Genomic DNA, 252,104 nt, shown 5'->3' with positions numbered 1-252,104 from the left:
TTCTGTGAATTTGGAAGGAAGAAGGATAAGTTACTTTACTGACTATTATTTTAGGAGACGTTGACAGCTTTGGAGGCGCAGCCAGGTGTATGAGTGGCTAAAGGTGTTCTTATGAAAGCAGAAATGGGGACCAGCAGTCCAGTGGTGAGTTCAAATGTGAGCGAGCTGGATAAAAAGCTTTGGCATTCCTGTAAACCCTGAACTGAGCCCGGAATTACCAAATTTTACTACTCCAGTTTAATAGGAAGATGTAAAAAAATACCCAAACCAACCATGAATGGAGCAAACACAGAGTCTGTGACACAATATTCATTCTTTTTGACCATGAAAAGACAGCTGATATACTTTGGAGCCCAAAGAAACACACCAAGAACGCACTGAAAAGCCCTTGAATCATCATTGTAAAGCACGACAGCGATGCTACTGTAGTGGTATAAAAAAGAAAGAGAAGGAAACATCCATAAGTCTTAAAGTTATTGCTGCTGGAGATCTCTGTATGATGTTTTAGTTAAAATGAACAAAAATAAGCTCACGAGAGGGAGGATTCCCTGGAGGGACCATTACCTGCTGGCAGCACATATGGGTTTAGCTCCAGTCTGAAAGGAGCCATTTGTGTATCAGCAAAGAGGACAAGAGAAGATTTTAACAGTGATTAACAGTGTTGACTGAGTGTCTCCGAAAGAGCATCAAGGAATTCCCAACTCTCACATCCCAGCTTTAATGTGGTATTAATATAACAGAGGAAGACCAAAGAAAGTGCGTGAAAAGGAAGATAGAAAAAAAATAATCAAACATCAAACTGGCCTTTCAGCGAATTGTGAAACTCAAAGGAGAAAATGAGCAAGAATAGGAGCTGTGGGAAGGACTTCCTGGGGTCAGGCTAGTTCAGCTCTGCAGACTTTCTCCTGTGGGAGTCTGTGGGACAGGCACTCTCAGGAATGCTGGCTTCTTTGACAGCAGATCTGTTTCATGCCCAAAGGAAGTATTTAAAGCTTTTAGCACCTGAGGAATGCAAATTGCTCCAAGCTACAGCATATGCCATGTTCTGCATTTGTCCAATAACTTCACTGTTACAGAATCAACACCTAAAATAGCCTCCTGTAAAAGCCGACCTGTTGGAGAAGATTAAAGTTCCCCTCCCTTCGGGGCAAAAACTTTTCAGTGTGATAGGAGTGACTTGGGATCCGTGGCTGGACAATGTGGCTGGCACAGACCCCGGGGTCTGGGGGATTCTGTGGCACAATGGATGCACACAGCACGCCGAGCTTTTCTTGGAGCAAAAACTGTTTGCAGAGTGGTTCCCTCCGGCTCCCAGGCTGTGCAGGCTGCAGAGTTACCATCCTGTTACAGCGAGGACAGCAGATCAGCACGGATAAAGCAGAGGGGGCAGATTTTCGAGTTTTCTCTTTGTAAGGTGCCAAATGGAACTTCAGCAGCGCCTGCTGAAAGCCTCCTCTGTCCCGTTAGGAAGAGACACGGAGCTCCCCACTGACCATGGACTGGCCACTTCACACAGCCAGCACTGCAAGACAGCTGCAACGCTCTGTGAGCCAACTAGTGAAGAATTCCCATGGATGAAAACGCTCCAAACAGCACAGGGTTTTTATGACATCCCCTCCTGGCCTCTCCTGACATCCAGTCTTGGCTGCTGCTTCCTACTTATCCTCAACTGCCAGTGAGTCTCATTCAGAGCTATTTCCAGCCAGTGGCTGTTTGAGGTGCACACAACCCTCAAATTAGCACCAGAACTAACCCACTGCTGGAAGGGAGAGGTGCTCGTAGCTACCTCGGTATCTCCCACACCCAAGATGAGCCACAGACCAAATGTCCAGTTCTGTGAATCAAGCCCATTCAATCTGTTGTATAAGCAGATGTGAATGTTTTATCCTAAATTTGGTGACATCCATCCGTGGTGGATTCCAGTCCTCCTGCTTTGCACTCAGAGTGCAAGGAATCCTAGCAAGTGCTCTGCTTGTAATTGTTCAAATTGTGAAAGCAACAGACCTTCTGGAAGCCTCATCTCTGGACCAGAGAGGGCAGGCAAGTCCTATTTAGTAATATATTAATGGATTCTAATAGTCTTTTTTGTTTGTTTGTTTTGTATGAAAGACATTTTTGTTCTCTGACAACACAGAAATGCTTGGCTTTACAGGATTGCTCGGTGCAGAGGAACAAATAGATTAGATATTAGTAAGAAATCCTTCCCTGTGAGGGTGGTGAGGCCCTGGCACAGGTTGCCCAGAGAAGCTGTGGCTGCCCCATCCCTGGAAGTGTTCCAGGCCAGGTTGGGCAAGGCTTGGTCTAGTGGAAGGTGTCCTGCCCATGGCAGGGATTTGGAACTAGGTGACCTTAAGGTCCCTTTCAACCCAAACCATTAAAAAAAAAATTAAAAAAAGCCAAAACCCAAGTGACTGGGCTGATGGGCTCTGCTCCCTACATTTGTAGGACTGGTTTCTTACATGATATCTCCAGTGAAATTGGTTTTGATGGTGCCATAAGGACAGCCATGCCTGGGGGCCTCTCCCAGCTGCACAGGAGCAGTGGGAAGCTGGAGAATGAGACCAAAGGCTCGGCTGAACTGGCAGGAGATTGGGAGGCATGAGATGCTTGCCCCAGCAATCAGCCAAGCTTTTTTAAAACATGGTAGTTTCCTTTTCTGAAGGGGTTAAATAGAACTTATTCAGTATTTTCAAGAGGAGTCGTGCTGCAAGCATGCTTATAAATCTGTCAAAACAGAGAAAGAGCATCCATGAGAGTGTGGAGGGGTTTGTACATACATACATACATACATACATACATACATAAATATATGTATGTATGTATATTGAGTGAGAGCATTGCAAGCCTAAGAGCTCTTAACCATCTCCAGCTCTGCCCCTGTGCTGAGAGCGCTCAGAATGTGCTGGATGCAGGAAAAAGCCAATTAAAGAAATTCCTCTGGCTCTTTGCCCCCAGCCACTTATTCTTGCCTCTCAGAAGAGTTTCCCCATCACTGTACCAGTACAATAACTTGTAGAGCTGTGCTTAAACCAGCTCCCTGACCTGGCTGAGGTTAAAATCTCTTCCCGGTGCTGCCGCCACCACATCCATGCCCTCCAGACTGAACAACAGATCACCTTTGACAGGTATAGCCTGGAGCAGTAAGAGGAGAGACAGGCAGGAGTGAGGAGCCTCAGCAAAGCTGGGGGCAGGGTAATACACTGAGGAATCACCATGGTTCTGCATCCTGTGCAGTGCCAGCAGGCCAGCAGATAGCAGTGGTGCAGATAAGCTCTACCAGTGTCCCACAGCAGACAGAAAATATGCAAATTAAGATGCAGTTGTTTTTACAGGAGTAATCCTGTACCCTTTGCAATGCTGAAATGCTGCTGGGAGGGGACTTTCAAAGGTGATCCTTTGTGTTGTATGAGTGGAATAAAGACTGGTCACCTACTTACTGGCTCTCCTGGGAAAGCATCAGAGCATTTTCCAATGGAGATCAGAAGTTATGTACTGAATGAGACCCACTCACTCTCTATCTTAGGGGTTCATTACAAACCTTGGCATGGAGAGAGTGAGCAAAAACTGGAAAGGAAAGAAAGTGGCCTAGAAAGAGCCAGGATCAAAAAAAAAAAAACCAAAGAAAAAAGAGAGAGAGACAATTCACACATAGACTGAGGAGCTTATTTCCATAGGATACCGTGAGTATTAAAATACTGCTTGGGTTCAAGAACCTATTGAAGAAATACCAGGAGGAAAAGTCTGTCCAGGCTATTACACACAGACACAGCATCTCTGCCTCAGGAAGTCCCTGAGCCGCAAACCACTGGGTCTGGTGGAGTATTTAGGAGAAATATGACTCTATACTTGAGCTGTTTTCATACTGTCTGTAAGCTTTCACAATTCACCGCTCTTGGGGGTAGGTATCTTCTGCTCCACGGGCCTGTTATCTGACTCATCCAGCTCTTAGAGACATTTTGCAGGAGTCACAATTGTTTCGCTTATCCTGCTTAGCTGATATCTTCTAATAAATCTAAGTTCATCCAGGAAATGCCCAGAAGGTGAAAGAGAATGTTCAAAGAAGCAAAAACGCCCCGAATTCTTCTTTGGTGAAGCAGGACTGCCCACCCCAGCCCGTGGTGTTTGCTATCACAGACATCCAAATTTAGGAAACATATGGGCGTGGGCATATTTAGAGTCATTGACCACAGGCATGACATAGCACTGGTTACTAAAATGGACCTGAAGTTGTTTGCCCTGCAGGATATGGTGAGGAGGCCTGGATTGAGTATCATTGACTAAGGTCACAAGAGTTAAGCCTGAAATAGCAGAACTTGAGAACATTTGGGATGTAAACAGGTGACTGGAGGGAGCTTTCTGCAAGGGATAATCATTGACCAGAAGTGTTGGCACATGGGACCTGATCTGAGAAAGGCTTTACTGCCTGTAACTGTGCTGGCAACTCAAAGATTAGCTCTGCACTCACTGCAAGTTAATTATAGGGTCATTTGTAACTCCATCCTGCCCTCTTAGATTAAAAGAAAAATCATAAATGCTGCAAGAGAGAGGCTCATCTTAGGGCTCACAAGCCAGAGCAAGAGACAGAGACCTCTTCTCTTGGGGTCTGCATTTCAAGTTTGTCGTTGTAACTAAAATTGCTGCTGCATTTCCCTGTTAACCTTCTTTCCCGGGGTAAGAAAATTTACACACTCACACTGCCTATCTCCTCCCCTTTTGAATCTTCAGGCTGAGTTCCTCTAGATTTTATAAAACCTGGTGTCTGGGTAAAGACCTGGAATCATGTCCCTCCTTACAGAAAGAAAGAAGAATGTGCTCAGCGATTCCCTGCACTGTTTGAAGTGTTCTGGGTGATCAGCACAGATGTACTGGCCAGCCAGTGCACGCTGCCTGTGGGACACAGGAGGCAGAGGGGAGCTGTCAGCATTACCAGGTCCTCAGGAAAACAAGAGGAGACAGAGGTTATTGTGGAAAGGAAGGGAAATGGGACACAGGAGCCTCGGAAACTGTACTTTGTTCCGCTGCTCAAAGAGCAACTTAAACATGAAGGATCTCCAGTTTCTGTCTGAGGCCCCCTTTAAACAAAAGGGTTCTTGAACCCTCAAATCTGTCTTCAAACAAATCCCTTAGGTTTGATGTGATTATCTGCTTCCCAGAAAAACACAGGCAGCCTGAGCTCCGGGGTAAGAATTTAAGTAACTGGGAAGCAGCGGGGTGCACCCTCTGCATATCAATTTTTCAGTTGGCATTGGACTCAGTGTTCCAGTTCCAAGAGCTGCCACTGAAAACAAACTCCTCCTTTTGAAGAGATGGGAACTCACATATTCCCAGGGAAAAAAAGAAACGGTCTGGGGGCATAAATACAATATAGGTAAAGTTTGCTTTTACATGTAAATCACTAATGCTTTCTGCAGTGCTCACTCATTTTTAACATCTCTTCAGTCAAAACAGGTCTGTGCTCCAGCTTTGCTGTGGCTTTAGGAATATAAAAAAATTTAAAAAAAAGAAAGAAAAGAAAGAAAGAAAGAAAAAAAATCAATAAAATCAATAAAACTATGTCAGGAAAACCCCAGTATAAATTTAATTGGTAATGAAAAATGACTCCTTTTGCTAAGGGATCTTACTCTGTTTGAGGTGGTAATTCCTTCAAGCTAACTAGGAACACTTCTTGGCAGTATAAGCCTGATCTCTCTGTAAGTGGTTTTTAGCAGGCTTTGAAGGTAAATCAAATGTTTAAGGAATCCTCTCTGCTGAGCAATGGCTCCTGAAATTGGGGAAAGATGGTGACAGGGCTCCAGCTCTTCCAACACCTCCAAACCTCTCTGCAACCAACTTTCCAACGACCTTGTCTAGATAACCAAGTTTGAACCCAAGACACCTTCTCTGCCAAGCAGTGCTGTGGCTAAGGCAGCCTCTCCCGGCATTCCTGTGCAGTTTGGGGGGGATTCTGCTGAAATCAGCAATTCCCTAGGGCATGTCTGCCCTAACCAAGGTCTGCTGAATCTGCCTCTGCCCCCTCTGCTCACCCTTCCTCTGTCATGGGTGGCCAAAGAGGACATGCAAGCACTGGCATCAGAAGCAGGTTTTATTCCCATTTTAGAATACATAAATTCCCATAAGGGACTATAAGCCATGATCTCTTTCCAAGCAGAAATCCCTTTTCCCCTACTGTAGATTGCTGCCTGTCAGAGGTTGGTTTCCATTTCTAGTCTAGGGCCTGGTTGAGACTGACACCACATCTGGTTGCAATGAGCTATAACTTTCTTGCCTTTCTCCAGGCAGCCTTTCTGAAGGCAGATCACGTGTGTACAAAGTGCACATCCACGTTGCTTTAGTTGGAATATGAATCCCTTTTGGCCTCCTGTTAAAATAGATCATCACGTGGTGAGAAACAGAATTTTGACTGGAAAGACAGGAACACAGAGCCAATGTAAATATCCACTGAAAAAATAGGAATTACTTTGAAAATAGCTAAACTCCCAATTTATTTCTTCCTGCTTCCTGGAAATTTATCACATTTACTTAGCTCATGGTTTTTTCCCACTTACCTGTTTTCTCTCTGCTGGTGTGTTTCTGAAGTGCAGCAGGAGCTGTGTCTTTTGTGGGCTGGATTTGAATTAGAACTTGAAGTTGCATTTTCAGTGGCATTGTGGGTTAGTTCTACTCTTGACAAATTTGTAGTGATAGAGGGTAACCAAAGATACTTTGGAGTAAGTCAAAATTCCTGCACTCCTCCCTGTGTAAATAAAATGACCAAAGTTGGGGTTTGCGGTTTTCTTTTTTGGTCTGAGCTGCTGGAGAATTCCTCAGCATGTCTACAGAGAAAAAAAAAATAAAATTGAAAACTGCCTTAATGCAGCCAATAGATTTGTTTCACTTTTCTCTCCACCTTCCTGGACAGTACAGCAACCAGTGTGGGATAGACAAGGCCAAAACTGAGAGTCCAGGGAAGGGCCACTGGGAGAGTGGCTTTGGTCACCCTGGAGGAGGTGATGGAGGGGGATCAGATCATACCTTGTGCTGCTCATGGGGCTTACAGGGACTTTGTAAGGGCAGGAAGCCACAGGTAATAACAAGGGAATCTCCTGTTCCCCTGCACCACACAGGACCTGGAAAGGTGGTGGGACCTCCATCCTTGGAGATTTTTCAAAACTCAACCAGGCGAGGCCCTGACCAACTTGCTCTGGCTTTGCAGCCAGCCCTGTTTGGAGCAGGAGGTTGGGCTGGAGACCTCCAGAGCTCCTGTTCCACCAAAACTCTTCAGTGATTTTTCATGTGATTTAAGGATCAAGTGGTCCATTGCTGCTGTCAGACACAATCACCACTCAAAGCACACAACTGTGCAGGCCTTCTGCTGCAAGAGTCCCAACAGCAGTGGTTTCCTTCATGGGTTCACCAATAAAAAGGTAACTGCTGCTGCAGCAGAAATGGTCATCTTTCACCAGCCTGATGAGCACAGGTTTCTTACAAAGAACTCCTGGAAAATCTGCTCTTTCTGCCCATGGTGGAACTCAGAGCAGTTGCCTGTTCCTTGAGGGAGTACTCTATGCCTTTCTTGGTGAACCTGTCCCCTAAAGGAGGTCTTCCTACCTCCATCCCCCATGCTCCCTGCCTGCAGTCTCATCTCTTGAGATGGCTAAGACCCCCAAAATACCATGGAGGAGATACCTCAGATGTACTTGGCAGAAATGGCTACAAAGGATGAAAAGATGGGAGAGGAGCGGGGTGGCTTAGCAAGGATGTGGGAGTGAGGAGCAGAGGGGGGCACTGGGAGATGTTGACTAACTGGGGGGAGTCAGATTTCAGAGAGTGCCTTTTTTCAGGAACTGTGGCTGGCCAGATGTCACATCCCTCCTGGGAGGCCTCTCAGTACAACAAGGTTTCTCGCCTGTTTTGGCACTAGGAAGCCATTGACAGGCTCTATATCACTTATTGACTTGCATCTGGACACCCATTAATTTTGTGCTGTCACTACCTTTTCATTTGCACAGCACATCCCATATTTGGCCTGCTGATGTGTAGCGTTTCTTCAACATCACTTCTCCAGATGTCAGCTTCAAACTGGAGGTTGAAACATCTGGGGAGGAAAAAAGAAAGGCAAGGGGTTTGCCAGCTGGGGTGGTGTGTGTGATGACAGGCTTGTAGGGGAAGCACAATAGCTTGATGTATTTGCTGTAGTGGCTACAGCCAAGCAGGCCAAGGTGTTATTTACACATGCTCTTTACACACCTCACACTGGCATCAACACCAAATCCATTACCAGCCAGTTCCTATTGGAACTGAGTTTAGGCTTTTTGACTGGGAGGTTTAGAAATTAACTGTTGCATAACACATTTCTGGAGTCGGTGCTGCCTGTCTGGAGCAATTTCTGTGGGTTAGCTGAGCCCTCACAAATGCTTTCCACAAGCAGTTTGCAGGGCAGTTAGAGGAACTGCCATACTATTTTCCCAGGCTGACTGATTGGAGTTTAAAAAAAACCCCAAACCTATTCTAATCAAAGATAAACCGAGTTATCATGAGAAAGGAAATGCTTCTGTGAGTAACTCCTCTGTCCTGCCCTGTCACCCGGCAGCGTGCTGTTTGCCTGCCCTTTCCCTAGAGAAGTCCAGTGGCTGATCCCACTATTTTGGGATAATGTATATGCCCAGGATTCAGTGTGAACAGGAGCAAGAGAAGCTGAGCTTCCATGCCGTGGTCTTGTTTAAGAAGAACCATCTCCCAGGGCACAGTGAGGTGCTCCCAGTCTACCTTCATCCTATGACTTGGGCATCTGGGTCTCTGCTGCCAGAATCCACAATGGATTTCAAGCCTGACTGGCCTCTAAAAATGGAAAGAACTTAAACTATTTGTGGGACTGCTGGAAGGAAGGTCAAGCGAGTTTCAGAGCGATGGGAAAGGGGAGGACACCAGCAGAGAGGGGGTGGGACCAGTGATATGGGATTGCAGCCACAGACCTGGGATATGGAGAAAGAAATGAGCCACTGGCACTGGCACAGTGGGCTCCAGTAGCCAAAAACCTGGGGCATTAAGGAAACTGTCTGCTGAGCAGCATTTCACCCTGCTGGTGTCATTGGATGGGTGTTCCCAAAGCTCAGGACAGGTACCAAAGTGGCACTGCATTTCCAGACCACAGGAAACTTAGCAAAACAAAAAAAAAGCAACCCTCCAAAGGTCCAAACTTTGTCTCTAACCATCTCTGTGCTGTCAAAATTGCTTGGTCCTCTTGTGTTCAGGAAAATCCCTTATGTGGGAGGCCCCTGTGAGCTGTGCACAGAGCAGGCCCAGGCTTAGGACTTTCCAGGTGTGCTCTTGGATTAGCTGGCAGGTATTTTGCAAGAGGTGTATGGAAAACGGGTACCAGAGGAGAATGTTACCTTACATAAGTGAGGGCACCTTGTCTGGACAATCTCCTCCAGTTTTTTGCTTGGAGTTGTACTCAAGGTGAAGCCAGCTTCACCCTAGTGAAATGCATGGGACCCTGGAAGGTGTCTGCAGAGGGCTTTTGCAGCTGGGCATCCCAGGGGCTTTCTCTAGGAGCCTCTCTGCCCAGGCAGCTCTGGAAGCCCAGGTGTGATGGGTTCCCAGTGCCAGGGAGCTGTCCTGGGTGGCCCTGGGGAAGCAGAAGGGGCATGCACCTGATGATCTGTCCAGAAAATTCATCAAACATCACAAACTGGATGCAGGTCTTCAGCTGGTGCTCAGCTGACTGCAGGGAGAGGGCAGCTCTGCTTGCCCTGGGGAGGACCAGGACCCCACCTGAAAAGGGACAGGGTGGGGGCCAGCAAAAGGGCCTTGGGGATGGTGTGCAGGATTTAAACTGAGCAGGAGTTTTATGGCTGTCAAATAAGCTCTAAACTCTGTGTACATTTGGAGCTCAGTTTAAGCCCAGTCCTTCCAAACCCGTGCCCACGTAACTGGAGATGTGCCAGGCTGGACCACTGTAGAGCATGTGTGATATTTTGGGAACAAGAAGGGATTTTTTTTTTTTCCCCAGAGCTTTTGCCAAACCTCAGTTTCTTGAGGCTGAGGATGTAGCTTAGGCAGCAAGGTCCTGGTACAGGGGCCTGCTACATGGCCTGGGAAAAGCAAACCTGGCTCAAGCCCAGTGGTGTTGGATGCTTGCAGGTCCATGGCTCCTCTTGCTGAGCTGCCCAGCACCGTGGGACTGTGGTCAGGCAGGACTTGGTGCTGCTCCTTCCTGGTCCCAGCGTGAGTTGTGAGGGAGCCCAGGATTCCCAAGCTACTCTGGGCACTAAGCCACTGGCCTCCTTCCCATTAGCCATAATCACTGGTTTGCTGGAAAATTTATGAGACCTGCTGCAGTGATATCCCTGAATACAGAAGCTGTTGTAAATGTAATTTGTTTCTAGGATTTGACAGTGTTTATCTGAGCGACTTCAGCCACCCATCCTTTGCAGTGGTTCTGCTGCTGGACTCATGGGCTCCTGTCAAGGGTTGCAGATTGATCCCTGACTCTCCTGGAGTCCAGCTTGTGCCAAGAAGCATGGCAGTTATCCCTCTGGTTCGGAGTTATTGCTGGAAATGTTGTTGTTAGCCATTAAAGTCACTAACCCTATTTTCAGGGTTATTACAGTATTTAACTTGGCTGTTCCAGTGTGGCTTTAAAGCTGTATTTCCAACACATGATATGGGGTAAAAATAGGCAGAGTCTAATTAGAATAATCCCCGGAGAAACTCAGATTCCTCAATTACACAGTGAGTTGTTCTCCTCACAACATGGCAGGCACATTTCAGCTCAGTGACAGTGGGTCAGCCTAGACCCACCCTAGGAGAGAGGCTGCCATCACTCTGGTGGCAGAGATAGTTCCTGGGAAAAGCCCTGGGAGCATTCCACATCCCTGGAGACAGCAGCTTCTCCAAGCTGGATGCTTAGGTAGGGCTTAGGTGACCACCACCAACAGCTTCTGCATTTGTATTTAGCTTTTCCTTTTCTAAGTTCCTGTGTGGGTGTGTGAGAAAAATCCCCTGCCTCTTCCAGCGCTGGAATTTCTGGGAATGGGGCAGACTCCGGCTGCAGTGTTATGGTCTGGGGGTTAGGATGGTGGTGGTGCCAAAAATAGGATTTTGCAGGCAGCAGTGTGGCAGGCAGGCAGATTCCACTGGGCTATCATTGTCCCAGGAAACATTCCTGGGCTCTGCAGCTGGGCACGGGGCGGGGGGTCAGGGCCAGCAGTGGCCTTTAGGCTGCCCACCATCCCAGCTCCATCCCAGCTCCATCCCACAGCGGGAGATGAGTCAGGCCCCGGCTCCACCGCTCCAGCAGCTGGAGAACAGTCCAGACCCTCCCACAATTCCAAACAGCAGCCAGGGCTGTGCTCTGGGAGCTCTGCTGGGCAGCCCCCTGCTCCACGGGCGGCTCCTGAAGTCCTGCTAAACCCCACCTCCGTGTCCTGAGGGGCTCTGGGAGCATTCTTTTGGAGATGGGGAGGCTGGGGAGCAGCTTAGCTTTCCCTCTCAAAGCCTGCCAGGTCGGGCTTCCCATGGCTTTGCCCAGACACACTGAGCAAGTGCTCTCCAGGGCTTGGTCTTGTTTCATTTTTTTGTTCAAGACTGAAACCAGATATACAAACAAAAATGTGAGGCAGATGCTACCAAGTCACCAGGGAGTTGTTTGGACATCTCCAAGTGCTCCCCAGGGTACTGGGAAGTGTCCTCAGCTGGCCAGGACCCCCTGTCCTCCAGATTGACACCCCGGCGCTCGGAGCCATGCAGGGGATTGTGCTCTGTGTGGGACATGTATCCCCTCCCTCCCCTAAATGCATGGAAATATTTCTGTTCTCCAAAATTAGTTTCCAAATGTGCTGGAATTTCCTTTCAGTAGGAATTCTTGAAAATCTGGTCTTCATTGTGAGACAGAGTGGCAACTTTTTCCAAACCCCCTTGTCTGGAATTCCTCACCCACAGCGAACAGGCAGATTTCAAGCATTTTGTCACAGAGGTGTCCCTCTCAGGATCACCCTGAGGGGCTGAGCCAGGGGCTCGCTGGGTGCTCTGAGGCTGATTGGATTTTCATCCTAACAGTGCTTTAAGTGCCACAGTGAAAAAAACCCATGGTGCTGGTTTGGAAGATGCTTCTCATCTCCTCCAGTGAGACTGGACTGCTTGGGGTGAGTTCAACCCATGGATACATGGGGTGCATAAGTCCCTCATGACATCCTCTGCTTGCAAAGGACTGCAGACCTACAGGTCAGGCACCCAAAACCCACACTGGTACAATGGGAGTGCTTTACAGCAAGGCAAGAGTGTCACTAATCCTATTTAAGAATGACATGTCTTATTTTCCATGTCTTTTTGTACCATCTGGACCTCTGGGGAAATATCTGGAGGGGCCTGGCAAATTTCCAACCGCACATCTGAAAAGAGTCATTTTCAAAAGGCCACAAAAACAACTGTTTGTGAGGGCTGATTTCAGAGTCTGACTTCACTTGGAGCAGTGGCTCCTCAGCGGTTTGGTTACCAGGGTCATGCCTTTTTTTTAAAAAAATTTATGACAAAACTCAGGCTCTAGACACAAAACACAACTGCCTTTCAATATTATGATGGACTCTGTAGGCCCTAAACAACAAGGCAGATAATTTTATTTGAAGCCTTGGTTACAGAATGTCTTTGTTTGAAATTCTTCCAGAGGAGCATTATCTCATCGCACCGAACAACCAGCTTCAGTGGGCACCAAGGAAGGGTCCATGCCCAGGCCTATTTTGGGACTCTGATCCCAGTGGCTCTTTTGCTCAAAAGTAGGTCAGATTTTAGTCCTTTTCCAGAAGGAAAATAAGAGCAAGTTCAGATACAAGATTTCCAGGAAACCAGAAGAAATTGCTGCTTCTATTTCTAGGAGCCTTGCCAGAGACAAACTCCTTTGTACTCAGGCTAACTCCTCTCCTAACTTTACCATATGATTGATGACTCAAATTATGAGGTTTCATTTCCCATTTCTACCTGAGATTTCCTGTTTGGGCTCTTCCCAGATGCAATGAGAAAGGTTACCACAAAGATATTTCTGGACCTAGAACTGTAGCTGCTAAATTTGTAATTGCCCAGCCCCAGGGCGGAACACGCTTTTAGCTGAATCAGTAGCTGTGAGAATACAGCACACACCGTGAAAAACTGGCCTCACTTGCAACACCACTCACCTACTGTGCTGGCTCCTTTGGGGTGATGATATGCAGCAAAATTATATCAGACTTTGTGATGGCTGAGTCCGAGTCAGCGGCACTGGATGCCGTGGTCTCTCCATCTTCCCTGGTCCCTGATGTGTCTGCAGTGCTGTGCTGGCACCCTCCTGCCCTTCAAACACTTCTCCTGGGGTGATTTACTTCTTTGGTTTTGATCCTTCTGGGGATTGCTGAGAATTGCCAAGGGCGTTTTTCCCTGGAAATGTCCATTTGGAATCAGCAGCAGAGCACAGTCTGTACGTGAGCCAGTGGGTTATATAAGATCGGTGCTTAAGATGCTGAAGGCGAATCTCAGCTCAGCACCAAGGAGAGCTTATCTGGAGATATGTCTGGTCAAGGAGCTCTGTCCCAGTAGCCTTGGATCCCTCCTGCATGTCCCAGCCACGCTACTGTTTGAATGCCAGTGGGGCTGATGCCATGAGCCCAAAGGATGGGTGCAGACCTGGGACTCGGAGTGTTACCCTGTGGATCCTTCAAGCAAGATATCAAGTCACCTTTGCTAATCAATTCCACTTGCAGCTGGATCCAAACTCCAACGCAAGGAAGGCACAAAAACATTTGTTCTCTCCATGGCAACCACATGGAAAGGATGATGGTGGGGATAGGCCCATTTCCAGGAAGGAGGGATCCACACTTTCCAAACTAACAAGGCTGGACTGGCTCCCCTCTGCCGGGGCAGGAGGTCTGATCCAGGAGATGTGAGCACCAACATGCCTGGGCTCCCTGCCTGCAGCACCCCTATCCTCATCTCTGGTGTCTGAGCTGTCAAACCCTTCCGCATTCTTGGCTTCATCCACCCTCAGCAGCACTTGCTGCTCCTGCCAGAGGTATTTCTGCCCCTCGTCTCAGGAGCACTCCATGGCAGAGCAGGATGGCCGTGTGGCCAGGTTGCTGTCCCGCTGCCATGGCTGGCACAGGGAACCCCACACAGGCTGCTGCAGCAAGGCAGTGTTTATGTCCTGCAGCCAGGGTCAGGTGTGAACACTGCTGGCACGTACAAACAATGTACAAACAGCCTCCAGCGGGAGAACAAATGCTGAGGGAGCAGGAAGGGTCCCCTTGCTGCCAGGAAACCACATCTGAGCTCATTTACCTGCTGCAAACGATCCTCTGTGCAGTCAGGAGGCAGCTTTGGTGGTCACCTTATCAGCACACTGCTGATTAAATAGCTCCAGTCTGAGCCTACCACAGGATCACACAAGCAATTAGTTTGGAAGAGACCTCTGAGATCATTGAGCCCAACCTGTGACCAAACACCACCATGTCAACCAGACCAGGGCACTCAGTGCCATGTCCAGTCTTTCCTTAAACACCTCCAGGGATGGTGACTCCACCACCTCCCTGGGCAGCCTATTCCAATATCTAATCACCCCTTCTGGGAAGAAATTACTCCTAATGTCCAGCCTAAACCTTCCCTGGTGCATCTTAAGACCATGTCCTCTTTCCTGTCGCTGGTTACCTGGGAGAAGAGGCCAACCCCCACCTGGCTACCAGTGTGGTGTGTTCATCTGTGAATGACTGTGGGGCCATGGGAGTGAAATCCAGTCCTGCTGTCTCTCACCACCAGCCTGCTGGGAAACCCAGGCTTGCTCAGTTATAACACATAAGTTGAAGTGATGGTGGCACCGTGGCAGAAATATGCCTATATCCAGTAGCACAGGGATCCTTTCCCATAGGTTGTGGCATGCTCTTCGGAGCACTGTCTCTTGTATGAGGCAAGTTGTTTTACTGGAGATGTGAAGATGTTCTTGGTTCCTCCCCCTTGAGCTGAGCAGCAAGTGTGGCTGCAGGGATTGCAGAGAACTACACGGGCATTTTCCTGCAAAGGGCCATGTAGGAGGCTGAGCAGTTAAACCATACTGCTGGCAGTCACACTGAAGCCACAGATGGTGAAAAAAACCACATAACCAAAAGCCAGCCTTGGGAAAACATCCTGATCACCTCCTGCTGCAAGCAGGAGCCACCACTGACCCGCTCCCAGCACTGTTTTAACATGAGTTTGCACAGACTCAGGGTTTTTTTTTCCTTGGCAAACCCATGATGTCCCCAGCAGGGACATCCTGCCACCCCAAACCACTGCTGGGAGCTCAGCTCCCAGATGAAAAGCACCTGGACAGCCCTGGTCTTTCCTACACTCCTCCAAAGAATGATGGAGCTGAGAGGATACCAGGAAGGATCTGCGGGTGCCAGTATGAAGGTGGCATTGTGGTGAGCAAGGTTTGTCCATTTTTCCTGATTTCCCTGCTGTAAATGAACGAAAGAGCTGAAGGGCAACTTTGTCCCTGTTCTCCCAATGCCTTCCTGTAGGTTTTTAGACAAGACATTGAGCCTCTTGATCCCGGGGAGGATAATCACTTCCATGGCTGTTGGCAAGCATAGGAGCTGGCTGCCCTCAGTGCTCAGTAGCTTGAGGCTGAGCATTTGCTCCATTCCCTCGGTGAGAGGAGGAATTATTTACTAGGGAAAAGATCCTCATTACGGCTGGAACACGTCCCGGGGACCAGTGACCTCAAGAAAAAGCCAATTTGGTGATGAAACCAAGAGCAGAGGTGGAAAGGCCGATCTGGTGACGGGGTCTGTGCCCAGGCCGAGCCCGGTCAGCGATGGCTGATCCTCTGCCAGGCCCAGGGAGCGCCGGAGCAGCAGGATCTCAGGATGGCCCTGTGGCACCCTGAGTGGTGTCGGGGCTCGTGCCCCTGCTCCAGCCCCCCCCTCTGCAAACAGGAAGCTGGCGAGCAGCTGCTGAATAAGTCATTTTGGGGAGTCTGTACCAAACTGGCTTTCAACTCCTGAATGTGTAGGAAGGAAAGAGCCGTGAATACGCCTTTGTGACCGACTTTGGCACCAGCCACACTCCGCAAGAGGGACAAGAATGTGGCCATTTAGAGGGGATTCAGCTGCCCTTTAAGAAATGAAATGATCCCTTCCCTTTCCTGCAAGGCTTTATTCAGGGGAGAATAGGAATGAGACAGTGAGCAGCTTCTTTCTCTTGCTGGCACTGAGGGCTGCGATCCAAAGCGTGGATGTCGGAGCGCAGGAGAGACCCCACTCCAGGGAAGCTGCACAGCCCAGGGGTGACCTGCTGGTCCCTCTGGCTGCAGCCTGTCTGCTGCAGGAGGGATTGCACTGGGGCACCAAAGCCCCAGACCTGCCCTTTCCTGGAGGATTCCCGGAGGTGATTCCACTGGGACTCCAGCAAAATATCTGTCCATCTCCTCCACTGGGCTCGGAGGGGTTTTGGAATCAAGCAGTTTGGAAGGTTTTGCCCTTTTCTGAAACAATTCCCCACCCAGTTTTTCAGAAGTTTCTGTATGTTACATTAAAAATGGACTGTGTCCAAGCATTTGCGGGTTTTTTTTTGGAAAGGCTTAGATATTTTGTACAGATCTTTCCTTTGTGGACAACTTGAAGTCCAGGGGCTCTTTAGCAATCTGGAATGAAGACAGGCTCTGTTTTATCAAACCCTTTGGGACGCTGGCTGCCTGCTTTCAGTGCAGTTGGAGCTTTGACCATAATAACTGGCACGATTATCACACCCGGTGACAGAGGGAACAGGTCTCTGGGGCAGCCAGTCTGCCTTAGCCGAGGCTCCAGGAGAAAAACTTGGTCACATATACACCCAAACGTTTTCCTAAGAGTGACTTAGGAGTTTTCTGAATGACTGGCTTTGGGACCTCACAAGTCCTGGGGCAGTAGGAAGCTCCAGATGATTTCAAAATGCTTCATGTGCCAGGAAAAAGGAAAAACAAGCAAGGCAGATATTAGTAGGTTGGCTAGTGCTGAACCATATCGCTCCACTGGGATCATTTGCTCCACGTGTGGACTTTTTGTAAGAAATGCTTGTAACAAAATGTAATACATGCAGGGGGCTTGGGTGGGAGTCAAGATTAACAGTTGCTTTCTTCTGGGGTTTCATTCCTTTCTTGCCTTCCCCTGGTTCGGCATCTTATGACAATCATAAACAGAATGTTAGTTAAGAACTTTGCTGGCAGCTTCCTCTTTCAACCGTGTCCTGCAGAAGGGCTGGGAATGCAGAGACAGCTCTACCAGCACTTCCTCATGTAAGGTCAGCCACAGCTTCTTGAGTTCCTGCACCAAAAGTTCTGCTGGAAAACAGGGAGTCTTTACAGCTCAGCGTGTTTGACAGATGTTTGTAGGCTCGTTGCTGACGGTGTTAAAGTACAAATACTCCTTCTGTTCCTGTTTGCTCAGCACCAGCGTTCCAGTGAACACCACGGCACCCTGGGTGGATCCTCAGGAGAGGGGACAGGCACAGAAACTGGAGAGCCCAGTGAAGGGCCACTGGGATGGCTGGGGAGGAGAGCTGGGAGAGCAGCTTTGCTCACCCTGGAGGATGAGGAGAAGGGGGTTGAAACCCAACTTGCACTGCCCCAGGGGTTGACAGGGACCCTGCAAGGGCAGGAGACCCCACGGGAGTGACAGGAGAAACCAGCTGCATGCAAAGATGGGACACATCCCTGGGACAGGACCCACACAGGTGGTGGGACTCCATCCTTGGAGGCTTCAAAATCCAGCGGCAAGGCCACACTCTACACAGGCCAGACACAGAGCTCATAAAACTTCTGGAAGCTGGTAATCCCCTCCTCTTCCTTGGCTCCTGTTTCAACCTGAAAAATCAGGAACAAGGGGGGAAGGACCAAACCAGCAAAGCAGTGAGACACCAGGAAGAGAAGCCACCTTCCCAGTCTTACCTTTTGCCATTTACTGGGCAGCACAGGGGGACCTGACAAAGTTTAGATCAGAACCCATGAAATTAATTGTTTGGAATAGTTTTTACACTAAATATTATTGTTCCTTAAATCTAACTAACTACAGTTTGACATGGTTAAATTAGTGTTTGCTGGAGAGTGGATCTATGTTTCTGAAACAGAGCTGATTTTACTTTGAAATTTCAGCTTCTTAGTCTGTTACTTGCCTATGCCAAAACTATTCTTAAAGATTTGTGTAAAGATTTGCTGGATTTACACAAAGCCCTGTTATTTTAGCTGAGTAAGTTCTTTGCAAGCTGGTTGTCAGTAACTGAATTATTTTTTCTCCAATTACCAAGTATATATTTTTACATCAAGATCGTATATCTCTGTCTTCAAAAATGTAGCTTATTGCTGACAGACCAACCAAAATTCTTCAGCTCTTTTATGAACCCCTTCAGTTCATTTATGAGTGACTGAATGGGAAGGCTTTTTTTTTTTTTAATTGAGTTAACACAGGAACTTAGGAGATGCTGAACTTCATTGTGGCTAATGCTGTGTTTGAGTCCCTTTCCATGATGCTCTTCTGTCTGAGCTGAACTAAATCACTCCTTATTGCCAGTCCTGAATGTTCTCCTTCAAGGTTTGTCCCGTGCAGCAGGTTAGAAGCCACCTGGAGGATGCACTTACTGGCTACAGGCTGCAAAACCTTGCTGGTCCACCTGACATCATTTCTCACAGTGCTCTGGGGATGGGCCTCTGGCATTTGCAAGCTGATGTGCACGTTCCTACCTCTTGTGCTCCTCTTCTTCATCAGCAGGAGTGGCTCTGAGTACTGGGATCAAGTGTGACACCAGTGGCTGACACCCAGCCCTGGTGGGGGGACAAGCAGGGACCCCAAACACCACCATGACATTCAACCACTGGTCACAGAGCTCACACTCCATGGGGCTCATTTTTTCCTTCTGTATCCACTCCCCGTTAGCAGAAGTTGGATATTTAGATGCAAGTGGCTGTTCAAAACCCAGGCCCCCCAGATCAACAACTACAAGCTAATTTGTGCAATTTGGATTTGGGCTCTTCCAGGCCTGCATTCCAATAGCAAGGGTTGATCACACCCTTGGCCACTGCACTCCGTATCTGACTGCTCTGTAAGAGTCCTCGTGTGCCTCTTGGAAATAAATCTGCCCAGTTTTGAAATTCTGAAGCAATATTATTTCATCTCTTGCCAAGAGTGGATTGGAAAATGATAAGAGTCTTTCAGGCTACATAACAGATATTTTGGGAGTTTCATCTTACTTCTTCCATGACATTTTTATTCCTTCCATATGAAACACACACATATATATATATATCTGTTTTATATATATATATATATGTTAAAAGCTCCTTTTTGTGTTGAAGTAGACTGGGGAGAAGGAAGCTATTTTGTTAAGCAACATTTCCTAAATATTTTGGAAATCATAGCCTTCTTTACACATGCTTTTTTTTCCTTTTTTCTTTTTTTTTTTGCCTGGTCAATTCCCCCTCTGGGTTGACCGAAATGAAAATTGCCATTTTGATCTGAGTGGATTTTCTGGGTGAAAAAAAGTTGAAAATAAATATTTCCATAAGGGCTACCCACGAAATCCTAGTTGTATATCATTTCCACTCCTCCACCTCCTCCTGGCACTGCAAACACACACATTCCCTGTAGCTGGAGCTAGGAATGATCAACTGCAATTAATCTGGGCAGAAAATGAAGGGGTTGAGTTTTGATGTGATTTCCTCGTGCTCTGCTGGGCAGGAGCTCCTGTGGCTGTGAGCGGTCTGGGGCACCACCACCATCCCAGATCCTCAGCATTTTGGCTTCTCTCCCTCCTCCTCTCCTGTCCTCAGCCCCACATGGACTTGCTGAACACACCTGTGAAGTGAATTGTCTGTCCTGGTTTGGGCTGAATAAGCTCCAGACAAGGATGGCAGGGCTTGGTTTTATTTTTGGACCTCTTCTGTGGGCTTAACTCCCCTCAGTCCCTGTGGGCCTGCTGCCAGCTCAGCCCGTGGCACATCCAGCACCTCACCAGGAGCATGGACCTGCCAGGCCAAAGTCACCTCTGTGTCCCTCCTTGGCCACTGAGTGACCCCACAAATAATATCTGCACTGTCTGCTGGTGCCTGAGGGTGACAGAGGCTTCAAAGGCTTTCCACCCAGTGTTAGGTTTTTGAACTTCATGAAAATTGAGTGGATTGTAAGAAATTCAAGTTGCAACACAGCTGCTTGTTAGTAGAAGGGTTTTTTTTTTCTTTTTCTTTGAAAGCAAAAGGTATTTCATTTGCACTCCGAAAAATGTCAATATTTTTTTCTGGAGGTCAGCAGCACCATTCCCAGCTTGGCATCCAATCTGGAGGCATCTCCAAGCATTTTGCACCAACACTCCCACAGTGTGTGAGAAAGGGCACTGCTGGGGCTGGGTGCTCAGAGCAGCCCACACTGCTCTCCCTGGGCCAGAAAGCAGTGTTGTCAGTGGCACACCAGGGAGCTGCAGGGTCGTGAGGAAGAGGAGGAGATATTTCTCTCCACAGTACCAACCCCACTTCTCCTGTCCACAGGATCCCTCTCCCCCCACACACACAGGGCTGGGGATAAAAACCTGACCAGCTGCTGGCACCCAGGAATCTGGTTTGTTCCCTAACAAGGGGATGCAGGTCCAGTGATCCACCCTGGAAAGGCATTCCCCAAAGGGAATCCCTGTCCTCTCGCTCCTGGCAGTTCCCTCTCTGGCTCCTGGCCAGGCCACCTGCATTTGAAACTCCGTGGGACTTCGCTTGGGTTTCTGTGTTATTAATCCTCCCCAGACGAAATCCCAGGCCTTTCTGGACCTCTTCCCTGTTTGCTAGGACGGCTGCCAGGGCTGTGCCACTGCTTCACGTCAGCACAGGGGGCACTGCAAAGCCCGTGTGTTTCCAGAGGGCAAGGAGAGCTCGGCTCTCCCTGCAAGGGCTGCAGTCCGATGCTCTCTGCTGTGCTTGCCAGGCACTGGGATGCTTTCTTGGCATAAACACTGAACAAAGCAGGTCAAAATCAAATCATCTGTCTAGGTAACCAGCGATCCAGATAAACACAGGCCTCTGTGCTCCTGGTGTGTCCCAGCTGTGCTCACAGAACAGGTAGGCAAGGTTAGGCTGTAAGAAGGTAAAGGAGAAGGGGCTGTGCTGGCTCAGAGCATTGCAGGGCTCCCCAGGGCCACATGTGGCCAGCAGTGGCCACAAGCACAGGCCAACACCACCATTTCCCTGCTTGGATTATAATCCATATACAGTGCAGCCCCATTAACACCTCATGACACAGGATCAGTGCTCCAAGGAGCACTGCATGTGCATGCAGGGGGGGATGCTGATGGAGATGAGGTGTTGAACGATCCTGTGCAGTGCCCGTGGGCTGCTCTGCACCACTCCTGGCCAGTGCAGAGCCAGCACTGCCTGGCTGTAATGGGCAGGTGTGTGGCTCACCAGGCTTTGAAGCAGTTTTAGCAAGCTGCAGCAGTAAAAGTGCTGCACTTCACATGCTGATGGATATCTATTTCATTGGGTCTTAACCATGTCTTGTGGAAAGATCACAGTTTCTCATGGGTTTCAAGCAGAAGGGAGGAAATTCCTGTTTCCAGCGGAGAAGAACGAAGCAAATTCATGTAATCACATGTTCACGTTAAACATAACAAGCACCAGGAAAGAGCTCTCCTTCAGCTGGTCCTCAGAGGCCACATTTCAAACAGGAGTACTCCCTGCAAGCATTCATGAGGAAGAAAGCAAACAAGGCTCTTGGGCTGGATGACCTGCTCCAGACCAGGACTGGTGGGTCCTCAGCAAAAAACTGCTGCCGTGCACCATCTCATGGTTGAGCAGTCAGAAGCTGGCCTTAAGTCACCTTATTCCATCTATTTTAGGCTGGGAGGACTCAGTGCACTGAAGGAGAAACACCCTGGCTGGCAATGGCAGCAAGGTAGGTGTATTCTTTACCTGGAGGGTAAATTTTATCCACCTCAGTGCAGATGCCTGCAGTTTGGGTAGAAGAATCCCACCCTGAATCCCACCCCAGAGGCCTTGGGGGCTGGGCAGGGAAGCCCTCGGGGAATGGGAGTTTGTGGGATGGGGTTAGCAGTGCTGTCTGCAATAGTGCTGCAGACAGGAGCGAGAAATCACGTTTCAGTGACAGAGCTTTGCTTTCCTTGCAAAATGAACACACTATTGGCACGAGGCAAAGAACGAGCAGGGGTGGGTCAGATTCCCACTCCAGCTCCAGAGCGTTCCTCCTGGGAGATGCTGAAGGGCCCTGTGAGTTCATCTCTGCTCTGTTGCATTACTGGACGCTTCTTTCCCCCTGTTTATGTGGTAGAAACATCTGAAAATAATTTGTGCCTTGTTAAGCTCTGCGGACGGTCAGGGTTCTGCGTGCAATTTGGTCTCCACCTCAGCCAGGACTAGCTGGGGCTGCTCTGTGTTTGCTCATTAGCTAACGAGACACGCTGTGGTGAGCAGGGCTCTCTGGGGGGCTGCCTCAGACGTGTGGCTGCCGTTTGCCGTGCGTGGGCACACGCAGGGGTGGGTGCGGTGCCGATGAGCTCACCCTGCGCGGGGAGCGCCGGCCCCTGCAACGGCGGCTCTCCCACTCCTCTGGATCACGCAGGTCGGCGGGGAAGACGCAGTAGGATGGTAAGGAACATCATCCCCCCAGTTATTACTAATATTGAAAGCATCTGGAGCTGCGGGTTGGGGACCTGCTCAAGAAGGACGTGCGCGCTGCAGGCCTCGCTGGAGCTCCAGCAAAGCTCCGTGTGAGCAATACATGCTGACCGGTGCTCTGGAGAGCGTGGATGGAGAAATCTTCGGCAGCAATCCCAGGACAAAGGCGAGCACGGCTGAGCAATCGAGGTGGGAGGATGCCCTCCAGAAAGGGGAAAATGATTAGGCTGGGAGGAAAGAAACAGCTTAGGGAAGGGATGATGCGCTAACCACATGGCTGGAGGAGGAGGTGTGAAGACTTGATGGGAAACGCAGGACTAAATGTGGGGGAACGGGGCAAAGAGAAGGTAAAGCGAAAGAGCAAGAAAGCCCGAGGGGACTGGTGGCATCGCAGCCCAGCGTGTCCGAGGCTCAGTGGCGAAGGCTCCAGCGAGGGGCAGCGGGGCCAGGGCTTGGCAGCTCAGCAGTGCCCAGCCAAGGGGATTCCCGGCACGGGGATCGCCCGGGCGCAGCGCTCCGGGGAAGCAGCGCTCCCACGCAGCCGCGGGGACACCCGGCGGGCCCGGCAGCTAAACCCCGGCACCCCGGCCCAGCCGAGGGGCCAAAGGGCGCTGCCCACCCCGGGCCGCGGGGGAAGGCGGGGGCTCGGGGCCGCGGGCGGGCCGGTGGCTTCCGCCCGGCGCGGCGCATTCCTACCCCGTGAGTCAGGGCGGCGCGGCGGGATGCGGCGTCCCGCGGCCCCGGGCGCTGGCAGCTCCCCGCCGGGACTCTCCCCGCCGAGCCGCGCTCGGGTCCCGGCTCCCATTTGCATGCCGAGGCTGTGAATGGCGTGCCCGCCCGGCCGGCCCCTGGCACGGGGGAGGAGTCTGCTCCGCGGGCCGAGCTCGGCGGCGCCGGTGCCTTGAGCCGAGCTGGGGGGGCGGCTCGAACCCGAGCGGCCGCTGCGCTTCGCCCGCCGGCACGGTGAGTGCGGGGCCGGGGGGATGAGCGGGGGGATGGCCGGGAGGGGCGTCCGACCGGGGCCGGTGCCTGCCCGGCGGAGGTACCGGGACCGCGCCGCCCCAGCCGGGCAGGGAGCGGCCCCGGTCGGCCCGCGGGGGTGAGACCGTGGCCGGAGGCAGGTGCCGCCCCCGACCCCCGTGTTTGGATGTTGGGAGCTCGGTGATCCCGGTGCTTTCGGCTGTAGGTGAAGGTGCGCGTTCATGGCTTGTTTCAGCTGATCGGGTCCACCCCATCTCCACGCGTTCCCACCCATCCCTCCCCTGATGCTGGCACCCGTGGTTTGGCAGCCGCTCTGGGAGGTGAGCTGCTGGAAAACACACGGCTTTTTACGTGTAAAGGTTAGCTTTCCTGCTGGATCGAGTCCCTGAACGGAGTTCTCACACTGTGCACTGCTGGCACGGAGCAGGGGATCACAGCAGCCTGACGCGAGCGAGAGCAAAGCTTTTTGCAGGATTGCACCCTCGGTGCCAAGTCCTTTTAGGTTCCTCAGCGAGCTACCAGTCCTTCCCCCCATCGTGCCGCACGCACATAGTGCCAAAGTGCCACTGGGACGTATTTTGCCTTGTGCTTTTCTCCAGTGTAACTCGGGAGAGATGAGTGGCAGCACAGAGGAGTTTTGTCCGGTGCCTGTCCTTGTGCACGGCTCGGTTCTGTGGCTGCTGCTTCTCTTGCAGGTTGGATTCGTGGCGGGGTGCACGCTGTTGGTCAGGGATGTCTCCAGGCCGGGTCTCAGAGCGAGCAGGAAGTTGTTTCCTTTCTTCCTGTTTTTGTCCCTATGCCTGCTAATTTCCTTTGGGAAGAAAACTGTATTCTGCAGTAAAGGGAAAAAATAGTCACACGTAACGGGAAGGGACAAGGCAGCAAAGCCGAAGGTGCTTCTGAATGAATCATGGGACAAGGAAGGAGCACGGGGTGTTAACTGCAGTAATGCTGATAGAGCAGCAAGGACAAGTTGCTGCCTTTGTGCTCCGACCGTGGGGGTAAAAAGGACCCGCTTGGGACAAGCTGGAGAGGAGAGCCTTGGAAGGAGAATGGGATTTCCACTCCAGTGTGTGGATAGATGTTGCTCTTCAGCTCTTCCCTCTCACTGGTGCAGGCTTTGCAGGAGGAGGTGATGACTCGTGTTAGATCGGTTGATACAGTTGGAAGACAGAGATGAACTTTCAGATACTTCCTTCTAGTTTTGATTGTTAAAAGGACTTTATGAAAGGGCTTGTCTGCCTTTTTTTCTTTAACCCTCTGTTGCTCTCATAACAGCTATCATCCCTCCCTCCTGCTGCATCCCTCTTACGTCCTTAGGTCCTCATGGCTGCCACTCGGCAGCCCAGATCTGCATTGTCCATCCATGTGTGGGCTCGTGGGGAGCCTGTGCCATTCCTGAGATGGGACACTGCCAGCCTTCCAGGAGGTGCTGTGGGTTTGGAACAGGTCCCCAGCTCTGTTCTGGTCTCTGTGCCCCCTCCAGGAAGGCAGTGGTGTGTCCGTGGTGTCCCTGCTTCTGTACGTTCCCATGAAAGGAGGTTAATGCTGTGCAGCGTAAAAGCAACTCCCACAAAACTAGTTCTGCTCTGGGACTTCCCATGACAGCCCTTTTTTTTTTTTTTTTTTTTTTTAAGCAATCCACTTGCAAGAGATCTGCCTACAAACTGGCTTTTCAGGTTCTGGGGAAAGCCATGGGCTGGCCCCGGTGTCGGGAATGTCTTGCTCTGTGCCGGATAGGCTTCAGCCAGGGGGATGAGCTTTGGGTATGGGAGAGCTCTGCTCCCCTGCAAGCTCATCCTCCTCGTGGCTTGGTGCTGATGTGTCACCTCAGCCAGGAGTTATGTCCCTCGTCACTGGACTTGGCAGACGGCTCGTTTCACTTTCGCGGCGGGGACTGAGCCGAGGCTGCAGCTGAGCGAGGTCGCCAGGCAGGAATAGGAATTCCTTTTGGGGTCATCAGTCCTGTTCCTCTGGAATCCAGCCCCGGAGAGTAGCCAGCAAGTCCCAACATGTTCCCCTGGGAGAGGCAGGGTCTGCCGAGAGTGGCATGATAGGACAGTTTATTCTGGGCACAGAGCCCTCGTGCTCAGATATAATTAGTAAAGGTTGATTCCGTTCAGTGTGTCGGATCTCAAGCACAGCCTGGTTGGTGCTGAAGGCCTGAGATGGGCAACATGACCAGGAGTACCGGGTTGTTTTCCTCTTCCGTTCAGTGTATCCAGCAGAAGGTTTGGCAGAGCACCCCATGTGCTGCTGGAGATGTGCCTGCCAAGTGGGACTGGCTGTGAGCTGAAGATCCTGACATTTCTCTATCTGTAACTCTAGAGCTTTTATCCAGCAGAACAGTCTGTGATAAGATTCTTCCCTTGTGGTTGCTGCCTTTCTTCCTTAGCTATCTCTGGAGGCTTTGGCATCCCGTGGAGACCATGTGCCTTTCTCAGAGGTTCCAGCATTAATTGTGACCTGATGTGACACTTCTATTAATTGCTGTTCCTGCAGCCACCAGCCTGTTGCCAGTATATGACCCATTTCAGTAGAAATACTTAAAACTCGAGGATGAGTTCCTTCCTTAACATTTTCCCTGATCTCAGACGTGGATTAGTTTCCTTTCTTTTCAGCTGAAGAGGTGCTGGGCTCTAAGTCTAACATTTATTGTCATCTAGTTGGAATACAAGGGACACGAAATGAGCAGATCTCACTCTGTTACTGTGAGGTTGCCTCTGTGCAGCTGGGTATGTATCTGTTGCAGTTTTAAGTAACCCACAGAATGCATGTGTTGCCTGCCTGCTCAGAGAGCCGTGTTTTATCCTCTCTGCTGTGTGACAATGTCTCAGTGTGTGCTGTGGGTGCTGCAACCTGAATTTAGTTGGACTTGTGACTGTCCAGTGGGTAAAACATCCCAGTGCTGCTGGAAGTTCTTCGGAGGAGGGGAAACCCTGGTGTCCAGTGTCACACAGGCAGTTGTCTCCCCAGTGATGGAGTTGTTTTTAGCTTTGTGGCTGACTGTTTTGTTTTGTTTTTGTTTTCTTTTCCTCTCTTTTTTTCTGTTTATTTTTTGCTTTGTTCAGAACTAGCAGAAGAACCAGTTGAACTGAATGGACGTCAGGACCTGTTGCTTACTCTGCTAGGGTCCAGCAACTCCCCTCTGAGAGAAAAGCATTTAGAAGGGACAGTCCCAGCCCTGCAGCTGTTAGTCCCAGGAGATTCAGTGGGCAGCAGGCAAGATTTAACCCTGGAAGGAAATGGATGTGTTAGGCAGCAGTTCCCATGGTCGTGCTGGCAGCTCTGTTTTCCATGGCCTTGGAGAACCCCAGCCTGATTTGGTGTGTGATGTTTGCCCGTGCCATCCTGGCCAGCTTGCACAGAGTGGTGCAGACCCTCCCTCCAGTGCCCTGTGAGATGGGCAGGCCTTGCCTGCCAACCTCTGTTTCCACAGGCAGGCTTGTCTGTGCCACTGGGAAGTGAGGTTTCCACAGGGAGAAGTGGAAATGGCGTCTGTGCTGAGCTTGCCTATTGTCATATCTTTGTTACTTGAACTTCAGGGATTTCCGACTGTTTGCTCCTGGTTTTGGTCCTGCTCATCCAGCTGCTGTCCAGGACCAGTTGAGGCCCACTTCAGATCACAGCTCTCATCCTTATTTCAGTCCATGCTGCTGTAGGAATGAGGAAGTGGGATTTTTTTTTTTTTTACTGTGTGTTGGGACGATGCCACAAGGAGCAAATTAGTAGCTGGGTTTTTGAACAAATCATCCAAACTATGGTCAAATCCTTTTGAATAACAAGCAGTGGCTGTTTCCCACTTGGTGAAGGCAGAGAGTTTATTCTTCACATTAACCTTAGCTGTCAGATCTCCTAAAGCTGTGGAGTGTATGTTCCATTGCTTGTGGGCTCTGTTTGCTGCAGAGACAGCAAATGTCAGATTGACATAAGGCTTGTTCTTGCTGTAATTTCCTTTGGGTGCACTCTTCAACTACATAGATAAACAATTTATTTCTAATATAATTAAAGCTATTTTTTGCCCATCATAGGACTATGATGATACAGACCTGAGCAGCGGATGTGCTCTCAAATTCTGGGGCCTTCAGCAACAAACAGACCTTGCCTTAGAAATCAGAGCATCTCTAAAGCACAGTGTTTATTAAAGGAAGTGTAATTTCTTCCCAGTGAACTAAGAGGTATCATTGCACAATACTTCCCTGGCAGGGTACAGCCTTCCCAAGGGGAGAAGAGATAGCAAGACGTGCCTGATCTTGCCTTTTCTGGAAAGCCTACCTTTGCCTCCTCCTCCCCTTCCTGTTTCCACTTCACTGAGAGCCAGCCCCTTGCTCTGCTGGTCAGCAGCAATCTCTACTTTGAAGGTTTGCTTTCCTTTAAAAAGGAACAATCCCTATGAGGTCATCCTGAAGCTGCACAGGACGCTGCTTTTACTGTTCTTCAGCTCTGGCACTTAGTTGGCTTTGGCTCAGTGAAAGTTAGACCAGCTTGAGTTTTAAAATCTCGAGGGCTCAGACGGTGGGATTGACAAACAGAGCTTCCGAATTTCGGGATTTACTGCCCTGTAGCAATCAGCACATGTGAGGTAGGTTTCTCTGTTGCTTAAATTCAAAGCCTTAAAGTGAACTGTAGAAGACAACAGACTGTGAGTTGTGCCAAAAAGTGTGAGTGTTCCTTCTTTTTCTCTGGCTGCTCTGGGACTGTAATTTCAGGGAGAGCAGTGAGAAAGAATGTGCCATTCACTCAGACTGAAGAAGTACGGTTCACTTAGATTTTTAATATTGTCTTTTTGCTAAAACCAAGTTAGAATTATGGTTATTTCTATTTGAGTTGGTGCACTGGGCACACATGGATATACACAGGTGTTCACACACCTGCAGAGCAAGACAAGCTCTTCCTGCAACTGCTTTCCAGTTGGACCCAGTAGGAGATGTGTGTGCTTGGTTGTTGGGCACTAGCCAGGGTAGAAATTAGAGCATCAGAGTGGCAGACAAGCTCTCCTGTGTCCCTGGCTGCTACATTAGCTGATGCTGAAGAAGAGCATCTCCAGCCAAACCAGCTCTGCTCTGAGTCCTTGGCTATTTAATTGTTCCTTTGAAGGATCTCTCTTGGGCCTCATTACTTATTCCCTCACTGGGACCCAGGTGGACAGAGGTGTGGTGGTGCTGGAGAAAGCAGGTGTGTGATGGGGGGTGAGGATGCTCTGAGTTTGAAAGGAACATGCAGAGAAAGCTGTTCTGAGTGGCTCTGCAGCTTCCATCCTTCCTGAATGTGAAGTGTGTCTTCTGGTGGCTCCAGCGTTTGTTATTGTTATTTCCTCTAAGATTTTTTTAGGTTGCTATTGAACGTGGTTTTATGTAACTTTCCATAGGAAATGTTGTCATTTGTGGTAGTTTTGATCTCCTTTGCCATTGAAGCCTTTTTATTTAGCACAACAAACAGTGATTTTTAGCTGTTTTTAGTACCCAGAGTTATTGCTGTGGAGGATGGGTGGCTTTTGGTCTCACATAATTTTTGGTTTGGCCTATTGTGATCTTTTCAGGGGAGGCTGCTGGTTTTGGCAGTTGCTTTTGCATCAATTGTTTATTGATCTCATATTTTCTAAATGAACAATGCTGGAATCACTAAGAGGCATTAATTTACCAAGAAAATTGTTCTTGGGGTGGATGCATGAGCATCAGCTATTCCAAAAGCAACCAGAGCCAGTGTTTATTGCTCTCCTGAGCTTCATCCCAGTGATGTTTTCCTATCTTTCCTTGTGTCCTGAACCCTTACAGTACTTGTGATGAATATGAGAGCCGGTAGAAAAAACTTGAAAATTCAGTATTTCAATGAAAAATGATGCCTTTGTTGGGTTTGTCTTCTGTTTCCTAATGTGGGATTGTGGCTACACTGACAAAAGCATTTCTGTGACTCTCACCTGGCTGTATAATTGAGGCAGTGACTGTGTCCGTGGTACTTGTGGGTCAGCCAGTACTTTACAGGACATCTATTTTACTAGTAATGGAAGTAAATCTGAAACAGGGTCTTCTGAAGCCCCATTGAATTGTTTAAATGAGTTAAATGTGCACTAAAATAGTTTCTGAGATCACATTTTCCTGCTTCTTTGTTAATGAGGAGCTGAAGAATAAAGAGCACTGAGACAACTGTGCTTTGAGGCTGCTGGGGACCCCAGAGCAGAGGGCTCCACTAACCCAGCAGGCAGCTGTGGTTACCTTTGAGTAGCGTTCAGGAACAAGATGATCCTTCCTCTGGATGCAGTTCCAGTGCTGGCAGTCAGTTGTTTATAGCTGGAACTGTTAATATTTGAGTTGTTAATGTGACTGTGCTCGTTATCCATTCTGGCTGCGTTCTCTGTGGCGCTGGAGCAGTGGTGTCATCCTGGATTCCTGAGATGCATCAGCCATCTGGTAGCTGGTAATGGATCTCTTGGTGGAGAGCAGCTGTTTTGCTGGCACTGTGGCTGTTGGATGTGGTGGCAGGCTGGTGCTCTCTGGGCAAAGCTGCAGGGCGTGTTCGTGGGCAAACACGAACGGGGTGAAGACACCCAAGTACTCCTGAAGGTTTTCCACTCCCTCTCCCATTGTTGGCTGTGTTTTACATGCAGGCCATTCCCCTTGCTGGTATCCAGGCAGGTTGTAGATGGCTCTGGGTTGGGTTTGCTCTGGAAGGTGGAGCTGATGATGGCTCATCACCTGGGCCCTGTGTGGGCTCTGGTGCACAGGTGTGCTTGGCTGGGGCTGTGAACTGGCCTCTGTCATTGGGGCCACACATGTTTAGGAGATGGAAAAGACCCCTCTGCCCAGCCTGCTCTGCTTGGCTCCCTTCCACCTAGTTCCTTGTGGGTGCTCCAGGCAGGGGAAATTCCTCCCTTGGGAACCCCTCAGTAGAAGCTGCCCATGGGTGAGGCTTGGCTGTCATCTCTGGAGAAATCCGTGAATGGTTTGGATGTTTTCCCATCTAATGACCCCACCAAAAAAATTCACTCTGCCTCTGCTGATACAGTAGTATTTTTATTCCTGCTGCACTCAACACCTGCACTGAGGGCACTTCTCAGAAGGTTATTTAAGCATCAAGAGATGCCGAACCCACCACCTCCCTGAGATAATTGTTGGCTTCCCACAGCGCTACAAGTGAGAGTTTCTGGCCCTGTTTTCATGATCACTTCAAACTGCACTGCCTACAGAAGCAGTCCAGTCATCTGGCTCCAGCTGCTCTGTTTGTTCCTGCTTCTTCCCCTTTCCTTCTGCTGGCACAAGTGTTTGTGGAGCCATGTGGGAAGGAGCTTGGGCTGGAACAGGCCGTTTCCTTTGCTGAGCTCGTGTGGGTTGGTCCCCAGTGTGCATCACCCGACAGCTGTGGAGCAGCATGAGGAGAGGGGCAGCACAGAGGGCTGGGGCACTGCTTCTTCTGGCCTCTTGCATATCAAGAGGCTGTGACATCTTCATAGCTTGAATTTTGAGTGTTGGTTTCTGTTATGTTGTTACTATTGTGCCTTTTGTCTGCTGCAACAGAAGGACTTCAAAGGTCAGAGTCTGTTGCCTGTGTGTTTGCAGGTTGCAGTTGTGGGTCATCTTTTAACCTGCATTTGAAGAAATTCAACTATGCTTGTACAGACAAAGGAATCAGAAGAATTTTTTGAGCTCCCTGTTTTTTTTTCCCTCTTTTATATGAGGGAGTCACACCTGGATACCTTCCAGATCCCAGGTGAAGCTGCTTTGAAATCTTGTAATGCTGGCATTCCAACAGGAGCTCACTTATAGTTGATTTCCATCATGACCTGCATCTTATTCTGATTATCAGGAAAACCAGTTGCTCAGAGGGATATCAGGTCTGCTTTCCTGGTCATGGGATTGGCTCACATCTATTCAGACTTCACTGGCACATGTTTTTATTACCTGTACTTAAAATCCTCTGGCTCTATATGCATCTGAACCTTGCCCATGTTCAGTGGGTCCCAGCTGAAGCTTTGCACTCTCAGTGTGTCTCTGGCACACCATCACTCTACCAGGCTTTGCATGAAATCCCAACCCTTGGATTTTCCTCATGTATCTTCCCATTCCCCTATCTAGGGGTCTGCCTGGCTGCTTCCAAACCAGGCAGTTCCTACTGGTGTTTCTCAGCTAATTGGATGGTTCACAGTGAGATCCCTCAGTGCTGCCTTGGTTGCCTGGGTAGCCACAGAACTTAAAAGACCTTCCCCACAGCACCCACCCTGCCTTGGTGGGTTCCTGCTGGCACAGTGCCGTGGTGGTGCTCGTGTGCTGCTGTTCCATGCCCTACTTGCTTGCTGCTTTTATGGCCACCTGCGTGCAGCTCCTGTTCGAGATCTTTCAAGAGCACTGGTTGAAAAGAAAACTCTCAGGAGGAAGATTCTGGGCCTTCTGATTCACTTTCTGTTCCATCAGAAAGACACTTGCTACCTGAGATCCGTTCCTTCCTTCTACTTTGACATCAAGTTAAAAGGCAGGGACAGGCAATGTGCCAGTGTGCCACAGTGACCTGCAGGGAAGCTGCTGCTTTTAATAAGAGGTTGGCTGTTCCCCAGTGCTCCTGTCTGGCCCCTCTCCAGAGCAGGGCACTGGGGCTCCATGCATGTAGCAGGGACAAATGCAGTTCCCTGAGCACTGACATGCCAGGCTGGGGCTGGAGAAGGACAGTGTCACACAGGCAGGGGACAGTGGCTGGAGCTGTATTTGATGTTTGAGCTGAGCTGCTGCCATGCTGAGCTATCACTGAATGGGCTGGGCCTACCCTTCCGCTCCAGGTTGCAACAGGGCTTATCTGAAATTGTTTGAGCCTCTTCAGGCTGCCAGATCAACAGGAAACAATTTGCTAGGGTTAGTTTTGTGCTGGTAAAACACCTTGAAGTGGCTCAGTGGAGTTAAGGCAAGGCTGCTCTCTGGGCAGCACCTTGCTGGCAGGGTGGTTTGGTTGTGAGCAGAACCAGGGCCGTGGGGAACTGTTGCCTGTGTGATTTGGTGCAGGCTGTTGGAGGCAGCACCAGCCTCTACCAGCACTCAGGCAGAGCCTGTGCATGGCAGAGAGCAGCGAGAGGGACAGTGTGTGGGAATGGCAGTGCTGCCAGCTCCCTGCTGGGCAGGGCTCAAAGGGCACTGTGTCTGCAGAGCTCTGCCAGGCTTGTGCCCAGAGGTGCCTGGATTGCTCAGACCCAGCCTCTGCTGGGCAGCCTCTGGGTCTGCAAAGCCTTATGGCATCTCCTCCCAGCTCGGCTGTGAGGGTCTGGAAAGCAGGAGAGGGCCCTGGGCAGTGCTGATGGTTTCATTTCTAAGGTAGTTTCTCAGTCTGGTCTCAGCCAGGGTGTTGCTGTGCTCTCAGCAGCTTTCCCCAAGAGTGCAGGGCCACAGGCCTGTTCCACCTTCCCTGTGGAACTCAGCCCCTCCATCTGCCTTGTTTTACAGGGCTGGCTCAGATATTTGGGATACTGTGTGTAACTCTCTGGGTCTGATCCATGCTAGATGGTTTTATTGGCAGCCATGAGACCGAAACCCCACTGCTCCTCTTCTTCTTGGACTTCCTGCCTTTTCCCTGCTGTGCCAGCAGCAATCCTGCTGGAGAGAGGCACAGCCAGGAACCTGCTGTCTCCTCTGGCTCGCTCTGTCTGGAGAACACATTGAGGATCCCGATTTCTTTGCTGTCTCCAGATGCCTGCTGGTGTTCCTCAACCAGAGTACCCTTCAGGTACGCAGGGCTTGCCTGGGACTCTGCAGCAGGCACTGCAAATGCAGTTGTTGCAGTGAGGGAGGTTTGAAAACTGGAGAAAAGCAGCTGGAGCCTGACCATGGAATGGATTGCAGTGGAATAGCCCTGGTGTTCTGGGGCTGTCTGTAGGAACGTGTACACGCTGTGCTGGAGAGGAGCAGTGGTCTTGGAAAAAGCAGATGCTGTTTGTTTGTTTGGGTTGAATGAAGTTGGGGTTTTGTTTTGGTTTTTGTTTGGAATGTTTCTTGGGGAAAAAAAAAAACCAAACCCAGCTTTATTTTAAATGCTGGTAAAATGGAATTTTTGGAAGAAAAGAAGTCAACATGGGAATAACGTCACTTGTCTGTTTAAATGGAAGGTTGGACTGTCTTTGAAATGACTCTACAAATCCTGAATGTATTTAGGATGCCTGTCAGTTTTAGGAGCATGCTCAGGCTTCTGGGCAAGGCTTTTCCTTCACTGTTTGGGTCAGTGGATTTCACTAAGCAGCTTTTCTTGATCATGTGCCAACTTTGGAATTTAATATACTCTCCCCCTTTCTTAGCCTGACCCACAGCACAGTGGATTTGCCTTTCGTTCTGGTGCTGTGACCTTGCTTTGGCACAGAGCTTTTGAAGATGACTTTCCCAGAGTATCTGCAATCTACACATTTCTTTCTTTCGTTTGTTTATTTTAATTGAAATGGACATTATGAATAATTTTTGTGCTGCTGCCACATGCAGCTGATCCATTAGAAGAAGACAGATTTGCAAATGCCCTGAATTCAGCCTGTGTGCTCTGGAAAAGAGTTTGTGTTTCCAGATTCCTCAGGTGAGAGATCTGAAACAGCTCCTGTCCAAGGACTGAGCTGCTGGATGTGGATCCCCCTGTGTTGATGGGAAGAGGGGCTGGTAGGAACAGTGTGGAAGAGATCTGTAGAGTCAAGATTTGCATGGAGAAGGAGGATAGGGAAAAGCTGATCGCTCTTCTAACCCAAGAACTGCAGGGCAACAAGTGAGCCCAGGAAATGGCAGATTTACAGAGGAACTGAAGAGGGCTTGTCATGCAGCACGTTTCAGCTTTGTCATGTGCAGGAATGAATACTAAAAATCTGCTTGGATTAAAGAATGACTTGGGTAAGTTCTGGAAGAATAACCATTGGATGGACATGGAGATGGATACAGAACTGTTAAATGTCAAGACATCTCTGTTACAAGAAGCCTCTGAGTCATTCATAGCACGTGCCATGGCTCTGTGCTGGGAGATAGGACTGTTGAGTGATCCTGTACCCTGCACCCCCTGCCAGGCATCCTCTGTTGGAAATGAGACACTGGCTTTAGATGGACAGTTGGCCTGACCTTGCCTGGCTGTGCTGAGTGCATTCCTATCCTGCTGCTCTTGGTGACCACTTGACAGGACTGAGACATTGGGATTGATGATATGGGACCACTCAAAACATGTCAATGCAGGCAAGTCTGAAACAAACCCCATTGGCCCCATCAAATACATGGACACTGGATCCTGAAACAGCAACCCCTAAAAATAACCAAGGGGTCGTTGTGAAACTCAGCAAGTGCTTTCAGCAATGCTGAGATAGAAATCAGTGACTGCAGCACTTTGAGTGAGAACCAGGTGCAATAAGGGCTGTGACCTGCCGTGCAGACTGTTCGACCATCCAGCTGTACATCTGTGTACACAGCTATGCAGCCATGTACAGCTAGGCTGTACATCTATATGTACACCTGGGTCCACCTTCAGTCTCCCTGTAAACCCCCTGGAGACCTGCCTCCTGTGACCATACCCCAGCCCTTTCTGTGCCCAGGGTCAGGGGCAGCTGCCTGGCCTGTGCTGTGGCTGAGTATTCACAGTGGATCAGGCCCTGAAAACTCTGTCTTAGGTGTGTTTGTAAGGTTTATTTTTGGCCTCTCCAAATGCACACAGGGAGTTGGGAATGCTGAACAGCTTTGCCTTAACTGTATACTTTTGTTGAGAAGTGAACATGTTAGTAAGTAAAAGAGGTCGAACTGGTAGAGGGATTTGCTCCTCACTGCTCTGCTGTCACCCTTGAAACTCACCTGGCCTTTAACTACTGAATGCACTTAGACAATGATTTTTTGTGTATTTTGGTGCTTTGCTATTTCAACAACTCTTTAACTGCTGAAGTTGGGAGAAAGCAGAGCAATCCATTGCTCTATCAGGATGTGAATTACATCTTCAGATATTCCATGAGGTATTCTCCTTACCTAAAGTACAAAGTTGAGTCAACTTTGGGGATAATTGTAAGGCCACAGGCTTGTCCCTCTGTGTGTGTGTGCCCTGTCCTCCTCTTTGACATGTGTGCACACTGCTGGAGATCCCATACTCTGCTCTGCAAGGGTGGCAGTGAACCCAGTGAGGGATACATGGATATTACTGTCTGTGGCAATTTTGGAAGGGAAACTGAAAACAGGTTTAATTGCAAAGTCTTTCACGGGGCGCAGCGTTATTGCAGCAGCTTTTGGGCAATACAGGTGTGATTCATTCTCTGCCTTCCTGGCTTGGCCTCACTTTGATAAAGCTGCAGGTCTTACATGTTTGTATTCTTTACACCCAGAGCTCCTGCTCACAAAGGCAGCTCTGTAGGTGGACAGGAAGGAAGTTGAGTGATGTTGGCTCAGTGAAGAGATGCTGCAAGAAGAGTTTCTAGTTCAGAGGCTCTGGAATTTGCCCTTGAAGGCACAGAAAGGAGGCTCTTGAGTTGTGTGAAATGTTTGGTCACTCCAGAGTGGTGGCTCTGTCTTTGTTGGCTGGTCTCTGATTAGAGCATCTCAGGAAGACCTTGTGTTCCTCAGGGGTAAATGCTGGAGCTCTCTACATTGCACCAAGGGAGTGTTTCAGGTGTGAGAAATCTACTTGGCTTTCTGACCTCACTGTGAAGACAAGTTTGCCCATTTTGTGTGCAAGACCTTTCAGTAAATGTCTCATGGCAGATTTACCCTCACCAAGTGCAGGCAGGAATTCCCCTAATACTCTCACTATTCCCATCTTATAGGAAGTCAGAACAGTTGTATTTGGCCACCCCTGTGGCTCAGGGTGGAGGGAAGGAAGGAACTATGTCCCTCTCATGCACAGCACAGCGTCTGTGCACACAGGACCGTGGTGCACGTACGAAGGGCATGTCTGTACAGGCTGGGTCATGAATTCCCAGACTTTTGGGGGCCTGTGGTATTTGCTGAAACCCAACCTTCATCCACCTACAGCTGAGTCCTCCCTTTCTGTCGTTGGGCTCAGCTGAGCAGGGCGCTCCTGGCAGCCAGCCCAGCTCGTGTGACCGAGCCAGCAGCTGGCCTTCAGCTCCTTTTAGATGAGATTCTCCTCTCCCTACCCCATCCAGATCATCCCCCTCTCCCTTTTGTTGACCTATTTCCCCCCCTGCCACCCCCCTCCCCGTTGTGTATCTTTTGCAATGGTGAGCATGCTGTTTGTGCAGCTCCTTCCCAGAGCAGCTGCAGGGAGCTGTGGGAATATGGTGGAAATGCCGTGCGAGGCAGCGCGTGTTTCGGACAACCAGTGCCTGATTTAGGTTGGGAGGGACCTTTGCAGGTTGTCTGGCTCAGCCACTGTGGCTGGGATAATTCAGGCTGCTCAGGGCCTCGTTTTGTTGAGTGCTGAATGTCTCGAAGGATGGAGGTCCCTTAGCCTCTGGTCCTGGCCTAGGACTTGGCCTCTCTCAAGGAAGAATCCTTGCATGTTAAAAGAAGAATCCTTGCATGTTAAACTCATTCTGGATTTAAAATAAATGGACTGTGTTAACATTTTTAGAGCACTAAGTTTTAATTCAGTTTTTCTCCTTTTTAAGTCATGTGTGCCTGCTGAATTAACTGACTGCTCTGTCCACCATGGTGGGGGAAGAGGCTGGGACACTTGGTTTTTTTTTTTTGTCCCTTATGGGTGGGATCTGTGGCCCAGGACAACGCTGGGATAGAATGGGATCTGTTGTCCCAGTTGGCACACACGCTGGCTTGCAGTTGTCTGTATGCTAGGAGAGAAAGAAATATGGGCTTGTAGTATAATTTAGGTTGGAAAGTTCCTGTGGAGGTATCTGAGCTGATCTTCCAGTTGTTTCTCTGAGCATACACAGTGAAGTAGGTGCTCTGCCAGTCTGGAAGAGTTGTGTGGTCCCTGTCCTCCTGCCTGTGACCTAAACAGGAGGGGAAAACTGCAGGAGAGTGGGCAAGATGACAGCGAGTCACTCTGCTTGCTTTGGCATTTTGGTAACGCAGCGGTTTTTATTTAAATACCATATCATTATTATTTATGTATGAAAACCACTCTTAGTTCAGGATTAGTGCCAGTTCTCTAATGTTCATGCTGTACTGGTATTGCTCTGTGCACTGGGTTGTGTTTCTAGAAAATGACTGCATTTAAAAGAGATTAGAAGCAGAAGTGAGAGACGGCCACTTGCTAATTTCTAAGTGGTAGGTGGGTAGGAAAGTACAGTGTTTCAGCTTTGGGTGGGCAAGGAAGGGTGTCTGTGAGTCACAAGCTGGTTTTAGAGGGAGGTCAGTGGCTTTTGGTACTGCAGTCACTTAGCTGGTTGGACTGGATCCAGATCTCATTAAGATTTAATTCATAACTGGTTCTTAAGGAATCTGGATCTTGTAGTAGTCTCAGCAAAAATCTTAATGGGAGGCAACTCTCAAACTTGTGCCTGCGGTCTCAGCAGCTGGCTCGAGGTCCTGTGGGCCTGAGGAATGTGCCGTGTCCTCCGAGTGTCGGGTCCTGGCTGACCAGTGCGGTCACGAGCTGTGACGCCTGAGCCCTCGTGGGGCACTTTGGGAGCCCATCCAGCGTGGGGCCTGGGTCCTCAGTCACAGCCTGGGGGAGGGCAGGGAGCCTCTCTCCGCATGGAGCGTGTCAGGGATGAGCTGGATTCCCTCCTGACTCTGATTTCTCCCGTCTCCCAGGCCTGAGGACAAGCGTGGGACGATGTCGGAGGCGCGACACGACAGCACGAGCAGTTTGCAGCGGAAGAAGCCACCATGGCTGAAACTGGACATCCCGGTGCCAGTGCCCGTGACAGTGCCAGAAGAGCCCCCCCAGCCCGTGCAGGTACAGAGGGTGGGGCAGGAGCTGGGAAGGGGTGTGCTGGGAGCGTGTCTGTGCTCTGACAGTCCTGGCTGAGAGGAAGGCAGCGTGTGGTGGCAGGTCATGAGGCCACATGAGACGGGGCAGAGCCTTTGAGTGAATTTATGATCAGTAATTATCTCCCCTTGAAGGGGATGTGGGAGGGATGAGAGTGGGTGGCTGATGTGCTCAGATCAGTAGATGTGAGTGTTTGGATGTGGGCATTGTGAAAACTGTCTTGGCCGGGGATATGGGAGTGAGTTATTCAAACAAGCATTTCTTAAGGGGACTGGAGGAGTGAAGGGCTCCTAGACTAACATGAGGGCCTGGAAGTGCTGCAGCTTGTGTTGAAATGAGCTGGGAATGAATCTGACTTATGAATAGCCAAAATAATGACAGGCTTTCATCAGTAACAGCAGAGAAAGAACAGTTACTGGCAACAAGAAGCCGTTACCAGCATGAGGAACATAAGAAAACCATGTGGGATGCGAAATAAATAACATTGAAGAGTGCTGAAGCAGAGATGAGGTGATAGGTTAATAGAAACTGTGCAATGAGTGAGAGTAAAGTGTCCTTATTTGTCCCGGGAACAGGAAAAATATCAGGAATTTCTGCTAAGGTATCAAAAAGTGATGTAGGGGTGAGACCTGGGTAAGATGCATGCTGGCTGCTCATGTGGCCTTGCTGCAGGAAGAGAGACTTTGTGCCCCAAAGGCAGAGCTGGAGGGTTCTTGCTGCCCATCTCTGTGGGTGGGTACAGGCCTGGGTTCAGTCACTTATGTGGAAGAACAGTTTAGCCATCAGAGAAATGGAGGGCTATACTGCTTCCCTGGAGGGGGGCTGAGGACAAGCTTGGCTTAAGAGGGAACTTGGAATAGCAAGAACTGTCCTCTTCACCATTCTGTGATCCAGGGACTAAAATGTGCTTTGGTTTTGTGACAGCTTCTGGCAGATAAACCTGGGTCCTGGTCTCCCCTCAGAAGGAAGAAAATTGCAGGGACTACAAGGGGAATACAGGCTGCTATCAGTGCAGGTTGAAACCTTCTGAATGAATTATTTAAGACTTTGATGGATGTTCCCTTATCTGAAATCTCTAAATCCAGCTGGGCACTTTCTGGAGAGACTGTGCTGGAAGCTGCTGGAGGTGATGTTCTCTGAGAGTCCTGTGTACACAGCCCAGGATAAGAGTACATCTTGTGCTCCTTTGGCTTGTAACCTGAGTACCTGTGCATTGCTTTTACATAAAACAGCAAAATTGTTAACATTAGTGAAAATCATGAGCTTCCTGGGCTAGAGGGGCTGAAGTAGTCTTGAGGCACAGAGTGTCTGACTGGAGAAACAGTAGCTCAGAGCTTCACTTTCCAGAGGGATAGTCTGCTCAGCCTGCATTGTACAAATGGGAGATGGTGTTTCTGCCAAGCTGATAAAAATTTAATCCAGAGCAGCCCTGGGGAGGCAGTGGTATGAGCTGAGAACAGCCTGGTGAGCTGAGTTATATTTGGTAGGTCACATTTAGCCAAGACATGCCAGGAGCTTTCAAACCTGAGTGTGCCCCAGACAATTAGGCTGTAAACAAAGCCAGTGTGCCTTTCCCAGCTTGCTTAGCCTGCAGCACTCAGCAGCTACAGCACAGACCCACCCACAGCTCTCACAGGCTTTTGATGCAGATCCAGAGTCACCAAACAGTCACTAAAGAAGCAAATCCCACTGACTGTGCTTCTCTCCGCCTTGTAGAGCGGTCCGCGAGTGTGCGGTGTGGGTTCCCTCTGGCGAGACAAAAGCCAGGAGGGTGTGTTGCAGGAGCTCATGTAATACCTGTTGAACTGCTGAGCGTTCCCCAGCCTGGCTGGCCCTGTAGAGCATCCCTGAGAGCACTGACTCCCTCCTGCTTCCCCCGGCAGCCGACGCGGCGCCAGTTCCTGCGGAGCGTGAGCATGCCGGCCGACAACAGCCGCGTGCCGTCCCTGCCCCACGACGGGAGGAGACCGGTGCTACAACGCCAGACCTCAATCACCCAGACCATCAAGAGGTGAGGTGCTGCTTCGGGGTGTTCTGCTGTCCGTTGCCACCCTCCATCTGTGCATTTACAGTGTTCCTCTTGCCCCGTTGCCTGGCACTTGGGTGGCGCGCTGCCACAGCAGGGTGAGGTTGACTCCCTTGTTATCCGTCGTGGGGCTGTGGAAGGGTGGGTGCTAAGAGGTAGCTGGTATGTCAGCCCAGTGGTGCTATCTAGCCTGTCTTTAGTACGTGAGGAGATAAGTCCTGGGAGGAGGATGGTGGTGAGCAGGACAGTGAATGGTTCTTGCTGCTTACAGACAGATTTTGGCTGCCTCCTGCCCCAGGGAGCTGGCTGTTCCTGAGTAACAGGGTGCCTCAGGCCCTGATGTTTAGCTGTGACTGTACAATGTGGTGTGCTGGGCTTGCTTTGGTGCTGTGTCTGAGAGCACATGACTGCTAGGGGAGGCAGAAGCCCATCCTGAGCAGACCAGGACTCTAAGCAGCTTGGCTCCTACCAGGGCTCATTGGCAGGTCCTTGGCGTGGCTCTGAGGGGTGATGGAGAGAAGGCTGCTCTGGTCATCATTTGTCCCCATGACCCAGTGGTCTCTGAACCCAGCCAGAGAGCTGGATGCTCCTTCACTCCCCATGGCAAAGGTTTATTCCAGTTTGTCCAGAGGGAGTGGCTTTCCCAGCTGCTCTCCTGAGATGACTGGTTTGTATCTCTGGCCATGTGTCAGGCCTGCCCTGGGTCCCAGGAGCATCCCTGGAGCTCCACAGGTCAGGGGTTCTTCCAGCCAGCCAGGCTTTGCCCACTCCCAAAGGAGCAACTTTCCAGCTCTGGGAGAGACTGATCTCCCACGCACTGTTTGCCTCAGACCTTCCCCAGCTGCCTTGGTGGGGAAGCTCTACCCCAGCAGCTCTTCCTGATCCTGCTTCTTGTGAGGTTGGGAGGGCTGAGCTGTGAAGCAGTGTCTGCTCTTTTCAGGGCTGTGGGCAGCTCCTGGGCCTGCTGAGGCTGTCCTTGCACACCGAGACTGCCTCTTCCCTTGCCTCCCTGCCCTTGTGCTGCTCCTTGCCAGGACAGTTAGGCAAGGGCGTGTCAAGGGTGAGGGGATATCCTGGGAGGGTGCTGTGGAGGCACTGACAAGAAGCATTGTGTGGGAGGGCCAGGGTAACCTCCCCCAAAGGTCCTCACAACATGCAGCTTGTGCATAGGGGAGGGGACTGGGGAGCTGTGAGACACTTTGGTGCTGGTGTGACAGATTTGCCCCTGATGCTACTACACTGTAAGGCAAACAAGGCACATGGAGCTACAGTGAGAAGGAAGGAGTGCTGGACAGTGGTGGTGAAGCTCCCCCACACTGAGGGAGATGCCGGTGTCCTGCCTAGCACTGAGGTGGTGAGCAGACACATGTGACTGTTGCACCAACAGACCCTGTGACATGTCTTCCTTCCCAGGCTCCAAGTGCTGGGGCTCAGGTTGGTGGCTGCCTGTGCCTAATGTATGTATTTTGTACCCTTGGAAGTACACACAGGGTGCCCCAGAAGAGCATAGAGAGTTTTGGAAGGCCTGGGGGTCTCCTGTAGGTGGAGAGTTCAGTGGTGTTTTGCTCTGCCCAGTTGTGCATCATGGGGGGTGGCCAGGTCTCCTCCTCCTGGGCACCTTCTAGAGAGTGCTGTGGGATGTGGGTGGGACAGAGGTGCAGCAGTGGGAAGGAGTTTCTGAGGGGCAGAACTGCAGGAGATGCACACATGACACAACACTAGCAATAATGGAAATGAGTGGATCAGAAACACGGACAGGGAACCAGAAAGTACCAAGGAAAGGCCCAAGATTCTGTGCTCCATTTAGCAGAGCTAGAGGTGCAGTGGAGAATTGCAGACTGTGCATCTGTAAATGTGTCTTGGGGATTTGTTCTGTGAGCTCTGGAAGGCTGATTGACAAGTTTTCTGCTTAACACAGCCCTCAAGATGCACAGAATGTGAAACTGCAGCAGGACCCCACACCATTTTGTTCCCTGGGGCTTGGAGGACACAGATCAAGTGTGAACCTAAGGTCAAGCCTGTGTAGTGCAGAACATGGCATGGGAGTGATTTAGGTGCCTGAGTGAAGGCATCCAACACCATTTCCAGTCTCCCAGGGTGTCCAAGGTAGCCATACAAAGCAGCAGATGTGGCACAGATAGACCTGTGCACCAGGCAAGATCCTGCCAAGGTCAACCAGAATGAGCTCAGGGCTCTTCCAGTGGCATCAGGCACCCTAGATACAAGCAGATCATATCCTGACCTGCTGACACCTCCGTGGTTTCACACTCTGGTATCCAAAGCCAGCCAGTGGGATCTGTAGCTGAGTGTCTGGGCAGAAGAAGGCAGGTCACAGAGGTCTGAGGGGGACTGCAGCGTCCCTGGTATCTTCAAGAGCAATGGGAGACATATATCAAGAGGTGCAGATGCACCAGAAGGATTCAGCAGCCTCCTGGGTTCAGAGATGCTGTTGTGTGGCTTGAGTTTGGTTGTTTCTCTTGGGTCATGCTCTCAGCTGGAGGGCCCTGCTACGGCCAGCGTGGCACAACTGCTGCCAATGGGGCTATGGCAGGAGACAGGGAGGTGCTGGATGCAGGTGGCTGCTCCCCTCCACAGCCCTGCAGGCTCCTTGCCTTCAGCTCTCTTTTCTTTGCAGCAGACAGGTTCGGTTTCAGAGGAGTCAGACCCTGCCCGCTCGCGGGCCCCGGGCGGGCAGGAGTTCCCTGAGAAAGCGGCAGTCCCTGCCCCGATCGTTTTTCAGGTACTGGTGGCACTGAGTGTGAAACCCACCCCTGCATGTGTGTGCAAGGGCTGTTGTGAACTGCACAGACTCTGGCTGTTGCTGAGACCATGCTGAGACCGTGTTGGCTTCCCAGGAGGTCCGTGAACAGGCGGAGTGAGAAAGTTCATGTGTGCTGCTAACAAAAACCAAGTGTCACTCCTACTAAACGTGTAGGCAGCTGTCAGTAAGTAGCATGGACTAACAAGCTGTCCACCCGCCAGCCTCACTCCCTCCTGCCTTTCCTAACAAGCTGTCAACCTCCTGGTGTTCACCTAAGCTGGAATATCTCCCCAGGGCAGCCACAGCCCAGCACTGCTGTCAGTGCAACATGGGGCTGTGCATATGCTGACCCCAAAGCCTCCTTGGGGCAGCAGGGGAAGGAGAGGAGGCAGCACTGAACAGATGCTGTCATGTTGTTGCAGATGGGGCTCAGAGCTCGTGAATGGATTAGAGTGTGTCCACTCTTACCCTGTTGACATCATGGCTTTTTCTAATTCAAATGTGACTGTCTTCTTTTTGAGGTGGAGGTCTTTGTTTACTTAGCACCAAGGAGATGAGCCATTCCAGGAGTCCAGGGCCCAGTGACCATCACCCTGAGTCTGGAGCTCAGTAAACTTTTAAATCAGACAGAAAATATGATTCTGGGTGTGGCAGGGACTGGACTTAATGCCCAGGAGTCTGTTCCTGTCCCACCTTCCTCACCGCTGTCCTTGGCCAGCTGCCATTCTGGCACTGTGACCACCTTTGGGACTGTTTGTGTTTGGTCTTGAGCTTTCAGGGCTGGTCAGCTCCACACAACAGAAGAGTGAGATCTGACCTCTGATGTCAGTTGTTACTGCTCCAGGGAGTCTGTAGGACATCATGGGGCTCCCCAGCTGAACAGAGGCATTCAGCATCTTCCCAGGGTGCTCCAGGTGCCCTGAAGTCTGTAGTCAGCTCTCCTGGACTATCCTGGCTATGATCAGAGGGCTCTTTGCCCTGATCCTCGCCCAGTGGTGTTGGCAGTTCAGGAATGGTCCTCACAGAGCAAACAGCTCCAGTGGTGCTTGTCCTTCCAGGCAAGTGGGAGCACAGTTCTGGAGGGCTCTGAGGCTGCTGGTGGTGCGATGAGCCATTGCTCAGCAGGCTCATGTGGGCACAAATGACCCTCAGCCCTCTCCTTTTGAGGCCCCATGTACGGGCTTGTCACCCAACATCACCTTGCTGTTGAAATACTGGTTACAGAAGTCCACGGAAGTTCTCTGAGTTGTCAGACTGTTTTGTGGCATGTGTTGTGCCAGTGAACTGCACAGCCAGGGCATTACCTCTGTGCTGAGGCTTGGGGAATCTGCCAGCTGAGGTGCTGGCCCTGGGCCCTTCTGCTCTGAACAGAGGCAAAGATTGCTCTGCTGAGATGTGGGAGCAGAGCGGTGCTCCGGGACATGTATCCCCATCTCTGAGGGCTGGCATTTGGAGACATTTAGGTCAATGAGGTCAGATGAATTCTAACCATGGTCCATGTGACCTCATGCCTGCTGAAGGGTCTGTTCCATATCTTTGAGAGAACAGGGAAGGCTGAGGGCAATGTGTGGTGTTTGCATCTGCAGGTTTCAGCTGGAAAGGCTGTGAGTTTCAAACTCACACCTTCTTGCAGGTGGCAGGTTGATGGTATTTTTGCTCAGTAGGATATAAAAGCACAAGACCAGTTTCCAGTCTTCAGTGTGGTGTCTCAGTTCCCCTGTGTGGCCTAATTCTGCATTTGTCCCAGCCTTTACTCCCCTGTGTGTTTTAATACTCACTTTGTGATCTGTGAGGTCTTGCTTCTCAGCAGCTGGAAATCCTGCCCCTGAGCAGGGGGGCTGAGGCCAGGGCTTTGGGTTTGCCTTGGAAGGACTTTCAGGTTTCAACACCTGGGCCAGTCAGCTGTAGGCTGAGAGAGCTTGTCATCTCCTGAGGATGAATTAACTGTGGTGGGAAAGGCTTGGCAGGGTGGGATGACCTCTGTAGGTTTAGAGTACCAGCTGTCCTGCAGGATTTGAAGTAGGTTTTTAGTCTGACTTATCCTGATCCCTCTCTGCCTTCCTTGGGATTTTGCTTCTGATCCACTGCTCTTCTGTGACAGCAGCCAGTTGGCAGCAACCCTGCCTCGTGGCTGCAAACCTGTGCTCCTGCTTCTGCACCCAGCAGCTTAGAACTGTGTGTGTGAGCAGAGCTCAGGACCACAGCAAACATTTGCTATTGATGTTACCTTTGAGGAGGATAGAAATCCTGCAGCATGAGATGGAGAAGTTAGGGATATGCTGTGAGTGTGTGTGTGGGGGGGGACTGGGAGAGAAGAGTGAATTCTGGAGAAGCTGCTGAGCCATGGAACAGTACAGTCCCACAGTGGGGACCTAGAGCTGGCCTGAAGATGGTAAGTGTTTGCAAAACATGGGTTTTAAAGTAAAAAAAAACCAAACACCTTTCAGTAAGTTACTTTCTGAATTTCTGTTCCATCTCTTTTCCTTTATTTTTAGAAAAACTCAGAACAAACTGTCCTTTACCCACAGTGAATCTCTCCTGGCATTTGTCTTCTGTCTTAAGAGACAAAATGCTGTTGATGGTTCTGGCCAGCATCTGTCAGGTTGCTAAAACCAGCTGAGGACAAGCTGCAAGATGCTCATGGGGAAGAGTTCTTCCTGTCTTTGAATTGGGGTGGGCTGGAAGTGACCACCAGGGGTTTTTGTCTCTTCGTGTGCACGGTCCAAGCAAACAGAAATGCTTCTTAGCACTTGTCTGCTGGCGTCTTTCAGAGGCACAGCAGACTGGTTCGGGGTGAGCAAAGACAGCGACGCGACTCAGAAGTGGCAGAGGAAGAGCCTGCGGCACTGCAGCCTGCGCTACGGGAAGCTGAAACCTCAGGTCATCCGGGAGATGGACCTGCCCAGTCAGGACAATATTTCTCTAACGAGCACAGAGACTCCCCCTCCCCTCTATGTGGGACCCTGCCAGCTGGGCATGCAAAAGGTGAGTGCCCTCCTGAGTTCCCTGCACTGTGCCTGTGCTGCTGTGGGAGCTGTGACCTGGCTGTGGGCTGAGCTCTGCCCGGACATGTCTGGGCTCCCTGCTCAGACACTTCTCACGGCTCAGGTACAGTTTGGCAGAGTTCCTCCTCCAGCAGCCTCTCTGGTGTCGTTGGCTGAGATCCCTCAGCTGTGCCAGCAGTAGGCTCAGGGCTGTGTTTGTCATGCTGGGACTGTGGTGGTAACATGTGTGCAGTGTGTCCAAGAGCTTTCAGCTCAGGCCTTTTGCTGCCATTTTGCAAGGATGAAATCCTGGTTTACAGAGTGGTCAGTATCCTGGACCCAGATGTGCAGTAACAGGCCTGGTATTACTCAGGACACTTACCCCAAGCAGAACACAGCTACTGTCCTCATAGAAACCTGGTTATGTTTTAGGACTTGGGAAAGTGGCTCTTGCATCAGTGATGCTACAGCTCTGCTCTTGGGTCCTCAGAAATGGTTTTGTGTGCCTGCAAAGGGCATCTGGTAGCCTCCCACTCACTGCCTTCAAGTGTGACCCCAGGGGGCCAGGCCCAGTTGAGCACATCCAGTTACCAGCACCTCTGAACTAACCCACAGTATCCCAACCCTTCCCTTTGCTCCTCTCATCAACACTAATTGCTGTGGTTGATGACTGTGCTTTAGTGAGCCCCACTGCAACCTGGGCTGGTGGGAAGCCATTCCTGCCAAAGCAGGACCTGAAGCCTGGCTGCACCACTGAAGCAGAGGAGAATATTGTGCGTTTTTCAATCAAGTTTCACTTTGTTGGGCTCTTTCCTGTTTCCTTACCAGTTGGTCTTTGGCCACAGGAGACTCAAATACTGTTGGGCTGCCTGTGGGCTACATTAAATCAGAACATGGTGTCAGTAGGTGTTTAAGCCCATCAAGTGTTCCCATTGAGTGTTCAGCTGTGGATTAAAAAGGCTCATAAAACCTTAGGATAAAGCATAGAGGTCATATGGAAACCACAGCTGTGATGATGTAAGGACAGAGGCAAGGTTTGTAGCTGAAGGCAATATTTTCATTACGTTGATTCCTATGTTTGGAATAAGTGAGAGCTTTGGCCTGAGGAGTCCCAAAGAAGGGCTTGCAGCTCCTGGAAGCTTGCCTGCTCCGTCCAGCTGTTAAACCTAATTAATGGGAGCAGATGTAAATATACAGTTAAGCTTCAACAGGATAACAGGATACTGTTTAAGTGCTAAGCTGTCCAGTATCAGGAAGGAAACTAGCTGGAGAAAGAACCTGACTGTTTTCAGGGATTTCTCAAACTCCTGTTTAGACAGCACATTCCCTGTCTGTAGAGCTCACTGGCACGGGAGAGAGTGAAACCAAGAGCTCAGGAAGGGCTGAAGGAGGTTTGAAGTGTCCTGTGAAAGTCTGGAACAGTCTGGGTGACAAAAATCAATACCAACAACAGAAAAAAAAAAGTGGGGGGAGAGGTTTGGGGACCTAGGCTTGAGTCTTACAACTAGGCCTTAGCTTGCAACAGGCTGTTCTGGATCTCCCTATTGTAGAATTGGTTGTTGGTCCATCCAGCCTGGTTCTTGGTCAGTCCCAGGAGCCAGGTGCCTGTCACAGTCTCAGGATGTTTGCCTGGAGGGAGGAGGGCTCGGTGGGGAAGGGTCTGGGGGTGAGTGGGCTGATGGGCTGCTTCTCTCTGCAGATCATCGACCCCCTGGCCCGTGGCCGAGCTTTCCGCATGGCTGAGGACGCCGACGGCTGCAGCATCCCCCACACCCCCATCACCCCCGGGGCCACGTCCCTCTGCTCCTTCACCAGCTCCCGCTCGGGCTTCAACCGCCTGCCCCGGCGCCGCAAGCGCGAGTCTGTGGCCAAGATGAGCTTCCGAGCGGCCGCGGCGTTGGTGAAGGTACGGCGAGGGAAGGGGCGCAGGGAGGGTGGGGAGAGCCGTGCTGGAGGGCAGGAAACCCAGCCACCTCCTCTTGTGTTTCAGCCACGTGTCCAGGAGGCAGGACTGGCAAGAAGCGGGGATGGTGGCTCGGTTTTTGCTTTCCCTTTTGCTTTCCCTTTTTTTGCCTGGGGCCTTTTTTTGCCAACAACCTCAGAGCATTCCAGCAGGTCCAGTTCAGTCTGCCTGGACCTTTGGGTGGTCCAACTGCTCCTGGTGAGCAGTCATGGAACAGCAGAAATACCCAAGGCTATTACCATACAAGTCTCTTTATTCTTCCATGTGTCTGCTTTCCTGGGCCCAGTGACCTTTTTGCTGTGCCCAGTACCACCCATCACTGTGGTTTGGTCAGAGACATATGTGGTGGAGGAGCCTGGAGATGGGCACTGTGGATTGAGGAGCGGGGTCTCACCCGTGAGTCTCACCAGGAAGGTGTCACACATCAAGTCTGTTGTGCTCCACACACAAGCGTGAGGCAGCTCAGCACTTGGGCTCCCCGTGCACTGGCTGGGGTGGCCCTGTGTGTGGCTGGCAGTGACCTGGTGCCCCTTTCTCTGGCTCAGGGCCGCTCGGTGAAGGACAGCACGCTCAGGAGGGCTCAGCGGCGCAGCTTCACCCCGGCGAGTTTCCTGGAGGAGGACACGGTGGATTTTCCGGATGAGCTCGACACTTCTTTCTTCGCTCGGGTGAGGGGCAGGTCTGGCCTGGTGCTGGCCCCAAAGGCAGGGCAGGACTCTAGTCCTGGCAGGACTGTGTGTTGCAGGCAGCAGCACCGCTTTCTGCCAGGGCTGGTGTCACAAATGGGGTGTTGGCATCTTCTGATGGGACTTCTGTGTCTCTGCCCAGGAAGGAGTCCTTCATGAGGAGCTCTCTACTTACCCGGATGAAGTGTTTGAGTCGCCGTCAGAAGCTGCAATCAAAGATGCTGAGGTGAAACCTCCAGATCAGACGGATCTTACAGGAGGAGCCTTGGACAAAAACGAGCTCGAAAGAAGCCACTTACTACTGTGAGTATCTTCCTGGAAGCTGCCAAAGCCTAACATGGGGTGACCAACCCATCTGCAGTGGGACCTTCTGTGCAGAGGAAGCCATATGAGTGCTGTGGGTGCCTGGTGCAGAGCTCAGAGCATGGCAGTGATGGGTTTTCTTTAAAACCAGCTACCCAGGCGTGCGAAAGGTGACTCTGAGGCCACCTCTGCAGCCTCTCCAGCAACTTCCAGCCTCACCTAATGTGTTTCAGAGATTGTATAATGCCTTGAGGAAACAAAAGACACTTTAAATCAGCTGTGAGAGTGCTGGGGGGCCAGCCTTTGGCTATGGAGAGCGTAGCAAAGACAAGAAGGCTGTTGCCATTGCAACAGTCACCAGTAACTGTTGTCTTGCTCCAAGGAGCAGTGTGAAGCATTGCTGAGTGTCGAGCTGGGCTACATTCCTCACTTGAAACGGGAGAAAGGTGTGGCACTGATGCTGAGAGCCCTACAAATATGTGGGTGGTACTGTACTGTATGCCTAGATTTTTTCCACCTGAGTAACTGGTACTGAGTAATTGCTCCGTGTCGTTTCCGAGTCAGCTCTAGCTTAGCTGGCAGCTCACCCCAGCACAGAGCTCTGCTGGGTGTGAACATGGAGCAGACAGGGAGGTCCTTGTTGTGGTTCTGCTGCTCACAGCCCATCTTGCTGTGTTGGCGCTTTCCCTTCAAGTGTTTCCAAGAACTTGGCTCAGCCTTAACATAAGGGGAAGCAGCGAGTGGTGGGAGTTTGTTGTCACTCCTCTGAGACGGTTCCAGTCTTCTTGGCACCACTTGGATCTCCTCAAATAGCTGTATTTATTGAGGAAAATACATTTCTTTCACACTTCAGAGGGCTGTTATCAGAATCACGGTCGGGTGTCCTTTACGTGGCCAGGGGTTTGTTTTGGCACAGGCTCCCAGCCCAGCACAGGGAACACTGGGAAACAGCACCTCTGTAACACAGAAACCACTTCAACTCTGGGGCAAGTGGAATCTGCACCTTCTGTGGGAGGAGGACTTCCCAAGGGGAAGTTGGGATGTTAAAATGCATCTTCTGCAAGGTGCACTATATTGAAAAGAGCTGAAGTTTCCTGCAAGATTTTGGCTAAAGAGGTTCAGATTCTCCCTCATCCTGTTGCCTGCCCATTCTTCAGAGCTGTCATGCTCCCTCCAAGGTGCTCTGGTGATCTTTCAGCAAAAAGTTTGTTAGCTGGTTTCTCTCACCATCTCTGACAACTCCTGTCTGTGTGCAGAGTGGGACATTTAGGAAACCAGAGGAGGTCACCTGGACTAGATCACATGCCAGGGACATGCCTACTACGGTGCCAGGCAGTGAGGATGGTGAAATGGGAGGTTACTTGGCTTTTCTGATCAGGGATTGAATGCTGGAGACCTGAACCTCCACACTGCTGTTTAAGAGCAAGGAAATACAAAACTGTCTGGATATGATGGAGTCTTACAAAGCAAGTACTATTCACCAGTAAACTGTGCAGCCTTCATCAGATCTATTTTGGTAAAAAAGCCTCCTTTTAACTCAGTATGCTTGGGATTTTTATTGTGGTGTTGAAGCCTGGTTTTGTTGTTCTGAAAAACACACACATTGGTATAAATAAAGGGGGGAATGGAAGAGAGACTGTGAGAGGTAACTGGCACAGCTTGCAGCATGTGACAGTGCCACTTTCTTTTTTGGTTCTCCTGTCTGATTGGGTGGGCACAGGAGGTTTGATCTGCCAGTCCAGTCCCACTGAAGTGCTTTAAAGGTGGGGATTTACACTGCTGGGCTAAACTGCACTGCTGTTTCACAGCAGAGACCAGAGCAGGAGGAATGAAGTAGAGGAGGAAATTGATGTGCCTGAGGCTGCAGATGTGCCTGTTACTGGAACACTTTAAAGCCTTGAGAGCTCCTCAAGTGGGGCTTAGTTTGGCACAGCTGCTTTGTGCCACCTTCTGCGTGTCATCCTGTGCTTTCATCTGCTGGCCCCGTGCAACCCTTTGAAATGCAGCTTCCCCTTCAGGGCACCTTGTGTGCCCTCAGCAGTGGGCCAGGCAGAGGTTCTGCTGCCACCACGGAGCAGGGGAGGGCTGTTCCCCACGGCTGTCCTGCTTTTGGTTGCAGCCCCCTGGAGCGCGGCTGGAGGAAGCAGAAGGACGGGGGCCTGGCGCAGCCCAAGGTGCGCTTGCGGCAGGAGGTGGTGAGCGTGAGCCCCCAGAAGCGCGGGCAGCGCATCGCCGTGCCCGTCAGGAAGCTCTTTGCCAAGGAGAAGAGGCCCTACGGGCTGGGCATGGTGGGCAAGCTGACCAACAGGACGTACCGCAAGCGCATCGACAGCTACGTCAAGCGGCAGATCGAGGACATGGACGATCACAGGTGAGGCTGCAGCGGGGCAGGTCCCCAGCACAACCAGTGTGGGGTGAGGGCTGTTGCCCTCTGGTGACTCAGGGCACTGCCTGGGGGTGCTGCTGAGACCCCCCAGTGTGTATCCCTGGAGTACAGGGCCAGCTGCAGCAGGCAGCACCGTGTTGGTGTCACCGTGCACTGGGAGCTCACCCGGCTCCTCACGTTGCTTTGGGTGTCTGGATCTCTGCTGCCTGGAGGGACTGCAGGTCTCTGCCCCACCACCACTGTCCTGTGATGAACAGGAAGGCTCAGGTATCCTGTCTCTGATCATTCCCCTAGGGCCGTTATATCAGACACATGGCACAGTTTGGCACCAGGCTTCAGTGTTCTCAGGGATGTTTTCTTGGGAAAGGGTGGTTGTCTGGTGTAATGGGGGAGTCAGAGTAAACAAGGTCTGTCTGCCAGCAAGGCCTTAGATCATCACCTTCAGTCTGTGCATCCCTAGGTGATCCTGGCTGTGTACCCAGGTTTTGGCGAGGTCCCTGGGGAAAAGCAGCAGCTTTTCTCCTGTGTTCTGTGAGTAGGTGCAATATGCCTGGGTTTCTGCCTCTGATCTTTTCCCTTTACCTCCATCCAGGCCTTTCTTCACCTACTGGGTCACCTTTGTGCATTCCCTCATCACCATCCTCGCTGTGTGCATCTACGGCATCGCCCCTGTGGGGTTCTCACAACACGAAACTGTTGATTCAGTAAGTGAATCCCCCTCACTTGCCTGGAGTGTCTCAGCTTTCAGCTGCTGGCTCTTATGTCATAGTCTTCAGCATATTGGCTACTTGCCTGAGGGCCTTGATGGCTGAATTCTGGATGTCCAGCCGTGGGGGGCTGCCTGCAGCATCTCTGTGAGCCCCTAGACCGTCATCTCTCCCTCCTGCAGCCACCTTGCTCTTGATAGCAGATTATATCTGACACAAAGCATGGTGGGCTCTTCACAGGCTCTGCCTCTGGCTCTGGCTGTGCTGGCAGCACTTCCAAACAACTTGTTCCCCTCCTGGTGGAGACCAGAAGGATGTTCATGGCAGGGAAATATTTCAAACCTGGGCTAAGTTTTTGCAGCAGTCGCAGGATTTTGCTCCTGCCAGGAGCAAAACTGACCTGTTTGACTTTGAGGGCTGATCCTGAAGCTGTTGGTAGCCTTCCCACACGTTGTGAAAGGTCTCTGGGGTACAGTCGTGCCCTTGCTCCATGCAGGGAATGCCTGGGGAGTTTCTCACCTACGTGTCTGACAGCTTTCAGAGCACTGCCACCAGCACCTGGGCCTGCACTGCCAGCTGGGGCTGCCTGTGCTGCTGAGCTGTGTGAAGCTTTTTGCAGGCTCTCAGGCCACTCCCAGGTCTCCAGGCCTTGGAATTTCTTGAAAGCTGAAGTAGCCAGAGATAAGCATTTGAAGAGAAATGTTAAAATGAAGGTGCCCAAGTCTTGACAGGGGTTTACCTGTGATCCTGCAAAAGACCTGTTTGAGAAACCATGAGCCCAGTCATTGGCTGTGGGGATTTCTGTTCATCCTGGGGGCTGTTTCCACCAGCCCCTGCTGCTTGTCCTGCTGACCCTGTGGGCAGGAGCTCACAGGGCTCTTGCTTTCTCTCCTTGCAGGTCTTGCGGAACAGAGGGGTTTATGAAAACGTCAAGTATGTTCAGCAGGAAAACTTCTGGATCGGCCCCAGCTCAGTGAGTGCTGTTGGTGGCACTGTTGGTGGCACTGTTGGTGGGCAGATGGGGGACTGTGCCCTGCAGTTGTGCCATCCCAGGGACTGGAGCCCTCCACTGCTTGGAACTTGGGGATCTGCCATAACTGTCAGGGAGCAGCAGTGCTCCCAGCCCCAGCTACCTCACAGAATGGGCTGTCTGAGGCTGGGATGGACCTGGGCACTCCTACTTTGCACCCTGTCCCTACAAAGCCAAGCTTGGTGTTAGAGAAAATGCAGGAGTTGTATGGTGTGTGGACAGCTTTCCTGATGCCATTCCACCTGGGAAAGACAAAGATAAAGAAAGAATGTCCCAAAGTTTTTTCTTTCCCAGCCATGGGAAAGAAAATCCCTGAACTTTTGTTCTGGGCCCGTCTTCCAAGCAAATACCGAGAGTGTGCCTGGTGTGTGTTGGGCTTCATCATGCAGGACTTGGCCCTGGTCCCTTGAGTCTGGATAGGGCCACCCTGTGCAGTTCCCCCAGCCTGCTCTGCCCCTTGGCTGAGCTGGGTGTTTCCATCTCTGCCAGGAGGCCCTGATCCACCTGGGGGCCAAGTTCTCACCGTGCATGAGGCAGGACCAGCAAGTGCACAGCTTCATCAGCGCCAAGAGGGAGAAGGAGAAGCACTCGGCCTGTTGTGTGCGGAACGACAAGTCGGGCTGCGTGCAGACCTCAGAGGAGGAGTGCTCAGTGAGTGCCAGGGCCCCTTCCCTGCTGCCCCTGGTGCTTCTCCCTCCCTGGGCTTCATGGTGACACCTCTCCTCTCTCCTGCAGTCCACGCTGGCCGTGTGGGTGAAGTGGCCCCACCACCCCAGCACGCCGATGCTGGCAGGGAACAAGAGGCAGTTCGGGTCTGTTTGTCATCAGGACCCCAGGTAGGTCCTGCCTGGCCCAGCTGCCATCCTGGGGGATGGGGCCAATGGTGAGTCAGCCCCAGGCCAGTGGGTTGCTGGCTGGGACAGCAGCTGCTCTGCAGACCAAGGGATATGGGGCAGTGATGTCCCTGCCTGTCCTGACGACTGCAGGGGAGGCTCAGGCAGAGTGTGACTGTATTTCTGCTCGCCCCTGGTCTCCACTGGTGTTGCTGCCCACCTGTACAGTTGCTGTTGTGAGCTGTGGGTGCCTTCCTCATCCCACTCCCTCTCCTCCCCTGCTCCCCACACACACAGGGGTGCAGCAGTTCCCAGCACACCTCTGCCCCCAGCCCTGCCAGCTGCTGGGTGGCACTGCACAGTCACTGGGGGCTGATGTAGAGCTGAGAGCAGCTCAATTCCCACTCTCTGGGTGTGTCCACCTGGAAGGGATCCAGCTGGTTGCTGGGCAGCTGCCTGCTCTCCTGCCTTTGTGCTGCAGCCGTGACTAGAAGGAGGCTGTGGCTTTGATGAGCACGGTCTTGGCTGATCTGGGGGACAGAGGGGAGCTGTGGGATGGCAGCCTTGGGACAGGGACAGTGTGGGAATCCTGCCTGGTGCTGGGGAAAGGTTCTTCAGGCTGATTGTGCTCTGTTGCTGCAGGGTGTGTGAGCAGCCAGCCTCGATGGAGCCCCACGAGTGGCCAGACGACATCACCAAGTGGCCGGTGAGCATCCCGGGAGGCACAGAGCCTGCAGGGCAGCTGGAACATGGCCCTGGCATCCCCCTGTGCAGAGCCACAGCTGTGCTGGTGGAAGGGCAGGGCCTCTGGTGCAGCTTCTGCTGCTTGTCACAAGCACCAGCTCAGGGCAGCCATGGTCTGCCTCACCAAGGCTCAGAGCCCTCCAACAACACAAGTTGCCCTGTGCCAACTGAAGCCCTGGGCCCTACCAGGGTAACAGGAGGATGGAAACCAGCTCAGCCTCAGGGCTGGAGAGGAGGTGGCAACTGATGCTCAGGCAGATGGAGTATCAGGCAGCATCCTGCTGTCAGAGGGAGGCCTCTGTCTGGGAACTGGCTTCTTCCCAAGGGGCTGTTTTGACTTTATCCAGGCAACTGTTGTTGTTTTCTAGATCTGCACAAAAAACAGTGCTGGGAATTACACCAACCACCTCCACATGGACTGTGTGATTACAGGCAGGCCCTGCTGCATTGGGACCAAAGGAAGGTAAGGAGTTCTGCCTGTGTGGAGGGGCTGGGTGTTGGGGTGAGACACAGGGGGTCTTTTCAGGTTGTAGACACAGCCATTTGTCCTCCTTGTCCTTTCCACACACAGCCCAGAGCCCTGCTGGGAAGGGGAGTTGGACAGAGAGCCAGGACAGGTCTCCCAGCCGGAGCAGGACTCTGGGATGAGCAGGAGATAACAGCCAGCATGAGGTGCAGCAGGGTATCTCACTCAACTGGTCCTGCAGTTTGGAGGGACTTGGATCATAAGGGATTAAATAATTCTGCTGAGGAGTTCTGGGAATGTCCAGCTACATTGGCCCCAACCTGCAGTCCACAAGCACTCAAAGGACATGCCAGGAAACGACGGGCTCTGGGTTTGCAAAAGAGGAAGATGCTGTTCTTCCTCAGCTGCTCCTGAGCTTGAGTAGTTACCTAGTGCTTGGGCCTGGCTTTCCCTCCTGGGGAGAAAAATCAGTGCTGTCCCAAGGAGTTTCTCTGTCCCTGAAGGTCATAACCAGGATGCTCCTGGCCTAGGCCCCCTTTCCACTCTGGCAGCTGCAGAGGCACAAGACTCCCCCAGCCTGAGACAGCTTCCCCAGGCTGTGGTGGTTCTCAGCTGTAAATAGCTCAGCTTTGGCACCTGTTTTGGAGCCTCTGTGTGCTGGTCTGTGGAGGTGAGGCAGGGATCCCTGTGGGAGAGAAGCAGGAGGGGTGAGTGGAGAGTGGCACTGGGCTAAATGGGAATGTATTTGTGCCTCTGCTGAGACACTACAGCAGCTGAAGGCATCAGTTCTCACAGATGGGATGAGACAAGGGGGAATGGGCAGCCTGAGAAGGGCACAGGAGTGATCCATTGTCCCTTCCACGTGTGACTTGTGCCTCCTGCAGGTGTGAAATAACCTCCCGGGAGTATTGTGAATTTATGCGGGGCTATTTCCACGAGGAGGCAACGCTCTGCTCTCAGGTGAGTGTGGGGCTGGGGGGTTGTATGGCTGCCCTTCTCCCTCCAGTTCCCCTTGGCAGCTTGGCAAGGTCTGAGGGGTGACAGTGCTGCAGTGTGGGTGGCAGGCCTGTGTCCTGTCCCGCCCTGAGCCTGCGGGAAGCTGCTGATCCAGACTGGAGTGGCAGAGCTGGCTGCATCTGTAGCTCTTTGGAGGCCATTTCAGGACTTGGGCTGGCAGCTGTGGGAGCCCAGCACAGGACCAGTGTGTAGGCAGGGGGAGAAGGCACCTGTCCTGCTCCATGAGTGAGCAGATGCCTTAGCTGTGTGTGCTGGGGTGGAGAATGAGCATAAAGCTGCCACAGGGAAGGGTGGGTCACATGTCACTTGGTGCTGGAATTTGGTTCAGCAGAGAAGCAGGAGGAGCCCTCTGCCAGAGATACCTGCAGGCTCTGCCCTGGCCTTGGTGAAGGGCCCCTGACATCCCTGCTCCTGCCCTAGGTGCACTGCATGGATGACGTCTGTGGGCTCCTCCCTTTCCTAAACCCAGAAGTCCCCGACCAGTTCTACCGCCTCTGGCTCTCGCTTTTCCTCCATGCTGGGTAAGCAGAGGGGTAAAACTTCCCCTGTCTGGGTGGGGGAACCCTCAGCCCTGGGGTTGCTGAGTTGCTCTGGCTGTCCCTGCCCAGGGGACTCGGGGGTGCTGAGCTGTGGCCCCTGCCAAGGTTTACCATCCTGTGTTTGCTGGGAGGGATTACTGGCGTGGGCAAGACCAGAGCAGGAGCTCTGAGCAAGGCTGGGGACAGAACACGAGCACAGGGGTGACTTCAGTGGCTGCTGCTTCAGCTCCTGTACTCTGCACTTGGCAGGATCCTGCACTGTCTGGTTTCAGTCTGTTTCCAAATGACGATCCTGCGGGACCTGGAGAAGCTGGCAGGGTGGCACCGCATCTCTATCATCTACCTTCTCAGTGGCATCACTGGGAACCTTGCCAGTGCAATATTTCTACCCTACAGAGCAGAGGTGGGTCTCCTGCAGACCAGGGTCCTGGTAACTTGCCCTGAATACAACCCTCCTCTCCGTGGCTGTGCCTCTGGGGCAGAGGCAGAGATGCCAGAGCTGGCTCGTCCCTGCAGCGCAGCCTTGGCACATGGGGAGCTAGAAGATGGCACTACACCATCAGCAGCAACATCCCCCAGAGCACCCTGGGCTTTCCCAGTCACTGGCCTGGGCTGGCTGCAGGAAGAAAGCTGCCCCATAACAAATGGGGAGTTGCCAACCATGGGGTAGGAGAGGCCTCGGGCAGGCTGGGAATCAAGTGCTGTAGCTGGTGCCAGAGACCCTCCACGTGAGAGTGGCACGAGAGGGGCAAAGGGCAGAGCTCAGCTTGCCCACAGAAGACTGCATGGCAGGACCATCTTCCAGGTCCTTCTGTAAAGAAAAGTGCATGGTGGGTGGGGGGAGCCAGGGGATTGCCTTCAAGGGCTTCTCTTCTCTGGCAACTTAAACCAGATCTGCCCTCCTTAAATACAAAGTCTGTTCTGGGGATTGCTGGCCTCACACCTTGGCCCTAAATCCAACCAGGCCCCTTTACTCCTTGCATCCCATTACAGGGATGAAGTTGAAGGCTGCAGTGTCTCTTCCCCAAGAAACACTGAACAAGGAGTTGAGTAACAAGTAACTGATGCCTGGGGCTGGCTGTAGAGGCCAGGGAGACAGCACGAGCCTGACCTTATCTGTAATGCTCTTCTTCTGCAGGTTGGCCCTGCAGGATCCCAGTTTGGGATTCTGGCCTGTCTCTTTGTGGAGCTCTTCCAGAGTTGGCAAATCCTGGCACGCCCATGGAGGGCTTTCTTCAAGCTGCTGGCTGTGGTGCTCTTTCTTTTTGCCTTTGGCCTCCTGCCTTGGATTGATAATTTCGCTCACATTTCAGGATTTATCAGCGGATTCTTCCTCTCCTTTGCCTTCCTGCCCTACATTAGCTTTGGGAAGTTTGATTTATATAGGAAACGGTGCCAAATTATAGTTTTCCAGCTCATCTTCATTGCACTCTTCTCAGGACTCGTGATTCTGTTCTATTTCTACCCCATCAAGTGCGAGTGGTGCGAGTTCCTCACTTGTATACCCTTCACAGACAAATTCTGCGAGAAATACGACCTGGACGCGCAGCTCCACTGAAAGGCAAAGACTGGCCTCTCGAGCAGGCCCTGGAGATGGACTGTCTTTGCATTTGCTGTGCCAGTTCCATGGGGACAAAGCCTCTAATCCAGTGACACTTCTAACCCTGCCCGTGGTTAATTTAAACTGTCTCCTTAGCACTTGGCAGGCATGTTTTGCCTTATCTCAGAAGACTCTGAAAACAGAACGTTTGTGCCTTGTTCAATTGTATTGAACCTTTTCTGCTGCCATTATTTTTATTACACTAGTTTCAATACTACATTTTTAACCAGAGTTGTTTACTACTGCTAAGGTGGTGATTAAACAGTGAGGTAGCGTTTTAGCTACTGTTAATTGTTCTGCATAGTCTGTGCCTGTGTTTGTTACTTAATCTCACTTACACTGTTCCATGTCCCAGGAGAATCAATCCCCTCTGAGCACCAAAACCAGCCAGATGCAGATCTGCAGCTGGAAATAAGGGCCTGAAAAGCTTCAGAAAACTAGAGGGTCTCTTTAATCCCTGGAATTGTGTTCCACGTACAAACAACAACCACAAAAAACATGTGAGAATGTCCAGTCAACAGAGTTTGCTCCTCTTCAGAGTGTTAAACCTTTTCCTCCAGGAAAGTGCTGAATCCACAGTCTGGTCTTGGTAGGGCTGGTTTGTCTGCTCTCTCTCTGTTAAGGAAAGAAAATATTTGGCAGTGAAAATGGTTGCTGCATGCTGGGCTCTTACCACCACACTGCCCTGACTGTCCAGGAGGGATCAGCCAGTGCCACAGGTGGCTGCTCGGAGGGCACATATGTGGATGCTGCAAATGTTGAAAGAAGAAGGAAAGGTTACTGTGGTCACAAAGCAACAGTTTCTAACTGAGCTACCTGGAGCAGCAAAACAAAAACCCAAAGGTTTGCACAAGCTGCTCTTCCCATTGCTCTTCCACCCCTGTGATTGTGTTTTTAGAGACATAATTTTAAACTCACTAAGCTTGAGAATCTTGGCCACATCTTGTGTTTGCATGCACAACTTTCTAAAAATAGCAGTATTACGTCTGCATGAGTTACAAACAGGTACATACATGTGGCTGCTAATGCTTCCTGTGCTGGAGGTGTTCTTAGAGGCATAAGCTGCACAGAAATATCATGACCAAAAGTTGCCCAGCAATCTGTCCTGTCTCCTGAGAACAGTGAATCAGCTGAACTCAAGTTTCTATAAGCCAGGAAAAATGGACAAACTGGGAGTCAAAAACTACAGGCTATGTAAGCTGAGGTCCCTTTCCTAATTCCTCATAGCTTGCAGTAATTGAGAAGAATGTCTCAATCCACATCCACTGTGGCACAGCAACAAACACGCTGTGTTTGCTCGTTGCATTTGCCTGGGTGCACCAGAGGGACATTTCTGTTGGCTGCAGGTGCTCAGGGTGGCACAGGAGTGGGAGGGGCAGGCTGGCAGAGCAGGAACTCAGGGATTACAGTCTGAGGCTCACAGAAGGACCTGAGTGCCCTGGTGATGACCATCATCTGTCATACAGACACCTTCCTCCTCCCAGGGATTCATCAGCATCCAGCCACGCTCCTGACAGATTCCCAGACATTTAAGAAGCCTAAAAGAAAGAAGTGTCCTAGAAGCAATCCCAGCAAAGTAACATGTTTAATGAATCTCAAGACACTGTGAGAGCAGATTCAGTCTAAACATAAAAGTACAGTTAGAGATGCCACTGCCAGCACTGAGACATCCCTGCTGCTGCTCCCAGTGTGTGCTACCTGAAACAGCTGAATTATCACTCCCTACCCTGAGAGGAGCACAAACACCAACACCAGGATATGGAAACAGGCCACAGCCTCATGCAGGAACGCTCTGCAACAGCAGCTGCTCTGAGCCTGAACACCATGGCCCAGGGAAAAAGATGAAGAACATCGAGGACTTACCCAACAGGTCACTTCCGAAGCTTCTTTATGAAGCTGACCTCATCCCTGTTCCTGATGCCATACCTGAACAGAGAGTTATGCTGTTATATGCCAGTTTCCCAGGAAAAACGACCTTTTAAATTCTATAGTCTCCTCTTTCCCAGGGGCAGATGGACTCCTACGATCACAGGACACAGTAAAATTCTCCCATGCTGCCAGCCCTGAAGGATCTGATCATCTGCCTTTACCTCCAACCACCCCTTAAATGCCACATCTGTCACCCATTGCTTGGTCTTCCAAGGTCAGCTTTGCTGTCTTGCTAAATTTGTAATACTTCAGACCACCTTTTCTCACTGATCTGCACACAGGCTGGCACATCCAGCACTGCTGTATGGAACAGCAGAATGCTTGAAAGTGCTTCATCCCTCCTCATTCCCAAGAATGGGCATGGAAATGTGGGAGTCACCTGCCAGTGTTGTTAGCAGATTGTCTCTGAGAGGTGGCTGAGCAGGTCTAAAGATCAACACACATATCCTTAGTTTGCTCTTTCCTTGGCATTCTCCGTGGATGTTAAGGGGTTGGAATGGACTTTAAAGATCATCTAGTCCCAACTCCCCTGGGCCACGTGCAGGGGCACCTCCCACTAGACCAGCTCCCTCAAGGCCTTGTCCAACCTGGCTTTGAACACTGCCAGGGCTGGGGCATCCACAGCCTCCCTGGGCAAGCTGTACCAGTTCTTATTCCCTCCTCCTTTGTTCCAAATCAGCAGCTCTGCAAGGCTGAGTGTCACCTATTCTTCAGGAGTGTGGGAGGGACGATCAAGAGCTGTGAGTCCCAGTGCCTGGGGTGGTCTGAACTGGATAAGCACAGCACAGGATGGTGATGGCTGAGGAACCCCCCCAAGGCCATCCTGTCCTGCAGAGAGCCTCTCAGTGTGCCTGTCCCCGCTCCCAGCGCAGGACCCCCCTGAGCCAGGGCACAGCCTCAGCCCCGCCTGTGGGGATGCTGCAGGGCACCCACGGGGCCTCTCAGCCCCCCAGAACACACCCAGAACTCACTCTCGCAGCTTCTTTCTGTCATCCGCCAGCTTCTCTCCAGCGTAGGTCAAGTGGTACGTCCTCCATATGTACTTCCTGGGGGAAAAACACTCAGGGGGAGCCACGGGAGAGCGGGACAGGGTTGGGACGCGCTCCAGACCCCGCTCCCGGCCCCGCTCACCAGCTGAGGTGCTGGACGCCGCCCTGCCGCGCCTGCCGCAGCTGGAAGTGCCTCCGCAGCGCCTTCTTCAGCTCCAGCACCGAGGCGTTCTGCACCACCACCACGGCTGCGGGGGCACGGCCGCTCAGAGCCCGCTCCGAGCCCGCGCCGTGCCCGCCCCGCAGCCCCGCCCGCCCCGCAGCCCCGCACGCACGCACGGTCTCGCCGTCCGCCTTGCAGACCCGCACGGTCATGGCCTGCCCGTACTCCAGGGCCACCTGCGAGCCGATCTCCTCCGCCGTCACCTGCGGGGGCCCGGGGGGTTCGTGAGCCCGCGCCCCGCCCGCCCCGCGCCCCCGGCCCGGCCCGGCCCCACCTGCGGCGGGAGGTCGCAGAGCAGCGGGTCCTGCACCAGCCGCGCCAGCGCCGCCTGGAACAGCTCCAGCACCTCGGCGTGGGCCAGCTCCTGGGCCAGCTCCTGGGTCAGCTCCTCCGCCGGCCCCTCCGCCGGCTCCTCCGCCGCCGCCATCGCCGGAAGGGGCGGGGGGCTCGGCGGAACCCGCGATGCTGCTCTTCTGCCCGGCCTGCGGGAACGTGCTGGTGGCCGAGGAGGGGCCGCGCTGCCACCGCTTCGCCTGCACCACCTGCCCCTACGTGCGCAATGTCACCAGGAAGGTACCGGGGGCGCGGGGGGTGACCGGGGCGGGGGGGGTTGGCGGTCCCCGCTGAGCTCTCCCGGTCCCGCAGGTGACCAGCAGGAAGTACCCGCGGCTGAAGGAGGTGGACGATGTGCTGGGCGGCGCCGCGGCCTGGGAGAACGTGGACTCCACGGCAGGTCGGGGCCGGGCCGGGGGGCCGAGGAGGGGCCGGGCGGGGGTCGGGTCCGCCCTGCCCTGCCCTGCCCTGACGGGCGCTCTCTCTGTCCCGCAGAGCCGTGCCCCAAGTGCGAGCACCCCCGCGCCTACTTCATGCAGATCCAGACGCGCTCGGCCGACGAGCCCATGACCACGTTCTACAAGTGCTGCAACCCGCAGTGCGGGCACCGCTGGCGGGACTGAGGGGGCTGCGGGGATGGGGCGCGGGGGTCCCGCCGCTGCAATAAACCTGGCACTGGGTGCGAGGAACCGTCTGCGGCGTGGTTGCTTTAGCCCTGCTCCGAGCCGCGGGCACAGCTGCGAACAGCAGGCTCCGAGAGGGTGTTTTGCCTGTGCGGCGGCCCCGGGCAGGCCCTCAGCTCCCACAGTGAAAGCACAGCGTGAGACTCGTGCCCTGCACACCAAGGAACCAGAGCTGGAAATGCAGGCGGGCCTGAAGGTAAATAAGCTGAAGGGTGGTGATGAAACCCCAGCACTGAGCCAGCTGCTGTGCCACGGCACAGAAGGCAAAGCAAAGGTGAAGCGTTTCCTCTCTTGTGTTACAGGTTTTTTTACTGATCCTATAAGAAAAATGGCAGAGGGATTTTGACGTAACAAAAGGAAATGTAAAACTTAGTACTGTCTGTTGAAATAAAATTCAGCATCTATAAAGGCAGAATTATGAATGTGCAAACACAGCTTCAGTGTTCAGAGCTAGGGAGTCTAGCAGCACAATGAGCTGTTTGCATACTGTGTAGTGCAATGAACTACATTGTTCTTAGAGACCCTGAGTCTTTCAACTACTTTGAACAGAATGGAATCCTTACTGGAAAGGTTCTAAAAGCATTCAAGATGTAATATCCAGAATTACTAGGTGTTCATCTATAACCTGACAGTTTCTCTGTGCAAAACTGTGCTCTCTGTGTTACAGAGAGGAAAAATCCAAAATGGGACCTTTGCTGTGACCTGTGGAAACGCCCTAAGTTAAATCAGGAACCACAAACTATACACCCTGCAAGCAGTTATTGGTGAAAAGATAATATACTTCAAGCAGGATCACGTATTACTTCTGTCTTAACATCAAACTTTATTCTCAGTTTAAATACATTCAGAAGTAAAAAGGATAAATAACTTAATAAAAACATAATGGAGCAAAAACTGCAGCGTTTCATCTGCATTAATGCTCCCTCCTACAGGCCAAGCCAATTTGATATGACTCAGCTTTACCTCCTATACAGGGATAATCTGCACCCACTTATTCCAGTTCACTTCAGAGGGGAACACTCTCCCCAGCCTGAGGGTACAGTCTATCGTGGGCTCGTAGTAGATCGTTGGGGTTTCACTCAGTTTGGGATTGCTGAGTTGTTCTTCCACAGCTGGCTGAGAGAAGAGTGACACTGGGGATGGCTTTTTCAGGTAGAATCGTCTGATGCAACCCAGAGTTTCCAGACCCTGTGGAAAAATTCACATATTTTAGTGCGGGCAGTTGCAGTGGGGGAAAAAAAAAATGCCCTGAATGCTGCTCTACCTACGGTGTTCTCAGAAATGCTGGGCAATTTATACCAAAAGTGGCTTCCCTTGAGCCCCTCAGGGGAAGTCTTGCTTACAGGAAGGGCTGCAGTGTCACTGCTGCGCTTAAGATTTTGAATTCTTATAGGAAAAAAAAAATGTAAGTCAAGATTTAATTTCCAAAGTAGCAGTGGTGGCAGTCAAACTTCATGATGGGAAAAAAATACATAAGATAAACTCAAAATTTTCTTGCCATGTACTGTTTCACAGTTAAGGATGTGGGCCTTCAGGCAGGTGTGTCAGGACAGAAGGTCTCATTTACACACAGCACAGACACATCTCAGTCTGGTTCCTACTTCAAAGACTGCCCACCTAGAAGGTACATAAGGAAAAAAATTAGGAACACTGGGATTATCTACAGTGGTTGGGGGTTGGAACCAGATGATCTTTAAGGTCCCTTCCAACCCAAACCATTCTGTGATCCTGTGATTAACACTGCATTAAACAGCCACTTAGTATTTCACAGTGAGAAGCCCCCACTCGTCAGTAACCACCTAAAACTTCAACTCCCTGTTACACCCATTTCAGGAGCAAGCTCAAATTTTGAACTCAGTAACAGGGTAACTCCAAGGATGGGTAAATCAGGCTCCCCTCCTTCCTCACTGTGAACACTGACTCGCTCTGGCTTTGGTTGATTTACACCAAAGGCAGAAGGTGGTTTTTCGTGGTTCATTCACACTCCTGTTTTCCCGGGACTCCCAGCAATGGATCTGCTGGCTCTTGGTGTGGAAGCTGAGCTGGATTAAAGCTCCCAGAGTGGCTCAGGTACCTGCAGGATCTCCAGCACAGCCACGGGCTGCAGCACCCCACTGTAATGCTGCAGCAGCGCCGCCTCCGTCAGGCCCGGCTTTGTCATGACGTGATAGAGCACAGCCTCCATCATCCCCTTGCACACAGGCTTGTTCAGGTTCCCATCCACGATCCTCCACGGTCTCCCAATGAAGCAGACATCCTCACAGGCCCTGCAGAACACAATTAAAGCTCAGCTCTGTCAGGAGTTCATCTAGTTAAGATTTCCTATCAGAATTTCCGCATTACAGAGACTCTCACTCCATCCACTGCAGTGTTTGCTCACAGGTGTAAATCCTGTGGCTGCTCTGAGCAGGGCCTGGTGCTGATCCACCAGACAGCTCCAGACCTGCAGGATTTCACTAGGGGTTCACCACTTTTAGCACCATTACACAGCCAGCAGTTACCCTGAGTCTCTGACCAGGAAAGCTTTGTTTGGTATTGGCCCTAATATCCTCCAAAAGTTATCCAAGACCTGCTTCAATCTCTAATAGTGAAAGGAAAGAAAATCCTCATTTTCAGTAGCATTGTGGAGTCAAAAGACAGACCCTGCATGGAGATTCCCATTTCTCATATTGCAGTTTCTCCAGGCCTTTCCTGGGCACCTTCTGAAAGTTGAGGCTTTCTGGCACTGGACTTATTTATGAAGTAAAATCATTTTTTTTCCTCTGATATTTGGAGCCAGTTGCTTTTGGAGTAAAAACATGTATCAAAGAAATTCTTCCAGCATACATATGAGCGTGAGTAACATGAACAAGGGAGGAAGACCTGGGGTTTCTCCATCATCAATTCTCACTGCCCACCAGAGCACAAAACTAAGGTTTCCAAATCAGCTGCTTCCAGTATTATTTTGGGAGTGCCAAGTGTTTAGTTATTCTGCAGAAAGCCCTGTTACTCACCGGTCCCTGGCTGCCTGGGGGGCATCTGTCAGGGAGCTGCCTGGAAAGAAAAGGACACATATTTTCTAATTAACTCCAACTCCTTATCTAGTGGAAAAAAGAGTAAAAGGTGGCCAAGCTGTAAAGTGCAACAGCTTGTTAGGAAACCACCTGAGCAAACTATGCTCAGTTGTGGGGAGCTCTGAGCTGCCCCTGACCTGCCTGCAGCACCCTCCTCCCACACCTCCTGCCACAACCTTTTGTGGTTCCCTTCCCAAATGCCAGCAAGAAGCTTTATTCCTACAAGTCTGATGACATGGCTGGACCCAGGTGACTGCATGGGCTGAGAGAGCTGAGTGGCACAGGGAGCTGTGCAGGGTCTCAGCCTGAGAGCTCCCCCGTGGGTCTGGTTAACCCAAATTCCTGGGAATCACATGGAAGCTGAGCAGGAGCCCAAGTAGCTGCAGACATGAGAATGCAAACTCAGGATTCCAGCAGGGCTCAGTTTCAAAGCAAAGGTTGTCTCTGCTACTCCCATTACATTATGTCATGGGCTTTAATTAGACAATTACTTAACAGAGGTATTCCTACCATACCCACAGGGGAACAGCTTTGCCTTAAGCACATGTAAACCCTTCACTGGCCAGTAAGAACTCTATGTTTGATAACAGAACTACTACTTTTTCTCTCCTGTGCTACAGACAAGTGAAGGAAGTTAAATCCAGAAGAATACTTTGGTAGTTTCATTTAAGAACTGCTGAGGTCTCTGCTGTTTAGACAGTATCTATTTCCTGCAGGAAGGCTCCAGTTAAACAATTCCAAGCTCTAAGATGTCAGGGATCAGCCTGCACTGATTCACAGCTGCCTCTGAACGTGGGTACTGGCAGAGCTTGGCAGGATCCCACACGAGCAGTCAGGCAGTGATTCAGCTTGAAATCAGAGCCCATAGAAACAAAACCAAAATAAAATCCCCCACAAACTACTTAATGTAAAGCTTGGCAAGAACTACTGGCTATTAGAAAAGAAACCTGGCAGTAAAAAGGAAAAGAAAATGGAGTCCAATTGGGTTACAAACGAGGCTGTTAATCTCCCTGGCGTGTGCTGCTTCCTGGTTTAAGCATTTCAGGACTTTCAGCCATGGACATTCCAGCTATAGGCACACCAGCAGTGCTGTGCTTTCCAGGCTTAGAGATGTCTGGCCTTTGGACTGAAGCCAGACATGAAAAACTTCAGATCCAAACACATTTTTGAAGAAGAGCAACACATGGAAACAAGTTTCTAAGGAAAACGTATTTTTGGAGTAGTGACCGTTTCAGCAAAAGGAACAGGAAGGATTCTTTGAAGGAATCTCTGATGTATTTGAAACCTCCAAGACCTTCCAGAAATTAGTGTTATACCAATTTGTCTGTGAGAAAGGACAACCTCTCCCTGGTATAGCTTCATAAAGAATCTAGGATTTGCTTATGAAATAGCACTATCCATTTGGGATCAGCTGCTGGTGAGCTAGCCTCTACATCTTGGATACAGAGTGCTCCACATACCTTTGGAGACTCCTGGGTTCTCCTGCAAGTAGGAAAGGTCATCATCCTGCTCACTGGCTGATTGTTCAGGCTTGGGGATCTCTTTGTTGTGCTCAGTGCTGAGCTCATCGTTCTGCACTTCAAATTCTTTGTCCTCAGAACAAGGTTGATCTTGTTCCTTGTGAGTGTCCACATCCACAGCCTCTGGAGCAGGCCCTGGGAGTTCAGCTGGGTGTTCTGCCTGCACTCCCAGGGAACCTGCTTCTCCACCCCCAGTTACAGCTTCCTTTGCTGTGACAGGATCAGTGGCACCTGCATCCAAGTCCCTTCCCTTTGCACTCTCCAGGCTGCCCTGTGAACCCTGGCAGAGCTGACTGTCCTCCTCAAGGACATCATTTTCAGTCTTACGTCTCTTCCTCGGGGGTTCTTCATCACTGACAGGTTCTGTGTCTTTTCCCAGCTGCTCCTCCTCTCCCAGACACTCCTGTCCCTTCCCTGGCTCTGCTGGGCACTCCTGGGGCACATCTGGGAGGGCACTGTCTGCCCCTTGCTGATCAGCATCTTCTGGTCTGTCCTTCAGACACACTGAATGCAACAGCCATGGCTTGGCAAACACTATTGCAACCAGTCTTACACTGTGGCCTCCTACTTCTAAAACCTGCTGCATTTCAATAAGGTCCTGTAAAAAACAAACAAACAAACAAACAAAAACCCACAACAAATTATCTCAGAAGCTTTCACAGGAAAATGTTGGTTGAACCAAGTATTATGGAATTGCCATCTTTGGCAGCAAGGAAGGAGCAAAAAGCTGAAAAGATGTTTTACCCCTTAAACTTTCCTGAGATTACAGCACAAGACATTTTTCTCCAGTTTGAATTAAGTTAAAAATATAACTGGGAAAGAGTATTTTGCTTCCAAAGGTGGATGTTGGCACTTTAGGTTTCTGAATCAGCTCATTCCTATCTTTGATTAAGTGCTGCTTTAATTTTTGGCCTTCCTGACTTTGAGGCAAGATTGCTATCAGGTATGGGATGTGATCTCCTGCCCAACATCAACAGCTTTGTTCAATTTACAGTTGCTTCTGACAGCCTGGAAGCTTGTCCTGTGCAAGGGGAATACTAAACACACAGACATCAATGTATGGAAAGCAGCTGGCTGTAAAACCACCTGAATGTACTGCTCCAAGCTCCTGGTTCTTGTAGCTTCCACCTCTTCATAGCTGCAGAAACGTTTGCTCAGCTCAGCTTTGCAAATCCCGAGGTGGGAAGTTGCCTCTATGGCCCCACGGATCTCCAGAACAGCCTCTGCATCTCCGGGGCTGTAACCACAACGCTCTGTGCACTCCTGGAGGAACTTAGCAACCTCATAATCTTCTTCCTGGATTTTTATCAGCCTGGTGAAATTTTCAGGGAGGCAGGAGATTCCCACAGCCATGTTATCCAGCAGAGAAGGGACTGCAGGGCAAAGAAAACACAGGAGTATAAGCTGTGAAGCCGTTGTTACTGTGCAACACACTGCAGAAAGACAAAGGGATCAGAGGTGCTCTGGAGTACTCCAATTAAAAACAGAGCTTTGTTTTACATCTTCACTGCTCCACAGTTTCCTTTTTTCTTTCTGCCTTACATGTCTGTGTCTGAAAAGACCTGCAGAAGAAGATCAAGCGGGTTTACAAAGATTTATCCTCCTATCAAAGTGAAGGATGGCTGGAAGGCAGTGCAGACTTACTGGTGTTTTCTCTAACACTGGGTCAGCTTAGCTCTAAGTTAATGAGGGAATCATCACATTTTTTCTTGAAGAAGGTCAAGTGCAAAATTCTAGGGGAAAGGAAATGCTATTAATAAAAATATCTGTGGCAGATCTGTTGGCCAGATGTGGTTTAACTAGCACTTGACAAATGCCTTGGCACAATTAGTCTCACAGAGCATCTCCTTGTTTGGTGACAGGTCCATCACTGCCCAGAACTGCCCCCCCTGTACAGAGTATTCAGAAGCTGAACCCACATAACCCCTTCTCCCAGTCCCTGATGATGAGGGGGCAGCTCTGGCACTGCTCCTCCTGCTCCCCTCCCTTTGATCCACAGGCTGCTCCACACTGTGCCTCGTGGGACACTCATGGCAGCTGCACTTCCCTGACAGCCAAGGAGCAATGAGATCAGCTGTAATGAGCAGGCAGCTCAGCAGACCTGGAGGGCATGAGTGGCAGCTGAGAGATGAGGAAGGATTTCTATTTTACTTCTGCCACAACAGCAATAGCAACAGGACAGGGACAGCACCAGACCCCTCAGCTGAAAAGCTGAAGGTTCTGGATAGATTTGCATTACAGCTGAAAGCAAGATGCTCTTTAAGAAGGGGCAGTGCTGATGAACTGCAAACATTCAAGCTCTAAATATTATAAAAATGTTTAAATTACTGAGGTAAGAGGCCGGATATTGGACACCACTATTTCAGGCACTTGCATGAGACAAGTAAATGAGAATTTCCTTTCAAGGAGCTCTGAAATGTTTTGTATTTACAGAAGAGAAAGCCTGGGTGTGACATAATATGGTATTTCAAGTTGCAGAAGGGAGTGAAAAACCTCCTGGAGAAGGGGTGACAGAGCAGAGGACAGACTTCCTCTTTGCATTAACAGTTTAACACAACATGAAATACAGGCAAGGACTTGTTACCAACAAGAGGTGCCTTTAAGCTGCCCATCTGCTTAAATCAGGAGAGAAAGCATCACAGACTGCATGTGTGATGAAAACAGAATGTTCCTATGAAGGGGCTTTGTTTAAATCAGTTCCTCAGCAGGGCAGGAACCTCTGTGCAAGATGGGACAAACAGGAACTAACCTGGAGAGCTGAGTCTCCCTGGGACAGGGGAACACCTCAGCCTGACCTTCACCTGGCAGGAGTTGACCACGATGTTGTCACTGGGGCTCAGGTTTCTCATGCTCACAATGCCAGGGGCGTAGTAGCCTCTCATTAGCAAGTAATTGGTGTGAGAAGCTTGACGAGCTTTCACTTCTATCCTCCGCTTGCCTCCAGCGCTGTCATCCAGGTCATCATCCTCCTCATCATCCTCCTCCAGCCCTTCTTTGCCCAAACTACAGCAAACACAGGGGGTTTTATTTGTTTGTTGGCTTTTTTTTTTCCATAGTAGTGACTCAGTGTACTGAGCAGAGCAAGAACACAGTGATTCTGCTCTCCAGTCTTTAGTCACGGACAGCATGTCCACAGCAGGCTGATTTAAAGCACTGAGAACGAGCAACTACAGAAAAGAAAATACACTAGAAGTCCCTGGAAGAGGAAACTCTTCCATATTTTGCAATTATATTGAAATGAACCCAAAATATCTCAGTCTAAAGTGCTGAACCTCTTGATTAAAACAAAGGCAATATCAGAGTTGTAACAGGTTGGTCAGAGCCTTCAGCTTTAACCACTGTGGCTCTTGTCTTGTCCTGGAAAGAAAGAAACAGTGTTGGTTTGACCAAGTTTATTTCTGGGAAATTTATCCTGGCTGCAACCACTGCTCTTTTTTTACTTGGAGGCTTTCTGCAGTTTGGTTCAGCAGAACCTCTGTGGTTCAGCAGACACTTCATCACGAGGGAGCATCTGTTGGACACTGAGACCATGAGGATGCTGCAGTGTTGGGCAGACAAGTGTTTATTTTTAAGGAGGAAAAGGAGGAGAAAGAATTACAGGCCAAAGACTGCAGTTACTTAAAAAAAAATAAAAAAACCTCCACCTAAAACCAAACTGCAGACAGCCTCAGAGTAAAAAAAGAATACTAGTAGCAGCCAGGATAAATTTCCCAGAAGTAAACTTAGTCAAACCAACATTATTTCTTTCCTTGTTCTTTCCAGGACAAGACAAGAGCCACAATGGTTAAAGCTGAAGGCTCTGAACAACCTGATGTAACTCTGAAGTTGCCTCTGTTCGAAGCAGGAGACAACCAAAGGTTCCTTACAACCTTTTCTAAGATGAGTCAGACCTTCTTTTAAAAAATATTTTAAACCAGCAGGGAACACATCATTTAGGAAAAATAGTGAGTAAAGGGGTCAGTCCAGGGCTCAGTGTATTTTTGCAAATGACCTGGGTGGTCAAAGACCTTATTCAGTTTGCACAGGATCACCCAACTGGAGACACTGCAAGTCTATGAGAAGATGGGATTTGCATTCAGAACATCTCCAGCAAACTGAAGAAACAGCCTGGAAAAGAGCAGGGAGCAATTTCCTATGACAAATGGCTGTTATTTATATAATAGTACTGTGCATTTGTGCCTCCACACTAAGAGGAAACAATTAAGCAGGTAAAGGAAAAGAAGCTTGGTAGAGTGACTCACAAGAATCATAAGCTCCCCACTGCACTGGGGAGGTTTGGCTGGTTTTTTTTTTTTGGCAAGTCCATGGCCATTCAGCATCCTGGGATGCATTAGCAGGAGTTTCACCTATCTGACATGATGGAATTGGCACAGATCTGCCAGCAAGAGCATGGCATTTCTTTTCTGACATCACAGTTCAGTGCAGAAGAAAATAAATGAGAAAGACAGAGATCTGGAAAACTTAATAAAAACTTAATAATGTACCAAAAACACAAGTAAAGGAACTGAGGCTGCTTATTTTAAAGAACAGAATGTTATGGGAAAAAAAGACTGCAATAACAATCTTCAAATGGGTATTAAGCTGCTCTAAAGAGAACAAAGTATTTTCCATGGATATATACAACAGGAAGCAGCAGGTTAAAGCAAGAGATTTTAGTTGCACTCTTAAGAAAACACATAATGATTGAAAGGATGAAACACATATTGACTGTGAGGGTAAGGGCTCACAGGATCAGGCTGCCTGGGGAGAGTTTCAGTTTCAGTGGTGTGCCATTACTGCAGGCTTACAGAAAAATTAAATCAAAGAGGAGACAATACACAAAAGCAATATTGTGGTGAGAGGTTTCACTGGTAAAGCTGAAACCTTGTTATAACCCTTCCCAGCCTTTGAAATGACAAGGGATGATGTTGAAAATGCTCATGCAGCACCCAGTGCTCCCCTTTCCACATCAGCTCTGATGGCACTGAAGTGCTGGGCAATTTAAATGTCACATGTGAAGACAAATGCAGTCCAGGGCTATAATGACAGGCACTAAGTGAAGTGCCATTAAATCTTCAGAATGCTCCCTCAGAAATAACAATTGAAACAGTATCACAGTAAAACATGCCCCAGTGCAGTGCAGGAAATGCTAATGCCTATCCAATTTCATTCAAGTTATCCCCAAACTGTGTTTACCAACAGAAATAACAGCATTTACCTTTTTATCACTTCATTTTCCACCATGGTGCTGTCCACCACAATGATCTGCTCTGGGATTCTCACATTCACAGTCACAAGTCCCAGGGAGAACAGGGAAAGCATTGCCACACACTGGCCACCGGGTCCATCCATGGGAAATGCCACCATGCCCTCTGATGGTGTGTTTTCCTGATCTTTAAATGAGAAGTTATCTGGCTGGTCTGATTTTTCAGCATCTTTGAGCTTCTCAAGGAACTGGAAGGACTCTGTACAGATGCTGCTGGGGAAGCGCCACGTGAAAACCCTGCACAGAAACACAAAGAAGCACAAATCTTCCACAAGCTGTTCTTACTGAGCATGAATTTAGTATGAATTTTAGACCCATGGTAGCACAGAGCAGCCACACAGCTGAAGTTCCATGTTAGAGCTGGTGACCAAGTACCTTCTACACCTGCTTTCACAGTCCTTGGACTAGTCCCAGAACAGCAGGTATTTATGCACCGTGTAAAAGTCAGGTAACAGAAAGCAAAGATGTCATCTTCTGCCTCACAAGAGTGCTAAAGAAATCCTTCCACCTCACCTAGAACTGTGCTGCTGCATCTCATTTCCTCTCCATGTGTCTTTGTGAAGTCCTGCCCAGCACACTGGGCTCTCTTCCCTCACACCCAACGAGGACCAACACACACGGCGTCACCCTCCCCTTCCAGCCCCAGCGGAAGGTCGGGCTCTTTGCCCTGGACACAGGATGTGTATTCTGACCTCCAGGCCCAGCACAGACCATACCCAGCCTGGCAGACCCTTTCCCTGCTCCAACCCCAGCAGTGCCCCCCACCTGTAGTAGCTCTGGGACAGCTGGTAGGACATGGGGGCGAAGGGCAGGGCCCGGTTCTTCTTGGGCCCCAGCGTGTGGTTCACCCGCCGGCGATTCACCAAACTCCTCTTCTGGCACTCCAGGAAAGCCTTCACCAGGATGTCATCCTGGTACTCCTGGTACAGCCGGAATGTCTGCAAAAAACACCCCCCTGCTCAGTGTAAAAGGCAGTTTTAGCTCTGTTACACTCAACCTACTTGAGGTTCACATTAACTAAATGGATATGAAGCCTACAAGCCAGGATGTAAATGATACATATAAATTCACTTAACTGCTGTTCTGTTCCTTTTATGGGCTTCCAGACTTTCCACGGTAAATGCCAATTAAATTAACTAAATACTACAGAACACTTGATATTCAAAATGGGATCAGGCTCCTGCTAGAATTATAGATGTGAAAAATGCTCCCTCTGCAACACATTTTGGTAGATTCCTCCCTTCATTTCACCAGGAACACTGTGAGCTTGGCTTTCTGGGCTCCACTCTTGCCTCCACTCTTGCCTGCTGCTGAGAGTTAAAACTCCCTTTGAACTGCTGACCTTATTTAAGACCTGACTGATAGATGATGCATTTTTATGGTCCTCAACCCTGAAGGAAAGGCTCCCCAACACCAGTGTTAGCTGGGTATTAGGACTGTCTCTGTGATATCTCCTCCAGATCATTTCAACTGCTCAAGTGGGCACTAAATCATGATACAGTTTGACCCAGTGGAAGGGATGTGGAGTTTATTTCACATGGTTTTTGGGAATTACTTCAACCTCACATCTTTAATGTCATCCTCAGAGAGAAAACAACATACTGAAAATCTGTCCAGAATATATAATTTCCTAAAAGCAGACAAGAACACTCCTCACAGAACAGACATAAATCTCAGTTTCTGGGTTTCTTTTCTCTCATTTGAGAAAGGAATTTATCAAGGGAGGGAGGAGAAACTTCAGGGTTGTATGACCACATGTAGATGTGGCACCTGGGGACACAGTTTCGTGGTGGCCTTGGCAGTGCTGGGCTAATGGTTGGACTCGATGATCTTTTCCAACCTAAACAATTCTGACTCTCTGAGCAGTAAAGTTTGGTCCAGATACTGTACCTGAAATGACTGACAAGATTCCATCTGTCTGTCTGAAAGTGCCAACGTGCTCTGAATCAGATTCTGTAGCACTAGAAAATGAATATCATAAACACTGAAAGAAAAAAAAATAGAAGAGAAAAAAGTTTATTCATGGTGATTTTTGAGCATGAGTACCAATAAACTAACAAAAATACACAAACTCAATCACTTGCTTCTGAAATAGATGCATAAAGGCATGAGATTCTCCAGCTGAGGATCACTCATGTAATCTGTTACATTTTCCCTGATCTTCCTCCCTGAATTTTGGATCAGTCCAAACAATCTGACAAAAAACAAAGTTCTCCTTATTAACATCTCCTCTTCAAATACAGCACCCACATACAGTTGTCCCAATGATAACAGACCACCATTCTGAGGTCATCACTGCTGCCATTTTATCCACCAAATCTATGCCCCCACAGCCTTGTGAAGTATTGTTTTATTAATAAATTTATATACTACAACAGATGAAAAACTAATGAATTAGGAGACTATTTACATGACTCTCACAGATGTGAGACATGGCCTTGGAGTCCTGATGGGAAAAGTGGTGCTGCTGCTTCTCACCTGCTCAGATTATCCTCTTTTGTGCCTTGACTTGTGTCTTCTCCGATTGCCAACACCCGAAATCTGGATGAGGGAAGGGAAAGGAAAACACTGAAACAAGAGCAACATTCTGTGATTGTGCATCAGCCCCGAAGCCCAGAGGCTGATGAGCTGAAACAGCACAGGGACTGTGCTCCAGCAGCCTCAGCACAAGGGTCACACATTAAAAGGAGTGTCCAGATCGATCTCCACTAAAATATCTGTTGACAAGAAGATAAAACTCATGGACAGGAGACAGTCAGGCACTGTAAGGATTTTATTGAGGTTTTGGACTTCTAGTTACGGTCAGCAGCACTTCTGCTGTAATGTACAGCTCTTCCCAAAATAAGAAAATTTACAAAGCTGCTAAATTTGGTATCATTAAATGGTCTGAGACACAAATTTTCCACACTGCTCTTCAAGTGTTATTTATCACGAAAAAGTTTAACAATCTGGAGCTGCAGGATGCAGTACAAGCCTGAGTGCCCTTCTTTATCAACAGTTTTAGCAGTGCTGAGGTGATTCAGCTGAGCAACCAGCTACAAATTGTGATATAAAATGGGGCCATGTTATCTGGAAAATGCTTAAGGGGAAGTCTTCTATTGCATTGAAAAGTTACACCTGAGTAGCACCATCTCTAACAGAAATGTTGAGGATTTGACAATTTAGGAAAATCTGATACTGTGAATTTCTGGTTTAAAGGTCTTCTTCAGCAAAATGGGAATGGCTTAAAATCAGCAAACTTGTGCAAATAACTCAAAATCAGTTATATGTATTCAGAAAGTGTGGATTTGAAAGAAGTACTGCTAGTTGTATTTACTAAAACTCTTTTTGATACTAAGAGTACAAGTACCAGAGGGTGTAAATCCTGCCCAGTGGAGAAGGGGCTGCTCTGACTTGCTGTCCCCTCTCACTGCCTCAGCCCACAGTGCAGAGTCAAAAGCACCATAACTAAAATACCTGGAAAACAGTTCCTGCAAAGTGTCAGGAATCTCAAGTTTGGGATTCCCCAGGGTCGAACTGAATTTCTCTTTCAGCCTTTCCACGAACTCCTTAAACTCCTTTGCACAAACCTTAGAAAAGAAGAGACAGAAATGTTATGAGGGTGGGAAAAGACTTTCTCCTTCTAAAGTGTTCATGGAAAATTCTTGTAGAAATAGCTGGGTTTGAATTAGCAAGGCAGGGACAGTACAACAGCCAAGAGGCTGCACCAGAAAGCTCCGTGGAGTTTGTGTCTCATGATTTACTGAACAGTTGCAGGTTCCATCTGTAATGATGCTCACAGCTACAAGCCAACCACCATGAACATATGTTCTAAACCAATTTACTGAATTTACAGCAGAGAATCTCTTGCTAGAGCTTTGTTTAAGCTTCTGTTCAAGTCTTTTTTTCCCTTCAGACCCTTCAGGCTTTCCCATGTTCTCCATTAAGTCTGTTTGCACGAGCTTGGCTTGGAGAACACCTGTTACATGGGAGGAATGTTCTCTGGAAACAAGTTTTTATTTGCTTCCAAAGACAGACTTTGGAGATGGGGACACACATATTTCTTTCAGTGATGTCTCATCAGTCAACAGCTTCTCTTCCTTTAAACAAGCACGAGTTTACCAACAGAACTAATGGGCTTTTGTGACAACAGTATGAACTATGTCATTCCTGGGTAAAAACAATCTTGCTGTGACACTGTCCCAGTTCTAAAAAAAATCTGAAATTCCAAATGGAATTATTTGCACTTCCAGTGCAAACTTCTCAGTCTGAAATTGTGGTTCGTTTAAGCCATAAAAAGCTCAAAAATGAAATAAAATCTTCTGGCTGATCAAATCAAGTTTTATAAGATTTGCTTGCATTTCTGCACTCATCCACAGAAGGCTGTATTTCAACATGCAACTGGGGTAACAAATAAGAAATTACAGAGCAAAAAGGCTTTCTTGCTCAGATAACAATAAGGCTGAGAGGATAATATAAAATCAGCAGATAGATGTGTTTAGTCATGGATGTTCATAAACAAACATATTGAAAATACAAATGTTTTGTTGTACAGGAGGCTGTTTATGTGCCTTTGGAAAGCTGCCTGTGTTCACTTTGCTCCCAACCCAGCAATGATGCCACATTTTTGCAACAATGCTATTTTTAAAATGGCTAAGGATTCAAGGGAGGGATAGAGAAGAAACCACAGTAACTCAAGCAGTGCAAGCCCTCAGTAATCCAAACAGAATAAAGTACTCCATGACCTTTTGGAATCCTTCCCTCCTACCTGTGGATCTTCATAATTATTTTCTCTGTTCATGAAATCATCGATGAGGGCTTTATCTTGGTAAACCTCAGCAAGGCAAACTCTGCAACAGATACAATTGAAGGTGTTGCACAGAGTTGAAGTTTTCCCAGTTCAATACAGATTTGACAGTTGAAATTTATAGGTCATATGAAACAAAACAAAAACAGAGAAGGACCATGTTCCTTCACTTAATTTCAGGAGAATTTAGCCTGTACCTAGGACATACAAAACTTCTTACTTGTAATTAAGGTAAGTCTGTGGATTCCTGACAATATAACGAGCTCTTCGTCCAACGGAATGAGAGGTTTTATCCAGGGACTCCTCGAAGCTGGAATGCATGATATCCCGAACCACCTGCCAGGGCACAAAGGGCCCTTTGACCTGTGGGAACAACAAATGTTCGGGGTTCAGCTCTGGCTCTGAAGTACACAGAGGATGGTGGGAAGCAGGCTGGACCCCCTGGGACGTGCTGAGCACTCTGGGTGAGGGGTCTGTGGCACACCTTGGCGTTGAGCACGTGGCTGGCGATCCTGCACAGCATGAGCAGGCTGTCCTCCTGCACGGTCCAGGTGACTCGGAGCCGGGTCATCCTCAGCAGGGCACTCTGGTCGGCCTCGTCGTGGTAACGCAGCCTTTTGCTTTTTTCTGCAGAATCCTCTTCTGAAAAAAAAAAAAAACCCAGAAAAAAAAAGAATTAAAGACAATTATCTCAGCATTACGTATTTTGATTAATTCAAGCTGCCATCACGGCGCCAGCACGAGTTTGAAGGAACGAGAGACAAGGGCAGGGAAGGAAGGAGCAGTTCAGAAGGCAAAGTGCATTAATGCCTCTCCCAGGAATGAGAAAACAAGCACTTTAATTGGCAAACTGACAACCCAGAGCAGCACTTCATGAAGAATCTTTAAGCCAGCTATCAACAGTGGATGATGAATTGCAAGGAGCTGGTCTGGTACAGACACCATTAGGATTTCTCCAGTCAGTACAGCACAGCAGTGCAGCCATGGCCCACACACAGGTCATGGGTACAACATGCTGCTGTTTTACCCCAGAGCTCCTACACAGTCCCAGGGCACCTGAGCCTCCTCCCTGACAGAGGGAACCCGAAGACATGGCCAGTAAAGCTCCCATGTCCCACCTGGAGACAGACCATGTGCCAGCTTTTCCAAAGCAGCCTCCAGCACAGTAAAGAATGCTGCTTTTCCCTGTTTCTTACCTTTCTTTCTCTTCTTTGTCTTCTTTCCAACTTCCTTCCTAAGCCTCTTCCTCTTCTGGCTTTTTCCGCCTCTCACTCGTTTCGTTCGATCCTGGGTTGGTTCTTTACTTATTTCAAAAGATTCCTCCTTCTGGACAAGTAACTCTGATCCTACCTTTGCTTCTCCCAAAATACTAATTTTGTTACCTAAAATGACACATATTGACAGCAGTGGAGCTTTAGAGCAATGACATTCTACAGTATTAAGGTATAAAGAGCAAATGCCCAAGTTTCAACATATTCAAAGACAGATGCCCTCTCAAAATTGCCCTTTTTTTAGTCATGTCATTTCATGCCCCTTCTCACAAAGTAAAATCCCACATTAAATGAGGAATCATCAAGTAATTACTAAGTTTAATGTACAGTGCAGAAGCACAAGGGAACAGAGCTGAGGTTTTATATTCAACCTGAAGCTTTTCCTCCTCCTTAACTCAAACGTTAGGCTGGATAACAGTGCTGCAAAACATTGGTCCCTCTAGACTTCCTGCAAACTGCACAACAGAAATTACAAAGGATAGAAATTATTGTTCTATAAGAAATTATTTACACATCTATTTTACAGCCCCAGAAGTATCCTAGATCATTGTAAGGAGACAGGAACAACCCATGTCATCAATAGTGGATAAAAAAAATTATTGTTCCATATATCCAGAAATAGGGAATGAAATTATTTATCTATTTTACTGCCCCAGAAGCATCTTAGATTACTGTAAGGAGACAAGAATAACCCACATCCTTCATGCTGGGTTTGACAGACAGTAAGAGCTACAGCAGAGCTTTAGAGCCCACCTTACCTCCAGTACTGAGTGGCAGGGGGTGTTTTGTTAAGAAGGTTTGGAGTCTTGCTGTCAGTCCATTTTCAGAAACTGTGTTTTCCTAAGACAACATAGCTTTAAAACAGGTGATATGCAAAAGGAGTGCACTGGTTTTAGCAATACTATGCATTATATCCTGTGAGTAGTGTCAGAAAGAAATTTTCAGCATAAAGGAAAAGATCCCTGGCTAAAATGAAGAACTCATTTCTCTTATTACTCCCACATATTAGAATGGCTCCAGAGCTTTGCTTAAATCAGACTGTAATGACCACTAGGTTATGAAGGTTAGAACTGCAGCAAATCTCCTCTAGTTCAACAGGAGTCATTACAGGAAGAGAAGTGCTCGAATCTTTCATTGCTGCAGAGGCTGAGGAGAACTTGCTGTAAACCAGTATTTTTTCAAAGCATTTCACATTCCAAAGGAACTTCTGAAAACCACAAAACCAAACTGCAAACACAAACACTGAGTAAATGCCTCCTACACAATATTCTGCCCATCTTAAATCTGAGCCTGAACTGATTGCAGCATATTGGGAGTTCTGCCATTCTCTGCAAAACCCATTTCTCTTGTGTGGAGTTCACTGGGGGCTGAAGTTGGTCACAGATGCAGAGTGTAAAGCAGAGACTGAAGAACTGCTGGAGGACCTGTTAATGTTGAACAACCAGGAGACTGAACAGCAAATGAAATTAGGAGGGAAATGATCCTGCCTGAGGGGAAAAAATTGGCAACTCTAATTTTACATACACTGATAGGCTCTGATTTGACCACTGCTTAGGGCAGAGTAATTACAGCCAGTTCTGTGAAAGTCCCTGTTCAGTGCTTGGTAATGGTGAAAAAGCAAAGGAAATGTAAGGAATTCTTAGGGAGAAAGGCAACACTGTGTAAAAATCCATGGCTGGCCACAGCCTGAAAGCACTATGTGATGTGTTTCCACCTTAAAAAGGACACAGTAGAACTATAACATGTTAAAAGAAAGGCAAGAATGATTACAGACAGGATGCAGTCCATGCTGGGAATAGTAGATGTCAGTCTTGAGAAAAGGAGGTGATAATGGGAAACATAAGAGATGTTTAGAAAAATCAAGTGAAACAGAAAGGGTAATAGAGAATTGTATTTCTTCACAGTTTCCCTTAGCACTACAATTATTAGGGAGCTTAAAGCATCAAAAGGAAGTGGGGACACATAATGCACTTTGCTACATGAGATTGGGGATAGTAAAGATTTATATGTGCTCAAAACACTGGCAAATTAATGCTAGGAAAAAAAACAAACCTATTAACTGCTTTGAAACATCAGCCCCAGATTTAAAATGGTCAAAACCTGCAGACAGCTGGAGGATATTCTGAGGAAATATCCCTTGCTCTTACAACCTTCCATCACAGGCAGGACATTAGCCAGAACTGGGATGGCCATTCTCATTTGCATATGTTGGGTTCCCTATTTTTATTTTTGTTTTTATTTTTGTCCATATGTATTTCCTTGTTCTGGATGTTTCAGTTTTTGTCTGACAAGTTCTACATTCCTGAAAGGCAAGAGGTACCACTGAATAATCTACACTGCTTGCTCAATAAAGTATTTCTCCATTAGTTGAATGTACTAACAAATTTACCATCAAATTCAGTTTTCAGATAAAATTTATGTCCAATTCTTTCACTCACTTCAGCACCAAGATTTGCCAATATTTGGCATTCCTTACTGAGGTACATGACTGAGAAAGCACACTGTTAGATTTTGGTCTCAGTATCTCAACCTTAAGAATATTAAAATTTGGAAAAGTCACTCCAGTATATAAATTTTAAAATACCCACCTTCCTGGTCTTATTGATGATGTAGCTTGTCCAGATCCAATTGCGTTTCAGATGCCCATAAAAGCTGGAATCCAGACCTGCAGCTCCCAACCCATCTCCAGGGATAGATCCATCATCAACCACCTCTCGGCTGCCTCTGACAGCAAGAGAAACAAAAACACCCAGGTAATTATTTGGCACAGAGGGCCTTCCCAGCTGCTCTCAAGGGATGTGTGTGCAACGTGCAGAACTCTCCCCCTGCCCTCCCAATTTAGGGGGCAACATTACACCATCAACTGAATCCCAAAACTGTTTCTTGACCTTAAAGGTGTTGCAGTGATCTCCAGCCTATCTGCAAGTGAACACCGGGTATCCAGTTTAAAAGATTTCTTGCCATACAATAGAGATCATATGTAGAAGCTGACAACAGAATTTTTTCCATCAGAAAGGATCAGTGGAACTGGGTTCCCTCAACACCATTAATTTTTTAAAGACCACTTGATGTATCTACTTGTAGAATATTGGCAAAGATAAACCACAGTGCACAGCACAACATAAAGAGTTTAACTGGTGTTCTGTGTGGCTATCACAGGTTGTGAGTACGCAGAAGGTGGAATGCTCCAGAGATCACTTCCAGATCACAGTGTACACCAACACCATATTAGAAATTAATCTGTAAACAATTACAGCCAAGTGCAGCACAGAAGGACAGAATCCAGAATGTGACACTGGGGAGCTACTGAAGCTGTTTGAGATACCATGATATAACGCCTGGGAACAGAAATCTCTAAGTTTATTACCCCGGGCATTAACACTACTTAGGAAACACTCCTTCCCTCTCAACTTTGCTTTCCCCAAGACTCTTGCAACACACATCTGTACTACTTTGGAAGGAAATCCAACATCTGTTTATCCCACTTCTCCAGCATAAAAACCTACTTGGCAAAGTTACTTATAAACATGAAACGTAACTACACGTCTTTTAACCAGATACTCTCTGAATTACACACAAACAGCCCTCAACACCCAACTGAGATGCTCGAGCCTGAACTGCTTTTGCTGTTAACATCCTCAGCACCAGGACAGCTCTTTCTGCCCTCTCCATTCCAGAGCAGAGCAGGGATGAAGGTGACGTACGTGGTGTATTCCAGCATCGCACACTTTCGCTCCAGATTGTGTTTATTCACTGCTGACTCTTGTTCCATTTCCACATCCAGTGCAGTCTCCTCCCCTTGATTACTTTTCTTGGACCGAGGACAGCGGATGACTCCTGGACAGACAAACAGGTTTGACCATCAGCATGAAAAGTCAGACTTAACCCACTTTCAATCCACCCTGCTACAGCAAACTACTGCTCCCAAACAGCACTAATGTTTTTACCCTTTCTCTACACAACGTGCTACCTTCTCACAGAAAGGGCTATTAGCAATTTTGTTACTTCTAACTTCAATTTTGATACTGCTCTGAGAATTTGAAGTTGATCACAACCTCACAGAATTATATGGACAGAGCTTCTAGCTTTTTTTTTTTTTTGCTGCACGGGGCAAGCTGACCAGGCATTGGAAGTGACAAAACAGAGCCTGCCTGTTTTAGGGAAGGAGGAGCAATTGTGGTGTGCCCAGAGGAAAGAGCAGAGGTGCTAAGAAGGTGGAGTTTTGCCTTACCCAGGGGTGTGTTGAGGCAGACACACTGCAGATCAAACCAGAAGTTCTCCACGTCCTGCAGGGTGTTGAGCACGTACAGGCGCCGCTCGAAGGGGCGGCTGCTCTGCGCCAGGTTGTAGTGGAGGTCACAGATGGTGGTGTCAACAATCACTGCATTCCTCTTCATGTACACAAACACCTGGCAAACACAGCGTGGTTCAGGCTGGTGGGTAAAAATCATGGGAATTCCCTAATTCACAGCACACACAGTCTAGTTTAGGACTGGTGGGCATTTTCTGTCTGCTGTTTTCAGAGAGCACTCTCAGAGGAGACACACCCATTCCCACCCTATGGCATTGTATTCCCAAATTTCCCTTGACAGCAATCCAGAAATTTCCTTTCTAGGTTTAGAACAGTTTGTTTTCCCTGTTGTGCACAGGATATTCCAAGTTTCCACAGAGTGACTATTTCCAACAAGTCCTCATTTGGGATTTGAATAGATGTGTTTGGGGGTCTAATTATCTTTATCTTCATGAATTATGTGTTGGATCTGCCTTCTCCTTTGCATGTGCTCTCTATTTATAAAAAGATGCATATGGATGTCATTATTTTACTCTGATCAGTGACTTTATTCTGTGTCAGACATCCAAAGCCTGACACCTTGATGGATAAGAAGGTGGAATGCTCATTTTTCATAAGTATTGCTAGTCTGGAACCTCCTGGTTCATTATTGTGTGCATTATGCACTTGAGTAGTGCCCTTCCAGAGAAAGGCAAAAATTATCTACACAAATTACAGTGTCACTTGGATCTGGAGGTTTGCACATACACCTGAAACATCAGTATTTCATTTAACTATTTAAGGTAATTCAAATCCCAAGTCCTGCATTTATTTCACAAGAAAAAAAATCTATGAATAATAACAGCTTTTTTTAAATTTTTTTTTCTTTAATTACCTGGTCTTTGTCTTGAAACTTCTCTGTTGGGCCAAACTGTAGCAGTCCCATGTAACATAATCTTTGAAGGTTTTCTATCACTGAGAAGATGTACCTCCTGCAGCAATATTAGGAGTATTACAATTAACACTCATGAAAACAGTAGAAATGATAGCAGAAAACACAAGATTTTCATGCAGCAACTTGAACTTTCAGGAAACCATTGATTTGTAGACTCTATGAAGTGGCATTTTCGCTTGGATTGTCAGCCTATGGAAAACATATAATAGCTTAAAGGTCCACATTTTCCTTCCTCAAATCACAAAACCAATATTTTAGCCAAATACTAAGTAAAATTTTGCTAGCAAGGATGAAAATTAGCCAGAAATAACTGGCTAAAAATGAAACTAAAATGTGTAAAAATGAACTAAAAATGGTCAGAACACCAGCAGATCTGCAGATAATTTCATGTTATGTAAAGAAGATAGGAGTAAGAAAACATGACTGCTAAATACAGACCTTCATGTGTGTGCATATAAAGAACTGGGCAAAGATTCCTGTAGTTCAGGTTGTTTAGAATTACTGCAGCAAGAAACTGCTTTCAGCTGGTTATAGCTCTGGCAGAGCAAAAAGGGCAACATTTCCCATCCTGCATATCTGCTTCTGTGGGAAAACGCTGGAAGTTGCAGGAAACTTCTGCAGGAAAGTTTCTGAGAGTTTGTAACAAATTAGCTTTACCCACATTTAACTTCACTAAGATCTCTAATTAAATGCAGTTAAGTAGGAGTGGTACTTTGGCAGGAGTTTTCCCTGGAGGTCAGAAGGATCAAGCCTAGAAATACTGAAGCAAATGTGGCTGAATTAGAAGTTTCAGTGAATGGAGGAGTAAAGAGACAACTTGATTATGTGTCATATTGTTTTGCATAAACCCATCAGATGGAGCCTGCAGACTAAAAAACCCCATAAATCCAGTTTCCTTGTTTCTAAGATTTAGCAATAGGTTAGGAATTGTAAACCTGGGCTGACCACAAGCCCTGGCAGCTGATATTGCCCAGCCCTGTTCCCTCACCAATGGGCACATCTGCAGGTTTGTAAAATGCCATATCAGCCCATCCAAATCCAAACTGTCAGCAATGACTTTCTGGGAAAACTAACATGGTGCTCTTGATTCCACACATTCACATCACTTTCCTTTAGTGTTGCTTTCCCTTCCTATCTTCAGTCCACTCTCAATTTTTAAATCTCCTGGATGAGGAATGGCAAAGCATGGCAGACATGGCACTGAGAGCATGAGGAGAACCTGAATGGTGCCTGTGAGAGGCAGGAACTGGGAAATGTGGCACCTTCTGAAAGATTTATGAAGGACAGCAACACTTAGACCCTATTAAATTCTGAATTTAGTAGCAGTCAGGAGTGTGTTTTATACAGAAGCAACATCCTGCTGATGAGTTATGAAGGACAGAACCTCCCAGCACTCAAACACTGCCTGACAGCATACATGAATATTGTTTATTAGTTTCTTATTACCTTCTATTTGGGAGAGAAAAATACAATTTGGCACACCATTCTTTGAAGATTGATGATCCTTGTCTTAAGTAGCAAAGTTCTCTTTGACACAAACAGGAAATAACTGAGAAAACAATCAGCCACTGCTGTTTCCTCTCTAGAGCCACTTACTTTGACTCATCTACTTACCTTTTGTAGAGGAGCTGCTGTCGGACTGACCTTGGAAGAAATCTGATCAGAGTGTGCTTTTTTAGTGGATCATTTAAAAAATCTTCCAGACCTTCCACCTAGAATTATTTTAGAAATTAATCAAAACGAAAAATATAAGTAAGCATATATAAAACATAACTATGCTCTAAAGCATAAAGCTTTGCTACCTGGACTGTCTACTAAAATATTCTCTAAGCAAATGTTACTGCTTTTGTAAAATGCTTAAACATTATTCTTGTTAATCAACGAGGCAGAAGATTCAGTGAGATTATAAAAAGCTCTTGGCAAAATACTAGTTTAAGAAGTTGCTGTATTGCAGAGCTATACATTTTTTTCAGTGTGTTGTCTCTAAAAGCACCTGCTTTTTCTGTAGAAGGCAGAAGTGTCTCCTCTCGAGGGTCCAGTTTTGTTAAAACAGATTAAGAGGGTATTTGTTAACAGCTTATAGGTACAGCTGACACCATCAGACTTCAAAGGAAAACCAAAAAGCACCATACCTTGTAGCTGACTTGTACTATCTGAACAAAGACTGAGAGAGGCAAGCAGAGAAGGATGTCACTGACAAGAGCCCATCCAAAGCCAAACTCTCTGTGCACGGGGACAGGGGGGATGTAGCGCATCCACGACGAGTCATCCACGTACACTGGGAACACAGAGAGTGGCTCAGCCTCAGCCCAAACCTGACAGTCACACCAAGAGTTTTACTGGGAGGGTTCAAGCAGAACACAACTGGCGGTTCACAGTCTGGAAATCTAGAAGGATCTGAAAATTCTCTAACCTGTTGATTTTCAATCCTTCCTGAACTAGATTTTTACCTATTTTTCAATGTTGAACCATGGCAAAATCTAGTAAAGTTAGGAGTGCCACTTCTTACCTTTCTGATTAGACAACTCTACTTCAGTCTCCTGTGCAGAGGTCTCAGGATTCACCACAGTTGTCACTATTTCTAAGGTCCCATCTGGTTGTGCTTCAACTACAGCTGCATTCTCATCCAGCCCTTGATTGCTGCCTTTTTGCTCACCATCAGTACCTCCTTTTTGCTGCGTTCCATTTAAGGGGTGTCCATAAATTAAGTACCAGAGGAACATGTGGACCATTCTTAAACGGGGCATTTTGGGAAGGAAGCCAAGAGAGCGCCCAAGTCCTGGAACTGGAAGGGAAGATTAAATACCAAACAGAAACACAAAGAGGATTAGAACAGGAGAAACAGCTACCTGTGCAAAATTAATGTGAAGAAAGCTGGAAGGAAAAATGGGTAGCTGAAAGTAAATATAATTTACAAGTAGTAAAGTAGTAGAAGTGAATAAATGTACTCCAGTTCACAATTTTAAAGAAAAAAAAAGCAGCTAAGAAAACATTGGACTGTGAGGTTGCTTTAACGTAAATCCAATTTTTCTTCTATAGGAGAACAAAAAAACTCATTTGTGTCTTAGGAGAGCCCAACATCTAAAAATTAATATTATTAATAGATGGAAAAGTGAAAGATGACAGAAAAGCCCAAGTTGGCTGTACCTGTAACAGGATGATAGTTTTTTAGCTGTGTTATGCCCATTTTTTCATCAGTTTTTCTTGCCCGACTATCAGCTTTGGATGAGCTCTCTTGCGTTTCTCCTGAATCAGGAACTGCCTCTTGCCCCAAGCTTTCTTCCTCACCATGGTCCTGGGATGTTGGTGTCTGGGGAACTTTAATCCTGTATTAAAACCACACTTTGCTAAGAATTAAGCAGAGTTCAATTCCTCTTCTTTCCTGACTTCAGGAGATATTCAGCACATTGCCTCATGCTGCTGCTTCCGTGTCTCTGTTGCCAAGGAATACATTTTTCTTTTGCTTACCCTGTGTTTATTTCCTCTGCATGTTTTTGCACGCTCTAGACAAGCCAAGCTCCCCCCAGTCCATCCCAACCACCCCACCCATCCCACCCATCCCTGGGACTTGCCTGTTTGCAGTGGCTGAGTTGGAGATTCGGAACCGCACCTGCTCTATGGCACTTTTTACCAGGGGATCACTGGGACTCACTGAGGGATGCACAACAAACTCCACCTGTTCAGAGCAGCAGAATACAAACCAAAGGCATTTATGGAGATACTGGCTCTTAACCAGCTGCATAAATGAATCCCATGAAGGTTTAATAACTCACAGAACATTAACATTTCGGATGAAAACTCCTGTTGATAGTCTGTAATTAAGCAAGAGGCCACAGCACGTTGCCTTTGTACCAATAAACAGTTAATAACATACCTACAAGCCTCAGGACTCTGGGGTTTTTAAAATCTGAAGTATGTGGGGAACAAACACTTCAACTTGTAAATATTAGGTTGAGAGGGATAAACGAAAAGCCAGACCTTGCAAGGCCAAACATATCATTGCTGAAAGCCCACACACAATTCAGATTGGTAAGATTTTATATATGCCCTACAGTAATTGTGCAGCAGGTAATTTTCAAGACTCAGTTCTCTGCTTATTTCACACAAGAGTAAGTGACATGTCTCAGCTTTACAACCACAAACATTTTACTTCCACAAACCTCACTAACAGTGGATTTTTGTTTTGTAAAAAACCAGATCTCCTTCTATAAATTTCACCTCATTTAGGATTTTTCATACACTCTTGGCTCTCAAAGGGGGTTTAAATAGAATTACAGTGCAGCCTGACAGGGCAGGGAGAGAACCATGAACCACAGAACTGATAAGCAGCATAACCTCTCAGAAAGGAGATTCAGAGACTTTGGACTATTCCTTGGTCTCACAATTATCTGCAGCACAATAATTGAAAGCAGTGATCTGGTTCTCACAGTAGCTTAGCTTGTGACACGAAGCTTCTGGGCAGTTTGATTGTGGGCTCTGCTGCAAGAAGCAGAAGTCATCCATGTATTTCAGTAAAGAGGCCCAGAACACTTTGATAAATCACAAGGTTGTGAGCAAAGCTGGTTCTGCTGCCATCACCTTTTTGCTGATGCCATCCTGGATGACCGTGGTGCGATAGAGCCTCAGGAGCCCTTCCCGCGCCAGCTTCTGCACCAGCCGCACAATGGACTTCTTGCAGCACTTAGTGGAGACACCTTCCTGCTTCTCTTGATCCATGACCATTTTCTGAAGTCTAAAAGATGCAAAAAATACCTTGCATTTTAAGCCTAGCAATGCTCAAACTACCTAAGCGGTTTGCTAGAGGATGTGGGGGGAGTGGGTGTTTTCCTCCTACGAGCAATTCCTGATCTCTTTTCCCTTTTGCTGTAGACAACTGCTAACTTTGCCTTACATTTCAGCTCTAGTTTCTTTGCACTCAAGCTCTTTCTTGTTAGGGGAGAACTGCTGTTCTCATTACAGTGAATTCTCAATGCCTGATTGCTCTGTGCATGGCTATAGGGCAATTATGAATCCAGCCTCCCCAAGGTCAGGAAAACCTACAGCTTTTTTAGGTGGTGATTAAACATATGCAGTCTGTACCTGCAGTTGCGAGCTCAGTTCAGCTTGAGGTAGAAAAAGTTTACTCAGTGGCATTCAGAGCTCAGAAACTACTCATGCATTCACAACGTAAGTATAGATACACATATCCTATCACTTGGGGCCAGCTCCCTTCTTCCCTTGCTGGAGATGGTAGGAATGTGCTCACACCCTACTCTCCTAATGCCTGTTCTCATGCCCTTTTCCACAAATGCCCCAAGCCCTAATTCTGGACTCTTTCAATCCTGGGGAGTCAATTCTGAAAAAGATCTGGAAGGGTAATAAGGGAACGAGGCAATAACTGAATGCACGCATGGACTTTGACTTTCCTGAATGAGTACCCCATCCTGGTAACTAGCAAAAACACCAGCAAATTTCCTTGGCAGGCACTGGGGAGGGACAGAACTTCCACTGGTTCTGAGGGAACTTGTGAGTGACCTGCTGGCAGCACTGAAGGAGACAGCAGAGACCTGAAATATCTTCCAAGCCTGCACTTGGATGTGACTCAATCAATCAGTGACAAGGCTGGTGCCAGATGAGGCTCTAATTTTACAACACTCTGCAATTAAACAAGTTGACAGAAGGTTTCAAAATTCTCAGACCAGAGGAGAATAAGGCCATGATTTCTTACTAAATTCCCATTTCAAGCAGCCCTGTGTGTACTGACATGCCAGGATCTTATGTGCTGCCACAGAAGATGGATGGTGCAATCCTATTTGTGACAAAGTACTGCCAATTTAGGACTCCAGCAGAGCACCAGAATTCCCATTTCTTTTTGAAGGTGAAATCTTAAAAGGTTGAAAGACATTATAATACTTAGGGAAGTATCTTTACTCCAGACAAGGAGAAGACATATAGCCATACCATATAAAACTGCAAAGAAAAGCAAACTTTGAGGGCCCTGCTAGAATGCCAGTGACCAACAATGACTGTCATGGAGACATGAGTCTCTGCTGTCCATGACAGAACAACACAAGAACAATTTCTGAAATGATGCAGAGATAAAACTTATGCAGATGAAAGAATCCTCAAGCAGGGAAGTGCTGAATGTGGTGGCCCCAAGCACTGGAATACTGCAAATGGATAAAAAAGTTCTCGTCTCTATTTATGTGACATGCACTGCATAAAAGTACACTTGTGTAGTTATCTGCAGAGAACTATTATTGCTTCCAAACAGTTGATCAACTTTTAAGATTCAGCCCCTCATGCCTTCCATGTGCCTCCTCTCCAACATCATAGCCTCACAGAATCAACGAGGTTAGAGAAGACCTCTGAGATCATCAACTCCAACCTTTGACCCAACACCACCTTGTCACCCAGACCATGGCACTGATGCCATGTCCAGTCTCTTCTTAAACACCTCGAGGGACAGTGACTCCACCACCTCCCTGGGCAGTCCATTCCAGTGTCTGAGCACTCTCTCTGTAAGAAACTTCTTCCTAATGTCCAACCTAAACCTCCCCTGGTGCAGCTTAAGACTGCCCCTCTTGCCCTACTGCTGGTTACCTGGCTACAGCCTCCTGTCAGGGAGTTGTAGAGAGTGAGGAGGTCTCCCCTAAGCCTCCTCTTCTCCAGGCTGAACAACCCCAGCTCCCTCAGCTGCTCCTCACAGCACTTGTGCTCCAGTCCCTTCCCCAGCCTCACTGCTCATCTTTGGACCTGCTCCAGCACCTCAACATCCTTCCTGAATTGAGGGGCCCAGAACTGGACACAGCACTCCAGGGGTGGCCTCACCAGTGCCCAGTCCAGGGGCAGAATCACTGCCCTGCTCCTGCTGCCACACTGTTCCTGATCCAGGCCAGGATCCATTGGCCTTCTTGCCCACCTGGGCACACGCTGGCTCAGGTTCAGCTTCCTGTCAATCAGGTTCAGCTCAAGGTTCAGGAGCAATAAAAGCCAAAATGGAATAAGCACCCAGTGCTTCCACTCCCCCAAAGCACCAGCCTGCCCCAGCCCTGCTGTCAGGGGCACTCACGTGAAGAGGCTCTCGATGAGCCGCAGGTTCCTCACGGCCTCCACGATGAGGTTCCGCCGCTTCAGCAGCCGGTAGGTTTCGTGGGATCTCTCCACTGCTGTGGCTCTGGAACGCTTCTCCTTCTTCTGCCCACACGCCTTCTAGTGCACAGCATGGACAAAACTACAATTTTACATGAACTGTCCAACATCTTCAGCCTAGCGTTGGCTCCTCACACAGTAACAGCTGAGGAATTCAGAGTTTTCATGTATTTATTTGTAATAAACTAGTCAGATGAAGATTATCTCTCATCTCCCCTGCACAGGCTGGGAGACAGAGCAGATGATATGCAGCACTTGTGTGCTACATTAAGTAATGACATGCATTCAGTCAACCCAGGCAATTTGGAGAGCACCAGGGAACTAACCCAGAGCTGTAATTTAACATCTACCTTCCTATCTCCTGGAATAATTTTCACTTACAACTACAGTGCAGATGAATGTACTTTAAAATCAAATTAAAAATACCCCAAACAATTCCATAAATAAATATAAAAACTCTAGCTTGAAGTCTTGCTATAAAAGTACATAACTGAGCTCAGACAGCCATACCAACAAGAAGATATTAAAAAAAATGATCTTACCTTAGGATCTTCAAGTCTGACTTCCTCCACCACAGCCACATCCCCATCTTCATCAGTGGAATGAGCACAGGTGGAAAGACTGGACTCCTGCTTTAGAGTTTCCAAAGTAGAACTCTCCCCTGAAATGTTGTCTGGGAGCTCATCAGGATCTTCAAGAATTTGAGGGGAAGGCAGCTTCTTTCCCTGAGACTTCACAGCTGTTGGCTTTGAGTCTGGTTTGAGAGCAAAAACCTTTGTAACTGTTCTGCTCTCCCCATTCAGCTTCTCTCTCTCCCTGTTCAGCTATTCCCCATCCACCCAGGTAGTTGCACTTAAAAGCATTCTGCTGCATTTTCCACACATCCCACCCTGCTGGAAGCAGTGGTCTGACCATGAAAACCTGCATTCAGCCTCCAAAAGTACAGTTTAAAAAAAAACTGAACTCCCTGCCATCAAATAATTCTCAACATGCAAAAGCCTTTTCACAGGCAGACTTGGAAGACCATGAAGGGCCAGATTAGCTTATCCACAAATTGCTGTCTGAAGAGAGAAGAGTTTCTGTCCCAAAATTCTCAAGCTCTGCAAGAAACCTGACTTTTCTGACTCAAAGCAGAACAAGAACAACGATTTAGTATTACTTCAAAGATAATCTGCACAAGAAAAGGAGCTCAGTTCTCCTCTATTCCCTTTGAGTTAAACAGTACAAATTCAAATAGTTAAAATTATTAAAATAAACCACCACATCCTTTTTAAAATATGTCCCCAAAAGGCTGCTAGCTTTCACAGTAAGGTGTTCCAAACAATTAAAGAAAAAGCTGAAGCAAGTAGCTTCAGGGGACAAGACATTTTTGTTACAATATGCTTAGGTGAGTAAGGCTGAGGGTCAAGTCATCCCCAGCCAATTGCTACTTGAAAGTAGGAAGCCACTGATCTTGTCTGGTCTCAGCCAACAAGTCAGTATTACTCTAAATATACTTATCCCACTTGAAGGTTTGCATCAGTACATGAACATATATTTTGCACAGACTCTAAGGCTCAATACCAGACATTTCCGACTGAAAAAACCTCCACTGCTAAAAGAGGAAGAATTTTTATATGTTACAATTTTAAAATAAAAGTTAATGGGCTGGTCTGTCAGCTCCCATGCTACTTCCCACACCTAAGCTGACATTTACATATCCAATGGAATGAAACAACACGTTTTAATGAGAGGCACAGCCCATCTTTTTCCTTAGTGAGGAAGAAATAAAATATTTCAAGACAGACAAAGCGTGCCCAAATCCCTTCTGAAGTCTTCAAGGACTTTAAAGCTCTACCAAGATGGTGCTCTCTGATGGGCACAGCCTGAGTTCTAAGATATTTTAAAAAAGAGTCCATGACAGATTCCCTGTCAGTCCATCTCGGAACATCCAAGGGAGTTTAAAGTATTACCCAAGGATGCTCAAGCCAACCTGACTGCTACCTACCACTGTGCTTGTTTTCAGCCCCACAGTCCTTCCTCCTTCCTTGCAGCAGTTTTGGAACTTGTCTGACCCTTTGCAGGATCATTTCAGCCCTTCAAGTCAACAAAAAAAATACCCTGAATATCCAGGGAGCACATTGTATGAGCCCATTTCATTTGCACAGGGGAAGGAGAAGCAGATTATCCCTCTTGGTGATTAGTGATAACCAGAAACACTACTTGGCACACAGACACCAGAGCACACTTCAGCCCTGAGAATCTCCAGAGATTACCACACTTAGTGTCCCAAACCATAACAGTCTGGGGGGAAAGCAGGGAAATTATCAATTAATGCAACAATAAAAAATGTGACCAAAAATTTGAGTGGATGCTACTAGCGTATTACTTTTTCTTTAATAAAAGGATCCACAAGAAAAATGCAGGGTTCTCTCTGAATTTCAAAGTCATGATCTACCTTTAGCTGGTGTTGACTGATGGGCATCATCTTGGCAACTTAATTTCAAGAGTGAACCAGAGTTGGCCTTCTGCCCTTTTCCTCTCTTCTTGCCATCTTTCCCTTCCTCTTCATTGTCAGACTCTGAGACCAAAGTATCATCCTCTCCAGGAGACACCTCTTCCACAGGTGGGGAATCTTCAGGCACCAGAGCCAAGGTAACTGTAGCCAGCTGCTCACTCCTGGCCTTCTCTCTCTCAAACTGCCTGTTTAAATCACTCTCCTCTGCAAGAATGTGTGAGATGTACTTTGTTGTCCTTTGCCGACCTTCATCCTCCATAAAACCCTGAGGAAACAGTTGGAATGTTATTTTACCACCTGACTTGTCCATTCTTGAAGTGTTCTGCAGCACCAACAGTGGGAAAATTTTCTACCTGTTCTCCCCTCACATCAAAAAATATCGGGTTATTTTTTTTTTCCTAAGTAAGAAAAATGTCACGAACCTTAACATATAGAAATCAGAAGGCATTCTGTGCTTGAAAACCAAATAAATCTGCATTACCTGCACACTAGAAGGAAACACCCACGGTATGTGGGATGTAGAAAAGTCTAAGGAAGAACAAACTATATGTATTCAGACTAGAAAGCAATTTTTTTTCAGGAAAAAAAAAAAATCTGTGAAATAACTGCAATGCAGAAGGTACCTGAGTGACTCACTCGTGGAGCTGCTGCTGCCCTGTGCTACAACAGGTGCTTCCAAGGATCTAGAAACTCAGACACTTCACCAATCAATGAGGGAAGATTTCACCTTCACAGCTGACTAGTGAAAAGCATGCTTACACATTCTAATGGTTTATATAATTTGTTTGTTTTTAAATTTACAGAACTTTTGACCAAATGACAAGATCTTCCTAAAAAATTCTCTGTTGTGGAAAGGGGCAGATGGGTGCATGCAAGAAATGACAGCTGGATTGGTCTTGTGAAATTAAAAAAATATTGAAATATCTGGAAATAAGAAGTTTAATCACCATAACCTTTACAAAAGTCACTGTTTTGTTCTGGAATTTACTGGCTTTTTCAAAAGGCAAGTAGATTAATGATTTTAAATGCACAGAGGGTCTTTGAGAAGATCCTCCAGTAGAAGATCTTGCAAAATAGAGGTTGTCTTATAGTCAAAAATGAAGCAAAGTGGCTCTTTTGAGTTGAGAGACAGTTATGTTCATGTCCATGAAGTATCAGCCTCCAGGTCACTTGGGTTGCCACTGATCACAGTGAATGACTCAGGTTAGGTTGCTGAGGGCAGGCTGAGCAGGGTTGAGGCCAGTTTCTCTGCCCTGTCTCTTTTTGGAAGGCAGATCTTTATTAATTAAGCACCCAGTTACAAACCAATGTAAAATATTTGTACATCTGGGCCAGTGAACTATTAAATGTCAGGCAGCTGCTCAGGAATGAGTAAAGCAAAGGGATGCTACAGGAGCAGGAATGTTACAGTCTCAAATCCCTGCTATTTCCAGTGTTTGAGGTTAACAATGTTATAATGTATTCCCACAGTAACCGCAATTGTATCTTCAGTTTCAATAAGTATTTAAATTATTTTATTTTTGCCTTACCTTGACAACCTTGTACCTGTCCAGAAGTCGACAGAGCATCCTGGCTTCCAGCTTCCCCACATTCATAGCCAAGCGAATTTCTGCCTGAGAAATACCTTTGGTTCCTCTGCTTTCAACTGTTTCAGAAAGGAAAACCAACAAATATCTCAGGGAAATAATCTGACTGAATCACATATACATATATTTGTGTATACATTAATATTTGCTCTGAACAACCATATGTGCCAGAATATTAAATTTAAGATTCCCCACTCACTAAAGACATTTTCACAGACATAAACAATATTCAGCCAAAACACAGTTTTACATGAAGCAGTGCCCAGCAGAATGAGGTCTGGAGGTAGAAGCTTCAAAACAGAAGCAGGGGTGAATTTTTCCCCTGACAGCTTTCCACAGTTAGATATTAATTTCTCCATTTTGAAAGGAAAAGATAGAAGAATAAGGAGCATTGTTTTCTTCATAATTTTTTCTCAGCCCACCACAACACCTTGTTTCTTTCCTGCTGGTTTTTTTGGGTGGTATTGAATAGTTGATAAGCTCCCAGGAAGGGATAAACTCCAGTCTAATCTGGATATAAAGCTCATTTTGCTATGAAAAATTGACACTTTCTGATGCAAAAGCAACCAGAACTTAAAACCCCTGCAACATATACATTTCTTTTATACACACAAGGAGTAAGGAGATAATTGGAAAAGTCTTAGGGTGTCTTACTACAGCACCTACTTAGCTCATAAGCCTGGGTGAGCATGTCCCTTTCACAAACAATATCCACAGGCTGAACAGTTTTTGTCATGATCTCTTCTTCATCATCATCATGATAATCTTCCATTTTCTTCCGAAATTCCTTCAGCAGTTTAAGGCAACGGACCATGACATCAGTCCCTGTGAAACAGGAATGTCAGTAACAACTCCTAACAAAATGCAGGGGGTGTGCACGTGTTTAAACCATTTTATCTCTTTCAGCAGCATGAAGAAGAAACAGTGCAGTGGGGAACAAACAACTAAAGACAACTGGGTATTTCTAGGACAGGTTTGCAACAGCTTTTCCCTATATATGAATTGTTGAGGTGCTCCAAACCTTCCCATCTGTGTCAATTCTAAGACTGCCCAGTAGAAGAAATTTCAATAGCACAAATAAATCAATGAAGGGATTAAGTGCTGATCCCCAGTATTACATCTGCAGAACATGTATTTGATTGTAAGATCACTCACTGGGTATAAACCCACTCTTTTTTACAAGGACAGAACACACTGCTGCCCACAGCCACGAGATTCTCATACATGATTTTCTTCCACATCTTAACATGCTACTGTCCACTGGCTGTGCTGTAGTAACTCTCCACTCACTGGGACCTCACAGAAAAGAAGGGTAGAGTGGGGACAGATGGCTCCAGGAGAGCTGGACAGACCCTGCTCCCTGACACAAGGATGACCTCCTCTCACCAGTGTCATCAAGCTCCTGCTGAACCATTTCAGAGAGCAGTGGTAAAGCAGAACTGGGTTATTGTACACTGCCAGCTTAGCAAGCTGCAGTGATTCAGCAGCTACTGCAGAAGCAGCCAATTCATCCTGCAGCAGTGGGTGGAACATCCACAGCCATCTCTGCTCCTCTGGTCCAGCTGTGACAATGCCAGGTGACAGCTTTAGCTGAAATCACGGGGGTTTCAGCTGATGAATTTTGTCTTAGGTATACATGTATGAGCAGTTACTGATGCCCAGCTGACACCAAGTTAACCCACAGTACCTGACCATGTGACTGAGCCCCAGGCCAGATGATTCCATTATTCTTCCTTGACCCGAATCCTTTCCCTAAGATGCTGCTTAGGACAGTAATTGAGTGCTGACATTTTTGGTAGGCTTGCTGGCACTGTTATTATATCCTTTGTATTTCTACAGCCCATTAAATTTCACTTGAAGCAGCATTTGAAAAAACAAACAAAAAAAAATCCCCCAAGGAAAAAATCCCCCAAAACAAACCAATTCTTTTTCCTTTAGCTCTTTCTGCCCAATAATATTCTTCCCATAGCAGATGCTCTGGCTTCATCCTCAGTGTGTCCCACATATTTCTATCTGCTTTCCTGTATAACTCCAGAGATTAAACTATCTTGATCTCTGATGAAAATCAGCTATTATTAATTCATCCTCCTTTAATACCTAGTGTTTTTAAGGCATTTTTGTGGATTTTCAGCTTTTACATCTGTAAGATGGAATTACCATTCAAGCAAAAGATTCATCAAGTGGCATTTTTCATGACAAACTTAAGCAGTAAATGCAGCTGCTGTTTTGCCAATCTCTGACAGAACATAAAACATCACTGCCTTGGGGGCTGCCACCAAGTTTGTTAAGTGGACTTGTATTTTCTTGTCTTCTAAATAAATACCTTGATAGGAAGTTAAAAGTTTTTACTACTGACCATAAACTGTCTTTTAGCAGTACTATTTAGTCTTTTGGGCTTTATTTGCAAGTGTTTTCAGCTCGTTAGAACCTCTCTGAAACTTAAGTCAGCAGGAGGAATTACAAACAGAGACAACCAGGTGCAAAGCTACTCACAGGTAGTGTAAGACAGAACCAAGGATTTGGTCCATGCCAGTGCTAAGTGGTGTGACTAAAGGGCATCTAAGTCTGTAAAGGTTGTATAGGAGGCTGTCATACAACCACTGCATGTTGAGACACTTGCTCAAACCAGAAATACATCAACTATGCACAATCCATATTTTGTAAACCATCTGCTGATACTTTTCCCCATATATTTTACTGGATACTGATCTAGTCTAGAACATCGAGGATCTCCACTGCTTTCTTCAAGCTGTGAACTTAAATGAGTTTTCCTGTGTAAAACTCCCTCTGACATTCTTATGGAAGGAGAGGGATCTGTACCTTTCATGACAAAGCAATTCAGTCACTCCCCTATTTGTTCAGCACAATGTGGGTGATTTCTCTCTCAACCATGCTCAATGCTGTACCTACTTTTGACCTCTGCTTCTCTTTGTTCATAATACATTTTCCTTCTAGAGAATTTCCCTTCCCTGACTTAATAGATTTGAAGGAATTTGTCTTATCCAGCCTTAATCCAAATCCATGTAACTGGCATTAACTTTTGTCTTGAAGTTCTCATGGTTTTATTGGCTCTTTCCCTTTCTCCTTTCATATCCCTCCTTTTCACAAAGACTTTGTAATTTGCAATGTTCAGTTCATATCAGATTTATTTCCTCCCCCCTCAAAAAAGTTCACTATGTCTCTAAAAACCATACTGTTCACCTTTTAGAACTATTTTATTTTTAACCCTGCAAATCTGCCTCTTAGGATGTTCTGTGATTAAAGATTTGGTTTAGATTTCTTTCAGCAACTGCATTAATTCCATTGGTGATACTGTCTTTCCTCATATTTTCTATTATTATTTCTTTTAGTTTTTTCTCCAGCCAAGTTTTATCTGCATCTTTTTCTGAGAGTAGCTGCTTTCTTTTGTTCCCTTTCTTCACACAGATCTGCCTTTCTTTGTCTTTTCACTACGTTTTTGGAAGTTATCAGCAGTTCTTGTAACCAATTAAATTTGAATTCAAAGTTGGTTATGCATTAAACCATCCCTCAGCAGACTGTTGCATTTTTGGATAGTAGCTGTTGGGTATCTTGCTTACCTTGACCCTGAGATTGGCTGTTTGTTAGAGCATGGAGCTAAAAATGCCAAGGTTGTGGGTTTGATCCCTGTACAGGTCAAGAGTTGGACTTGATGATCCTTGTGGGTCCCTTCCAACCCAGAATATTCTGTGTTCTGTGAATTCCCAGGCAGTGCTGTAGGAGCTTACTTCCATATTTTGATAAGAACTTCCCAGAGAAACTTTGTATTCTCATGACTTTAGAAAAAGTCACAACCAAGATGGTCTGTGTTTTTAGCTTATTTCATACATTTTTTTTCAAGTTTATTGACTTGTCATTCAACTTCAACCTGAGAGGTCAGCAGACTGCCTTGTTCCTGCTCTCTGTATTGGCTTGAGCAGTCTTAGGTCACATTTACTGAAACACCTTACGTTTATATCCAACAAATTTGCATCCATTCCTTAAAAACCTGGAGCAAATGTTTAATTCAAGTGGGTTGCAGCTTTAATAACACATTTATCTACATAACTGCATAGACAGATTTCACTCACACCTCTTTTAATTTAAGATATGAAGCTTACAGATAGAATGACATCAACGTAATTACACAAGAGGAAAGCACAAATATGGTTCTTGTTACCTTTCTTTGTCTTGTAGGGTCCTCCACTGGGGTGGATGTCCTGCAGTGGCACAGATATGACCTTGGCCAGGCCAGCATTCATCATGTACTGATACAGACGTTTGAAAGTCCTCTCACAAAGGCCCTGGTGCAAAGAGAAATGGCAAAAGTCACTGTAGCCCAAAAGCCTCACCTGCTGCTGATCAAAGCATCAAAGACATTCCTACTGCCTGTTCTTAAAACACAGTGTTCTGGGGGAGGATATCCAAAAAGGAACTTAAAAGCCTGTTAGTGTAGACACTGGGCAGAACATGAGATGTTTCTGGAGGGTGTTGTATTCCTCCAACTCTGCCATCCAAACAAACAGCTTGTTTGTTTTCTTACTTGGACAAGTAAGAAATGCACGGTGATATTCATTGACAAAATATTTCTGAAGCTATGGATGGAACAGAACTTCTTCCCTATGACAAACACCAACAGTAACTTGATCTAGTAGGTTTTTAAGATCCTTCTTTTGATATCCTCCCCCAGAACTTTGTGCAATTTTAAAAAGCAGGCAGTAAGAATGAGTGCCTTTGATACTAATTATCTAGATTCTACTGAGTGAGAATTTGAAAGAGGAATGAATCTCACCAATTCTTCCCTCAAGTTTCCTAATGTTTCCATCTGGTTTGAACGAGCACTTAGCATACTTGCGAGCTTCTCCATTAGAATATCATATTTGCTCCTCCTAACCAAGAAAAGAAAATTATTTTACATGTAAGTATGCACATAGCTTCATAAAAATGAGTTGTAGCTTTACAAAATGTCAGTCACTAGAGAAAGTATGCTAAGTGTTCTCAGATTGGTTTAGGAATTAGTTTTCTTTCCTTCTGTGAAGAGCACATGAGAGAATTTGTCACTGAGAAGAGATCTCAGCCAAGGGAACAGTGACTAAGCCCAAGCTGTTACTTCACTAGCAATGCACAGAAGCACAAGTTCTAATTATAAGCAAGATAAGAAAACAAAACAAAAAAATCTATTAGAAACGTGTTAGAAGTGAAAACACTCAAAATTAACAGAATAATCAATGCTACAATAAGAAAAGTTAGGTTTATGTAGGCAGGTGACAGGCACTGGAATATTCTACTGAACTGTCTGGCATTCGGAAGAGGAGTTAAAGGAATTGAAGAGAGTCAACATCAGGAAACTTTGATGGTTCTGTGAAAACAGAGCAATCTCTCATCATAGTAAAAGGTCACAGTCTGCCCAGCAGACCTTTAAAACATACCTGTCAGCATGAAAGCGAGTCAGAAGCAGAAGAATTGAGTGCTGCTGTGCTCCACTTGGCAGACGTATGACGTGGGATTGCATTGTTATGAGACCATTTCTGTCCAATACTCTTCGGTGATAATGAAGTTTTCCAGCATCCACTCTAAAAAAAAAGATGGCAAGACAAAGATGGCAAGATATAGGCATAGAAACTTCTGCAAATAATTTTAATTATCCAGTACCCCAGAACACTTTACTTAAATTCCTATGGTCTTAGCGATAGTGACAAACTCAAAATTTTCAAAGTGACAAACTCAAAATTAGGCAGTGTCAAAATTAAGAAAACCTGTGAAATTTATTTTCATAGTTAATCCAATAAACAGAGAGAAATACCTCTGATTTTAACCCAGAGTCTAGGCACAGAGTGTCATGACATGGTTTGATGAGAGAGTTGAATCAGTATTGTATCCCCATGCCCCCTTTCTCCATCCTGTCTTTTACCTCCTGGCTACACCACAATCACTATCCTCCTTGTAATACCTCTGACATTCATCTCACTCCTTGTTGAGCTGACCTGGGCCACCAAACTGACAGAAAATCATCCACAAAAGATTAACCCTCTACCTCCATCATACAAATTACATAAAAGAGTTTCCTAAGTGGTACAAAACAGTGCCAGGTGGTTTGCAAGCTACAACCCACTTATGTCCTAAAAGCAGGGAATCCTTACAGCAATGCTAATATTCTGCAGAACTTCAGAAGTTCTCTAAGAGGCTGTGTAACACTCCCTTCATCAACAAAATACATGGCCTGGTTTGGAGGCTGGTAACTCAGGCTCCCACTCATTTGGACAAATATGTCACACAGGGAAATGCTGGGGACAAAATATGGGCATCCAAGAATCTCTCCAGGACTTGGGCAGGATAAGATGCTTTCTCAGCAGCTTAGAAAAGGAAATGAAAATCATTGTTCCATCCTAAATTTGAAGAAAAAGTTATTCAGAGAAAGCAAGAACTTCCATAAATCAGAAACTTGTGTATTGACCTAACAGACAATTTCTGGAAGTATAATGAACTCAAGGGTGAGACCAGCATAGTTCCAGCAATACAGGCTCCAAGAACCAAGTACTCCTGGTAGTAAGGATGAAACACTACCAGTACACACAGGAGTTCAAATCAATACACAGGAATAGTCAAAAATAACCAGTGGCAACTTGTTAGCTTTGACTTAATTCACGGACAAAAATGCAAACTTACTTGAAAGCCCCACTGTGAAGGTCCCTCTGGAGCTCTCCCTGCCATCGAGCACGGCCCAAACGCTCCAGGATACAGTAGGAGAAGTCAGGGAGTTTTAAGTCAGGGTCCCCCTCCCAGCCTATTAAAGCTCTGTAACGCTGGTCTTGGGAAGCAACAATGACTAGTTTCTCTCCCCATCTGAGAAACAGAAGGAAGAGTAATATATTGTTATTAGTCCCATAAAAAAAGAGAGGTCAATCCCTTTCTCCTCACAAACACCATTCTTGATATAATCTGTACAAACTGGGCAAGGACTTAAAAAAAATCCCTTAAAGGTATTTTAATGCCAGGTATAAGGATTTCACTCACTTTTCAACAGCTTCTTTGTAAGTATAACAAGGCTGCAAATCCTTCCTCCTTATCTGATCAGTGATATCTACTCTCTCTTTAAAATACTGGCAGGAACCTTGTATGCCATCTTTGTTATCCAAAATCATGTGGACAGGATAAATATCATCTGAAGCAACAGGATCCCTTTTGGTTTCCAGTATTCCTGTTTCAAGGTCTATTTCTTCATATCTGGAATAAAAGCAGAGAGCTAGCACTTAACCAAGCAAGGAGAAATGAAAGATTGTCACAAGCAATGCTGATAACTGAAACATTGTCACAAACAATGCTGATAACCCTATGGAGCACCTTGGAAAAATGAAGCTCTTTTGAGATATCAAAACTGGAAAAACACAAAGAGCAGCGCTGTGCTCCTCAAGTACAACCCAACCCCAGCGTGCAGGAGGCAGAAGGAGGGGGATACACTATTCAATCTTCAAAAACTCAAGGATACTGAAGTGGTGGGAATAAGAGAAACACACAGTTCATAGAGAAGGAAAACAACAGGTACATCCACCCTGATGAACGGGGACATGTAAATTCTGGCTGTAAGTGGCAAGCAGATATTTGAATGGAAATCTGGTCAGGACTCACAAAGAGGTCACAGAACCACCAAGGCTGGAAGAGAACCTTAAGATCATCCAGTCCCAACCACCTACGGTAAGCCTTAAACCACTAAATCACATCACACAGCGCCAGACCCACACTCCTCTCAAACACCTCCAGGGGCGGTGCCTCCAGCACCTCCAGGGCAACCCATTCCAGTGCCTGACCACCGTAACAGTGACGGATTTTCTCTAATATCTAAAATCAGCTCGGGAGCCACACTCCGCCCTTCCTGCTGTCACCGACCCAGCCGAGCCTGTGCGGGCAGTGGCGAGGGGCCAGCCCGGCACCCAGGCCCGGGTTCCCCCGGCTCGGGGCTCGCCGCCCCCGCCCGTGCCCTCACCCGTCGTGCAGGGGGAGCGGCGGCCTTGGCCGCGGCAGGCGGTAGAAGCGCAGGTCGGGCTGGGCGCTGAGCGCGGCCCAGAGCAGCTGCTGCGTGTCGGGCTCCAGCGGCAGCGGGAAGGGCGGCGAGCGGGCGGCCAGGCGGTGCCAGAGCGCGGCCGGGGTGATGCCGTCCAGCCCCTCCAGGGCCACCTCGTCCAGCAGCGCCCACAGCGCCTCCATGGCCTCCATCCTCCCCCGCCGCCGCTTCCGGGCCCGGCGCGCAGGAACTGACGGCGGCGGCGCGACCGTCACCGGGGAAACCGGGCAACAGGAGCGGCCGAGCCCCGGCGGGACGGGACCGGGGCCGGGGCCGGGGCCGGGGCCGTGCGGGGGCTGTGCCCGGGTCAGTGGCTGTCCGGGGGCTCGTCCTGGGGGCTCTGTCCATCCGGGGGCCGTGCCCGTCCGGGGGCTCTCCTCCGGTGTCCGTGTCTGTCCAGGGGTGCGTGTCCTTCGGAAGACTCTGCCCCGGCTGGTCCATCTCGGTCCGGGGGCTCTGTCCAGGGTCAGTGTCCATCGGGGGGCTGTGCCTGGGGCCAGTGCCCATCCTGGGGCTGTGTCCGTCCGAGGGTTCTGCTCTGGGGTCAGTGTTCGGGGGGCTTTGTCCCTCCGGGGGCTCTGCTCCGAGGCTGTGCCCCGGTGCCCGTGTCCGTCCGGGAGTTCGTGTCCGTCTGGAGACCCCCGGCTGGTCAGTGTCGGTCCCGGGGCTCTGCCCGGGGATCAATGTCCATCCAGGGTCCTTGTAGGTCCAGGCGCTCTGCCCGGGGATCAGTGTCCATCCAGGGTCCGTGTCCATCCAGGGTCCGTGTGGGTCCCGGGGCTCTGCCCGGGGATCAGTGTCCATCCAGGGTCCGTGTCCATCCAGGGTCCGTGCCGGTCCCGGGGCTCTGCCTGCGGCTCCCCCTCCGCTGCAGAGCCCAGCGGGGTCGGTCCCGAGCCCGTCGGGGGGTCTCGGCCCCAGATACCCCGCGGTCGGTAGAAGACAAATTACGGGGATCCTTTGTTTGGATAAGATGTGTTGGTGTCACATTTTAACTTGCTGAGTGCGTGAGAGAACACCCCAGCTCCGCTCGCGGCAGCGGCTCTGGGATGCTTGGTGGGGATGGCTGGAAAGGGTCGTGTTTACTGAAAGGGGAGGTAAAATCTTTAATTAGGCACTTTGACAGTACACAGCGAGTAAGCTGTAGAATTAACTCACCTCGTGAGCAGTACCAGTGCAGGGAGATCACCCCACAGTTGGACACTGAGGAAGCTTCAGCTTGTGCCCCAGGGTTGATTTGCTCATCAGGTCTTGGGTTATAAACTCATTATATAGCATATGCCTTCCACTCTTAGTATTTTTAGGTTCTTCAGGAGCTTGTGAAGTGAAGGGTTCTGAAAAATAGGTAAAAACAACTACAGTTTCCTCTGTTCCTCAGGAGCTTTATTTGCTGCACTGACAGGTTTATGCCTTGTTGAAGGAGGAACATTTTTCAGGTTATACATTCTCATCTATTGAGGGTGCAAGACCAGTGCTACTCCATAACAAATCATTCAGCCTGACAATTATATTCTTATTTCAGCTTTATATTAAGACATGGTGACTGACTTTGATGAAAAACATGACGAATACTTAATATCCCTTCAGCAGAGAAACAGGTAAGAGACACATTTGTTACCCCCATTGGGTGTGAAATACGTGTTCTATTCTGTCAAATACCAGCAGTTGTGGTGCACAGTCTGACTTGCTGTGCTTCAAAGCATTCAGGTGTTTCTCTCTTCTTCTCTTTGTTTGCTAAACACATCAAAGTTCTTATTTCTAGAGGAGACCATGATGTTTCTTCAGCATTTAAAGTAGAAATACATTTATTAATAAAATAGTTCGCTGGCTGACAGGGAAGATTTTTGTTTGTAGAGCAAAAACTTGTAGATTTAGAGGTAACTGGCAGCTCATGATGTGTGAGGATATAGTTATGAGGAAAGGTTTTTATGTTGTCAGAAATACAGAAAAGTGGGAGATGAGGACATCCAGGTTGCTTTTGCAAACTTCAGTGTCTGTCAGACAAGTTTCAAACATTTCTTTTACTGTTTGTTCTTATGTACCTTCCTGTCATTGTACCCTGGAGAGATGAACTTAGTTAATTCAGAAGGGCCTGCAAAACTTTCTTATTGGATTCCCTCCTTTACCACAAGCCACAAGATTTTTACTCAAATTCTGTAATGAACTGGTTCAGTGAAAAGACAAAAAAAACTTAGAAAGCCACAGTTATGCTAAAAAAAAAAAATCCCATTTTTGTGAGCACGGGTTTCTTTTGTGAACAGTATCCCGAGTCAGTTTTTGAAGAGAATAAAACCAATCTATTTAATGATTGAAACAACATGCATCCTTAGTATCAGAGCTCTAATTCTGGATTATGAATTACAGTACAACAAGCAGGTGTTGCACCTTGCACTGCAGGTATGCTGGGGGCATTTGATGTTGAACACATCTGACAGTTTGGGATAGTGGGGCTGCAGAGCTGCCTGTGTGGGAGCAGGTCAGGCTCCTGCTGCATCCAAAACTAACAGAAACAGCCCAATTTTGCCACAACTTCACCAGTCAGAGAAGCCTGGGGTGGGTGTAAGAGAGTGGTGGCTGCAGGGGATGGGGGGCTGTGCAGGGGCAGGTGCAAATTGTCACCCACAGGATCCCAACCTCCTGGCCTGCAGTCACCTCACCAAAGGAGCTAGGATAGACTGGGTATAAGCCATGGTGAAAAGAGAGAAGATGAGACTTGGAAGAGGGAGGGTAGGTGTTTCACTGAAATTGAGCCCAGGGGAAGGGCAATTTTTAAATATTATTTTACCAACCCTTCAATTTTCTGGTGTCTCTAACTGCACTATTGACCGGGGGCTTTTTACCTCAAGTTTCAAAAAACAAACAATATTTTTCTTTTTTTTTTTTCTTGAAAAAGACTTCAACCATTTTTTTCAAGCTTTTTGGAAATTCCAAGTAAAACTCTGAAAAATTCTTAAGAGGAAAGGTTAAATATGCCAAATACCAATTGGAAAAAAACAATGTGAAATGAGAAACATCGTGGAAAAAATGTCAGAAGGGAGAGGCTCGGTCAAACTTCATTTTGTCACAGTGTTACAGAACAGGAGCAGATCCTGGAAGCTCTGTTCTTAAAAGTGTTGTTTGAACTGTGAACATAGTGGTGTGTTGTTGTATTTATTGCTGATCTGACCATCTGTACGTGCACCACGTAAGGATGAATTATTGTCCTTTCTGCTCCAGGTTACTGGAACGGTTAAAGAGAAAAGATCCTGTGCAGATCAGGCTGGAGCAGCTGGAACAAGGCTTTTCTCTCTATGTGAATGGAGCTAATTCAGAGCTGAGAAGCCACCGCCGAAAAACCAACTCCCACGGCTGCCTTAAAAACGAGACAAAGGCCTGCAGGACAAATGGTGAGTTCCGTGGGAGCCTGGCAGAGAGTGCAGGTAGAACTGTTTGAAAACTGCACTCACTGGAGCTGTAATTCAGTTGATGAACTCACTGGCCTGGCTGTGATAAAGAGGCAGCACCATTTGAGCTTGGAATGAAATTCCATGGGACTCTTTCATCCGAGTGCTTAAGCTGGTTGTGTGTGAGGAACAGTCTCAGCAACACCCTGGCAGTTTTTCAGTGGATCCCTGACTAATTCCAAGGTTTAACTTCCCCGCCTCTTCATTTGTTAAACAGCTCTAACTAAAACTAGAAGATTAGAAGTGTATAGAAATTGTCAGTGTAAAATAATGGTGTATCTTTGTCTGAGACATAACACCATTAATAGGATTTAAAATCTGATGGACTTCAATGTTATCTTAAGTCTGGTGTCCTGAGGACAAATGACATTTGATGACATAGACTGTAATCAAATTATGACCTGTAATAGCTGCATTAAGCTCATAAATGATACTTAAGCTATAATAGTTGTCTTAAAAAGGCAGCTAATCTTTATTTAAATATTTGAAGTAAAGAAAATCTACCATTTTCTCCCAGTGATTAGTTGACTTTATCTAAAAATGGGTATTTTGTTTCTAATTTAAGTCTGTCTGTCATTGAGAGCAGTGTAGTGACAGGAATAATTTTGCATGCATGAAGGTATAAAGTATGAGCTTACTGGCCTTCTAATCTATTTAGCATAATGAAAAGAAAGTTGATTTTACTAAATCCTTGTGTAAAGCAGTTTACCAGGCTTAGTCAGTTATATTTACCTTACTACAACCTGTCCCAGAGGGTGTTTTTAATCTGTTGCTGTGTAGATGGTCTGCTTAAGCTTTATTTTCACCTAAAAGTGAAGACAAGGAGTTAAAAAAGTTACTTAATTTGATAATTTATTATGATTGAAAGTTTATTAATCTCAACAATACTGGAAACTAACTTTTCCTTCAATAACCATGACTCTAACTTAATTTCTCTTTTATTTTGTTTTCCTGCCACACTGGGCACATACTACTTGTATTCAAGTTTAAGTGTGTTCAGCTTAGCTGTGAAACCTCATGTGTAGTGATGGAAAAAGGTTCATGCTCTTGGATATTGGAAAATGAAGGAAATTTTGTGCCTTGTCACTCTGGGATAATACACTTTGAGGGAGCAAAGCAACACCTTTGGCTTTTTGATCCAGAACTTGTGCAGGGATATTGTGGCAGCAGCTGCAATTGAACTCAGTCAAATTTCCTCTCAGAGTTCTGCTGTGCAGTTGTTATCTCTGAGCTGATCCAAAGTTCATTTTTTTTGTGGTCACTTGATGCTGTTTGATTCAGTTAAGGTAGAATACTTGTCTTAGGGACCTTTAAAGACTTCAGTTGCAGTCTCTGTTCCTTTCCTCAGCTCCATCAACTTAGAGATTGTGGCATTATCTCTGCAGAAGACAACTCAGTGCTGTTTCTTCCAGTGTTGATGTTTTAAACACATGAAGCTGCAATGGAAGATGTCAACTGAATCATCATCCTGTCGTTTTTCTTCTTCCATTTCATTTTGCCACTGGAGTCCAGAGGGGGAATTATTGTGACCTATATAAGCTTCTTGCCTGGGAATTCTGCTTTAGCAATTTTGTGGCCTCTTTCATTTCTAGGCATTTTTCTCAATGATTGAATATGATTTTACTTACAGAAATGATTCCTAGCTGAGATGCAGCACTGAGTTTTCTTCCCTTTCTGTCTCTCATGAGAGTTATTGCATCATTCATTTCTTCTAAAACATCCATCTATAGGATAAGTCTTCACTGAAAAATTAGGAATATGTGATACTTAATAATCCAGAACAGGCACAAATCCCTCTTTCTGGTTCCTAAAAGTGTCAACATAAATCTACTTGTCAAGACTATTTTCTTTGTCTGTGTTCCCTTGGAGTAAATAATGATAATAGTGATTGATAAACTTTTATGCTTAGGATTGGTAAATGAATTAAAGTAAATGATGGGCTTGTAGTGAAGCTGGACTCTAGGTGTCCTGTCATTTCTTTGGGTCTATAACCCACACACAGTTTCACAACTATGTTTGTACTTCCAATGAATGCCTGTGTGGTCACAAAGTTGTGGTTTAAGGGTAGCATGGGGTCTCCTTTGATTATGACTAATATTTTGATGATGTACTGCTGAGTTCTTGCCTCCTGGAATAGGCACTGTCAGCTCAAGTCTCCAAGGGAATGATACCAATGATACCTATTCCGTGTGCCAGAGCAGGTGGTGGTTGGTATTCAGATTCCATCCCACCCCAAGAGGGATGTTTTTGTTCTAAGGTAATGTTTGTTGCACAGATGACTTGCTCAGCTCCATCAGCCTCTGCCTGGGGTTTGAATTACTGGTTTTCCTGGTTTATAGAGACCTGGTCACATGAATCCATCACTAAGAATCATAGAATCACAGAATGGTCTGGGGTTGAAAGGGACCTTAAAGCCCATCCCATTCCACCCCCTGCCGTGGGCAGGGACACCTTCCACTATCCTAGGTTGCTCCAAGACTCATCCAACCTGGCCTTGGACACTTCCAGGGGTGGGGCAGCCACAGCTTCTCTGGGCAGCCTGTGCCAGGGCCTCCCCACCCTCACAGGGGGAATTTCTTCCCAATATCCCATCTAACCCTACTCTCAGTTTGAAGCCATTCTCCCATGTCCTGTCATTGCATTGTCTCGTCAGTAGTTTCTCCAAATACTCAAACAATCCTGAGAACCAAATACTCAGCAGTGGTAGCACAAGTCCTACCCTGTCCCCTTTTCCTACTTACATATGTAGGATACATGAGTGACTTCTGGGCAGTTGCTTGGAAGAGATGGATTGCTTAGGGAGTGAAAGATGCTTCCAAAAACAGTGGCTGAGTCTGACCACCCTTTTAGCATTGTAACCTCAGGGCAATTCACTCAGTGTCAGAAGAGCCCTGAAGCAATCAGCACTGATGCTAATTAATAACTGCAGAGTATTTCTGGAGGTACTTAGGAATAGCTTAATGGAGTAGCAGGAGCTCTACTTCCTTTTCCCCTCTGTTCTTAGTCCTGTTTTGGGCCTATGAGACAAATACCTTGCACTGAAGCAATAGAACAACATCCTGTTCTTGCTCTGTAATGTTATTTATGATCAGTGCAAATTGACATAAGCATACACTGTTCCCCCAGGAATGGTCCTACCCCGTTTCTGTTTCCTCCTATCTGCTTGTACCAGCATTTGTGCAATCTCCTGGTGAACCAGATTGCACAAGTGGCTGCAATTAAAATGAATCTTTTTTGTTTTTTTGCAGTCAAAACTTGCCCGCATCAATTCTCTGTTGTCCAACCCAAAAAGCAAGTGTGTTATTGAGAGCTGTAATGAGCAACCTGATCTAATTTTGAAGTAAGCCCTCCTCTGAATGGAAAGCTGGACTAGGTGACCCTAGAGGTTCCTTCCAAACTAAATCTTTCTGTGATTCTATGACCTTTGTAGGACAATTGGTTCTTTTATTGGTAGTGCCAGTTGCTGCTGGCTTAGGGTGACCATTAAAATTATGGCTGAAAGAAAAAAGGTTTTGCATCAGCTGTTTTTCTCCACTGAGAAGAAATGGAAGCTGTAAATCTGTCTTGGACACAGGAAATGAGATGCCTTTATTTAGGATGCTACTGAGAGTGTTGGTGATGCCCTTATTCCATTGGGGGTGCTGATGTGACCTGCAAGATGTTTGTCTCTTTGTCTCAATCAAAGCACTGTTCCACTGTAAACTGGGGGCTTGTCCAGCACAGGAACCTTTAGTTTTCCTTGACCATACAGAGATTTTTTGCAGAAGTTCCAGCACCAACTCTTCCTTGCCTTAGAAATGAAGGCTAATTGTTGTTTGTCCTTCATTTATGGCTTGTACATGAAGAATTCTTCTCTGCACAGTGTGTTAAATAACTTATACATTCTGTTTAATCTGCCAGCATCTCATGTTGCTTAAATTTGAGAGTAAATGCACACAGTTCCTTTGTAAACCCAGCATATCACCTGTTGTTCACCAGAACCCTGTCTGTCAGAGCCTGCCTTTGGTAGTAGGGGTTCTGGGCTCAGTTGTCTTCCTAAGACAGCTTATTGTGTACCCAGCTGGGGGTTAGAATGATGTGCAGCCCTGTTCTACAATATATTTCTAGACTTTCTAGACAGAAAAAGTGATCCTTCACCTGCTGTTAAGCTGATGTATCTTTAAAGAGTTTGTTCTCTTGAATACACAGGGTGATGATTGTCCCTGAAGAGATTCCAAGCTCCTACTCCCAATATATAACTGACCAGGATCTGAAATGGAATGATGTCTCTGTTGCTGATACCATTCACATCTCAAACACTTGCTCCTCTGTCCTCATCTGGAAAAACCCCCCAACATAAACCCCAACCCAAAATGTGAACTAAGGTGTATATTGTCACGTATTGTATTTCTGTTTTCTAATCCTTGTATTTGTGTACTGAAAAAGCAGCCCAGCTAGGGGAGAGGGAGTTGCCAGAACACAGCACACAGACTGCACCCACCAAGATCCAACGCAGGAATTGGCTCCAGGTAAGAAGCAGTTGGAAAGAAGGGGTGTTTGAACTCATCCTTAGGTTGTAAATAATTTCAGGAGAAATTGTTTGCAACTTGTAGATGGGTGGGAATCCCATAGAATCTGAGTCTTGGCTTGGTGGGGTGCTGAGTGACAATGTGAAATAATTCTGTGGCCAGTTTTGTGTCTACTTTGAAGCCTGATGAGGCAAATCTCACTGAAAGGGTCTGGTTTCAGTGACATCTGTCACAGAAGCTTTTGTGGCTTGGACATGATTGACTCAATGTGTCCTCCAGCAGAACAGCTGTTGCTGGACATCTCTGATGGAAACCTAGAGAATTTATCCAGTGCAAAGGATGGAGAAACACATTTTTGAGAGACATCCCTGCCTGTCACTGGTGTTCTCCAGACTGCCATAGGGTTGAGGGACACAAAAGTGTAATTTGCATAGCTTGAGTTGTAATTTGTGACAAATTCCTGTAGATCATAAGAGAGGAAAATGCACAGAGATGAAAAAATATCCTATATATAAGAAATTTGGAGCCATAAGTTACATAGTTGTTGGTTCAGTAGAGAAGCATCAATGGTCTTTTCTTTTGACTTAAAGAAGGATTTGAGTTAACCTGTCAAGGAGTGTGGCTTAATTAACAGAACAAATGGGAATTCTGAACAGTGGAGACATGTCACCCAGATAATTACTCTACTTGATTAGTAGTTGGCCTGGCTGTCCAGTGGCTGGGGATCAGGGCCTGTGTCACTGTGGATCAAGTGTTCATGCCATGCAGGTTTGCTTTTCTTCCAGCAAATATTGCACATTCGAGCTTTTAGGCTGCATTACTTTATTTACCACCCTTACTGCTTCAAAGTTGACTTTAATTAATTTTCTCAGCTGCTATTACTCCCAGTAGATCACTGCTTACACACTGGCCTGTCAGGACTTGTTTGCTAAATTTGCCACATGTGTAGCAAGTCATTACCTGTGTCATTCCAGGAGGCACATCCTCTGACTGGATTGGAAAGTGAGCTAAATGTAGGCAACTATACTGAAAACTGGCCACTACCTGGGACTAGTTTAGGATGATACCTTAAGTCTTTTATCCAGTTGGATGGGAAGATAGCAGTTATCCTAATGAACTGGAATTATTTAGCTAAGGAAATATGCAACCACTGAGTAAGATGGAGGTTGTGCTATTCAGCAGTTTACTTTCCCAGTGATTTTCCCTGTGGGTTTTTTGGATAGCTGGAGGACCCAGCAATTCATGTCCAAAACTGCCAAACTTGGGCTGTGCTAAGGTGTGTTCTGAGGAGGGAGGATAGACTTGCTGAAAGAACTCAGACTGTCAAAAGCCAGGTTGCCTTAGGATATTCCCTCTGGGACATCTCTGCCCCTGGCACTTACAGAATTGTAGAGGAGTGTGTGAACAGCAGATAATGAGGTTTAATATCACTACACAGGCTTCTGTGTCACTTTGCCTTTAACGAGACTGTCCTCTGGCCATTGTTCACTTAGGAGATACTGGGACAGCAGCAGCAGGTCAGGAGTTTGACCTGGGTGGTTAAACCATAATTTAGAGGCCCAAAGGTGAGCTCAGGGAGGACAGAAACCTTCCCTGGAACAAAGGGGAAAAGCAGTGCTTGATGTAGACATTGTTATGTAAAATGTGATGATAATTCTAGCACCAAAGACATTTGGTTTCTTTGAATGCTTCTTTTAACAGAAAACTGTGGCAATTAAAACAGAAAAAGGGGGTAAACTCTACATTAAACCATCTCTTCAGTACTCTGAGGATTTTGAACCTTATGAAAGCTTGACCTTGGAGACAAATGGTGATGATCCTCTCCATTACTCCCAGGTACAATTGGCAGTTGCCTTCTATTCTATTCTATTTTTCATGGTAGTGTCATTTGAAATGTGAAAGGGCCCAGGGGTCAGTCTTGGCTGGTGTGCAAACCCAGAATATAGTGGTTCCTTCATGAGGTGATTCTGCATTGTTGAGATGTGACATAAAGAAGGAAAAAAATGAAAAGTAAAGCTTCTTTTGAAAATCTGGCCTCAGTCAGCAGCACTGCAAAGCATTAAGTCCTGTTTTAAAGAGGTAGAATATTGTCCCTGTTGGATTGAATCAAGCTGTTCCTGCAAGGAGCCTCTTTCACTTCATTGCTGTCCACATGAACATCACTCTTGGCTGTCAAGTTAGAGAAGGCTGAAACAACAACTTTTGCTGGGTTTAGGTTAGTTTTTGAGTAATCATGCTAAAATTGTTGCGTATAATTGTTTTATCTAACAAAAATCAGACTAAAGTTTTAAAAATATTCAAATCACTACAGTCGCTTTCCATCAAGGGTTGTTTTTGTATGGACTGTGCAGCCTTCTCTTTGATTGCTAATTGCAGTTTGTTCTAGCACACCTCATGAATGTCCTGTCCTTAAAAAAGATGAATAAATGAACAAAAATTTATGGAAGTTTTTCTGCTTAACCAATTAATGACACCAGTAAAGCTGTTGTGGGTAGTGGAGTAGCATCTATCTGTGAAACTGTCTGCAGATCTTATCACTGACATCAGACAAAATTCCCAAGCATATTTTCCTAGCTTGCACCTGTCTCTCTTTCCTGTATTGCTCTTGAGTTTATGATTATTTTTTGCTCTACAAACTGGTAACTTGTTTACAGTGATGGATATTTATAATCTTGAATAATTTTAAACCAAACCCCCCACTTTTCTTTTTATTCCAGATGGAAATACTTTTTGATTTTCCTGAAGCTATAATGTGTTTTCTTGAATGTCTTGGTACAATGCAGATGCATGAGGTTTCAAACTAAAAGAAAGCCTGTACCATTTCCTGTCAAATACCTAGAAATATTAGTCTAGACTGTCATAAAGACATGCTCCATATCAAGGCTCAGGTTGCTTATAAACCCTCTTTTGAACCTAACTTTGCCTGCTCTTTGTAATATGCATCTGTCAACATGGATTTCCTAACAAGTGTAATCTGTAGCAGCTCAAAGCTTTCATTGCAAACTGAACATACACTGTCACAGTTCATTTGTGCCTGAAGTGGCTTCAGGTTTTCATTTTATGTAGTTTGCTTACCTATATTTATCTCAAAACTCTAATATCAACAAAACAGGGGGGAAAAAAGCATTTAAGAGATGCAAGGTCTTTTCCTTTTGCTTTCATAAAAGCACACAGCTCTCCAGCATCATCTGTGCTGTTTGTGGGATATAATGAGAGAGGCAGGGCAATTTTTTCCACATCAAGTTTCAAAATAGATTAGTTTTTGCATAAAATCCTGTTACAGTGTGTCCACTTCAAAAAAATCTGTGCAAACTGGGAGCTTAACCCATTAGACCACAACTCTTTTCCACTGGTTTTTGAAGTACAGATGTGTAGAAGGCAGGACTGTTATCATCTAGCCAAGTGCTTATAAAGAATTTGATATTACATGATATTGGCAGTCTTGTCAAGGCATTTGGAAATTCTGGATTGCAGCTACTCTTCAAATAGAAAGAGACTGGACAAATATATGCCCTTGCCCCCTCCATTACTCACCTCCTGTTTGTAACTTACTCCTAAAAAATTGGTTTTGCACATAAAAACTCCTTGGCCTACAGAATGTTCCTGCAAGGATACTGATGAGGAGGGACAAAGGAGTTGTAGGATGAGTTTTCTTTATAAACCTTATCAAAGGAGTGAAGACACAACCTAGGAATATGAATATTTTTAGCTGCATCGTGGCTTTGAGTTCATGAGGACATTTTTCTTTCTCCTGGGTAGGAAGAGGCAGCCACACTGGTTTATTTTAAAATACACATTTGAGCTTTTCTGACAGATCTGTTCTTATTGCACCAGGAATTGAGGAGCAGCTTGCAACACAGTGTAGAAGAGGAAGGGATGGAGGAAGACTCTCTTAGTGATGACTCTGACTCTGTTGAAGAGGATGTATTTTCAGAGCCATCTCCCACTGAGGAAGAAATTTCAAGCTTTGAAGACCTTCATTTCCATGGCAGTAGGTCACTGCAGAAAGAGGTTTCTGAGCATCAGGATGTTGGGAGGTGCTCTGGCCTTGATTGTGGTGCCCTCACTGTGCTGGAGTCCAACCAGGATCAGAGCAGTGAGTCTCTGTGTGCTCTACCCTGCTGCAGTACTGCAATAATGATTCTTTGAGAGCAGTGCTTTTAAGGGAATGGCTGGTTAATCATTGGGGGTTACTCCATACTCTCATTTTAATCTGCTGATTTGGAAGATTTGCATCTTCTTGCTACTTTATTAAGAATTTTTTTTCAAACACGAGGATGTAACCCTAGTTAATGCCCTGCATCACCAGGTCTAGACACTTGAACAAATATTGTCTCAGATTGTCTGTGGGATTTCTCAAGAAATTACTGTGTTTTTAATAGGTTTTTGAACTGTTTTTGCAGTAATTCAGGCAGCCAACCTTCCCAGTCTCAACTTTATTTCACATCCTGAGTGCTGGATATTTCTTGTTATTGTGTGTGCTATTTATCCTCAGTAAATGATATAAGCCACTACTTTTTGTGTCCTTTGGAGACCTCAATGTCCAAACCCACAACCAGTCACTGGGTCTCTAAGGTATTTAGCTTGTCAAAGGTGAGGAGTTCAGGCAGAAACCAGACCTAGACTTACATTCACTGTTGCTCAAAATTCCCTCCCACTCATTTCAGGTTCAGTAATTGGTTTTGGTTGTTGGTTTTGTTTATTCTTTCTTTTCCTTATTCATAATTAATTGCATGAACTAAGAGGAACGATCTTTGAATAAATTGAGCAGAGGATTGTTCCTCTCATTATCATTGATGTGAGTGGAGTGTGAATGGGGAGGGGGCAGAGGAAGAGATAGGAACAAAGGATGGAGCTGCAGGGAGAACAAGATCTTTGGGAGAGTACATGATTTTTTTGTCTAGAGAAAGGTTTCAAACCTGTAAACAATGGAGGCATTAATAATTCTCAAATAAAAAAGGGAAGAAGTACTTAGATGAACTACACTAGGCAACCCTCTAAATAAGACAAGATTTAGTCAGTATTTTAAGGATTTATTTTAGTGTAATGTGTTAACAAGTGACTCAAGAGTTCATTTTTATTTTGGCTTTTCTTGACAGTAATGCAGGTAAATACCTGGTAGAGATGAGATCTATTGGTACACTAGAATAATATTTTTATTTTATTTCACTAAGTGCAAGCCATGCTTATGTGCTTCTGTATCAATAGAAGAATATCAATGAGAGGGAGGGAGATTATCATTTTAACTGTGCCAACATAATTAAAGCAGCAAAACCTTAGCAGTTAGGATCCCATAATTTTTTCCCAGGATGGCTGCTCCTAAGTAACTTCAAAGTTGATTATTTCTGTTTCCTTTTGATGTTGCAGAAGTGAAGCCAGTGCGAGTTCTCTCTGCCAAAAGAAAGGACAGTGCTGAGTTGTACATTCCTGTCAGACCAGTCATGGTGAAAAACAAAGGCACTCGGCCGCTCTCTGCTGAGTTCTTGCACCAGGAAAGACCCGAAAAAATTTGTTCTAGTAAGAAATGAGAATATATGATGTCAATAAGGAGAGTTTTCATGCTTTTTCTGCCTCTGGCTCACATGCAATTTCAGCACGTATCTGTCATTATGTGATTTTTTTTTAGCTGTCCCTCTCCTGCCTTTTTTTAGTTGTTTTTAACAACTCGAGTGTTTTCACTTCAGTAAAACTGTGAGAAGATCCAGCGCCTGCATACTTTAGTCTTCTGTGTCTTTACTATCTTCCTTCTCTTTTTGTTTCCGCAGTGTAAGACTTTTTGCCTCTGCCTTTCAGTCCTTGCACTTGGTCTGTGTTTTCCACTTTCCTCATGGAGATCTATTCCCTATGGTATTAATGGAAGTGTGTCTTCTCTAGATCAGCAATTGATGCTTTGGTGGAAGATCTTAACATGATGTGTTTATAGCAATAAAAATGGCATGTTTTTTCCACAAGAATAAAGGCATAACTTTCCACAGCACAACAAAACAGCTCTGTTGCTGCTTGGGACTGTACTGGAATTACACCTTGAACACTGGAGATCAGTCTCCAATGCTGAGTAGATATACCAGTATCTAGGACCATTCTGGAAAATCTTTTTCCTGGACTAAAGAACAAAATTTTGCAGGCACTGTTGCTTATCCTAAAAATCTGCTGCTAAAATGTGGTCTTTACCTAGGGAAAAAAACCCAACAACACACACCAAACCCCAAAACTAGGGTTGAAATCATGACTGCAACTGTATTTCAGTGCAATCCTAAACAAGTCTGATGAGTTTTGAAAGGTCTGAGATGAAGTTTTCAGACATGCCTTACTTTGTGGTTCAGATGCTCTTTTCAAAAGAGCAAAATCCACTCGTGCCCCAAGAAAGCAATAAGGCTAATGGTTTTGAGAAGTCCAGATATTAGTTTCTTAATTGGCAGAAAACCAAATGGAGGAAAAGAAGCTAATTCTTTTTGGCTTCAGAATAAATCCCCTTTGTAGCTTCTGAGACCCTCACCCACCATCTGTCTGAGCAGATGCTTGCTTTGACTGCTTCCCAAAGATGTGTGCAGCATTTCCTCAGGTTATAATAGTGCTTGTTGGAACTGTTTCTGCCCAACTATCACATTAAAGCTCTAATTTCATTTCAGGGGGATGATATAGTACAGAAAAGTAAACAGGACTTTATCCTGTCCCTATTTTTGCAAAGATGGATTAATGCTCGTTGAAAGGTTTCATGTGTGAATGTGTAAGGAGTGTGAATGCATGCAAATCTCAGCTCAGTTTTGATTTCTTGTCTTTCAGGGTAGACTTCATGTTACTTGCATCTACTGCACTGTACTCTCCTGCTTAGTAAACCTCCCTGCAGCATTGTGAGCTCTCTGAAATATCAATATTTCCACTCAATCTAAATGTCTTTACAACTTCAGTCTCTTTTCTTCCCTTGACTTTCAAAGTCTTCAGCTATAACCACTGTGCTTCTCTTTTGAATATAACCACTGTGCTTCTCTCTTAGTCCAATCTCAGATCATCTGTTGTTAAATTTTATTTCCTTTCTTTTAAACCTGTTTATAGGCTGTGATGTTTCTGTTTCTCCTTGAAGTTTGGGAAGATTGGGATGTGTATGGGCATTGTGATGACTACTTAAATGATAAGGTGACTTATTCTGCCTTGCAAGTAGCAAGTCCTGGCTCCCCTTGTTTTGCTGGAAGACTCTGGGGATTCCTCCAAAATAGCTGAACACCCCAGTAACACTGCAAAATCCTGCTGTGCTTAAATTATATATACTTCTCTTTCAGTGGACTGTCACAAGGCAGTTCCACTAAATACCAGAACAAAGCAATCCAAAACCATAAAAATGATGTTTCTCATTTGTCAGTTTTCCTCTTGTTACGATGCTGTTTTAACTGTTGTCTAAACTGGATGTGAATCTCAACATAAAAGCAAAGTGGAGGAATTCAGCCTCACTTGGGATGGTTACTGCAAAGCCCTGTGTCAGTGACTGAACTGGATGTTTCAAGTGGATGCTGCTGTGATGTTCCATACCTGTATGTCCAGACAGATAAATGTTTCTTCCCTCTCTTGGTGGCAGGACCCTTAAGTCGACCGGAGAGGTCACTGTCAGCAACTCGGAAGAACGTGTGTGAGAAGGATCCTGATCTCTCGGTTTCAGCTGTGGTTCAAGCCATGAAAACTGAGAATGAAGCCTTGCAGAGAGACCTACAAAGCTCCACAGGCCCTGAAAAGGTGTGGAAAATACCAGAGAGAACTGTTTGATGGAGTAGCAAACCCCCCATGAATTACAGTCTCTTATACGTTGTGTGTGAATGGATGGTGATGCCTCTTAAGTGTAATTGAATTTGTATTATTCTTCCATAGGGTTGTTTTCTTTAATCTGCTTCCTCAGGATAGCATCCCACAGCTCTCTCTTGATTACAGGGATCACTGAGCAACTGATAGACCAGCAGTATGATGTGTCTATGCAGTCAAGTGCACAGCTGCAGGCCCAGTTGAGCCATTTTCATCCTGGAAGCTTCTTAAACAAGATAATGTGTGATTTCCGTACCAATAAATCCTGCATTCCTGCAGGACTCATTAATGTGGGCACTCTTCCCTGTTAGTACAGTGTCATGTACACTGCTAGATCTTACTGAGGAGGAGCTGGTATGGGTTTTCTGTGTGTACATCTCTTATCTCCAGCAACCGTGTTTAAAAACAATTAAAAACTCATCTTAAAAACAAGAAAATCAATAAAAACTAGCAAAAATGTGCAGTACAGGCAGAGAAAGAGCATTGTAAGAAATTTAGCAATTTTCCTCTATGTTCTTTTAGGTAGTCACTGATAGTTCTGTATTTAAAAAAAGAAATCATTTTTTTATTCTAATAAAACTAAGGGGTTTTGGGATTTAAAAGTGTTTATGATCCATTTTTGGAGAAGGAGAAAGTCAGTAGACCCATGCCAAAAGTTTGGCCAACCCTGATTCTCACCAAATGTACAGAATGAGAATTTTTTACATTTATATTATATATATATATATGTAAGTATGTGAAAGTCCTCAGAATATGCTTTTATGTTACTTTTCTTCCATGTAGAAGATCAAGCTCCAAGCTCAGCTCTTTCATTGCAAATCAAGACCAATTCTGTTAAATATGCTTTAACTCAGTACAGAGTTACAGATGAGCTGGGCCCAAACTCTTATTTATTCCAGAGATGCAGACTAATGCTCATTGGTATGTGGAGAACAATCTGAATGAAACATGTTCATCTTTTTCTTCCTTAGAAGAAATCTTCTGTTTCATCTCTTGTTTCCTCAATGACTGAACCTCCAGAAAAAAGCCAGACAAGGAGTACAGTGACAAAAGCTGAGAGAATCTGTCCTTTTGGAAGCAGGTATATATATTTGCTTTAGGCTAACTTCCTTTTTTCTGAAGAGAGATTTTTCAGAATGCCACTACACCTGGTAATCTTCAAATCCCTCAGCAGTAGCAAGTAGTAGCAAATCAGGGAATCCAGCCTTGGGCCAGTCTCTGCAGAGCAGGGATCTGCCAACATCTTCCTTTATTGTATTTATATAACCTGGGCATTGCTTTCTCAGAACCAGCTGTGAACTGGAGCCCAGTTTTTTAACCAAACCCTGTGTTTTTAAGATGGGATGCTGCAGCAGTTCTCGTTCAGTGTGAGCCTACATGAGTTTTTCTGTGGGGTTTGTGAATTCATCTTATCATCTTTTCACACCAACTAAACTGTTTCTTAAAAATGCAGGGATTATGAGGAAGTAGCACATAAAAGAATATGTTGTTTCAGACAAAAGAAGAAACTTCTGAAAGTCTTTCTGGAGCATGAGAGCCGTTCTGCCTGTGACAATGACAGATCCCTGGCTGATGACAAAGCTGAAGCAGATTCCATGTTGAGAGAGAAGGTTTGTGTGTATTTGCACCATAATTGATGCTTCCCAGAATTACTAAAATAAAAGTACAGTGAATGATGTGTATTCCACTGATTCTGCCCCATGTCAACTAATAAACCTATGGCAGAGTTTATCACTTCATCAGAATGGCAAAGGAATCAGACAAGAAACAGGGAACTATTTTCTCTTTGGGCTTTTTGAGAAGGTTGGTGTGTGGCAGAATTGGTGGAACCCAGAATGAACTGAATGCCATCCAGATAGCCTTGACTTTGCAATCTTTCTCCTTCTGACCCATCAGTGTTGCAATCTTAGCAGTGTTTGTTTTGTTCCACACTTTTTACTGTTTTGTCACTTAAGGTTTTTACCATATTTCATTTTGGTCCAGGTTGCATCCAGTGTGGAAGTGCATGATGCCATTTATGTGACTATGGAACTGCTTTCCAACTGGGGAAATCCAGGAAACGTGGGCCTGAGCCAGGTGGAATTTTTTGATTTACATGATGAGAAGATCTTTGTGTCTCCCCATGATGTGGACATTCGGAATGCTGACAACCCAGGGGATTTGTGCTGCCTGGTCAATAAGAATTTAAATGTAAGACAGCCTAACCCTGGATATTAAAATCTCTCATTATAATATAATGCTCTATCACCAGGTTTTTTGTTCAGAAACATGATTGCATTTTGAACCTGACTGCATAGCAACTATGATAATTTAAAAGACTACAAATATTGCTTATTATTAACAAATCCAGCTTTCCTCAAGATGTTGGTATTCAGTTATAACTTTGCTTTAGAACAGTGTTTGATTAATTTACCTGACTTGCTTAACTAAACAATTGGATGGAGGAAGCTTTAACTCTGCCTCCTTATATATTAACTCTGTGGCATTGTCTTGGGTAAAAGAACACATTCAGTTTTTAAGTTTTGTGCTGTAGAACGAGATCACAAAACTTTGAGAACAGTGAATTTCACTTTTTTAGAGTGTGTGTGCTGATAAACTGAAGTAATTCTTATGGTCTCAAGGTACAAGAGCTTCACTGCTAATTTCTTTCAGATGTTTAATATGAATTTTGTAGGAGAGTAGAAAGAGGGCAAATATGCAGTGTTTTGAAATTTAGTTGAAACTCAGTATGGAGTATTATTTCCAGACAAATATTTTTACTTGAAACATCTTTCTTACTGTCTCCTGAACACTGTAGTGTGGTGTCTAAATATCCATTCTCCTTTACAGGCTGTGTATCTGACACTCAGTAGTAGTAGTAGTGACTCTCAGACTCTCCAGCTAATTATAAATTATGTGGTAATATCTTCATTAAGCCATTATAAACCTGTTATTCTCAGCATTACTCATATATTTATATATCCCATTATTCTTAAGTAATGAGGTTTTACATTTCATTGATTAATATATTCCTTTGATTTGTGACACTGTAATCTCCTCTCTTGAAGCTGGAAGGGTATTGCATCCAAGATGCAATCTGGACAGGGAATACATTCTTAAGATTTGGGAATGGGATACCTGATCTGCAGGTTCCTTCAGAAGTCAGACAGCATTTCCAGTTTGTGTACATTTCAGAAGAGCTTTTGGGTGCATTAGAAAACCTATAAATTAATCAATCTCCAAGCAACTAATATTTTCAACAGAATGAAAACTTGACATAAAAACTTATTACGTGGAAAACTCCTTTTACCATGCTTAAAACACTTCCATCTTTGTTCATTTAGGTGTACATTTGTCTTTGAGAATAGACAATAGATTGTCTTACTGAACATCAGGGATTTTATTTTATTAGTTTATTTATTACCCTTGCAGACTTTTAAGAAGAGCACTTGAATTGCCTCCTTTTTGTACTTTGTGATATACTATAAGAGAACAAAATGCCTGGCAGAACATCAGGTGCTCTCTCCTAACTCGATTTAGATTAGAGATAAGGAAGAAATAGGGTGAGGGTGGGGAGGCCCTGGCACAGGTTGCCCAGAGAAGCTGTGGCTGCCCCATCCCTGGAAGTGTTCCAGGCCAGGTTGGAGGGGGCTTGGAGTAACCTGGGCTGGTGGAAGGTGTCCCTGCCCATGGTAGGGGTGGAACAAGGTGATCTTTAAGGTCTCTTCAAACCCAGACCATTCTGGGATTCTGTAATAATGCTCAATAAGACATAGATTAGGTATTGCATTGAAATTGTTTTCTGTAAACCTTTTTGATTCTCATACATATATATAGGTCTTTTAAACCTCAGAATAACAAGGACAGGTAACTGTAATTCTAGAAATATCTAACAAGGGTATTTCTTCCCAGTGGTGAACCCTTAGACCCACGTCATTCCCCTTCACACTGCTTGAGTCTTCCTTTGCTCTCCATCAGGTGCACCTTCAGTGCCCACGCAGAGCAGTGTCCCACAAAATCTAAGACTAGAGGTTTCCACTCCCTTTTTGCCTTGATCCAGTTTGAATTCCAACTCCTTAACCTGTTCACCCTGATGGTTCAAAGAATTTTTGGGCTGGATTTTCCAGCTCTATTTACAAAGACAGTAATGCCAGGCTCAAGTACCTCACGTGAAGGCAAAGACATCACCGTCGCTCTTGGTGATAAAACATGAGAATCCTCCACAGTTTCAAGAGTTTTGGCATGGATTCTTCAAGGTGCCTTCAGTTTGTGGTGTCAGGTCTTTGACATGCTGATGGGGATTGTAACACCTGTGAGTTTGTGTAACCCCAGCACTAAGCAGTTACTTCCACTGATAAACCAGAGATCTCTGTGCCTCTCACTCACAATACTGGCCTGGCTCTGATGTACCTCCTGTTGTTTGGAGGGTCATGTGCAGCTTTACAGAGAAACTGGTGAGAAGCATGGAGAATTCTTTCCAGAGTCCATTTTGGTGCTGAATCAGGTACCCTCCTGTGAAGGCACCTCTGACTCTCAGTACACACCAGAACCTATTGATTTCTGGGGCATCAGGTCCTGGCTGGAGAGGTCTGCAGGTGGATTGCTCATCAGATGTTGTATGCTGTTAGGAAATTATTTTTTAACCATTCTTGTTCATAGTATGACTTCAAAAACATGATGCAGCTTTGAAGTTGACCCTGGAGTTGGGTTCACACTGATTTGAGGGCTATCTTTCATTCCTTTGATGTTAAGAGGCATCTTTCTGTTCTTCAATAGAAAGTATTAAACCTGTCTGGCACTCTTGTGGCTGTTTTTGCCCCAAGCTGACATTATACACAACAACAGTCTCCCAAAGCTTTTTGAGAGGCTTCTGGGGCAGAGACATCATGACTTGGGGGAGTTTGGAATGTGGAGATGACCACTGTGAGAAGTGGATCTATTCAGGATATCTGTGAACAGGCTGCAGAGCTCTGTCCTCACCATCATTAGGCACACAGCTGAAGTACTCAGGAGGAAAGTTTTGTGATTACTGCCTTCAGGAAAATCTGAAAGACTCACTTCAGAGTGAAAGGATGTGGAAAAATACTGACTGTGTACCTACTGTGTCACTGTATGTACTGTGTATCCTTGAGAACAGAAGGAGGCTAATTTATCTCCTCATCTCAGATCACTGAAATGTTACCTGCATGTGTATTCACTTTGTGCCCTTCTTCATCTCTGTTTTGAGATAACATTTGACATCAAGTATATTAATATTCAACATTTTGATTCTAAAGCTCTTTCCTCCTTTCCTCTTTCTGAGGTGCCACACATCCTTTTACTCCACTTTTGAACATTTAGAGGTAGCAGTTTTTTACAGTTTTCAGAATTGGTACTTTTAACTCTCTTGATTGCCAGTTGTATGTAAAATTCATGTTGGGAGTTTCTGTGATATCTTTGAAAATATCAAGTGTAGAGTTCTATATAGCTCCAAGGGATAGATCTGTAAGTGATGTTGGCTGTCTGCAAAGCCTGATTAAAATAGAGGCAGGCAATAAAGTAAAATTCTATAAGATTTCCCTCTTCAGAGAGCAAACCAGAAGTGTAAGCACAGGAAGAAATCACAAAATGATTGTCCAGTGTCCATTGTGCTCAGTGATCCCCTCTAGTACAGGCAAAGCTGATTAATTTGATTAAAATAAACTGGGCTTGCTCTGACCCTGCAGTTCCAAAGCAGGGCAGGCTGCCTGTGGTGTGTGAGTGTGCAGATGCCTCCCTGGGACAGCGAGCAGCTGACCTTTATCTCATTGTCAGGTTCTTGGGAGCTGCCTTAGAGGCAGGAGAGTCGGATTTGCTGCTGGGAAATGAGGTTGAGGTTTTGCTCTTACGTAGTAGATTTTATTGAATTTTCTAATCTCTGCGTATCCCGCCGTGGGGTGGGGAGTTAATTAAAATTAAAACCCCTGCTTGAGGAGGAAGAGTCAGTGACAGTCTGCTTGTGTATGTTTTTAGCTCAGGAAGGAAAGCTGCCTCTGGATGTGCCCTTTCCATCCGCCCATCCAACTGTACTTCGTTATCCGCAATCCCACCCGGTCATGTGACTTTGGTATATCCAAGATCAAGATTTGGAATTACAGCACAACAACTCCCAGTGTAAGTAGTCTTTTCTCAGCTACTCTGTACCTTTGCTCTGCCTTGCCTAGGGAAGTTCAGTTTGCTCTTCTTTCTGAAAGCATGAAATAAAAATAGATACAATTTTCTCTAATAAAATAGGAGCTTTGAGGTGTCCCTGTCTGCTGTGAAATTTGCTTCTGTCTTAATTGTAAGTGGAAACAATGTGGTGATAATGTTTTCATAGGCACAATGAGCATTTTCTTTCAAAGCTATTAAAGATCTCTAAAGACCTAATAAAAGGCTTGCATATTGTGTCACTTAATCCTTTACTGGTGAGAAATAAAGATTGGAAGGTAAGTGCATCTTAATATTCAGGACTCTCAGTTGTTCTATCACAATCTAACTATGTGTTTAAATATGTGTTTTCTCATGTATATAAATGTAAATAGGCTGACTGTTGCTCAAGTTTGGGTTTGTTGCTTTAATTAGAATCACAAATTGGTTTGGGTTGGAAGGACCTTAAAGACCATCTAGTTCCAGCCCCCCTGCCATGTCCAGGGACAATTAAAAACTCCACTACTGAGTGCTCATAATAAAACAATCTACTGTTAGAAGAGAGACATATCATGGCAGATGGCAGATGGTCTCTTGTCTCTGTGTTTGAATGTCACCATGAAAATTATTCTTGTTTGTACATTGCAGTGTTAAGAAAGAAATCCCAGGTACTGGATCAAAGAGGATTTGCTGTCCTGGATTATGAATAAGAGGGTTTATCCTTCTGGTTCTGCTCTCATCCATGTTCTTATATAAGCACATATGGTAATTTATACATATGGAAATGGCCATGGAAGGGGCAGCTTATACAAATTTACTATTACATGATTTATATTTGTTTTCCTGGAATTTTAATAGCTTTTCCCACTAAAATTGCAGTCTGCAGAATGTTCCATCATCATTAGAGTGTGCGAAAGGGATGCTGTTCTTGGAGGTAATGGTAGGATTTGTTACCAAACCTCCTGAATATAATGCAGAAAGAACAGAGAAATGGATGTCTGTGTGTCAAGGCAGTGCTTTTTTAATAAACTGCTATGAGGCAATCTGTAAAATCCACTGGGAGTGTAATCCCATGGATTTTGGTGGAAGTGCAGCAGTTTATACTTATTAAAGAAATGTCTCATTATCCTTAAGGTGAAAGAATAGCAGGCAGTTCTGCCTAGTTCTGTAATTTGTCATGAGGAAGTTTTGTCTGAGAAATATAAACCCCAAAAATATAATTAGCTAACAATTTTCTTCCTGCTAGTGTAAGTCCAGAGCCAGATTTCTGTGTGGATTTTCGTAATCATTCTTACTGCCTTTTCCCCCTCAAATGGCACCTAAGCCAGAGGTGCCCAAGTGCTTCCTGAAAAAAATAGGCAAAGAATTAAGTCAGGCCAGTACTTTTGTATGTTTGAGCTTTAGAACTTGAGTCTAGAAGGAGAAAAAATATGTTTGAAGGAGGCTGTAAAAGTCTGATGACATCATTGCCATAGATTCCTCGATTCACTGAATTACAGGGAAGGTCTCAGAGGATGCTTCATCTTGCCTTTATTTACTTCAGATGAGATCTGCAAAAAAGGAGGTCATTTTTTGTCTGCAAGAAGGGAAGAAGTGTAAGAAAGGGCAGCCAGTTCTTTTCAAAGTTGTCTGCAATAGTCAGACATTTTAGAAGTACTTGCTACAGTCTTGAAATTGCATCGTTACTCGTTGCTGTCAAAACTTTCTTTATAAGATCCAATATAATGTCTGTGGTGCATCTTCAGAAATCTGTGAGTGGAATCAATACTTTAATGCATTAAGGTCTTAGTTGCTCTCCAGTTGGTTCATTTTCTTCTTCAAGTGGTTGCTTATATGTGTGCTCCTCCTGTACATATGCTCATGTCTGTTCTCTTGAGCTGGAGATTTGTCAGTGCTGGATTACCCCTTGATTGACTGTAAGGCTGCAGCAGCTTTCTTGCAGCACAATTAGTTCTATAGAAGAACTTTTTTCTTCTCATTCTTGACTTCTTTCCTATTGCTCCTTCTTTTTCACACTTCTGTGAGAAATCAGGCAGAAGCAATTTCAAGTCCTTTATCCAGGGGTAATTCTCAGAAAAGTGCCTCTGGTTTTATGCTTTGTCCTTCGTGCATAAATATCCCTGAAATGGCCAGAAATTGCATTCTTCTTGTCTCACTGGGAGGCACTATCCCAGCAGGCACTCTGAGGGCTGAAAGTGCAAGCTGGGGAGGAACACCAAGAGAAACTGTAGAATTACTTCCACAAAATCTATCTTTTTTTTCCTTTCTGACACTGATCACATCTCCCTGCTTGTTCTGAGACATTGTGCCATTTTAATCACTCTTCCAGGAGGAAAAAAAAACCTGCCTTGGATGAAGCATTGGGTATTTGTTTGCAGGGTGGAATTACCCATGTGGAAGGGACTTTTCCAGCCTCCTCATGCTCCAGGAGTACCAGCAGTGGTACCAGGGAAGCTAAACCGTGGTGTCAGTCTTTCCCACCAGAACTGATCACTAAGCAACTGAAAGCTCAGAAGAGGGGTGGGAGGGAGTGAAAAAGAGCAGTTCTTAGTCTTGTGCCTGCATATGTTTGTTCTCGGAGTCTCTGAGATCTGTTCATGTTTTTCCTCCCTGAGGCTCAGTCTGCTTTAGGATTTTGGTGCAAAGGATTTTCATTAGCTCTTTTCCTGGTTCTTCCTGAATAGATGGTTTTCCTGAGCTATCAGCTGTTACTAATGCCTGCCCCAGTTCAGTCTGTCTCCATTGTCCTACAAATATCCGTAGCTTTGCCTGGTTCATCTGGATACACTTCAGACACCTCTTTTGCTTCCTAAAATACCTGTCTCAGACATTCCAAAGCATCAGAGAACAGGAAATCTTTTCCCACTGACTGAAATAGTAATTTTGAAGTGACTGGCCCTTTTCTGGGCTTGGCTGTCCCTCTTTCAGGGAGAATGACCTCCACCCTCTCATTTTTGTTATGTTTTCTGTCCTTTTCTGGTACTGGTGAGTGGAGTGGGATTAATTTCAAAACAAGTTGCTCTTAAAGTTGCTGATTTTAATCTAAAAAGGTGACATTGACAAATGCTTTTCAAATGAACATGTGTATTCCTGTGGTCCCATGCAGTTTCTATCTGTTTCCAGGTAAAAATGCAGAACTAAGAGCTGAGTGTTCCTAACAGCAGTAGAGGCTGGGATATTATGTAGAAATGTTGCAGTTATCCCAAATTCAGCCGTGAATATCCAAAATCTCCAGCATTTAAGGAGCACATTGTTAGTCTAGACATACAGAAATTTAAAAAATAACATTACTGGGGCATCCTGATAGTCTTTCTCTTCTCCGTCGTAATTTCAGGCAAAGCCACGCAGGTAGTTTTTTATAGATACAATTATTGAAGTGTTGTGATCCCCAGTTAGAGCAATCTATCAGTGTCCTCATTCAAGGGGAAAAAATATCCTGTTTTATGGCCAAATGCATCAGTACAGGCTTATAGCACTTTATGAGACTCGTGGAGTTCCACAGGCAGCCGTGCCATAATGGCCAATTAAACTGGGTTTACAGCTGTTCTTTGAGAAGTTACTGAAGGTTATCTTTCCCTAACAGGAATGTGTCTCACATACCTCCACCTGCTTCCCTCCCTCAGCTGTAGCTTTCTTGTTATCCCTGCATCTTCTGCTTTTCCTGTGGGTAGGTCCATATTACATTTTTTGCCTCATACATGGTATTATTTGGAAAACAACACAATAGACACTATAAAGACTTGTAAGCCTTAAACAAGTGTCTGCAGGAGTGAAGAGCCAGAGGCATTTGTATTTGTAGGGGAAGGAGTAACTGGTTTAGGCTGGAAGCAGAGGAAACTTTACATCAGTATTCAAGGAGAACTGACATCCAGGAGATGAACAAGAGGGATGAAACTGAAACTTCTTACTTTCATGCAAAGCTTCTTAGTTTTCATGAAAAGAAGGAAAGAACAGAGAGTCTTTTAAAGGCTCCACGAGATGGACACGTTACTGAAAGTTAGAGAACAGAAAGGAGATGGATTTTGTCTCATCTTCTATATTTTCTTTGAAGATAATGGTATTTTTGTCAAGGAGGAGAAAGGGTTAGATCGAAATGGTGAAGAGAATAGAAAGAACATTAGTTCCAACTTCAATGGAATGAAAAAATCAGGTATTGGTGGGTGCCACAGAGAAGGAGAACATAGAGATAAAGTTGTGAGTGGCAGAATTGTGTCTCAGATAAAGGCCTTCTATTTAAAAGTCTAGTTAAGTGTTGGGATAGGCTATCAAGACAGATTAGTTGAAAACTGTTAAAAACAGATTTCTTCTCAATGGTATAGGTTATTTTACATTCTTCAGTGGAAAAAGATGGACTGGATGATTTCTTTTGCTGTCCTTTCTAGCTCTGTTATTTCTTTGTAACTCTTTTTAACTCCAGTGGCTTTGATCTGGGTGGTTGTTCACTGTGGAACGTGTCGTGAAAGTGGTGAATCTTCCAGATGCTGAAACAAAATGTGCCTCTTGAATTTGTATGCTGATCAAATAGAATTATACTTAATCTAGGCTTCTTCCCTCAAGCTTTTCTAAATAATCAAGCCTTGCCAGACGAAATGGTTCATAGTAGTGTCTAGCAGGGCTTTCAGTCCTTTTAAATGAAATCTTAAATATTCCACAGTTGTTTGAGCTTTAGATTAAAAGGTAGTCAAAAGCATGTAACTGACACAGGGTTTAATTGTTTTCATCTGTCTATTGATTAAGTGTTCAAATGTCAGAGTCCCAGAACAGTGATAACTAATGCTTGAAAGCTTAATTGAAATCTTTATACTTTTATTTTTGTAGGACCTCGATGTTGGAGCAAAGAAGGTGAAGTTATATGTTGATGAGAACCTTGTTTTTGAGGGTGAATTAGAGAGAGCCTCTGGAGATCTCTTTGCTGACCATAACACTACAATTGACCTTACAGATCACAAGCAAGGTACCTCTGCATCTCCCTCAGGTGAAAGGAAAGAAGTAAATGCACCTGCAGTCACAGACAAGAAAGCAGACCTACATTTTAAATGCTCAGAATCAAGCAGTACTTCACTAAACTGGAAATCCCTGCCAGAAGAAAATCTTCTTAAGCATAAAATGAACTCAATCAGCTTTACAAAGAAAAATTTGCCAGAGTTAGAGGATGATCTAAAAGCATTCCCATCTCAAGTTTGTATAAAAGATGCCAGAGAGAATTCAGCAGTAGCAGCAGTTGCAGAGCACGTTCAGTCTGATGATGAACTTTCTCTGAGCGAACAAATGGAAAAGTTAACAGGGAGAAAATTGTCTGATTCCACAGGTGCACTTCCACCTTGGTTACAGTCATCTTCCCAAGTAACTGAGAACAGTCATGTTACTCCCAGTAAGCAGAAGCCTTCCTGGCTTGCTACAGAACGTAGTTTGAGCTCGAGATTTCAAACACAGTCAGATGGAATCATGAAAAACTTCTCAGACCTGACAAATGAGGACGTCAAATGTCAGAGAAATGAACTGGGAAGACCCAGTAGTAGGAATGCAAATGGAGATGAGAGGTCACTAGTGCTGAGCAGAAAGGATGGTGATGTGGGCTTGGACATTTTGGAGCAGCTTTCTAACAGGAATTGCTGCAGCTCACAGTACCCTACGAGTGGAAGGAGAAGTGTCAGATGTGGTAAAAAGCTGGGATTAAACACTATAAATCTTGGAGAAGAGGATTCTGCCCACAAAGGTAAGAGGTCACAATAGCAACCTCAGTGCAGGTGCTGACATGTTCTCCATTTTGCAGCAGCACAAACTCATTTAAGTGGAAGGGACCTCCTGAGATTCCTGGAGGTGTAGACAGGGGGATTTTAGTTTTGCTATTTGTGGTATTTTCCTCATTCATACTCTGATAACAATCAAAATGTCTCTCCTTGTCCCACACCTGATGTGAAATACTCTTCTGAAAAAAATTTACATTCTGATTTAGTGGGTTTTAATTTATTTGGAGCAGATGGAAGACTAAATTCCAGTAGATTATATTCCAAGAATTGACAGTTCCTGCAGACAGCAAATGTTTGCTAATATCAATTAAAATCTGCAAAAAGATAAAGAAGAGTGTGTCCTCAAGTTAGTGAGTAAATTTACAGAATTTATTTGTGTAGTAGGTTTGTGTCTTTCTCAGTGAGAATATATTCTGAATATATTTATTCAGAGTGAATGGAAAACTGCCCTTCTTTTCCCTTCTCTGCTCATGACTTTACAAACTTCACCCTCAGACATCTTGTTTATTTATGAAGAGTTCTCTAGTAAATTTAGCTGTTATCTGCTCTGTGCCTTTTGATTATCCTTGTCATCTTTCTCCAAACCTTTATGAGTTCACCTGGATCCCGTTGGAGGTGGGGGATCCAGATTTGTGTGGTTGTGTTGGCAGTAGCCCAGGGAAGGGTGTGAGAACTGGGCAACTTCTGAAGTTCCTGCTCTTCTCCCAACCTCTGGTAATCTATGGCTAAGAAATTTTCTGGGTCTGGGGTAATATTTTTGTGTTTAACAACTGTAAACACCAGAAGAATAGAATTTCTTACCCACAGGTTCTACTTTGTCTCTCTTTTAACCAACTTTGCAGGATTTATTTTTAGTGTCACCTTTTCAGTTTCAAGCCATGTCACTCTGATTCCTGGGTTTTTGGGCTCTTCTTACCCTTCTTTGGCATTCTGTAATTCTTCAGCATTCAATATCTTGTCTCAAATGAAAAGAGTCTGGCAGAACAAGGACAACAGGACCCAGGGAATTGGAATAAGATGGTATAAAACTACAAATGGAAATGATGGTTGTGATTTAGCATCAAAACAATTTGCATGAAAGTGTAGCTTGCTGGGTATTGAATTTGAGTGTTTACATTAAAGTAATGGTCATTAGGGACAGGAAATGTAACTAAATGCATTTGAAGTGCCAGTTCAAATTCTGCAGCAGGTGTTGCATGATTTTTTTCAGACAAAGGCGAGAAAATGCTTCTTTCTAAACTTAGGATGTCTGGATTTTTTGTTCTCTGACCCTCTGTGAAGAAAACAGCAATTTCATCAGTACATCTGAAGTTATACCTCAAAGAAGAGAAAAACAGGGAAGTATTTGGAATAACTGCCATCTTCCCTTCAGCCTCCCACTCACCACAGCCCTTTTGCTGTTTCACACATTTTACACTATCTTTGTTAGATTAAAACCTTAAAATTATGGAAACTGTAAATCAATCTCACCTTGGGAATTTCTGTTCAGTTCTAAAATTGGAAATAATGTTGGAGTTTTAATGTAAGGTGTAAGATGAAGGTTATCATGGATCTATACAGTGTCCTCTAATTTTGCTCAGAGCAGGTTATTTCATGTGGTGCTTAAAGCTCCCAATATGTTTTTGTCCCTGGGAAAATTGCAGCCATCCAGCAGCTTTTGTTCTCTCTCTGCTGTGCTGTGCAGGGTAAAACCATCTTCAAAGTGGAGCTGAGTGAGCTTTAACAACAGGGAAACGGTTTTAAGTGTTTCCCTGAGAGTGGTGGATTTTAATTGGCACAGGGCTGAGGGAAGTGCAGCTTCCCAATGGAAGGGGGAGACAAAGGGAAGGCTGCAGAGCCTCCTACCAGTGTCACAGCATAGCTTTGGTCACTCAATGAAGAATAATAAGAACAACAGAAATTAGAAATAGCACGTACACGCTTGCCTCGAGTTAATGTTGCTGTAAAAACATCAATTTTTCTTTGATAACCGGTTTAATGTGCAAAGGAAATGATGGGAGTCTGCTGATAAAATTAGCAAATAACATATCATTTGGGTTATTATGAGTTAAGAAGATTGAAGAACTCGCAGAAGGATGAGCTTGAGGACTGAAGCAGTGGAATGCAATTCCATAGTACCGCTTTGCAGGCTCCCTTGGGGACTAATAACCAAAAATGAAGTTGTAAGCTGAGTAATCATCAATTGCAAATGACCGAGGAAGGGAAGGATCACGGTTGAGTAGCTGATGGCAGATTGAGTGTGAAAGGCTGGGGTGATTGGAGCAGAGCACTCCCAGGATGGATCAGCACAGGCTTTTGGGAGAGTTAGGGAAATGTTAATATCTCAGCACAGCCACTTGTGAGACGTCAGTTGGAAAACTGCAGCTCTGATCATCCATTTTCGGGAAAGCTGATTACAAAGTGGAACAGATACAGAAGAGAGCTTTTAGGATGATTTGGGAAATGAAGCATGTGATTGCAGCATGGAAATATGATTGCTATTTATAACTGCAGGGAGTAGAAAAGAGATTAACACAACAGAGGGAGAAGAAAGGTGTTTTCTTCGAGGTGGTCTTGGCCAAAAATGTAGTTTAGGAAAGTTTTGAGAGGAATTGTATGGTGTGTGTTGCCATCAGAAGCAGGATGGGGGACTTCATGGTTGAAGACACCCATCCTAAACCCACAGGGGAGTTGGAAGTTCGAAGTGTCATTATAAAATATTACATTTTAAATTCTTAAAAAAAACCCCAAAATAGCTTCAGCCACTGGGCTCTGCTTTTGGGTCTCTCTGCTTCCCTTTCAGAGCTTCACTTCTCCTGTTGTCACTCCTTAATGCAGCTAACAAACCTGTTAACCTCCCATTGAACTGCCTCAGAAGTGCTTTAGAATTGTAATCTCTGGGCTGTTTGAAGTACTTGACCTTTAAAAAAAAATAACAAGAGAAGGGAAAAACTCTCCCAAACAAGGCAAGTCAATGGATGTCAAATACTCTTCTCATCCTATTCTGCTCATCCTGAAATTTTCAAGCTTTGACATTTTAAAATGATAAAGATATGTACAGTATCTTCTCCAGGTAAACTGTGAGGCTCTGGGATATACTGTTTGGGATCACCCACCTCTGGAGTGTCTGTACTGACAGTGGTTTGAGCAAGAAGGGGACTTAAAAATGACTGATGTTCTCTGAAATATGAAATTTTTCTTCATATCTGCATTTCCCTTGTGGGGTAGGGAGGAGGGGCCAGGTTAGACTCTAGGGTTTCATTCTGGAAGGCAACCCTTTTCCAAGTAGTTTCCCATCTGCTTTGAAATTCTTATTTTTATCTCAGGTGTCCCCACTGTAAATGATTATTTGCCATAGATAGATTAGGAACATTGCCTCTTTCCAGTGTTTCCAGAAACACAGTTAAAAGTCAGTCGGGAGCAGTCTTTTGGGAAAACATTATTTTGCATTTTACAGCAATTGGCATTTATTCTTGATAACCATTTGTTTTAGTGTCCACCCAAGGACATTGTGCAGGAGTAAAATCTGGCCCATGGGCCTGTAATTGTTTAGAACTCCACTTCCTCTTCTTCATTTATTTGAAGAAAATACATAAGTGACTGTTTTATAGAAAATCTTTGTTATTATCTGTTCTTAATTGTTTTGAGATGGAAATTAAGCAGCTCCCCGGTGCAGCCACAAGAAGAACATGCTTTGCTCCCACTGTGTCCCTCTGATTTGTTGTCCTCACTGCATTCCCATTAGATACTTTGTCACTGTACCCCTTCTACATCTCACACTTGCTGAAAACTGAGAAAAATATTTGGACATCACCTGCACAGAGTGCAACATTCACCTCATCCTCCTTATGCTGAACCTACTTTTCTCACCACTTTTCTTTATATCCACGTGGCTGATTTTGAGAGGAAGCACCAGCTTTTCTCTGTAATGCTTTACATTAACCAGTTCAGCCACTTCCAGCTGTATGAAAGATCTGCAGAAGTGCAGATAGATGATTTAAACTGTTGTGACAGCCACACAATAAGTATCACTGGGCAAAATCCCAGTTTCTTTAAGGGTTGAGTCAAGAATTCTCAGCCTAAGAGTTGCAGTTGGGATCATGGCACGTGCTCTGCTCTTGTAATAGTTAAAAGTGATTGTTTTCATTATGTCTAAATGGGGAAGAGAAACTGGGACATGGAGCCTTCATAACAGGGAGGCAATATAAAAGTGCTGCTGGGGGAGAATTTCACAGTAAGGGACAGGAATAAGACCAGCATCGTTCTGCAGAGTCCCTGTCGTAGCGGTTTGTTCCCAGTCCTGCTTCTGCATTAAATGCCTTTGTAATGTTGTTTTCAGATGAAGACTTTTCCATCAAGGACGTAGCAGCCTCCAGAGCGAAGTGGTGCAGCGAACAAGAGCACACTCTGCAGGAGTCCTGGAACTCCTTGGTGAAATTTAATTATTCCCATCGCGGCCGGATCTCGAACATGGATTTTCAAGGGGATATCTTTGATGAGTTCCTCCACCAGCAGAAACTCAACCGCTCCGGAGAACATCAGCAAGTGAGGAAAGAGGGACTGCAAACACTACCCAGGAGGCAAGAGGAAGAAAGTGCTGGGGAGGCACCTGATGGAAATGATTTTAAAATTCCCGTTTTACCTTATGGGCAGCACTTAGTGATAGACATTCGAACAACGTGGGGAGACAGGCATTATGTTGGTCTTAATGGAATTGAAGTTTTCAGTTCTAAAGGAGATCCTGTTCAGATTGCAAAAATAACAGCTGAACCACCTGATATAAATATTTTACCAGCTTATGGGAATGATCCCAGAATAATAACCAACCTAATTGATGGGGTAAATCGGACACAGGATGATATGCATCTCTGGCTGGCACCATTTACCCCTGGAAAACCTCACTTTATCTTTATTGACTTTGTGAATCCCTGTCAGGTAGCTATGATTAGGATTTGGAATTACAATAAATCTCGAATCCACTCGTTCAGAGGTGTGAAAGACATTATCATGCTGTTAGATGAACAATGCATCTTTAAAGGAGAAATTGCCAAGGCCTCAGGAACATTGTCTGGAGGTATTCTATCATTTCTTATTTTCTTTGTGGGAACAGCAGTACAATGCAAACAAATGCATTTCACTTGTTTGTTATCGCCTTCCACTTCAAAGCAAGCTGGCACTTTGTCTAGTATTGAATTTAAAAACATAATGCAAAGCCCACTAATGCATTCTTCACTGATACTGTGGATTTTAGCAGCACACAGAGCTAATCTCCATTCTTTACCATGTCTTAGCATCACGTCTGTATTTCAATAACATCAGATGGTCATGAGAAATTTAAGTTTCAGCTTTTTACTTTTTTTCACCTGTAATATCTTCTGGAAAAGATGATGGAGAAGCTTTTTTCCCCACTGTCTTTCCTATGTATTCCAAATTTGACTGAATTCTCTAGTTTTTTCTGCTGTGCAGTGTAAGTTTGAGAATGAAATATTGATTATAGCAGTATCAGTATCAATTTACCAGAAATTAATAATTCAATATATCAATCAGTATCAATTTGCCATAAATTATTTTTAAACAAATTTTTGCAATGTGAAGAAGGACCAAAAATAATTTTTATCACTCTCTGTATTCTTTTGTATTATTTATCCATTTAATTCTGTGTGTTGCCTTCAGCTCCAGAGCACTTTGGGGACACTATATTGTTCACTACTGATGATGATATTCTTGAAGCTATATACTGCTATGATGAGACATATGATGGAGAAATGGAAAATGTCAGCTCCTTGAGATATGAGGAAGAGCTAAAGAGGCCAACAACTGCTGACAGGGAGGGAGATGAAAGACCTTTTACACAAGCAGGTTTGAGAACAGAAAATCAACAGGTAGGGCCTTCTCTGTTCAGAACTCTCCATAAATGTCTCTCTGAAACATGACATGGAAGTAATAGACACATTTCCATGGTGAGCTAAAACTCTGCAGAAGAACTAATACAATTAGGACTATTTTTAATATTTTATTTTTTCAGCAGCTCAATAATTTAAGTGATATTTTAAATCCCTAAAGGTCCTCCAAATTTTGGTTTCCCTGACTCATTAATAAGCCTACAAGGAAAGCTATACTAGATTTTTTTTTTTCTTTACTTACTTGGACAGAGATTATAGGGAGTTCTTTTTGATTTAGGTACTCCTGAAGGTTTATGCACTGGCAGTGATACATACAGTTATTCATATAATGAGTAGCTGTCCTCCTTGTCACTCCAAACCAAAGATTTTTCCATATTTTCTGCACAGATTATACTCTTGCTGGTTTCTTCCTCCACAAATTAAGTATCTTAAATGAAAAGGATCTCTTCCTGTCCACCCTCCTCTTATTTTCCCTCTCTGTATTTTTTTGGTTAGCATCTCCACAGATTTGTCTGCATGTTGCAGCACAAAAAATGCCTCTTTTCCATGTAGTTGGTATTTTACTTCTTGAAGGAAGGATGTATTTTCAAGCACTGGGGTCTTGCCTTATACCATTCCAGCCCAGTGTCTGAGCAAAGGTCCTGCAAGATTTTCTCCTCATGATGGTGTGGGACAGACTTTGACCTGATTTCCTTAAATATTCTACCTTCTCAGAATCTTCTTGAGCACCTACTGTTGCATCAGTGAGGTTCTCTTTTTTCTGGGGGCCACACTTGTGGGTCTGTGAGGAGATCCAAATTCCAGCTGGTTCAGCTGAACTGCTCCCAGGGATATGTGGTTCCTAACGAGCCTTGTGTGGTTTTCAAGCCTCCCCATTCTGTCTTGTCCTCTTTTTCTTGTGGCTTACAAGACAAAGGGAAATACAGTGACATTGGAATTTGATATCACTGTTAGAATCATGAGTCAGTGTCTCTAACCCTTGGACTTCTTCATTAATTTTGGTCCCATCTTTGCTTGTGATGTCTTAAACTGTTCAGACACCTTTTGCAGTGCAGGATTTCATGAACACAGATTGAAGTTCACCTTGTTTTTCTTGATCACTTGTTTATTGTGAGCATTCATCAGGACCTCTTCCATGGCAGAACCCTGGACCTGGTCTGCCTGGCCCTTACTCAGTGTCTCTGCCTTTCATTTTGCTGTAATGCCCTTCATCCCCCTGTTCTAACTCTGAAATGTGCTGCATCAGCAGTGGAATAACAAATGCTGTTGTGACTGAGCCATTGATCTCCCTGTCACTGTATATTTGCTGATTTTTGTGGAGGGATGCTTATGCTACCAGAATGATACAGATCTGCTGGGCAATTTGTCTTCCCCAGCACAACGTTGTCAGACCAGTATTGGGTTTGAACAGTGTCTGCTGTTGATCATTCCCTGTTCAGTAGGAGAAATGCTGTTTTACTGCACTGCCTACAAAACTTTTCAAAAGCTCTGACAGAAGTGTCTTACTTTCGTGTCGGTGTTATCCGTGGTCATCTGTCTGTCCCATGAGTTCAGAACCTTTAACATGTTGACTTTTCCAGCAGATTAGACCTGTACCAAGTGCACTTGATTCAGCTCTGTGGGTGCTTAGGGAGAATGTAAGAACAGCACAGAAATGCAGTGGTGTTTCTCTAAAACACTCATCCAGCCCTTAGAAGTGTGTCTCACAAGGACTTCTTCACTTAACCTTTGTGTTTAGTATCCTGCTGCAGATTTTTGTTGCATTAATTCATCTCCTAGCTTTCTGAACCCATGTGCACTTTTACAATTTACAGTGCTCTGTGGCAAGTTTCCCAGCAAAGAACCTCTTTCTGTTTGTCTCTAGGTTCCTTTAATGTCCTCTAGTTTTTGTGTTGGAAGAAACTAAATAATTATTCCCCATCCTCTTCTTTGAGCCACTCAAGAGATTTATGCCACTGTGTTACAGTCTTCTAAATATTTTTTTCCAGAATGGTTAGTTCACCTTTAGTTATTCTCACAAGGATGGTGCTATACAGTATGGTCAGGGGGAGGACCATGGTAATACTTCCTGCTTTTTATTGCTTTTCCAATAACTCCTGTACTGTGGTGCTGTTTTGTTTTAGCCATAAGAATCTAAGAACACAGGTAGGACAATGCTCACAAGCAGAAGTAGTTGGAATAGCAGAAAATTAGAGCATGTCTGAAAGAAAATATAGTGGACACCAGTGGAATAAGGGATCTGAGTAGACAAGAAAGGGAGAAAAGAGGTGATAATGTGGCTGGCACAGATGGTTTATGGTTTACAAGGGAGGGCATTATTTTGCAATCTATAAATCCAGTAACTTTATTATGCCCATGGGTTTTGATTTTCAGTTAAGTTACAAATTTGAATTCCCAGCCTGGTCTTTTAAAGATGTTCTAAGGAAGAGGCATCAGATATCAAAGACAGAGTCACTGTTTTGCATGAAAAGCCCCCAACAGGAAGAGTTTTCCACCTTCTGTAGGTTCCTTGTGTGTGGGTATTTATTTCAGTGCACAAGTCTTGTCCCGTTTCACCTGAATTACCTTAATTACCACAGGGACATTTGCTGCCACATGAAGGATATTGCAGTCTGGGAGGAGACATCTGACATCCAGGATGTCAGTGGTTATACTGCAGAGATCTGATGGAACAGTAGGAGAACAGTGATGACAAGTCTTTTATTTATTTTTAGGCACAATGTAGGTCCATTTGATGTATTCTGGATGACAGGAAGTTTACTTCTAATGATAAATTGAACTATAGAGAAGTCTGGACTTCTAATTTCCTGTTTGGCTTTTTGACTACTAATGAGGATTGAGCTGATGTTTTTATAGAGCTACTCATAAAAATGCCAAGATGTCATTCTAATCTGCTTTATTAATTTTGGAGCCCAATACTGGTATATGTAAAGTTAGGATTGTTTTGCTCCAGTGTAGCATTTTTACATTTACCCACAGTGAACAGAATCAGCCATTTTATCACACTCAACTCAATGAAATGAACTTTATCTGCAACCCACTGCCATTTTTCTTTGTCTTTACTGCCCTGATTGCCCCAGTGTGATCAGCAGGTTTTGCCCTCTGTTTATTCCCTCTCTGGTTTGCTGTGCTGAATAGCACAGGCTCTTTTTCATTAGTGTTGTCAGAGAACAAGCACAAACTTTTGGGCAAGTTTGCTTGTTTGTTCTGCCTCTTAGTTCTTGAGAAGGAATTGTGGTGGCACTCTCTGGTCTTGACTTCCTTACAGACTTCTTGTCTCTGCAATGCATTTGCAACATATTGCAAATACAGCATATTATCATTTGCTAATAGCAATCTGCAGGTAAATGAGGGTGACTCTAGAATTTCAACCTCTTTGAGAATAGGTATTTCACAGTACAGAGTCTCCCATTTCTGTATGAACTAACCAAAAGACCTCACCCTAACAGTCTTGATTTTCTAAGGATCCATATGATCTTTTACATTTTAGGACATGTTTTCCATTATTAGCAGGACAGCCAGGGTGGGGAGGCAAAGGGGAGATGGATATATAAAAGGCTGGATGTAGTAAAAACCAAAGGAACAGACATAAAAACTCTAGAAACAATGCCTGTAATGTATAACCATAATATTGCACCTGTTGACTTTCTTTTTAGGTTCTAGAGCCAGACTCTTTCTCTGAATGTACACCTAAGGAGACAGGAATATTTACTGGAAAATGTAAGTTCTTACACTTCTTCCTTAACCACCTTGTGGTCAAACATGTTATCAAGGAGGACCTGATTTGTCAGAGCTGAACAGAACTTTGTGACAGATGTCAGGTCTAGAATAAAGAAGAGACATTGAATATTTAAGGCAGAAGCTTTGTTTACTATGGCATTTATTGTGACAGTTGGCTTTTAATCTCAGAAAAATAACATTAGCCATTTGTCTAGTCCCTGAATGGGATTTCTAATAGCTGTGGCCCTTACCCAGTAATTCTCTCCCAGTCCTGTAAAATTCTGTAGACTGAATTTTTCAGATTGGATTGACAGTAGAAACCCCACAGTAGAGCTGAACCAGAATGTTATATCCATGCTTAAAGTACCTGTTTCCTTTATCCTGTACAAACCCAACTCTCTGTGGGCCTTTAAATTGTTGTCCAGGGAGCTTCTGGATGGCCCAAGAGTGTCAGGATCAGCTCCTGGTCCTTTGACAAGAATTTCCAATGGGGTTTTAGGAATTCTTTTTCACCCTGGGGCAATCAAACACAGGAATAGGAATTGAGAGAGGGTCTGAAATCTGCCAGCCTTGGAGGTGTGCAAACATCCATGGGATAAGCTCCTTGGAGACCTGATCTAATGGACATGCCCTGAGCTTGGGGGTGGATTAGACACCTCCAGAGGTCCTTTTCCCCCTGCATCATCCTCAGATTCTCTGAAGGCATTGCCATGGTGAACACTAAACCCTGTGTGAATGGCTGCTCCTCCCTGGCTTTTCCATGGGAAAATATATACTGATTTTTCCTGAGATGTATTAAAAAAACCTTGCTTGTAAAAGCAAGTAAAAAAAACATGCTTGAACCTTGAGCAATTTTAGTTTTAGCAATGGTCTTGGGAATAGCATCTAATATCAATGTAGCCAAATTTGTCAGCTAACAGAACTATTTATTTCTTTGTGTCCTTGCAAATGCTAATGAGATCTTACACCCAAGGGAATTTATGTGTATATCAAGACTTGCTATAGCTATTTAAAGGTATTTGGGCTGGATGGCTTAATAGGTTTAATGCTTGTTTGTTTTTCAGGACACCATGACTACTGGTGTTTCTTTAGACACTATCCAACCTGATTAGTTGTGGATTTCTGTAGTGTGTGAAATGAAAGATATCTTTAATTTACAGTGATGGATTTTTTTGTGGAACCTGATCAGACTGAAATATTACTTGTTATATCTGTGTATGCTATTTCTGTTTTTTTTCAGTAAGGCATAAAACAGGTGGATCTGAGGATACATATAAAACCTTTTGTTTGTTCAGTTTTTCTTTCCTATTTATTTTCCAGAGATACAGGCTAATCATTAAGTAATAATATTTATATTGCTGCTTTTCACTGATGCAGTCCCATTAAAATACTTCCATGTGTCCAGTTCTGATGTGAAGGTAGTATCTTAAAAACATTAGCAAAGCAAATTTGTATTTTGCTTTAATTCTGAGTTGGTGTTCTCCAACAATTTGTGGGATTATGAGAGGCTGGATTTATATGAACATATATAGTCATTTAGCTGGTGAAAGATGATGGATAGACTTCAGACCAATCTGTCTTCTCTGTGTCTGCATAATCACAAAATCTGTCATGTAACTGCTTAAATGTGTCACTGAGCTGCTGTCAGTCTGCAATCACAGTAATGAGACACTTGGTAATGTGCTTGATCAGGAGCTGGGTGGTTAAAAGTGAACAAGGTGTTGGCAGCCCACTACAGGGCTGATACAGGCCTGGAAATATCCAAATCCAGCCCATAAAGTGATTTAATCTCTACAAAATATACATGCTGCTAACCATTGGGACTTGCATGCATGTTTATATTGGCTCGTTACTTCAAACTAGATAAATTATTATATTCTTTTATGCAGGCCTGCAGCTGAATTTTACCATGACCTGGGGAGACTCCCATTACCTTGGACTGACAGGACTTGAGGTGATAGGAAAGAATGGTCAAGCACTAAAAATCAGCACAGAACAGATTTCTGCTTCACCCCAAGACTTAAATGATCTTCCAGAGTACACAGGAGATTCCAGAACGTTGGAAAAGTAAGTAAAGGAAAGACTTGGATGCATTTTACATCAGATTTGATAAAGTGACAGAATTATATAAGCTTCTATTATGCTAACACATGGTAATGGAAATATGATTTTCATCCCATCACTGCTCATTCTTGGAATTCACAAGCTGCCCAGGAACAGCTTGTTGTAGAAACATGAATGAGATGTTTCCAAAAGTTGGTGTTCGAGTTAGGGGATGGTAACAGGCCTGGTTGGTATTTCTGCCAAGGACTTTCCAGGAAGAAATGTGGGTGTTCTGAAGCATCTGTCTGTGCATATTCACTGATATTTATGCAGGATTTCTGGATAACTTCAAGGAAAATTTTCAACTTAGCAAACAGTGAGGATGTATTTGGGAATTGCACAAATAGGTGCCATTCTTTTGGCAATTTTTGCAGCTTTTTTTTTGTAATTTTAATGAAGTTTTATTCATTGACAAGTATATTTCCTCAAATTAACTTGTACTTCCTAAATGGCAGCAGTATAGAAATCACAAGCTGTAGATCTGGAGAGGACTTGGCATTTGGTTGTTATTGAAGCTGCATCCTGTTGTTTCTGAGTCATATCTCCATTTTAAAGGGTATTTTCAGTTGCAGTCCTCTGCTCTGGCATGTTTATGGTCTGTGACTGGGTTTATGAATTAGGACTTTTCAAAGTCTCTGTAGAGTCTTCCTTAGAATTTTGTATTTATTTACATGTGCACTAACTCTGTTATTTGTAATTTCTGCTAATCTGACTAATGCAGATATCAAATTTACTTGTATATAATTACTTGTTTCTTCTGCCTATTTGTGTGAAAATCTCATCTGTAGGCACTAAGATCTAAGAAATTTTCCCTGATGTATTTTAGGAATTTTATTTATGGTGCCTTTTCCTTGCCAGCTTTCCTACTGTTTTTTGGCCTGTGCACATGCATTTAACCTTCCAGAGTTTACAATCCTATCAATTTAGGGTTTTTTTTGATCATTAATTTTGTTGAAAGATGGCTTTTAATAAATTTGTTTATCCTGCTACTGAGCCAGGCTGCCTTTGAGTTTGCAAGTCCTCCCTCTTTCTGATGTCTTTCTTAGTAAGCGAGATACATTTTTAAATCTTTCTTTTACATACTGGATTGTTTTGCTTAAGAACTTCTTTGGGCACAAGAAATAGAGGCTTTTTTGGCTTTTGGTATTTCTGGAAGCATGTTGAATTTGAGTACACTACAGTGCTCTTCAGCTGTGGCATTTGGAATAAGTCCTGCGTGCTCTTCAAGTCAAGAATTATGTCTTCTCTCATGGACTCCCTAATCAGCTCTACTGTGAAAGAGTCATTATTCAAATCTTTTCCTTTAAGGAACTGCCAAGTCTGGCACTCATTCTTCCATTAAACTTTTAAATAAATATTAAGTATATAGTTACTTTTTTGGGCAGTGTACCAAAGTAATTACAGTGGACAATTAATTCATATTTGTTACTCCATCTTTGTGTGCCGTAGTTTGCAGTAGGAGAATATAAAGTCAGGATTCCAAAATGAGGAAATAACAGGTTTAACTTTATCTAGCCAGCCTGAAGTCTGTGCTGTTATGAAAAGACATTGTCCTGCTGGTAGGAAGCTTTCTAAAAAAAAGTAGGGATGTGACTGACTGTGGGCATGAAGAAGGACATGAGCAAACTCTGGCTCTGCTCAGGGTTATCCAGCTGCCATCCAGTTCCTTGTTGGATTCAGCAGAGTTGTGTTGGCATAGTAACACACTGCAGAGTGCCAGACAGACTAGTGTAGGCATGGAACTATATTAATAAATTACATTGTGGCTGGGCCTTAGAGTTTTGCCTTCAGCCACTTTGGTACAAAGGTAGTTGAGCTTTCCTCTGCCCACCCCTGTTCACACAGGAAAAACCTATGGATTTTGCTGATTTTCCTCAAACAGACCCAGCTAAAGAAAATACTGGTTTTTGTTCCCCCACTGTCTTTAATTCAATAATTGCTTGTTATTTTTGATGGTTTCTGTGCTTTTTAATTCATGCACATGGGCACAAGAAGCCCTGGAAGCTGAAAGCAGCACCTAGAATGAATTGAACATCTAGTACAGTCACTGCTTTCCATAAGAGAAACCAGCTTCTCCCTGCTTGCAGCTAATGGATTTTTCTCTTTGTAGGTTAATAGATGGGACTAATATCACAGTAGAGGATGACCATATGTGGCTCATTCCTTTCTCTTTTGGAGAAGATCATCTGCTCACAATCCATTTTGATAAAATTGAAAGTATCGCAGGGCTTCGCTTTTGGAACTATAATAAATCTCCAGAGGATACCTACAGAGGGGTAAGTAAAAGAAAAGGAGCACTGCCAGCAAAAATATACAGCAGTGCATTGGAAAATTGGTACTATGATGAATGAATATAGCTGCCTTAATGGAACACCATAAATCTCTCTAGATTGTCTGAGTCTGAATTTTGTGGCAGGTATAATGCATTCCTGTCTCCACAAACAGCACACATTGAAAAAAAAGCCAGAGATACTTTAAAGAAATCTTCAAAGCTGATTTTTCTAAGAGACACATACAATACCACATATTATTTTCAAGATATATGATTCTCAAGAGGTGTCCTCTCAATAGCTAATATTTAGACCTACCATACGATCCTGTGTTTCCTGGAATACAGGGAATGATATAAGAGGGAAACTTTTCCCATAGAAATTCTGTTTAGTTAAGTTTCAGAAGGCCATTCAATACTGCCTTTTCCAAGAAGCAAGAAGAGTCACTTGAACCCTTAACTGGGAAAGCTGATATCTTTAAACAGTTTGCTAAAATAGTTTAGCTAAAAATGTATAACATACCCCCTCTCTTCTTTTTCCAGATTTGTTTGGTTTATATTTGGTTTTTTCATACTGAATTATTGGAATTGACTGGCAATTGGCACCTTTTGGAGATAATTTTACACCTTGTTGGCAATCTGAGTTTGGCTGTCCCTCATTTCTCTGCTGTATTTGCACTTGAAATGATAATGAAACAGTAGCTGCTGTTCACTGCACAGAAAGTTTATGGATCCATTTGTTTCCAGACCTCCCCTTTTGCACAGAACTGTTGCATTCTTGATGTCCAAATTCAATCAATAGATAAGAAGAAAAACGTTGATTTGTATTAAACTGAGAGACAGGACAAAAGGGATCAGCAAAGTTCTGGGAAAAAAATCTACAACTGAAATTGGAGGCCTGGAACATTCATAGGATTGGGCAAGATAGTGGCAAAGTTACACAACTGTGTCTTTGTGTAAATTTACCTTTCAGGAGTTGCTTTAATGTGAGCACTGCCTGGCATCTTTTACTATCAGCACGGGGGCTCTTGGTGCTAAAGACTCCCAGAAGGCCAGAGCATAAGATCTTTCAATTCAAGCACAATTGATCTGGAGATTTCAACATATGGCACCTCATTTTGTGCCACGTTGCATTAACCCAGCATGTTTGACACATGGGAGAGTTCTGGAGCATTTTGAGCTTCCCATCTCAATATACCCCCTGTATAAATTAGGGGTTTTGGTGACATTTGTGTCCTGATTTCAGCTGGGATAGAGTTAGTTTTCTTTCTGGGATCTGTGTTTTGGATTTAGGGTGAGAATAATGTTGAGAACACACTGATGTTGTTGCTGAGCAGTGCTTACTAAATCTCTAAAATCTAACGTGGAGTTTTGTCTTTGGAGGCCAAACCAAGAAGAAAAAGGAAGAAAGGTATATTTTCAGCAGTTTGCTTGGCTAGGTAGGAAAAAGAAGTGAGTGTGATACAGGTGCCCACCTGGAAGCCTACTGAAAGTCCCATAACAGTTAGTGGGTACAATTAAAAGGAATACAATCTAAAGTGGGTACAGTTTAAAAGGATAAAATAAATGCAGTGCTGTAAAAGGATAAAATAAATGATTTGGAAAACTGAAAATGCAAGATATTGGCTGGGTCACAGTAAAGAGGCTTTAGGCTGTAAACCTGGGGCATCATGACGTCTGTCTCTTGAAGTATTGCTGCTCCTTCTAAGAAAGAGTCCCTGGGCATGAGATATGATGATATTCTAGGCAGCTGCAGGCTGCTGGATTCTATTCACAGCTTTAGTGTGAGAGGGTAATGGCAGGGAACTGTCAGAATGAAGACTTGGGTGCTATTTCCAGCTCTGTGAAAAATCACCTTGTGAAAGCTTTGTTATGCCATTTGTAAAATGCAATATGTGACGGCTGAGTGCCTCCTCAGATGATGAGAATTACTTAGGAATGAGAGCTGGAAAGGGCACATAAATATGAGCAGCTGTGCTATAATAGGTAAGATTTCATCTCTGAGGCTCCAGACTTCCCATTCACGACGTGTGTCCGTTTGGGAAACTGTATTTCAGTGGGTTTTTCACTTCCCCTCCTTATCCTGACAGACTTATTCAGCTTGAAAGTAGCACGCAGAGTTTCTGATATGAAAAGGATATTCCCTTTCTTTGCTCCCAAGTGTATTAAAGATGAGAGCAGAAATACTTATTTCTCCATACTTTGTAGTCACACAAACATTCCTTCCTAATTAATCTTCAGGCTGTTTGGAAATGAACTGAGCACCTCCTCTAGTGTAGTAAAATACCCGAGGTTTTCAAACCAAGAAAAAAACCAAATCTTCCTGAAGATTAGTTTCTTTTGGGATGTTGCATGTAATTATAATTGGATAAAACATCCTTTACAAATGGAAAAAAGGTGAGAACTGTTATGAATATCAGGTCACTGATAATATACAGGACTAGCAGAATACTCAGAATATGTTAAAATTCTTAGATAGACACCTGAAATGGGAATTTTAACTATAAATATTGCATATATATTTTTAATAGATCCTAATAATGAAAATATTTGCATACAAGCCTAAGTTAACCTCAAATTATCTTTTATATATCGGGCAGCATGAAATCCAAAGATAAGAAAACTTACCTTTAGACTAAATTAAGTTTTTTGCTAAATAAATTAATCTGTTTTGATGCAGTCCGTTAATCAGCAGGCTTGAATTGTAGTGCCAGTTATAAGGGCACATTGTTTCATTTTACAGGTGTTATTCCTTCCACACTGGCACTTGGTGAAAGATTCAGGGCAATAAATGCTGCTTATGATTAAGTTAAATTTAACGTATTTCAGGGCAAGATGAAGTGATTAATTGTTGCTGCATGATTGAATTGTTCTGTGACTGGGATCGTGGACACAACACCAGATGGTGCTGATGGGGGAGGGTGAAGGGGCCAGGGCTCCTGCATCATTTGAATAAATATGACTGAATTATTCAGTTTAATCTTCAGAGCTTGTATAAGACGTGTTTGCATCTATGATGTGGACACAGCTCAATTCTTTCTGTCTGGTGCAGGTACCTTTTCTTTATTCATATGCCCTTAGGTTACACACAGCACTGCTTGGCAGATGAGTTTGCATGATCCTGGAAAAGTCCAAGTGCCACCTGCCACAGAGATGAATAGCCCTGGTGAAATACAGGTTTCTGTAAATGCAACAGAGCCACAAAAGGCTGCTCTGGAGAGAGCACCACGCTGTGGGATTTCTGGAAGGGTGGCTCCAGCCAGGGCTGAGCAATCAGGCCTAACCCAGCAGTGCATTCAGGTGCATGATGAGTCTACTGTCTCCTAAAATCACCTTTGTGACATGTGCTGGCTGAAAAGCTGAGTTTTTCCATTCTGATCACGTGTGTAAATGTTGCTGCAGGCTCAGGAATCAGAATTGTTTAGGTTGGAAAAGATTGAGGTCATAGAGTCCACCTGTAAATCCAGCACTGCCAAGGCCACCACTAAACCATGTCCCCAAGTGCTTCATCTACACATCTTTTAAATCCTACCAGGGACTGGGACTCCCTCACTTCCCTTGGTGGCCTGTTCCAGTCTGTGAAGGGAAGCTTCAGTTTGCTGAGATCTAGTGAGATGCAGTGACTGAAGCATCTGTAAATACATTTTTTTTTTATATTTCCCCCCCCCAAATCCTCACCTCTCCCATCCCCATCAACGTCAGTGATGACTCTGAATTGCACACTGAGGGTTGCCACTGGTATCTGCTGGCTTAGGCTTTCTTTTGCCAAAGGATGTCACACTACACAGGAATGAAATGAAAACAGCAAAATAACTGACATTGTTTCAGCCTCTGAAGTGAATGCAATTGTTTGCAATCTATTTGAATTTGTGTCATGTCATGTAAACTCATGTTCTGTTACTTTAAACAAGGCCAAGGTTGTCCACGTGTTGCTGGATGGGCACAGCATCTCCCCGCCGGAGGGGTTCCTCATCCGCAAGGGACCAGGAAATTGCCACTTTGACTTTGCCCAAGAGATTCTCTTTCTTGACTATCTGCAGCCCCAGCCAACTAATAAAGTGCACAGGAGGTAAAGTAGGATGTTTCTGTTATCTGAACCACATGATTTCACTGTTTTCCTGTTCTTCCACGTTCTCTGTCAGCGCCAATTGTACGAGACACCTGGATGAAAATATGGAGCACTTGGAGCAGAGTGTTTAATTGGGTCTTAATTATAAACTGTTACCCAGATTTTATTGATATCAGAGGACAGTCTAGTCCATAATTGCAGGTGGAGGGGCCAGGGAGGCTGTTTGTAGAGGCTTAGTCCTTTGGGTTTGTTCTCTTCTTTTCTGAATGAACCAATGGTACATAAAAAACCTGTTTTGTCTTGGTTTTTTTGGCAGGACTGGGTCAAAGAGAATGGAACAAGCCAGCATGGACTATGAAGCACCCTTAATGCCATGTGGTTGTATCCTCCTCTGTCATTTTCTTACTTGTCATAGAGAATATTTTAAGAGTTATGTACTATGGTTAGGAGTCCTGAGCTTTTTGAATCCAACAATTTCTAATGCTTTAAGAAGTTAACAGGATACCAAGAACATGAGAAAGGCTTACATTAAGTATGACTTAGGAATAAATAAATTGAACATAATATATGAATGTGTGGCCTGTTTTCAGATACTCTGATAGCTTTTTCTCCTGAACTGCAAATAAGTGTTGGACATGGAGGTGTGGGCTGCACAATACTTTTTCAAACTGCAAATTAAATAGTCTGTTAGGACAAAGTAACAGTACTGAAATTTTTCCTTAACAGCATTTTGCTTTTCAGTTGTTTTCCAGTTTCAGCTCCTGACAAGCTGGGGTGATCCATACTACATTGGTTTGAATGGACTGGAGTTGTTCAATGAACATGGAGACCAAATCTTACTAACTGAGAACAGTATCCTTTTCACACCAAGCACTTCTCTCCCTGTGGACACACAGTTTGCTCCCTTCAGATTTTCATATGGCATCACTTGCTACTTCTTCCATTTCCAGTTTATCCTGTGTGATTAACTCTGCTTCTATTTCTCTCTTTCTGTGTGATGAATATTGCTTCTGTATGTTTTTATGTATTCTATATAGTTTCAGAAAAGTATATACTTGGGATGCACCAGTAAAGCAGGATAAGGTTAGAGAAGGGAAGGCTTAAGAAGGACATGGTATTTTTTGCTGTTGACATTTATTTCTTCTGAGGAATGGAAGGACCAGAAAGTTTGCTGAGCTGTAAATTCACAAGAAAAGGTTGAGCTCGGTGCCTTTTTTGTGGAAGCTTTCACTGGGCCCCAGGAAAGAAATTTTTCATAGCTCTTGTTCTGGAGATTTAGGCTGTTCTAGAAACCTGATCCAGTCATGAAGATCAGGGCTGAGGGTTTGAATTTGATTCAGTGTTCCCTGGATAACCAACAGAGGGAATGAAGGGCATGTTTGTGAGATTGGCAGTCATCAAGGTGACACTTCCATGCTCTGTCCCAGCAGACAGTTCAGATACAATACCCAACATACAATTCACATGGTTCACTTACATGGCAGAAACACTTCTTAGCCAACTAGAAAGAATAAAATAGCACAAATGCTGCATGAATTGTATGTCTCTAAGGATCCTCATTGCCTAAGAAATAGGACATACAGTGAAAAGGCAATAAAGGCTTTTTCCCAGTTTTTGTTTGTATCTTGTGTGGTACACGATGGACTTGAAACATTTGTAATGGACAAAAAGCATTTTGAAATTGAAAAGTAACAAATTGGTTTTAAGAGCAAGAGATCTTTAACTTAGCTGGGATGGCTTTACAGTGCAAACCAGTGCCAGGTAAAGAACCCTCAGCTCAGCTCCTGCCTGTACAGTGGGGTTGATGGGATGTATTGGGATCCTAAAAAAGCATATTTGTCTTAGTGCAGTACTTAATGTGATAATTCACTCCTGAGTCTGGAGCTTTTCTTAAACACTTGAGGCATTGCTGTGTTATTCCTGAAATTCTTTATAAATACTTAGAGACTCAGGCCTTTTAGAAAGCAGGATAAAAGGGAGATTAATATCCCTCAAACTGGATTGCTCAGGATTTATAATGCTGAAGACAGTGCCATCCATCCACATTTCTTTGTCTTTAACATACATGTCTTTAACATACATATGTTTTTTACGTAAGTATTCTCTTACAGAGAAAATCTGGTTGCCTGTTCAGTGGGAGGTTTAATCTTTCCCTCTCAAATAGCTGATAAAGGGTCTTATTAGACAGTTAGTGATTTTTACCACAAACCTTGAGAAACCCAAGCAAACCCTAGTCTGATGGCTACCTCCTGCAAGGATACTTACCTTGAGATAGGTTTGATATGAGGAGTTTTCACAAACTTATCATAAAAAATGGGGCTTTGTCACCAAGGAGCCGAGATGTGCCTGTTCCTGATAACAGAACTTTATTGTTGAAGTCATCAATTATATATATATATATTTCAAATAGATATTTGAAAATAAACTAAATAGTAAATTTATTGCTATTTTAAAAATAAATTGGAGTGCCAGAGTCTTTAAGGATTGTCCTGCTTTCAAAAATGTGCCCCCACGCTACTTCCGTGAAGTCCTTGGAGCACTGTTGTCACGGTGAATACTCATCCATGGAGCTGGGGACAGCAAGCATGAACCTTTAAAGGTGGTGTTTCTGAAATGTTGCTTTCAGTTATTTTACACTTAAAGCTTTTCTCAGACATTGCTGCTTTTCCAGACAGTGTCAACGTTTTGGAAGATGTGTCTGGAGACATCCGAACTCCAGACAAGCTCATTGACAGAGTCAATGACACGACTGATGGCAGACACATGTGGCTGGCACCAGTTCTGCCTGGCTTGGTACATTTTTCCCTTTCCATTCCGTTTTAGTGATGTGTGTGGATGTAGCTGGAAGCATAGAGGGAGGGGGAAACATGCATAATTTATAGGTAAACTTGATATTAGTACCTGATATTAAATCACTGCTTTTTAGAAGAAGTGCTTTTTATTCCAGCTTCTCTCCACTGCTCAGGCAGCAGCAGCAGAGGTTTCCCAGGTTTGTAATTCCTGTCTCCATGGTGCAACAGCAGAATTTCCAAGGCTGGTAGATGGTTTTTGAGTTATTATGATAAAGATAATGACAGAGGAGCTTAATGTGTGTATTTTGTGCAATAAACACCTTTCAAACTGGAGTGAACCGGGATCTTAAATTCATTTTTACAAAATGCAGTGAATGTTGTTCCAGCAGTAAGAATTATATTTAATCTCATTTCCTGTGTTGAATTCAAATCCATAGATTACGGATGGCAGGCTTAAGTATTTCATGTCCTAAGGCCACAAGTGATTCAGCCCTTTTAGTAGCCCCATGTTTAGATATGGGATATCAAATGTCTAAACAGGAAAAGCAGATGAATTTCGATAAGTTCTGACCTTGTTTTGGGAGAGGACATTTTTTATGGGCCTGTTATGGACATCATTAAGCTGTGTTTATTTCTTAGGAGAGGATGGATTTGAAAACAGAACGAAATGTAAACCTGACCTGATACGTTGTAACTGTGTTGGGAAAATCCTTACTCTGTTATTCCTTACTCTGGAATTTTAAAAGCCAATTAAGCCAATTTTTATCATTATATGTTGTAATGCAGTGGGTGTAATAAGATAAAGTTTTTAAGTATACTTGGGAATAGTGACCACTTGCATTTCTTAGGAAGGTCTGGGTAATGCTTGAGGGTCATACTGTGTAGATCCCACGTTCTGAATCCTGGGAATTTGCTGGGATGCTCAGATATCCATCCTAACGTGACGAATGATTGATTTGACAGCCAGCTGAGTTTGCTCCTGTCCTTACAAAAGCCACGCTTGCAGAGGCTGTTTCACTGGGGCAGAAAGGGAAACAACAGTCCCTGGAGTTCTGGCAGAGGGGCCCACGCTGCTTTGTGTTGCTCTGTCTGACACCAAAGTACTGCAGAAGAACATAAAATACCAGTATTAAAGGGTAAATTGATAATGTGTGAAATGCAGGAGGCAGAAGCAGTTTAATGGCACTTTCTGTCCTTGAACTGTAGCAAATTACACCTTTTTAAGACCCACAGGGTACTTTTCTCTCCTCCATCTTCCCTGGGATGGTTGTTCAGCCAGGAAGTACAACTGGATTAAGCAATCAGGGTGTTGATGCTCAGCCTCTGTAGCTGGGCTGCTGAACTAAAGCCTGTGTGTCCTCACCTCCTCAGTGCTGGGCTGCTCCAAAACACTCAGGCTGCCTGGAAAGCTGCATTAACTCTTTGCTATATAGGAAGGCTCAAAAGCTTGAAGGAAATTTATGTTATAGCTTTTCTTTTCTAAATGTCTTTTTCTTTCTGATTCTATAAGTGTTTTTGCCTTTTGCAAGTTTGTTACTAATTAAGTAGAATTTGAATGCTTTGTTCCCCTGTTACTGATTGTCATTTTATTTATTTTTTTGAATGGATTTTTTAATCAAATTTACCATTTGCTGTGGGACTAACAATTGCTAGTGGGAGACAGCCCCAGTTGTGTTGTGGAAAATCATAGATACAAACATTCCTATTGATCCCATTTACCTTTCTTTCTTCAGTTAAAAAAAAAAAAAGCATAATGATTTAATATATCTTATGATATCTCCTCTAATACATCAAAGGATTAAAACTTCAGAGCATGCTAAAGATGAAGCTTAAGATATGTTGATCCAAAGTTGATATAGTGGCTCATAAAAGGAATAGCATAGAATTAACTGTAACAGGCAAGATTGGTTTCCTACAGGCTAATCTTTGGCTTTAGCATCTTGGCATTAGTGTCACTGAAAGTAAAGTGAATAATACATCAAGCAATAATTGTTTAGGAAGCATCTGGAGAATTATCTCTACATTCCACTTAGTGTAACTCACACAAAAATTGCAAAATTTCTGGGAGAGCTTTCAAAGTCAGGGGATACAGGAGAAATTTTAGTCTTGCAAATAGAAAGGTGGATTCTATTCATATTTGGTAGAAAGAAATGGAATAGGGTAGAATAGAACTGTAGAATGGGTTGGAAGGGACCTTCAAGCCCATCTCAACCAACCCATGGGCAGGGACACCTTTCCCTATCCCAGGTTGCTCCAAGCCCCATCCAACCTGGCCTTGGACACTTCCAGGGATGGGGCAGCCACAGCTTCTCTGGGCACCCTGTGCCAGGGCCTCACCACCCTCACAGGGGGCATTTCTTCCCAATATCCCATCTAACCCTACTCTCAGTTTGAAGCCATTCCCTCATTTCCCTCCAGGCTGTTGTAAATAGTTTTTCTCCACCTTTCTTGTGGGCTCCCTTCAGAACAGAATTAGAACAGAGTAGAATAGAATAGAGTAGAGTAGAATAGAATAGAATAGAACACAATAGGCACCCGTTTGTCTTATCCTGAAGCACGTGTCTGTGTTTGGTTGATGAAATACTCATTAAAAGGGTCTGTCTCCCCCCCCTCCAATTACCAGGCAGTCCAGGATGACCAGGATGGTCTAGATGTCACCTGCTGGCAATTTATACATCCTTTTGAGAGGGCAGCTGTGGGGTAGAAACCACATCTGTGAGTTAGCAGCAGGGATGATGCTGAACTTCAGTCCTTGGCATTGGTTACCTCACCTCCGGCTACATCTCTTTAAATACGAACCTCTTTTGATGCAACATGCGTGAGAATTTAATTTCTTGGGGGAATCTGTGCTGTTAAATATAAATTAATTCTCTTTTACAGGTGAATAGGGTGTATGTCATTTTTGATGTACCTACTACCGTGTCAATGATCAAGTTATGGAATTATGCCAAAACGCCTCAGAGAGGTGTGAAAGAGTTCGGGGTAAGTAAATTTTCTGTGCATTTTGTATGTTCTGGTGAATCAGCTGCTTGATTTCTGTATGGATTTTCACAGTTTACTGAAGTGTGATTCCATATAATCTCAAAGGATGGGATTCATCTCATTTAACTCTGCACTTAGTGTTAAAATGACTAATCTATGCCAGTCATCTGTCCTCCTTTTTTTTTTTGTCCAGGGAAAGAACACTTTATCTGATTTTTTTCTTAGATAATTGTCTTAAGATAGGATAATGCTTTTCTTTTTCCACTGACTGTAGAGCAGCCCTGGAAGACTAGTTTAAACTACAAACCCAAGTTTTAGACAGCTGAAGTGAGGTGAGATTCATTAATTCCTAGATTTAAGAGTGATTCACTCCAGTGAATAGAAAGGCAATTATGTAAAACATGAAATACATTTTTAATTACCTTCTTGAAAGCTGCATTAAAAAACATCAGTGAGAGCATAAAAACTTGGAGGGAGGGGGAACCCCCAAGCCCCAGCAGCGAATAGAAATGGAAGTTTTGAAGGAGCAAAAGCTAAATTAACGAGCAGATTTGTGTAACAAATAGGGCAAAATAATTTCTAGTTAATTGCTAGAGACAATAGCTGAAAGCAATGGTTGGTTTCCAGGTGTTTTTTTTGTTTGTTTTGTTAAATATCTGTAGCTTCTGGTGGATGACTTGCTGGTGTACAATGGGATTCTGGAGATGGTGAGCCATGTGGTGTCAGGAATCCTCCCAACCTGTGACCCAGTGGTCCCATATCACACCATCCTCTTCACAGATGATGAGAAGATTTGCCATCAGGAGAAGAGAACTGTTATTAGGTATGTGAGTGGATCTTGAATCTCATTTTTAAACAATGTGTGCATGTGACTGATGTCAGCAATATGTGCATTGCTATAGAAAATTCCCTTCCAAAGTGCCTCACTTAATGAGAAATAAATAGGTTTTTAGATACAAAGACCAAATTACCAGCTTTATGTGCACTTACTGGGATTCATGATTTATATTTACATGTGTTTTCATGAAAGCCTATAAACACAGAAGAAAAAAGTTAAGCTTCCTCAGAGAAGGGATAATAAATCCCAATGATATCACATAGAGGAGGGAAAAAATAGAAAGTTAATGAAAAAGAACCAAGCATCAAAATTACAGAAAACAAAGTCCTCTGATTTGACACAGATGCTAATTAAGGAACCAGAATTCTACTATTTTATAAACATTCTAAAATAATGAACTTGCTAAAATGAGAAATGACTTGCATTTGGAGGAATGACACTTTGAAACCACTAAGTTGGCAATCTCACAGGGAATGTGATGAAATGCGGTGAAAAATGCACTTACATTTAGAAGGTTAGAATTGACAGGGTCTAAAAAACAGTCCCTGGCAAAGGAAAATAAAGATTGAAAGAATAATTTATTTTAAATGGGATTGAAAAGTGAAGAAATGAAAGCTTATAGAAACGAACACTTTCTTACACATTGGACAGCTAACAAATAGAATGTCTTGCACACACACCATTGGGGAAAAAAAAAAGGCAAGTTTTGCATGGAAAAATGGCACGTGATCCATTCAGAAGGATATTCAAATATTTAGAAATTAGCAGGAGGAACATAAGCTGTCCTGATTAGGAACAGAAGTTCACATTTGCCTGCAGGGTTTGTTTTCCTGGGTTTCTCTAAAGCATTGGCTGTTGGCCACTGGAACTGTCAGATGTTAAATAAATTACTGTTGTTTGGTTGTGTTGTGTGAGACATGTTTTTGTACAAGTGGCTGTGTTGTCGTGGTGAGATTTGGAGGTGAGCAATTTTTCAAGTGAAAACGTTACTGAAATGAGAACGTCTGGAGGAAATAAAAGTTTTGAGGAATTTTTCAATGGCGTATAAAAAGGAGTAGGAGGGGAAATGAACCTTTACTTTCCTCAGCTTCAGGTCTTTGTGTGAGTAAAGTTATTTTCTTGGAAACAGAGAAGCAGCAGATCTTTTTCACATAACTTCTTTTGCACATGTTGTAAGACTTATGTCCTTTGATTTGCTTTGAAGAGGAGTATCTTTTTGGGGTCACAAAACTGCATGGTCTGTTCTCCAGTTGAGAACATACTGAGTCTGTTCTCTTCTAGGCTTCTGGGCAGGAGCTTTCTTGGTCTTTGTTCTTTGCCTGCTTTGCAATCTTCTTTCCCCTTTTTTTTCACCTCCCACCCTACTAAAATATAGGGTACTTCAGCAGCTGGATAATATCCCTTCATTTTAAAAATAGACTTGGGCTTTTATATGTTGTTACTTCTGACTGTGGCCTGTTCTCTTTCACATGTCACTGTTCAGTATTTTATGAACCCTGAACTTGAGTCTGATATTATCATCAATAGTGTAAGTTCTGATTTCCTTCAGTGTTGGCTCCCCTGCTTCACCCTGACAGTTTGGGAGACATTACATTTTTCTCCAAAAATAGAAACCCATTTTGTGCAGTGTTTGTAGAGAAAAGAAAAATACACCTCTTTTGTTCCAAAGGTACAAATGTTTTGTTTTGTCTGTGAAAGGGAGATGTTATTAGTGATGTTTTCTTCACCTTTCCATTCAGCTCACATTTTTCTCTGTAATTTAATTTAATTTCACTTTGAAGTTATTACTTCTTTCCCCAAAAGAAATGGTTAAAATTTTGCAGCAAAGCAAAGCTTGTCACAGTAAATTAATTTTGTTTAGTTCAGAAAACTTTCAAATAATGCTATTCCAGTATTACGAAGCAGTGTGAAGTTCCATATAGGGATTTTTATACCCTGTATGTACAGCTCTGATTTAAAATCTCACTTTGGTTAATGTGGTTCAAGCTGTGTAGGCAAGGCTTGAAAATTGTAGAGTGAATATGATATTTATATTTGAATGTGTGCCTGAATGAATGTGTACTAATTAAAACTGGCAAGGAATCCTTCAGGTGGGTGCAGACAGAAAGTTGTGCTTTTTGGTAACTTTTTCCATAAAAAACCCTCATAACTTTTCATAATGTTGATTATTTTGGCTGTTGGACTGATTTGCATCTTTTCAGCAATCATGTGGGAGACCAGGATGTCCGAATGATGAATGAAAATGAGATTGTCACAAACAGCAAAAAGAAGCAAGTTGTGGCTGATCCAGGTAAGTTCTGTCTTCCACAGTTTTCTTCTGATCACTTCCTACAGACACAGTGTGGATAATGAACATTTTTAGAGACCTAAACTGGGAAAACTGGGGAGTCTTACACCTCTTACATGTATTTAACTCTACTTTTTTTACCATAGAAACTACGGATTTCATAATCTGGTGGATTTTTATTCTATATCTAAATCTGAAAGGGGATGATACAGATCAAAGACATATTTGGCTTTTACCAACCCAAATGGGATAGTCCTTAGGAAAGAAACTGACTGAAGATAAATTGAAAATTCATATTAATAGTGCAGGTTCATAGCTTTTGGAATAATAGGCTCATTGGATCCCCACTGGTCTTCTAAGCAGCTTTAGAGATGATGCAGATGTGTCTGAATATCAGCTGCTTGTTGCTCCTTGAGCAAATCCAAAATCATGATAAGTGTAACAAGGGGGAAAACATGTTGACTTTATTCCTCCTACTGTCTTTCTGCTTGGTCTTTTCTCTTTGAAAGTGATAATTAAAAAGACAACCCCTATTTTTTTTCCCCAAGGAGAAAGAGTAGATTTTATTTATAGTCATTCATTGTAAATTACTCAGAATAGCTCCCTAAATACTTTACAAATTCTCACCCAAGCTGGTATATTCATGATTGGTTTTCTCTCCTGAGCATGACACTTTCTCCAATTAGTTCTCCAGAAAGTGTTGCAGAAATTATTTGATGGCTTTTAATAACAGTTCTGTAGCAGAAGGATTTGAAAGGCCATTGCCTGTACAAAAACAGCTTGGAAGTTATTAGTATATTAGCACAGGCTGTGCCAAAAGTCTCCTGGACACCTCTGTGCCTGTTGGAATGACATCCTGGGTTGCAGAGCAGAGATGGCCAAGAGAACAGCTCTCATTGCCATGGCCATCACATCTATTGTCCAGTGTGCTGGGATCAGCCACAGGGGTTGTTGATAACAGATTTGTGCAATGATTTGGGTTGGAGGAGACCTCAGATGGTCCCCTCCTGAGGGAGGGTCCAAACTTCTACTCAGGTCGGTGTCAACATTAAATTCAGACCAGATTCCACAGGAAAGCAAATCCGTGGGACTGTTAAAAAGTGGCAGCCCTCACTGTCAGTGTAAGAAACATCACTGAGAAGAACAGCTCAGCTTTCCTTCTGGGATGGAAAGAGAAATGGGCATTTTTCTTCCTCACCTTCCTCTGTGGCTTCACTGTTAGTGTGCAGTCCTAAACCAGCTCCATTTTCCCTCACAGCCTTGCGTCCAAAAACCTGCATGTGTGAGAAAGGGCTGCAGAGGAGGAAAAGATAACAAGGGAAGTCCTGGATGCATCCAGCCCTGAATAACTGCAATCCAGATCTCCAAGATGTGCATCATCCAAATGGAAGATTTTCTACGTCTGCTGTTGCTGAACCACCTCCTGTCTTATGAGGGGCAGTTTTATTTGCCACGGGAAATTTTCTGCAGAATGAAATCTAAAGCATGAATTTATTTTCCTGGGGGTTCTTTGTCATGATCTGTCTGATTTTTTTTTTTCCCCTCATCTCTTAATTGAAAATCCAGGGAGGAAGGAACATAAAGGAGAGAGTGAGAACTTTACTGCTGACAACTGTTCCTGCCAAGTACTGAGAACTTGGGTGAAGCAGGATGGTTTTATAACCACAGGTTTTTCAGATTGTATTCAAGCTTTTTTTCCTAAATCCTAGCTGGATGATCACAAAGATCCTCACTAGAAGGAACTGTTGATTTATTTCTGATGCCTGTAAACAGTTCTCTGGGAAATGCACTTATTAGAGGAAATAACTCTTTACCTGTCTGTCTCTGGGCTGCCACTGCCTGTTTTGATGCCGTGGCTCTCAGCAGGAGCTGACACTGTTTCTGACACCAGGAGAGGTTCCCCTGGGCTTGCAGAAGTGTGATGGATGCTTTTAGGAAATGGAGATTGGGAAGAAGGTTTATCAAGGTTTAGCAAGTGCATTTCAGCTGTCATTTCTTTCATGTTTTGCAGTGAAATAATAATTTCTTTCATTACTTCACTACCATGAAAAAAGCAAATGAGGTGTTTTGCCTGGAGTGCCATTGACAGGCACTCTACACATTCTTCAGAGTCCTCCTGCTGCAGAGCAATGTTCTTTTCTCCTATTTTGCCTGCTCTTGTTTATATGAACAAGGAGGCCATACTTCTGTGCTGCACTATTCACATCTGTTGCCAGCAACATATTGTCACTTCTGAGAAATGGTAAATGCATTTTAAGTAGCAGAAGGTAAGGAGCAGAGTGCATTTTTACACAAAAAATACCCTGGAACAAAAGCTCTAACCAGATAAATATGCTGCAGGATTTGCTATGCAAATGTACTTTTCACTGAAAATTTGGTGTTTGTGACAACCTGAATAAGTTTCCTCCATAGTAGATTCTTCCTTTCTCATTTGGAACTCGCTCATTCTAACCCAAGCCAGTTGATGATTCCATGATTGTTTCCAGAGAGAACTGAACACTGAAGCCAGGATGTGCTTTTAGACATAAAACAAAGTTACTGTTGCAGCTGTTGCTGTAGAATCAAACCATTCTGCTTCCCTTTCTGTCCTAAGTCAGGAGTGTAATATTTTGTATATTTGCTTATTAAAACTTCACTGCTGCTGGCTAAGCTGAAAAGACACAAGATAGCAATGCATTTCCCAAATTTCTATGTATTGATGGACCAACAAAATGTATTTTGTACTAAATACAAACCACTTTATTTCTAAATGTAAAATAGTGTGTGAGAGTACATTGCACTTTTTTCAAGGGCTCTTCCCAATCTTCACTGACAAAAGAACCCTTTTGTTCTGAGAACTCTCCCCATAATGTGTTTCATGGTGTAAATCTACCAAGAACCAAGTTCTAATTTTTGCTCCAAATCATAGAACAGGCAACTCCAAAATGAAAACCAGGAGGAGCTGAAAGGAGGGATATTGTGAGAGCTCAGAACAGATATAAATGTCTGTATTTGGAAGAGGAGAGGCTATAGCAAGGTTCTGAAGACTTGAGGCACAACCACAGATTTGTCATGCAGGCAATCTCTGAATGGGATGTCACACTGTTTGTTCTTCTAAGCAAATTGCATTGAATGGGCAGAGAAATGAAATCTGCTGTGTTTCCTGGCACAGAACAGCATCCTTATTATTGATCTGAAAAGGTATGAGGGGGAGAGGACTTCCTATGCTCATCTGTCTTCTCTGTATCTGTCTGGAGCCTCTCCAGTCCTGTGTGATGGACTAATGATTTTTCAGTCCTAATCCTCTGAGGTAACTCCAGGTTTTGTCAGTTATTGCAAAATGCTTGGTCAAGCTCAGATGGGTCACAGCTCTCTCTGGCTCTTGTTTCCCTGTCACCAGCTCTTCCTCAGCAGCCAGTTGGTAACTGCAGCCAGCTTTCACACCTTTTACCCCTGGAAATCTGTGTCCAGAGCAGCTGCTCTGGCATGAAGTTTAATGGCTTCAGCCTTCTGCCATCCTCTCCTAACGGCCCTTGTACCCACTGAAGAGATTCCCCACAATTGCCACACTGTGGAATGAGCATGAAAGTCTTTAAAGTACTTCAGAACAGTTGTTAAGTTGTGGAACATCCTCCCCTGCAGTGTCTGTGCCTGCAGGAAGGGTTTGCCAGGCTGCTGTCTGTGCTGGGATGACACTCACCACCAAGGCATGGCCTAATGGAGGCCTTGATTCCAGCCAGGCATTTATGGAAAGTAGCATAATGATTAGAAAATACTTCACTCATCCCTGTGGGGTAGGAGATGTCAGCATTTGCCCTCCTAATTGGACCTGAGATGTAATGACCCTTTATATAACCAAAAATAATTAAGTGCCCTAGTCAGCCCTATACACTCAAACAGAGGCACTTGACTCATTTCCTCAGTGAATCAGGGTTAAGGAAAAAGGTTTATTCCATTTTTCACCTTTTTTTAACTGACTGCTCACAAGTACATTCATGCCAGACTGGCATTTACAGGGGGGACAAGAGGAAGAGTAAACATGCAGTGAAGGAGATCCCCACGGAGCACTTCAGTCAATGCCAGGCACAGTTTCAGCAGGAGTAATTCAGTGAGAATGTGCCCAGTGACATCATTTGACATTGTCAGAAGCATGGCAAATGAAAAGGAAGGAATGAATTCTTGCTGAAGGCCTTGATGTAAATTATTAAACTTCCACTCAGTTCCAATTTCTGGGCCACTCAAAAACGTTTGTACCATAGTTGCTCACCTTTACCTGTTGTGATTTGGTTTAAAGGGCATGGATCAAGATAACAGAAATGAGTTTGTTTGTCCCACAGTGACACTGAGAAGGGCAGGGGATAAAGAAATAATCTGTGAGGAAGTACATGTCAGGCTGCCTATTTTTTGATCTAGAAAAAGATATTTTTATCAGTCTTCACAGTGTAATCTGAAAGCTGGGATGCATGGGAAGGCCTGCAACTTTTCAATTTCTGCCTTTTTGTGCTTTAATCCAGTAGCATTTAAACAGCAGGGAGAAGCACCTGTCAGTGGACAAGGGAGCAAGCAGTGATACAGTGTAAAAGGCAGCATAGAAAACATGGAAGTTTGTGTAGTCCTGAGTCACGAGACTCATCCATGAACCCCTAAGAGCCACATGAGGAGCTGCGTGGAGCAGCTAAATTAAACTGAACCCTTCTCATGGCTTAGACAGGACTGGGACATAAACTGCACTACAGAATCCCACTGAGGTGATGCTGTTTTCTATAAGATGTCCTGGTCCTGCTGGACTTTCACCATGTTCCAGGTGTGTAGGTCATTCCCTGTCGTGATGTCCAGTCCTACCATTCCAGGGATGAATGCCAGGCTGGGAAAACCTGCAGGAGCCTGGCAGTGCCCAGAAGTGCCTAGGTGTTGTGAGATTGGACAGAGATCTTGTACCCAAGGTAACAAACACACTGGAATGGGCAGAGACAGGACTTGCTGCCACTGAGGGTGTGAGGGGGAGAGCAGTGTGGGAGAGAGGTGGAATGTTGAGTGTTTAAACTTCCTTGAGTTTCCAGAAAAACCTCACTTCCCAACATAAGTGAGGTAAGAGCAGACATGAAGGGCTGTATTGACATCTGAGTTCTGCCACCTGCAGGGGACAAAGTCTACTTTGCCTTTGATCTGCAAGGCAGAAGCTTTTCCCATTCCCTCCTGCTCCTCACTGCTGGATCACCCCTGCTCCAGCCTGGGGGATGCAGTGAGTGATTAGAGTCCAAACCAGCACATGGCTGAGGGGTGCCTTAGGCTGCCCTCCGTGGTCTGGGGCTGCTGATCTGGGAGGCTGAGCTCTAACAGGAGCTGCTCTTATGGCAAACGTCACTGAAGGAGCCAAATCTCTTCCAATATTCCTCAGAAAATGTAAAGTCCAGCACACACCACCTGGCAGTGGCTTCACCAGTACTGCAGGCACTGCAACTGGGCACTCTGCAGCACCTGGGGCACCTTCCTGTATTCCCTTTTAGCTTTTTCCCCATCACATCTAGCTTTCAGCTGCATCATTATGCTTAGAAGTTCATTCCTTTTGCCCTGAAGGTCCTGTTTGGAATCACTGTTCTTTGCCTTGCAGGTGTGACCAACCTGTTACACTCTTCAGGTGGATGTGCTCAGATGTGTGACAAGATTACTTTCATTTCACCTCATTTCCCATATGCAGGGCACGTTGTCTCTGATCTGGGGTGTCACCACCCCCTGTGGTCACAGCTCCTGTTTGTGTGGGGCCTCCACGTCCAGTGCTGTGGGTCTGCCTGCTGGATTATTGTCCAAAAATGCTGCAGACACAACTGTTCGTGGTGGAGGTGTCTCCTCCAAGCAGCAGAGAGGGAGACAGAGAGGACCATAACACACTGGGAGGGTGTTTGCCTCCATCTGCCTGCTGAGGTCCTGCTGCTCAGAGCACGAGAAGTGGCTTCCTGGCTCGGTGGCCTCTTTGCCCATTTCTGTGACTATTTGCTTGTTTGCTGAGAAATGACTTACAGCCCATGTGAGGCACAAACATCCCTTTATCACACAGCTTGTATCACCCTAATGGAATTCTGTCAGCTGAGGATAAAATGTGGACTAAGAAAGCAATTATAGAGTGAATCTCCGAGCTGCAGGAAGAGCTGAGAGATGGGGACGGAGTGCCCAGCTGGAGTAATTTCTTGTCCGACTGGCCTCTAAATCTTGCTGGGAAGGGATCAATTTTCCACCCTTGTCTAACAGCATCAGCTCCCATCACCCTGGCTCAGGACCCTGTGAAGTGCTGCAGTGTTGAGATCTGGACATAAAAGGAAACATTTGCAATTGGTGGCTTCTTTCTTACTGACCCAGGAATTATTGGAAGAGGAGAAAATCAGGCTATAGACTTTCTGTCTGAGGGCTCTCTGGTGTTCCCTTTCTGAGCTCCTGGTGAAGGAGAGGACTGACCATCCCAGTGATCAGCAGGGTAGGAGTTTCCCAGCCTGAAGTGTTGCTTCCATGGTCCTTCACCCACGGCTCACTGCTTTGGCTCTAATTAGGAGAGGAAAACCTGCACCTCATGACCTGTGAGCAGCCTTCCCAGGTACACTGGTTATTTCTGGAAGGTCTCAATTATGCAGTGAGACCACAGTGAAACCCTGCCTTTAGCTTTCAACTCACCCAAGGTCTCTGCTGTGACTAAAATCAACTTGACTCACAAACCCTGAGTGTTGGTCTCTGTCCTATTGCTCGTGGGACTTCCAAAAATGTCAGCAGGCACAGATTTTGTGAGGTCTGGGTGAGAGGATGGGCATTTTGGGGAACCATAAATCTAAGGACATAGGTCAGACTGATACAATTAACTCACACTCAACTCTTCCCTTTTACCGAGTTGTGATCAGTTGTTTTCAGACCTCGATTGCTTGTTATCCTCAACTTATCTGGATCTAACTGGAAAAGGTGGTTTTTGAAAGAACACCCTGCTGGGCTAAGTGTGTGGAGATGAATGTCAAAGAATGCTAAAGCAACTTAGAAACAGCCAAGTCTCCTTCTCAGCCAAGGAGCAGTTGTTACCTGGCAGTCTGCTGGCCCTGGGGGAGGCAGGAGGTGGGAGCAGAGCTGAGGGGAAGTGTTGGATCTGGACACTGCAGCTCAGAGCCATCCTAAGGGCCAGGAGCAGTCTGGTCCTTGGCTGCTGCCCCCTGAGAGTGTGAGCCCAGCTGAGTATTATGGACTAATGTCCAAAGTGTATCCCATGCAGTGCAGCTGGAGCTGAAACATATGTTGGGCAAAGGCTTGGAAGGGAAGCAAGTGTGGTAGGGATAAGGGTGAGGGAATGCAGGGGAAGCTGCTATGGCTGGGAAGGTTTCTCAGGGAAATTACTCTTCCCCCAGCACGAGCATTGTACTTGGGGAAGAGAGGGTTCCTGTGGCAAACACGATGAGCCAGGAGCAGCTGAACCCTTTCATCTGTTTCACTGAGAATCCTCTCCTGCCTGATGGCAGCATGAGGTGGCTGCCAGAATAGAGGTTTCTGTGTGTAACGAGCTGGGGAAAGAACTTTCATCTCGAGCAAGAGAGAGCTTTTATCTCTCATCAGAGGGGGCTGGGGGCACAGCAGCTCTCTGAGTGTGCAGGGCTGGCAGGAGGAGGCTCTGGCCAGCACAGGGAGGGGAGCTGGGACATGACAACCCCCCCTGCTCTCCAGTGGGCTCAGAAAGTGTAACACACTGATGGTGCTGCTCCTGCCCTTTATTATTCCTGGATCCGTGCTCCCATTCAGCAAAGGTTTCCCTGACTGTTTTCTGCAATTATACACTTTTTTTTTTTTTTTAACCTTACTAAAGTCAGATCAGGTTACACAGGGTTTCAACCAGTTTGGAGAACCTCTAGGAATGGAGGCTGCTCAACCTCTCTGGGCAATCTGTTTTAATACTTAACTGTCCTAATAGGGAAAAAGTTTTTCCTTTGACACATAATGACCTGTACTTTTCCCCACTGATTAAAGGCCCAGATCAGCGTGGATAAAACTTTTGGCATCGCAGAAAGGTCATCTCTGCTGTTGTCATCGAGCTGTGTAATAATAAATTCCATCTCCCAACTATAATTTCAGATTTGCAGATTAGCAGAAGTCTCATGATCTGCCTCTTTCCTGGTATGCTGGAGACACTGCTAAAAATAGAGTAAGTAGCAAAGCTACTTGAAATGGTCTGAGCCTAAACAGTGGTAAAAACTAATCTACAGTGAATGTCGGCTCTGGCCTGTTTCCAAGGGAATGTTTTGGGATGGCTTGCTATATACTGGAGATTGTTTGGTAAGGATTAGTTGGTGAACAGATGAATCAAAGTGACATTTCCATTACCAACAGGAGATCTGTCTGTGGCCAGAATTCATGGGGAAGGATGTGGGATGATAGTATGACTTTTCATTATGTTTAATATTGTCAGAGAAATTAAATAGCCACTATTATTCATCTCTCAGGGATAGTAAGGTGTCTGAATATTAACACAAAATGGGAGATCTGATCAAAACCCACTGACCCAGCAAGACATTGATGTGTATTTTAATCACTCTCTTTGGGCCACTCAGATAATTTACTCTTCATAATAAATCTGCAAGAAGCTAAGATCTGCATTTCTCAGGACAGGGCTCGGGTAGAGCAGTGCCTGTTCTGTCCTTGTGTATTCTGGCTGAGGCCCTTTGGGATGCCCCAGGGTCACTCTTTTTCCTGAGTAAGCAGAATTAAGGCCCTCAGGAGACCTGCACCTTGGTCACCTGGCTGTGGGTTGAGAATAAGGGTCAGGGGATGACTTATTGGGCACTTGTTTGCCTGTCAGACCCCTCAGAGGAGGGAGAGGCCCACGGGGGAGGGCTCCAGCTCATAGTGGAAAATAACCACTTACAGAAATGTATGGATACAAGAAATGGAAGAGGGTCTCCAGAGGCAGTTTCACCTTGGAAAACAAAGATGGTAGATTTAATGTGAAAATTCCTAAAGTCAAGTTGAATTGGAGTGTGCAAGAGGCACCGGGTATATAAATGTGTAGAGAACATACCCTGAGGAGCAGGCATTCAGGTAGGAGAAGAGATTAATGGTAATTAATGGCACTGCCCAAACCCTTGTGACTCCCATGTCAGGACAGATAATGCCAATAAATGATATAAAGATGCAGACAGTTGCCTAAAACTCGTTCTGCTGTATTTTAAGTCATGAAGCAGAAGTGCTGGTGGACTTGTTTTGCATAAAACACATTATGCAGGGACATTATTATTAACAGTACGAAGGGGTAACCATGAGGTCATAAAATGTATGGGTCAGCGAGTGACTTTGACTGCAGTTGTGAATTAGAGATATTAATGAGAAGGCTGACAAATGAATCGGCCATGCATGTAGATCCAAGCACGGTGAAGGGCCCTCCCAACCAGTGCCACAGAAAGTTTGCCATTTATCTTCTTTATCCACTGATGCAGATGTAAATTAACCTTCTCTTCTTCTTTTTCTTTTTTTTTTTCTTTCTTTGGTTGTTAGATGTTTGTTGTATTGCAATCTTTTAGTTTTTGCAACACAGAGCTAAATATTCAGTTTATTTTCCTAGAATGGTGTCTCATCAGAGGGGTTGGACGAGCTGACCTTTCCAGCTGAAATTACCCTGTGATTCCATGACCAGGATGCATCAGGACTCTCTGTTTAACATAACTTATCTGCTGTAGAGACTGTTCTGCCAACTGGAGCCTATCGAGCCACAGCATGGGGGATATTAATAGGTTGCTTATTTAATGCAATCAATCAGTACAAACTACAGATTGCCTGAGGCTGGAAAAGTGTTCGTGTCCTCACACTTTTGACCAGGCACCTGCTCTGAGAGATGACAAGGGGAAGGCAGCCTGTGGTGCTCAGGATATGTGCAGGGATGAACAGCTAACAGAGAGCTTGTTACTTTGAATAAGGGTGATACTAATGACTCTCTGGAGCTGGGTATGACTGGAGAATAGCAAATGTAATGCCCGTAGTTAAGAAAGGAAGGGAGGAATCATTTGGTCCAGTATTGGGTCTTCAGACTGGAGAGTACGTGTTCAAGGGAAAAATAGACTTATATACTTTAACGAAGAATAGATGGAATGCTACATGAATTTAAAGACTAATTTTTCACTGTGTGTCTGATTGCCTGCTCCTCCTGTCTCTGTGCAAGTGGAGGTGATAACATTTTGGAGAGAAGGCTTATTTATGCTAAGGAGCCATGGAGGCACAGTGCAAATCAGTGAGAATTGTCCAAGAGGAACAATGGCTGAATCCCTTTAACTGTCACAATAATGGGGCTGTGTAATTGCCTTTCTCTCTGAGCACCAGACAGCAAGACCCAGAGCCTTAAGACAGAGCAAGCTTGTTACAGGACACGTTCTGGCAAGTACAGGATGCTAAAAATGAACTCAAAAAACTTGCTTTCAGGCCCATGTATTTAAGACACTGCTGTCTTACTTTGGCTGTGCTGACTCAGTTTTGTACCCTGCGAGGAGAAGGGCTCTTCCTGTGGGTGTGGGCGGCCAGCCCTCGCCCTCCTGTTGTGTGAGGAGTGGGTGACTACAGAAAAAATAGACTGGACACAGAAAATCTCTTGGGAGTTGTGGGCAGGCAGCTGTGTTTCTCTCCCCAGCAAACCTAGGGAAGCAAAACCAGCGAGGAAAGCTGAGGCTTGCAAAGGACGAGAGGATTTGGTGATGTGCAGGAACGCCAGCAAAGAGAAGCACTCGGGAAAATCAGGAGAAAATCAGTGGATTTTTCTACCTGTGTAAAAATCAGGGAAGGTGCCTCAAGTACTGGGAATGGTCACAAAGGTGCAGATAATGCAGGAACTGAAGGCTGAGACATCTTCACAGAGGCAGAGCTGCCTCCAAGGTACAAATGCAGCAGAGGAAAAGGGGGAAGTGAGGAGTCTGTAAAGGACAGATGGAGGGGGTTTGTCCTGCTGCTCTTTTCCCAGTTTCCTCACAGCTGAGCACATGGGCTGCTGTGGCTGGCAAGGCACTGGGGACACACTGGAGGGCTCAGAGGGTGCAGATGCCTACTAATAATATGTAGAAGGTCTGGCAAGACTGACCAGCTCTGGTTGGATGCAAATAACCTGGAAGTTCCACTGGAATAGCTAAAAGCTGGGACTATCAGGATAAAATGCACATCTGTAAAGTGGGTAGAGGTGATTCATATCACAACTGACCCAGAAGAAGGAGACTCTGCAACCTGAAAGGGACCCAGAACTGACAGTCTTTGATAGAACCAGCCTTGATGACGTAAGGCTAATAAAAATAATTCATAGACTTGTGCTGGGTCTGAGGTGTGAGGAGAACAAGGCTAAAAGTGATAATCTGATCACATTGTCAGGCCTCATGAACAGGAGAAGCCACAGAGCCTGTTCTTACAAATGCATTCAGATTTTGCAGGCAGAGAGGGCAGGCAATGCAACATATGAAGATTGATATTGCTAATCCCTAAATTGTGGTTTTGTTGGTTCTGTGGAAGTTATGGAAAGCTCTGAAGAGAGACCTCTGAGAGAGCTGGGGCTCTGATCTGCCACGGGAAAATTAGTGTGGAGCAGTAACTGTGTGAGCTCTGTGGGAGGAGGGTCAGCCATCCATGTGAACCAAGGGGACATGTTTTCCTAGGAAAACCATGAAGGCAGAACAGGATGCAGGGGGTGCCCGTGTGAGACTCAAACATCCCCTCCACGGTGCCCAGAGCCTTCAGGGTGATTTGTGGTGCTCCACCACGGTGCTCCCCTGGGGGGTGTGTGTGATTTGCTCTGAGGGGATACTGCGTGTCCAGCAACTCTGGCCATCCTGCACTCACCTCTGTGCCCCCCGGTGAAGGTGGGAGGGAGGGCAGCCTTCTCCCTGTCCCTCACCTCGGTGCTGTGACCCCCCCGAGGGCACACACTGTGCACAGCCCTGGGTATCCCTGTGGGCACCTCGGAATTTGCCAGGTGTGGCCACAGGTCGTGGCTGCAGCGTGGCACAGAGGGGCTGTGTGGGCAGGGCTGTGGCTGTGTCTGCACAGCAGCTTGTAACTAAAATAAATTGCTAATAACAGGGAGCTTAAAACGACACATTTGTAAGCTCAGCAGAGACCATCATGCTGAAAGGCAGGTAGGGGCTCTCCTACAACAGTCAGTGTCCCTGTGGAGATGTGCCCAGCAGGTTCAGAGCGTGTCCTTGGACTGTGCTGCCCCCTCCCATTGCCCAAGGTGTCTGGAGCTGTGGTGGCACAGGGAATGATCTGCTTTTGGGGTTTTGTTGTAATTGGTTTTTTTTTTATTCCTCCTCCCTGTTATTTTTGAAATAAGCTTAAGAAGTGGATTATAGCAGAGGGAAAGTGGGGCTGAACTCACAGGTTAGCTTTTGCCATCCCTGTGGCCTGGCAGGGAGCAGCAGCCGTGTGCAGGACAGACGTGTCCTGAGTTTTGATGGCTTTGTCACACTGATACTGGGGAAGTGACTGTTTCCAAAAAGTGCCAAGGACTCTGGAAGGGAGTGGATGAGCCAGTGGGGCAGGGGAGCAGTGGCTGCCATTGGTACTGAGCAAAGTGGCTCAAGGACATCCCTCCACCCCTCCACTCTCACCAGATCTTTACAGAACAGACTGCAAGGCCATCCCCGTGAGCAGAACCTGGGGCACAAACTGCTGTTCATCCATTGTACTTTCCTGGTTCCCAGATGGGGAGGAAGGAGCTCCAGGGCCATTTTCCTGTGTGTCCCCCATGACCAGCAGCCTCCTTCCCTCAGGGCAGGCTCCACAGCAGGGATCACCTTGTGACACCCCAGCAAGGGGCCGCAGCCTTTCAGCATTGACATTGTGGGAAGGCAAAGCACAGCTGTGAACACCTCTGAGCTGGTCTGCCAGCCCAGTCACCATGGACTGGGAGAGCTGGAGGTCACAGACCTTTACCTGTCTCACTGCTGGGTTGGTGTTTTAGGGGCACATCACACAGTCTTGTGCCCTGGCCCCGTTACCTGAAAGGGGACCTGCCTGGGGTCACCCCAGCTCCTCACTGCCTTGCCCTGGGTGCCTGCCCGTGTTAACCCAGGATGCAGGTGGGCAGAGGAGGGTGGTTTACAATGCCCAGATCTCACTCCAGTTCTTGGAATTATTATATTATTATATATTATATCATATATTATTATATATGTGGAATATTTCCAGATGCTGATTGGTTTGATATACAAAGCACCTTTAGATAAATAAAAAAGAACAGGCACGATTTTCTAACAAGTAATGTCATTTAATGAATGATACACTCTAGAAAATAGAAACTACCCAGATGCTGGTTGGTTGGTCTGTTTGGGGCTGGGAGAAGGCCCTTGCTCGGACGTACAGTGCCTTCTTGGGATTCTTTTGTTGGCATTTGTAGTTGCTGGAAACAAGGAAACGTCCATAGATTGAAAGAGACACTAAAGGAGCAATTGTTTTCTAAAATGTGGGAAGTGTGCAGGATGCCTCCCCACTCTGTCTCGTTGGGCAAGTGGCATGAGGGCTCAGAGCTCACCAACATCATTACAGACAATCCATACCTGGAAGGGACAGACTCAACCGCTGGCACCTACCACAGTTCAGTCCTCAAACCACCAGAGACCTCTCACTCTGCACAGCCTCTGGGGGCTCTGCTGTTATTGCACTGCTTTCTGGGCGCTTCTCTGCACGTGTTGCGTCTCTTCCCTCAAGGTCTGGCTGCTAATTCCAGGGAATATGCTTTTCAGAATGTCACAGTACACCATGTACAGCTCTGGGTCTATTTTGGGCCTGGGCAGAGCCCGGGAGTTGCAGGGCTGTTCGCTGGGGGGGTGCTGTGGCCTGTAGACATCGCTGAAGAGCGCGGTGAGGATCTTGTGGGCGGCCTTGTAGGGGTCATCCTCGAACTGCACCATGGCCTTGAGCTCCGTCAGGGTGTAGCCGTTGTACCTCTTGCTGTCCTCGGCCAGGGGCTGCACCGTCTCACCGATGTGCCTCACCTTCCACTTCAGGCATTTCAGGTCTTCCTTCACGTCCTCTAGTTCTTTCCCCATGGCTTGGAACTCCTTTGCGGTCACAAATCTCCTGCCAAGGAAAGAAGTTGCAGAGACAGGGTGGAGTTCAGAGGCCAGGAGGGGTGAAACCAGCCCAGCCTGCCTGGGGCCGGAGCAGAGGTGGAGGTTTGGGAGGGAGATCCCGGCCATGTCTCTGAGCACCATCCCCAGCTCTGATCTGTCGGGCTCCACAGGGGCAGCAGAGTTTCTCTCTGCTGGTACAAGGGAGAGATGTGCTGTGTCATTTTGGAAGGAAAGGAGGCACCTTAAAACTGTGCCCTGTTGAAGGAGCTGAGGTTGATGACCTGGCCCAGGGGTGGTCTGTCATCAAGTCTGGAGAACTAAATAGGTGCATAGCAAACAGAGTATTTTGCTTCTTGGATAACAGGGTTTAGTGGGAGCACAGGATAGCTACTGGAAAACAAACACTGGAAACATCTAAAGCATAAAAGATATTTAACTTTATGAGGGGCTCTTAATGACACTAAACCCAAGTGGGTCATTTGAGGACTTAGACACTTGTATGGTCTAGATACATACCTTTCATGATCAGGATCTTCCAGATCTGATTCAAACCCCTTTCCTGTATTCTTTAAGTCAGTTTTAGAATAGCCAGGAGCCTGGGAACTCTCTTCAGGAGTCGTTGTTGCTGGAGGCCTTGTGCTTGTCCTGGTTGGGGTCAGTGTGTGATCTGAAGCTGAAGCTTGTTCGTTTTGTGCTGTGTGAGGACTGAAGGTATAGAAGGAAGCTGCATTGATCCCTGGGCTGACTGGAGAGGAGTCAGAGTATTGCTGTGGTGTGGCTGAGCTGGGTGTTAGACTGAGCCTGAGACTGGCTGGGCAAGATGCTGGAATAGTCCTTGCTCCGAGTGGGCTGGAACACGATATTGCTAAATTTGTATCTCTTTGCTCGAGTGGTTGAGGGTTTGGTGATTCTCCTGGGGCCAATCTAGTGATGGAGGTGATGTCCAGCAGGGTTTGATCCTGACCCATGGAGATCTGGCTGGTTGGTTCTGATGAAAGTGAAGAGCTGCTTGATGTGTCGCTGGAAGAGCTTGACGTAGCGAATGGGGGTATTTTCTGAGCATTATGGTCACTCCTGTTCCTCTGCGGGCTAGTGACACTTAGAGTTGGGTGTTGTGAAGCCCTAAAGAAAGACAAACACACACTTTTTCCTCTGGTTTGGGCTAAAGGCTTATAAGACAGTTTTAGGCCTCTTTTGGGGCAGTTTTAAGCCTGTTTCCCATAACTGCATTTCCCCATAGGCTGATTTGCCTCTCAGGTCTGCATAAAACCCTCTGCTTCTCACGACCAGGAGCAAAGTGTTTGAGGATAAGGCACATAAATTCAGGACCAGTTTCTCCCTGGTGCCCACTGAGCCCTTGTCAGCTATCATCAGTGTGATAATCAGTGGAACATCCACGTTCCGCTTCCCAAAAGTCACACAGCTCCACAAGAACCAAGGATTTGGGGCTGGGGAAGGACAGGAAGGGAAGAAAGCTACTGCCATACTGACTGGGAGAACACAAAATGCTAAAACCTGGCTTGCAGGCTGCCACAGCACCTGCCCTTGGCCACCCCTGCCAAGGGTGAAGACCTTCCTTCCTGCCATGGACCCACAGGCTTTAGTCTCCTGGGAGCTCTGCATGGTATCCAGTGAATTAAGGGATGAAAAAACAGGCAAGGGAGAAAGAGAAGGGCAGCACAGAATGATGTCACTGTTCCTGTGGTGACATGAGACATTTCTTGCTGTGTTAAGCAGTTTTCTTTCTCCCCACTAAGCTGTAAACTGTGTCCAGGGCTGACCAGCTGCTTTAGGTGGCTGGAAATGACAACTGTGTGGGATGCCAGACCACCCCTCCTGGATGTTATTTCCTGTACTATTCTCCTGGCTGCTTCCAGACAGGAGAGAGATCCCAAGGTTTTGTTTTCTTTACCTATGGCTAAATTTTACTTAGTTGGTCAGTTTAGATGGCAAGAAAGGAAGATGTACCCCAGTGGCCTGGACCTGTCCTGATAGGTAGAGGATGCAGCCAGAAATGCCCTGACCTTGAAGGGGAACACAAAGACACCCACTGTGCAGATCATGATCTGGGATTTCTAACAGCCAAAGGACATGACAAACTTTTGTAGTGATGCCAGTGACCAACTGAGTCTTCTTGTGCATCTGCTATATTCCTATTTCTCTTGTGGTGGAAGACAGCAGGAAACCCTGGTCTGGATGGGACAGATGAGACCTAAAGCATGAAGTCCTGTCCTGTTAGCACCTGTGGCCTGAATTAGTGCCACAGTCACTTCTCACCTCCCTGCACCTTTCTCAGGGTTGGATGCAATTAAACACCAAATTTTAAGGTGCTACAGAGCATGTCTCACACCTCTGGGCTTCAATAGGGTTAATGTGCTAAGTCACGGCTTAATTATCAGGTTCAAATCAAATTTAGAGGTTTTATAATTGGAAAACCAAGCAGTAACAAAGCTACTGCATAAAAACAAAGCCAAAAAAGAATCATAAAATGAGTTCTAAAAAGGGCAGGAGAGAAAACAAGTACAAATGTCAGAGGGAGCACCTGTCCCTGGGAGTGCCTTGCCTTTATCAACTGGCTGAATGGGGCTGGAAGGCCAGGATTGCCACCTGGATATGAGGAAAAGCTTTTTCACCCTAGGTGAGAAACACTGGGACAGAGGCCAAGAGACGTATTGGGATCTCCGTCCTTGGAAGTGTTCAAAACTCAACTGGACAAGGAAAGAAGCAACCTGATCCAGCCTGGACATGCTGGGAGCACGGGACTGGACTAGAGCCCTTTTGGGGGCCCTGTCCTCACTGTGTCAGTCTGTGATTCTGCCTAACTATGAAAACACATTATTTCTCCCACAATTTCCCTTCCTTCTTTCACTTTTCTACCCTCTGAGTACCATCTCACCATCCTCTTCCACTGGAGCCTCTGGGCTGTCCCATTCCATACTGACTTTATAAGGCCTGTTGCAGGAGAGTCCCTCATAAATGAAAGGGTTTTTAAAAGAAAAGCAGTGTTATTTGGCTCAGAGGAATTGCTGCCCCTTCCTTGCATAAGGGGGAATCAGTAGGTCAGGCTTTGGAAGAGCGGGCAGTGGGACTGAGGGCAGCCTGGAGCTGGACATCTGTGCTGTGTCGCCTTTGGAAACTCAGCTGCTGTTCCTCAGTCTCTCCTGAAAGCAGGGAATGGTGGGGTCGTGTTGGGTCATGCTGTGGGGTGTTCAGAAAGTTGGGATTTGGCTGCTCTAGGACCAAGAGGAGTGGAAAGACTGGTTTCCTGGCAGAGACAACACAAAATTACTGGTTATTTAAATCAGAGCTGAATCTCGGGCATTCACTGCAAAACACCATATTCAGGAAAACCTATTTTGCTGTAACAAAGCACAGGAATTTTATTCTGACAAGAGCAAACCCCATTTTTAGGCAACTAAACTAAAAATACACGTTGTAACATTTTTTTGTTTGTTTAAGATACATATATTTGTCCTCAAATATCTCACAATATAAAACTACCCGAACGTGAACTGAGCAACAATTCCTACCTACATTCTTGGGGGAGAAATATAATATGCACAGGAAAGAGAAAGGCTATTTGGGTGCATATACAGTCTGAAATACTTCATTGCACATCTCCAGCAGTGTGGGACAGGTTGACTTTTGGAAGGAGGGGGGAGGTTGGTTTGGGGAGTTTTTTTGCATAAATCCAGGATTAGCTTTAGGAGATGAAACATTTATTGAAAGATGCAATTTCAGAGAGTGACAGAAAGCACGTTTCATAACTAATCCCGCTGAAATTTATGTAAGAAACCCTTCCAATTCACCTGTGCACTGGAGGAAACAAAAAAAGTATTATTAACTATCAGCTTATTTTGCTTTCCTTTTCAGCCCTTTAATTTTCATGGGCTGCCGTGCTAAACGTGGGACTGAATTTACTTTTACCAACATGCTTATTTTGGAAAAAGAGGAGCCGGTGGCTTAAGAAAGGAAAAGGAAAAGGAAAATGTCAGTCTGGATGTTAGCAGAGGCAAACGAGGAGAGAACTGAGACCTTTAATTTGGAATTTCCTGGTGGGCAAGAGCTTGCCTGAAGACAGGACCGAGATTCCCGAGGCTGCCAGTGCGGCCAGGCTGGATCTCGGATCCGTAACCATGGCGCTCCGTCGGGGGGGAATTTTCCCCACCTGCTTTTATGGGGCCAATCGCCAAGAAGGGAATAAATTACGGGAAGGATTGCAAGTCCCGGGGTTGGAATCGGCGCTGACATCAAAGAGGCAGCGGTTGCAGCTGTCAGGTACCTCCACAAGGAGAAACCTCGGCTCAACTTTGAGCGACACTTCAAATGCGTCAGGCCCTTGTTGTCTGCGCCTCCCAGCCCGGCGCTGCTCAGCATATCAAGCATGTTCCCCGTTGTCACAGTGACCTTGGCTGCCGTCTGTGCCTTGCCCTCTCCAGCTGAGCTTGTGCAACAGACTGAATTTGGAGACATTTGGAACTTGCCTGCGCATCCAGCACCACTTTCCTTTCTGTGGCGCTTGAGACCGGCCATTAAAAAAAAAAAAAATTAAAAAAAAAAAAAATCCAACCGGTGGATATTCTTTTTTTTTTTTTTTTTTATGAATCATTTCCACCATGTTTTAAGTCTGGAGCTCTTCTGGTGAACTTGTCTGAATAGGAAAAAAAAAATTACACTATGCTCTAGAGTGAAGCTCTGAGGGGCTGGTTGCATAAATCTTGCTGTAGACAGTCGGGGTGGGAGGATGGTAGAGGAGCTGTGGGATGGACCCAGGGGAAATGCCTACAGGGTGATGATACGAGAATAAAATGATCTTTTTCAAGGCCTCCTCTTTGTCAGGTGACCCTCCTAAAATGCCCACGCTGCCAAAACAGTGACTATATTATTTTTTTGACACTGAATTAATTTTGAATAATCTTTCACTTTTCTACAAGAGAGGCTGGTGTCCTGAACCCTGGGTTTATCTGCCTCAGATAACACCAAGGCTTTTAGCCACAGACAGTAGGAATATGCTGTTTCCTGCTCAGCTCTTGGCTCCTCTGGGCTACCTGTCTCTTCTTTGACTTTGCCACCACACCTGTCCCTCCTTGTCCTTTGTGACATTTCTCCTGCCTCTCTCTTACACCTTGTTCTACATCCACCATCTGCACCTCTCCCATCTGCGCTGTGGGTTCCAGGCTCATCCTGTTAATGCCTCGTGGTGGGACAACACTGGAGGAGAGGGTGGAAGTGGCATGGACATACAGATGTCTGAAATCAGGTACTGCTGCTGTCTGGAGCCCAAGAACAGTGAGCATTTCTTGGCAATAAAGAACTGTGCAAACAACAAAAAAATCCTGATGTGAAATTTCTCCTTCTCTCGTTTTTGTGTGGTGACTGTGCACAGCTGGATCATTGAGATCTCCCAGCCCTGCACATCTGAGGAAAGAGTTGAAACATCAAAATGACAGCAAACAGACTTCAAGAGTGTTTAGGGCTTTGCAGTGGAAATACTAAATTTGGTATGAGCAAGTCATGACCAAGGATATCAGATGTATAGGGGCCAGTGCCATATGTTTGCACAGGAAGGTGGCTTGGTGAGAGAAGAGGATGCCAAGTTATACCTAGAGCTCCCTGGTGCTGTTCTTAGCCCAGCTCAGGCAAGTTTAAACCCTGTTAAAGCGGTTTAAAGGAAATGAAATATTTTTTTTTAACCCTGGTAAAGGAAAATTATAGTTTAGTGATGGACATTAAATGGCCTAATATAGAAATATCAAGTGAATAGCTGTCCTGTTCAAGACTCCCCTGGGATCAAGATTCTGATGAGATTTATAATTTAAGGTCACTTCTCGAAACAGAGAGCTTAGTCTTGCCAACAGAGGAACCTGATATCCTGTCCTGGCATAAGGCCCTTCGTGCTACCTGTGCTCCCACAGTGCTCCTGGATGCTCAAAAACTTTAATATTGTCTCTTCCAAAATCACCTGGCTGTGACAGCATTTGTCTTCTACGGTCACTCAGTCGTGTTCTTTTCTGTAAAGGTTTTACTCTTCACTCCTCAGCGACACTCCCCCAAATCCTTGCCTCTCAACAAGGACAGATGCCCTGGTTTGTCTTTGTGGGAGGACAGAAAGAGTCATGATGTCTGAGCACGAGCAAATATTCCTTATCTGCCATTTGGTTCCAATCAGAACATCCTCAGGGCACTTCTAAGTGAGGGCAGCTGGCAAGTCCTCCAGGGAATGAAATGCTGGTTGAAGTGAGCAGCAGAAATAACTTCAGGTGGTGCATCCTGGTGTCCCCATGGCTCGGGATCACCCCTCTGGGAAGTGTTCATAAAGTGCTCAGAGTGATCTGCTGGCATTTGCTCTGTTAGTGGTACGTGGGTGCTGATGTGACCAAGCAGTGGTGAGGACTTGGTCTGCTCTGGGTGTCCCCTTCTTCCATCCAAGCAGACCCCAGGTACCCAGGGGAGCCAGGGGAACCTCTGGGGCCACCCTGCCTTTAGCCAAGTGCTTCTCACATCGTTCTCTTGCTCTTACCAATTCTCTGCTGGCCACGAGCCCGTTGCATGGTTGATGTGACAGAGTGGGAGTGTGTGAAGCCAGAAACAGCATCAAGGAGAATCCTCGGGTCAGGTGCAGGCTTGATGGACTTGTTCAAGGAAGGAGATGTTCTTCTGAGAGTTGTGAGGATTTGTGCCATCCAGAGCAGCAGCAATTAATGTTTTTTCCTCCCTAATAAGCATGAATAATGAAGATCCTGTGGCTTATATTGGATTCATAAGTAAACTGTGAACTGAGAGCAGAACTTCACTCCTGTCACTTCATTAATATTGATCTGATTTCATTACAGTGGGTAACAGATGTGAAGCTGAGACTGATGGAATATTGAAGAATGGCCACTGTTCTTTACCCTGACACTGGGCTTCTCCTTTGCAGTTTGCTTTCCCAGCGCTGTCAGCACTGTGGGGGTAAAGCTCTGTGTCCTTTGGAATTGAAGCACTGGGGCAGGGCTGGGTGTAGGACCAACAAGAGCCTTGTTCCTATTCCTTGGAACACCTAATGTCAAGACTTGTTATTTGTTCTTTGAAACAAAGACCTTTGGACAGGCTTCAGTAATAAAAAAGCACACTTGAACACCTGCCAGTAGCTTGGCAGGTGGGGAATTTTCTCAGGAAACATGACCCAGATCAATTTTGTACCAATAAACATGTGCAGACCTGTGAAAATGAGGGGTGTGGATCTCCTGCCTGTGGAAAAGTCCATAACTGACATGACATTTTCAAGGAGCAGGAGTTACCAAGTGAGCTGATGACAAACCAAGCTGGAGAGCAGTGCCAGCACTATCATGCCTGTGGGGAGACCACCTGCAGTGACATGGGACTGGAGAGCAGTTCCAGCAGGTCTGGGGAGGGATCAGGACCCTCAGTGATTAGGGTTACAGACACCAAGCTTCCACGAGTACGTGGCTGAGATGTGCATCTCAGCAAGACAGAGGCAGCAAAATGCCAGCAGGTTTCCAAATTTTAAGAGCGCAGAGTCAGCAAGTCACTGTCCCAAGTCTCCCTCCCGCTGAATGAAGGATCACTTGCTTTCTTTCCAAGGAAATAGATGCATGAAACTGCACACATCTTTCCTGGAGAGTAAAGAAAAAGTATAGTATTCAGAGCAGGGTAGGAGCCGTGCTCCAACATTGCTCTGTACATTGAACCACTGATTCCCATAGTTTAAAGCAAGAGCTTTTGCAAAGCCTGAATAAAAGCATAGCAATTTTCTGAGAAAGTGCAAGAAATGGCATTAATTATACTAAGTTATTGTCTACCAAAGCTGCTTTCAATCATTTTTATATTCAATAGCATGCATCATCATGAATTGGTGATAAATATAGATGAAAAAAGGTAGTGATAATGAAAGTTATACAGGTGTAAATTAGAGCGTATTTTTAAACTACTATGAAGTCACAGCTTCTTGAGATAACACAAAATTATAGGATATGTGCACATCCTAAATTGAACGGTGGAGGATTTTGCACTGTTCATGTGCTGGTTGATTATCACTTGGGCAATGCTGTCTGGGAGAGTAACAAACCTCTGTTTCCCCAGCTTCCTAACCCAAGCCTCACCCTGAGCCCCAGGGAGCCAGCGTGGGGACAGGACAAGCCACTGTGTATCGGACACACTCGAGCCATGGTCACTTACTATTTGGGGAGCAGCTATGGAGGCACTGTAACCTCAGGTCCCCAGCCTCAGCCCTCTCCTCCTCAGCCCTGGAAAAGAGAATATAGAAGTAGCACCTTTAACAGAAACAAAGGCTGCTCCCAAATATACAGAAATGGAAGGGTGAAAACCAGTAAGAGCACAACACACCTGGGCTCCTCCATCCACAGCCAGGCCCGTTATGGAGGTCCTGATGGTCTCAGGAAGGACTCAGTTCCACTGGCTTTGCCCCTCTTAGGGACAGCTCATGTAAAGAGGCCATGGGGAATAGAAATGAGGGGCTCAGGGCTGTGTCTCTCCCGCTCTTTCACTCCTCAGGATGGATCTAAGTGTCAGGGACCGACAGCATTGTACAGGAGGTGTGTGTTGGAAGGGGGTGTGTTGCTACTGCTACATCATTTTACTGCCAGTCCATGCAATTCTCCAGAAGGAACAGCTCTGTGGATAAACCTTTTTGTACTGCAGAATAAAGTACAGAATAAATCCAAGGCAGAAGGTTACACTCGTCCCCATGTGCTAATGAAAGGGCAATAGTAACACTGGAAACTCTGATGTCTGTAGGAAAAGGTACTGACTCTGTGAATAGGAGGGACACTGGGTCAGTACTGAAAAACTCTTTAGTTATCTGGGTGACCAAGGAGGAAATCAGAGTAAAAGGTTGGCATGTCTTTGGAAAGCATTAATATGATCTGCACATCTTACATGAGCACAATGGAGTTAGAGGAAGCAAGCTGTGAGTATGATACATTACAGAAATGTACAAAAAAGGACAAAATAGAGTGTGTGAAGGATGGTTTGAAAAGTTCTGGTTCTCATAGTGTTGGGAATAGTCCTGATTTATTATCTCTGCAATAGCTTTGGTCCTGCCATCTGACTCAAACTGCTCCCAGCACTTCAAAACTACGTTTTCTGTCCCTGCAGGGACATTTTGTCTGCACTGGTATCAATGGCAGTTTGAACTCAGCTCACTCCAGAATTTCACCAGCAGCATCTGCCTGACGTTGGGTTGGTTTTGCAGATCAGAGTAAGGGCTCAGTCAGCAAGAAAAATGTTGTGAAATCAGCTGTAATGCCACAATGGGTGTTGATGGACAGCTGCGAGCTGGCAAATGCTGTGCTACGGATGGCTGAGCTGGGGAAGGCTGAATCCTCCAGATTTACTTGCTAAATTTGTGTGTTGGTTTAACAGCACCTAGTCAGTGAGATTTGCTTCACAAGGAGCAAAAAGGATGGATACCAGACTGGAGACAGGGCTGTGCTGATCTCTAGGGTCCCCTCTCCCACCAGTGCCAGGGTGGGATATCCTCTTTATCCCTCTCTGCAGTGGCTTCAGTTCCAGTGGGACTCAGCACCTCTGGCCTCCTGGACATGGATGCACATCCAAAAGTTGCTACTCTCTCCTCTAGTCATCATTAAAAGAGGGCCATGGGTAATGCAACTTTACTCCCATCACTTTGCTAACCTTTTATTCCTTTCTCGAGGCAGTGACTAGCTCTCCATGAGGAGTTCACTTGGATTTGATTTCCACCCTTTCAGGCCCTTTATCCCTCACCCCAGGCCTCACATACCTTCACCCCAAGGCTGGATATTCCCTTGCCCCAGATCTTCCTCCCTGTAGCTACAACTGTCCCTGTTCCAGCAGCTGTGACTCTTGCCCGGGGTCTCCATCTGCCCCACCTGCACTTTCTGCCCCCAGTACACCAAAGAAGCAGAGAGGGAAGTTTTCATTCTTTACCTGAAATCAAAGTCCACCAGAATTCTGGGAGCAGGGAAAGTCAGAGGAGAGTGGCTGAAAGGGGTTTTTTAATATATGAGAAAAGGAAGGTAAGAAACTGAGGACAAATTCAAGCAAAGACATTCAATGTGAATAACCTGGCTGTGCTGGCCCTTGCCTGAATGGATGTGATTATAGTGTTGGTGTAGCCAATTGGTCTAAATGAGCAGAATTTTTGTGAATGTGTCTTAATTATTACACAGCCATATGGACAAAGCTGCTAAAACAGCCACAGCTACTAAACAGCTGGGCAGGGGAGGAGGAGAAGGTCTGGCACGTTGACATTCCTTCAGCTGATTGTCACAGATTATCAGTCTATGTAGGAGAAAATGAATTGTCCCTTTGGCTTATCTGGAGGGATCCTTAGAGCAAAGAAAGCAGAAAGGTATGTGAGGGTTCCTCCTCTGCCAGCTGGGGGTGAACCATAGACAAGGGACTGTGATCAAGACCATATGGGCAAAGAGTATTCATGTGAAACAGGGCAGAAAGAGAAACTGAGAGGGAAGGAAGAGAGAGACTTATTAAGAACTGACACCTAATAAACTAAAAAAGCTGAAAAAGGTGAGCAAAAGTTTTAGACAAATATTCAGTTCAGAGGAAAAACGGCAAAAAAGGACAAGCAATAAAAGGACAAAGACTGAAAGCTGACATGTTGTAGGTAATTCTGATCATTTTATAGAACACTTAATGCATGAATAATCCCTCCAAGTCTGTATAATTGACCTGTTTAATTTCTTAGACTTACCCTGAAGGCTATTGTACCTGTTATATCTGAAGAGCTCTGATATCTTTTGATTTTATGGTGTGAACTACAGTGTCTCTTTTGTCTTGACTTTTTGAAGTCTCCCAGGCCTGGGAAGGAAATGATTGTTGCATATAACACTGTGAATCTTTGATTTTTCTGCAGCTGTTTAAACGTTTTCCCAGTGACAGGAACAAGGCTGTGGAGAGACAGAGCCTGTGTCCTTGGGGTGCAGGCAGGCAAAGAATTTGGCTGTCTCTGTTTGTAACTTGTAAGCTGCATACAATTAAAATTAAGTGCAGTACAATGAGATTATGTTCGAGAAAGCATTTGCAAAATTAGCACTGTTTTACTGTCAGTACTTTTCATAAAGCAAATTTCTTCTCTGGGAGCAGGGGCCTGCAGAAGAACATTCCAACAAAAAACTTTCAACAGGCAAAATGGAGCTAACACTTTTCTTCCCTGTCTCCCAGATGAGAAATGTAGCTGTTGGGAATAATGATAACCACAATGATAATAATGCTTTAACTTTCCTGTTGCACAGAGTCCATCCAAACCAGAGGTTAGATGTGTGTGCACACGGGGTGCTGAATGTGCACTGAGGCAAAGGAACATGCAAAAAGGATGATGATATGTACAAAGCAACTGGAAGGAAGAAAGGCTGGAGGGTTTTATTCATGAGGTATGAAAAGGAACATGGAGGTGGAGGAGTAGGAGGGAATGTGAAGTATCCCTGGGTATATGCACAGGAAGGAAAGAGAACTTATTTTATTTTCTATTTGTGCAAAGGCAGATGGGAGCTAAGGGAAGTTGTGTGGGACTGTGGGCACCCACAGCATGTAGCAACAGGGTGTTGCTAATGGACAGTCCCTGGACCCCCTGTAGTGTCCAAGTATTCCCAGGTCACAGCAGTGAAGCTGATCATGAATCTGATAACTTAAAAAAAAAAATTGGTATATTGCTGCACAGCTTTAAACCTCCAGAATGATCCCATGGTAACACTGTCTCTGGGCTTCCTATTATGTATTCAGATACAACAATTAAAATAATGTGATACAAAAAAAGAAAGTCATAATCATGAAGTTTGGGAACACCACATGCTTGAGCTGTGTGTGCCAAGTGTGTGTGGAAGGGCTGGGGGGATGTGGCCAAGGAGTGAATTGCTGGGGGCGAAATTGTGTCATATGGTGAGGGCAAGAGGAATCAAAATCAAACCCACAACACCCATGTGAAAGAAAAAGTTATTATCCTCTAGGCTACTAATGTTTTTTTTTCTATTTACTGTTCCAGAAGGGTCAGTAGTGGTGCTCTATCAAGTTTCCTTAGCATATCTCAATGTAAGTCAACATATTGTTCCCTATAATTCTTCCAGGCTCTAATCTGTAATTCTCACTTCAATAATTTGTCTGTTTTCCCTGCCTGGGTGCTGATTTCTCCTGAGGCATGTAGTGACCCCTTCCTCTTCACTGTGTTTGGGCTTTTTTTTCCTCATACAGAGAATTTTTTAGGATTCACTGTCATCTTCAAATGCAAAATTAGGCAAACCATGGTTGTTTGCATTGTTCCTCTCTTCCTTCCAGGCTGTTTGAAAGGTAGAGTGAAATCTTGGAAGTTAGCAGAGGAATAACTGTAACAACAGACTAACAAACAACAGGATAACCAAGGCAAAATAATAATCGTGGAAGGTCTCTAGTTCTCTCTCAGAAGAGATCCTCAATTTGCTGCTGAAATGCTGATCATTGCAAACCTTCTGTCCCCTTCCACCACTGAGAAACTGCCACACTGGTCAGACAAACAAGAATAGATCCTTGTGTCTTCTGTCCCCCAAATGTCTTTACGTTATTTCAAGCAATAAACTTCTGGCGAGGGTTTGCTGCACTGATCAGCTTTTCATTCTGTGAAGGTACAAACCCCTGTGGAGCCCATCACACCTTCCCTGCTGTGTGAGGTCCATCTTTGTGTGTTCTTCACATTCCACAGTTTTAAAACAAAGCTTTAAGTTTCTCACCACAGGATGAGGGTGACAAATGTCCCAGAGCAGCCACACGGGCCAGCTCTGAGTGTGTGGGGCAGGGTGTGGTGATGGGCAGAGTGACAGAGCATCTCTGGGCCTCTGGGGCTCAGACAGGACTCTGGGTCCCTCCAAGCCCCCGGTGGCAGTGTGGGTGGCAGTGTGGGTGGCACTGTGTGGGTGTTTCTGCAGTGCCTTGTCATGTACACTCTGTACTTGTGTGGAGCGGCTCCAGAGGATGGGTTGTGTGGAGGAGACAGGGATGGGTTTTAGGCATGTGACTGTGGAAAATGGCAGCTCCAAAGTGACCTACTGGTGGCTGGAAAGTGCCTCAGAAGCTGTTGGGATTATAGGGAAGTGCCTATTTCATGTGCTGAGAAGTGATGGCTGTCCCACTTGTTGCATCCCCGCAATTTTACCTTTACAGAGAGGGAAAATCAGCTTACATTGGCAGCACAGCTTCTTGTGAACCCCTATGAATTGGATGTATATGGTAAGGACTTGTCAGTCTTGAGTTTAACGAGTATATAAGACAGGGCAGGCACTGGGGCATCACAAAACTTAAGAAAAAACAAATCAAGGAAAACCTTTTGGGTTTAACACACACCTTCGCAAGGTATCTCAGAGACTTCACCCACATGTGCTGCCAGTGGGTGACAGCCTGGATTTGCTGGGACTAGCAGAGCCCACGAAAACCTCCCCTGATGGAGTGACTGACTGCACTGACCTTTCTCTGAAGTACTTGATGGCTTCCTGGTCTAGGAAGTTCTGCTCTTCTCGAAAGCCCTGCTCGAAGATTTTGCGCTTGTGTCTGAACTCGATGACAGTCTTGGTGTAGGAGTTCAGGGTGGTGACAGAGGCTGCCATGCAGCAGGTGAAAGAGCCCCAGGCCAGGCTGTGGAGAGACAAACCAGCAGACAGAGCTGGGTTAGCACAGCAGCTCATGTTATACTTCTGATGCCGAGAGACACAGACATGCACAGCATGAGACCAGGCAGGGAAGTCAGAGAGGTGACAAACCCATTCTTCTCATCTTACCTCAAATGACCTGTGGCTCGTGCTCAAGGTGCAGGCAGGAGGTTGGGAGAGGGGCTGGGCACAACCTCCATCCCATGGAGAACCATATGGCACAGTGTTAATGTGAACACTGGGTACTCTGTGACAGAAGAGCCAAACACCTCCTGATTTGCCTCTGAAATGTCTCAAAGCCTTGCAGACAGGTGCTAAAATCCTTATACTCCTGGAGGGAGTAATGCCCCAGAGACCATGTCTTCTGGACCAGTGGAAGTTCTCCAGCATCCCCGGGACACCGACTGCACAGTGCTACTGCAGGGATGGTTCCTAATTTGGTTTTCGTACCTTCACCAGACTGCTGTAATGCCTTCTTTCCTGGACATTTATAGCATTTCTGGCTTATATCTGGTCTCTGATATCTGCATTTTGTGGAGAGACCCAGCCTGAGGCCTTCCTAACTGACACACCCAGTGTGTAGACAGTGCAGTCAGGGGCAGGACACCTGCAAGTACCAACTAGGAGGACGAGGAGACAGAGGGAGAAGGAAAATGGAAGAAAAAAATGACTAGGCCAAGTTAAGCAAGTGTTGTCCTGGGTCTTCTGGCAAGGAGAGTCATCTGGGAGCTGCTCTGTTCCCTGCCTGAGGACAGGGTTTCCCCTCAGGTTCTTCTGCCCTCCCTGCACCTCACTGACCTCAAGTTCAGATGGGGCTGGGGGGGACTCATGGCCTCAAGGAGTTAAGATGCTTTTTGAGCATGAAATGGGGCTATAAAAAAGACACTGAGTTCCTCCTTTTGTCTGCAGGGTTTCTCTGTCTTCTGGCTCCCCTTGACTCTCACATTCAGCCCATCAGCTCTGGCTACACAGAGTTCACAGTGGCTTCCTAACTAACTCGGGTTGACTTCATCATCTGTGACAGTGACACACTTTACCTGCTGCTTTTTTCACCTTTTCTATAATAAATGGGTCTGAATTATGCAGAGCAGAAAGAATACAGCCCCAGCAGCATTATCTTATAAACACGTATTGTCAACACAGCTCTCAGCAGGAGCTGTTTTCCCATTCTGCAAAGGACCTGCAGACAAGGAAGCAGCTTCTCATTTCAAATTAGACAAAACTTGAAAAACAACACATATTCATGAACTGAAAAAAAAATCTAGGGGAGAAATAGCAGAAGTAAACAGAAATGGCTCATTTCAATGATTTCAAAATTCAGCTCCTACCAAGTCCTTCAGGGACTCCCAAGGCAATGAGACGTGTGGAGGCAGCTCTTTCCTCGTCATTTTTGGACCCATTTGCCAGATGCAACCAAATGAGAAGGAAATGTAGTGACCCCTGGGGTGACAAAGTTCCCTCAGGTTTCCCATGCTTGGGTGAAGAAGTGGAAAGGAAACTCGTGCTAGGTGTGATTGTTCAGGCACAGTGTCTTCCCAGCCTGGCATATGTCCTCCTCCTACATGGAGTGTGTGGAAAAGCTCCAACAGCTGCAAACATTTCCAGCTGGGCTCCTAAGCAGTATCCAGGAAGAAGCCAGCAAAAACTACATGCTTTACTGTGCCTGGGGAATGACATTTGGTGGAAAATTTTTCTTTTTGAAGTTTCTGATGATTTCTAATCATGCACTCAGAAATGCTGAAAGGTTCAGAGAAGGAAATACAGAGTGAAGACTCTTAGTGTCTGGTGGTTGGTAAATCGTGATAATTAGGCAATTATGATGGATCTGTTTTAGTTTTTATGGACCTCAGTTAAATGTTATTTATTTTGAAGTGTAAAGAGTGGATTCCCCACCTGTAAAGTTACACCCTGCCTTAGGTGAAGACCTCTTTGACAGCAGTGCCCCTCCCTGCCAGCTGTGTCCCAGATGTGGTGGGGTGCCTCTGGCAGCTGAGCTCAGGGCTGGGCTCCCAAGTTCCTCTGTGGCTCAAACAGCTCGAGTTTTTTTATATTTATTTTCTTTAGAGGGGCTGAACTTGAACATCCACTGATCCTCAGAGAAACCCCCTGCCAGGAGAATCCCCCAGCCCACTCCTGGCTTGTGCCAGAGCACAGACCAACCTCCAGGCTTTGCCAATGGCTTGGGAATGGGGTAGGATAACAGGAAGCAAGCAGTGCATTTTCAATTTTGGGACATCTGTGTAGATCACAAGCAGTTCTTCCCCATTTTAAGGAGAAGCATTTTTATCATTCCCTTCCAATAGAGGGGAAAGAGAGTCATGGAAAAGTTAGTTTCCCCACTGGCACTTGGGAAAGGGATGGCAGTCTGGATCCCCAAGATCCTTGGCTCTTGGCCATGGGGACAATGTTCCCTGGCCCCACTTGTCAGTGCTGTTCCAGTCCTCTGGGCTCTGACAGGTCCTGTAACCAGGTGCTGCAGTGGGACATTTACAGCAGGCTGGAAATAATGCTGGTGGTTGCATTACTGGTCCAGGGGTACTTAAAACTCCTGTCTCAGGACATCACCAGAAGCCAGATGGAGAAAAATTAATTCCTACCTGTTTTCAAACTCCACCAGGCTGGGTGGGCATTTCTTATTAACCCTTCTTAAAGAAGGTGTTTAAGTCTGGGTGAAGCCAGGGGATGTTGTAGCTCTCTGGTCTGTACAGCAGTGGTGGATTAGTGTTAGCTGGAAGGGAGAAACCTTCTTTTTACTGCATTTGACTTCCCAACCTCCCCTTTCCAGGTCTGCTATCCATCACTGGCATGGTGTGAGAGACCCCATGGTCTCCCTCAGGCTGCTGAGCACCTCTGCAGGCTGAAAATGCTCCCGGGGCAGCTGTGGCTGAGCTGTGTTTGCCCTACATCCTGCACAGCTAAATTTCTTGCCTTGGAAGGTATCAGGGGAGGGAAGGAGACCACCAAATCTGAGGAGATGCTTTGTGACTGCAACAGCAGGAGTGGAGCTCAGCTGTGACCCCACAGTCACTGTGTGGAGGGAAGCTGAGGTCCCACCTCAGGACTATGGGGAGAGAGGAGGTTGCTCTTTGCCTGCCTGTGGGCATCTCCAGAGTCCCCCACAGTGAGACCTGCCCCAGGGGCAGTCCTGGCCCTTAAATCTGTGGCTGCCTGGGGACAGTGAGGGAGAGGCTGCAGCAGCTGCTCTGGGGCAGGGCTGGGGTCTGGACAGCAGCCAGAGCTTCCAGCTCCATCCCCGTGGGACACTGGGCTCCCAGCAGCTGGCTTGGAGCGTGGGTGGGATGAGTGGGTCCAGGGAGAGCTCAGAATGCCCTGTGGGACCCACCAGCTCTGAGACATGGGGGTTCTTGGCTGGCACAAGATGAAGGAGAATAATCTAATGAGTGTTTATCATTCCAGACATTTAACAGCATTCTGAATTTTGAGTATTGCAGTAAATTGTTAAATAGATTACTGAAGACAAATATGCCTTATTATTTAAATATATTGAAAATATACAATTATTATGACAGTTTTAATAAATATTAATATAAATATTATAAATATATGAATGCAGTGTATTTATAAGTTTATCATCACATGCAATAAATATTCATTACTGAGACACAAAATAAACTGTATTTTAAATATAATGTGATTTATATTTTGTAACATGTTGCTAAAATGTTGGTAACTCCTCCCATGAAACACAGAATAAAGAGGGGAGAAGGAAAGACTAATAATCCCCTGCAGTGCTGTGCATAAGTATTTGTATTTATTTATTGGTGTTAGCAAAGGTTGTTGTCTCTGCTTCGAGATAGAAAGAAAATAATGTGCTATATTTAGAGATGACAAAAAGAAAGTATTTTCCCTATCCATCCAAAGAGGCTGATGCCTCTAGAGGAATGGTGATGTTGTTTGCAGGTATTTTTATTCTCCACAGCCTCCTCTTCTTGTTAAGCTTCTTATAAACTTGCAAGCAATATAACACAGTCGATGTATCTTGGCCAAATTATTTTTATGTGATTTTTAAAAGATAGATGGGAGAGAAAAAAAAAAAAAAAGCCATGTCCATTTTCCCAAGCCATCTCCCCATGATCTGCAGGGAAGTATCCCCGTGCCAGCAGCGCTGCACCTTCCTCTGCAGCTGAGTTAAAAGCTGCACCCTAAGGTTCAACTGAGACATTAATTAAAAACCAAAAAAAAAAAAAAAAAAGAGCTAAAAGTCTCTGAAATGCCATGGCAATTATGTACCTAAATTGAACTTTAATGAGAGTGCTCAATCTGTGTTGGCAATTGTGGGTGCTGTTTATTTACAAATGCTCTGTACCTGCTGATAGGCACAGCTGCTGCTGCACAGCCGCCCATATCTGTCCTCCACACCTCGAGAACTGCAAGGCCCTGGGGGTTTGTGCTTCCCCTGGCACTTTGGGAGCTGGGAATTCACATGCACCTTCCTGGCAATTGGAGGTGATATGCACAATCTCCCAACAGATTCATGGAACAACTGGAAAAAAGCAGGTGACACTTACCAGAAGGACCATCCATAGTCCCATGAATGTGGTCGCCAGTCCTCTGGCCCAAGGCTGACTGTCACTTGGAAAACTTGAGTGTACATCATGTGTGCCACCATCCCCAAGAGACCTGGGAAGCAGGGATCATAACAGGAATTTTTGTGCTAATGTTTGTTACAATTCTTGACACAGTTATTGCTGGAGGTGCTTTGAGAGCTCCGAAAAAGTCTTTGTTGTGCTTTTATGCCTCCTGTTCTACTGTGGAGGAGGGAGCTGCATGGGCAGAGGAAAGATGTGACTGAGAGCTCGTTATTTTACATCATACTGAATTCTCAATCAAAAGAGGAGTTAGAGAAAGAAAATCGTTGAAGAAAATGTTGCACTATTAGGAGCACCACCAACCCTGCTGCTGCACGACAGGGGTGTGCCACCCACCAGTTATCTCACTCAGCCCATCACAGACAGGCCTCAGGTGAGGGAATGAGGAGAGAGGCTTCTGCAGGCAATGCAGACTGAATGTGTTAATGCCAAACAACCATATTTTGTCTCAACAGTTGCTAAGATTCATGAATTTGAGCACTTATAAAACACTTGGAAGTTACAGAAGGAAGTTAGGGGAGCTCAGCACTCCTGATGATGTGTGGTAAGAGGACACCACGGGGCTACTTTTGGTGGTACAGTGTTGGTGATGCTTTTGTGACACTGTTATAGTTTGCTGGGAGAACTGCAACTGGGTGAAGATTAGACAATGTGTTAGACACTGCAGTCTGTGTGATGTTAAAGAACAGGCCTGCAGTTAAATCACAGAGTGGCCTGAGTTAGCTCTGCCACTGAGCTGGTTCTGCAGCTTAAGCAGAAAAAACTGCCTGAGCTTTATGTTTAGACATCTCTCTGAGGAAAATCAAACCCCACTTTTCAAGCAGTGCTGGCCAAGAGCAGCTCTGATGCTTGGAGGGTTTTCTGGCTACAACAATTTGGGATGTTCCTGCCTTGGTACCCAGGCAGTGCAGAGCGATGCTCCCCACTGAGCTCAGCAAAGTGTAGGTTCAGGCAGTTAGCTAAAGAAAGGGGGTAGGGTCATCACATCCCAAATAGTCCTTGGACCTACAGATGTCAAAAAGCCTCTTGTGCTGCAGTGACAACTCAAGGCACTAAGAAATACTGATGTTCTGCCACAGTGGGTACAGTGAGGTCCTCCTGTAACACTTTGCACCTTAACCAAAGTCAGCATTAATTTTTATCTCTGACCACCTATTTTTTTCCCATGGTTACCCTTCCTACACGTGGAAGATCCTGATTTCCCATCCCTCCATCCCCAAATTTTGGCTTTTCTTTCCTGCTCATGTACAGAGTCTAAAGCACTTCATTAGTCTCTCTGGACGTGGATGATTCAGGGCAGCTCTGGAGGAGGGAAGTGTGGGAATGTCATGTTTGTGTTGTGGGCACGTTAAGCAGGTCCTTGAGCAAGACAAATGTCATATTTGATACAAACAACTGCAGAGGCTGCAAGAAGACATTCTGTTACAAGGAGCCATGGTGATTTGCTCAGCTGCCTCGTGTTGGAGTGACATTGCAAAGATAGGAGGTGGAAAGAGCAATTCACTTCAGGAGAAATGATGTTTGGGCAGGGTGGGTGGCCCAGTGGGAGCACAGCAAAGTGGTGCACACCTTGCTCGTGTCTGGCTATATTTAATTTCCAAAATGCACTGGGACCTTGCTATACTTTTTGAATCAATGGATTTTTCTTCAGCTGGCAGTTACGCCTCGATCTCAAGTTTGGGCTTTGCTGTTTCTGTATGTACTGTCAGTGATTTTTCGACCTTAATAAAACATTACAGCCTGCCCTGAGACCTGTCACAGTCACTCAGAGCCAGGGGGAGGTTTGAGATGGCAAGGACAAGGCTCAGCAAGGCTGAGCTCCTCCCTCCTGTCGTGCAAAGCCTTGATGGGGTTTCAGCAATGCTCAGAGCTGTCCCTGTGTGGGAGGGGGGGATGACAGTCCACTGATACAGGTGAGTGGGAGGTCATCAGCAAGTCCTGTGCTGGAACACAGGAACCACAGTGGAATTGTGGTGTTCCTTGCTTTGTCTGGAAGGGCTTGATCTGTACCTGGTGGTGCTGCTGGGGCTATTTTTCTACGTACAAGCTACAGCAAAACAAGACAAGTCTTTTTTTATGCTGTCTTGTGTGCATTTGGTTTTGTTTTGTCTGTGTTAGATGTGCCTTGCCAAGTTCTCCAAGGGAATATCCTGTAGTCCTTTTTCTCCACAGGGATACCCTGTGGTCCTTTTTGTTTTACATTTAAAGGTCACATTTTGGCTACAATGAGCTGCCTGTGACATCAATCAACAAACGCTGTATTTACAGGATCATCTTTTCCTCCAGTTGGCTGCTTAAGGCTGGGCAAAGAGGACACAGTGCCTGTAATGTCCACCCACCTGGGGTCTAGGGCATTACAGATTGCAGATGGAAAATCCTGGGAATGTGGTGGCCTGGAGTGGGTAGGAGTGCAGAAACATTGATCATTTATAGTTGGCTTGGGATCACAAGCCTTGCAGGACCAGAGCTGTTTCTAGGTGTCAGTAATGGGAAAGACTAAGGAACTTTGGAAAGTTGGACATTAAGGAAATTGGGAAAAGACAATATATTTTAAAGCATTTTCAGATACCTTTACTAGAAATACCATTTATGGAATATATCACATTAATTAAAACGCTTTATCACAAATATTACGTGAGAGACATGCAAATTTTTTAATTTGTGAAAGGTTTAAGAGTGACACCAAAACTGTGATCTTGTGGGGTCTTTTTTAATGGCTCCTAAGAGGTTAAGGAACAGCAAGAAATGACCACACTATTAGGAAGTTTTGTCTAACCTTTAGATATTGAGCTATGAAAATATGAAGGTCTCATTGCACTTTTACGAGGGAACTCTAGCATGAATTTAATGAGAGGTGTTATGCTCCAGTGCAAAGTCCTCTTCATTACCTAATTTCTATTAAGCTATGTCATTATAAATATGCTAGGCTTAAATAAATATAGTTTTCTTCTTTCCTCAGGTATCCCTGTCATGGAAAAATAACAGCTAGCAGTGTGTTGGGGTTTGGGGGTTTTTTGCTTTTTTTCTATTCTTCTATCATTTTTCCCTGTAAAATTTTGAAGTTTATATTTGGACCATCTTGGCAATGTGCTTAAAAAGAGGGAAGGCCAAAATAAAAATAGAAAGATGTGTAGGAAAGAAAACTTCATCATCCTTACAAAACTTTAAAACTGCAGTTAATGGTGAAGAAAGAGAGAAACAGCATGGAAGTAATTGCTTGAATGCTGAAGAACTCCACAGAGTTTGACTCTGAAAATTGAACTGACTTTTTTTTAAAAAAATCCAAATTACATCCAAAGCAGAAAAAGATGCTTTGGCAGTTCTTACCAGATTTCTCTTGTCATCTCAACTCTACTTCTGATCTTTTTTTCATGCTATTATTTCAAAATTTGCAGCCACCCCTGAAGATACAAGTTCCTTCCCAGAATGTACACAGCCTGTTGTAATGTCTTTCAGCCTGAAATGCAGCAGAATAAAATGCACTTTTATTGCAGAAGTTCTTTCTGCTCGAGAGGTCCATGCAGGAGCACTCTACACCAGCCAGCTGTGGCTGCTTCTATAAATCCTGGAGGGTTTTTAGCCAGCAAATCTTCACAGAAGTGAAGGAGCACTTAACTACATGGTTAGATTTCATAACTTCTTTTAGAGAAGTGAATTCCTCAAGTTCATGTGCTGAAGGGCTACAAGTACAGGCTGAGCATGAAAATACCCTGAAACAGTTGTTCTGAGAGATGTTCATGTCCCCAGATTACTCCTGGGGTTGCTCCTCAGTGTGATTATTAGAACCCTTTTCATTCTCAATTTTGCTAATGAACAAGACGGGCTTCTTTCTTTTGTTTGAAGAATCCAGCTTTCACCTACTCCCAGGATTAGCACGGGGGAAAAGAATTTTCAACGCTACGTGTTTTTAATTTCCTATTGGAAAATGAGTGTGATGATGCTGCAAATGGAGCTCAGGCTGTAGCTGTTGGTAATGGCTGTGCAGGCTGGGGAGGGATAATTACTGCATTGCTGCTGTGAATTCAGGAATAAGGATTTTCGCTTCTCCCTGGCAAGAAGCAAATTTATCACGCAGTCCCTCGTGCCAAAAGGAACAAAAAAATTACAGTGAAAAATGTGATGCTAAGTGGGGATAAGAAAGTTTTGGAGCCTCGGGTTTTTATCCCTTCAGAGTTATAGGATTTTGCTTTGTGGTGGCTCCTCAGGTAAAAGGGGAAGAAGGGAAGGTTCATACCTGAAAGCACAGTGAAGACAGCAGCAAAGGCATTTAACTTGAGCCCATCTATCACACTGCTTGAATGAAAGAGCTCGAGGCACATAAGGCTGAACCCGACGACCAACAGCATGATGTACAACACCTCAGAAACTACTGACAACCACAGGACACCTGCAATGCACAAGAACAGCAACCAGTTAGCTGGGAAATGCTTTCAACAGGGTAAAGTTTGTGAAAGTTAATTAGGAAATGAGGAATATCTAGGGCTATCTGCGTATTAGGAAGGTTTTCTGTTTTGAAAATTGGTTACAGTTGGTTAAGGTCACCAACTGTAATTTTTTGGGTTTTTTACTGTTTATCACACTAACTGTATATTGGGAAAAATTTCTTGACTAAAAGAGTGATTAAACATTGGAACAGCCTGCCCAGGGAAGTGGTGGAGTCACCATCCCTGGAAGTGTTCAAAAAACAAGTAGATGTGGCAACCTGCAGTGTGGTTCAGTGGGCATGAGTGTATTTGGTCAAAGGTTGGACTTGATGGTTCTGTGATTCACAAAATTTGAACTCAGCAAACAACCACCCAAATAGAAAAAGTGGTGGAAAAAGATGTGAAAAGTGTCAGGGGGGTAAGGACACCGCAGAAAGAACAAGGCGTTGTTTAAGATCCCAGTTTGACTAAAGAACCTCTTTGAGTGTATCCAGGAACCTCTTGGCTCCTCTGCCCCAAAGCATAACATACAGAATTCACTTTCCCTCCCTGTGCCATGGTTTGGACGAGCACAGCCTGGCACTCACAGAGGTGATGGCACAGAGCTGTGGCACAGAGCACCTCACAGCACCGGTGGGAACTGGACAGGCTTGGATGCCTCCTTTTCACAGGGCTGTTCTAAGAAATGTCTTCAGTCCAAGTTTTAAATTGCCTCTCCCTGTGTAGTTTTGGTGGGCTGTTACCAGAAACTCTTCCACAGAACTGGTGTCCTGCAGAATGACTGCTCTGCCCCAGGGTGTTTGGATCCCCTGCATGGGGCCGTGCTGCTGGGACAAACCTGGGAACTGCCACAATTACAGCAGGGGGGGCACAGTTATTTATAACCTGCTCAGCTGAAGAGCTGCAGGTACAAAATTCAGGCTGGCTTCTGTTCCCTCAGCCCCTGGGGACAACCCTCAGAGGAAGGGCAGAGCTGAGGTGCCCCGTGTGAGCTCCGTGGGGCTCTGGGGTTGTGTGCACGGGCCAGTGGGTCTGGCAGCATGTGCCAGTGACCAGCAGGGACTGATCCACCTACAGCAGATGCCACATTTGGAAATTTCAGCACAAAACCTCCAGCAGGATCTGCTGAGTCTTTTAAAGTCACCAAGGCACGGGGTAAATTGGAGAGGATGGAAACAGATGATAATATTGAGTCCCTGCCCGATTTCCAATTGCTGTTTCAGCATGAGAATCTGCTAGAATTCTCCAGTACATTTGCTAACCTGATTGCTAGAGAATTCACCTGGAAACAATGAGCAGTGATGGAAAATTTCAGCCTAAGCAGTTGAAACATGGAAAGTTAAGCATCTGAAGACAATGGCTTATATTAGAAAATGTTAGCTGTAACCATAGAGACTGCTCCAGGCTTCACTTATATTAATACCTTCTCTCCTCACTGTAAGAGCACATGTGTGATAATGCCTACAGTTGAGCTTATCAAACCAGATATGCAGTCTCACTTTTATCAAATATTTGAGTGTTCTCTTGGTGACCAGGCTGATCCCAGCTCATATTTTTTTTTCTGGAAACTTGTCTTTATAATTACATCTAATTAATATGAGCTAGTTGTTGTTGCTACCGTATCTGACCTTTTGAGTTCTTAAACCACACTACAGAGATAGCAATAAATAAACCTTTTAATTGCTCACAGAGGTTGTATGTGCAATATTGCATCTATCAACAGCAAACAGCTGCTTATCTCAGTCCTATTAGTCAATGTGGTATCAGGCAACTGGCACACTCTTCCAAAAAGAAATACAAGGGAGAGAGAGCAACGGTGTTGTTCTGTGATACAGCAGGATTTAGAAGGGATTTTGCCTCATTTTCTCACAACCAGCAGTTTCTATGATGAGAGAATGATGAAATGATTTGAGTTTGAAAGAATTAGATTATGAAAACCTGACCCATAAACCAAGACAGCCCTAATTAATGAATTCTGATTCATTCAGCCCCAACTTGAAAGATTAATACACAACATACCTGCCCAGGTGTTTGTTGCCCTGTTTCAACTCTGGAGGATACCCACTGGTGGTATCTGTACACTGGGACAGTGCTGTAATAGGGTCTGCAGCTCAAAACTGTGGGGTGGCTCTGCCTCTGTTTCCTGGCTGCAGGGTTGGGCTCAAAGAGTTGTAGTCAATGGGTAACATCAGGCTGGTGGTTGTCACTAGTGGTGCTCAGTTTTAGGGCCAACTCAGGAGCTGAGTGAATGCTTAAGGAAGTTTGCTGGTGACACGAAATCAGGAGGAGACATTGAGTGCCCTGAGAGTGGAAAGGACTTGAAGAGATATTGGTAGACATGAGTGCATCACCAACCATATGAGATCTAGCAAGGACAAACACTGGATTCTGCTCCTGGGACAGTGCAATCCTGGATGTACCTATAGGCTGGGGACAGGAGGCTGGATTGCACCCCTGCAGAAGGGATCTAGGGGGGGTTGGTTGATGGCTTGGGGGTGCAGTTGATGTGCCCAGCTTTTGTACATGTTTTACCTATTGCACACCTGTGAGGCAGTGACTGAAGCTGGATGCTGCAGGCACGAGTGTCGTGTGCTTGAGGCAGAACAGGAGGCTGGAGAGATGCACACATGTCTGTGTGGGAGGATCAGGGTTAATGTGTCCCAAAAGCAAGTGAGGGTACATGGCTAAAGGCAGCCTTGTGCATGTTCAAGGGACAGGAGGGCTCTGGGAGGTGAGCTGGGGGTGGGCCTGGCTGGTGTCCTTTGTCAGCCTGGGGAAGGAGAAAGGAACAGGAGGAAGGAACAGGAGGAACACCTGACTGTGTGGCTGGTGTCACAGGGAGTGCTTTGGCTTCCCTTTCCACATGGCTGGGATACGAGTGGTTTTGCCAGCAGGGCAACCTTGCAAGGAGATGATGAAAAGCTCAAGGAGATGTGAGTTTACTCTCCTGTAAAACCTTTTTCCAATGAGACACAAAGACTGTGTTTGCTGTGGAAGGCATAGCCTATTCTTTTTTCTTTCTTCCTGTTCCTGTCTGCAAAGGAACTCTGTGTCTAATTCTCATGTCTTATTTCATGGTGTACACTGAATACCTGCTCTGAGCCTCCTTTAAATGCACCTAATGTGGGGAAAAGGCAAGTCCCACATGCAGTGTTTGCATAGTTCTGAGTATGTCCTGTTCTGCCTGCTTTGATTTTGAATTTCATCTGAAATAATAACACCCAGAAAATGCAAGCTGTATCTGAATTTTGCATCTTCCTGTGGCTGCCTGAAGCAGAACAGTTGCTTCAGGTTATTAATTCAGGAGGCAGTGTCTTTCTGTTGTGTGCTGATGGTGATCTCCCACTGCTACTCTCTCTACATGAGATTCATGAGGCAGTCACTTGGCATAACTTCCACTTACAATATCTTACAGTCTCCTTCCTGCAAAGTAGAGAGCTCCTTCTCTTCAGGAGACCTCAGTCATTCCAGGTGACAGGGAAGAGCTCTCCAGAGGATTTTTCTCTCTTCCAATCTTCTCTGCTGTCACCTTTTCTGCCTGTCTTACTTCCCTCCAGCCTGTGTCCTCTGCCCCAGGGATCTGTCTGGCCTAACTCAGCTTTTATGAAAAATCTTTCCTTCACAAGAGTCAGCAGTTGATTCACTTGGAGAGCTCTACCTGGATGGCCTGTATCTTGTATGTATTCTTATAAATCACCAGATTTCTCTCATTTTTTTGGTCTTCATTCTGTCTATGGATTTCCCTTGCCTGTTCATCAAACCGACTGCTGCGTGTGCAGAGGAGGTGCTGTGGGTTTGGGTACAGAGCTCAGCTGGGATGTGCCTCCTGTCCCAAGGACATTCCTTGTTAATGCAGAGGGATTTCAGGCCCTGCCCTGCCTCCTCCTCCCCGTGTGCAGCACTTGCCAGTGTGTGTCACCCCCTCTCACTGCGTGACATAGTGCGGTGACATTGTGGCCACCACGTGAGACCTCCTAGGAAAGGAGAGTCTTTGACTCTCAAACAAAACTAAATCAAAACTGGTTTCACTTGCACTCCTGCACACACATTCTCACAAGGATGAGCGTGTGCAAGGAGCACACAGAGTTACTCTTGTGTGCTGGGGGATGCTTTGGATCTTTGCTCCTGCCCCACAGACATCATGCTGGGTGTCACAGGTGGGATTGCTCTGAAGCAGAGCACCACAGACTGTGAAGCTGTTCCTGGAGGTAAAGGGGTCACCATCTTCAGGACAAGCTCCTTGTGAAGCAAAAGAACTTGAAGTACAGGACCTGGGCTGAGCTGCTCATCTGGAACTTGAGATGGCAAAGCTGTGACTCACTGAAAGATTCCACATAAGTCAACTTGTATCATAGGTCTCCTAAATCAGATGGAATCATATCACCTTCATATCATGTATCTCAAGGCAGGTTGTACTCTATGTTATCACCAGCTTTGCCCAAAATGAAAACACAACCCTGGTGAAAGCATGTTTTTCATCTGTGCTTCTGCCAGTATCCAGAGATCCTGATTTCACAAGAAGACTGGTGAGCCAACTGGGACATTACTGAGCTTCTTTGTGCCTCTGAGCTTTTGTCTGTTACTCATCAATGGGCTAAGAGACTGTCTTTGTGCAGTTCATGGTGAGAACCATCAGTGCCACCTCCTTATGGACTTAGCCACTGCAGCAGCATTTTTAAATCTTAAGGAAATCAGTTTTCCAGCATCCCAAGCAAAGTGAGCATACTCTCATCGTGACTGAAGGGATAACTGTTACCCACAGGTTTTAGACACTCAAGTCCATCATGAACCATCTGAGATCAGCCCTTTGCCTTCCTGTCAGGCAGTGAAGGGCAGCAACAACATTCTGAAAGAAGATTTATAGATTCTGAGCACACCCTGCAAAAGCTGGTGATCACATTGAGACAATGTGTTAACAAAAGGATGTGTCAGACAGTCCTGAAAGAACGAAACAAATGGGGTATTTTTCTGACAGTGAGGTGAGGAAGCTTCACCTCAGCCTGCAATGAGTCTCACAAAGTTGTTCACAAAACCTGAAATCATTTCAAGTCAGCCCTGATCACCGGGGAAGGCGCTCTAAATGAACATGCCGTCATCTCCCACCAAGGAGCACTCTGAGTCAGGGATCTCCAACTCTGAGTTTCCTTTGAAACAGGAATTCTGAAAACAAAATCATAGGAATTCTGCTCAGAAGAACTCAAGGCGTTGTACCACCTTTCAGTGAATTCCTGATGAAGGAGCCCAAAGAACAGTGTGGTTGATGACTTCCAGGAGTTTTTAGCTGATTTTGACTGCTTGATACCTGAAGTTCATTCCTTGTTCAAATCCACTGCCCCTTCCTGCCACAAAAAAGCAAGAACTGCTGACTCCAACTTTTCTATGAGAGAGCTCTGGTTAAACTGAGGAATGCCAAGCCTGACATGTTCTTCTGTGCTCCTTCCCCACAACATGCAAAGATGATTCTTAGTTGTCTTGTGTTGCATTATTAAAACCATTCTCAGGCTCATTAACAATTTGGACTGAAACACTAAGAACTTGGATAACATCTGAATGGGATTATGTGTAGGATGATAAAGAAGCATTTGCTGCTGTTTCTGGAACCCCAGTGTTCCATAATTTCAACTACTGTTGAGCTTTTGAGATGAATGCAGCCAACAAGGCAGTTCTGGAGAGTCTAAATCACATCTATACCTCCTACCTCCTACAGTCACATGCAGCCATGGAGTTGGATGCATAACTTGTCAGCAAATCAGAAAAGTTGATTTTTGGTGCCAGCTCACTGTGCCAACATTTTTTGATGCCAGATTGTGAGGTCCTATCTCCAGATGAAATAACGATATTGAAATCCTCTCCTGGTGCTTCTCCAGGCTGGTCAGGCCATGAAAATGACTGTCAAAGATCCAGTGTTAGTGCATGTTCTCAAGGCAACACTGAAGAGGTGGCCAACAGAGGAATCGCTGTGAGAGTTCAAAGCATTTTTAATCCATAAACATGAGCTGTTTGCTCTTAAAGGATTTCTTCAGGGAAAATCATATTGCTATTCCTGAAGGAGATTGCTGAGTCATGTTAACTGTGTTATGTGCAGGGACTGTGTGCATGAAAATGTCAGTCATGCGTTTTGGCTAGTGGCTTGGAAATAATGCCAGCATAAATAAACCCATAAATGAATGTATTACCTGCCACACCACGTGGCACTGCTGAAACCCCAGTATTCCTGAGCAATGCCCGAGAAGAAATGGTCTGGAATCTGTATTGATTTCTGAGGGCTCTTTCAGACAGAAAATTAGCTTCCTAATTGGGGTAAGCTCATATTTAGAATGCCTCAGTGGGATTTCATCCTCCTTAGAAACACCTACTGACTCAGCCTCTGCTCCCTGAGGAAGAGGATCTGTGGCTGCTTCATCCCACAGCCCTTCTAAGAGCAGAACTGCCCTGGTGGCTGGTGGGCTTGAGGGTCTGACCAGAGCAGTCTCATCTGAGCTGTCACACTGTGTCCCCAAGCAAGTAATCCTGCTGGACAATGCTGCAGGCAGCCAAGGAGATCTTGCAAAGGTTTAGAGTTGCCACGTTCGTCGTAACTCAGTGTCACTCGGCTGCTCTGAGGGTCAGAGTCTGTCTGAGCCACCCTGAGACATCATCTCCAGCCAGCCCTCTGCCAGTTCAGCCTTGATCTGTCTGACAAATACTGGGACGAGCAAGGAGAGGCTAGGGGGGGGTTCTACACCACAGTTCATCATATGACAAAAAAACCTTCTGTCACTTCTGAAGCAGTGGAGCTGAGCAGGGTGTGCTCCTAAATAACTGCTGAGATTATTGCCCCTGACTGGGAAGAAATCCAGAGAACAGCACTTGGAGGACAAGCTGGGTGCTGCACTGTTGAGCAGCTGGAGACATCAGTGTCTAAGCAACGCTGTCCTGGAGAGTGTGAGTCCTTCTTTCCTCCTCGCTGGCATGCTGCTAACCCAGACACTGATGCTGTTACCCAGGGAAGACAGTGCTCCTCTCAGCCCTTGGTTCACAGTCATTGTCCCCAAGATCCCCAAGATCCCTAAACTACCAAACAGAAAAAACACAGAAGGCTGTGACAAGTCAACCAGACAGATGTCATCCAACATCTGTGAGGAAAAAGACCATGTATAAGGGCAAAACCTGGTTTTGGGTGGTGTGAGCTTGCATGGAAGGTGCAGATATTATTTCTTCTTTGTGCAAAAATATTTCACTGTTCTTCTTGGTGTCCATGCACGCTGAAATAGCTGGTGAGATGGGGGAGTTGCTACCCTCAGCAACAAAAGGTTATCTTCATGTGCCTCCTGGTCTGTATTTACTGTCCTTATGTTTCTGGGCTCTGACTGACACTGCTCTGCTTTTCCAGACCTAGTGGCTATGCTGGAACTGACACCTGGAACTCACTGTAATCTCTCCTCTTCACATTCAGTGCAAGAGAGAAGAGAGGGAAATTAAGGCAAATGGGTACACACTGAGAAATATCATGCAGGTTTTTCGGGAAAAGCAGCAAGGCAAGCTCCGTGCAAATCCTACTCTTTCTCTTCCAGTGGCATTCTGATGGTTTCAGCAATTTGCTCATCTCCACTGCTCCAATACTGGGAATTGCAGGGCAGAAGTACTGGAGTGATCAGTAAATGGTGAGAGGAACAAGCAGCGAGCGTGCTGTTGTGTCTGGCGTCAGGGCTCGGCGCTGAGCAGTCAGCCCGTCTGCCGGTTAATGCCGTCACATCGTGCCACACCATCTGCCTGCTCCTCTCCTGCTGCCACGTGGAAACACTGAGAGGAGAGGAGACCACAGAAACTCTGAGACAAAAAGGGAAGCTTCATGATCCTGAATGCCATCAGAGATACCTAAAGCTCCCTGTTACTGTAAAACAGATAGGAAAAGGGCCGGCAGCCAGCCAAGAGACTGAGGCTTGCAAACGTGAGAAAGCAGGTGATAAAGCCCTGAAACTGTTGAGGGGAGAGAGGAAAAGCCAGCTGGTTTGGTTTTGTTTATAGCTTTAGTTCTTCATTGCTTTCTTTATTTTGAAAGGTGAGGCAGAGCTGTGAATCAGAAAATGATTGTTTTCTACATGATGACGTGTTTTCTGTGACTTCTGATGGTTCTGGCATCGAGCAAACTTGATCCCGTGTATGGTACTGAGCAGACTGGGGAATATCTTTTTAACCATATTCCCTTTTTCCTGGTGTATAGTAATATAATGAGTAGAACAATAGAATGGAAAAAAGGATGAAAAACACTCTAAATTGGGACTATCCTTATGTCCACTTGCCTTACTAAATATATTTGGGATCAATGATTCTTGCTGAAAACCTACAGTGCTGTGCTTCTGCCCTCAGCAATGGGCTGAGAGATGAATGATGTTCAGACCGGTGTCCCCCATGTCTTTGGAATCACCAGCAGGAAAAGCAAGACTGTTTCTTCCTTTTAGGAATTAGGAATGTAACTTGAATTCTGCTATTCAAAGATGGTTTCATCTTTGTATGTCTAATTAGCTTTTAAAGCTTACTTCAGTGATTCATAACATGTGTAAGAAAACACAGATAAAATACTAATAACACATTTTTTCCTGCATACTTAATCATAGGTCTCCTAAGACAAGTGCACAGGTCTATGTGGGTATGGATTTATCCTATTGCAGATATATGAAGAATGTGCAATAGGAAGTATTCAAGAATATAGAGACTGTTTTGGAAAGTGTACAATTCTTGTGGGACACCCAGCTACATTTCTTTTTACTGGATGCAGGTCTCTAAGTGGTCCTTTTAGAAAATCATTCCTCTGTTTTTCTTCTCAGGAACAGCTCCCCAGCACACAAAAAAGGAGGTTTGTTTTTTAACTCGGCTCTCACAAGTCTCGTCTGTCTCTTTTCCAGCCTGGAATCTGTTCTGCGTTGTCCTTCTCATACAAACAAGTATTTCCCTATTTTTGACCATAACTGTCACTCTTCTCTTTATCTCTTTAAATTTTGTCATGACTTTGAGCTGGGGCTGGCAGGGGAGAGATGAGAGGTGCTCCCAGAGAGCTGCAGGTGGGTACATCATGAATACTTGTGGTGGCATGGTGACTTTTTTGTTTTGTTCTTTATTTCCTACAATGATCCTAATATTTCTTTTCATCTTAATCTCTGCAGAGCAGTGAATTAATGTTTTCATAGAAGTGTCTGTCATCATTCCAAGAACTCTATCCTGAGGGGAGAAAGCTAATTCAGAACCCATCACTATATATGTAAAGGTAGGATGACTCTCCGTGTTCACCACTTCACATTTATCAACACTGAATATTATCTGCCATTTGCTCTCAGTCACAAAGATAGAGGCCTGCAGTATATCCAGTAGCTTTAAAGTTTTCAAGCTTCATTTGTCCTTTTAGCTGAACATTTTAATGTATTTTAATCAGCTCTCGCTTTTCTTGGGTTTCCTTCTTCACAACTTAAAAAAAAAAAATCCCTCTATTGCTTCTGAAGGATACTGAATGTCTGTTGGTCACCCATACAAGGTATCTTTACCTACATGTTGATTCCTCACTCAGGAGTAAGTCAAGATTAACAAGTTTCCCACTAATTTTTCCATGCTCATGAAGTCTGTCCGGATTTTAGTCTCTGCATCATACCTAGCACTGCACTTCTCAGTCTGTACACGGGGTTTTACAGTCTACTACTGGTTTGTTTTCAGTCCTTACACCTTATCAAGTTTACCCCTGCTATCTGTGAAACTGTCCCAATGGGTGATCACTAATATCATTCTGCATTTTTTGTCTGAACATGGAATCCATCCGTAGAGATTGTGTTGCTCATTAATGACATTACCTTGTTATTCTGATTCAGCTTTAGTACATGACATCTGCTTTGTCTTTCAGGCTAATCAGCACCAAGACGTTAATGTCCCGCTAATTATCTTTCTCCCATCAAATTTCTGGTACACCTAATATGTCAGTATCCATTAAAATCAGGCATCTAGTTTCCCTTCTCCTTAATTGCTCTTGAAGTGCTGGTTTAGGAGCATGTACAGAACTGGCTCGGTTTTCTCTTTTTCTGTGCTGTGTTTAGGTGAGACTTGATTTGTTTACTTGCTGTTTGCCATGTGCTACCTCAGCTTTGCCAGCTACTTTTTAGACAATGCAGAATTTTTATTGCTCTGTCTCTCCAGGATGCACCATCATGAGCTGTGCAGAGGACAAGCAGAAGACATCTCCTACCTCTGCCAGGACGGTCTCTGATTTAAAAAGCCCCCTGTAACGTTTCGGACTGTTAAATGCTCACTAGCAATGAGCATTTTCCTTCTGCAAGGTTTAGCCTTGCCTGTGGTCTCTAAAAAGTCTTGCTAGTTTTATGCCCGTGGATCTCCCCATCAATAAGGACAAAGCAGTGCAATCCAGGCAGTTGCTGCTGGTTCGCCACTCATCGTGGGAATTATTCCACAGGTATCACAGCTGAAGTAAGAGAGGCCCAACAGAGCATTAGAATAACTTAGACCAGGTTCTACAATACCTGCAAGGAGTTTGCCCTGTGAATCCTGCCCTGTGCTGCTGTGGCCATCTCTAAATTTTGAACCAACACTGAGCTTCCAGCCTGTTCCTAAAGCAACTTGGGAACAGGGCTCCTCAGGTCAGAGCACCTCAATTCCACGCATGCTGTGAGCATTCCAGGTGTTTGGAAAGTGCCTGAGTCACAGCCCCCAAAAGCACCATCCCAAAAACTCTCAGGGGCATCACATTTCCTGCAAACCCTTGTTCTTCTCCAGCAAAATGCTTCCAGCACAAGTGCCGCTTCCAACTGATTTCTGCTGTGTACATCCCAGCCTTCACTTACACAAGGAGTTGGGCTGGTCAGGACTCCTCATCCTCCACCTCTCCCTGTGTCCCTGTGGCTGACAGCTGACAGTGATGCACTACAGAAGGATAGGGAGTTGGAATCCCCACACAGCCCTGGACAGGGGAGGAACAGACCTCTGTGTGTATCCAGCTGCCTGTTACGTGGTCAGTGAAGCCATTTATCAGCTCATTTCATGGGACAATGTTTTGCTTTCCATTCTGGTGTTGTGATTTCCAGACATAATTTTTTGGCCTGGGTTTTTTCCTTTTGGGTGTATCCTCCACGGCCTCTTGGAAGTTCTCTTGGGCACAGATTTGGAGGCATGGGAAAGAGGATCTAGAAGGTGCACCCAGAAGGTGTAAGGGGAGGAGGAGTGTGGTGGTGTGTTCCAGACTCAGTGGTTTGGGCACCACAAGAGGGACAAAAACGACCCTCACTAAGTGGGTTACCCTTCTCTTCAGGCAGCAAAATACTCAGCAGGAGCAAAACTTTGATTAAGTTTTGAGTAGAAGATCCCAGAAGCAATTCAGAACTGAAATATCAGGTCCAGCCTACTGTGACAGTTTCCTTCCAGCTCCTTCTGGAAATACTTGCTATTTTACAGCTCACAACTGTAATGAAAATTAGAAAGGAACATACATTGTGGAACCCAACATCTGCTCTGCGAGAGTCCACTAAAAATCCTGTAACCAGCTATTGCCCTATCATTTCTTATCAATAGCAAATGCAAACTGTCACAGGAAAATGTTTTTTCCTAGTTATTATCTACCATCACGAAGCTGATTTTGTTAAGCAGATTTGGCACTAAGAACCAGCAACAGCTAATAAATTCAATGTTAGGCTTACGAGGTTCTGACAGATTGCTGGCAGTTGCCTTAAATGCAGGAAAAAGCTCTCCTAGTGTGGGTTGGAAATGCTTATTTATACCATACTGTGGGTCTGTTTGCCCCAAATTTTGCTGCCTCCTTTTAGTAGATGTCATTGGTGAGATATATGCAAAGGGTATAATAACTGATCAGAGATACTCTGCGCTGGAGATCAGCACTAATGGATAAAGATGGGAAGCTCAACCATAAACTATCAGATTTTTACAGACACTTTTTCATTTATGAATGCAAGATCTGTGATAAGGATGTAACTAGACCTGACCATAGATGATTTTATTTACTGTGAGCTTTGATGACTGGTTTTTCTATGCTAAGACTCTATTTTAAATACCATGGAGGAATTTTGTACTGTCCTGGTGTTAATTGGCAACGGATTCTGGAAGAGATGGGCTGTACAATTAGGCTAAGTTTGTGCTTAGGCCTTTTTTTAGGATGTCTTGAAAGTGGAAGGTGACGTGTTCAGAAGTAGGCACAGGCTTCAAGAGGCTTCTTTGGCTTAGAAGTTGGTCAGACAGGCAGAGGTGCTCTTTGTATCAAGGAAAACCAACTGAAAAGGAAATTTTGGGAAGCTGAGTGCTCGTTTGCAGTAACAGACCATGCACTATAGAGATATTTCAGATGATCAAAACCTGGAACAACCAGTTTTTGGTTGTTGAATATATAAGAATATTGAATAATCCAAGAATATGTACAGGAACTGAGTAAGCTGAAGTCTCATTGTGAAGGCAAGTTTAGTCCAAAATTTCCCAATTACACAATGGACTGGGAAACCTGCACTGTTTGTATAACTGAACTCAAATTTTGCTATTCACTGTATTTTATCCTATCTCATTTACTTGGAAGAAGAATCAAGAATCTGTCTTAGGACTCGGTGGAACTGAGTAGCTGATAAGCCTCTGACCATTAAAGTCAATGCTGAGTGAGGGGATAAAGAAATTAGAGGAATAAGAAGTTCTTTCTAACTGGAAAAGAGCAGATTAACTCAAAGAATTACAGAATTCTTCAGTGGAAGTAAATTGGACATTGTTGATACATGATTTTCTCCTCACATGTGGTGAGGGTTTCTCTTTACAGTACAAGACTGATGGTGAAAATTTCAGATTAACTATGTTGCAGTGTCCAACTTGATTTACAGTTGTGGAATTTACCCTGGCTTTGTTTGTGAGTCTGGTGGTCAGCACTTTCCATCTCTGACACAGCATTGCCCTCTCTTTCTGTCAATATGCCTTACAGCTCCATGCAAAGACTTCAGACATAGACACAATTTTCTTCATAACACAACACCAAAGGAGCCTTCCTTCCTCCAAAAAAGAAAAACAGAATAGTCTAGAAATATGCACTGACATCATGCAGCAACTCTAAAATTCTCGTGGAAAAAAAAAAATTGCTGACAGCATTTCACACAACCAAAAGAAATACTAAAAGTAAAGCACTAAATGCTGTTTTGGAAAGTGTGTGGGTGCTGGAGCCAAGCATTATGCACCATAATGAAGTTCCACAGAAAATGGAGAAAGCAAAAAACCACTCCACTGCCTTTAAAACAGACACCTTGTGCTTGCTGTGAGTCTGTCTCCTGAGGGTGCCCTGCTGTGCCCACCAGTCCTTGGGCTGGGCAGCGCCGTGGGGAACCACTCAGGAATTGGATCTTAACACCCAGGCTGCCTCTTCAGCTCCTCTCACATCCTTATCACTGTCCACTATATCTCCTCTCCCATGTCTCTCCCTCAGGCTGCAGAGTCTCACTCTTGTCCTTGCACAGAACTTTCCAGAACTTTGCTATCCCTGTTGTTGTTCTGTGAGCTGCACTAAAAAGGACAAAATGTCCCGCTGCATTTTACACAAAGGTGAAGCTTTCAGATGTGTGCAGTCCTCACGCTCTCTGCTCTGCTCTGAAGTCCTTTTCTAATGCTTTCTAGCAGACAGTTTGTTTTCTGATTGCTGCTGGGTACTGAGCTGCTGGTTTCATAAGAGCAGTTATGCCCCGAGGTCCCATTTGTGTGTGTGAGATTTAACTCGGAGCCCATTAGCAGCAGTAATCCCAGGCTTGTTCTTCCCTTATGTGCATAATTTATTTGGGTTTGCTTACAATGGATTTCACAGAGGCTCCCTGTGACTGTTCCTCTCACTGCAATACCCTCTGCTTTATTAATGGTAATTGCCTTTCTCTCCGTTTTCCCGCGGATCAGCAATTCAGACAAACTCAGAACAATTGTTCCTTCCGCCACTTACTGCTGCTCCACCACACCTGATGAAGGCACCTTGTGCCCAAAATGTTTTGGGATTGTCTCAAGTGATCTCACAAAACATACTGGGCACCTCATGGTCTGTGGGCAGAGTGCTCTGCTCTGTCTGGAGCTGGCAACAGGATGGGCTCAGCCACCCAGTTTAATGCAACTCTACACGTTTTTTTTTCCATATAGATACCATTTTAAAATGTGGGTTAAATTGCTTTTGAGAATTAAATAATTCTCAATAATTAATTAGTTAAACTCCAATAGCAGGGTAAGGAAAAATGTTTGCAGCCTGCCTCCGTGTACTTGAACATATAATTTTTTAAAAGGGTAAAGCAAACAAACATGCATCTAGATGATTGCCTCTCTCACAAGGAGATATTTGGTGCTGTGTGACTGCATTCTTCTGACCATAAATATCTTCATGGCCTGAGGAGACCATGTAGCACGTCCTTTCTCACACGAGAAAGAAAGGTGTCTATATTACAATATAAATCTGTATTTTCTTGAAAAAAATCATCTGAATTAAGATCAAAGAATGATCTTAATTTATGAGCTTATGATCTTAATAATCTTATGCATAAGATCTGCATAAACTGAGCAATCAGCTGTCATAAACCCTGGGTGTTTTTATCACCTGGCTGTGTGTAATGGGGATGACATGGAGGTCTTGCTGTGCTGATGTGTCCCCTGGCACTCCAGCATGACAAGGCACAACACTGATGCCATTTGTACAGTGGGAAGAAGCCTTGGCTGTGTTGTCTTACCTTTTTCAGAAGCCGGGGCAAGGTCAATAAAACTTCGACACTTCTCACCTTTAAAAGAAAAGGATCGTTTTAGGAGTCAGCAGTGGACTGGTGTTGCTCTGCCCCCTCTCTGGGCTGGGTTCCTGCCACTGCTCCCACCCCAGTCTCTACAGGACCACAGGGCTGTCTCACACTGAGGGTAGACATTCACCTGTGCCTCCATCCTGACCAAACCCACCCTATTCACAGGGCTGGACCCTCCCTTAGGATTACAGTCCCTTCATCAGGACTGTGGGATACAGGTCGTGCAGAAAAACTTTCTTTGCTGTCTGAGCCCCTGCTGGGTCAGTGATGCTCTTTCCCCAGGCCAGGAGCAATGCTGCCCTCCGGATGGAGTGACACAGGGAAAAACACCACAGAGGTTTTCCCTGCCCTGGGAGGGCACAGGCCTCTTGCACTGACAGTTTTGCCCTCCTGCTTCCCATCACTGGACAATGCCTGTGCCCCAGTGTGGGTGGGAGCATTCTATGGGCACAGAGGTTTTCATACACAGACAGGACACGTGACTAGGTCAGACAAAACCTGAAGCACAAAGAAGTTAAGCAGTCACAGAGCATTTAAAAAAATAGTGTTTATAAAGCAGGCAAATGCCTTGCTCTGACCATCACAGCCTGTGCCACTCCCTCTGCTTCGTGGCTGCTCCATCCTCTTATTACTGCAAATTAAACTCTCTCTGTTTAGGACTCCACCTCTATTTTTGCAGAGAAGCCTATTTCTTCTGAACAGGAAATGTATCCTAAGGGTGGATGCTTGGACCTTTCTTTTTACTTCTTCAGGCGGTCAAAGATCATAAAATAACTCCTCTGCCCCAGGTGCATCCGTCCACCAAAGGCATGTGTTTCCTTTGATGTGATATATTCCAAGGTCCCCAACGGCTCACCTGACTCGAGGAGTCAGAGCTCAGCAGGCCTGCCAGGGGTCATGAGGAGAATCCATTTTGCCCTTTAAGACTTTAATTGATGACAAGGCGGCTAAAGGACTAGGGATTTTTTAATTACCTTTGCTCATTTTTAATTTCAGAGTCAGAGAACTGATTTAGGAAATGTGAGCCATTAAAAAAGAATAAACAGTGAAATGCCACGGTGATGGCAAAGTCAGTGTGTAATTTTTTCTTAGTTTTAATACAAGTATAGGTACACACCAATATAAAATATTAATTTTTCTGTGTCTTTTTTGGTACAATTGAGATAAACATAACTATTCAAATGATGACTGTGCTGACATAACAATTTACTATTACAATGCTATTATGACTGCTTTTAATTGATTTTTGCCATTTTAAACCTATGCTAAATACACTGAGAAGTGTTGTGTACATAGTCTGTAGTCTATGTACAAGTTGCTGTAAAAGAAAAGGTTCACTTGACATTGAAATGAACATTTTGGTAACTCCATGGCAGGGCAGGGATTTCTAGTCTGTGAATCCAGAGGACAGTCAAGAAAAGGAAGTGACACTTAACCTATCAAAGCACCATCTCTGTGGCCAAAGAGGTTGGTAGGGCAGGCTCTAACTGAGCAGAAGGAATGTCAGATGGAAAAGTTATGAAGTCTGGGGGCAGACAGACAGAAAGACAACTGCTGGATCACAGAATTCACACCAGCCCAGAAGGGCTGTGTTGGCAGGACCCTGCAGGTCTCCTGTCCAGCCTCCTGTTCCGAGCAGGACTCTCACTGACACCTGCTCAGGTCAACTGTCACATTTCCAGCCAAATCCTGGAATGCCTCAAGGATGGTGTTACCCACCATTTAGGGACTCCAAGCATGGAGTTTCCCCCCTGCTCTGCTCCCAGGGCTGCACCACCCTTCTGGAGAAGTGGCCTCTTATACCCAACCTGAACTTCTCTGGCTGCTCTAGCACATTTCTAATCATTCTTTCTCTGGTTTTAGGGTGGTGAACAAGCCCAGCTCTCCCCATTTCTTTTCACACGTGCTGTACTTTAGGCCTCTGACCAAGAAATCCAGAGAAATATAAAAACTATAAAAGAGTTCTGGACTATAAAAGAGACTGTGCTGTAAGTAGAAAACATTCTCATCCAGAGCCTCAGAGTTTTAGGACATGAGGTGTTTCAGGAGTGCACTGACATAAAATCAAGAGAATATAGGGAGAGTGACCTTTAGATTTGGACTTGATATAAGCAGATTAAGCAGGATTTTTCATTCTAGCCATATGGATCTGTGGTTTGGGTCTGGTTTTGTGGTGTGGTTTTTGTTTTCCTTTTCCCCTTGTTTTTTTTTTTTCTTCCCCCAGATGTAAGCTATTATTTTAAAGAAAGTTTTATTCTAATCTGACTTCAAGCTAACTGGCTAGCACTGATCACCTCTCACCTCTGATTGCAGTGAATCCAAACCACAGTACTGGAAAGTTTTAACAAATACCTGACTCTCCACCATGTTATCCCAAGACAGGCAAAGGGGAATGGCATTTGTTACTGCAGGAACTGCACAGGCTGTTCTGAGAGCTGAAATGTTTTGATGAGGCAATTCTCCTGACAAGTACGTGCCACACACTTGGAAGGGCTGGAAGTTCTGGACTTCCCAGAATTTTCTGAGTTACAGAAGGAGAAGAAAGAGTATGGAGGTACATGGTGCCTTTCAGACACAGAGCCTTTCTGACACGTGGGGGTGCTGAGGGGGCTGATGGTACGAGGGTGTTTGGCTGCAGGTGCCTTGTCTGCAGGACAGGAGGAGAGAGTGTGGTCACAGGCTATTGGGAGGAATGTGCATCCTCCTCCTCCCTCTAACCAGCTTGCCCAGAACACCATCTCTCCCAGGAGAGATGGCTGTGGTGAGGCCTCCAGTTTAAATAATATGGACAGAAAATGCTGGAATGTCCAGAAAAAGAACTTTTGGACTTTTTTAGCACAATGACTGAGCATAGACTGGAGACAGGGAAGCTTGGGAGGATGTCACTTCACTTCCAGCAGCTGATGTCTGGATTGTGCCTGTCTTGCTGCTGAAGGTCATTGGAAGGAACTGCACAAGCAGCTCCTGACACTTCCCTTTGTTGTTCCTGTTGCTGGAGCACTGGAAACCCCTCCTCCATTTTCAATGGTAAACACTGGTGGTATTTATAGATCACATCCATACTTCCCCATGCAGACATGCATCTTACTGAGGACTGAAGAAGTCAGCAGTGCTTTCACTATTCCTCTTAGGATTTATTCTAAGTTATTTTTGGATATCTTGTATAACTGATCTCTTAAGCCCTCTTAAGTTTAATTTTAGACTTGGCAGAGTTTATCCTGCTGTGCTGTCCTTTTCCAGATGCATCTTCTCCTCCTAACCAGGCTCCTGGAGAGTCTTCAGAGAATACAGAAAAGGCTGTTTAGAGAAGCAACAAGAAGAGTGTCTAGGATTCATCCCTCTGAGAGTCCTGCCTTCACCCATTTCTGGCTGTGATTCTGACAGAGAGGAAAGCCAAGGAGTGATCTCTCCTGAAGTTCACTCACATATAGAAGAGCTATGACCTGGCTTGAATTCTCCACTTCCATGCAGGAGCAGCGGCTGTGAACAGTGCCTGAGGAGGTCTGTGGAGCTCAGCAGTGTCAGGGAGCTGCTGGAGGCTGAGGAGAGAGGACTCACCAACCACCTAAAGATCCATAACCAAAGCACTTGGTACCAGCTTCTTCTGTATCTTCCCAAGGGTGAGGTAGAAACACCATCTATGCAAGTTCTTGCAAAGACTCTCCCTCCTGACCAGACTCTCTGCATGGGCTCAGCTGAGTCTCTGCTGGCCTTCCTGAGAAGGGCTGATGGGTCACAGGATCCTACCAGTCCAAAATTTACCTGTGGTTTTCTCTATTCAATCCTAATTAATTAATCCAATCCTGTATGTGTGCATGTCTACGTGTGATTGTAACTTGTCAGGGAAAATTCAAACAGAAGCAGCCAGGGGGTGGGAGGAGATACATCTGGAAAGACTGAGCTGGTGGGTGGGAAAGAGTTTTGAGGTCTTGATATGGATAACAGACTTAGAGCCTGTGAAAACATCTCAGGGACCATCAATGGGATGTGCCTGTGCATCTCCAGTGGGACAGGGTGTGCATGTTTCAGCAGTGATCTCCAGACCTGCTCAGGCACATCAGGGAGAGGAGACAGTTTGCTGATGAGGGTGATGTTTTTGCTGTGGATGTTGGTAAAGGCACAGCTGTCTCTGGTGGGTCTGTGTGGTCTGACATGCTAGTGTCATGCCTGCTCACACATCTGTGTGTGTGTGTGTGTGCACCTGCCCCTTGAACACAGGCCCAACCTGCGTGGGAAGGGGTCCAGCAGCAAACAGTCAAGGGACAAGAAGTTCCCTGGGCGTTAAAATCCCTGAGCTCAGCTTCCCAGGAGCACGTTCAGTGTTCCCTCAGACTTCTCCCATCTCATGGCCCTGCAGCTGAGGAAGATCCCTCAGCTCTGCAGGGCAAATGCTTTCCAGCTCCACAGTAGTTTCCACTGAAAAAAGCTCAGCTTTGGGCTTCTGTGTGTTCTTATGAAACAGTTACAGGAAGATGTGGATTTGATCACTGTGTCAGTGCCAGGGACACAGAGAGAAAGTTGTGGCAGCACAAGGAGATGATCCTTCTGTACTGCTTTCTGCTGCTCACAACGTGCTGGGAAGTCCAGAGCTTCCAGCCCTTCCGAGTGTGTGGCACGTACTTGTCAGGAAAATTGTCTCATGTCTGCAACATCCAAATGTTTCAGGAAGGAGTGGAAGGCTGTGTGCAAGGCAGGCACTGCTCTGGCAGGGCTGTGCTCTGGAGCAGGGAAAGGAGCTGGTGAGAGCAGGACTGCTCCAGGGATGGGACCATAGGGTAGAGGGGTCACCCATGGGTCCTGTCACCTCAGGTAGGTCCCCAGACCTTTCCCTAGTGTGTGGAGGTAGTGGGGCTGCTCCCTTATCTTTTCCTCTGGAGAGCTCTACTCCAGGGTCACACACACACTTTGGACAGCTGGACTCTGTGGGAGGCAAATGCTTATTCCTCGTGCCTTCCTTGGGCAGAGTCCAGAGGCAGCTGCCCCTCCCTAGTCCCAACAGTAATTTGAAAGCAAAACCTACCCAAGAGAATTGACTTTTCCAAATCTCCCAGGTTCAATCCCACCAGAAAACTGAGACAAACGTCCCATAGAGCCCACGGGTCCCATAGAGCCAGCAGGTCTCATGTGTGGGGTATCTCTGGGCTGCCTTCCCTGCTCTGCTCTGCACACCTTGTGGGCACAGTCACCCTGCAGACCAGGGGTGCCTGGCTGTGGCTCCCAGCATGGATGCAGGCTGGCATTCCTCTGTGGGCCTGTGGAAGGCACCAGGGAGCCGCTGGAGAGCCACACAGAGCAGCTGAAAGGCAGGTCTAGATGCACAGAGGCTGGGTCTGACCTCCAGCACACAGCTGAACACCCAAGTTCAACATGCTCACTGGAAACTCTCTGGCTTCAAGCCTTGGTGAGACCTGTGTGTGTTCTACCCTTTTTTCCACCTAAAATATGTGGTTTGTTTGCTCCTGTCTTCAGGCCCCCACGCTGCCCAAAGGTGGTTGGATTTGGCCAGAGAACACCTCAGCAACCTGGTGGGTTAGGCTGGAAACTGGGAAGAGAGCAAAATAAAACACCTAAAAAAGCTTTGCCTTTAAGACAATATTCTGCTTCTACCGTGGCTGTTGCCATAGCAAGGACCAGCAGTTGATGTCCTGGATCACACTTATCTGTCCTACGTTCCTGAGTTCTTTCTTCTGTGAGCCAGGGATAAATGGCTCATTAATAACCAGAGCAGCAAAATAAAAACAACTCTGAAAAAATCCTACTTTGTATGTCTTCCAATGACACGGTTTGAAAATATTCTAGTTAAATAATTTGACTTAAAAGAAATCCGGTAGCTCTGACTGAACTCTGTTATAACTCTGCTTTTCATCTCACAAAAAAAAAAAAAAGAAAAAGAAAAAAGAAAAAAAAGAAAAAGCTGCCTGTATTCACTTACTCTGCATAAAATTTTACGAGTTCAAAAGTACATTTCTGATGGAAATTTAAATGATTATGTTTCATTTAAACAACATTCCCTTTTAGAAACACCCTGGCTCACAGCCTGTGACAGACAAGGTCCCCTTTTTTTTTTCCCAATAGGCCCTAACAAATCTTTATCTCTCCAATTATATCTGGAGTCACGTGGTTCTGATGAGATCCCACATCATCTACTGAGAGTAAAATCATTGTATTTGTCTAAAAAAAGCTATAACCCACAAGGGATCCCAGCCTAGACGAGGCTGAGGACTCCAACTACAACTCCAGTGAAAAAAAGTACTACATTAGGGAAAATACAGGCTAATGGGCTCACTCAAAGCGAGTTATCAGGTTAATTAACAACTGAAATATTCCAACTTTGATTAAAGTGATCCCAGACAGAGTATTTAATTGAATTGTTTTTTAATGAAAAATCAAGTGTTACTCTGCAAAATCAACATTTTTTCCAGTTGACCCTGTTGATTTTGCTGGAGTGATATTTTCCTCTGGAAAATAAACAAGTTTATACAGAGCTGCACTAAAATATGTCTTGAATGATGCAGACAATTGTTTTCTCTCCCTCTGGCAGCTGCCACTCATTGCTGCTGCCCATCAACATTTCTGCTACTTCTAAATAAGGTGAGAATTTGTTCAGTTTCTCAGGCTGAGTTTACTCACAATCTGTTTTGGCTTTGGGGTTGTTTTTAGATCTGAATGCTGTACTGCTGTTCTCTTGCAGCAAACCCAAGCCCTTAAAACTCCCTACCTTTAAAAGTGGACAAGTTAAAGCTTCCCACTTTTTTGTTTCAGGTGTGCTTTTCCCCTACCAAAAAAAAAATAATCACCAAAAGTTGGTGATATTTCCATCAGAAAGGTCCAAGCCACACAGTGGGGTTCCCCCTTGGTTGGTGGGAGCAGTGGAGAGCTGTTCAGAGCAGTGGGTGTGGGCAGAGCTGGGAATGCCCAGGGGTTGGTGCTGCCTGGCACTATGTGCCATGGCAACTGCGTTTTCCACGCTGAAACTCTCCCTGATGTGAAAAATCTTGCCCAGTATCTGAAAGCAAACATCTCCACAGGCTGCTCTCAAATCATGTCTAATTGAAACACAGCCAAGTCACAAGATTCAGCTGATTATCTTGGTAAGACCTGATGGATGTGTACACACATCTATCATTTGGAGAGCTGGAAAATAGTTCAGATTTCTAAACGACTGGAAGAACTGAGGAAACAATAGTGCTGAGAGAGGTTTTCAATGACTCTGGTGTCAAATTAGGGCTGACTTCATAATCTGGAAAGCATTAAAGCAGACAGAACTCTGAGTTGTTTGAAGCATTTCAAGCCATGGAATGGGAAGGGGAGGGTTTCACCTGCTCCCCCCAGATGTGACCATCTGCCACACACTGTTGGCTCTGTGGGAATGCAAATATGCCAAAACAAACTAGTTATGGGCAATCCACTATCTGTGGGACTGCAGGGTTGCCCAGAAATCTGTAAAAGACTAGAAATGATGCTCTTCACAGAGGATGCAGCTGATGTAGATCCCTCACTGTGTGAAGCATGACATGCCTTCTACCATCTCCCATGGGCTTTAGCTGTTCCATCCAGGCTGGTGACTAACAATGATCAAAGGAGTAAATAACCCATAAGACCTTAAAGCCCTGACTGTAGATGAAATATGGTTCCATAGCTCTCACTCCTTCCAAATATTAGCTGTGGATCAATGTGGATTCTCTTTTGGCCATGCCAGTGTTGCTCTCCAGGTAACACCCAGCCAGAGAATGTGCACTGTGTCTGTGCTTTATCTCCAGAGGTTCATGGGCAAGGCAGGCAGAGGTGAAAGTCTGACAGCAAAGAAGGAAACTCTGTTTCACAGATGGGATTACTCCAGAAAATGAAGACATCACAAGCTGACAAGTGCCAAAATGGAAGGAAAGAGGTCCAGGACAGAGCCTTACTCTCATGGCAGGACGTGATGCTGTGAACACGAGTCCTCAGGTTGCAGCTTGAAAGGTGTGCAAATGACTGTAGGGCAGAGGCAAAGAGATTTCTGGACCTTGAATGTCAGAGCCTGTACTACATCAGCCTGTATTTCTTCTCCTCAGTTAACACCATAACAGTATTTCTTCCCTGTTTTGTCCATCTATCTGCTCCCTGTTCCTCTTAGCCACTGCAATTTAGGCTGCCTGTTTCCAAGTGAACTCCAGAACCTTATCCCACCTTTCCTGCTCATGATGCTCAGTTGCTTTTTGGTTTGAGGTGTCCTGTTTTTCCAGGCAAGTGCCCCTGCCTTGGAGGATGGAAACTGAGATAACTTTAACCTTTGCTCCGTGACATCTAAAGGAAGTGAACAGCAGCACACTGCAAAAGAATATCCAGTTTTTGAAATCAAGTGGAAAAAAACGGTGCTTGCATTTCCTCTTGTGAACTTTATTTCCAAGCTTCTCCCTAAAAACTTTGCAACAAATTCTCATTTAGTGTTTTTTGTCTGCCCAGGGGATGCACAGTGAAATGAGGCTGAATGACAGTATGAAGTGTTTTTTTGGTCTCTCCAAATCTAATGAGTTGAAATATGGTGCAATGGCTTTGAGTCCTTTTCCCCACCAAATGTAGCCAAATGGAAGGTGGAACCCATTCAATTTGGTTTGCCTGTGACTATCCTGCAAACCATGTCATTCCATAGTAATAACATCTGCTTCTTATTACTCACTGTCTTCTGTAGTCATTTCTAAGCTAGATCAGCAAAGATCTGTATTCCCATTTTGTTTACCAATGAGAACACTGAATGATATTGTATCAATTTGTGACTAACAGGAGATAGCAGCCCTATTCCCTGGTGTCCTGGTTTTGGCTGGGATAGAATTAATTTTCTTCCTAGTCTCTGGAACAGGTTTTGGATTCAGGATGAGAATAGTTGATAACCCACTGATGCTTTGGTTGTTGCTGAGCAGTGCTTACCCTAATCAAGGACTTTTCAGTGTCTCATGCTCTGCCAGAGAGGAGGTGAACTAAAAGCCAGGAGGGAGCATGACCAGGACAGCTGATCCAACTGGCCAATGGGATATTCCACACTATAAAATATTATGCTCAGTATATAAACTGGGAAGAGTTTGCTGGGAGCTGCCAAACAGTACTTTGGGATGGGATGGGCATTAGTGAGCAACTGTACTGTGCACCACTTTTTTCTTGGGTTTTAGTCCTCTTTCTCCCTTTTTCTCTATTTTTATTATTTGTTGTTTTTGTTATGTTTTACTTTATTTCAATTATTGAACCGTTCTTATCTCAACCCACTGTTTTTACCTTTTTCTCTTTCTCCTCCCCATCCCGGTGAGCGAGGGGCCGAGCACTACTTGGTTGCCAGCTGAGGTTAAACCAAAACAACCTATACATCCCCATTTTGAGACCTGTCACTAAGCCAGATCTTCCAATCCCATATAAGGAAAGTTTTAAAATCAGGATTGAGTCTGGTGTGGTTTAAAAACCACGGGGATACCACAATGATTGGTATTCCAACCCGTATTTATTTCCATAGCCCTGAATGCAACTGTTCATATTTTGCACTGACACTGAGGTAAGGCATCTCAGTTGTCTTTGAAATCTGGCACTTATGTGTTAGCCTTCCAGCACTTTGAAGTTTATTCCATTTACAGGGAACTAGCAGAACTCCTCAGATGCTTCGTTTAAGGCTACCGGGTTAAATGGTTGAGCACAGACACATCCGAAGAGAAAACAACACAGTGCTTGCTTGTGAGGTAGAGTAACATATCAAATAAGGAGCAGTTAGCTGCCTGGTCCCTCACTTTGCTCTGTTATGAGGCTCAGCCTGCAGGGACTTTATATCCACAATTTATGTATGATGGATGTTCATACAACGAGTCTGTCTAGCAGGATCAGGAGGACCTAAAATCCAAAACTCCCAGAGCACCACAGACACAAAATATCCCCAACATCCTATAAAAACCTGAATGCCTACCATAAAGCAATCACCACCACAGAAATCATGTACCATGGGAAGAGAGCAAGAGACATGGTGAGAAACATGAATAAATCTGTGAATTCCTATGGCCTGGCCTAGCTCATCCTGAAAGCAAAATACCAGGGATTTGTCAGGAGGAGCTCACAAGTGCTTTTCTGAAACGGATCCTTCCCCATGCTGCAAAGGAAGGCAAAAATTTGTTACTCTCCCTGTTATCTAGCCTGAGGGAGATTTCCCTTCTGATCCCAAATTAGATCATCAGTTTAATGTTCAGTGCATGAGCAGCCATACCAATTAGATACTGGAGCTGTAATAATGTCAGTGGCAGCAAAGCAGCCTCCTCACACACTGCCTCCACCTGTAGCAAATTTCTGATGCTTTAGAGGAGGCATAAAACCCTCCAGAAAGTGTGACATGAATTGAGGCAGCAGCTGTTTTTCTCTTGGCTCCCACTGGTGACCAGCAGCCACCCTGGAGCAGGACATGGACACGGCGTGAGCCGGGCGGGCCAGGCGAGACGCCTCCTTTCAGACCTCCTTAAGACACCAACAAATCAGCTAGGCAGGACTTGCTCCGAGCTCCCTCATGCCAGGAACATTCCTCTTCTCTCCTACAGTTCTTCCTGTGGCTTTAGAAGCACCCATTTCAGCCCATGGATTTCCTTTGCTCACACTGCCCTCTGTGGAGGTGAGGTCCAGAGACATTCTCTGGGAAGCCCATCCTTGGATTTTCACCCTTTTTTCCCCCCAATGAGAAGTTACTTAAGTCATATTATTTTCTTTTTTCATATATATGTAAGGTATCACCACATCCCCTCTAGCTCTTCAATCTGTTATACTGAAGAGGGCCAGTTTTCTTTCCTTGAAGGAGATCCTCTTTTCCTTAACTACCTCAGGAATCCTTCTCTGCATCTATTTTTCCTACCATATTGTGGCATTAACAAAAGGCACAGGTGTCACCTGTGCCTTGCACTGTGGTGTTGATTTTTCCCTGGAATAACACCTTTCCTTTATATGGCAGCACTTGGCAGCTCACAGTCACCCCACAGACAAATACCAGTCCCAACTTGGTGCTTCTCTTTTCCCTGCAATTAGTAACTACCTGTGACCTCACAGAGCTTTATGCCTTGGCATCTGGTGCTTTTAACCTTCTTTAAAATGTAATACTGTTCTTACAACTCTATCAGACCAGCTCACATTTTCAGTTATGCAGAAAAATCTCTGCTCTGTAATGCCAATGTTCCCAGATTTTGTGTCACAGCGTACGTAAGAAGCACAGTCAAAGTAGGATTATTCTCTTCAAATTAAGGCCTCTGTGTTAGGAATTGCAAAATCTTACACAGACTCCTCTTTGGCCAATGAGGAAAACACATAATCTGAGGGCTCAGTTGGTCCCATAGGAGGAGCAATGTAATCTCCCCAAGAAGTGCTTACCACTGTACTCTAATGATGATGTTCATCACTTTAGGCACAGATACCTACACGTGCTGGTGTCCATGGGATTGCTGTAGGATTCATCTTTCCTTTATATTTTTTTTAGGTGACACAAATTGTATCCCTGGTTAATTTGTTCCTAGGTTGCAAATCTCAGCAATGACAGAATCAGACCCAACCCTGAATTTCAGGACAACTAGAAATATAATTGCCCTTTTCGTATTACTTGCCACGGCCTCTCTGTAAGACTGTTCTTTAGTCAGCTTACAATCTATTTATCCCCATCATAATAAATAAAATAAAATCTGCAACACAGGTTCAAGCAAAAGGTCTGCTTGCTTCACTGTCTTTGTATTATCTCCAGAGACAGACATTTAGGGAAGAACAAAGGTGTGAGCATAGGATGGTTCTGCTCATATATTCCCCTTATCTTACCATACTGCATCGATAGTTTGGGGACTTCCCAGTCAAGGGTTGCTCTCAAATCATCATGTTAGTAACAGAAATGGATGTTTCCTCCCTGGGTCCATGCAATCCCAAGTTTTGTCCTTCACAACATTCCCTGGCAGGGAGCTCTGTAGGAAGGAGTATTTATTTTTGTCTGTTCTGCCTTTTTGGTCTTAAATCACGGAAGCATCAACGATATGTCTTGTCTGATCTCTGTCATTCTCACTTGATACCCTCCAATATCACATCTCTCTGTACCTTGTGCCTTCCTTCCAGCCTGAAGTGGCTCAGGCAGTTTAGCACTCCCCAGTGTGGAAGCATCCCTGCATCTGCCACCGTGTTCTTACCATCCTCTCCAGTCTCTGTAGCTCTCCTGTAAAGAATTTTCACTGGGACATTCCATCAAACGCTTTTTTGTAAATCCACAGAGAATGGGTCTAATCCATTACCCTTGTCTAAGAAGTGATTCATCTTGTTAAAAGATTTACCTTCAATAAAGCCCTACCTTTGATAAAACCCATTTGTTGCCATGCACTAAGTGCTTTCCCTGAAAACTGTGCTAAGATTCCTGGGTCAAGTGGCCTGTATCACTTTTTTTCCAGTCTTCTTTAAATACAGTGATGTACAGATTCTTTCTATTAAACCTGCATTTTCATGTACCAATTATTTCAACATCCTCAGATGGAGATTATCCAGGCCCCCTGGGTTCAGTTCCTCTAGTGCTGGAAATTTTATCTTTAATATAGAGCTCTACCTCCTCAATTCCTTTTACCACTCTTTCCTTCCTAGCAATTTAGAACTAGCAATTTTTACATTCCAGTCAGGCAAATAAACCTGCCAGGTTTCAGTCATGCCAATTATATCTTATTTCTCATAATCCAGCAAGAATTCCCAATTCCTCTTGCCTTTAATTACATACTCACAAGGTGCTTCTCCTGGTCCCTCTCTGGACAGCCACCTGCAGTGAATCACTGTGATATGCTTATTATCACAGGGGGGTGGGGGATAAGGTGATGCAGAACCACTCTGGAGCTGTCAAAAGGGTATGGCAAGTTCTGGTCTTTACATGTCACAGATTTACTCATTTCTGCAGGATACACCTCTCTCCTTCTCTGCTTCCTTCTCAAGGTGCACTTAATGTCCATAATTATGGCTCATTTTGATGCATCCTTACCTACCATCTAAATTCCATTATCTACCATTTACTCCTTCAAGAGCGCTAAGGAATATTTGGCACGGAGTATACAAAGAGCTACAGGCCCCTTTGCCCTCAAAAATCAATCCAAACCCACAAAACAAGCCACACTTATCCATTCCTGCTTTTCTGACTGCTATGGAGTACGGGAGCATGATGGAAGGGCTGTTTATTTAATGGGACAGTACTCTTGAAAGGCAACTAGGCAGCTGCTTCTCCCCTTAGTTGTGTATGTTAATACTGAGATTGCCTGTTCATTGGTAACGAAATCAAGATCTGAGTTCATGGTGGGTTTTTTTTACTAACATCAAAGCAAGCACATTATTGAGCGAAACTATTTGACTTTTTGTTTCCCAGCTCTCCAACTCCTCTACCTCTTAGGATACCATCTACCACCTTACCTACTTCATGTGGTAATTTTTTTCATGGCATGTGTGTTCTTGAGTCGTGGAATCTGCCAGCTGGTTCAGCACTGCTGCTGTTGGTACATCACTGCCCTGGGATCCTGTGCCCTGTACTGCCCGAGCACAGCCCCAGGCTGCAGCTGTGCAATAAGATACACACTCAAAGTCACACTCAAAAAGAAATTAAGTGATAGTGAGCTTGGCTCTGAAACATCTGGCCATGGCCAAGGAATTCAGAGCCAGGAGGAAGCCCCAAGTGCAGTGTGTGAGGGCAGAACAGGACCCATGACCAGCAGAGTTTGTGGGATGTGTTTTAGCTTCATCCCCTTCTGAGTTTAGATGCATTTCTCCTACAGAAGGTACCTCCACCTGTGTGGCATCCAAAGCACTAAACCCACTCTGAAAGGGGAAGCCTTGTCCTCTTTTTGGTAGACGTGGATTTAGCACACTTTTGAGTCAGAAATTGTGCTAAATAATTACAGGACTCCTCCACCAGTGAAATATGAACGCTCCAGTCCCTCTGTTCCCAGAGGAGATTCACAATTACATTTCTCAGGTGCTAAATGCTTTTTGAATTCTTTAGCTGTCCTAGACGTACTGGATAAAAATAAACTCTAGATTCACAAATTATTTCAGAAATAATCACAGCATTCAATCTCTGTTAGAGCTGTCAGTGAAAACTAGAAGCTGGCAACAAGAGGAAGGCATGCTCTGCTGGGGTCTGCACAAAGTGGATGACATGCTGTTTGCACCTCAGCCTCTGGAACCTAAATGCCCATTGCAGAGAAACAAGGGGAAGGAGAAGACACCCAAAAACTGGTTTGCTTGCAGCCTAAACGTCATTTTAAGGTGTGACTGTGTCCCAGCCACGCCAGCCAACTGGAAGCCCTGGAGTCCTGTTCCTGGAGCTCCTGCAGCATCAACCTGCTGGGAACTGGTCCTGTTGTGTTGGCTCTACAAGATCTGCTGTGTTGCAGCTGCACCAGTGCAGGGAGCAGAAAGTTTTGATGGTGTGACTGGAGGGAGAGAGAAATCAAAAGCCTGGTTGGTGGCTGGATGAAGAATGTGGCTCACAGCTGGGCAAGTTTGGAGGCTCTGCATAGTTTTGACAGCATCACAATCACAGGGAGAGTTACTGGCATTCACGTGTGCCTGGTGGGACTCACACTGCTCAACTTCAGACATCAGTGAGTCAGTGAGGAACCAGGGATGGGATGGGAGCTGTGGCAATGGTGCTGACCATAGACTGTGGCCATATGTTCTGCTGACAGAGGTGTGAGGCTGCGAGTGACTGCTGAAAGGACTTTGCCTGGAGGAAGGCTGCTGCTGCAGTCACTCTCAGTATGTTTTGGGTAAAGCTCTACAAAAGATCTTATTGACAGTATACAGTGCATTCAACTGGGGATTTTTGCTAATTAGATACACTACTGTTTAATACAAGTAATACAATACTATTTAATACACACATGGTGAGTGTATGACTTGTGATACCTGCAGCACTGGGGTCAGTAAGTGTGCTGTGGATGGTGTGTTGAGCCCATGGGATGGATTACTCACAGATATCTTCAGTGGGGTGGCTGAACATACAAGCATGACCACTATGCTGCTGGATTGGGGCTGGGTGGTGCCTCAGACAAAATGATCACCAGTCAGGCTGCAAAAAGCCGTTGCAACATCCTGACAGTCTGGTATTACAAGCCTGTAACTCTGAATGAAAACCTGTCAGTTATTTTATGTTGACACTATTAGGGACAAATTTAGACCTGTGTCCATTACATTGTTCCTGTTCTTACCAGAAAAAAAATATAGTAAATCTGAATGAGGCAGCTGTCTGTCTAAGGCAATATGTCCCTGTGCCTGCCTGGATTATTTGCAAAGGTTGGTCCCTCCTGGTCTGCTAACTCAAGAGTACTTTCCCCCAAGTTAGTGTTTCAAATAAGAGGAAACACACATATGGCTGCTGTGGTGGTGTGGGGAGGGAGAAACAACCCCTTCTCTCCTGCTTTCACCATAACTTTCTAAAGCTGGCTTCCAGCTCTCTCCTGAAATCACCCACTCCAGCACAGCTTTGTTTACCCAGTACAGAATAGATCACTGTATTTCTCTTCTCCCACAGATAACTCACTTTTCTGAGTGGGCTAGAGTCACACAGTTACAACTTATCTCACACATACATCTTGACTTGGAAAGATTTCAATATCTGCTAGAAATATGGGCATGCTTGATTGTGCCAATTCCAGCTAAGATGCTCAAAAAGCCAGAGAGTCTTAAGCTGCTCACTCAGGCTGCTGTGGCCTAAGTTGATTCTCAAATAAGTAAGATAAATCATCCTTTGTCCGTGTTTTTTTTTTTTCCTTACATCAAGAGGGTTGATTTGGTGCCCTCATTTCAGCATGCAGCTGTTTATTGACAGTCTCAGGGCTGGAGTTCATGAACTTTCCTTTTCTTATATTAAATTGAGTTTTAATGACCAACTAATTCTTGAAGCACTATCCTCAAAAACACCAGGGAGAATATGTAACACACAGCCCTGTGGGATGGAGCGGGCTGTGAGTGCCTGCCCAAATTTGCCCCACTTTATAGTACATCCCTACAGAGCACTTTTGCCAGGATCTCATAAACTTCCCATTACCACGAGATTGTGTCCTCAGAGACGTAGGATATTAACTGCTCCCCTCTCCCAGCAGTGGTGAAGGACCAACTCCCCAGCCTCCTCCTTGGGCAATGGCAGGATAGGATGGAGACAGCCCAGCAAAGAACCAGTATCCACAATCCATCGTCTCATACTGTGTCCCATTTGTAAACTTTAAGTCACATAACCTAGAAAAGAGCTTTTTCTGAGGCAGAGTTTGGATGTTTGCTCTACCAGACAGCTCTGGGTGCAGGGACTGTCAGTTTGCACCTGCTGAGACTTCCATGGGTCCCATGGCAGCTGCCTGCCATCCACCCTCCAGTGTTTGATTTCTTGGTGAGTGCCAGGGTACAGCAGAGCAAATAAATGCACCGAGAAGCTGGAGAGATGTCTTTTTGAGTGGCTCTCAGTAAGTAAACGGCTGAACAGGGAACAGAAAGGAGCTTTCTTGTGCCCAGTTGTGCCCTTTAACTGCCATTTCTCTACTTCAACAAACAAACCATCCAGGAAGGGCTTGCGGGTGGTCACTTCCTAAAGGGATGCCAGGAAAGAGGCAGTCTAGGCTACAGCGCGATAAAAACTGTGACCTCTGTGCTTTCCCTGCCATTCAGACCCCCATCCTCGGGGCAATCAGAATTAGAAGTCAGAACCTCCTTAACAACTCCCGGCCGCTGCCTTTTTTGTGCGCTCCATGGAGCAGCTCGAAGGGAAGCGCTGGCCAGTGCCCGGCTGCAGTGCCCATGAGGGGAGCACACACCGCTGCTCGGGGGCTCAGCGGGCTGGAGAGCACAGACCCTGCACCAGCCAGCAGGTGAACAAGCAAAATCCTTGCTCTCGCTGGAAACAGGTTGCTTTTCAACAAAGAACTATTAAAATCCTGCCTCTCTCTGCAGGGCGAATCTGCTCTAAGACACAGCGCAGCCTGTGTGTTTATCGCACCGAAGCAAACACAGAGCTACACAAGCTGCAAGGAAGTTGTTTTATACTTACCAGCAGCATTGATATTTTCCTCACAGGAGTACCAGATCCCGGTGTGGAAATACCTGAAAAGGAAGCGGTCATCTCCCGTCTCCCAGCTGTAATGAACCACATTCTGGTTCGTCTCGTTTGCAGTCTCATTCCCGCCGTAGTTGAGGCAGTTTGTCTTCTTCTCTTTCCCACAGCTCGGCTTGGGGACCCTCTGTGTGCCCTCACACCAGTGGGTCGTGATAAAAGCTGTTGTAGAGAAGAGGAGAGCCATCAGATTCAGACTCACTGCTAGCAGGGCTCTGCATCTTCGATTTGTCTTCATGGTAAATCCGCCCTCCCTCCCCCTCCTGCTGAGAGAAGAAGTCAAAGGGGTTTGTTTTATTTGGGAGAGGGGGGGGCTTTCAAAGCCTCTCACGATTCAGAATCCAGTTGTCCAGGCACCAAAACTCTCAGCTTCTCCCAATCTGCTGTTGTAGCGGTGAAGGAAACGCTGCAGCCAGACTCCCATTCTTCCCTTCACTTGAAATCCTGCCTTTGCACGTTAAAGGAGCAGCTGCAGGCGCGGGAGCGGGGCCGTCCTCTCGGAGCCGGGGAGCTTCAGAGCGCTGACGGGATCGCAGAGGGTCTGCCTCGCAGAGAGCACCAGGAGCGAGTGAACATCTGCTCGGGTACCACACATGATCCCGAGGGGCTCCGCAGCCTCCTCCGCCGGGAGACACCTGCAGGCTGCGAGACTCGCTGTCCTCCGCTCCCGTAGGATGGGCAGGAGAACTCAGCGGGCGGCGGGGACAGGGACAGATGCTGCTGGTGCTGCCGCCGTCCTCGGCAGACCTCGGCGACCACTGCAGCACACGGGCGGCTCGGCCGGACTTGGGGGGAGGCGTCACGGCTTAGTCCCGACAAGAATTATTATGTGGAGCGGTGAAATGCATTTTTCATATGCCGGAGGATAGAGATTCGTCCAGGAGGAGGAGGAGGAGGAGGAGGAGGGATCGAGTGGTACTTTAGCATTTCTGCTCTGAGCTAGCAAGTAGTAAATCCGGGGTTTGATTCTGCTCTCAGCACACTGGTGTAAATGCCTCTCTTCAGGGGCTTGCTCTGGCAGTCAGCAAAGCCCTGGAGGAATTTAGATTTGAGTGTGTGATGAGTGAAACCCACATCTTCCACGACACCAAGTGGAGCCCCTTTCTCAGCCTTTAATTTCCAGACAGAGCACACACAGATGTTCTGGCTGAAGTAGGTCCATAGGAAATTTTGTGGGTCCTGGTTTGTGCAGATGGAGAGAGATAATTAGAGCAAACCCTGGCCTTTACTCACCAGATGGCAAGGCTGTGAGAGCAGGGAGCACTACTTAATATCCCATTCCCAAAGAAATTGCCCTATCGTGATGCTTGTCTGGGTTGTAGGGTTCCAGACCTCTCTCCACGTTGCTCAGAGATGTCTGGTGAACACCAAGTGCCACGAGGAGCAGGGCACCTGATGCTGGTGAAGGGACAATCCCTAAGACCCTGTGCCCAAGCACAGAGGTTGGCCACACTTGTCACACAACAGTTCTGTGTCCTGAGTAGATGAATGCAATTTTCTGTGGTGAAAAATCTGCATGTGCTTCCTGGGCTTTGGATGGAGAGGTATTTCCTTCCAGCCTTGTTTGGACTCCCTGCAAGGGCCTTGGGAATGGTTGTGGCCTCTCAGAGCAGTCCAGCAAGGCCTGAAAATAACCATGCAGCCACTAACAGAGGGACAATGCTCCTGTCTCACACCCTGCACTCCATTAAGGCAGCACGTGGACTCCACATTCCAAGCTCCTCCTGTGCCTTACTGCCTGCCCACATGACATGTGGTGGCACTTTCTCCAGCTCCTTGAAGAAAGCCAGGAAGGGTGAGGGGAAATTTCTCCCTGAAGCCACCACATGGCTTCAGGGACCTGTTCCTGCCTCCCTGATGCCCCTCACAGATGGCCATAGGACTCTGTTGTGGCTCTTGGTGGTGCCTGTTCTGGACGTCTGGACCCAATTGTTGATGAGATTTTCCACTATTTATATGCACTCACTTGGTTTTAATCACTTTGTGTTATAAATAAACTGGAAAGTTACCAGAAAACTTTTGTGAAAAGACTCACACGGCCTGTGAGAACAACTGTGATGGCAACTTTGGAAGGTTACTGAAATAGCTTTGTGCTGCAGACCCTTCCCTTCCTAAGAGCCTTCATTTTGCTGCTCCTGCCTGTACATGATGACAGGTTTTTTCCAGTGGTCTGCACTAGCAGAGTGGCTCTGCACAGTCTTGTCCTGTTGGAATTGCATGTCACCTCTCCCTGTTCCAGTCCTTTCAGCATGACACCTTGCAGCCAAATAATCAGCATTATTTCCTTGGCTTTAATTACATGCAAGAAATACAGAGGATAGCTATTTCGAGGACCACAGGATTATTACTTCAATTATTTTTATGCTGCAGGACATTCACTCAGTAAATGCATTTGTGTGTTCTGTGTTTCTCAGGGTTATCCACTTGCTTAGAGGAGTAAACAAAGCACTTGAAACTTTGACAGAAAGCCTTCACAAGGAAACTGGTGCTGTTCTTCAGGATTGTCTTTCAAGTGGCTGTCAGCATCTGAATCATCACACTTCTCTAAGTGTGAATATAGGTCTTTACAGCTCTTTTCTCACAAATCTGCTCTTTCTGTTGCCCTGTGGATTGTGTTTTCTGGCTGCAGCACCAACATCTTCACACTCTGCTGCTCCCCGTGCCCATCTCCCAGAGGGGTGGGCATCCAAGGGTTTTGTTATCTGTGGTAATTTTGTCCTAAATACTTCTTACATTTTGTTTTTACTCCTAATCTAACGGATATTTCTATTTCTGTTCCTCCTTATCTTCTTCATTCTTCTTTTTCGGGCTGGTAGAGCTGTTGAGAACAGAGATAGTGGCAGTATATTTAAAAAAAAAAAAAAAAGAAAAATAAAGCAGAAATTCAGTCCCTTTTGTGATACAGAACTTTTAGAAAAATAAACATTTAGCAATATCAAAGACAAAGTAAAATATGCTACTTTTTAATATGAATAGTTTTCTGTTTCCTAAAGGAAGTCAGGTTGTTTTTTTTTTTCATTATTAGACTCCTCTGGCTGCATAAATTGGGATTACTTGAAAAGAAGGAAACTAGTCTGTGCTATACTCATGCTGTAATACTCCAGTGCCTTCTCTTTATATAATCTCTGTTTATCAGATTTGTTGTGTATAAAAATGGAAAGATCATACATATGATGCAGAAGGCAGTTCGGATGCCTGGATTAAGTTGTATTTACGTGGTATTATCTTTAATAGTACAGTAGAAGGGTTTGAATGCTATAGAGAAGTAGTTTTCATGTTGTGGCTACGAGAATCTTTAAAAACCTTTCTGCAGCAATAGCTTTCCTCTGATGTTGTAAAAAACCCCTGCCTTCACAGGTTATAGCTAAACCCCTTTTCCTTTACTATTTCTTACAGGATCAGTGTAAACTGTTATTACTCAGTATTTACTCGCATCCAAAAAGAATGTGACCCACAGGATTTAAAATAATGATAGCATTTGCAAAGGAACCTTTCAATCAGGCTGTGTTTTTCACTTAGTGGGAAACAGAAGCACCATTCAGTGAAATGAGAGGAAGCCCTACTTTTGGGTCCTCTGGTATGATGGGGGCATGGTGAGCTTAGTCTAGTTGTTTATTTGTTACCAGCAGTGTCAGCTGTGTGGGATTATATACTGGGTTTAAATCAACATTTTTAAAACCCTATAGCTTTTCTTTAAATTTTCATTTCTTACAGTTCTGCCCTCCTGGGATTCCTCATGTAGTTGTATTGTCCTTTCCAGCTGTCACTGGATTTGGCTTCCCAGCTCCTCCTGCCTCCTTGGGCTGGACCCCTCCTGACAGCCCATCTTTGCTTTTCCTCAGCACCACAGAGCCACAGAATCCACCTGCTCAATTCATTTGTCTTGCAAATGCTTCAAAATCTCCTTTTCTAGCCAGAATTTTCCTCTTTGGACATAGGGATCTGCATAGCTCATTTTTTTCTTGGTCCCTTACCACGGTAAATATGAATTATTGGTGTGCCCCCAATATACTTCCCCTGTCCCCACTCTGTCCAGCAAAATAGTAAGTTTGACTTTTATGTTCAGAGAAGAGGGATGGGATGGAAATGCTCTATATAATTCCCCCAGTTGTATATTAGTCAACTTTGCATAGTTTGTCTTCTCTCCACTGTGTGCAGGCTCCCTTGCACCGTTTTCACCTTGGGTTTTATTCTTTTTTCTCAGAGGTCTGACCCAAAGTAGCCTGTGTTCAGCACTCTGAGCACACAGGCTGAGCTGTATAATCCTGTTCATCTAAGAGATGCTGCTGAGAGACATTAGTACTGATTTTTTTTTACAGAAACTAAGCCCTCAGCAAATGGGCAGTCCCACCAGGGTAGATGTGAAGGTGGGCTGAATATTGATTCCATATGAAATCCCGGTCTTTGGTTTAATTTATGACTTGAAGTGTGTCTTTCGTGTACTTTGCTTGTGGGCATTTTAGTCAAGGACAAGAAGATTGCTCAGGAAATTCTTCCTGTTCCTAAACCAACCAGGCAAAAAATGATTTGTGACAGTGCTGTAGCAAAGACCTTTAGCAGTCTTGACAGAAAGGAAGGCGGTAAAACAAACTGTTGGTTCTCCTGTATGATTTCCCCACAACAATTCCCTCGGCCCTGGTCAGCAGACAGGACATCCCTCAGTGCCCACCTCAGAGTGGCTGGTGTGGATGTTTTGATCAGCTGTCAGCATTGCTCATCCTTGCCTGGACACCAGGACAGTCCCACTCCAGCCACTCTTTCCCCTGCTGTGACAAACAGGGGCTTTGCAGCTCTCTGATTTGCAGTCTGTCCCAAACAGCATTGCATTAATCATCCAGTGCTGCTCTCGGTGTAAAACAGGGGTGGGACTGGGATGTTAACAGATTTGTACTTATCTGCTATCTGCATTTAATTCTTCCAGCAGCTGGTGGAGAGGAAGGGAGATGAAAAGAAGTGACAGGTCTGAGTCATGTTGTGATTCGTGTCTCGGAGAGCTGACTGGTGAGTTGCCTCAAAAGACAGTCCAAAAGGTCACGGCTGAGCAAGCAGGATATTCCTGAGGCCATTCCCAATAGGCCATTTATGTGTGTCCACCTCTGCTGGGAGTGAACAAGATGTAGTGTTTATCCTACTTTTAGAATTAGAAATTTTTCTGTCTCGCAGTTACGAGAATTATTTCCTCTCAATTGACTGTTGGATTGGATCGGGATGGAAGTTTAATTAATATTTAGCACTTTCTGTTGAGGTTATCTCTGCTTTGATATGTGTAAGTTATTACAAGAAGTTACATCCCCACTCAAGAAGAACTCTAGAAGCAGAAACCACATTCTTTATTGCTGTGATTAAAGAAGCATTCTTGCACATCAGAGCCCTGTGAGTTATTCAATATTCTTAGGCACCCCAGCCTGGCAAAATCACAGCTATAGAGCAAAGGTGGCCACAATGAACAGGGCAGTGCTGAGAAATGTCAAAGGGTTCATTACACAAACATGCTCTTTTATAACCCAGGCATCTGATTTCCATATTCATATAAAGGTATATATTGTTATATCCCACTGTGCCTTTGCAGGTGCCTAATCCACTAACTACAGATGAATTCATTCATATGAATTCCTTGTTGGAGGTTTTTTTAAAGACATTTTTTCCCTTCTATTATCAATATATTTTTAGGGACAGCAGCTAGAACATTTAAATGTCTGTAGTTTTCAGTTTCTGCCTGGCAAAGGAGTAAACTGTGCACACTTGGTGTCATTTATATGAAGAATAACGTTGCTTATTTGTATGTCTGTGAATTTTATTCCCATAATTAGGATTCATCCATATGTCCAGGCATTTCAAGTGGTAGAATATGATTGGCAATGAGCTTTTAGTTCAGAAAGGGGTGACCAGGCAGATTTGTTTGAGCAAGCTCTGTACCCTGCAGTTCATGTTCCTGTGCAAAATGCAGGGAGGGCTTTTTGAGGGGCCCAGTATGACTTGCACAGAATGAATGCCCGTCCTGTCTGGAGGCACATTCCCAGCCAAGGGATCAAGAGCCTGTGTTCATGATGTCCAGCAGACTTCTGGCTCGGAGACAAAGGGACACAGGGTAGAGATGCTGAAGGTGAGTGCAAAGTTTGGCCGCCCCAGGAAGGCAGGTCGGCTCTAGAAGCTGAATGCAACAGAACACTGCAGTTGATCTACACTGAGACAGAACCACAGAGTCCCAGAATCCGTGGGGTTGGAAAAGACCTCTGAAATCATCGAGTCCAACCTGTGACTGAACACCACCTTGTCAACCAGACCATGGCACTGAGTGTCACATGCAGTCTTTCCTTGAACACCTCCAGGGACGGTGACCCCACCACCTCCCCAGACAGCCCATTCCAATGCCTGGTCACTCTCTCTATAAAGAACTTCTTCCTAAAGTCCAATCTAAACCCCCCCTGGTGCATCCTAAGACTGTGTCCTCTTCTCCTGTCGCTGGTTACCTGGGAGAACAGACCAACCCTCACTTGGTTAACAAAAGCTACAGAACACAGCACCTTTATCCATACAGGAGGTTTTAAACATTTTGGTACCAAGTCTAAGTTTGAGCACGAGTCTCTCCCCCAGGAGCACAGCAAAAGGCAAAACAACCAAACTAAACATCAAGAGATCGATAGTAAAAGCAAAACATAGTGGAAAAGGTCTCTCTCCATAGCAAAGCCAGGTAATTGCATAACTGTTCCAAGTGGAAGGGAAAAGGTCAACAGGCAGATGACAGGCTGGTGCTCAGAAAGCTCCTGCCTAGCAGGGGACAGCATTTCACAGTGCATTGGAAGAAAAGTGAATGAGTATGCAAAAGTGACTAATAAAATGCCAAACTGTGTGAGAAGGGCTGGGTAAGACTGTCCCATAATGACACACAGTGTCATGGTGAGAGACACCCTCTAAACTGCAGGACATCTGAGGCGGCACCAAACTCAGCAGAGTGTTGGGAACAATGTCAAATTTAACAATGAAGTTGTACCAGATGGCAGAAGAGGGAGTCAAGGCCAGGACTTGGCAGAAAGAGGGAAAATGTTAGCCATCAGCCTGTCTGGATAGCAGCAGGAGGGATGAGATATATGAGCAACCTGGAGGACGAGCAGGACACTCACCAGAATGAAAGCACAGCAGTGAGAAGAGAAGGACTGTGCAGTGGAAGGCAGGTTTGAAGACCACAATATGCTAAAAAGTATAGAGCTGTAGCTGCCTTGTATCAGGGACCACTTTCACAGGTCTAAATGAACTCTCTGGCCTCAGTAGGGGGGCAAAATAACAGAGAAATTCTTCAAAGGGAAAATGCTATAAATCTGGGAACTTAAATAGCAATGGAGCTGCAAGAGGAAAGAGGCTCAGCAGTAGCATAAAGACTGCCTGGTAATATTTCCAAGCTCACAGCTGATCATGAATATTGCCTCTTTCCAACCCTTTCCTTGACTGAGTTTTGGCTGGGGAAAAAGTCCTTTCTGTTCTCAGCATCTTGCAAGGTCTCAGGTAGGGAACATCCCACCTCTCCACTTGAAGTCAAAGGCTGTGTGCATCTTCAGACATCTTCTTTCCTCCACCATGTGCTCACTGACAGTCTCCAAGTCATTCAGGTTTTACAGACCCTTTCTATTCTGTGTAAGTTAATGCAACACCCATAGCACAGAAGAGATTTGCATGATTTGATAGATACAGATATAGAGCACTCAGTTAAAATAGTCCTGCCAAATGTGAATTGTTTGGCAGGTAGAATGTAATTATTTTAAGCCTCTGCTCCGTCTTTAAATAGGCCTCACGCTCTTGATTCAGATGTCTGATAAAAAAAATAAAAGATAATGTAAAAACCCCATCAGATACTGTTAATATCCCAATGGACAATGAAGACACAGGTCCTTTGGGTTGCTCCCCCCTGTGGGACTGGGGGCTGTAGGGTGAGCAGGATGTCTGGGGTAGGATCACTGCCTGCTGGGCTGCACCGTGACAGCACGCCCTTGGCTCTCAAGGAAGGTGAGAGTTTGATCCTGAGCAAATCCCGGACATTAAAGTCCTCAGATGGAGCCATTTCTGTAGTAACAGCTAAATTATAGCCCAGGAACTGCATGGAACCAAATTAGGGCCCCGTGTGATGTATTTACTTGGGCAATTTCACTTAACCTTGCCATCTTTTAATTGCTTTTATATCTTGATTTAGTAATTCCTGATTTTTTTTTATAGCCCATTTATTGAGAAAGACCACAAGAGACCTGAACTGAGTAATTTTCTGTTTCTGCAGTTTTGTGCTGTAATAACAACAGAATCATCTGTACACACATTCTTTGAACAGCAAATACGTGTATCTGCAGTGGTTTGGATGTTTATTATCTTTGTAGCAGTTCATTTGCAGGACACAGTACCACCTTTGCAAGAAACTCAATTGACTTGCAGCCAAACCAGTGATTTTGGTTACTTCTTAATTTTATAAGAAAGCTGTTAAATTTCAAAGAGACAAAACATGCAGAAATGATGCAGTAAATACTTAAAATAGCAATTTATCAAGGTAAATATCTGATTGGACAGTGAAATGCTGGACTGTATATTAATATTGGCTTTTAAAAGTTGTAAACAGCAATAGACTTCTAAGGAAATACACTTCACAGGAAAAATTAGGCTATATTTCAGCCACTTAGTGTCACAGAACAGATAATTGAATTCCTTGTTTTCTTGTCAATGCAGTAATATGTAGCTCTTCTCAAATGTTCATGTAATCAACAGTTTTTATGCTGGTCTGCATAATTTTTCCTTTGAAAACTGGTCTTAGTACCATTTCTTCTGTTCTTACAAGGAGAAAGTTGAGGGTTTTTTGAGTCACAGCCCACAGGTTACAAGCATTCAGCACGGAAACAAAACTCACTGAAAAGATGCTGCAGGTTTGTGCTTTATTTTCGTACAACATATACTGAGAAAAGCAAAAAGGAAATGTATTTTGAAAGAAATGGAGCCACTTAGAGTGAAAGAAAGAAAGAAGAAAGAGAGCAAAGTTCGTCAGCACACGGCGCTCTTCGCTGCGGTGACTTCTCTGGTCCTCCTTTGAAATGTGGCATCGTGGTCGTGGGAGCAAAATCAGTGATCAGAGGCAGTGGTTGCCATGACTGCTGAGGCACAATTAACTCTTGGAATGCAGGGAAATGAAGCAGGGAGGCACTGATGGCAGCTGCCCACGCCAATGCCACTGTGCTACTGGGTACAGGGAGGGGGCAGAGGAATCCCCCTTGTTCTGTTCAGGCTCCACAAAGTGCAGCACAGCCCTCAAAGGGAGGAGGTTGCTGGGGATTTTCAACCACCATCTCAAATTTGGCTTCAAGTGGCCATAAAATGGAATGTCCTGATGTAAATTGAAAATAGCCTCGCTGAGGTGGCAGTGGCACTCAAACAATTCCCTTCCATGCCCCTACTGTAAGAATTTTTTTCAGCTGTTTCTTTTGTTTAACGTTGTCTGCACAGTTTTCTACAACAGTTTAGTGCTTTATTGGCAATGAGGAGGGACATAAAATCTGTTATTGCAAGTGAGAAAGAAACATATGCTCCATGCTTAATGTGCAGCTGGAAATTATGCATTAAAATAATTTTTTTTCACATTCAAGGGGCCTTTTCTTTCCCTTCTTTTCTCTGTATCCCTAAACAATTGCTGGTACTGCCATAATGCAGCAGTGTCAGGGGAAGAGATAGGTGGAATTGCTGAGGCTTTTTGGACCTTTAGCTGTGGAATGAACAAGGACATTTTCCTGTGGGGCACTCTAGTAACCAAGACACTAAACTCATCCAATAAAATAAGGATTAATGGGAGGCACAGGAACTCTCTCAGCCAGCCTTACCACCAAGGCCTCTGGGATTGGGAACTATGGCTTGAAAATTCAAGCACTGGCTAAAGGGGGTGTTTGACAAAGAGCCTTTGATCCTGCAGGGGAGTGAACTTCTGTGCTGACTGTCCTCCAAAAAACCACTGCTGTGCACTGCCTGCTGCTGGAGTCAGCCACTGGATGCCTCCACTGCCACCCCAGCTTGATTTAGGGACCCTCAGCACTTGTCACATCACCCCATGCACATGCACTTCTCCTCTTTGCTCCCAAATCTTGTCTGGGCTCAGCATCACGTGGGTGTTTGCAACCAGGCATTTCCCAATTAATTAGCAACAAACTGATAATCAGCTCTGAGTCTTCAATGCTCGGACCTTCAATGCATGGATTTTTTCACTCTGTAATTTGCTAAATATTCAGCAGGAACAATCTTATGATTTAACACCAAAGTACTACATCCCAATACTGTCCAGACAGAAGCCAGTGAGACAGGAATAAAACAAGCAACTGAGCTGCAACACGAAAAGGAGGTGCTGATCAGGACCGGGGGTAAAAGCCTGGACAGGACAATACAGGTATAGATAGTCCTGAGTCACTTCTACTTTTTCACGGTGCTTTGTTGCCACCCGATGGCCTCATGCAAGATTGCAAGAATGAAATTTAAGAAAACATATTCTTTAAGAAAGAGATGTCTTGCATTTCATTAGACCCACTGAGAGCCTTAAAAAAAAGCTTCTCAGATCAATGTCTTTTCATGCCCTGCTAACACAAGTCTCTGCTTCAGAGGTAAGAAATTACTTTTTTTTTCCCCAAAGTGACAGCCACAATTGCAATATACAAAACAACTATATTTTATTTGTACTTAGAAGGAATTTCTTGTGTCTTTGGCAATATCTTTCCTTAAGAGGACAGGATATCTGGACGATAGTGATGTTGTCAGGCCTGGAATCATCACTACCATGACAATGCTGTGATGCTTGTTCCATTCATCCTGATATTCCTCCGTTAGCCCGTTGCCCCTCAGCCTGGCCCTCCTGACCACAGAAGATCATTTGCCTGGTGTGACACAGTCAATGTCCTGCTGTTGAACCCCAGGGGTGCCCAGCAGGCACCCTGGGCAATCCTGACCACGATCTGCACTTACTTTTGTCCCTTTTTATTTCTTCTCCTATTTCTTGAGCCTACCTTTCTTGGTCTTTCCCCTATTTTCCTCCACTCCCTCTCACTTAAACAATTAATTCCTAGTTATATTTTTTCTGAAGGTCCTAGTTTTTCCTTCACTCATACAGGGCGTTCCTATTTTTGATTAGATGATCTTGGACATATACATTGTTAGTGATGCTGCTGCTCTTGCAAAGCTCTGCACCCAAAATGTTCTCATCACTCCCTGCAACCAGCTCTGAAGTCTGGATGTTTCTCACATAGCTTGCTCCTAAGTACTGGTGAAATCCAGTCATCCCTCATGGCACTGTCTGTAAGTTTTGGTGGCACCATACATTGTTATCTGTCACACGCAGCAAATCAGGATTCAATCACTGCCAACACCCTTTTCAATGAGTGTCACCTCAGCTCAGGGCCTGCAGCCCTAAAAAACATTTTTTCCCTGCTCATCCCAGCTGGTTTTGCAGTGTAAGAAGCTCTTATTGAGGCAAAACACTGAGGCTGAAATGGTTTGGAACTGAGGCACTGGGCTCCAAGTGCATTGCTCTGGTGAAGTCCTGGTGGGTGAAGGGTGAGCTCTGCCTTAGGACCACCCATGTGGGAAAGGGAACTGAGTTACCTCATGTCTGCTCCTGGGTAAGGATGTGAAGGGGAGGCATAGAACTGGCAGCTGTCACCTCTACTTGCTTTTGATGCAGATGGATGAAGATGCTACAAAGAGGCTGTTTGTTTTCTGGGCTGCTCTAAAGTGTTTCTTGTAGCCACAGTCGGAGAACTTCTTCTGAGGGCATCACAACCACCATCAGATCACACTGCTCAGCTCCTTCACTGCCACACAGTATCAGCTGGCTGGAGGGCTCTGATACTTTCTGCAAAACAAATGCACTCACTCAAACACCCTCTGATGAGCCGGTCTGCTTGCATTTCTGCTTCTCCCCACAAACTGTTCCTCTCATCCTTCCTACACAACTGCCCAGAGACCCAGTGCTCAGGAACCCTCACCCATCAAAGCTGCCACCTGCACTGTCACTTGAGCTGGGCATTTAAACAGAGTCCTGAGGGAGCCTTTGATGTTAGATTCCTCCTCACCAAGGAGCTGAGCAGCTCAGAGCTGGTTCCAGGGGACGTGGAGCAGTGTTCCCAACGACACAGCCGTCTGGTTCAGGGAGCAGCTGCTCAGGCAGGGTCAGTCCATGCCTCACAAGCACCAGGAGCATCTTCCCTGCTCAGGGCTCTGTGCTAAAGTCAGTGACAGCTGTGCAGCCAGTTCAGGGCTGCTGGGTCCCTGCAGCTCAGCCCATCACGCTGGAATGAGCACGGTTTCCTATGTGTCTGCCTTTCCTGCCTGACCCATGCTCCTGGGAATACCCAGCACCCTAAAAACCAATAAAGCACGGTAAAAAAAAGTTACCAGTGTGTCTGGCAGGACAGCAACTGGGCAGCAGGAGTACTGAAAGATTTTACTTGTTTTCCAGGTGAGGAAAGGCAGGGTTAAAGCAGCCACAGCAAAGCCAGCAGAGGAGATGAGGGCAGTAACCAGCCACATGGATGTGTCACCTGGAAATAACAGAAACAGTAAAACTTCTCAGAGACACTGTGAGGACAAACACTCACTGCAGTCAGCCTGAACCCTGCACCCATCCTGGTGAGATCCCTCATTGACACACTCCAGGAAAGGATACCTGTGCCAGTGCAGGGGGCTGCACTCACGAGTCTCCCTTTTTTACCTCTCCCAAGGAACAAATGGGCACACTTGTAAACAAGACAGGAGATACAGGGTGGAAATAAAGGAGGAGCTGCTGAGTGTCCTTGGGCATGACTACACCAGGGGAATAGGAAGCAGGGCTGGCTCTCACCCTGGGCTCTCACACACTGGGTCTGGCTGAAGCTGCTGCTCCTGTTGATGGCCTCGACGTACGACTGAGCCTTCACACAGTACTCAGCTCCTGCCTCCATGGTGTCCAGGTGAACCACAGAGCTGACTTCTTTCACCAGCTTCTGCTGCATCTGCCACAGAATCAGGAGAGAAAGTATCAGAACAGAGGGCAAGGACCTGTTTTGGAACAGGAGCTCTGCCATGATGCTGCCCAGACTTTACTGGGAGAAAGGAAGGAGCAGCAGGAGGTGTCAGTGAGGGCTCTGTAAGGGAAGAAAGGGACAGCAAACAAGGAAGCACATTGGAGTGCAGAATGAGACCACACACATCTGGAAGGGTAGGAGGGGATGGAAAGAAGAAGCTGTAAGCCAGAGAGGCATAATGATGATGTTGGGCCTCAACACCAGACTGTAACCTACTCCCCTGGTGTAGGGGCTCGGTGACTAAGGTCCTGCCTGGTCTGAGTGTTGTGCTGTGTGTGAAGAATACCTGCCTTCTGCTTTCTTTCAACAGTTGAGGTACCTGGGGGGACTCCTCTTCCCAGAGAAGGAAATGTGGAAGGAACAGACAAGCTTCTCCATGAGGGTAAGAGCAGCCCAGTGGTATGTGCAGTGATATGGCACACACCAACTCCAGGCAGGTCCTCCAGCCTCCCAGCAGGAGCTTGGACTGGCAAACGAGCCTTGGGCAGTGTCTGTGTGATCTCTCTGAGGGCTCTCTCTTATTACCCAAAACCCAAGGGTAACACTCACCCTCCTCTCCTGGCCCTTCTTCCAGTAGAGAACACAGAACTGAAAGGCAGGCCCCATCTCTTCCAGCTCCACTAGTAAATGATACCCATCTGCTATGACCTTCATCACAGGGGGGGTCAGGGAAGCTGCCAACACAGAGAGAGCACCATTATCACATCAGAGGCAACCTTTAAAACCCTCCTCTCTTTCCCAGCCTGGAGAGGAAGAGAAGCTGCCATCACAAGCACAGTAACACTAATGTGGAATAACAGCTGGTTGCTTCAGTGGGGCAGAAACCCCTCTGCTCTACCTCCCAGGATGTGTAGATGCAGTAAGAGACTTCCAGCAGGAGAAGGACCATGACGGGCATTTCAAACCGGAGCTTGGCAAGAGCTGAGTCGCGCAGAACTTGAAAGGTTTTGAATTTTCTCCAGCAGAGGAACTGTCTGGCCTGAGGGCCCCACGTGACCGACTGCGGCAGAACCAGCTGGGCAGCCAGAAGCAGAGACACCAGATCAGCCCAGCTCTTCTGCTCCTGGGCATTAGCTGAGCACTAACATGCAGAACAGGAGCTGAGAAACCACTGTTTTTTTATGGGAATTTTGGCAGTTATTCAAAGGTGAAGGAAAAAGCATTATGAGCCTCAGGATAACTCTGGCATTTCACATGAATCCTGATTTTCTTTCAGGGTCTACATGGTTTTAGGTAGACTTGGGTTGATGATCTGCTGTGGCTTAATTTTTTGTAAATTTATGCAAGTGAATCTGCAGGTGATTTGCTTCCTGCTTACTTTGGTATTCAAAGCTTGGTTTTGCCTGGAATTCTGCTGGGAGGAATATTAGTGAAATAATGAGAATCGGTCAAGTATAGATGAAACTACACACTGTACATTTGTGAACTGGGAATCGAGACAAGCCAGAGATCATCTCTGCACTGCTTATCTATGCCATTATTTAGCACTCTGCTGTAGCTGAAATCAGTTTCAACCTCCCTGCTTTCAAGAAAGGAAGGAAAGCAATGCATAGTCCCACACAGAAGAGATACTCTTAATAGAATTTACTTTTACATCCAGGGAACTGCCATAAGTACTGAGCAATATGAAAACATAAAAGCCAAGTATGTTCATGATGGATGTGCCACAAATGGGAGACCTGGAAATCTACTTGTACTTTTAAAATGAAAGCTGAAATTCTGCTTAACACTATGCCTCAAAATTAAAACAGAAAATTATTAACATTATTTGGACGTTAAAAACAAATATTGAGCAACAAAGAGGCATTGCAAGATGCAACTACTAACCAAGTAAGAGCATTTCTTTTTAGCTCTGTGCTGGCACACTGGATACCAACTAACTATTTGAATTCTGATAAATGAAGAAGTGAGACTGACTAAATTGTTAGTTTTAAGAAGATCTTTTCAAAGTATTTTCCATGTGTTATCATACTTTGTGTGATTCTACACCTACGCCTCTGACACTGGAGCTCCTCAGCCTGGAAGCACCGTGGGCTGTGCTGATGCCCTGACTGTCTAGGAACCCCATACACAACCTGTGGGCTGTGTTTGGATTCCTGAGCTCCTCTCAGACTCCATGCCAGGTTTCCTAAGAGATGTGAAAGCAGAGACAAGGGAAAGCAAGCAGTAAAAATGCAGAAGGACAAGAAGTTAGAGCGACTTTTCCTTCTCTTTTTAACCTTTGTCGTATTCACATTGCATCCCACTGCAAGCTGTATCCTCTAACTTTCACAGCTTAGCCAGAGGATTGTATTGAGGTCCCTGAGGCACAGAACCAAGCTGTCAAATACTTCACTGAACTGTGAGAAAGCTGCTGCTTTTCTCATGTCAGTCTCAGGAATGTCCTTCCCCTCTCTCTGCCTCACACTGTGGTCTGTGGCTCAACTCTGTGCCACCAGAGCTGCTGGAAAAGGGAGGGATTTTTCAGCTAAGGCACTATCTAGAATAATCTGCCACACCAAGCGACACATTCACCAACTTAGGTGACACTTCTGATGCTGCTCTGCTGAGAGTTCTGTATGAGTGAGGATTGCTCACTCATGAAGTAGTGGGTAACTTCCAAAGACTGATGAAGGTTCAATATCAGGTCAGCTCTGGTCTAGGACAGGCATTTTCTCCCTTAGCTAGACCTGATGACTGCTGCCCATCCCAGACTGAGAGTTACAGCTGAATAGTCACCTCAACAGAGGTTTTCCACCATAAGTTTTTATTGCAGAAAGCAGTTGAATACATGGCAGAGAACAGAGGTAATGATTCCAGAGAAACCCTGGAAATTGTACACTAATTTTAGGCTGCATCGTGATCCTTGGGTTGAGCTGGGCCTCAGGCTTTGCAGGAGTTGAAAGGATATGGAGAAAATACCCTGCATTGCTAGAATGAGGGCAATTATATGGTTTCCATTTTTCTTTCCTCTTCTGAGATTAGTTCATATATCTGACAACATGGGAGGAGGGAACTGGATTTTCAGGATAGTATAAGGCAGACATAGGGTGACATGACTTTTCTAGAGTGAATGCTCCCATAGGATGAGGTTCTGGGCCCTTAGAAGTGACTAGATGACATGGATTAGTTGACAGCTATCCTAGTTGATCATAACTCTTTGAAATCAGGAGCAGGAACAACCAGCTTGCCAGAAGAAATGCCTGCAGTTACCTTGACTGTCTTTGAAACCCTTCAAATTCAAGCCCTGGTGTATTTGGCCCTGCCTCCTGTCCAAGGACACAGCATGGCTGTCTAGGAGTGAAACATCTCAGCACAGCATGAGAGGAGCTGAGAAGCAGGATGTGCTCTGTGGATATCTGGGCTTTGTGTGGCAGGCACCACACACAGAGTCACAGACACACAGAATCAGCGAGGTTGGAAAAGACCTCTGAGATCATCGAGTCCAACCTTTGATCCCACACCACCTTGTCACCCAGACCATGGGACCAAGTCCAGTGACTCCATCACCTCCCTGGACAGCCCATTCCAATGCCAAATCACTCTCTTTGTAAAGAACTTCTTCCCAATGTCCAACTTAAACCTCCCCTTGCACAGCTTAAGACCGTGACCTCTTGTCCTACTGCTGCTTGCCTGATGGAAGAGACTGATGCTCACTCAGCTACAACCTCCTTTCAGGGAGCTGTAGGGAGTGACAAGGTCTCACCTAAGCCTCCTCCTCTCCAGGCTAAACAACCCCAGCTCCTGAGGGACCCCCCAGCACCAAACTCTGAGAAGCTGACACGAACCACGCAGCTTAAGCCAGTAATGGGACTCACTGGTGTTGCGATTGAAGAAGCCTTTCAGGGTGCCCCACTCTGACCTCCTGGCACCAAGAGCTGCCCTCACCCTCAGGTTATAGGCCACGGTGGCTGAGATGTCCTCTGTGATGTTGCACACCGTGGCTGGGATGAGGGAGCACTCGGAGATGGGGATCCAGCTCTCGTTGACGTACACTCGCTCGTACTCCCTGAGCAGGAGAGAAAGCACACGGGCAACAGCGTGACAGGAGAGGGATCTGTGACAGGGCTAAGGCTGCCTGTTAGTCCTTCCCAGGTAAAACCAGTACTGGGATATGCTGGGACACCAGGAGTGTATGAAAGCAGTATGGGTGTGTTTTAGATTTATCTAGAGAACATCTCCCAGCCTGCTCATGAGCCAAATGCAGCTCGATGTTGTGGGAGGTGGGGAGAGCCAACGCAGTGTCGCTGCATCACATCCTGCCCACTCATTTGACTTGATCCTTCCTGGTACCCCAGAATTCCAAAGCCATACTGTAATACAAGTCATAGCTCAAGATGTATCAGAAACCTTTTGTGATGTGTGTTAAATGTTTAAAAGATTAACACTGAATAAATCTCAAAAGCTTTCTACTTCTACATAAACTTTGGCTGATCTTCCTAACTTTTGAATTCTTTGGATAAGGGCAGGTTTCTTATGTGGAATCAATGCACACCTTGGATTACTCAGGTATTGATGAACCTGTAAACAGTCTCAGAACTGGAGTAAAAGGAATTCCCCCCCCCCACACTTGTGATTAGCAATCCTGGAGTATCAAACTTCTCTTAGGCTTGTGAGCTGAATAGTGCTCAAAACATAAAAAAAAAAAAAAGAAAAAAAAGTAGGACTAAGTGTAGATGAGCAGTGTTCAAAGAGCAAACAAGAAGACAAAACCAGAAGTTACCCCTGAAACTCAACTGAGTATCTCACAGTTTCTCCCTGGATGATCACAGGACTCCAAGTTAAGAAGTGTTTCATGTTGGTAGAAAGAATGGAGATGTTCTGCGGTGCTGTCAGCAAAGCTTTTTCACCTAAAATTCCCAGTAAAAGAAAGAAAAAAATTGAATGTACTAGGAAAAAGAAAAATAGCTTAAAAGAATAGTACAAAACAGTGTTTTGCATCAGAAATACACACTTTTCATTTCACTACTGTCACTTCAGTATTTGAAAGTATTTTACAAAGAAGAAGTGACAACCAAAGAGCAAATGACAGACCAGTCAGGCTGGCACTGTGTGCAGAAAGGCAAAGGTGCCTTTTTCTTATTCCAGAGGTTTTCATTGTATCAGTGAAACTGTGAGAAAAGGTCAAGCCATCCAATTCTATTTAATGAAGTCAAGTAAAAAATGCTCTCTATAAACTGTTCCAATGCATGCTGTGATTCTGAATGTGCAATTTCTCTCCAGGTTGGATTGGACACTGAGGAAGATCCTGGCTCTGCTACAGCTCCCTTCATGTTGCAGGATTCTAATAATGTAAGTCCTTGTAGGCTGCAAAGTACCTCTTAATAGAATAAACTTACTCAATGCTCTATAAATGAAATTATTACATTACTCTGAGATCATCAGAGCATGGGTTGGTACCCACAGTGGAGTTAATTTTATCCCATGGTATCTTAATGTAAAATCCTCAGCAGTGTTTGGAGCAGAGCACAGAAAGGAGGATTCCCCATGGGAAAATATTGCACTACCCTATGGGAACAGACTTCTCTCTGTTCTGCTGCTCTCCCATCCCAGGGCAATTATGTTCTCTCTGCCCAGCAGGGAATGGTTCCCAAGGAACCTCTGGAAGGCAGGAATGGGTGGAGTAGTTTCTACCAACCCAGTGTAGCAATGGCAAACACACTCCCCAGAACAAGGTAACTGTTCTATCCCAGTATGTTACCTAAAGATTATTCTTTTATTAAATTATTTCACTTGACAGGTTTATAGTCCAATAGCCTTTGCCATTAAAAAGGGTGTCTTCTTTTGAGCCATGTTTATAAAGTTAAACCAGTTAATGTCAGTTGTTCTACCCAGGATCAAAATCAAGTTAACAAATCCCTGAGCAATGTTTTCATGACAATTGCTCTTTTAAAGCATTGGAACAATATCTTTCTTCTTTCTGCCCCTAGAATATTCCCTGTATATGTATCTTTATAAAATCACTAATGATATGGGGAACCTTGTTGCCAACTTTTTTACGCTTTTCAACATGTTATACAGATCTGTTGACACAACTCTCAGCTGTTCTTTGAAGTAAAATCCAGGTATTTCTGGGATGAGAAGTTTTCTTGCCATTTGGAGACCAGAGGAGTCACTCTCTGCCATATCAGCAGTTCTGTCACTTCTGGCTGGCTGAGGCTCCATGTCAGTGTCAAGGCACTTTTTAATCTTTAAAAAAAAAAGTCCTTAGTGATGTCAAACTGCAGCTTAACCACCCATTCAGCCTCTTGTGTTCTCCACGTTTCTCAGCATTTAGGGTGTTTGCTGCTTTTCTTTGTGCTCTTGGTTCCCATGTTAATTTTGGGAGCTGGCTTACCTAAGTGTGTGAATTACATAACAATCCTCATTTACATGATCAGACACTGGTTTTCCACATGACTCATGCACACAATGAAGTTCCAGGTCTGAACAGGGGTGAACTGCACAGGAGTGTTTGTGTTTCCTAATTTTTTAAGTCCTTGACTTCAGGACTTTTTGGGTATATATATTTGTATTCAACAGTACTAAACCCTGACTTATTAAACTGTCCAGAAACCTATTTTAAAGGAAGATAGTTCTGAATTGGACTTTGGCTTTTAATGGTCCAAAGGTTATTTCATAGCTTAGCTTAGTCCACTGTTATCCTGGTAAAACCAGTGACTCTCCTACTGGCACAGTGAGACCTGTCACCTCATTTCAGCTGAACCACAAAAGTTCACATCCAGAAACTAAGGTTTCTTTCTTCCTTTCACTAGGAAAAACTCTGTACCTGATGCCATTGCATGAGTCTGTATAAAAGAAGTTCACTGGTTTAAGTTTCTGAAACTTGCTGAAAGTTATGGTTTGGAAGAGAGGTTCATGCTTTTCTAAAATACTTTTGATCTAGACATAATGTATCCTGTGTCATATCCAAACAAATTATATTCATGGTTTCTCCAACCCATCTGTTGCAACAGCCCACAAAACAATTGTAGCAAATACAAGTTTAGCACTGGGAGAAAAGACAGTTCTAAGTTATATAAACAGAGAAAGCACCAAGTGAAAACAGGGAAGTACTAAAATAATCCATTAACTCTGGTCTGTGCATTTTGAAGGAAAAAGAAACAATCATTAAAAAAGTGCAGGGGACAACTGGGCAGAGAGCACAGGCAGGACTCAGGGCTGCACATTTCCATCTGATTTTGGATTCCCAAGCAGTATGGAAATAGCCTCACAGGAAAAGCCAAACTCCAGCCTTTCAAGCCATACTGACTCTTACCCCAATGTCTCCAGTCATGCCAAAGAAAGACATGCCCAGATTTTCTCTGTAAATAGCATTTTTGCCTCCTACCCTCTCAGCAGTACGTTTGTTACACGAAGAATATATTTACATTTAGAATGGTGATGACCCTTTTTGTATAATATTTTTGTCCTCTTTTTGTTAAACATAAAGAATTTACAATTAAAAAACCCATGATGGAATCCAATACATTTGTCTCTCTTACTTTTCAGTTTAAAATGTCTTGAATAAACCCTGACGAAATTCCATTGCTCTGGGATAGATTTTGATATCCTTCTTGCTTTGTGAATACAGAACAAAATAATGTTTCATCATTACTTCATCACTACTATTACCACTACTTAGTGTTAAGTGCATGTGAACACTGTAAAAATATTAATACAATTACCTCTTTATTCATCATATCCTCTCCTTTCAGGGGCTCAACAACACAAGAAGAAACAGTAACTCTGGAATTGGTGTTACGTGGTGTCCAGAATTGCTTTACCTCATCTCCACTTTTCCTGGCATGTCCCTTAAAATTTTACTTATGGGGCTGAGAAATCCTTCCTCACTGCTGTGCTAATAAGCACTGGCTTTTTAACTTTCAAGTGTTGTATCATTTAATCTCCTTTTGCCAATCTGGAGGGCAGCAATTACCCCATCTTCTTGTATCTTGGAGCATGGTCTGCCTCTCCATTTGAGGAAATATCAGGGAAGGGGAATCTGACAAGGAAATTCTGAATTCTGAATATTGGGAACAAGAAAATAATGTCTATAACATCCCAAGAAGATAAAGGAATTTCTTTGTAAGCTAAATGTTGAAAATGAAAGCCAGGCATCCTTAACTCCTAGTAGTTTCTGTAATCAGCAATTAAGGACTATAAATAATAAGGAAGATATTAATTTTTTTTCTGAGGCAGAGAAAAAATGGAGCAAGAAACAACCTGAATGTTGTTGACACACCCTAAGATGGCACATTTAAGACAGAACTAGGCAAAACCCAAACACACTGGCAAACCATGTTGCTTTCTAGGGGACTGACCATCAAAAACACTGAAATGTAGTCAGAAGATCTGAGGCCAAACCCCTTCTAGATGTGTTTGGTGTCCAGCATTTACCTGGAGAAGCAGATTACAAATTGCAGAACCTCCTTCCAGGGTAAAGGAGACCCTCAGTGAACCATTTTGAGCTATTCATTAGCACTTTATATCCTTCCTCTCTGACCCTGCATCCACTCCACAGGCAGGGCATCCCTGTGCTCAAAGTTATCAGCATTAAAAGAAAAACTGAGGGTTCAGCTTCTCACAGAACAGCAAAAGAACAGAGACAAATACAGCATTATTTAAATTCCTTCAAACTGAAATTTCCCTTTAGAGTTCAGAATTGACCTGTAGAACACAGAATTTACAGATTGTTTTTTCATTTGCTCACTCTAATATACATTTTAGAAAAAGAATTAAAATTCAAGATCACCTGACCTGCTACTCTTTGGCTTAAGCACTGCAGAGGCATGTTTAACAAAAGGAAAAAGACTTTGTTACTCAGAAACCCTTTGTCTTCTGCCTTAAGTGGAGATATTTTAGTCATTTACCTGTGAGATTTGATGCAATCAGGGTGCAGAGGAAGAAGCAGATGAGCTTTAGTGACATTTTGCTCGTGTTTGCCACCTTTTCCCACGTTCACATCCTGTTACACAGCTCAGGAATTTCCCCTCCTGGACAGGGAGCCCCCATGGTGGGCACGAGGTGGAGCTCCAGGGGAGTGTGGCAAACACCTCCTGTCTTACAAACACCTCCTGTCTTACAAACAAACACCTCCTGTCTCCCAAACCCCGTGAGGGTGCAGTTCCAGGGAGTGCCCCGATAATCTGCTGCCAGCATTTCTTTACAGGTCTGTGCAGCTTTCAGCTAGATGGTGCAACTCTTTCATTAGCCATTATATGTCTTAAACAAAGGCATCATGAGGAGGAAACAGGACATTTTGGATATACTCATATAGCTGTAAATGCTCACTTTTCTGCTCAGCCCCAAACTACCCAAATCCTGACTCTTCCAAGCACCAGGAACGTTCCCCCATATTACAGGGGCACGTCTTATGTCCTTGCACAAAGCACTTTGTGCCTCGGGGCTGGCACAAGGGACTTGTGTGATCCAATTTATTTTCAAATGCTGCTTTTATGATGGCTGTGTTGGGTGTGTGCTGAGGAGGACATATCCCAAGGTTTTTGCATCTTCCAAAGTCCACTGCTCTCCGTCTCACCTTGAGTGAAGGCAGGATCTTCAGCTGGAGCTCTGACACCTTCAGAGAAACCCAAACCTCCCACAGGCTCCAAGGCTGCAGCAGTAACTCTCTTTGTGTTTGTTGTGTTGGTTTCTTCAACCTCAAGGCCAGGGGAAAAGCAAAGTTTAGGTGGAAGCTTCTTATGTTCTGCAAAATGTCATGTAAATTAAATGAAATTCAGATCGTACAGAAAACATGAGGAAACAGCCAAATCCCACCAAATGTTTTCAGCTCTGATGGAAGTGAGTGTAAGAAACCTCACTCCTAAACCCCTTCCTTGTTCTTACAGTTTGCCACCTCAGAAGGTGCTTTCCATTTCTTTAAAAAATGATTTCTGATACCTTTTAATAGCAAATACATGACTGCTGTTCTCAGTGGTGAACTGAAGGGATCTGTCAAAACATGTTTAGTACATGTTTTCCAAGGAAAGAAGGGGTGTTTTTATTTATGAAAGAATCAAATTTGTATTCAGTTAATCAAAGGTCTCCAGATTTTCAGATATGTAGGAGCAGCACAGTCAACTAAATTCCCAAATTTGCACCTTCTTTCCATCCTCTCTCTTCCTTCTTTCACCTCTTCCTTCTTTCTTTTCTTCCTTCCCTTGCCTTCTCTGCCCTCCCTCTCCTTTTGTCCCTACTGTCCTCTTTCCTTCCATCATTCCTTCCTTTCCCTTCTCTCCATCTTTGGGACACACTGAAAGACACATAATTCTCTACATTTCCCAAACGTGGGAATGTTTTCCTTTCATGGTAGAAGGATGTTCTCTGAAACACCTTTCAAGTAAACTTTTATCTTCTTGCTCTTCATTATCCCAATTTCCTTTTATGAAGTGTCTGTTCTGAGAACAAAAAGATGGATATTGTGGTGAGTGATTTCATTATTGTGAAATGAAATGTCCGAGAGGAAAGCATGGATGTGGTTAAGAGTGTTAGCAATAAGATGCTCTGCTTTTGCTGAGAAGCAAAATAAGTATTTGCAGAAGAAAGGCAAAATTTAATTGTCAGTGGGGAAAAAACCCCAGCAATCTGTTCTCTTGTTGTGCAAAGAAATTATAAATAAGGCAACCCTGAGGTCTGAGCTATTGCTCAGTTAGAGCTGGGCACCACATCTGGTTCTTCACTGGGTTATTCTTGTGGTGCCATGAACATGTGGGTGTATTTTGAGTAAATATTTAGACAAGAGTTGTGAAGTATCTCAAAACCCACGTGATCTGTAACAAACTGTGCCTCATACCATTCCTTTTATTGCTGAAACAGATGCACAGAAAGGAGTTTGCATACAGTTTGCAAGAGATTTATTGGAACCAAGTACACAGCTGGAAGTATTCCCTTCCAAATGTTTCTCCCTGCCAGCCTACTTTTCATTTTCAAAGGTGGGAAAAATGGATACAGCCCCATATCAGAGTCAACCAATGATGAGCAATGAAAGGGAGAGTGAGTCTGCTGTAATAATTAGGATTGCAACTGCCCTGAGTTATCAGCAGGACTCTAAAATGAAAATGGCAATAATATTATACTGTATTTTCTTCCTTGATTACAGACATCTAAAGTAGTGTGTCTAAAGAAAGCTTGCTGGAAGCTGAAGGTAGTGCATATACAGGGCTAAGGTGTGCAAAACAAGAGGCTTGGAATAGAAGTGATTATTCAGATTACAACAACAATTAAAGTGAAAAAATACCTTCTGAAATTTCCCTTATTCTGTAATGCTGTATGAAAATATTTGGCTTGATAGAGATAAAAGAACTCTTTCAATTTTACTGTTTTGTTTCAGAACTTTGTCAGTTTTACTAGTAACTTCAAATTTGATGAAATAAACATTTTGACAACTTTTCCTTATCAATTATGGCTCCATTTATGTTTCTGTGAAATATTTTAACGTTATTAAGCAAGTGTTTCTAAACTTACTAAAGATAAAAGTTATTAAACATGTTTTTCTAAAGATAAGTATCTGTCTGATTAACTTTGCTTTGTGAGTCTTGCCTTGCATTTCAAGTAATTCAGGCCAGTAAGCCTGGATACTGATTCCAGTGATTTCTCAGCTGCAGATTTGTCAGCTTGGATAAGAAACCTGATTTTTCATCACAAAACAAGCACTGAGCTTAGTTAAAACAGTAAGTTAAAAATTCACAGATCAGTACAAGTAAAGGCAAGGGAAGGAGAGGAAAGGCAAGGGAGGGGGAGGCAAGGCAAGGCAGAGCAAGGGAGGGGGAGGCAAGGCATGGCCTTGCATTGCCTTACCCTGTCTACTCCTGTCTTGCCTTGCCTACCCCCTCTTTCCTTGCCTTTCTCTGCCTAAACCTCCCTTCCCATGCCTTGCCCTGCCTACCCCTGCCTTGCCTTGTTCCCTTCCCATGCCTTGCCCAGCACTCCCTTGCCTTGCCCTGCCTTGCCCTGCCTACCCCTCCCCTTGCCTTGCTGTGCCTTTCTTTGCCTCCCCCCACTTGCTTTACCTTGCCCTGCCTGCTTCTCCCTTGTCTTGCCTCGCCTTGCTCTGCCTAGCCCTGCTTTCCCTTGCCTTGCCCTGATTGCCTGCCCCTTCCCTTCCCTTCCCTTCCCTTCCCTTCCCTTCCCTTCCCTTCCCTTCCCTTCCCTTCCCTTCCCTTCCCTTCCCTTCCCTTCCCTTCCCTTCCCTTCCCTTCCCTTCCCTTCCCTTCCCTTCCCTTCCCTTCCCTTCCCTTCCCTTCCCCTGCATATCCCTGCCTTGCCTTGCCTTGCCTGCCCCTCCCTCTCATTGCTGTGTCTTGCCCTGCCTACCCCTCCCTTAACTTGTCTCCCTCTCCCCTTGCCTTGCCCTGTCTGCCCCTTCCTTGCCGTGCCTTGCCTTGCCTTGCCTTGCCTTTTTCCCTGCCTTGCCTCCCCCTCCCTTGGCAGGGAAAGAAGGCAAAGCAAGGCAAGGCAAGGGAAGGCAAGGCAAGGCAAGGCAAGGCAAAGGAGGGGACAGAACTGAGACTGGATCAGTAAGACTCTCCAGGCAGCTTCCAACAGCTGCCTACTTTGGAGGCAATCTGGATTATCTTTACTCTCAGAAATCAATGCAAAATATTGCAAAACTGTTGAAATAGTCAGTTGAGCAGAGTTTACCTTTAACATCACAGTCACTGGGCTCAGGAGACAGACAGAGATGTGGTTCTGTTTATTAAATTTCACTAATGCAGTTTGGGTGATGCTCAAAATCTACATCCAGAAAAAAAAAAGAGGCTGTGCTGCCCTTGACATGCTGCTACAAGGCAGCCACCAGCTTAGCCTTGCCAGGAAAGAGGGAGAACAGGATAGAAAAACAATTGGCAGAATACGTAAGCAGAGTTGAACTTGTGGTATATTTAATAAAAAAGAAGACTCCTAAAAATAAAATTGATTTAACACTTGGTCAGACTTGACTTTGCAAGTGAAGATCAGCAAAGGACAGACA

General features: G+C 45.3%; 7 protein-coding genes and 1 long non-coding RNA gene across 30 annotated transcripts; 4 read left to right on the top strand and 4 right to left on the bottom strand.

Moving 5' to 3' along the window:
- The first annotated feature begins 22,306 nt into the window (after window positions 1-22,306).
- Window positions 22,307-58,767, top strand: RHBDF1 (rhomboid 5 homolog 1). 5 transcript variants are annotated; one of them, XM_051782278.1, is made up of 19 exons: window positions 22,307-22,588; window positions 38,245-38,389; window positions 40,306-40,433; window positions 43,084-43,188; window positions 45,981-46,194; window positions 47,893-48,099; window positions 48,702-48,824; window positions 48,985-49,145; window positions 51,265-51,516; window positions 52,124-52,235; window positions 53,137-53,211; window positions 53,758-53,919; window positions 54,004-54,104; window positions 54,744-54,807; window positions 55,214-55,308; window positions 56,196-56,271; window positions 56,749-56,849; window positions 57,117-57,270; window positions 58,006-58,767. In XM_051782278.1, the coding sequence occupies exons 2-19, from the start codon at window positions 38,267-38,269 to the stop codon at window positions 58,423-58,425; spliced, it is 2,673 nt and encodes an 890-aa protein (XP_051638238.1). In that variant the 5' UTR covers window positions 22,307-22,588; window positions 38,245-38,266; the 3' UTR covers window positions 58,426-58,767. The 5 variants fall into 5 exon arrangements, with proteins under 5 accessions (XP_051638238.1, XP_051638218.1, XP_051638228.1 ...); XM_051782258.1 differs by lacking the exon at window positions 22,307-22,588 and adding an exon at window positions 22,717-22,807; XM_051782297.1 differs by lacking the exon at window positions 22,307-22,588 and adding an exon at window positions 23,367-23,581.
- Window positions 58,768-58,895: 128 nt separating this feature from the next.
- Window positions 58,896-62,035, bottom strand: SNRNP25 (small nuclear ribonucleoprotein U11/U12 subunit 25). 3 transcript variants are annotated; one of them, XM_051782437.1, is made up of 6 exons: window positions 61,883-62,035; window positions 61,721-61,811; window positions 61,528-61,633; window positions 61,368-61,442; window positions 60,327-60,393; window positions 58,896-59,080 (listed from the first exon to the last, which is right to left on the bottom strand). In XM_051782437.1, the coding sequence occupies exons 1-5, from the start codon at window positions 62,033-62,035 to the stop codon at window positions 60,339-60,341; spliced, it is 480 nt and encodes a 159-aa protein (XP_051638397.1). In that variant the 3' UTR covers window positions 58,896-59,080; window positions 60,327-60,338. The 3 variants fall into 3 exon arrangements, with proteins under 3 accessions (XP_051638397.1, XP_051638388.1, XP_051638378.1); XM_051782428.1 differs by having other exon boundaries at window positions 58,896-59,085; window positions 60,331-60,393; XM_051782418.1 differs by having other exon boundaries at window positions 58,896-59,082; window positions 60,331-60,393.
- A 9-nt stretch (window positions 62,036-62,044) lies between these two features.
- Window positions 62,045-62,626, top strand: POLR3K (RNA polymerase III subunit K). Its single transcript, XM_051782489.1, has 3 exons — window positions 62,045-62,181; window positions 62,254-62,341; window positions 62,437-62,626. The coding sequence occupies exons 1-3, from the start codon at window positions 62,071-62,073 to the stop codon at window positions 62,562-62,564; spliced, it is 327 nt and encodes a 108-aa protein (XP_051638449.1). The 5' UTR covers window positions 62,045-62,070; the 3' UTR covers window positions 62,565-62,626.
- A 772-nt stretch (window positions 62,627-63,398) lies between these two features.
- On the bottom strand, window positions 63,399-103,162 carry GTF3C1 (general transcription factor IIIC subunit 1). Of its 4 annotated transcripts, none has more exons than XM_051782224.1 (37): window positions 102,917-103,162; window positions 101,950-102,159; window positions 101,602-101,778; window positions 100,365-100,508; window positions 99,728-99,824; window positions 99,116-99,239; window positions 95,605-95,763; window positions 94,882-94,997; window positions 93,293-93,617; window positions 91,398-91,609; window positions 90,776-90,915; window positions 88,303-88,456; window positions 87,297-87,400; window positions 86,872-87,050; window positions 86,234-86,509; window positions 85,857-86,002; window positions 85,339-85,436; window positions 83,665-83,761; window positions 82,731-82,908; window positions 82,204-82,336; window positions 81,088-81,223; window positions 79,258-79,339; window positions 78,425-78,610; window positions 77,713-77,870; window positions 77,449-77,591; window positions 77,190-77,271; window positions 75,899-76,011; window positions 74,921-74,983; window positions 74,333-74,426; window positions 73,208-73,380; window positions 72,395-72,679; window positions 69,947-70,200; window positions 68,284-68,570; window positions 67,138-67,795; window positions 65,618-65,657; window positions 64,699-64,891; window positions 63,399-63,812 (listed from the first exon to the last, which is right to left on the bottom strand). In XM_051782224.1, exons 1-37 carry the CDS (start codon window positions 103,144-103,146, stop codon window positions 63,591-63,593), a joined length of 6,468 nt encoding a protein of 2,155 aa, XP_051638184.1. In that variant the 5' UTR covers window positions 103,147-103,162; the 3' UTR covers window positions 63,399-63,590. The 4 variants fall into 4 exon arrangements, with proteins under 4 accessions (XP_051638184.1, XP_051638192.1, XP_051638200.1 ...); XM_051782232.1 differs by having other exon boundaries at window positions 90,776-90,912; XM_051782240.1 differs by lacking the exons at window positions 99,728-99,824; window positions 101,602-101,778; window positions 101,950-102,159; window positions 102,917-103,162 and having other exon boundaries at window positions 100,365-100,472.
- A 65-nt stretch (window positions 103,163-103,227) lies between these two features.
- On the top strand, window positions 103,228-160,305 carry KATNIP (katanin interacting protein). 6 transcript variants are annotated; one of them, XM_051774854.1, is made up of 26 exons: window positions 103,228-103,396; window positions 104,517-104,592; window positions 106,211-106,380; window positions 110,863-110,945; window positions 112,647-112,781; window positions 114,780-115,041; window positions 116,313-116,462; window positions 118,516-118,670; window positions 119,705-119,814; window positions 120,229-120,343; window positions 120,717-120,923; window positions 124,704-124,844; window positions 129,678-130,575; window positions 134,928-135,662; window positions 136,262-136,470; window positions 140,148-140,211; window positions 142,101-142,278; window positions 144,425-144,590; window positions 148,495-148,652; window positions 148,969-149,033; window positions 149,394-149,504; window positions 151,306-151,445; window positions 154,325-154,426; window positions 155,089-155,249; window positions 157,466-157,554; window positions 158,810-160,305. In XM_051774854.1, the coding sequence occupies exons 2-26, from the start codon at window positions 104,531-104,533 to the stop codon at window positions 158,863-158,865; spliced, it is 4,722 nt and encodes a 1,573-aa protein (XP_051630814.1). In that variant the 5' UTR covers window positions 103,228-103,396; window positions 104,517-104,530; the 3' UTR covers window positions 158,866-160,305. The 6 variants fall into 6 exon arrangements, with proteins under 6 accessions (XP_051630814.1, XP_051632016.1, XP_051632647.1 ...); XM_051776056.1 differs by having other exon boundaries at window positions 103,228-103,459; window positions 110,866-110,945; XM_051776687.1 differs by having other exon boundaries at window positions 103,228-103,459; window positions 114,780-114,936.
- Window positions 160,306-162,381: 2,076 nt separating this feature from the next.
- Window positions 162,382-203,501, top strand: LOC127475428 (uncharacterized). Of its 4 annotated transcripts, none has more exons than XR_007906231.1 (3): window positions 162,382-162,473; window positions 165,625-165,694; window positions 203,396-203,501. It is a non-coding gene; the product is annotated as an uncharacterized LOC127475428 (long non-coding RNA). The 4 variants fall into 4 exon arrangements; XR_007906230.1 differs by lacking the exon at window positions 203,396-203,501 and adding an exon at window positions 182,843-183,103; XR_007906233.1 differs by lacking the exon at window positions 203,396-203,501 and adding an exon at window positions 173,529-176,090.
- GSG1L (GSG1 like) lies at window positions 170,780-227,165 on the bottom strand. Of its 6 annotated transcripts, none has more exons than XR_007905455.1 (8): window positions 226,050-227,165; window positions 208,961-209,008; window positions 194,063-194,215; window positions 189,748-189,859; window positions 185,037-185,204; window positions 179,766-179,833; window positions 178,108-179,203; window positions 172,597-172,709 (listed from the first exon to the last, which is right to left on the bottom strand). XR_007905455.1 is itself a non-coding variant. In XM_051792865.1 (7 exons), exons 1-7 carry the CDS (start codon window positions 226,348-226,350, stop codon window positions 171,493-171,495), a joined length of 1,494 nt encoding a protein of 497 aa, XP_051648825.1. In that variant the 5' UTR covers window positions 226,351-227,165; the 3' UTR covers window positions 170,780-171,492. The 6 variants fall into 6 exon arrangements, 4 of the variants coding, with proteins under 4 accessions (XP_051648825.1, XP_051648741.1, XP_051649047.1 ...); XR_007905447.1 differs by having other exon boundaries at window positions 172,611-172,709; window positions 177,550-179,203; XM_051792865.1 differs by lacking the exons at window positions 178,108-179,203; window positions 179,766-179,833 and adding an exon at window positions 170,780-171,594 and having other exon boundaries at window positions 172,100-172,709.
- A 7,917-nt stretch (window positions 227,166-235,082) lies between these two features.
- Window positions 235,083-248,219, bottom strand: IL20RB (interleukin 20 receptor subunit beta). The gene is made up of 7 exons (XM_051796173.1): window positions 248,008-248,219; window positions 243,879-244,005; window positions 242,974-243,164; window positions 239,726-239,850; window positions 238,954-239,104; window positions 238,509-238,654; window positions 235,083-237,966 (listed from the first exon to the last, which is right to left on the bottom strand). The coding sequence occupies exons 1-7, from the start codon at window positions 248,063-248,065 to the stop codon at window positions 237,841-237,843; spliced, it is 924 nt and encodes a 307-aa protein (XP_051652133.1). The 5' UTR covers window positions 248,066-248,219; the 3' UTR covers window positions 235,083-237,840.
- Window positions 248,220-252,104: the final 3,885 nt, after the last annotated feature.

This window comes from Manacus candei, unplaced genomic scaffold (genome assembly GCF_025592945.1).
Source record: "Manacus candei isolate 608988 ecotype Guabito, Panama unplaced genomic scaffold, ASM2559294v1 h1tg000002l, whole genome shotgun sequence".
NCBI lineage: Eukaryota > Metazoa > Chordata > Aves > Passeriformes > Pipridae > Manacus > Manacus candei.
This window is presented reverse-complemented; position numbering and strand designations above follow the sequence as displayed.

What these genes read in the sequence shown, in the direction of transcription:
- RHBDF1 (XM_051782258.1), top strand. Translation starts at nt 22,722, where the DNA reads ATGCTGACCGGTGCTCTGGAGAGCGTGGATGGAGAAATCTTCGGCAGC. An exon ending in GAGGACATGGACGATCACAG is followed by an intron (nt 51,517 to 52,123) that starts GTGAGGCTGCAG and finishes ACCTCCATCCAG; the next exon opens with GCCTTTCTTCACCTACTGGG. An exon ending in AGGCAACGCTCTGCTCTCAG is followed by an intron (nt 56,272 to 56,748) that starts GTGAGTGTGGGG and finishes CTCCTGCCCTAG; the next exon opens with GTGCACTGCATGGATGACGT.
- SNRNP25 (XM_051782437.1), bottom strand. Translation starts at nt 62,035, where the DNA reads ATGGCGGCGGCGGAGGAGCCGGCGGAGGGGCCGGCGGAGGAGCTGACC. An exon ending in GGCGTCCAGCACCTCAGCTG is followed by an intron (nt 61,443 to 61,527) that starts GTGAGCGGGGCC and finishes TTTTTCCCCCAG; the next exon opens with GAAGTACATATGGAGGACGT. An exon ending in GACAGAAAGAAGCTGCGAGA is followed by an intron (nt 60,394 to 61,367) that starts GTGAGTTCTGGG and finishes CTCTCTGTTCAG; the next exon opens with GTATGGCATCAGGAACAGGG.
- POLR3K (XM_051782489.1), top strand. Translation starts at nt 62,071, where the DNA reads ATGCTGCTCTTCTGCCCGGCCTGCGGGAACGTGCTGGTGGCCGAGGAG. An exon ending in TGCGCAATGTCACCAGGAAG is followed by an intron (nt 62,182 to 62,253) that starts GTACCGGGGGCG and finishes CCGGTCCCGCAG; the next exon opens with GTGACCAGCAGGAAGTACCC. An exon ending in GAACGTGGACTCCACGGCAG is followed by an intron (nt 62,342 to 62,436) that starts GTCGGGGCCGGG and finishes TCTGTCCCGCAG; the next exon opens with AGCCGTGCCCCAAGTGCGAG.
- GTF3C1 (XM_051782224.1), bottom strand. Translation starts at nt 103,146, where the DNA reads ATGGAGGCCATGGAGGCGCTGTGGGCGCTGCTGGACGAGGTGGCCCTG. An exon ending in AACTCAGCCACTGCAAACAG is followed by an intron (nt 87,051 to 87,296) that starts GCAAGTCCCAGG and finishes GTTTTAATACAG; the next exon opens with GATTAAAGTTCCCCAGACAC. An exon ending in GCTTGGAGCAGTACATTCAG is followed by an intron (nt 67,796 to 68,283) that starts GTGGTTTTACAG and finishes TGTTTTTTACAG; the next exon opens with GACCTTATTGAAATGCAGCA.
- KATNIP (XM_051774854.1), top strand. Translation starts at nt 104,531, where the DNA reads ATGGTGACTGACTTTGATGAAAAACATGACGAATACTTAATATCCCTT. An exon ending in ATCCTCTCCATTACTCCCAG is followed by an intron (nt 112,782 to 114,779) that starts GTACAATTGGCA and finishes TTATTGCACCAG; the next exon opens with GAATTGAGGAGCAGCTTGCA. An exon ending in ACCCTTAATGCCATGTGGTT is followed by an intron (nt 149,034 to 149,393) that starts GTATCCTCCTCT and finishes TTTGCTTTTCAG; the next exon opens with TTGTTTTCCAGTTTCAGCTC.
- GSG1L (XM_051792781.1), bottom strand. Translation starts at nt 226,350, where the DNA reads ATGAAGACAAATCGAAGATGCAGAGCCCTGCTAGCAGTGAGTCTGAAT. An exon ending in GGAAAATATCAATGCTGCTG is followed by an intron (nt 209,009 to 226,049) that starts GTAAGTATAAAA and finishes TTTCTTTTAAAG; the next exon opens with GTGAGAAGTGTCGAAGTTTT. An exon ending in GACTATGGATGGTCCTTCTG is followed by an intron (nt 185,205 to 189,747) that starts GTAAGTGTCACC and finishes GTCTCTCCACAG; the next exon opens with CCTGGCCTGGGGCTCTTTCA.
- IL20RB (XM_051796173.1), bottom strand. Translation starts at nt 248,065, where the DNA reads ATGTCACTAAAGCTCATCTGCTTCTTCCTCTGCACCCTGATTGCATCA. An exon ending in TACTCAGTTGAGTTTCAGGG is followed by an intron (nt 243,165 to 243,878) that starts GTAACTTCTGGT and finishes TCTCCTGCTCAG; the next exon opens with GGAGTACGAGCGAGTGTACG. An exon ending in AGAAGGGCCAGGAGAGGAGG is followed by an intron (nt 239,105 to 239,725) that starts GTGAGTGTTACC and finishes ATTCTGTGGCAG; the next exon opens with ATGCAGCAGAAGCTGGTGAA.